This window comes from Pempheris klunzingeri, chromosome 8 (genome assembly GCF_042242105.1).
Source record: "Pempheris klunzingeri isolate RE-2024b chromosome 8, fPemKlu1.hap1, whole genome shotgun sequence".
In the NCBI taxonomy this organism is placed as follows: domain Eukaryota; kingdom Metazoa; phylum Chordata; class Actinopteri; order Acropomatiformes; family Pempheridae; genus Pempheris; species Pempheris klunzingeri.
The window spans coordinates 6,166,161-6,437,545 of NC_092019.1; the positions used below are offsets into that span (position 1 = coordinate 6,166,161).

General features: G+C 41.9%; 6 protein-coding genes across 7 annotated transcripts; 3 read left to right on the forward strand and 3 right to left on the reverse strand.

The window, feature by feature from the left end:
* Nucleotides 1-1,447: 1,447 nt before the first annotated feature.
* Nucleotides 1,448-10,104, reverse strand: fzd6 (frizzled class receptor 6). The gene is made up of 8 exons (XM_070835459.1): nucleotides 9,986-10,104; nucleotides 8,347-8,733; nucleotides 4,455-4,651; nucleotides 3,790-4,369; nucleotides 3,237-3,656; nucleotides 2,514-2,662; nucleotides 2,010-2,423; nucleotides 1,448-1,916 (listed from the first exon to the last, which is right to left on the reverse strand). The coding sequence occupies exons 2-8, from the start codon at nucleotides 8,530-8,532 to the stop codon at nucleotides 1,754-1,756; spliced, it is 2,109 nt and encodes a 702-aa protein (XP_070691560.1). The 5' UTR covers nucleotides 8,533-8,733; nucleotides 9,986-10,104; the 3' UTR covers nucleotides 1,448-1,753.
* A 1,133-nt stretch (nucleotides 10,105-11,237) lies between these two features.
* Nucleotides 11,238-37,698, forward strand: klhl32 (kelch-like family member 32). Of its 2 annotated transcripts, XM_070835282.1 has the most exons (11): nucleotides 11,238-11,362; nucleotides 12,866-12,987; nucleotides 15,648-15,828; nucleotides 20,853-20,960; nucleotides 24,852-24,950; nucleotides 28,394-28,609; nucleotides 31,110-31,836; nucleotides 31,989-32,047; nucleotides 34,082-34,274; nucleotides 35,475-35,569; nucleotides 36,469-37,698. In XM_070835282.1, the coding sequence occupies exons 2-11, from the start codon at nucleotides 12,965-12,967 to the stop codon at nucleotides 36,628-36,630; spliced, it is 1,863 nt and encodes a 620-aa protein (XP_070691383.1). In that variant the 5' UTR covers nucleotides 11,238-11,362; nucleotides 12,866-12,964; the 3' UTR covers nucleotides 36,631-37,698. The 2 variants fall into 2 exon arrangements, with proteins under 2 accessions (XP_070691383.1, XP_070691384.1); XM_070835283.1 differs by lacking the exons at nucleotides 11,238-11,362; nucleotides 12,866-12,987; nucleotides 15,648-15,828 and adding an exon at nucleotides 20,500-20,575.
* A 615-nt stretch (nucleotides 37,699-38,313) lies between these two features.
* Nucleotides 38,314-56,535, reverse strand: mms22l (MMS22-like, DNA repair protein). Its single transcript, XM_070835749.1, has 26 exons — nucleotides 56,457-56,535; nucleotides 55,688-55,885; nucleotides 55,222-55,347; nucleotides 55,000-55,052; nucleotides 53,495-53,582; nucleotides 53,206-53,383; nucleotides 52,908-53,001; nucleotides 52,431-52,561; nucleotides 51,912-52,025; nucleotides 51,651-51,827; nucleotides 50,908-50,970; nucleotides 50,650-50,769; nucleotides 49,922-50,157; nucleotides 47,532-47,748; nucleotides 47,128-47,417; nucleotides 43,698-43,879; nucleotides 43,216-43,366; nucleotides 42,192-42,322; nucleotides 41,518-41,660; nucleotides 40,949-41,105; nucleotides 40,673-40,818; nucleotides 40,281-40,501; nucleotides 39,811-39,977; nucleotides 39,185-39,281; nucleotides 38,834-39,001; nucleotides 38,314-38,662 (listed from the first exon to the last, which is right to left on the reverse strand). Exons 2-26 carry the CDS (start codon nucleotides 55,858-55,860, stop codon nucleotides 38,587-38,589), a joined length of 3,699 nt encoding a protein of 1,232 aa, XP_070691850.1. The 5' UTR covers nucleotides 55,861-55,885; nucleotides 56,457-56,535; the 3' UTR covers nucleotides 38,314-38,586.
* A 5,050-nt stretch (nucleotides 56,536-61,585) lies between these two features.
* LOC139204796 (proprotein convertase subtilisin/kexin type 4-like) lies at nucleotides 61,586-211,730 on the forward strand. Its single transcript, XM_070834796.1, has 19 exons — nucleotides 61,586-61,756; nucleotides 76,631-76,723; nucleotides 86,616-86,697; nucleotides 91,914-92,017; nucleotides 96,745-96,850; nucleotides 148,171-148,208; nucleotides 148,949-149,028; nucleotides 150,256-150,344; nucleotides 153,695-153,867; nucleotides 154,456-154,671; nucleotides 155,410-155,513; nucleotides 166,498-166,611; nucleotides 190,627-190,737; nucleotides 191,078-191,171; nucleotides 192,780-192,965; nucleotides 201,389-201,512; nucleotides 206,709-206,860; nucleotides 210,593-210,664; nucleotides 211,539-211,730. Exons 1-19 carry the CDS (start codon nucleotides 61,586-61,588, stop codon nucleotides 211,728-211,730), a joined length of 2,301 nt encoding a protein of 766 aa, XP_070690897.1.
* Nucleotides 211,731-219,672: 7,942 nt separating this feature from the next.
* On the forward strand, nucleotides 219,673-221,028 carry pou3f2b (POU class 3 homeobox 2b). The gene has a single exon (XM_070835775.1). The coding sequence runs from the start codon at nucleotides 219,745-219,747 to the stop codon at nucleotides 221,026-221,028; it is 1,284 nt and encodes a 427-aa protein (XP_070691876.1). The 5' UTR covers nucleotides 219,673-219,744.
* A 10,187-nt stretch (nucleotides 221,029-231,215) lies between these two features.
* Nucleotides 231,216-249,019, reverse strand: fbxl4 (F-box and leucine-rich repeat protein 4). The gene is made up of 9 exons (XM_070836124.1): nucleotides 248,646-249,019; nucleotides 246,446-247,080; nucleotides 244,607-244,940; nucleotides 242,282-242,526; nucleotides 241,791-242,004; nucleotides 239,237-239,308; nucleotides 237,013-237,137; nucleotides 236,507-236,694; nucleotides 231,216-235,375 (listed from the first exon to the last, which is right to left on the reverse strand). The coding sequence occupies exons 2-9, from the start codon at nucleotides 246,940-246,942 to the stop codon at nucleotides 235,212-235,214; spliced, it is 1,839 nt and encodes a 612-aa protein (XP_070692225.1). The 5' UTR covers nucleotides 246,943-247,080; nucleotides 248,646-249,019; the 3' UTR covers nucleotides 231,216-235,211.
* Between the last annotated feature and the right edge of the window lie 22,366 nt (nucleotides 249,020-271,385).

Genomic DNA, 271,385 nt, shown 5'->3' on the forward strand with positions numbered 1-271,385 from the left:
GTGGTAGTGGTGTAAAAGTAAAATCATAAAAATCATTTCTACTGACTCACATTATTTCATTTTTCTATTCAATATTTTATTAAAATGCCATTGGATCGATACAAAATTCAGCTGACAAGATAGGCTACATAAAAGCATTGTAAAAACGGCTCACAAAAGTTGTTTGGAGCATTTCACAGACTACACTAAGTCTAGGTACATTATAAGTAAGACCCCCATCCACATGCCGGAATAAGAATATACATGTACACCAGAAATAAACCAACAAGGACTCCCTTTTAGTTAGTGTTATGGTCCTGTGACTCCCAAATAGAAAAGGTAAAGAACCCTAAGGGAAGACTCAGTCCCTTATACAGCAACACAGACAGTACAGCATGACAGATTTTCAAATAAATCACAGACTGCAAGATGTGGAAACACTTGACATATATGGTCTGTGACCCATATGTTATAAATAAGACCTGAACAAAGCCCCAAATGATCTTTTTTGTGTTTGCTTATGAATATTCATAATTAATAATTAGTGGTTTGTGCTTCTAATGACAAATAGTGCAAAGCCTGATTGATTTGTTTCCTCCAAATCACATGAATTTACATGCTCGACACGGAGAACAAAGGTTGACGTCACACATGCAGAACATCTGTAGATTCTTTGAAGTTCTTTGAAGATGAGGAGAAACTCAAAGGGAGGCACATTCTTGTAGAGACCCATAAAGCTATACTTTATCCAAATTCACAGGACATTTCTTTGAAGACACCTCTGCACGATAAGTGTTTGAACAACAGAAACAAGTAAGAACACTGAAATAACAAGTCAAAGTACAGTTTTTAAAAGAATATTCCACCACAAATTCAGCTACATCATGTTTAAGAGTGTGCCTTTTTTTATCAAAGGAGACATAAAGAAACACAGTGTGTGTATTACAAGAGGTTTGAAGACAAACCATTTTCCAGGACGAACAATAAGACATTTATAAAACAGTTTACCACAGGAAGACATTGAATGTTTGGCAATATCATGACCTTTCTTAACATAATACTCAGTGTAGCGACTAGTCCAGTGAAAGACTTTCTGAAAGATAGAATATTTACATAAATATTGCATTTGTTCACTATAACGCATTCTATACTATTGACCTACCAATCTACAAAACAGCCGACCTAAAGTCCATAATGGATGCTATCAAATTAAATGACCATTGGTAGACGTGTGGGTGGACCACAGCTGTGCTGCTGCAACATTCAGGTCTGGTATGTACAAAATGGACAAAAGCCCAGTAAAGCTGAAAGACACAGTTGTCACCTTACCTTAATAATCACTGGTCCAAACATACCACATTTGAAATACTCGAGATATCGTTTGCTGGCAATAAACGTTCCCTGACCACAATGTAACCAATACATGATCTGACATGTGAAGCTTATATGATGTATGACACAAATCAGCAGTGTAGTTTGAAATGGATACATGAACCAAGTGTGACTGTTGTTATGATGGATGGATGGATGGATGGATGGATGGATGGGTGGATGAATGGGTGGATGAATGGATGGATAGGTGGATGGATGGGTGGATGGGTGGATGGATGGATGGATGAATGGGTGGATGAATGGATGGATGAATGGGTGGATGAATGGGTGGATGGGTGGATGAATGGATGGATAGGTGGATGGATGAATGGGTGGATGGATGGATGAATGGATGGATGAATGGATGAATGGATGGATGATTAAATTTGGAGGGTCAGATGTCTCAGCAGCTGCTGTCCTTTGTATCCTTGCTCTCCTCAAGCACCCGGTGCACCAGCTGGTTGGTGGAGTCCTGGATGCTGCTGCTGTGTGACTGATTTAAAGCTGGAGGCTGCAGAGCATTGGAGGCCTGCCTGGTCTCTGAGAGCTCGCTCCTCGGAGTGTTCCTACACCAGCAGGATGCATCACAGATTATTGGTCAAAGAGAAAACATTTAGCATTTCTAGTGGTGTTCCGTGTTTCACATCTGTGTAACTTACCTCCCATCTGGGACTCTGTACATGCTCTCTGAGCGGCTGCTGATCTTACTGGAGCTCCCGCCTTTGCTACGTCTCTCTCCCCCCTCCCTCTCCTTCTCCCTCTCCCTCTCCCCTCTCCTCGAGCTTCGGACGGAGGCGCCCCTGTCCAGGTGCTCCCTGGCTGAGGCCTCAGACACAGATCCTTGTATATGGGGCTCGTGATTGCCCAGCGCAGAGGTTCCTTGGTTGGTTGTGCTGGCGGCGGTGGAGGCATTGGTGGTTGCAGCTCCGGTGCTCGTGCCCATGGACTTGGAGATGACCTTGAGCTTGTGGGAGCTCGGCTTGTAGTGCTTCTTCTTGTGCTGGACACGGCTGTTGTGCTTGAGGAAGAACTCGCAGGACTCCTGGAGCACCCGGCGGCTCTCACTGATGGGACTGTGGGTCAGAGAATGTGAGAGTACAACGACACCAAACATTTATTTTTCATGGAAACTGAATGTAACGATCCAAGAGATACGGTCTTACTCTCTTTTGCGGGTCCTGTTGAAGAAGTAGGCCCACTCAGAGCAGGTCTTTTTGCTGCTGACCCAGAACACTGCAGATATTCCAACCACCAGCGTCATAAGATACTTCACCAGGAACAGGGAGAGGTCAGGACGGTCCAGCTCCGTTGTCTGAAACAAAGAGAAATACACAAACCATACAGAAGCCTTCCTTTACACAAACATGTAGCAGCTGATTTAGGTATTGGTCAGACTGAACTGTTACTTTCAAAGCTTATTAGGTGTGTCTAGACTTTATTTGGCTTTTTAATGGACATTCTTAGAACAGAGTCTTTCTGGTTCAGATGGTGCTCATAAAGTCATGTGGTGTTTCCACCATAACACTGTTTTCACTCTCAGTTTCACACTTTCATATGATGTGGAGCGCACACACACACACACACACACACACACACACACACACACACACACACACACACACACACACACACACACACACACACACACACACACACACACACACTCACACACACACACTCACACACACACACTCACACACACACACTCACACACACACACTCTCTCTCACATATCCTTGTGCTTTCTTTAACTCTAACAAGCCACAGAGCATCAACCAAGTAAGTGACTAACAGGACAGTGAGTCGGCAAGCCTTCACTGACGTGTTCTTTGGCCTTAACGTGTTGGAGCCGTATCACCTTCATCAAGTGAAAAGGCTGCAGCTACCTTGTAGGAGCAGGGGATGCTGTACTCCTGACAGCGGTCGTTGATCCAGGTATTCTCCCAGGTGCTGCGGTGACTCTGCTCGTAGGTGTAGCAGGCTAACAGGGTGACCAGCGGGACCAGGTAGAGGCAGCTGAATACGCCGATGCGGATCATGAACTTTTTCAGCTTCTCCTGGTTGCGCTCGTCGTGCTGGATGACCTGCCGGACATGGTTGAGGGAAACGATGCCCGCCAGGATGAGGAAGAGGCCAACTATGACGCCCACACACAGAGGAGCCAGAACAAAGTAGCGCAGGGCGTCCAGGTCGTACAGCCCCACAAAGCAAACTCCACTGATGTTGTCTCCTTCCACCTTGTTCAGAGCCAGCAACATGACCGTCAGTGCCCCGGGGATGCCCCAGGCAGCAGAGTGGAACCACACCTAAAGACACATGGATCAATATTTTCAACAATGTCCACCATTTTCCTGGCTGCTAATGGCTATATATATTTATTTGACATTTTTTGTTGTTTTTCTGTGCTCTTTGTTGCTAACAACATTTTAAAAACCTCACCGCTTTCTTCTCTATGGCCTCACAGCTCCACTTAGGTCCAGCTGCCAGAAACCAGGTGATGGTGAGTATGACCCACCAGACGATACCAGCGATGGAAAAGAAGTAGAGCAGCATAAAAAGCAAAGTGCAGCCTTTGCTCTGAGAGCCAAGCACCACTGTATCCACACCGGTAGCATGAGCCGCTTTGGTGCAAGCTGCGTTGTTCCCCAGCAGGAAACCAATGAAGTATATGAGCGAGACGAAGCTGTAGCAGACGGCGTAGAAGATTATGGGGCGCTCTGGGTAGCGGAAACGTTTGACGTCGATGAGGAAAGTGAGAAAGGTGAAGAGAGTGGCACCCAAGCAGATGATGGAGCACACGCCGATGAAGCTCTTGGCAAATTCAATATCGTGGGGTTTGAAGTACATGTTGGAGCAAGGCGGAGCACAGTCCTGGGCACCCAGGAACAACGATCCATGGCCAGGCTTGGTCTTCAGCTGCAGCGGGCACCAGAAGCCAAGGTCCCTCTTGGATGATGAGGAGCTCATTGGGGTAGTTGCAGGGAGTGGTGAAACGTCGGGAAAGTTACACGAGTCCAATCTAGTGAAAAAGCAAAAATCAAATCCTTTAATGAACTGATCAAGAACCACTGGCGTTAGATTGTCTGTAATTGCGGTTTTCTTACTTGTCACACTGTAGCTCAGGAGGCCAGGTTATACCAAAGATTCGGATATTCTCCTCGCAGTCGGACAGAACGGCCTCGCACTCCTCTCGGCATGGACGGATCACCTTGTTCTCCTCGGTGCATGGTGGGATAAAGGCTTGGCACAGGAAGTGGTGGACCTCTGGAGAGCAGCGCAGGTTTGCCAGGGGCATGAATGGCTGGGGAGTGAAAGAAAAGTTGTATTAAGAATTGCTTTGGCTATATGACGTTGTGATCAATGTTTTAAGTTTATCCAAAAACACATGAACTTGCCTGGTATGTTCTAAAATGTTCTGTTAGATTTTTACACTGGTTTCTACCCTGAAAATATTTGATAATTTTAGACACACAGCAGCAAACTCTAAGATCACAAAATACCTTTTAGGATGAAACCCACAGCTAAAGAACAGGATTTTCTTTGCTTTGGTCACAAATGGGAATAAGATGTTGCGAGACGACTGAGAGAGTAGCAAAGCCAGCAAAAAACATTTATACGATATTAGATGATATTTATTTTTTAAATATTTCTTGGATGACCTTGTTATTATAACCCTCAGACATGTAGTGGCCATGATGGATCATAACTCAACTTCAGTCTAAGGAGTGAGAAATAATAAAAGAGCAGGAACTTGACTCTACATAAAGTATTACATTCATTTTTGTTGATCTGCAGTAATCTATGGTGCCACACAAAGGGGCCCATTCACAGACTGGGAACCATATTCTTCCGTTTCAACACACTGGTCAAGAGCTTGAGGACAGAGAAGGGGAGGGGGGGGGGTATAGGTGGCAGGAAATGAGTGCATGGACGTTTGGAAACACACGACAGGCCAGGAAAGCTGGAATGCACAGAGCTATTGATATGTTAGGCTCCTAATGAGCCACAGTTTCAGTATGTCTACTCTACAACATGTGTGGATTTATCAGTGGCAAACTCATCTTATACTGAAGACATTTTCAGTCCAGTCAAACAAGTCAGATCATGTGTGTGCTGATATTATTAAACCATTGGATTTTGAGTAACTTTTTAGAGAAAGTTCCTTTATTATTGCTCCTAATCCACCCAGGATACTTTGTTCACTCAGAACTGCACCAAAACCGTTTTAGAGTCTGGACTCTGGACTGTTTGAACCCATGCATGTGGATCCAGGGATCCACATGCATGGGTACGGTTCTGTCAGTCTGCACTGCTAATATTTGTACACAAAACACACACAAACACTCCAACACAGTCCACTATTCAATGTTTCCTCTCCTCTTTTTTTCCTGAAATCCTGTCTGGCAGTAGGCCCACGTCTCCGGGGCCTGGGCTTGCCCCCTCTGACAGTAGGCGTCCTTGTTTCTCTCCAGTGGAGGTCCTGGATTCAATGAGCTCCCCATTTCTCAACAATCTGACCTTTATTTGCTTTACAGCAGAGTTACTGTAAAAACTGCCCTCATTTCAGAAGCCTTCAACCAGGATCAGTGGTACAAGTCGAGCTGATTTGCTCTTAAAGGCAAAATCCTCTGCAGAGAATTACATAGCAAAGTACTTCAAGGATTAAATGATTTGAAAAAATGGCCAGGAAATCACTTTTCAAACTTTTGCGCAAACTTTTAAGACCTTCGAGTGTTCCTTGTCCGTTACAGTACGTCAATTAGTCTTTCCATTCTCTTTGTATTCAAAATCTTCAAACTTTTCTATTTCAAAAGCTGGCTAGCACTGGTGGAATCTGGGACCAAGGGCGCAAAAAGGTTAGCCCTCCTCCGGAAAATCCTACTGATAGGCCAGCTGAGCCCATACCGAAGCAGAAGTTTGCTTGATTACAGCGTCAGGGCTTTGAGATAATTTACTGCACACTTTCAAAGAGAGCTATGTATAGTATGTAATGCTGAATGAAGGCCAGAGAGTGTAAGCCTGTCACCTGGGAGACAGGACCGTGGAAGTAGGACTGTGTACAGGCGGAAAATGAGTGAGTGATTAACAGAGAGAGAGAGAATACTCATTGTGGTATGCAGGGTAAGCTTTGTGTGAGACTGGGTGTGTCTCCCTCCTTCCTCCAGAAATCAAAGGCCCCTCACAACAAAGTCGATGAAGTTGCCCGTGGCCAAGTTAGCTGTGCAACAAAAAGCTCATACCTGCTGCTACCTTTGCCAGATGACAAACAAAGGACTCCTTCAACAGATCACTGTTCACGTTCAACACTCTGACACCAAATGTGTGTAACCTAAACCCTGGCCTTTAGGAATGTCAGGACACAATTACTGCAGAGGTTCACTGCTGGGGAGAGACAACACTTGGTCTGAAGGCATGTTAGACAAAACAAGGCCAGTGACTAGAAGTTGCATTCGGCAAGAGTTTTCTTGTCAAACTGAAAATCTGAATTTTCTTCAGTTTTTTGTGTTGTAATACAAACTATGACGATATTGCAGCTACTGTGCATATTTTTCAACAAGAGAGGTTGAAAAACTTTTGACGTATTTGTGGAAAAAGCATGTAAACACTTGACTGACTGAAGCTAGTCATATCCTACAAACGTCAATAAGAGATGATTTTCCCTTTTTTCAACAAGCACAAATATCATTGTTTGTGTACCATTAGCAATGTACTTTACAACATTTAATATTTAGGAGGATCCATTGTGTTTGCAGTCTGATTGTCGAGCCACAACAACAAGAAGTCACAAGTTTGAATCATGACAAAGATTAAAAAGAAACTATTGCCATAAAAAGTGTCTCCTTAAACAAATGGTGTCTCCATTTTAGAGATAATTCTAATGATCGATGCAGATGCAGAAAAATTACAGAATGTGTAAAATCATTTAAGACCTGAGTTTATGTAACCCCTCAACTGTTACAACTGCCTTGTTCAGTAACTTGTTGCAGTCAATAACAGCTTTTTTTCTTTCTTAATCTAATTTTTGTGTTAAAGGAACCTTCCTGTGTAGTTTCACTTCTTCCACACCAATTCCCCACTAAATTTCAATGTGGAAATGATGCATAGGTTTAGAGTATTTCTTTTACAACTGAAAGTGAGCGTACAGATTAATAGTTAACACATTCACAACAATACGATTCAATGATTTATTTACTAGCTAGTGCTCTATAAAAATCAGGCCTGATTTGTGGACGAACTGCGACTGGTAAGTTGTGTGCGCCTGTTGATGATCATTACAAAATGTTAATTATGGTTCAATCAATATCCATTTCAGCAGGTTGAAAGACACTGACATTTATAGGCTGGAGACACTGACAACACTAATAATAACACTTATTATAGCAATTATTTCAAGAAGATATTCATTAACTTTAAATGTGACTTGAAACATAATTTTTATTAACAAGCAGACGAAGCTTTTCAGTCTATTACAGACCAACACAATTACAACTCTCCATGGAAACCCAGACTAATGTGATTTCTCAAGGCGGGTCAGCAGCTGAGAAACCTCTTAACACGGTTTTCCCCTTAAATAGCTTTAAGGTTGGAAAAAATCACCTTCTTCCAAATCCAAACCGTCTGACAGTATCGCAGATATATATCCTGTATTAGTGTTCTTTGGAAACATTGGGACATCCACTAGAATTCAAATAAAGTTAAGTGGGTTTGAGCAATGTTTGGTGTTTAGCAGCATGAGTTTGTATTGAGTGACCCATCCAACACCCCAGTTAAAAGGTAGGAATAAATCTGCAGCACATTGGGCTTTTAAATCTTTAAAATTAAAGAATTGACAAAAGTCTCAACTGAACAATTTATAAAACAATTTTTCTTTAATGGAACTGCGTATTTTACAGGCTCATGAATCTGGCAGGAAATAAGACTGATTCAGAAGACTGAATACCGGTACAATACATACTCTACATCAGCAAACTAATATGTGATGTATTGGGGGCTCACCTCCATATTAGTGGCTGCGATCTCCTGGTCGTAGTGCTCCATCATGTTGGGAAAGAAGGTCATGTTGTAGGGCATCCCCAAGCATCGATGCACTTTGATGGGCTCGCAGGTAAACAGACTGTGGGCACTGCAGCTTCCTATCCATATCAGAGCCAGGCACACCCACAGTGGTCCTGGCATCAGCATTGCGACGGCCGATAGGGAGTGTGTGTGTGTATAAACTAGAGCAGGTTTCTTTTTGGCTCAGTGTGGGGGTATCTTGGCCCAGAGGTTGAATTCCCTTGGCTCACAACGTCATCCACATTTCACTTCTTCTGGGGTCATCTCAGTGCAGCCGATATGCATTGCAGCAGGTTAAACTTTCCCATCACTGGTCACCGTGTGCCTCTGGGTCAAAGATAGGAACCCCCCTGTGAGTAAAGTACTTATACTGACATGAGTTTATACTTTCAGCACCACTCGGACTAAAACATGAAGGCCTGGCTTCAGGCAGCTCAGTTGAAAAGTTTTTTGTAGGTGGTTATTACAGTCTTTACTACAGAATTGCAGAGCAGAGACAAACTGAAGAACTATCATCAAAGCAGTGTATCATACAACCTCTCATTGTGCTATCATCTAGAGAGTCAAATTAAGTATTTTTCTGGACCCCTACAGCTTCCTTGATGTCCTCAGGCTCCAGTTTGGGAGACACTGCTTAGAGACGCATCAGTGAAAAGAAATTATGGGTCCAAAATCCAGTCAATCCCTGCGCAGACTTTCAGAGCTTGCTTTAACACAGGGTGGGGAATGCTTAAGATTCAAACCGATTCAGAAGAATGAGTCTCAGCTTGCTGATGCACATTCAACTTCACATTAAAGTGTCATAGTTTCACATACATACACCTGCATGAACAAGACTCCTGAATTCCTGGCAGAATATAAGACTTAACTTAACTGTGTGTACAAAAGCCACAATCAGTAGGCTCAAATGGGGGAATCATACAGGGCTAGTTGTGGATATTATAATTGTGGTTATATTCTTTCTACTAACACATGTAAGTGTCTATAGTAACCAGTAGTATATGAAGATTTTTGAAGAGATAAGTTCTTCATGTGGTGGCTTGAATTCCTCATGATTATTATAGGTGCCACATCATTGTTTTTATGTAAAGTGTGCAACTTTAACAATCTTTATAGTGTAGATTTTGGGCCTGTAAGCTCCTAAAGCTACACTGAAATAGCAGTGGAAGCAGATTAAAGCACTTTTGTTGGTTTTTTTAGCATAAAGTTTTCGGGTTAGCATATTAGCATTGATTAAACAGACAATAAGCGTTAGCAACGCAGACACGTCAGTTACCACCAACAACAGCGTCCATGTAACAGGAGGACATGAACAGGTTAGTAAAAACATGAATAAGAAGTTCCTAGCACATAGTCTGGACTTAGCTTATCCCCGTAGCTGAGTACTTTAAAGAGTGTGCCAGTCTATCGGCAGGAAAAAGTCGTTTTCCCGTTAATTAGACGCCAAATGCGGGGAGAGAGTACAGTAAACATCCCTGCCTCGGTCGCTGCCATGGGACGGGGGCCCGGCACAACTTCGGTACAAGAAAGTTTCAAAAAAACACACTAAGAGGGTAAAAAACGAAACACAAACACTTACCCCCAAGTGGCCAGGAGTTAATGTAACAGCTGACTACATGGAAACTCAGTGGAGCGATTCCGTGGGGACTTTGGTAGCGTGTTTCCTGTGATAAGCAGCAGCCCCACTGTCTTTTCTACTCTGCCTGTTGGGGAGTGAAGCTGCCTTCAGGGGCTGGCGGAAATGTTGCAATTCCAGTTTAAACCTATGTGAAGGCTTAATAACCGCGTGTGTTCAACCTCATATCATACTTATAGGAAATATCTTGACGGAAAGCGACGATTATCAACCAAGTCTCATCGGGTTAAAAGACTTGTTTTGCTTAAATTGTGTTTTTGACAGAGTTTTACGTTTTTGTTGACATGGTGTCAATATGTTAACACTGTGGTAAAGTGCTCGCATACAAATGGGAGGGGAAAAAAAAAAACATGTTTGGTAAGAATTTAAGCTCTTCTCAGTGCGAAAGCGCACTAGAGTGCATCGATTAGCAGAAGAAGTGGGGAACACACGGGGAGTAATTGAACGCAGCATGCGTGCACATGAGGGATGCGCCAATCTCACATCAAATGTCCGGAAAACTGCAGTGATTTATGAGTCCACAGTGTGTCACCACAATTTGGTGTGAGGCTTTGTTTAAGAAAAACAACTTGTATCTTAATCTAGACAATTTTTTTTTCCAAGTTTTTCCGATTCCTATCAACAGGAGCTGTTTCCGTGAAGAGGTAAGGATGAGGATGCTGGTGTAGTTTTCCTAAATACCGCTAGATGGAAGCCACACATTTGTCAATGTAGTCCAGTGAGGATTAAAACCCAGTCATATATTCAGGGGACACATCAAAACAACAGTGTGCAGCTAAGAAATAAATGTAGTCACAGAATAGAGTAGAGACATTACAGGCTGTTACTCACAGACAATGTGTGTACTGAAGCATCCAGGATTTGCTGTAAGTCATTATGAGCGTTTTCTTTCTTCATTTATGGAGCAGTATGGTGTTAAGTGACAGTAACATTGATCCACATAAGGTCTCCTCTTGCTGAACAACCCTTGGAAACCCTACGAGGACCCCTGGTGTCCCCACTGACGCCCATCACCATACTCTATAGTAAACATACGGGCATTCACACAGTTTGTCGTGTCCCAATTATCCACCTGGAGGCGCTGTATCCTCTGTATGCCCACGTTCATGTGACCGCCGTGGAGAGGCGGGGTTATAATGTAACAATTTAGGTGCTACAGTGTAACCAACAAAGTGTCCGTGACAACTGAGCGCATCTGCCCGCCGCCGCGCTCTTCCTTCCTCCCGGATGAACAAGAGACCGACCTCGGACATCAAATGACATTTATAACGGAGGCTCCGCCAGCAGGGACGGGACTGACTCACAGCACATTCATATGAGGTGCGTAAGCTTGTGGCACATTAAAACAGGGGGGGGGGGGGGGGGGCTGAATACAGTAAATTCCTGCAAAGCCGTAAGGTGCTCTAAATAGAATTTGGTGTGGATTGTGTGAGCGCGCGCTGCGATGGATGCAACAGGATTAATGTGCTCGTACGGAGGAGGTTGCTCTCCGTCCCCGTAGTTTGTGGACCGAGGCGCTGGCCTGTTGCTAGGAGACCTTTTGACAGCTGGGAGCTTTTGGAAAGTGACAGTTAATGCACTAATGGTGTCTGCTCATCAGGCAACCCAAACCCTCCTTCTTCTCCCCAATCCAGCTCCTTCGCGCGCTGTTCCTGTTCCTGGGTAAACCCTAATTGCCTCCTGTGCGTAAAAGACAACATTTACCAATGTGGTTGTTTTCAGTCAGGAGATTACAGTGGTTTCCTGGGAACAATGGCCTACTTGTTGTGATTATCAGATCCTAAATATATCCACCTTCTGGATATGTTTAATCTTTTCTGTGGCAACAATGATGGGAACCCATTATATCTCAATTAGAGTGTATGGAATATGTTGCAGAGCAACCTATATTGAAGGCATTCATGGAGATTAAGGCAGCAGTGACCGATAGACCACCAAATGGCGAGTGAGATGCAACATTAGTCATGGTTTGCTCTCCTGATGTGATTTACGGACATGATTACCAAGTGTACTTGCTTGATTTTCATTCTATATGCTGAAAACGACACCATCAACAGCCTGTGTAGGTAAAGCTACGAAATGTAGCAGCATGTGTCGGCCTGTCTTGGTGGCTGGACGTAGGACCACATGTATAAGATCCTTCTCTCCTTCATCAGTCAGCAGCAGATGCCTGTGGCCATGTCTCTGAAGGTCACTCATACACAGATCGATAACTAGATCTCGCTGGGGACTACGCTCAAGAGCAGCCACTAGTACACTCAGCCCTGCCTATGCGGTTAAGGTGAACCACACACTCACACAGCCTTCTTTCTATGAAATAGTCATATGAGAGACCTGGGGTGACTTATTGTACACTGAGTGAGTAGTGTTTCAATCAGAGTATCCAGAGCAGCTTGGATTTCAAAGTGCATCTGTACTGACCTCTGTTTCCCTCATGTGCTGCTGGGTATAATCTCGTAGGAGACTCAGGGATATCATATTCAGGTGTGTAGCAGTTATGTCAAGGTTGTAGCTACACCAGAGGGACTTGGTGTAATTTGGACTCCCAGCTTGTTTTGAGAAGTGCTGAGCTTGTTTATTCCCTTCTCTGAAGTCTAGCGGCCTGTGGCTGTCACAGCCGTCGTGCTTTACACGGTAAGGCCTTGAAAGAACAGCTATAAGAATCGCCAAAGTCAAGACCAATGCGGCTGAGAGAAGGGAGAAGACAACATTAGGGTTGACACGCGGGTGCATCCCTTCACACATTGCATGGGAGGCTGTCACAGCGCGGCTGGATCGATTGGATGGACTGAATAAAGCTGACGTGCTGCTCTGTCCTATCAGGCTGATGTATGTTCCCAGTGAGGAGACTACAGTCCTCAGGAGCCACATAGCACCTCCCCTCCACCTCCACCACCATCTCCTCTTCCTTTATGTAGGGGCATGCCTTCTGAACCCAGCCTCAGGTAAGTGGCCTGCTCCGTCCATACATACTGCACATATACAGGCATGCTGGAGGTCCATGGCACAAACATTAGGTAGCAGTGACTATATACAGTATGCATTGAGAGAACTATTCCTTATTTTAACGAGAGAAAGATCCATGTAAGCTCAATATGTTGTTCAATAAAGGTGTACAGACGAGGGTAAACACACTTAAAGTGTAGGCTATTCTATATTTTTGTTACTGTCAACAAATCCCATGAAAAGACCAAAATCAATAATATGCCCTTTTCTCAGCCTGTCTGTAGCTCTCGTCCTTAAGCCCATTCCTTTCTACCGAACATTGACTTCTTTCTACAGGCGTAAATCATTAAAAGTCTTCAATACACTTTCACTGAAATAAGAAGAAGGCCAAATAACCTCTTGGTTGGGCATTGTAGCTTTAAATAAACGTTACTCACCAACAGAAGCGAATTGTATATTTGTATATTTGGAGTATTTTCAGAAGTGAGGTTATCACACAAAATGAATTGTGACAGTGCTCATGTCTGCGTGATGACTACAGGTCACCCAGTGCCATGGTATAGTTTTAATCATTACTGGAAAACAGTGGGGCTCTATGGCACAGAGGAATAAGAAATATCTGGGTTTGTCTACACAGGCAACACTTACTAGTAGGGTCAACTCCTTGTTCACTCATTTAACAACGAGCCCCCTTTTCCTTTGTGAAATGCACAACACACCGAGTGCAGGCTTTTAAAGAATTCTGACTTTGATACCGAGAAGTATCAAGAAGACACTGTGGCAGCATTGCTAAAAGAGGCTTTAAATCACACTGTGGCTTTGAATGGTACTTTAACAATTTTCCTGATCATTTATTGACCTTTTCTAGTCACAAGGACTTCTGTTCAGCCCGCAAAAGCAATTGTATAATGTCTTCTGTGGCTCTGGAGGACCTTTGTCAAGACTGAGAAAAATAACTTCTGATTATGTCATCGTTGTCTGACCTCATTTTTTTGAACTTCATTTTCAAGCCCATGGCACAAACTGGAAGCATGAAGTTTGAAAGACATTGAAAAGGAGACTCCGGCCAAAAGATGCTTTAGGTTGCATGATGGGAAAACTATCCCTGCCTCTGCTGCTTTAATATTCTCTTTAAAAAAGAACCAGCCTCTTGTCAATCAACTAGTTTTATGAAAGTGCAATACTAAATCACCAGAGTACCCCTTTAAATGTGCACAATATATAATGGTCTATAGCTTTAAACTGTATTTTAAACAATTTTTCCTATATTCATTATCATCAAAGGCATCAAAGGCTGCTCTCCTTCCTCTAATTCCTGATACCATTTCTCCCTCTCGGAGTTGTGAAATCCTGTAATTTCCCTTCCCTCTTTCCCAGCACGGCAGTTTTGTCCTTTTCTCCCCTGGCTCTTCCCTCCGGCAGAGTCCATCTACCAAACAAACAGCCTGACTCATCATTCATCCTTCCTCTGGCCCGTAGCATGCACACGAACCCACCCACACACACCCATTATTTCCTCTGTCTTATACCCCATCACCATGAAGGTGACAGAGCAAGCCTCCTGGCAGACAGCAGCATTTAGAGAGACTGCCGCATCTGTAAGTGGACAGAGATGGATTTGGATGGACAGGGCGGCGCGCTACTGATGGATGGGTACAAGCAGGGAGGGACTGGGGATGGGTTGGCAAACAGGGTATATTTGGTTCTACATGGATCCACAGCATATAGTCAGTCAGTCAGTCACAATCCCTTAGTCTTGTCCTGTAGTCCATCCATAATAAAGAATCTTGACTTGAGAACAGACACATACTAATGAGCAGAAAGTGTTTGTAAGTGTGGGACTTAATGGAAGTGACATTTATAGCAAAATAAATTGCGTGATTAATGGTTTTTAATTTAATACTTGATTCAATGTCAATTACAATGTTTTTAGTTATACATCTTGTGCATAGAAATGGAAAATGACATGGATTAACCTTTTACTAACTACTGTTCTCCCTGTGGGATGCTAGCCCTACATGTTCAACTTTTATGCACTGTTAGTGCTATAAAAACATGAATAGGAACATGTAATTTATCTGTACCCTTTATATAACTCCCTGCTCTGTCCTAAAGATATTGGACGTACAATGAACTGAAGACTATACAGCTGAACCTAAACAAGACTGAGAGTCTACACCTAGCAGCTATTATCGTCTGTACTTAAGCTTAACGGAGTTTAATTTTGTGCTCACCATCTTTGATTATCATGTGAGCAGGCTAACATTTGCTAATTAGCACTAAACTAAAGCGAAAGCATCACCAAATCCAAATTAATATTCATAATTTTACCCTCTGAGCACCATGGCTATTTGTACCAAATTTCATGGTAATTCATCCAAAGTGGAACAACCAAATGATCATCCACCCGTAGAGCCACAGTGCTAGTATGGCTAGAAATACAGTGTCTTTCTGCTGTAGTGTCTAACTGTCCGTAAATGTCTGGGCAGTCTTTGCTACAGGAAGGGGGGTATTAGAGGATTATATTCTAGAGGTAGTAGTTGTAGCAGCAGCAGTAGTAGTTGTAGTATTTTTATTACTATTATTATCAATATCATTAATATAACCACAACATAACAGCATATCTTCTGTATATATGTGTGTGTGTGTGTGTGTGTAGCAGTAGGAAGATGCTGACAGGACAGAGGCTCTGTCAGTCAAAGTCCCACCAGGACTCGGTCCTCTCTGCCCTCAACCAGCAGAGGAAGGATGGCTTACTGTGTGACGTCACGCTGGTCGCCGGTGAGCAGAAGTTCCACGCCCACAAAGCCGTCCTGGCAGCGTGCAGTGATTACTTCAGGGTGAGTCCTGGACCACATTATAAACCTTGAATCCTTTCTGTATTTTCCAAATTAACATTTGTAACTGAAAAGGGAGCTTATGTTGGTGTGTAATCAAACACATACCTTTGTTTTGTGCGTACAATAGTTTGGCTTATATAAAGGATTGCGCACTTATCAAGCTGGTATTTGCCAGTCTATAAAAAGCAGGTATCAGTCAGGCAGTGAAGCCCCTCTGCTGATGTGATGGAGGTGACAATAATTTGTTGCGTAACCATCTTCAGGGCTGGCTGTTAAAACTGCCAGAAAACCTTACAGTGCTAACCCAGATTATTAATGGAGGGCTATAGGCTCCCACAACTGTCTAAATGCTGTTGTATGGATGCTGCCATGATCAATTTTACTCAGTTTTAACAACAATTTAAGGGGCTTTCTTGTCATGAAAATAGTCAGGTTTGCATGTACACATGGTTCAAAATATGAAGCAGCGACAGCTTCAGTCTAGAAGTGCTACAACAGATCATCCTTCACCATCTCACCTGGACTCAGCCCCACCGTTTGCTTTTGCGTGGTGTCTTGCTGAGGCTTCAGCCTGATTCTAGGTAAGACACGGAGGTAGCTGTAAGTAGACTTACACTGTCAGACAGCCAGACAGGAGACGGGCCGCACAGGGAAAAGTGCACCGATGAGATTTGATTTAGGGACACTGAGCAGATTAGGAAGTAGAAATTAATCCCTCTTGAAAATGAGAGGCAGATTAAATATGTCCAAGTTGCCCAGGGATTATTCCTCCTGTGTGTGAGTGTGTGTAGGTTATTTTTACTTCTCTCCGGAGAGAGTCGATGGTGGGCGAGTCGCACTCCTCTCCTCCTTTTGTTCGTCCTCTTCACTTTTGTTCTCCTTTTGTTCTTTGGCTCTGTTTTTAAATGCCGCTCTTTCAAGTCCCAGCTGAGCCGAGCAACACTGTTGTTCCAGCGCTCGGATTATTAGATCAGCCTGCTACAGTAAGCAAGAAATCTCACTCTGCTCTCCTGTTTCTCTGTAGAGGCTTAACAGCATTATCTTCAGTTTGTCATCTGACTCCACCGCTGGGTTTCATTTAGTTCATTTACTGAGGAGATGAAGGTGCTGTATGTCGTGAATAGCTACTGTGTTTTCTCTCTCACTCCTTCTCTCTCTCTGCCTCTTTCTTTCACACTCAGACACATGTAACAATGATTATAACACATTATCTAGCCCAGCGGACATGGGTGATTGTAATGTAATACCCGACCAAGCGAGAGTTGTTTACCTGAAACTTGTCCTGAATGTGTCACCTGCCTCTTCCAATATTGTCACATTACTAAGACATCCGCACAGCTCGGGGTCGTACGGCCAAATCAGTCACACCAGCGTCACACACCACCCTCAGCTAGACCACCCACCCACTCACACACACACAGAGTCTCTCCTCACTAGGAGAAATATCGTCTGCTAACCCTGCAGTCAGGACAAAACTCATATCAAAAGCTATTATTGTCTCAAAGACACATTTCACACTGTACGTGCAGCCTGTACTACACAGAACTCTGTTATTGCTTTAACCTCCGTATGAAGACAACGCTATTTTAAGATGGACTGCACAGTATTTCAACTACTTGAGTTCTAGCTGATGACCCCTCTGTGCCTCCCAATATGGCTTGATTTGATAATGTGATAAACAGTAAATCGACCCACAAGGGGAAATTTAATGTACGGTGCTCTGTATTACACTCAGCTGAGAGTTACTTGCGAGTGGATGGAAAGACGTTCAATACCACATTCAGAGCTCCATTCAAAAGTTTGTGGATTTTCCTTCCAGATATTTTTAGGTAGAAAACTGTATCTAACAACTTTTCATGCCATATTAGGTTTTCTTTGCAGTATTTAAGAAACAACAGTTTGCGAGAACAGCTGCAGCACTGATGTAGGATAATATAGAACTGTGGGATTGTAAACTTTGTCTATTTACTGTTGTGTAGAAACAGTCAAGAACAAGGTAGTTTCCTACAGAAAGATGGAGCCTTGTTTCCAAAAGTGTACAACTGAGTTAACTTGATTTGATTGTTGATCTGACACAAGCGCGCATTTTTCAGTTCTTCAGAGCTGGTTCAAAATTTATCTGCAGCTGTTGTTGCAACAAATCCTTAAACTTAAACCTGAAAGCTTTTCTGCAGTTAGCTCAGTCATTACCATCGTAAGACTTTTAGGCTGAACTCTAAACATGAACACAAGTTTTCAGGTACGACGGTCTCGTTTTAATAAAGAGGTGGTGAAAATGTTGTATAATAGACATCATGAGACCTCTAGAAGCAGGAAACATGACATTTAAATATGTTTGGAATTTGTCATTTTGATACTGCAGTTCATAAATATAGTTCTATAGAAGTGTAAGCACAAAAGGCTTTTAATCTAAGTACACACACCTAAGTTAAATCGGCCATTAAATGAATCTACTTTATAAGAAAGTTTGGCAACTTCATTTTAAAACTAAAATGTTTGTAAGCTAAGATATTGTGACAGGCAAGATATAGAGTTATAGAGAACAAACATGAAGTTCAACTGGACACACTAACTGTGTACACATCACTTATGGTCTAACTTAACTTCCATCCATCCATCCATCGTCTATATATCCTATCCGTCAGGGTCGTGGGGGAGCTGGAGCCAATCCCAGCTGGGCGAGAGGCGGGGTACAACCTGGGCTGGTTGCCAGCCAAACGCAAGGCCAACACCTACGGGCAATTCAGAGTCACCAATCAACCTAATGTGCATGTCTTTGGATTGTGGGACGAAGTACCCGTAGAGAACCCACACAAACACGGGGAAGAACATGCAAACTCCACACAGACACACCCCGGGTCCAAACCTGGATTTGAAGGCGTGTGAGTCATCAGTGCTAACCACCGCACCTCCATGCTGCCCTCTAACTTAACTTACTCATAATAACTATTTAGATACCAATAATAGAAGTGTGGAAACTATGGAACATTTTGGAACACTTTAAAACACAATGATACCACTAACAGCGCTGAAACACAAATGTCAAAAAATGCAGTCACATGATCGACCAGCGCTCCACTCATATGATCAGGGTTTCGTCTTTCTTTCATTTGCCTGAATTTAGAATGAGAGCATTGTTATTCCAGACAACATCAGCATTTCAGTCTGATGACACCAACGGTCTCAAGGTGGAGAATATTGGCACAGTCACAAACCACAGATATCTGCGCTGGTCGTCAAAAATGCCAGCTGAGCCTTGGGAATTGTCTTTACGATTTCTGTGACATAACTGCCTGTAAATATAGCCACAGGCCCTTTGTGAAAAGATAATATTTCCCTCAGACATGAAAACAACCTCAGTGAATATGTCACTGGGTGCATGAGGGAGTCACAAGTCCTCCCTGGTATGAGCACAACAAGCGCACACATAAATTCTGCTGGCAGGTCAGGCTAACTGCAGCGCTGCACCCCCACTGCAGCATCATGTGAAAGGACTGCAGCGAGCGCGGCTCTATGGCTCAATGTGTCTCTGTGCTGAATCTATATCCCAAGTCAGAGGAGCCATCCGTCATCACCAGCTTTGCCTCAGCTCCTCCACCAAGGTCAGGAGCATTCGTGCTGTAGGCGAGCAGCACTGCGAACACTCTCAGGGTGCCCTCTCTCAACCTCTCCTCTCACACACACACACACACTAAGTAGGGAAGCAAACATGCGAAGCAGTTTCTCCATCACATGTACTCACTCATTTACGCTCTGCCTATGTCTCCATCCAACGTTCTGTGTTTTACACTCAAGCACACACTGACCGCAGCTTAGCCAGCATCACACCCCAGGTGTAGCCATAGGCCTTCCTGTGCTCAGTGGACCAGTGGATTTTTAATTAGTGCGTTGGTGAATCAACAAGGCTGAGCTACGAGGAGAGATGTGCAGACCTTGCTTAAAACTGAGCGTGGCCTCAAGTCGACCCCGTCTCACACATCACCCACACAATACCGAGGGGCCATTCGCCTAGGAGGGGGTCGTGCCTGGTTAAAGTTCATGTGTGCTATGAATCAGACAGAATTGGATGAGTTTGGGTGAAATGAATGTCGTTTTCATGACAGAAATAGATGCTACGCTAACTGGCCAGCTTGGGGGCCTCCAAAGCTTATACGCTGTTATACACCAGTCTCTGAGCAGAGACACTGCGGACTGACTGCTACAAGGATATGTAAAATCGCAGCTTAGCTAGATCACTATCCCGAGGCAAGAAAACTGGGGGAAAGAAACTGTCTACAGCAGCTGGAATTGCTTTTCAAAAGCAATTTATGATGTATGTGCTTTTACAGTCCAAAAGAAATACATAAACTATGCCCTTAAAAGCTTCATAACCTTGTCCCTTATGACTGAGAAGACAGGTAGTAGAGTTGATCTTTATCCTGGCCATGTTTCACCCATCACCCTCCTCTCACTCTTCTTCTCCCTGAACGGTGCAGTGCTCTGCTGGTCGGCCCTGATCAATGGCTCCGTCATCCCCTCATGGTGTGACACTAGTCAATAGCTTTGATTAGTGAGCAGCAAGCTGGACTCACGCACAGCAGGGCCCGACTTTAGATGCTGTATCCGCTGCTTTGATTTCGCACGGAGTGTGTCGTGCACATGTGAGTGTGTGTGTGTGTGTGTGTGCGTGACAGAAGGAGAGAAAGACAGAGAGGCTGAGAATACTGATTGTGCCATTTATCACTGCTGACCACCGGGGCCAAGGCAGGTAAATCAATACAGAAGGGCTGTAGGATGTTGCGTCTGGCAGGTTTTGATTAACTATGATGCTGTTTCTTCTGCTCATACACATACAAAACTAATTTCTGAGCCTGTTAATGCTGTAACAGCTCACAGACAGAATATGATCAGCCTGCAGAGTCAACATGACGAAGTGAAAGCACAAACCTGGATTGATTTCACCATCAGTGTCTGTCGTATTAGTAATTTACGCAGAGTCCCATAAAATATCAGCTAACCTCCATGTTTTGGCCATGTATCATCAGGCTATGTTCAGCCTCTGCATGGTGGAGAGTGAAGCAGACGAAGTGACTCTGCAAGGAGTGACCAGCGTCGGACTGAAGCATGCTTTGGACTTTGCCTACACCGGACAGGTGAGTCTAAGCAATAGGTACCACAACTGACCAGACATAGAAAAGAGCATCGCTTACAGAAACCTAAATGTCATCTACAGAGGAGAAGCTACTGCAGCACTTCCCACTCTGTGGGACTTTTTTTTTTAATTAGGAGGTGATAGCCGGAAAGTGCTGTTCAAAAACAGTAGAGCAAAAACCCACTTAACAGCAGTGGTGGAAGAATTACTCTGATCCTTTACTTCAGTGAAAGTAGCATTAATACAAAGTCTATTAAATATAAAATTCATGCGTTAGAAATATGCTGAATATCATTATGCCCCGCTGTGACATCTCCCTCTAACACTGACCTAATGTACATTTAAACTGTCAATGAATCCTACTCTTTACCAAATAGCCCATACTTGGCTGCTTAACCAGGCCTTTCATCTACATTGTAACTGTTTAGGCTAATCTACAGTGGCTTGCCCAACTGACTCCATAGGCAGTTTCCTCTGAATACAATGAAGCGCTCAGTAGAGCAGCCACCTTCACTTTGCGTCTCGTTCAACTACAAATAACCACTAATTAGCTACTCATCTTGCATTAGAAACTTTTCCAAACATGGTTCTTTGACCTGTCTTGAAAATAGAAAATGCCTTCAGTATGGATGAATGAATGTTGCTGCTGGTTCAGGGGGAGCTAATTTGAACAGCGTTATATATTGTTGATTAGCTTAATCTACCGCAATGCATCATATTTTGAAGTTGAATAGAAGAATAGAAAATCCAGTATTTTCCTCTAAAATGCATTTAAATACAGTCCTAAAGTAGCAAAAAAACGGAATTACTCAAGTAAAGTATGAGTATTTTAGAATTCCACTTACGCACGATAGTTACTTTTCACCATGATTGCCAAATAAATCAAAACAGGGCATTTGCAGATTACTTTTTTAATCTTAGCAGCAGAAGCTTCTCCTGCAGTATGCCTTTGGTCACAGCGTTTTTCAGGAGTGGGCAGGTATCAGATTTTTAACGTAAACTGGCCACTCCTCTGTTCTCTGCTGAGCATTATTCTGGGCTTCTGAATAAGAAACAGATATTAAATTCAAGAAAGCAGAAGTAAAGAGCACAGCATTACATTTCCATACTAAAGCAGTATGAGTGAGGTCACCGTCCTTGCCTTCCCACCCCATCAACAAAGAAAAGAAGTGTGTGATCATTTTTAATAACCCTCCTTGACCTTGTTAGTGCCTGCAGTGCTCGGTCCAATAAGCAGCCCAGCGGCTTATGCGGTGTACTGAGAGGCCAGGAACTTTGTAATTACTCCTAATTTTATTTCCACAGTGGAAATGAGCAAAGAGCGAGTCGGTTGGGCAGTGTAAGTAGGTCAACAGCAGGCTTGCAAGCCGCCCTGCTTTGGTTGGCTCAGCTCCTGTCTGCCCAGAGGAGATGATAGCAGATGAGATGAGGGCAATATGCTTATCCCCACACCGTAAATAATGACCTACTAAAAATCCTTCAGCCACATGTCAAAGCCCAGCAGAGTGAGTGAGGAGACATGCTGTCACAGGATGTTAGTAACTTTAGTGAAATTCTTACTGCATGCCAAGACCACAGTGGATGTCTCAATCAGTTAAACACCTGAAACATCCCGCAGTGTTACCACCGATGTGGAATTTTTCACACCATAAATCTTGTATTTTCTCTGATCTGAGAGTGGAGTGAAGCGAGCCTGCATGGGTCAGATTCCAGGCGGAAGACGTCGATATTCTGCCATACACGACAGAATCTCCTTTCATTTCGTCTTCTTCTTCTCCAGGTGAAGACTCGCAAGCAACAGGCGCAATAAATGTCGGTTTACACAAGAGCTCACTATACTCCCACACTGAAGCAGCCGTGGTGTTACAAAACTGACTTCTGTTGTGTGAGGTTGAAGTGCTCTAACTGTAGTGGGCCTCTGGAGTGGAGAGCAGAGCAGGAAATGAAGAGCGCTCACTTATGGTTATTACAGTTATTATTTTGAGTTGCCTTTATTGCTGCTTTTGCCTGCTGGGACGCTGATTGAGGCAAACAAGAAATGAAAAATTGAGTTTTTGTTGTTTTTGATTACCTGTTTACCTTGGCTTATCTCCATATAATAAAAGAAGTGGTGGTGCTTAAAATAAATACTTAGCTAAGAGCTTTTCCTTTTTTTCCTTTCCTCATAATTTAATTTCATCTAATTGTGATTAAAGTGTCTTTCTGTTCTTATTGAGGCTTATTACATGCAGATGTTCATAACGGAAGCAAAGAAGCTTTTACTTGCCTAGTGCATCTTAATATATGAAGCTCAGAAGCATAGATTGTGCTAGTGGTTAACTGGACCACTGCCCATGCCTGGCAGGAAACTATAATGCGAAAATAAGAATGTGCACATGCAGCTAATTGCAGAGAGAGAGAGAGAAATACTTATCAGCAAAGGATGCTGGGAAAATACTTTATCATTTGCTTGTGATTTTCAATGAGCTGTTCGCGTGAGTGGACAAATAATGTGTGTGTTTCTATGCAAAGAATGTTGTTGTTGCAGTGAGTGGAAAAACATGCCTGCTCAGATCGTAGTGGATTCCTATTCAGATTTGTACTATCATCATGAAAAACATTGGCTCCTTTTTTCTGTTTTCAAAAATCCTATATGATGAGTAGGCTGGAGCAAAAATGATACCCGTGAGTGCTGCTTAACAATGTTCAGCCCACTGCTGTATCAACAGTAGTGAGAGGCGAGGGAGACAAATGATGAAGTCATTTTTTCTCACTTTCACTACTGATGCAGTCATGCCTCTGTGGCTATGTAGGGCAGTGCTGCTGAATGGATTATCAAAGGTTTATTCCTGCCCTTTAAAACCAAACCAAATTTCATTTGGAGTAGGTGAGTCCACTGTGTGAGAGGTAACATGGGACATGTTTAGTCAGACTGGGCTATTATTCCAGTGATCGATGGAATATTTAACTTCATGTGGTTCTGTTAGTGTGCAGGGAATAGACAGAAAAGGGCAGCTTACCCTCCATAAAGTACATTATACGTGGCTCTGCTCCAGAGAGCCAAGCAGTAAGAACCGGCTGCATTACAGAGCTTTATGCTGTATGCATATGGGTGGGTGTTATGGGGAAAACAGAAGGATGCTCTCAGCTGCCGTTCATTCAGCTCAACAAGAGGCAGTTTGGCAGAATCAGTGCTGTAATAATTGCCTGAATATGTTGCTTAGCTGGAAGGATGATAATGGTGAATCAAGCACATTGGTAGAGCAATTCTTGTTGTGCTGTGCTGCGATCTGTCACACTCACTTTCCCCGTGTCTGCTGTGCCATCTGAAACAGTCAGATTGTCAGTGATTCTGAACTAAAAAAGGAAAGAATAGGAAATTAGATATATAATGTACTCAAGCTTAGGGCACATATTATATGCTTAACATTTTACCCTTAAACGTGTGGGTGTTTTCATGTGCATTATGTTCCACATGCGTTTGTTGAAAAGCTGTTTTCAAAACAAGGGCAACTTATAATGTTTATTGATTTAGAAGGCAGTGGAATATCTAGTATTTACAGTTCATATTTACACTAATGCAATAAGTTAATTGAGATATTTGAGATGCGGAAAGTTGTTAAAAGCCCTCAGGAATTGATTTAAGGGTTTATAACCCATAGTCCCTACATATAAATATGAGGAAAACATGCTCAATAATGCTAATTTACCATACAATTACATTTCCTGTAAATGAATATAACAACATCAAATGAAAATAAAAAGCTATTTAAAATACCCACAACCACTAGAATGCTTTAAAGTCTCTGAGACTGATAATTAACTGCAACCCAACTGCAGTGAAGCTGAAACTGAAGGAGAAAAAAAATAATAAAATGAATCCCTCCCAATGACCTTGTTTATTTCTGTACAGATCCTGCTGGAGCCGGCGGTGATCCAGGACGTCCTGTCTGCAGGCAGCCACCTTCAGCTGCTAGAGCTCCTCAGCCTCTGCTCCCACTACCTCATCCAGGTACACACACACACACACACACACACACTTCTATCTTTGTGAGGACTCCTCATTCACATAATGCATTGCCGAGCCTGTTATCCTAACCTTATCCATCTCAACTGAGAGCCAACACTTACTCTAACCTGTAAAAGCTGCAGTGTTGGAGAAACTAGAGTAACTAGATTTTGATGTTCCACAACTCTCGCTTCAGGCTTTCCCTCAAAGCCACTTCTCTTACAAAATCACCAGATACGATAATGATGAGAAGACTGGCTTCCACCTTTGTCCGTTCTATACAAAACTGTACAAAACAAATAAACAGCTCCATTAAACGCCACAACCGTGTAAACACAAGCTTTACAACCGCCGCCACAAACATAACGTTACCTTTAGCTCGGAGCAGATGCTCACTGGGCTCAGAGGCTGTGCTTTCTGCTGTTAGCTCAGTAAATGACAATCTGTCACGGTCAGCAGTAGCTCGCTCTTGTTCTCCAGCTCAGAGGGTGTGCCTCTCATGCTGGTAACTCACAACAGTCTGTCGTTGAGCCATAATTTAAATTTTGGTCGCACTCTCTCTGCCAGTCCTGTGCGACTAGTTCATTAGCTTTAGCCTTGTGGAAGACTCAAGTCGAGTCAGCAGCGCCTATTCTGTCTTAGGAAGCTTTCTAAATTCCAGGTTGATTCGTCCCTGATGACCATGTTTTATCGTTCTTTTATTGAGTCTGTGCTAACCTTTTCCTTTATTTGTTGGTTCACGTCACTGAAGGTAAAACAGAAAAAGATCCTCAACAAGGTGGTCAACCTCTGCAGCAAAATAACTGGCACTACCCAAGAAACCCTACAGGACATTTATAACAAACAGCTGTACAAGAAAGCAAAATCCATTCTGTCCGACTGTTCCCATCCAACTACATCATCAGTTTCAGTTTCTCCCATCCGCTTCACTACTCAGACTTCCACTAGCAAAAACAAACAGATACAAACACTCTTTTGTTCCATCTGCCATCACCATACTTAACTCCAAGAGGAAAAGGTAGCCTGACTGTAGTGTCTTGTTTTTGTTTGTTTGATGTGATTTTCTATTTATTTTATTGTTTCAAGTGTGCATGTATTTTATGTTCTTTTATGCTTCCACTGCTGCACAATCAATTGCCCCATCGGGGACAAATAAAGTTATTGAATTGAATTGAATTGACTCTGGTTATGCACAATGAGCGCACTGGCCTGCACAAAGATAGGCAAGGATGTCGAGCTTATTACAGCTTTGAGACAGCCAAACTATTTCATTTATTGGTTGCTGTTTTGCTATTATGAGAATTTCAAGCAACATAACAAAAAGTGCTTCTAAAATAAGTTGCGGATCCTGTCTTTAACAAAACAACTCTTAATCTTATAACCCATTTTAAGACCATTTGAAGTTGTGAGGACTGGCCAAGGTGCCCTCACTTTACAAAAATGTCCTCATTCAGTCAAATGCATGTTCTGCTCCTTACTATGTAGCAAGTACAAGCACACACACACACACACACACACACACACACACACACACATACACCACTGTCCTCTTGTGTGTGACATGGAAACACAATAAGAGGAATCAGAGGAATAAGGAATAACTGCCTCACACTACAGAGTTCCCATCACGTTAATGGAAATCTTAGCTTAAACAAAAAAGATAAACTGGATTAAATTTTGGAACCTTTGGACAGAGGCAGGCTGTCTCCGTACTAAGCATAGCTAAGCTTCATATTCAGGGTTACTGAGGGTCATTGATAAGTGTATCTCCCAATATGTCAATCTATTTCTTCAAGCTAACATCAGTTTGACATAGGTAACTAAAAAAGCACTGTAAGCATTAAAATGCAGCAACGCCAGTGCTCTGTAATTAATGGTTTAGTGTGCAGCCTCCTCCACAGGGGAGGCAGAGTCAGTCAGACAACAGGAACCCTCGAGCCGGTACAGATTGAGTATGTTGCTGAAGGACACTTCAGTGGGGTGGATGCTTGTCAGCTAAGGTGCCTGAGTCGAGATCTCCTCAAGAACTAGGCCACCCTGCTGCTACTTTCATGTATTTGATCACTGAGACCATGATGTATCCTGTTGGATCAGAGGCAAAGTCAGCCTACTGTCCTCTGGGTACCCGGCCAAAAACCGCTGCAGATAAAGACAAATCAGATTGAGAGCAGAATCACTCTGAGGTATTTGATACACCATTTTATATTTTCCCTGGAATTCACCGTGTAGTGTTTTCAATTCATTTTATTATTATTTATATGCATATGCTATAGTCCTAATGTCATGCACCGTATCAGCTCATGCATCCCCGCTGCCAGTCTGTGGTCTTACTATACTGTATTTGACCATCTAAGTCTTCGGTTACATCACAATAGTAAACTCAGCTCAAATGTGCCATCTGGTGGTCGGAGAAGCTTCATCTATGTTGGCACGTAAGCGACCAGCCCACAGCTCATTGTAAACAAACTCTTGAATATGTCATTGCATTTTGTTTGTTTATGTCTTCATCTGCTAACATTCGTGTTTGCAGAACACATTTTAGCTGATTTATTTGGTACGTGTTCAGAGAGCATGATGGAAGGCCAGACCAATAACACTCTATACACTCTGCAGCAATAAAGTGAAAATCCGATATATCAGCTCATCATGATCATCTACCAACGAAATGATGGAAACTCATGTGCAGAGCTTGGTTAATTGAATATTGACCAATAGATCAATACTGCACTTGCTGTGTGTAGCAATATAAGACCTTCATCTCAATAATACTAATGACACACGTTGACTGGTGTGTATAATAGCTGTTGGTGTTACTTGCCAAATTATTATTATTATTATCTCTCTAATATTCAACGAAGACCTTTTATCTCATGTGTTTTAAATCCCGATTCAGAGATGTCTGAAACTAAAATACATATTACATACTTCTTTTGTAAAATAGCAATAGTAGTAAAAACTGAAATGTGCGGAATTTGAGTCATTTAAGTGCTGAATGTCTACTTTAAAAAGCCTTATTACATTATTAAGCCTTATTGCATTATTACAGATTGATCTATAGTAGGAGGAGATGCACTACTGTTCATGCTGAAGGACAGCCAGAAGATGGCAGTGTTATTCCACTAGTTAGGCTGCATATTCTTAAATTTCCCCTCTTTCCTATCCTTTTTTCATTCTGTCTATTCCTACACTCGGCATCAGTAATGTTGTCATTTAACTACGAAATTGAAATCAAACCGCAGCTAATGTATACACACTGTGTTTATGCATCAGAGGAGTATGTATGTTATCTGTATCTATAACTGGTAAATGTGACATGTTCTTATGAAATGATGGCAAGCATAAAATTAAAAACCTAAATGAAAAATTAAAGCTAAATGGAAAATAGTAAGCAGTAAGAAAACATTGATGGTGAACACGTGCATTCGTTCGTATGTTTTTGTATGCAGGAGCTGAGCAGCGTGAACTACCTGGAGCTGTACCGTGTGGCCGACCTGTTCCACCTCCCCGCCTTAGAGGAGGCCGTGGTGGGCTTCCTGGTGGAGCATCTGTCTGAGCTGAGCCAGAGCAGGCAGGACGAGGCCCTGCAGCTGCCCTACCGCCTCCTCAGGGAGGTGCTAAAGAGCGACCGCCTCACCTCCCTCAGCGAGGAGGAGATTTGGAAGGTAGTGGAAGTGTGTGTGTGGGTGTGTGTGTGTGTGTGTATGGTCATGGGTTTTCCCTGCAAGTAGAGGCATCAGATGCACAATTAAACTGCTGAAGTATGGTGTTATGGTAATATTTTGATGAAAAATGAATTGAGAGTCACCTCAGCTTATAAATGTGAAGAAATTGCATATTGGCATCAAACTGTACATGAACACATATAGAAACGCACAACACACACATTGTACACACACACAGACTACCAAACAACAAGTACAACACTGCCAGCTCTGTCTCCTTCTTTGTGTATATTAATGAGGCTATGCAATAGGAAGGACAGTTTCTTACTGCATGCAGATGTGTGATAGACACGTGTGATGTGTGTCGTCCATGTGAGCCTGGAAGTGTGTGTGTGTGTGTGCATGTATCATGAACTGCCGGGATTGTGGAGTGAAGCGGCAGTGCGGGGTGGGGACTCACTGTTTTGACTGTTCATTTGCACCAATCAGCCTTCCCCCTTCCGCCCTCCCCCCCCCCGATCTCTCTCCCTCTCTGTCTCTCTCCCCTTCTCTTCTCTGATTAGGCCCACCGCGGCTCCATCAGGGCCCCAATCCCCCAGCTGTCACTCGGCTGCCCGTCTGATTGAAAACAATCAGGCCTCTGATGGCACAATTACCCTGACCCTTTAGCCAGCCGCCGCCGCTATAATCAGCCTCTGATTAGGCTGCTTTGGGCCTCCTTCACTTCGCCCAGAAGGTTAATTTGGGCATCAGACGGAAGCGAACGGCAAGCGGGGGCCGTCGTCCGAAGGGGTGGGGGATGTGTGCGCCAATACCGGACCGATATAGCTTGGCCGTCAATCATTGTCACTCAGAGTTTTCTTAGAGTCTCTCACGCTCTGGAAATCACATTTTCTCTGGCTTTGTTTTTTTTTTTTTATTCTCTTCTTTCTTGCCATCCTTTGCTCTGCCTTTCTGTTGTTCTCCCCTCCTCCCCCCTACCTCTCTCCCTCACTATCTCTATCCCTCACTCTCTCCTTTTCACACACAGTCACACACACACACACACACACACACACACACACACACACACACACACACACACTCACACACACACACACACACGCTCTCGCACTTTCTCTTTCAGTGCGGAGGGGAAGGAGGGAGAAGGAGTTGATTTATTCTGTGCCCTGAGGAAGTTGTGTGATGCAGCGTGACCTTCACAGTCAGCTGCCGTAGTGCACACGCTCGCTCACACACACACACACACTCAGAAGTACACACACACACATACTGTCACTTCAGAGCAATGAGGAGGAGAGAGGCGGGGTGAGCGATAGAAAAAGGGAGGTAGAGACAGGAGAGTGGCACACATACCACAAAAAGACAATCCTGACTTGCATGTTTGTTGCATATTGACACCTTTAGAGTGGAATAAAGGGGAACTAAAAGAAAAGATGGCCCACTCACACTGACTATATGTCTATACATCATACACCAAAAGCTGTGTTTTGATTTCTGGTGTGATGCTGGGAATTTTGTCTGATTTATCCATGGCCCCTTGTCTGAAAACAATATGTTCCCAGTCTCCACTGCCCTCAAAACTTGCCTTTGTTCTGCTGCACTAACGTCTCCGTCTCTGCACAGATTATGTTAAAAACCACTTTGTTTTCCTGATAATGGTATCAGTGATCTCCAGTCATCTCGCCCACACTCGCACCTCGTCGCAGCTAAATAACCTTCCATCGCTCTCAAGTTCAATTAAATCCCTTCTCTGCAACCCAGTCAGCCTGCATTAAACAAAGGAGGGTGCCTGTGGATATTTACAGTCTGTATATTGAATGCCGCTGATTAATAAGTACTTGCGTGTGTGCGTGTGTGTGTGTGTGTGTGTGTTGCCAAGTATGGATGCAGTGCTGGCTTGCCTCAGTCTTGCCATAATAGCCCATAGGTGTCTAGAAAAATGATTATGACTAGCAGTCCTACACTCTTTTTTTTTTTTTCCTCAGATTCTCTGTTGATTTCTGTTTTTTCTACTATTCCTATATTTCCTATATTTCATCTCTCGCTTTTTAAACTCTTCTTCCTTCTCCCTACCTCCCTTGACTTAGAAAAAAGTCCAACACCTTTGTCCTAGATGGCTGTATCAAAATTATTGTTGCATTACAACATGGTTTAATTGGGGTACACTGTGCTAAATTTGTTGTGCTTTGAATGAGTTGAACCAATTCATTTTATTTTGACATGTTAGGACATAAGACCGTGTACCCCAATTAAACCATGTTGAAATGCAACAATAATTTTGATATAGCCATCTAAAATGAATCAAATTTATGATAAACCTAAAGTAGTGAATATTCTAAGTAGTAGTAAGTAGTAGTATTTTAAGTAAACATGTATTATTGCCACCTAATGAGTGAACTGGGCTCAAAGTTTAAGAATTTGAAATATACTTAAATAATTATTTTCTTCTTGTGAGTGACAGTCCATAACTGATGAAGCTCTTCTCTTCTCCCTCTAGTTAATCGTTCTGTGGCTAGAGCACGACTGTCGCTACCAGTACACTGAAGATCTACTCCAACACGTCCGCTATAGCCTAATGGATGTCCCCACGCTGCACCACCTTGCCCGTAGCCACCCTCTGGTCCAGTCGAGCCCTACTGCTGCCGCCCTGGTGGAGGAGGCCCTGGACTACCACCACGCCACCTTCGCCCAGCCCCTCCGCCAGTCGGCTCGCACCAGGCCTCGCTTCCAGTCTCTCACCCTCTACATAGCTGGTGGGCGGAAGCGGGAGGTGAGCAGAGTCAGGGAGCTGCGGTACTTCAACCCGGCTGCACAGGAGCATGTACGCGTCGCAGGTGGGTCGAACTGGAGCGAGTTGGCGCCCATGCCCACTGGGCGCAGCCACCACTGTGTGGCCGTAATGGGGAACTTCCTGTTTGTTGTGGGTGGAGAGGTGGAGCATGCCACTGGGAGGACGTGTGCGGTAAGGACTGCTTGTCGATACGACCCCAGGGGCAACTGTTGGACTGAGATTGCCCCTATGAAGGCCTGCAGAGAACACTTTGTCCTGGGAGCTCTGGGTCAGTTCCTGTACGCAGTGGGGGGCAGGAATGAGCTGAGGCAGGTGCTGCCCTCTGTGGAGCGATACTGTCCCAAGAGGAACAAGTGGATGTTTGTCCAACCGTTTGACCGCTCACTGTCCTGCCACGCTGGCTGTGTGGCTGACAACCTGCTCTGGGTCTCAGGTATACAGCAATAACTCAAAATACTCACACACTTTCACATTTGCATTACATTTACCTCGATTCTCCACATGAATATACACAGACACATGCTTGACATGTAGTTCAGATGTACGCAGCTTTATGCATAGGAGCTTTGTTCCTTTGTGTTACAGGTGGGGTGACAAACACAGCTCAGTACCAGAATCGACTGATGGTGTACGAGCCAGAACAGGTAACAGTGTCATTTTGTATTCCTTCTATTTACTACAAATCACTTGTTTAGTATACAACATTATTGCCGACCATATTCTAAAGCATTCTGCAGAGTTTCAACCTTTAAAAGCTGCTGGAATCACTATTTTGATATTAAAGATGGAGGAAATGACTGTGGGTGATTGTTTTGGTTTTATTGCCTGCCACTCTCATAGGCGATACCAGTAAAAAGATCTGATAAACCTACTGTACACCACTTTCCCACATCAGAGTTAGAAGCATTTTAGCAGCTAAAGAGCTAGATTTCCCCTAGGAGCTGGTAGAGACCAAAATAGAGCTAAAAGAGAGTGAATATTAGACTTGCGTCTGCCAAGTGGCTGGAAACATGACCTGAAATGAAAGTTAGTGTGTATGGTGTCTGCTGGACATCTATAGGTAACTGTTTTCCAACATGTTTGCGAACATACCCTCTTCATCAGCGCCTAGAATCAGCAGCAGTAGGACGGCACTCCAATTTATTAGTTTATTCGTGGCAGACGCCATTCTTCAGTGTGCAACACTGCACCACAAATGTGTTGGTCCGATGTTCTCAAGACTACAAGTGCTGCTATAGTTTTGACCCCATCTCCATGCACCTAGCAAGCAGCTACATTTGTGCCAGAAACACCCACACTAATTAAGTTCTGTTTAGTCAGCTGTTAGACTAAAACACTTGCTTCTTGAGTTGTGTAACTCATCATCTTACAAATGATACGTAATATTCTTTTACTTATAACTTGTGTTTCTCAGTATTGTAATTCGATCACTGCTTTTTCTCTCTACTGTGTAAACATAAAGCTATCTACTATACATAATACTGTATGTCTGTCCTAGAAGACTCTAGTGTTCTCCACTGATATATCCACTGAGTCTCCTTATGTGAATAGGGGTGTAAGGTTAGAGGGCATCTTATAGTGTCCAGAATCAAAAGCCTTCTGAGACAAATTTGTGATTTTTGGCTATATATTGTTATTATTGCTGTAAAGTGAAGCAGTGCATAATTTTGAAAAATAATCTACATTTAAACAGCATAAATTCATAGTTAATTATTCGTGTTTGCTTTTCCAAAAAAACTGGCACTGGTCCTTTGATGTAAATCCTCCCATTATTGCTTCTGCAAAGTTAAAACCTTTTATCCTAACCAGGAAGTAATTCACATGTACATATACATTTTGTTACAGTCTTCAATGCATTGCAGATGAGAATAAATTCAATTAAATATAATTTCTGTATTTGCAATACTCATACACAGCTGACTGTAGTGGAATGTAGCAAGCTGCAGTTTCTGTTTGTGTATGTATATGAGCCATCTGTTACAGAGGCTGGATCTTGGTGAGGCTGTATATGGAGGCATGGAGGTATGCAGTGTGTATACGTGTAAGGTGCATATCCATATGGGTCTGTGTTTGTACACGTCGGCGTGGAAGCGAGGGAACGAAGAAGCGAGTGAAAGTGAGAGGGAAAGAGTCTCATTTGTATTCACCATGAATCTACATTCACCTGCCAGAGCAACAGCAACCCCCCACCTACTCTACCCTCAACAGATGGCCACCCGTCAGCTCCCAGCAGACGCACGCACACACACACACACACACACACACACACACACACACACACACTCATTCTCTGCCTCAATCAAACACACACACTGACACAAAATAAGCTTCGACACACTTAGTGAAATGAGCAGGGATCCTCGGTGTAAAATGGAGTGGCTGAAACATATGATTAGAAATAGGGAGGGAAGTCATTAGTACAAACCAGAGCTCCAGTGTCACGTTATTTATCTAGCACTGAGCATACATCAATTACCCATGCATGGATATGCTTAAATATTAATCTTCTTATTCATCCTCCTTCCCTTCCTACCCTCTCTGTTTCTCTTTCCCTCCCTCTATGCACTACATTTCACCTCCTTCTCATCTGCATCACATCATATCTTCCCGTCTTTCTTCCCCTCCATCTGCCTTTCCCCCCCCGATCCATTCTCCATTAACCTCCGCCTCCTATTCAGGACCAGTGGTTGGCCCGCAGTCCCATGTTGCAGAGGCGAGTTTACCACGTCATGGCGGCTGTGAGGAGGCAGCTCTACGTGCTGGGTGGGAACGACCTGGACTACAACAACGACCGCATCCTGGTCCGCCACATCGACTCCTACAACATGGACCTGGACCAATGGACGCGCTGCTCCTTCAGCCTCCTCACGGGTGGGCAAACATGAAGAAAGTACACGTGTGACCACTTTCAGATTTATAGTGGACATGATAGTAGCCAAAATCCTCTGGTTTTCCAGACAGAAATGCTGCTACAGACAAGAACTAAAGGGGACATACACTAAAAAAATGCAGTAGAAATAGAAGTCCTCTCTGTCACATATATTCAATTAAAGGAACAGTTTCACATCCTCCTTTTCACCGTCTCGCTGAGAGTAGGATGAGAAGATTACCTGTCCTGCTAAATATGAAGCTATAGTCAGGATATGGTTAGCTTAGCATGAAGACGGGAAATGAGGAACTGTTTTAGTTGTGTCACATTCTTCCATGCACCAATCAAAATGGGATGGCAGTTGTGGAGCCGCTGCTTGTGTTGCCAGACCATTCAATTAAATCTGATCAAACCACATCCACACGGTTTTAAGAAGCAGTTCGACTTGGTTTTTGAGTGTTAATCTTAAGCCTTTACATGATACCTATGTTTTTCTTCTTCTTCTTTCTTCAGTCTTTAATTGTAGCTCATTAGAAATAAGTTTAAGAGGCTTTAGTACTAATTTACCTCTAACACAGTATATTTTATTTTAATGATGTACTGTATGTTGATCGTGAAAGCATAGGTTGAGTAAAGCTCTCTGCTTTATCCTCGTCTCATTAGATTAAAACACAGCACATAATGCCTCCCTGCTGGTTGTGAGTAGGCGTTAGAATGATATTCAATGAAAGCACATATATCCCTACTTGGACTCGTGGGCAAACTACATCTATAGCCTCCATGTTAGTGGAGGTGGGATGGAGTACCACCTCCACCAGCATGGACCTAGAGGCACAAGCTATTGTGCACATTCTGTATGTTGTGGTCATACTTTCTCACTTCACCTCGCAGTACAATCATCAATGAAGGCTTCCAGGGTTTAAAGTCCAGGGGACGTTACTATTCCTTCCTCCTTCTCAAGTCCTGGGTGACTTTCCTCTTTTGTTCTAGGACATTGTCCTCCTGTTATATCTGTAAAAGTTTAAGACAAAGTCATGGGGAAGAGAATGAGGGCTCAATCTTTGCTCTCCACACACTCCCGCCCTTGTCCAATCTTTCTCCATTTATCTCCCTCACTGCCTCTCGGGGGACTTGGAAGTCATATTGTCAGAATGCCCTCTGCTTGGCACAGTGAAGCATTGTATCGGCTCTGTCCTCCCCAGGTCAAAATGAGTCCGGAGTTGCCGTCCACGATGACAGGATCTATGTGGTTGGAGGATACTCCATTTGGACCAACGAGCCTCTGGCGTGCATTCAGGTAAGAGATGTGGCTTTGAGATTTTGCCTCATTACTGTTGTGACACTGAGATAAACTCATATAAAGGCAGACATTGCATTGATAATACACTGTTGATACGGCGAAGGGAAGCAGCAGCACACTAATCATAGAATAAATGTTTTCCTTATCAGCATGAATCTACACATGAAGATAAAATGCTAAAAAAGCCACACTGAAGCTGTCTGTAACATGCTGGAAAAGATTTGTTTAATCCTGTGCTGTCAGAAATATTGGACTAAATTACAAGTTAAGCACACGTGATCTAATAAGTAAAATAATGAGTGCTATTTCAAAACTGAATGATTTTCAAAAAATTGGAGTTATGACCTTGAGGTAGCAAAGTGCATGGTTTGAGTTTCACAGTGATAAGTTATTTGCTCTGCACTGCCCGGTTACTTGCCAAAAAATACTCTTGTTAAAGTATCGTAGGGTTCTAGCTGGTATCAAGAATGTAGTCACGCACGCAGTCTTCTAAATATCTCTGAACTTTATAAGGTTATATTTGTTTTGGAAGAATTTGAGCCACCAATTACTGCACTTGAATAAAAAGAAAAGAATAACAGTCCATCACTGCCTTTGGAGCTCTTCGTATTTACTGAAAACCAAATGGCTCCAGCACATTGTGCGAGTGTGCGTCTGAATTGGTGAAGGAGCGTTCGCCATTTATTTCCTCCTTCTCTTCTGTGTAAATGTAGGAATGATTGTCGAAGGAATTGTTCACATTGTTGGCTTGTGAGGTTTGGTTGTTTCTATAAGGACAATTCTGTGTGTTTTCAGTTCCAGTTTGAGTTCCATTTATTTATAAATCTCACCCGCTTTGTTATTTTGTCATTTCCTTTCTGCTGAATTTTATTATAATCTTGATTTCCTCTTTCCAGGTGCTGGATCTGAGCACGGAGGGGAAGGAGGAGGTTTTCTACGGGCCAACATTACCATTCGCCTCCAATGGGATAGCAACTTGTTTCCTCCCTGCTCCTTACTTCACCTGCCCAAACCTACAGACTCTACAAGTCCCCCATCACAGGATAGGTGCTGTTTAAAACCACTGATGAACACAACTTAACACGAAACACAAATACGCAACCAGAGAATGGAGGAGCCTCAGCTCACCTCTGGACCGTCAGTATTTGCAAACGTGGCTGACAAAAATGTACCTTATCATAGTAATCCTTCTGGAACCTGCCATCTCTGTCACTGTCAGTGTTCAGGGATTTCTTTGAGACCCAAATGTAATAACAGTACTGTCCTGATGTACAAGAGCCATGATATTCTGCAAGCTTCTAGGGAAAGACAAGCTGCTGTTACAATAATACGGCATATCTGTTGTATTTCCCCAAAGACTGAGACACCATTCATGATGTCCAGGGAAGACGCGATGAGCAAGTTAAGAAAAAAAATAACGCCAGAGGGATTATTATCCCCAAAAAAGACAGGAATAAAATGCCAATCCTATTACCAATTAAATGACTGGTAGTTTGAAGATATCACTGAATTGCTCAATCGTCCTAAAGGAGTTAAGAGAAACGGTCTTTTTTGTGACACACTGTAGGGCTGTAAGAGGATTTTCTGCTAATATCACTGTATTACATCTCCACCAAACCTCTGTAACCACCTCGCTGACCTGAAAAACACGTGCAGGATGAAGCCAGAGCCTGTTCTCCCATCAACTCGCATGGACTTTGAAATTACAGAGTGCGTTAGCAAGTGTCAAGAGCCTGAGGCTGAAGCTCATCAGTGCATAAATGACCATGTCATTTTTTTTAAATTCAAATATGGTAAAAAAATTTACTTGATTTTTCTGCAACAGCAGTGACAGTCTACTGTATGTGTGTACGTTATCGATTTTTATTACGCTCAGGACCTAAGACTGTTTATGTTCAAATGAATGTCCGGTCATAGTCATCATTCAGAGAATATCTGTGGAATAATGTGTATATGATATTGATATTGAACACTTCATTATGCTGATTTTCAAAACAAAATCATTTCACTTTGACCAAAAGAGAGAAAATATAACCCCTGCACTTCCCCTTCTGTCCAAAACAAAATGAGTCTTAAAGAATACATTAAATATCTCCAGAATAAAGAAGCTACATAAATACATGGCACAGTGATGTACTTTATAATGACTGTTAATAGGTGAGGAAGCTATTGGGACGGGAAGAAGGTGAATTATTTCGCACCAATAGATAACTGACCACTAATTTAAAACGTCGCCTCGCCATTTATTTCCTCCTCCGACCACCCCTGATACTGTTGGAGAAAAGGAATGTAGTGGAGCTGCTCAGATGAAGGGATGCATTGCAGTTTGATGAGGCTGGAAAATGACTAGCAATGACAGAAAATGGGACTTGGTGATTGTGGGAGACAGGAGTGAGACTTCATGTGATTAGGTGCAAACTAAAGCCGGATTGCAAGAGATTGCCGCGACTTGGAAAGGCGAGAGAGAGAATTGGAACAAACAGTACTTCTCTCCTTTACTCACTTTTTTTTTTTTTTTTCCCCGCTACTGAACTCTTTGGGCTCGCCCACGACTGCCATCAAATCTGTAATTCAGAGTGCCAAGCGAGTAGAGACAGATCCAGCACCTGATGGTATAAGCACAAATAGTCTGTGCTCACTCCAGTGCTCGCATCCCTCACTTTTCTCACTATAGAACTGAAATGAAAAAGTGGAGAGACCGGTGTGAGCACATTCATATTTATTGTCACATTTTATTTCAAAATAATGCATCTGCTAAAGAGCTGCACCTTCTTTACAATATGTACATTATATACAAACAGGTTATATGAACATGAGAACTCAAAATCTTATCAGTTGTATTCAGAGTTGCCAACAGATTAGGTTTTAACATCATCACAGCTAATGAAATGAACTAATCCCTCATCCCTTAGGTGGCCGTAGTGCCCTTTTCTGATGACCAAATTAAGAATTAACAAGTGATTCTTGGAGCTGGCGACAGATCCTGGAGCTGGTCCTGTTTTTTGAAAAACTTCTCAGTCCGCTTCTAGACTGGCTATTTCAGCCTGCCCACTCTCCCCAAGGAGGCACAGCAGCTTCCTATACGCACCTCTGTTATGCAGGGAGAGAGAGCATTGTCACATTAGTGGACAAGTCATACAGCTACAGAATATTTTCAGCGCAGCACGTAACACCCGCTTAATGTCTAGACAACTTAAAAATAGTTTAAGGCGATAATTCAGTCTATGTGGCTTTCAAGAGGTGATTCATGTGCTTACTCACCTCAAGGCGATGTTCTTGCCCAGTCCTCTCTTGTGTTCAGTGTTTCTCAGACTGAGAGACAAGTTGGGAATGAGAGCTTGAACCACAGAGGGATCTAGAACAGCCACAGTCTCCAGGACACTGTATACCTGCCTGTCGTAGACTCCCTCATTCTCCTCCACAAACGACCTAGGGGCAGTGGGATTGCACAAACAGTAAAAACCACGTAGGATAAAACAGGCTTTAATGCGATATAGATAGTTTGTCTCTGTGCCTGCAGTGCCCATGTCAGGGTTAGTGCACCCTGTGAACGACGCCACGCAGCTCTCATACAGGTGCAGATATTTATTGTGCGACATTATTGTCAATTACCGCAAGACAGTGATCATCTGGTCACACGGTCTCTCCGTAGATGCAGCAGCGCACCGCTCCACCACAAGCTGTATGGCATCTGTGCTCGTCTTCCTCACTGCACAGAAACCCCCCCCCCAAAAAAATAACAGCCTTTCAGTGATTACTATAAACACAAACCTGATTGTCAAAATGTATTTTTTTTTCCCCTGCATAATTTGCCCCAAAATGAGGATTGATGAAAATTGTAAGCATTAAGGACATGTTTGGTACCATCTCGCTGATACTAAGTAGCATGATTATAGCATTTATTTAGCTGATATTGTAGTGAAGTCGCTAACAAATGCAGGCCTGCTCATAATTATCTTGGAGACCTTTAAGAAAAAAGGGACTTTGACATTTGCCATGATTAATCAAAATTACAGTCATACATACAAACAAACATCACTGCATTAAAGATAACTTCAGGCTATTCACTGAACCTCAGACCTTTTAGTAGCTCACATTAGCAGCGTTTCATATGTAACAGCTCAAGTATCAGAAAAACATCATACCAGTCATATACGAGTATGAGGGAACGGAGATCTGACACCGTGGCACATCTCACACACACAATACAGAAAAACTACACTTGATCATAATCCTACCCTGCGGTTCGTTGACCAGCATCAGACAGCGCAGCAGAGAGGGGAGGGGCACAGTGAGGAGGGCTGGGTCTGAGTCACTGTTTCGTCTCAGAAGCTCCAACAGGAACATCAGGACTGATGCTAGCCGAGGCGGAGGGGCATGACCTTTAAACTGGAGGAAGCTCCCACTGCAACATTGGAAAGGGAGAGACATAATGAAAGACAAGAAATCACATCAACAAGATTGCACTTTGGTTCCTGATGATTAAAATTTAGTCAAGTAATATATGAATATGAAATCAAAGCTGCCAATTATCTGTTTGATTTATGCTCATCCTGCTCAGCTTTGGAGTTTTTCTGTTTTGATCACATGAATCATGTTGCGTACGTTGCTTTGCTTGACAGGAGTCAATTCCAGACACAATCTGGATATGAAACTAACGTCAAAGCCAAAACAACAGGCAAACAGCATCCCAGATCTAGAGACCGACCAGAGCACCTCCAGGATGGTCCTCCTCAGCAGAGGACCGCCCGCTCCCCTGGTGGTTGGGCTGGCCTCACAGGCACTCAGAAGCACTGGGTGGTTGGCGATGATGCCCATGGAAGGTGAGGCAGGAAGGAAATGGTCCAGATATCTGCGAGTAACAGAGTGCAGCTGCTGCTTCAGGTAGGCACCCTGTGACTGAGAGGCACTGGAAGCCACTGACAGACCCTGCAGGGGAATAAATTAAAAGAATGGAAACATCTGAGCACATTATAGACATGAGTGATGAAAGGGCTTTGATTAGGGTTTCTGGTCTCTTTCATAACACCTTCAGGCTTGCTGTGTGTCCTGATTTTGCATTGTTTTTGACGTGTGCGTGGACAATATGTTTGTCCTAACCTGTAGATACAGAGGCAGGCTGTCCCTGAGGGCTTTGTCCTGCTGTGTGAGGTTATGGGGAAGCAGCAGCACATCCACAATGCGGAACAGCAGCTGCTGGGCTTTAGATGTGGCCAGCAGGGGGCTCCAGTGCCTCACTATGCAACCTGAGTCAAACAGTACAAAACATAGACAATCACAGAGTCAGACACACAACTGTAATGATTCTTGAATAAAATACTCCTGAAGCTTCATCTACTGTATAATGTGTTGGAAGTATATAGGCTGTGGACCTACCGACAGCCCAGTAGGCCTGCTGCAGTCCCTCTTGGTTCTTGCTGACCAGAGTTGGTTTAATGTGTCTCATGATGTCACCAATGTAGTGAAGGGCTCTGGTCACCATGGCCGAACGCTCAGACAAAACCTGCAGTCCACTGTACACACTGCCTACAGCCTGACGCCATGAGCAAGTAGATAAGACAAGAAATGTATGGAAATTTTTGCATGTAAATCCAGGTTTCCGTAGTAGAGACCAGATATGGTAGACATACAGAGCAGACTAGAGTAAAGGCTCACTTATGAGTTTTACTATAATGTGGCGAGTACTGTTGGTGTTATATGCATAAAGAAGAAAAAAAAAAGGTACATTTCAACGAAATTCAAGTGTAAATCACTGATATCCTACAGAAACTCCACTTTTTCAACTGCAGCTGACAGCAGGTGATGTGTAACTGAGTATTAACTTTGACGGTAAATCTAAGACTAACTCACTGTAAGATTTTCTAAATACACAAAGACAGAAAGGTTTACTTTAGCCGACACCTTTACTAGACCACAGTGTATTCACACCAGTGAGCATGTGCTACCTTGACAAACATCTCCAGGGCTGACGTGGGCTCTAGTCTGGCAGCTGTGGGCTGGTGGCCCGCTCTCTGCAAAAGACTGTCCACCTCAGGAAGCCTCAATACAAGCCGGGTCATTTCACACAACTGCTCCTCCACAGCTCGGCCTGGAAGCAACGCACAAACACTAAGCGTGTCAATAGTGATGTGTCTATTATCTCTAATACAAGACAAACGTTACAAGCCTAACATTTCTGTACACAAAGTCTGCTCATGTTGGGTCATGAAGCTTTAGGACCTGTGTTTGAGTACAGCAACATTTCTAAAATCTGTTGTTAGAGAAACAAAATTGGACACAAGTTATTTATTTCAACTTTTTCTCAATTTGGGTTGAAGAAGTTCTAAAAAAAAGATTAGTTAATGTTGCACATTGCATTGTTGACCTTTCATCGCCTAAACAGATACAACTCTGTCTAATGTGTGAAAGTAGTTACAACATATATTTGGGTATAGATGGGAAGGGAGTACATGTAATTAGTACCTCCTGATTTACTCATAGAGTTTATCAATGTCCCCAACCTTCACCGTCTGGGATACATCTCTCTTTATTCCATGATATGCCAGAAATTCCATACAAAAGCAAATCTGCCTGGTGCACAATGGATGCTTATTTATTTATAATGTTGTAGTGGCGTTACCTGTTCTGCTGTCAGACCCATCTGGGTTCTTGTGAAGGTGCTGCTGGAGAACACAGCGAAACCAGGCCCTCACTGACAGGCTTTGTGCTGAACTGGATGCAGAATCACTGCTTAGTGAGGACACCAGCTCACTGGAAAAGACAGAGGCAGAGAGTCATCTCGCACTAATGTCATGTCCATGGTTAGAAACAACTCCTGGATTTACTGGCCTTTGCTGCTGATGGAGGTATGAAGAAATACTCAGCATTCAACATGTGAGTGGCAAATTCGAAACAATTTCGTCCATATATGTAAAGACACTTAATGATGTCAATGTTAATATTCACATGTTATGTTATGTTGTGCTGAGGTGGGCATAGTTGGGCCTATGCAAACACATAAATCTTTATTTAAAAAAAAAAAAAAAAAAAGCATAATCATTGAATCCACTTCTCTAAAACACATACATGTCTCTTCCCATCAGATTTCTTTTGGGCTGACATACAGTTTTTCATAATGAAGGATAGAGGGAAGGTGAAAGTGTCTGTCAAAGGTGTGGTATTTTAATTGAATTCTTGCATGAATGAACTCATCACTTCATTTTGGAAATTTCATATTGCTAACAGCTTAAACAGAAGCCTGGTCGTTCTAAACAATAAACACTTGTGTCTTTATTCTGGCTTCATATTCAGGTGTAGCCCCTTAGTATCACTTGGCACTATCTGGAGAGGACCTTTGAGGCTGAAATCGTCATGTTGTTTTGAACCCTTGAGTGTAATTTTGAAGATCTACTACATTTTGTATTCTGTTTAGAGGCATGGGTGCAATTTCTTCATTAAAACCTGTTTTGATAATAACAAGGGCGCTCACCGTCTAAATTATAAATTAGATACCACTCAGTCGGTATACCTACACTTACTTGTCGAAAACAATTTTGAAGCTTGATTGCTGACAGGTACTGAAGTGTACATCAGGAGAGATGTGATAAGTGACAAAACTGCTTTGTGACTGCTGATTTGATGCAAAGGGTAGATCTGAACTGTACCTGTTTTGGAGCAGATGGGGAAGGTAACGAGTCACCAGAAGTGGGTGAACCATGTCATCCCAGCCAAAGCATTGCATAATGGACTTGACTGGGTTGGGCTGCAGGTCCTGGGGGGCAGAGCTGGGCAGATCAAAGGCCAACAGGGTGAAGCCTGAGGAAAATGAAGTGATTTAATTTCTGTTCAAATTTACTAGAAAGCTGATGCAGGCATATTTAAAGTAAAAAGTATAAGCATGTGTCCTTTTGTATTTGCCTAGATGCTTTTGTTTTAGCCTTGTTCTCTGAATCTCTACTTCACTAATTCATCTTATGCTTCCTAATTACTAAATTCTCTGCCTTTATGTAAAATGATGGCAACTCAAAAGCCACTTTGGTTGAACTCTGGTCCCAAACTCCTTCCTGCTCTCCCTCGCTCTCGTCTCCTGGACCCTTTTCTTCCCTCCACTCAGTGTCTCTTTTTCTTCCCAGCAGGCTTTACTGACCTGCAGCAGCATCTGCCAGCTGTGCCGGAGGGGTCTGAGAGAGGCGTAAGTTGCGCAGGAAGGGGAAGAAGTGCGCCCAAAGTGCTGCTGCTACCGCTAGGTGGCGCTCTTTCACCACACTGGTGGTAACAGGAGCCCAAACCAAGTTGGGTGCTGAGTGGACACTGCGCTGATGGACCTGTCTGGAAGGACACAAACACACATACACAAAGACAGCAGATAAACAAATCTATCCGATGCAAAATCCAAACATAGTGCTCTCTCTTGTGTACAACACCTACACCCTCCAACTCCGCCCTCTACTTTCTCAAATCCTTTTGCTCCCCTGTTTCTCTCTTTCAGTCCTTCTTCATGTGTTTTTCCTTTCTTCTCTCCTGGGGGATTACTGGGTGCGGCGGTGCGCTGCAGTGTGGAGCAGAGCAGGGTGGAGGTAGAGGTGGGGAAGGAGAGGAGGATATTATAGGCATAGAGTTGAGCCTAATGCTGATCCCCAGTACACAGACTATACTTTGGCTCTTCTGGCTCATCCCTGGCCCTGGCCCCAGCCACAGCCGCTACAGCAGCCCCACAGTGGCTGGCATTAGCCCAGATAAGCAGCTGAAGGAGCTGTAATCTCATTTAGACTGGAGATGATCCTCCTGTCCCCCTCATTCGCCCGGATGGGGGTGTGGGGAAGAGGGGTTGAGGTGTGCTGGGGAAGGAGGAAAGGATAGAAGAACTAGTAAGCCCTTTCCCTTCTATCCCGTCCTCAGCCCTCCTCTTGTCTGCTACTAAGGTACACACACATACACGCACACACCTCAGCGGTGCCTTCCCTTCCAGCAAGGTTGCATCTAATCCTGAGAGAGCTGAGACAATCGATTAGAGTCTGAATTCATTAGCCTCGTTACTACTGCGGAATGGGCCTTTCACACCCATCAACCCTCATTGTACAAGACATCGTCGGAGACCCCACTTAATCCCTCTCACTGCAGCTTCTTACAATGTGTACACACAAACACACACACACACACACACACTCAAGGAACCCCGTTTAACCCTTCACCCAACTACAGACACATAAAATAAAATATAGCATCCCAATAATGAGAGAGACACATCAAACACACACCCAGGAACAAGCTGATCTTACTTGATGTCCACTTTCTGTTTAATACTGTCTATGCATCTCTATCAAAAAGTATAGGTGTACTTGTGACTACATTTCCCATCAGTACAACCCGACAGTAGTTGTCCTTGACTTAGAAAAGAAAGGCTCAATATCCGGTAAAAGGCCTTAATGCTCACAGAGGAAACCGCTTTACAGGGAAGCTTGTATTTTTTCAAGCCAAGGAGATCAGGATTAATTGTTTGTACTGAAAACAGATCCAACATGATGAGCCAGTGCCAGCTCACCTCATCAACCAGCGACACCCCCACCCTCCCACAGAAGAGGGTCATGGGAAGGAATAAAACTGAGGAATTATGACTGGGACTGGCTTCCTGCCTCAGCACCATAGCGATGGCTATCAAGAGTAAATGTTCGGACCCTCCACTGCCTCAGCCATTGGCAGAATAATTGTCTTAATGTGTGCAGATTCCACACGGCTCTCAGTAGACATAATGATGCACAGGCTAAATTTGCCAGGCTACATAATTGCCCATTAATTGTGTCACAGAAAAGGCATTAATCACAAAGAGATACCGAGAATTGCCAGGCCGAAGAATTATGTTTAATTTGGCGGGACGGATTTGAAAGAGAGAGCATAGTATTTTTTTATTTGGTTAAATGGGTCAGTGTGGTCCGGGCCATAACACACAGGGCCTCTGGGAGTTCTCTTCTTCTCTCTCTCCTTGGCCATTAATGTGCAAATGTGTGCCCTCCAACCCCGAGATCTGAGATGGGAAGTTTGGGAATTAGCAAAGCTAACGAGATATCATGTTATGGGAGCCTGGCATTGAAATAAGAGGGGAGTACACTGAGGTTAGTGTTTCACTTTTGGTGTGTGGGTAGGTGTGTAGGTTAATGTGTATATGTGTGTGTGTGTGTGTGTGTGTGTGTGTGCGTGTGCGTGTGTAGGGTTAAGAGGGTGAAATGTATACACTGGAGAATTAAAGCAATCATACACCTACATAATTCAGTGAGAGGGCTCGGCAACACTTAACTTTACAATGTCCTTATTCTTGCGTTTCAGCTTATTTATTAACCTTTTGTAAGTAGTGTAAGTAATACTTTCAGTGCTTAGTAAAACAACTGAACAAAGTATATTTCTAGAGGGTGTAGAAATGTAGAAAACTGGGATATGCATTTGACAGCACTGGACATTAAAACGACACCGAGATGTGTCTGCAGCACTATTTAGCACTAAGTATTGAAAATAGTCAGGTGCTACATGTGGCATTGAGTGCTTGTTCAGAGATGTAAATCGATATTTTCAAATTAAAGAATGAAATGACTGTGCAAGGTGTCTCTCATAAGGAAGAACAGGTACTCAGGTACTATATCAGTACTTCACTTTTCTTTCATGACAGCAGTTATTCCACTTGACCCCTCATGCACAGTTGTGTGAACACTGCTAACATGATTAAACCTGGACTAGCTACATTAGCTATTGCCCAAGATTTCAATTACATCAGTGTAACTGAGGATTCAAAAAGTACTCTGGGTCATTCTAAGCATATTAAGTACTACTTGCTATAATTATAATTCATTGGAGAGTAAAGGATTATTGCAAACTTAAAGGCTCCCAAGCAAGGTTACAGCTTTTTAACACCAGACTTAACTGAGAATCTACAGTGAAAGATCACACATCATTCCTCACCCCATGTCCTCCCAGTCTCACCTGATTTCTATCTACTGTCACTTCTGTTCCCACCTCTACCTCCCCACATAAACAGACAATGTTTCAGCTGTGGCTCTCTGAACTTCAGCTGGGGTCGATCGTGTAACGAACACCCGTGTCCCACAGCTGAACCCGTCCTGACGCCCTACTGACCATAGTCTCTCAACCCACCCGCAGCACTGCCACCATCCCCATGACGACAGGAGGGTCCATGGAGGGTCTCTTGGGCCTGTAACTCTACTCAGAGTTCCACCAGCACCTGGTGAGGGTGACCTGGGGGCAACTAGGTCCACTGAGACTAACAGGGGCCTCAACGGAACACAGGGTCTTTACAGACACTCATTCCTGCTGACAGCACAATCTGCCTATTGTCAGTATGAGAAGTGAGTGGACTCTGGGCCGGGTGGGGAAGAGCAGAAGAGATCACTCTCCTCCGCCACTTATCAGATTTTAATAAAAGCTTAGCTTGGCCCTGGCCTGAAAACAATTGTCTGAATGTGTCCACTATCTGTGAAGGAGCAGCTATCAGTGAAAGAGAAGAATGAGAGAAACTGAGAAAAAGTAAGAGATATCTGGCAGCTGGTGAGTATTTACACCAGCTGTCTCACCTGAGCTGTGCGAGGATGGTCTGCAGAAAGCCCAGGGCAGAATTCAACTCCGATACACGGCAAGCAGGTAACAACCAATCAAACCCTTCGTTGAGCAGCTTTTCCTCTGATAGGCTGAGACTGGTGCTTGTCTCGAACACCTCCGCCACTCCCTCCAGGTATGAGCTGAGGGGCCCCCAGAGGGCAAGTCTGCGAGAGACCTCTGTGGTCTTATTGTAGAACTCTTTGGCTGTCTCATTAAAGGAGGAGGCCAGCCAGCTAGCCTGTGCACCAACGTCCAGACCCCTCTCCTGCAAAATCAGAAAATCTTCAACCAATGGAATTTGTAAATCAAAAAACCCCTTGTGATGTACCCGGCTGGCAACAGTACACTTCCAGATTAAATTTCTGATTAACAAACATACCTGGAACAACAAAAGCAGTGTCAGCTGTCCCCTCCAGACCAAGGTGCGATGCCCTGGGGAGCAGTTAGTGGGAAGGAAGCCCAACAGTTCACAAGCTCTGCTGGCCACATCCTCCAGCTCTACCTGCCTGGCTACCACAAGGAACAGCAGCAGGAAGTTCATTAGGCCAGCCTCCGAAAGCTCCCGCATCTTCTTTGGGGAGAATTTGGAATAAATCCTGGAAACATAAGAGAACATGGGTGGAAAGAAGAAACAAAGTTCATAAAATGTGACACAAGAGATGGTTTGCCCACTTTTGCCCCTAGCGAAGAGAGGAGCTTGATCAAGATGACAGTATCTGCTCTTCACAATAGGATTTCATCCAAGGCAAAAAAATGGTTACACTTTTTCTTTACTTCCACCAACCAACTCTGCAGAGGTGATTTGTTCTTCTGAAACCCCTGACTTTAAATGCTGACTAACTGAACTTTCCACCCCCACGTGCACCACACCACCTGCCTCCATCACCCTCTCAGCTCCAGGGGAGAGGCTGGGCTGTCCGGCCTGTGTGTCTGTGTCTGTGTCTGTTTCTGTGTGTGTGCGTGTGTGTGTGTGTGTGTGTGGGTGAGAGAGAAAGAAAAAGCAAGAGAGGGAGTAAGCAGGATCTAACAGCGTGCTGGGTGAGAGAACCACCCAGCACGCTGTTAGATCCTGCGGGCACTGTGGAGAAATGCCTTTAAAGATCATGTTAAATGTCAGAGACACTCAGACACACAGCAGTAGGCGCTTGGTCCCTCTCTCTACAACCAAACCAATTTACTGCAACACCAGAGAGAGATCAATAAAACCACACACACACATGCATTGCCACTCATCCAGCTCACTGTTTGCTCGCCTGGCAGGAAAACACAGAAGGCAGGAGCCCCCCCCCTTACACCCCACCTCCCAAACACAGATGCAGCCCACACAGGTGAGTAGAGCTGCTGTTTGGGTCAAAACACAAACAGCGAGCATCCCAAGACAAACTCGGAGTAAGAAGTATTACTGTGGAGTGGAGAAAGACGAGTGAGGCACAGAGAAAGACCAGGTTAACACCGAAATCAGCTTAGTTACACCCACAGAGGACTATAAAAGGAGAAGGTGGCCAAGCATGCAGTCAGAGTGGTAGGGGAGGGAGATTTAAATAGATGAATGGGTAATATGTAACAGGGATATAAGCAGCGCGCTGGGAGGCAGCAGTGGGGATTTTCTGTGTTCTCCCAACCTGTCTGTTTGTTTATTCCGGACAGCTTTTTTTTCTGGAGGCGAGCAGATGCTCCTAACTCCCGGCGTTGAAGATCAACATGCTCGCAGTCGATCCCATTAATGCGGTCGTCGCGGGTGTCCCACAGAGCCTGGCCAGGAGTAGGAACGTTGCCGAAATGTTGTAGCGATACAGTCGGCACGCCTCATGCCTCCTGAGGGGGAGGAGGTAGTGGTGAGGGATGTGGGGGGAGGCAGGGAGGGGGATCTGGACTTGTCCCAGCCCAGTATGGCTGTTGCCAGACTGCCTGCCACCCACATCTCCTCACTCCCCACCACCCAAGCTCCCCTCTCTATCCGTGTTGGAAACCAACACAGCTTCGTTAAGGCGAATTAACCGCCACGCTCGTTAGCTAATTAGCCCCCATGTCTGCAGTGCTGCTGAGCACATTCCAGACAGAGGGAAGTCATTAGGCGGATTTATCTACGGCTGCCTCTCTCTGGCGCCCAGCCGGCCTGGGATATAGGATGGTCCAGCGCTTGGTTCTGATTGCACATTAGCTCGTGATCTTTCCTCTCTTCTTTCTTACTTTCCTTCAGAAACACATATACTCTCCCTCCATCCAATGCCACACACATTGAAACCATGTCGCTGCTCTAGGGAGCAGGTGCAGTGTGTGTGTGTTTGTCTGTGAATCAGTAGGAGGCTCCTTGGCTCTGGTCTGTACTGAAGAGCAGGTGGTTGACTCCTGAGACACCTGCTCCACTGGGGGGCCTGAGTAAATATCAAAGACGCTCTGGGAGACTGCGGTGCACCTGGCACACACACAAACAAGACTGAAATGCATGCTAGTGTGCAAACACACATGTTGTTTGTGTATTTATGCAAGTATGCACCTACAAACACATATACAAATCCAAACAGCACAATAAACATCATACATTAGAAGATCAAGGGGAAAAAGGGAATCCTAAAAAGCCTAGTCCTGATTAGTAATCATTTCTCACAGCTTCTTCTCCATGTTTTCCCTTTTATCTTCTCTTCCTCCAAAAAAACTACATACCACGTATATGGTGTTGAGCCTGTCTGTAAGACCTACTTTTCATGGTGGATGTGAATGTGAAGGAGCGAGAACTACAAAGCCTCCCAGCCTTCTATCCATCCTTACCTTCCTTTGATCTGTCTCTGTGGGACTCCACCAGCCCTGTCCTGGGCGAGGCACAGGGCCAGAACTCGAAGGAAGATGCGGAAGGAGTTGGCTGAGCGGTACAGCTGGGTGTGTTCTGGAGAGTGAAGGAGAAAGGGGGAGCAGCAGCTGCGGGCCTGCTCCAACAGAGCCAGGGGGGTCTTGTACAACGTGCCAATGCCAGACATCCCAAGCCAGGGTACAGTGAATGAAGCACTCTGGGGCAGAGAGACAGAAGATTAACCGTCCAGGCCTTGGTGAAACCATATAGGAAAACGTGCTGCATGATTCGCCCCTACTGCTGCTTGACCAATTATAGCAACCTTTTTAATAACGTGACAAAGACTTAGAACTGTGCCATAACTTCAAAATAAAAACAACAAACATGATTAAAGTCATTGCAACATACTGTACAAAACAATATAACAGATGACCACTTACTTTCAAACATATAGTAAAGCTATTAAAATGACAGCAGCAAAACAAAAGTGAAACATTCAACACAGAGAAGTTAAAGATTACAACATATCATCTAAAAAAGTAGTGGCCAGGTTAATTTATATTAAGAAATTAAGCTAAATGGCGGCCTAATTGTAGTAGATGTGCTCAAAATGAGGAAACATATCAAGTTTCAGCAGCCTATATTATGTACTACACCATCAGTGACCACAGCATTCATTTGATGTTGTCCTCTGAAGGTTCGTCCTCACCAGATTCTTGCTGTAGTAGTCCCAGAGGATGGAGACAGCACTGGTGCTTGGTTCCCACAGCAGACAGAGACTGAGACAGCAGTGGACATGCATCCTGACCTGCTCCTCTGCTGGACCTCCCTGTTATCACACACACACACACACACACACACACACACACACACACACATGCGCTGTTTAATGTACCACCATATACATATATATATGAAAACTGTCTTTTATTATGAATTTGACGAGGTTAAAAATGTATGTGCTAACCTTAGGGTTACAGGTTAACTTGAGCAACTCTTCCACAAAAGCCCAATTAAACTCCAGATGTTTCTGTGAGTGCAGAAGACAATGAGGTAATATATTTAAAAACAATAATGACGAAAACCTATTGAGGATTTTCTTTAAATCATACTCACAATACAGGAACTATTGGTGAAAGGTTAGTGTGTCACCAGCATTCATATTTAAGACGGAAGAAGACAAGACCTGCTATCGGAATACCTGCTCTAGATGATGCAGACAGTGTCTCTCTCACTGACATATTTCTATGAGAAGTCTCGTGTAATTTTTGTCTTTTCAGTCCCATGTCTTTTTGGCACCATTTATCTTTAATTAAAGATAAAGTTAAGACAAATGAACTCAAGACTGATTTTAGAACTACAGAGAGACTAAATGTCCTCAAACAGACAACTTCTGCGAAGAATATTTTATTTTTTCATTGGACCGCCTGGATGAATTAGATTCATCTACATTAATTCTTAATAAAACAAATATTAGAATAAAGTGATTGTTGTTAAAACTGAAGTTCTTTAAGACTATTTATGGTGAGAAAAATAAATGTGGCCAAATTCAAGATCAAATGTATCCACTTAAGTTGAATCAAGTGAAATTCAATGTTTTCAAATTCCCATTCATTATTTCCTCTCTATGAAACACTTTTATAATCACACCCAGTTTATTTTGCAGCTTAACATCTTATGGAGTTGATATAGTGATTCTCTGTCTCTTACCTTGTTCTGTAGTGTGCCGTTACGATTGTACTGCCCTAACACTGCTAAATGAGTGACCAGCCACCATGTGAATCCCAGAGGGTCCTTACAGTGCGTAGGGAGGCCACTGAACTGCTCTGCTACTGGCTTCCCTGAAACCAGAGGCCTCAACAACGAGTTCATGTAGCTCCAGAAAGACTAAGGGGAGACACACATTGGTTAATTTAATTTGACCAGTCATATTTTATTGTGCGACTGTGAACTTGTGTGTATTTACATTACCTGTGTGTGCAACAGTTTACTTCTGTACTGTAGGAGGTGAATGAGCAGGACCCACAGCTCTTTGGTGCAGGAGCAAAAGTAATGATGGCTGCTCAGTGCCTCCGTAGGCCTCACCTAGAAACCAACAGGGTACATTGAACACACCAAACTCCCAACTGCAGCTATATTTTTCATACATACATGGGGTCTATCACTGACAGGAAGATCATACAGTAAGGTTGATTCAATTTTGTTATTCTAAAAAAGTACAGTTTAATATTATCCAGTGCTGGGGTTCAATTTACTACAATGGTGTTGGTGCAGTCTTTTCCACTCACCAAAGGATAATATTCTGGACGAAACATTTTGTGTGCACGACAGAAGCCAAATTCATATTCTGTATCTGCTATCAGCAGCTTACATCCCTTTTCTATCAGCTGCATGTTTAATATGGTGATGAACATGTTCCGTATTAGACTTCCAGTTTACCACCGGTACATCTCGACAGTAAGATGTAATGAGTTGTGGCCAGCCGCCCACCTTGCTGTATTTGCCTATGGCCAGACCAGTTAGGTCACACAGCAGACTGCACAGGTGCTCTTCAAACAGACTGGTATCAGTCATGTTCTCTCCCGTCAGGTTCACAAACTGGTGGGCGTACACCACCTGGCCTGGAGAGAAGAACAGGTAAAATTACAAAAAGCCTGTTTGCATGATAATGACTCACTATGAGCTGCAAGTCAAAAGATTATTGCCCACTGTGCTAGTTGTTAGATGACACATAGCAGTTAGTGTAAAATTATTCAGAGAATATGTTGTCTCTGTAGGAGACTCAATGCAACAATTCCACACAGTTGCTGTTTCCATCACATAATAGATTTTACAGTGTTTCCAATACATTGGATTCCAATACTTCAGGTACAATCAGGGTATCTGTAAACTACAATAAAACACAAGTCATATTTCTATACGTTTCACTCCTATTTCCCGTCTCTGTTGCATGGACTGGACACATACCTTGCATCTTGTGACCAAGTACGTGAAGGATCTCCAAGACTGACCAGTGGATGTCAAGATGAAGGTGCAACAAATGCCAAGACGGAGGAAAAATCTGAGGAAGGATTATAGCACACCAAGTTCATGGTTAATAGCAGAAAAATCAGTGAAAATACTCTATCACGTTATAGTACAAGGTTCTAGGAGATGAGAATGTGAATTTGAATGTGGTCATATGAGCAGGTCCCCTTAATGCTGTAAAGGTTTGAAGGCCCTCTCGCCTTTACGACAGCATCTGATGCCTATGTGTCATACACACCTTTCCCTGGTTAGATATGGTGAAGGCACTTTGAACATTGGCGGGCAGGTCTTTGAGTCGTCCTATGAGGAGAGTGATGCCAAAGAGCTCCTCCAGGAGAAGAGAGGGGAGCTGGACCTCCAGCTGATCATAGGGGTGTGAGTAACCTGCATCCAGTGAGCTGGAAGGTTCCAGGTGTCTGAACAGATACCAAAGAACAAACAAGTGCAGGAATGATTGACATTATAACATATAGATAAAAACATTTAAACTAGCGATACTAATGTTGACATTACATACGTAGAATTACCTGTGCAAGAAGACTTTGACATACTGAAGGAATGAAACACACTGTTGCCTGAGGTCCTCTGCTTCATAGTGGAGGCTGCCTGCTTGACCTACAACACATGAGGGATGTTGTGGGCAGTATTCCAAAATCTTATGTAAAATATGCTGCCTGCATTAGATTTCAAACATGTCTCAAACACTAGAGTTGAGCTCAACAATGTAAACTTCATGGTAAACTCATTTGTTGGGTAATTAATTAGTATCCTTGCTTTAGCAAAGCACAATGTTACACATATATTTAAACTTTTAATGTCAGTGCGTGTTCTTCTGAACAGTATTTCGATCCACCAGATACACATAAACACAACAAAGAAACCCTGTTTAAATTTTCAGTGTTATTGTGCTTTCAGGCTCAGTGTTTACAATATCATACAGTTAAAAAATCATTCAATTTGCCTCTAAACGTGGAGTATAAGGGTGGAATGTTATCTCTCCAAGCTTGACATGTAATCTTTAATATGGTTTAAAAACACATTGTAGACTTCAGTACAGCATGCAACTACTTTCAGCACTTGCCCTTTGGCAGCCACTTCCTTTGCTTTAATTTGCCTTCATGTCTTTCCTCAGCAGACAGTTCAACAGCTTCCACTCCAACTAACTTCACCTACGTTCAGTGGGCAGGCCTGGGAAAGCCATGGGGATGCAGTCTGTTGCTGAGATCCCTGTCTAAAGAGTAGTCCACCAATTTGGTATTTGATGCAGTAGAACTAGAGATAGTGTGAAAACCTTGCACTTACATTCCTCACAATATAACTTGACTTCTAAGACTTAATTCACAGATTCAGGTGTGTTATGCTAGTCACAGCTAATGTTGCCTTGAGCCTCTGCCAGAGATGAGGAGCAGGGTACAGTGGTCTGGTAAGCTTTCTTGTTTCTAACTCTACACCACAAGATTTTTTTTCCATTTTCATACATGTAGCCTTCTGCCCCCACAGGCGCAGCCTCAAGTGGCATCACTTGGGCTTAACCTATACTCTATCTTGCTGGTTCTTGCTGAATTAATCATATTAATTACATTATAAGCATGTACTGTATGTTGTGTGTGCATGTATGGTCCTTGGCTGGGGTAGACTTCTTATGAAAATGTTGCCTTGCAGAAAGCAATTTTCCTTGCTGACCCTGTGGCTTACTGGTTAGACCCACTGCCCCTCAATTTCCACCTACAATTCAGCCAACATGATTTAAAAGTGATGTCAAACGGAGCATACTCAATGTTTCCTTTTTTGCCTCTCTAGATGTAAATGGAGGCTAAAATCCACTCTCTGCATATAATATTTTAAAACTGCAATTTCCTCTTAACAGCCATCATCTGGCTGTTTGCTGATCTACATGAAAGTATCTTGGCTAATACATAAAATGTTTGTTTATGTAAGCAGATAATTGGCTTACTGTGTGGACAAGTACTCACATGAAAACTAAAAGTCTGATTATTAGCTGGGCTGTGGATTACATATTGTACAAGCTTACCAAAGTCATGTGAGCTGGACTGCACCAAAGTCTCCAGCTTGTACACCTTTTGTCTGAAATATACAACAAAGAGCAATCAAGACCAGCTGTGAGGTAAAAAGACTGCTTCTCTAAGATTTAGCTGGCATGGATTAGGGTGGTTGTAGCACCATATGGGAAAATTACAACTGTGTTTACTCTAAAAGCAATCTTAACTGACATCTGTTTTACATCTTGGCTTACCTGAACAGACCAAAGAGTAGCTTTGTAGATTCCACCAGTGCTGTCTCTGTTACCCAGGGGAAGCCAAAGATCTCCACTGTATCTGCCTCATACTCTGCAGGGGCCGGGTCAAGATGCAACAACAGCCTACAGAGTGGGTGCAGTCACATAAGTTAAGACTTATTCAATGAGGTTTTTCTGCCTCTGAGACTTCTGCTGCCACCCTGTTACAGTGGAGGTGACTGGAATTTCATTTGTTGTGCCCAAAGCATCAAAAACTGACCTTTGAAAAAACAAAACAAAACCAACAGCAGTGTGTGTTTCCAGAAAAAAGACCCAGTTACTCAGGATAATTCACAGATTTTGCTGTCAACAGTTTTTCACTGGGACCATTTCTCTGGCACAAAAGAGACAGTATGAAAACTGTTGACCTACTAGCAGGAAAATATGCTTTTTTGAGATAATGGTGAACCGATAGCGACTATACCTTGTCAGGGACCCCTTAGCAGCGTATCCCTCTGTGGACAGTGCTCCGGTGGGGTCATCCTTTGTTTCAGAGCAGCAGAAGCAGGGTGGCTGGGCTGGAGTCGGCTCACATAGGCTGTCTACTGCAAAGGGAGAAACTGGTGGCGTGAGTGACTGGCTGAAATCGTCTGCCATGCTGCCGGAGTGGAATCAGTGTCACCTTTAATGAGAAAAACATTACAAGACTGTTACACAAAACAGAGGCAACATGTTGCACACAAAAGGGGCAGGCACTCACATATAAACAGATTAAATATAAGAATACTATATGTTCAAAGAATATAAGGTACTATACATAGCTACAAAAATATTATAGATCAAGCTGCACTTCAAAATGTAAAATGTAAATTAAAGTATTATGTTAAATCTAGCACATATGCAGCAGACAGCTGTCTATCTGAGATTAGTGATGTTGCACTTGTATGAACTAAACGTCAACATCTGGCAATTGATGTTCCTTGCTTCAAAGACTGCTCATTACTGTCCACATAAATAACAGCAGGCTACTTCCAATATGTATCTTACGGAAGACGAGTGTGTAAAATGACTCTCTCTTTATGCGTGTACAAGTAAATAACAAGACAAAGACTATGTTAGCTTAGTGGTAACTAGCTAACGTTAACTCTCTAGCAGAATCTGCCTGTTATGTTGAATGAACAGCCTTAATAAACTGAAATAACAGCAGGATTTCTGACACAACAAACACAGCCGTTATTGAAACACTGACAAACCTCGTATTTCGGCGTCTCGTGTGGTGTAATATTCCGTAAATTTAGAGCACTGGATGAAGATTACACTGCTGTCATAACTCCGTTGTTTGGGTTTCCTGTATCTCCCGCGCGTCCACAACACGCATGCGCAGACCCGCGCCGCGCCCGATGATTGGTCCGAAGTTTCGGTGTGGGCGTGGCCTGTTTGTCTCGCTGTACGCGGATCAAGAGGTGTCACTGCAAAGTGCTTCCTCCATCGCATCATTACTACAAACACCCTGTATTTCTGTCCTGTAAGGGTAGTTTCACACTTATTTCAGCGGCGTTACTTCTCGAGGGATTTGTAAAAGAGCAAATTAAATATCTTCTGTGCACCACTGACAGTGTTGAGCTACATTTCCAACCTCACGAGACAAAGTAATTTAATTAGCATTTGTTTGGTCGAGTTAAAGTCGACGTGTAATTTACACCTAAGATATCAGATGTTAGCCTTGGAGCGACGGATACTGCTTACATGTTTAACATGTCTAAAGCGATTAAAGCAAGTTGTGGCTAAGAAAAGGGGCTTTTGTGCAACCGGAGCACCTGCTCTATTCCATGATTTTTCTAATGGGCAAAGTCAAAGTCACCTCTTGTCCCCCTCAGTCTCGCTGCAGGGGTCCCGCCGCAAATTAATACAAAATAATGCAGCCGTTTAAGTAGAATTTTATCCATGCTAACCCTAATTTCCATATGCAGATCTGTCTCTCCCAACAGTCCCTCTCGCCATCGCACCATTTCTTGCATTCTAATGCTTTCTCACATCTTTACAAAATCCCCTCTTCCGCCACACGCCGTGGATGTGCTCCTTTTTTCCACTCACACATGGTTATTTCTGCACGTTTGACGTGTCATGTGAGGAGATGCACGATAGACGCGGTGGTTTGCATGCTCTCATTTGCACGGTTTATCACCAGGAGCCAGTGGAGACAATAAAAATGGACGCGTCGGGAGATTTTTTTCCTCTGCGATGCACCGACCTCCTGCTCTGCTTTCAACAGGAGGCAGTCCGTCTGTGTGAACGCTCTGTCGCCTGGACGGGAAAGGTAAATGCCCTTTTTTTCTGTTCCTACGCTACAAACCCATTCAATCCTTTCTAGCCACTGTAGTACACGGAGGGAAAGAGATTTGAACCTGTTTCATCCACCCCTCCCCTCCCCTCTGATGTAGCCTCGTTTCACAGCTTTGATGCCCTGGACCAGGTTGGATTTTCTAGTCTGTGAAAACCACAGTTCATGACTCAGGGCTAATAATGTGATTACTGGAAACTCGAGTCAGACCATAGGAAAACTCCCCATTCATATGCACTACCACCAAATATGAAGGGATTTGATGCCTATAATTAATGCAGTGGGACTTAATTATGTTAAGTTAATAACTTGGTGTTGTGATTACCTGCAGCCTTTTGAGGCTTCCTGATAAATTTAATGAACTGTGTGTAATGGAATAATGTAGCCAAAATATGGCTAACTACCATCAGACTACTACAGAAGCAACATCTGTTGTGATTTTGACCCACTTTAAAATGTAAAATGAAGGTGCACACCAGGGCCTGGCACACCTAAATGGACTGTAGCCATTGTTGATATTGTTAAAGTCAATACTTGTGCTGTATATGGAGCAACAAAACTGACAAAAGGTGGTGAAAAGTCATCGGATAAGTCAAAAATATACAGTAGATGAATACTTACAGAAATAATACAGGTGGATAAAGTGAAATAGTTTAAAGATGAATATGAAACTTTGTACAATATACTTTAACACACACATACTTCACTTTAGCCGTGTCCTTTAAAGGTCCCATATTATGCAAAAGACCACCAAACTATGAGGAAAGACCGTCCTCTCTCTGTTTCTGCTGCTCCATCTTTCAGTAAATGTTTGTGAAAACACACCGTTTAGATTTGGCACCCCGTATGATGTCATAAGGGGATCTGGTGAGCATGTGACCTCCTGCAGCCCTTCAGCAGGCAGATTGTCTCCGTCCACTGAAAACTTACTGAATATCTCCGATTCAAAATAACAACCAGGAAGCTCATGTGAACTGTTGCTTGTAAATATCTGAGCAATGTGGTGTGGATGCAGCGTTAGTGCCTTGCACAAGGACACTTAAGTGTTGCATGACTGTCGCAAACAAAAACAAGTTAGCTAGAGTTGTTAGAACAACCCAGAAAATTGTAGGACGCTGACAAAATTTGTGTTTTATATGCTTTTATTGAAAAGGAGCATCCCTTCCACTCTAATGCCTTCTGGACAACTCTTTAGAGCACCTTTGATAAACAAAATCTACTGTACATAGAGGATTCTTTGTGTTATGTGCAATCGGTGTAATGAACAAACGGCATGAAAGTATCCTCATGCCGGGAGATTTCAAATTATTTTATCAACTTTTGCACATATTCTCTATTCTGGTGGGACAATAAAGATCTTTTCTGTTAAGAATGCTTGCTAACAGATTGGACTCCAGTTAAAGGATCTGTACTGCTTGGCCCTCATGCCCTTCCAAACTGGCCTATGAGCAGTAATAACATGATTTTTTGTTGCTCTCAGACACTTGAAGTACTCACGGCATTCACGTTTGACTTCACAACAGCCATCAGTAACTTTGGATTGAGTGATAATCTATACATTTTAAAATAATGTTATCCTATGACCAGTAGTTTGACCTCTGGAAATCCTGTACAATACAGCTCCACCATTAACTCCCCCTCTTTAAGCAGTATAGTCAGAGGCCTGTAATGACTTTGCATAATGAGTTACATTCTCTTTTTTCACTGGGTCTGCTTTCTAAAAGATCTCTGTATTGTACAGGGGAGAGTGCTAGTCCCCTTTATCTCAAGAAAAAAAAACCCTTGTGGCTACAGTTTGATCAATTAAACTCCTGAAAGGGCCCCCCTCCTTTCATTCCTCTGCCTGAGAGGAATATAAAGTTATCAGTCTTCCCAAGCGATATGAGGACGGAAATAAGTAGTTTGTCTATAAAAGTGTCCAGGTACTTTATCAGCGTCCCTGTAGGCCCCGGGGCCCTGACACTGTTCAATGCGGCTCTCCTGTACTGCAGTCTCGTGTGCCCTCCCGTTCTCCCTCCCTCTCTCCTTGTCCACTTCGTCTCTGCCTGAGGCCCACTCCTCTCTGGGCGGGGTGTACGCTGCCGGCCCTGCACTTCAGTGGGATTGACTGGGGCCCTGGCCCCAAGTGAGGTTATCGATTTCAATCAGTGGCTTGAGAGATTGGAGCTGAATGATGCTGTAGACTTTAAATGGTAGTCAGCTGCACTGTTTGTTGTTTGGGGGGAAAGTGATGCAGGAGGAGGCACTTTTCTTTTGAAGAGAAGTCGGATAAACATGTAAACAGAATTATATGATGAGTGAGTGATCTTAATCTTAATCTTAATCTTAATCTGAGTTTTACTGTATTTTCATGGTTTTATTTTGGGAGGAAGTTTTTTTTTTGGGTTAAATGTCAGAATATTTAAAAACAAATCTTCATTCTCTATTTGCTTGTTTTGTCTCACCAACCAGCAAATATTCATTCATTCATTCATTCAAACATTTGAGAAGCTGGAACAACATAATGGTGAGAATTTTGCTCAAAATGTGACTTCAGATTAGTTGCAGAATTTTTGCTGATTGCTAAATCGATTAATCGACTAATAGTTGCAGCTCTAGATGGTTTCTTCTGGTGTTCAGTGGCCAATAGACACTAATGGGAAACAACTGAATACAACAGTTCACATCAATGCTTTCCGAACTACATTCAATATAAACTAATGTACGGTATATTTAAACAAACTGACCAGCTTCATGGTTTAACATTAAATGTTAGTTGCATAATCCAGGGGAAGAAGTGGGAGTTTAAGCAGTTAATGTGTGTTAATGTCGCATTCTTGCAATAGTGCATTGGGTGTTTTTTTCTTGTTAAGTAGATACAGAGAAGAGTGAGGTGACAACTTTTTGTTCCATCATCGTTCACAGGAAAGTGCAGGCATAAAGAAAAAGGCTGATAAAGTTCCTGTTTTGCTTAAAGAGGGAAGTTAGTTCACACAACGAGAGCGCCTCTGTTTTTCTGCTCTCAGAAGCATTTGCATCAAGGCCAGGAGATTAAACGTGTGGGTTGGGAACTGGAGAGAGTGTGTTGTCTCGCTTGGGGCCCCCGATGCCAGAGTTCTAGCTTTCATCACACTGGGTGAAAGATTTCTTCTGGACGTTTCACTCTCTGTGGCTACAGGTGGGTGGTTCACATGCTGTAGGTGGCAGCCACTGTGGATTTCATGCAAAAGTACAGAGGAGGTGGCTGTGGGCAAATTGTTTCACAATTGCCAATGTTCAATACTTTTCGCTGAGATGCTGAATCCCACACTCTGTAATCTCATTTGTGTAGTTAGATGGTATTTGGAGTGTTATGGTAATATTCAAAGTCGTAGGTGTTTGTTTTTTTAATATAGATATTTTTAATGTGAGTTTTTAGACATTATAAAGACCCAGTGGAGACAGAGCATATCCAGTGGGATATTAAATGCTGTTGCATATCTGTTAACAAAGGGAAAATGATGTCTGACACGTACAGCTGAAAAATTAATGGCCAACTATTTTTATTATTCTAATCAATTCAGTTTTTTTCCAAGTCAAACGTTGGTTCCAGTTTCTCAAATGTGTGAAATTTATGCTTTTCGTATTCATATGTGTTTGTAAATTGAATGTCTTTAGGTTTTGGGTTATTGGTCAGACAAAATAGATAGTATTTTTTTTAATAGATAGATAATAGACCGCTATTTTCTGACTTCTTTTAGGCAAAACAATGAATCAGTTAATCAGGAAAATAACCCGTAGATTAAATGAAAATGAAATCATGAGTAGCTGAAGCCCTACTGACTACTGCTTTTCTTCACTGTGTGATATGTATTTGTTTGTAATGGAAGACTTTCAAAAGGGTGTCACTTGCTTTACTCACACTCATATATCATGATGCAGTGCAGCAATGTGGGCTTAGACTGACATAGTGTCCTAAAACATTAATAATTGACATGAATTTGTAAAACAAGTTAGTATATGCGTTTTTTTTCTTAAGTATTTCAAAGCTGTTTTCTCCTCTATCTTCTTTTTAAAGGCTCTATGTTCAGTGCAGTTGTGCTGGTGCTTGGCTGCGTGCTGCAGAGGAGACTGGTGACCACAGAGGGGCATCATGGACCCAACCGCTATGAATTCTATGCAGTGCAAATGGACGGAGGCATCAGAGCCGCCAGAGAAATGGCCAAGCAGCAGGGACTGGAGTTCATACAACAGGTCAGCGCATGTTTAAAACCCCCTTTTCTTACCTCCACCTCTGGGCCTGCAGTTTACGTTCTCTAAAGCCGGTTTCTGAGGGGCTTTTTTTTTTTTTCAGAACTGCTAAAGTGCTGACTTCTCTTTCCCATTTGAGGGATATCTGACTTTCATCAAATTACAGCAACGTTTCTGAATATTTTATGTATCTATATATATATATATATATATATATATATATATAGTATCTGATCAAAGGCACATATAGTAGGCTGTTCACACAGTGACTGACACACATGTGAAAAGACGCATACATGCACACCCACACACACTCCTATCGAGCCTAACTTCGCTTAGCCTGGGAGAAACTCTGGTATGTGGAATAGGCTCCAGTTGAATGTCTTTGGAGATGATTGGGTCTTTTACCTGTTTGCCGGGGTTTTAATCTGTCATGCTGAAATCTTTCCATTTGTCAGAGGACTAGATGTGATTTATCCACATCAATACTTTAAAGGTTACTTTGGTTGTTGAGTCTGAAAGTGTGTCAGCTCCCTCAAAAAATGCAATAAGAAGTAAGGGCTCGGAGCAGGTCTTGGTTAGGTGGAATACAGCAGTTCTGCTTTTTTTCTGAGAGCAAGTTCAAAGAGGCGGTTCAAGGGCATAAGATATTTTGAAATGAACTCCTTCTGATTCTCTTTTATGAAAGATTCACAATCAGAAAGAGTTCAAAAGTAAGAGCCCTTATGAATTGACATCCATTCCCGCTTTGCTGTTATATTCAAGGTTTTAAAAGGGAGGATTTATTTATGTAAAGACTGACTAATCAGCACAGATTCCTTGGATTAAATGCGCTATTTCTTTTAAAACAAGCAATCCGTCATTGGAGATGCTAAAGCATTCAGATACTGTAAGTGCCTAACCAGACACACAGTGAGGATAATACATAAAACAGTTAAACAGCATGTGGACAGTTCCATCTTAAAGAATTAGGGTAGTTTTAGCAAAATAGTGGATATCATTAATTTTTTGAAATTATATATGTATTTTTTTATTTTCATAGTTCTGTATATAGTTGGTTACAGATGAGAGAAGCTGAGCTGTCTCCATAAATGGTTTTAGTTGCACTTCATTTAAGGTGCATTGCACCCTGTTTTTTTGTGTCGGATTCATATTCCTCCATTGATTTAGCTCATGACAGACAATCAAAAAGCTGTGATTTGAAATTATTGATAAGTGATATGGGAGCTGTGGGTGTGTGTGTGTGTGTGTGTGTGTGTGTGTGTGTGTGTGTGTGTGTGTGTGTGTGTGTGTGTGTGTGTGTGTGTGTGTGTGTGTGTGTGTGTGTGTGTGTGTGTGTGTGTGTGTGTGTGTGTGCGTGTGCGCAGGCGTTTTGACATTATTGATAAAAGTTTAGGAGAGTGTCCACTGGCCTGGTCTGAGGTTGTGTGCAGTGTTGGCTCTGGGGAACGGGGACGCAAGCTCATTTCAACCTTGGCCCTGCTGCCTCTGCTGCTGCTGCTGCTGCTGCCTGGATCATGAATAAAACATCTCTTTGACCTTTATCAGGAGTGAATTGGACAGTCCACCCCCGTCTCTGTCTTCCTCTCTGCCCGTCTCTCTCTCATTGTCCCTCATGTATGCACACAAACACTGCTGCCTCTTCCTGCATTGTTTTATACACCACTGTGAGTCCCTTGATGCGGTGACCACTTGTAATGACCAAAAGAAAAACAACCGCATTTTTCCATTTACACGAACAGCGCTGTATGTGCCATGAAACGTGTATTTGCAATAACTGTTGTGTATATGGTGCAGCGGCCTTGTAGCATTGTACAATATCAGAGCGAGGACGCTGTGGTGGGATTCTGTAGTGGTCCATTGTCAAGGACATACAGTAAATGTATTTGTGTGTTAATAAGGCGTCCAACCCAGCACCACCGTATCCTGAGAAGAGCCTCAGACAACCCCCACTTTCATGATCCCCCCAGGTCCAATCTGCTGACTGGCTTCTTTTACCTGTCTGTCGCCAGAGGCTGATGCTAAATGTCATTGACACAAAATCGCCTTTGTTAAGTCAAACCTATTGTAAATATCCTAATATCAAGAAGAAGCCAGCGCTTCACAATTTGCTGTGATATATAATTTTTTTTGAAAACATTGAAGTGGAATGAAAAGTGTGACAAGCCCAACGCCAGCTTTTGAGGATTGTGATGTCTGCTGGCATTCCAGAGGTAATGCCGCATGAGTGGAATGGGAATCAAATGTCTCCATGCTGGCACTCAACATATTGTTGGTCTCTTTGATTTAGTGTACAGCATCCAAGGAAATGTCATCACGTCTCTCCATTGTGCAGACTTGACATATCCATTTTGCAACTGTAAAATACAAAGAAAAACAAAGCAAAATACGTGAGATGATGTCTTTATGCTACACGGACAGATTTACTATGATGCACTGCAGTTGCTTTTTGCAGGTGCGTCTTTGGTAGCAGACGCACTGAAGCCTTCTCCTGTCAGTCTTCATAATTTTCATAATATGTCAAAGAAATCAAGCTTATCTATCCATATTTATCTTTCACTCGTCTTCAGATTTGCTCATTTTGAAATTTTTAAGGATGGCTTCTAGTTTGTCAACATTCGTTTAAACTGGAGGGTGAATCACTTCCTTCCCAATAAGATAAGATGCAGTGAAATGTAGCAAACTTTAAATACACGACAAATGCAGTGCACCTGCTGACGTGGACTCAAAGATTACCGTGAAACAATGGCGAGTCTCATCTCCAACCAAGGCTGTTGTGGTGCAATGCAATCATTATGAGCCAGAGAGAAAGAGATGCTCTGACTAGGTGGGTAATGGCAGCCATTACAGGTGCAGGGTTTCACACACAATGACAAAGAAAAAAGAACCTGATCGCGATCTAACATAGACGATTTTCTGTTTCACTTTACGCTGGCACAGAACAACAGCTCAGCGACTTGATATTACACGCTGATAAAAGAGAGTCTCAGCTTGCAGGCTTACTTACAATACAGCCGACCCAGTTTAAAGTTACATCACATCACACTGCATTGTTTACAGGTATTATTTCTTGCTTACTTATGAGTTTGCAAATCCGATTAGAGCCAGATTAGGTCTGTGTGTTGCATTGTTTTTTTTTTATTTTAGCTGAGATCACTACTTCAAGAATTAAGTGTCTGCGTGCGTGCATGTACATGTGTGCCCGCTCAGGGTTTTTGTCTTGAACTCTGACACCAGGAAGTCCCTGGTCTCCAACCAATGGTGAAAGGCCTCCCAGATTCCCCTTCTCTCCAGTGAGGCGGAATACTGCTGGCAGATTACCATATCATTACCATATCATTAGCATAACATTACTGTGGCACAGCTTGGCTCGCTGTCTGCGGACGTGCTATCAGCTCATCGAGAGATTCAATCCCCAATCCGCTCCATGCTTCCCCCCTCCCTCCCCTCCCCTCGCCTCCCTTCCCTCCCCTCCCTCTGTACACACGAGGTGTGTTTTCCATCCGAGTAAAGCAGATGTAATTGAGGTAGAGCACTGGATTTACCAGCTAAATGAAATCACACAAACGCTTCACGATCAGCCGGGGCCGCTGTCGTACACATTCAGAGAGCTCCTTCTCTGAAACCTCATATTGCTGCACCCAATTCAGGATTTCTAATATCCTCTCAGAAATAGCCTCAGTCAGATGCTAAGCTATGTCAAGCCTTACTCTGGCTAGATTACTCCAGGCTGTTATGTTATGACCAGGTATGTGTGTGTGTGTGTGTGTGTGTGTGTGTGTGTGTGTGTGTGTGTGTGTGTTTGGCAAAAAGAAAAAGGCCAATGTGCCACCATCCTCTCCCTCGCCCCTTCCTCTCCTTTTTCTGTACCGTAGGGCACCTAGGGGCGTGAAAAGGGACACCAATCCTCTAATGGTTGGAAGAGAGGGCCCATTCCATTAGTCAGGGGGCCCGGAGTTCACTGCTGCTGCTCAGAGCGAGGAGGGCAGAGGGAGCGAAATGGAGGCAGGTGTTGGCCAGGGGCAACGCAGAGGGCAACGCTGCACCAGCTGCATACTGGGAAATGCAGCACTTTTTTCTCCCCCATCTCTCCACTCCTTCCCCGCCTATTTCTATTTCCTCATGCAAGTACAGATGTACACACCTTGCACGTATAGCATGCACAGTGTGCACGCACGCACGCACACACACACACACACACACACACACACACACAGTCTGACTTCCTCTCATCCGCTTTTGTCCCCAATTTTAATTCATTCCAGTAAGCTTTTCTCCATTTTCCTTATCTCTTTCTTTCTCACTTTCTCCCTCACACACTCATTCACTCACGCCTATCTCCATCTCTTTCATTTTTGCTCTCTCTCTTTGCTTACCCCCTCCACCAACACCACCCCCCCTCCTCCCCCACCCCCCCCATCCTCGCTCATGCCTCACTCTCATTTGTAAATGGAGAGAGGACTTGACTGAGGAATGTGTGGAGAAGATGCGGTTTCCCTCCCAGGTGGGAAACTCTGGCGGGAGATGAAGGTGGAGAAGAAGAAGAGGAAGGGGGAGGAGGAGAGCAGAAATTATGCTACCACTCCCTCTCTTTCTCTTCGTCTCTCTCTCTGGGCTGAGATGATGTATGGCTGCAAAGGCCACATGTTGGCCGTGTGATGGATTAAAGCACTTTGTAGGAAAATTACTGAGAGCGCCTCAGCACACCCAAGTCTAGCCCTTAATAAAACTCTCTTCAATATTGAAATGGAGAGAGAGAGGGAAAGGGAAAGAGATAAAGAAGATAGTGGAAGATGTTGGATGAGGGTAGAAGCACACGAGCACTCTCATACACAATGCTCTTATAGGTGTCGTGGATTATTGAGAAATATTGTACAACTGCATGTTGTATATCTTTACTATTGGATTTTACTACATGTTTTTCTTTGGCAGCGGTTTATAAACAGAGCTTCGAGAGAAATAAGTAAAAAGAAACCAGATTTTATGAAGTGGTTGTTTATTATAAGCTTTGTGGATGAACTTTTATGGAATGGTTGTCAGTTACTGCTGCTGTGGAGCGAATCTTCTGTTCCGCTTTCAGTGGTTTCCATTTCTTACCCAACGTAAGGAGCTGAGAAAGTTTTGAGGAAAACACAGAATCCAGTCCAAACGTGTGGAATGTGACAGTGGATTTTAATGCACATCAGTTTTAATTTTCAAATAATTGATGGATTTGATCTGAAAGGAGAATTGTTTTTCATAGTTGAATGAATCATGTTTTCTTTGTGATTTTTTTTGCAGCAGAGTGTATTTTATTTTGGCTCCTGGTTCTTAACTGAGTGGGCCTCATGAAGGACAGAAGTAAGTGTAGCACACCTGGAGCCGCTTGGACTTGGAATATAATAACTCAGTAAATGGGTAGAGTACTATTAGCCTGTTTTATATAATACTCAATCAATTTCCACATAATGAGTCACAGTGAGTCATTCCCTGATGATGAGTACGGCTCCTTTAAAGTGCCTGAACATACTATACTACTATTAACTAATGAATGGTAATAACATCAATTAAGTTGAGTAGCTACATTCCTGTTTCATGTCACAATATTAGAACAATTGTAGACCATTGCTTGATTAATTGATTAGTCGATTGGCAGAAAGTTTATTTCAATAATCAGTTCATTAATTTCAGTCATTTTTCATGCAAAAATGCCAAACATTCATTGGTTCCAGGATTTCATAGAGTAAACAATGAATCAGTTCATCAAGGAAATAATGAGCACAATAATCAATATTGGAAATAATTGTATGGTAATGATATGATAAGGAATAATTGTAGTCCTGATTGTATCATCAATTAAAATGTTATACATTTTAATGATTAGTAGTTCATTGTCATTCATTGGCTGTGAAATTAATAGCCAATTTAATTACTCTCAGGTTAACCTCAGTGTCTATAGGAAGCTTCAATTTATTTATTCTAATATGGTGTATTGATTGGATTCCACAGAGGTTTTTGTCAGAAGTGGATTTAAGGCAAGTTGGGTTACTGTTTTACAACGTGGGTTTTATTTTCATCATTTCTTCCTCCAAGCTAAGTGTGTTTTGTTCACCTCCACACCACCGATATCATATCTCTTTATGCTTTTCTGTAAAATAATCATGTCCCTGTGTGCATCATTTCTGGATTTGTTTGTATAGCTGGCAGAATGTAATGCTGACCCTGAGGTGTATCGTGCTGGGGCGTATGCTCATCTGATTTGTCATGTTTCTTGCCTCATTAGTAATGCCACATTCACAAATATTAGCCATTAACTTGGGGATCACCTGTAGAAATGATGGCCAAAACTACAAAAATAAGATACAAGTTATAGTGAACTGGAATTCCCATGTGCAATATATAGTAAATAACTCAATCCTAACTAATTGTGTGTGTCCTCAAAACCCCATCACTCCCTGCATTTGTCACTTTAAGATGTACTATAGAACCTTTCACTCCCACCCTCCCCATCTCCTGCATTTCCTGCCAATACTGTAACCAACAAGGCTTAACTACTCACCCCATTTAGCCCCTAGCATCCCCCTCCACCACACCGCCCTCCTCCTATCTCTCCTTTCTGCTTCTCCATATTAAGGGCTGTGGAGGCCACAGCCCCTGTAGGGCTGTTAGTATACACACCAGCTGCTGTTTTCTCCATAGGGTGGGCTGCCTCACGTGGCTCCCACCCACTGCTTCAATGACTCTTGATGTCTGTGTTTGTTTTTGTTTATCCTTCATGCTTGTCCCTTCCATCCCTCCCTCCATCTCTGTTGCACTCTCCTCTTTCTGGTTGTCTGTTGGAGGCCGACAGCAGCATGCGTCCTGTGGATGTGTCAGTCCAACTGCTGAACTGCCATCAAATGCTGTAGTACGAATCAGGCTTACGGTGATGTTTGTTTTTGAAGGCTACCGTGGAGACGTACTGTTATTAGTTTTTGAACTGAGGATGGTGATGGCTCTTAGTTTGTGTTACCGCCAACAAACTGTTTTTGTAGCCTATAAACAAAGTCTTTTGGACATTGGTATTATTACAATTAACGGATTACACCACTCAGTTGCAGAGACTCTGTATATGGTGTTCACACCTCTCCTATAAACCCTGGTGCTCCTTGCACAAAGATGCTGTAGCTACAGTACACAACCTGTCCCAATCATGACAAAAGTAGCCCAATCGTGACGATTACAGGAAATTTCCATAAAAGCTCCATTAATAATTGTTTATGTATTTTTTACTTGGGGACATCTGAATATAGGATCATTAGAACTGTGTCATTGCACTTCACAGATGGGGTGTTGATTTCCGCCACCAGTTTGAAGACCTCCATCTGCTTGTGCACTTCTACAAATTATGTCATAAAGTTTGAGTAGCTGCGATTATGTGACGTTTGATAATGTTTAAAAAATGTGTTGGTCTCCAACTCAGAAATAACAGATTGTCATGTCCTTTCTTTCTTTCTCTCTTTCTTTCTTTCGTTTGATTGCACAAAAAAGCGTCTGGTCTGCTCAGATAACCTGAACACACCATCAGCTTTAGGCCCAAACTGTTAGCTTGTCTTAGCTGGCCATCGGGCTGATTCAGCAAGGCAACCAATACTAATCTCCATTTTAATATTAATCTACTGCTTAAACATGCGATTAAGGCTTCTCAGATGTGAGATGGACTTTATTTTCTCTCTCATATTGTAAATTGAAGTCCATTCAGTTAGAAGTTCAGAAGTAATGAGCAGTGCAATCCATTTCGGCCCTGCTAATGGACACTTGTCATTATTTCTGACTTCTCATGTGAAGTAAACAGTCGTTTATTTTAAAAAGTACATCAGTAGTAGACACACAGGCAACTTTAAAGGCATCTTCATCATATTCAGCAAAGATGATTTCAAAAGGTAAACAGAGCTACCAACAGTTCTGTTGAATCATCACAATGCTTTATATCAAGTCATGTTTTTAAGCTCTTTAGCAAACAAAAAGAACTTAATAGGGAAATAAAAGACATAACCACATACAAATAAACAAAATATTCAAAAGCAAACATTAAGGAACAAAAAAACTAATAGAAGGGAACAAAGGAACAAATAGATCACAATACCTGCGGCTCTTGTTGAGCTTGTGTATTTTGCGGTGCCTGAAATCTGCTTTTTCTTTCAAGTGAGTTGTTTTGAATTTTGAAGCTGGGGCCTTTCAATCATATGCTGTGCAGTATGATAATCAGATTCGACACTTGAAGAGGGAGCACAGGCATTTCTTATCCGAATCAATAACAAACTGGTGAAGAATCAAAACAAAACACAGGCCTGAAGTAAAATGTGGAATAACAAACCAAATCTAGAGAAATCACTGTTGCAGTGACTGAATATGACTGAAAAATACCACCAAACATAATAGACAAATATAGTTGTACCATGAAATTACCATAAAAGGCTCTTGTGATGAACTTTTACAGTTAAATGAAAACCAGCACATCAGACACTCTCCTCAATAACTATTCAATCCAGTTTCATTACACGTTCTTTTTCTACATCAAGACTTATGATTGCTAAAATCTTTTCAGTGTATTCAATGGAAAATAAAAAGCATACCAAAGAATTTAATTAGAGCTTTTAGTGTCCTTTACTTTGTCAAGTGTCACACCTGGAAGAGAAACCAGCGGAGCTGTTCTGAACCTGTAAGTGAAGAGCAGTTCAAGGTCTGGTGTTTTTTGAGGATATTAACAAAGGTAAATTTTATATAGACTTTATTATAATGCTGTATTTTTGGTGACTACTTTTCAGGTATCTATGAAGAGCATGTTTTGTTCTGTCAACTTTATTACTGGACTGCAGCTCTTCTCACATCTCAAGCAGCACCGTACCCAGCAAAGCGTTCGGTGTCCCACAATGAATTTAGTACCCGCACTTGTTGCAGAGGCTGTACATTAGTTATAAACTAAAACAAAATGAAAAGCCTCAGTGGGATACTTAAAATTCACTTCTTTAATTGTTTAATCTATTATTCTTTGTGACTGTGATTTTTGGTTGGGTTCCAAGATTCTCAAGACCAATATTTACTCCTCATGGGAGCTTATTTTCAGCAGTGGTAGCTCAGTCTCCAGTTGTAGTGTTGATTTATTATGCTTCTGCGCCGCCGACAGACCGTGGCCAGGGCCATTATGTTTTCAGGCTGTCCGTCTGTCCGTGCATCCCATTCTTGTGAGCATATTCTTCGAAAGGGAATTTCTTAAAAAATGTCCTCTTGGAGTCAAGGATTTTAGTGGTCAAAGTTCATTGTGATCTCACGTCTGTCCCATTTGTGAATGCGATATCTCTGAAACACCTTAAGGGAATTTCATTACCTTTGGCGCAAACGTCCACTTGAACTCAAGGATGAACTGATTAGATCCTGGTGTTCAAAGGTCAAGGTGACTGTGACCTCACAAAAGCACATTTTTGGCCATAACTCAAAAATGCATGCACTAATTATGATAGAATTCCACACAAATGTCTAATACGATAAAGTGATAACATTTTACAACCAGAAGGTCAAAGGCCATCTTCATTGTGACATCATAATGTCCTTCAAAAACCCTTTTCTGGCCTTTATTCAACACCGTAACTCAGGAACACAAGGGGGGATTGTGACCATATTTCACATTTGGTTGGATACGCAATTGGTCACACAAATCTTTGGTGACTGTGGTGACTGTATGGATGTTCTGTGCTGTCGGGTTGAGGGTGTGTTTGAAGCACCCTTCAGTGTTGAGTGCAGATCTGTTTTTCATTGATTTGACCCCAAGTTACTTGTATGAATCCACCATCTTCACTTCTTCTGGATGACAGCCAGGACATGGTACCTCTGGTAGTCCACCACGAGCTCATTGATTTTGCTGATATTGCACACTGCAACATGCACAGCGTAGGCTACAAGCACTAGGCTGTAATTCTAGTTTATTAGAATAAAATGCATTGTTTAAAGCATTTTGAATGAGACTACTTGCAACTTCAGAAAGTCCATACAGACATGTTTTGCTGCTTCTTATAATTAATACACGTGAAGTTATGATGATGTCATGATTATCATTCTATGAATACAGAAGATATCTTAATTAGTGGTTAGTGTTGCCTTGCAGCAAGAATGTCCCGTGTTTGAACATAGTGGCTATGTGGGGTTTTGTTCTCCCCATGTGTGTGGGTTTCCACCTACAGTCCTAAGACATGCAGGTCAGGTTATTTGGAGACTAATTGCACATAGATGTGACTAGTACATTATGTTAATGCAATTAGTACATTGCCTGTCTGCAGTGCTTTTTGAATTACAAATACAGAAGACTGACTTTGTTGTCTCCTCTTACGTGGTTGCTTAAAATGCGTGCATGTTGGTGGTTAACCGGCAGACTTTTCAGTCTTTGCTGAAGTGCAACTTTTAACATCAGGTGATGTTAGGTAAGAACTGCTGTTTTAGACAGCTACTTTTACAGGTCATCTAAATATGATATACAACTACAAGTATACAAGGCAAGCATTAGTAGTAATGGTATATGAATACATGTGAAATGACTCTTAAACATGACAGTCTTACACTTCATATTTCACCTTCAGATTTAAATTTACAGATGTCAATAAATCCATATATGAACCCAGGAGTTTTGATTTCCTGCAGCAAACCTAGTCAAGCCTTTAGATATTACCCTTTAAAAGTCTGCAGCACTCTTTTTACAGCAGCAGCAATGCTAATCCCCTCATCAGTACTTTGGACTAAGGTCATTCACTGGAGAGACTGAGTTAAGCAATCCAGACGTCGAGAAGAGCATTTTCAATAGTCCTGTCAGTCCGTTTATACCTCTGTCTGGAGTCTCAAGGTCTCATTGAATCGTGGAGTTGCCCTCAGTCTGAGACAGGTGACTGGTCAGGGTGCTGTGTCTCTTTGCGTGCTGTATCAGCGTGAAGGGTAGAGATTTCAAACCTTGTAAAATGAGCACAACAGTCCAGGTACTTGATTCAGAGCTCTGCTTTTTACTGTTTAAGATTAGTTACTTAACATCTATATAGATGAAACTAAAAGCTGTCAATACGAGAGCAAAGAAAACTTACTGAAAGTAGGGGTTAAACACACAAAATGTTTCAAACAATAGCAGGGTAAAATTTAAACAGTTCAATCAATTGAACCTATCAGGAATGTTAGTGACACGGTGGCTTTAAGATTTACAATAACTCAACAATATACTATTTAGGCAAGGAGTTAATTTTACTGAGGCTGGTAGGAAACAAAAAACAAAAAGAAAACCCATTATTTCCTATTCGAAAGATTTGTTACAGTCCACATTGCACCTGGTGGACCAGGGGCATTCATGTTTATACATTCATGAGGGCAAAAAAAATCCAAAAATCCCAAGGAGACCTCAAATCCCCTTTGTCTGACCAATAGTTCACAGTAACATGGGGTTTCGAGCAATAACCAATATTTGATGGGTGTTGACATCAGTCATGCCACCTCCTAGCAACCTGTAGGATCCCGTATCTATTGTTGATGCTGTTTATGGATCCACTAAGTAAAGATCTACTTCTGACCGCAGCCGGCTGACATCCCAATTCACGTCAAGCTTACTTAGTTCATTGTGCAATGATTCAAGCATATAGTATCTATCCGTTTGTGTGTGTGTGTGTGTGTGTGTGTCTGTGTGTTTCAACACTCTCATGATTAGTGTTCTCAGTGACTGGCTGGCTGATGGGGTTGATTTGTCCGACAGTGCTGTGTGTCAGGCAGGCTCAGCGTCCGCACTGGAGAACATGAGTGAAGGAGCGGATAATTGATAGTGACAAGGCGCTCCCAGCCTTAATTGCTGCTGGTGAATTAGATTACCTTTTCAAAGTGCCTTCATTAGCAGAGGGAGAGCCATACCAATGGTCCCCTGATTGGCCTCATATTGTTTTGCTGTGAACCTGCTTTGGCAGGGCACAAGGATGTGTGTGTGTGTGTGTGTTTGTTTTGGTTGGATTGAAATTGCTCACTAATTTCCATGTACAGCTGTAGTTTGACTGCGTGTACATGTGTGTATTTTATGCACATCCAGCACTAATAATGTCAGGTTGTCAAACTGACACACTTAGCAGGAAGTGTTTTTATGGGCCACTGGCTGCTTTCACAATTTCAAAGTGTGATTTCACCCAAAATAAAAGAACTATAGAAATGGAGAGTATTTAGTATTAGTTAGGGTTCTGGCAGTAACTGCATTACCGCAGTACTGTGATCATGTGATGCCTGCCGAGGGGTTGTCCTAACTCTTGTATCAAAGAAAGAGCTTTGTTGTCTTGGCTAAATACAAACTTAGAGTTAGAACCTGAAACTGATACCTGAAGCTGGCACATGAAGCTGGACCCTACTGGTACTGCCAAATTTCAAACATAATCACATCTGATGATCCCAAGCTATGTTTTTGCTGTAATTCATTCATTACTATAACAAGATGACATCTACGATGTCGAATACAGCAAACATTAAGCAACAGATGAAGTCACAGGCTAGACATGGGAAATTATTGGCTAGAACTTGTGTGGACAATGGCGAGCGACCACCCAGCATAACTCCCTATCCAGCACAGCCACGGGATCAGCACCACGGAGAGCGCAGTGCCAATATTGTGTTGGCTATCCAGAGTAACACAGGCACTGTTTCTGGAACGCTGTTGAATTAAAATATCTATTTATTTATTTTTTTTTTTTTAATGCTGTGGGCACAGCAAATTAAATTCCATTCACTTCCACTATATAAACATGGGGGCATACATTTTAGAGACAGAGTTCTCTAAACTACCTGCATTGCTAGATACCATTGAATATCAGTGGGAAAAAAACCAAGTCATCATTTCAAGTGAAGTAACTTTTAACCTTCCATCTTTCATTTCTCATTTTACTTACAATTGTTCCATCTTGTGATAATCTGTATTGGCAGATACCCTGAGTTGAGGTATTGGAAGTGGTATTGTTAATAGGTAGATTAGTGCCAAATCGACCTATTATCTGTCCAAAGGGCTAAAAACCAAGGAACTAAACATCCAGACTGCTAAATTCAGGGCCACATTGTTCTCAATACTTCTCTTAGAATGGTGAAAAGTAATAGAAAAATAATCAAAGTGTTACTTTATTGATTCTAAGAGGGGAATTTATTTATTTTTCTCTTTTTTTCCTTGTGAGAGCAAATGTTTGGTTTGTTTGACTACCCATGGAGCTTATAGGGACTTCAGCAAGAGGGATCTTGGCTTTTATAAAGGCTTGAAACCTAAGGTCTCCAACTGAAGAGAAGTGTCTATGACCCTGCTGCTAGTACAAAAATAAACAGCCGAAAAGCTAAGGGAAGAAATAGAGGGGAGTTTTCAGAGTGCAACCGGTGAAAGTAGAGAGGGGTTATCATTCCATGCAGAGACGGTGACATGAGCATCTTTTTAAAAGAAACAACTTTCTGCACAAACCCAAGTCCAAAACGTTACCCCCTCTTCATCCCCCGCAGCACCAGTTTCAGCTCGAGCCATCCTTCCTCATCCCATTTCCATTTCTCTCTCCAGTCACTGCTCCATCACCAGCCTTCAGTAACCCCCCATCCCAAAAACCCACTGGCATCCCCATCCCTGTCTCATGCTTCATCCCTGCCCCAGCCAGCCTGCAGCTCCCTGCTGAGTTAAATGGAGTGTGCCAGCATCAGGGGAGTCGTGTGCTCACTTCGGCTCAGCTCAGCTGGGCTGCCAGCGTTATAAACTTACTGTGTGATTATTGTCAGAGCGAGACTCCTCCACCCAGGAGGCCTGCGCTGATGGGTACTATGTCACTGGGTACAGCCAGCCATGGAGGGTGGGATGAGAGAGCAAAGGAGGGGTAGAGACTGGGGTGAGAAGGACGAGGAGAAGGAAGAGAAATACTGTTAGTAGGGGAGATGGAGAAAAGTAACAGGGATCAAGGGAAGGGGAACAAGCAGGAGGACAGAGAATCATCAAAGGAAAGAAAAAGCCAAGCTGAGCAAGGAAAGACTGATGTACACCTATCTCAGCAGACAAAGACAAGGGAAGACACACAGGGAGTGATATAAAGAGGGAGAAGCAGAAGAATAATGTGCCGGGAGAAGAAAGAGAGGCAGCAGGGAAATCAGCAGAGGAGAGAGAAAGACAGAGAGACAGGGAGGGTAGGTAGAAAAGAAAGGCAAAGAGAGAAATTAGAGGGAACATTTTCAAGCGAGTGATGTGTGCTGTGATTGTTTTCTCTCTCTCTTTCTTTCTCTCTCTCTCTTTCTCTCTCTCTCTCTCTCTATCTTGCTCTAAACGGTCGGGATGTGGCCTGTATCTGCCGGCAAGAAGGAACTCAATTTGGGACAATTTACTCGGCAGTCTCAGCCCTGATGCACCTCAGGGACACAGACTAGAGAGAATGAATGTGAAGGAAGATAGAATCAGCAAGCCACACACACACACACACACACACACATACACACACAGTGTGCGTCTTGCACACAATTGCCGCCGAGTAGATTTCACTTAGTTAGTTCTAACTCTCCCAGGCGGTCAATACGATGTGAGTTTATAAGGCTTGGAAATGAAAAGCCCAGGATAAGGTTAGATAAACTGTGTGCTATTTGATTTTGGCCCACCTCTTGCAGAAAAGCCCACACAAGACAGATGGCCAGAGGGGATACACTGATATCGTGTTGGTCATGTGGGTGATTAAGGCTGACTACGTCATGTGTGTTGACCCTCACACCCTTCATGTATTGATCTCTATGAAATTATGAAAACACTTGCATTTATTAATAAAAGGCAGTCAACCAAACAACTCTTGTGTTGTGTAACCTTTTCTGACCTCAAAGGGACTCTATCCTGACCGCACTATGTTCCTACTCTGACAGGTTGGCAGCCTGGAGGGTGTGTACACCCTGAGAGACAGCAGGGGGCGCCCTGACAGAGCCACCTTTGAGAACAGACTTGCCACCACAGCAGGGGTAAGTATTTTTAACTGTATTTCACACATTAGGCTCTAGAGAGTGGAGGTTTCCAAAAGAAGCCACTCAGAGGTTGTTTTTTTTTTTTTTTGGCCTGACTCGTACTGTCTGTGTAACACAGCGGGAAATGGATTTGTAACTACAGCAAATCAGAGCGTTCAGCTACTTATACGTGACTGTTTGATACATTTAACACAGCCACGTCAAGGTGAATTCACACTCTGGCGTCGGTTCTGATTTTACACAGCATGTATATGCAAATAGAAGTTCATTTGGCTGGTGTTGCTGTTTTAATCAGAGCCTAGCGTTGATTAGAGAGGAGGATGAAAAAAAGAGCCATGTGGTGAGTAATGGCTGAAAGTTGTTTACCTTGCTTGTGTGCCTGTTGCCCCCCGACATCACTTTGTTACCCCCCTCCCTCCCCTCCTTTGCCACCCTCACAAGCCGTTCTGCATCACCCTTGGAGCGCACAATGCAGCCTCCTCACTGGGCTTTTGTTGCCAGGGAAACCGTCACCCACAGAGACATCCCATGACAGCACAGAGTAGAGGCGGGGGGACGGGAGGAAGGGTCGGAGATGCGGCTTTGGCCCTGTCTGTTCTCCAGGGTGCACCAGACCTCTGGCCCTGCCCCAACACACTGGCCCTTCAGTGATACACACAAACAAAACGCACACAGAAAGACACACATGCATGCGCAGACACACACGGGCAAGAGCAGGAAACGGACAGAAAGTAAAAGAGACGAGTATTCCAAACTTTCTGATGCAGAGTTATCATCTGAATCACTGTGCGTGTGATTAATTGAAGTAATTTATGTGCAATCTCCAGTGACTCCATGTATGGTTCATGATTTCATTACACTGTAACTTTAATTACTTTTCTACCATCGTAACTTTAGGTGAAAATGAATTTGTGCCCCCAAAATGTCCCACATTTCGTAATGAGTCTTAAATTTAATGGATTGCACAAATAATATTTTTGGATAATGAGCAATTGCATTTTGTAGACATCTCCTTACCAGGCGCTGTTGCATCCATATGTGCCTTGTGCTGAAGTCTGTTTGTTGGCTGTGTTGTTTTATGGGAACTAATCAGTTTTAGCACTGAGACAAGAAAAAACACTTGAACCCACTAGGAAAGCCTTTTTATTGGGAAGATAATGCCTTGGTGCTTTGACCAATCAGACTAATATAGTCTGTTAATAGCATTTATTTTGGCTGAAAACAGTCAGTATTGTAATAACTATATGGAAGATATATTTATGGTGGGCTATGCGTTGCCAAACACAATTACAGTGTGTTAGCTACAGCAGCTGGCCTGCTGCCAAAGCCTGAGCTATACTCAATCCGCCCACCTCTGACCAGGCGTCTGTCTATACAAACCTCTGTACTGCTCATCACTCTGCATCACACACTGTACTTTACACTGCATGGCAGATGAGTTACATTACAGAGCATTTCTTACTGCACCATGCAAGGTTTAGTGAGCTGCAAGGCTGAGACAGAATGAATATAAATGTATCGTTTCTTCAAGCGTCTAACACTGTAAAAAAAAAGTACAATATTACTTGTCAGAGTGATATGGTAAAGTACCAATCCCTGGATCACACATAAGGTGTTAAGCGTGCTACTCTTTGAAGGAATTTCATTCGTTCAGACTGAAGGCTGCTACCTGTGCGTCATTGTGTAACAAAAGCATTTTGAGATGGTGCGTTCATGTGCTAGATCTAGTCGAACTAAACTGGGTGTTGTTCGTTGCCACAGTTCTCCGTGAAGTTTTGAATTTAAAATGAAAGCATTTGTTTAAATGCGGTGCTCAACTGGCAAAATTATGTTAAGATCCAATCTTAGGAAGATCAGGAGAGACGTCCAACTTTCATCCTCTGAAGGTCAGAAACCTCTTCTGGCTGTGATGTCACGTTTTTACCTGATGTCATCACAAGCGAATCTGCCTGCAAAATCACTTTTTAAATCACAACAGGACTGATGTCCAAGCTACATATTCAGGAAAGAAGGTCAAACACTTTCTTTTCTTGTAAATTCTTCTATCTTTCTTGAAATTCTTTTGAGTACCAGCAAGTACCATGTACAGCTAATTCACTTTTCCAATAATACAGTAACACAGTAAAGCACAGTTAAGTTTTTTCACATTTCATGTGTATTCCTTTATATTGATAGATGTATACTGTGACAAAATGATCTAAAAGAAGTGAAACTGAAACATAATATTTTACATTTGACTGTCACATTATAAAATGTCAAAAATAACTGTAGATCACAGTCGATAGAATCTACTGTTCAATTCTTCAAAAAGAACATACTTTTAAGACATCAGTTAAACTCAAGAATATGATTGTGTTCCATAACAGAGGAATAATAATAAACACACTTCATGAATCAGTGCTCATCAACCTGCAACAGCTGCTGTAGCTCATATCAAACGCTGCCTGAGTTAAAGCAGTCCATAGGAATGGGGCTCTGAGGCTCAGATGTGCAGAGTTGTACTATAACAGCCTACTGCCAGCAAGGCAACGATCAGCTGTTGCATTAATCGCACTGCTAATGACATAATTAGCAAGGCTGTGGAAAAACAGCTCCACGCAAACATGTGAGGGCTAACAGATAACACGCAGTCAAGGCGACAATACACACGCACATTTTACACAGCTAACAAGAGCCCGCATACACTCTGACTCAAAGCAAGACATGCACTTGAGCATTATCACAAGACAGCATGCACACAGGAATATATCAACAAAGGCAGCTGATGCATGCACACATATGGCGGCAGTGTGACAGGACATAGTAACAACTAAGTGTTTCTCTCTCTGTCGTCACTCTCTGTGCCTTGTTTACTTCAGGCTCCACCTTCCCTCATTGACCCTCCTCCTAACTCTCTTAACTATCCTACCTCTCGCGGTTTCATTCTCAAACACACAGACATGTCTCTGACTGAACTCTGCGGTGACCTTTTACAAAATGTCTCAGATACTAACCCCCTGCCAGCTTCTGACATACACACACTGGTCCCTGCTGGTGTGCTACACACACACACAAAAAAGCGATGTGCAGAGTACGCCCCTGTCCTTTGACTTTTTTTTCTTTGTCTTAACGTCTGTCTAGTTAGTCTAAGCTGCAGATGTGTGGACGCAGCCCCTTATTGTTACCGCCACTGTAGCAGCGAGACAGCTCTCAGCAGTCAGAGAAATCAAAGACGTGTAATGTAGCAGAACTGCTGTGAATTTGTTATGATATGACTTTGATACCTTCTTACAGTAGAAGGCGCAGCTCCACCCCTTTTGAGTAATTACCTCGTCTTTCCAACCAGTGTAATGCAGGCTTATCGGTGGCAAATCTGACATTCAGCATAAGTTCATAAGTGTCCAAAATCCCACTTCACTGCTCACTGTAGAGCAAGCTTTGAGTGTCTGTTACATGGGGAATAGTGAATGAATGAACAACGGACGCAGTCTTAGACACTTGCTTCTTGTGTGTGTGGTGAAAACTTGCATCCAACCAATCAGGATAAGCCACGTTACAAGTTTGAAGTGAGGATGTCCGTCGAGAGTGTGTTTCTCTGGCCCGAGCAAACTAGGGTTGACGTACTTGTAGACGTAAGACTGTAGTGTGCATCACTCACATCCTCTTACAAGGCAGGTGCTGATAGTACCCACTCCCACTCTTGATCCCGGGCAATGCCCTCTCTCCTCTGTCTTTCCTGTCCGTCTCTACTGTGTACTATCAATAAACCATTGTTAATGTTATTAGCAGCACCTGTGCTTTTCCTGGGTGGCTGTCATGAATGTTGCTAATAGTTTTTAGTGTAACGTTAGCCAAAGGCTTTCTGTTACATCATCAGGATCACAGTGATGATTGCGATGATCGAGGCTGCAAACTTCATCATTCTGTAATATGTAAATGTGCTGCAGTAGTTGGCTACGTAGATTTACCATGAAAACAAGCAATAAGTGCCTTTATTGATGCTTATAGGTTAGCTCTCTGCTAACTGTAGCCAAAGCCTTGCAGCTGTGGCTAATTCCAGGCCATGTTTATGTAGCTAACCACCATTAGAGCCTTAAATCAAAGTATCTCAAAGGGCTTTACAGGTCCACACGTTTGCAAAGAAAACAGTTCGGCAATTCCCACAGGACTGCCGCTTTATAGGCGTAACGGCATTAGGATCACAATCACAGTCGGGATGATAGAAACATTCTCCTGCGTGTGTGAAGCTCATCTGGTGGGAGAGGCTTAGGACAGAGAAGGCAGAGCTGCAGCAAGAGAGCTGTTTTTTTTTTTTTTTTTTTTCAAATTCTGGCTTATTTGCCTTTTCCAGATTTCTACCAAGCCCAGCATCAATTCTGTGCAGTTAGTTTTATCAATGATCCACATTGTTGATCAGAACTTGTTATTTGAACATCTGTTCTTTGTTCACTGTTTGATTGTAGGTCTTGAAAATGCTTTGTTAGAGAGAAAATTTGAATGTCAAAATTTTAATATCCTAGATATTGTTTATACATGGGTAGTTTGAATGTTCAATTTTTAAATGTAATATCCTCAAGTTTCATGTACAAGGCCGTTACATTCCGCCTCACAAACGAAAGAGGTGGTGAGCTAAAAGGCATTATTAAGGTAGTTTTCACTTGCTTAGTTCAATCTACCAATGTTATCTCTCTCTCTCTCTCTCTCTCTCGCTCACTAGTTCTCTCTCTCCCAGCCACTCCTCTGTCCACACACGATAGAAAATATATTAGAATTTTCCTTCAATGCTTCCTCACTACTGAAGCATTTGTGTGCTTTTTCTGTCATTTTTCTTTCTTTCTTTCTTTTTTTTTGCTATTTTTTTTAAAGACTCCAGTCACATCCGCAATCCTGCGGCCCTATAAGGAGCTTTCACGCTTTTTGGTTTGCTTTAGATGTTTAATACCCCCTCTCTTTTGTGTCAGGGAGCCGGAGAGGCGTTAAGAAGCGCTGATAAACCCCACTTAGATCCCTTCCTGGCCCGTCACCCCGGCCTGCCGGGCCGCTTTAGCAGGGAACTGATCTGTGACGGCCTGCCACTCAAACTGAGCACTTCTGAAGGCTGACACAATGGAGTGAGCAACACACCAGAGGGCCCAGGGGTGGGTGGGGAGGGGGATGGAGGGAGGGTGAGGCGAAGGAGGGAGAGGAGGCCAAGAAGTGCCCTAAAAGAAGGCTAGAGGAGGGGCCAGAGTGTATCTCCCTCTTATCTTTCTCCTCTCTTTCAATTTATGCATTTTCTCCCCCCTTCCCTTCTCTTGCTGCCTGCTACTGTAGAGCTCACACATTTTTTTTTTTCTTTTATGTGTCTCAGCGTTGATTTCACTGTTCATCTTCTAGACCGTGGTAACATACACACACAATCCCTCTCCTCTTTTTTCTCTCTGTGGTCAGAGGGTAGGTGGGTGGGATGGGTTTGGGGGGGGGGGCTGTGAGGTCCAGATAGCGATCAGCACTGCATCAGGGTCTGGGTACTAGTAGAGGTGGGTCATGTGGTGCATTCACTGCTGCGTGGAATAATGGGTCCAGCCAGGGCCGAGGCCAGGCAGGGCCAAAAAGAGCCTCGGGAAGCATAGCGTTGTGATTGACAGGCGGACTGAGGGGGAAGGGTGTGGGGGGGGGGATGAGGGGGAGACATGTGGCCACTGCCGCTGCCATCGCCACCGCTTTCCCAGGGGGCCGTGGGTGGGTAGTGAAGCCCAAAATGTCAGCGCTGATATCTGTGCAGCTCGGCTCGTATCACACTGCTGCAGCTGCCTGCCATCCACGGCATCCACTCATTCATATAGAGACATGGGAGTTTTCTGTGCACACAGACCCACAAACACACACACACACACACACGCACACACACAAATAAGCACACTTTCTTTCTGTTTCATCACCACCTTCCGCAATCATTCATTTCTATTCTATAGAGCTATATACGTGCACACACATACAGTATATTCTTCATGGGGTATCTGCAAATACACACACACACACACACACACACAAACAAAAACACACTTCTCCTCCTTACATCTTGGTGTCTTTCTTCTCCTCCTCCACACGCTGACATTGTGCCTCTGTCAGCTGTTCAATCATGCAAGTGCAATTTTTCCAAATGGACCTTTTTTTTTTTTTTTTTTATAGTCCTGCCTTTTGTCCTTTTAAACATTTCTCAAACCTTGTTCACTCCATTAGTCTCTCTCTTAGTGTCTAACTAGGCTTTTAATTTGAAGGAAGAAATCTTATTTTGTACATGATGCTAAAGTAGCACGAGCGTCCTTTGTATTGCTACATGTGTTGGGCAGCCATCGAAGAAGCTCTGTTCAAAAAACGGGTTTGTCTGATTTGTGATGTCATTTCAGGCCATTTACATGTGACTTTCCTTTTACATGGTGTGTACCTACCTGTACTTGTGTGGTTTTGTGTGTGTGTGTGTGTGCGTGCGTGTGTGCGCATGTGTGTGTTGGTGTGTGTCTGCTGCCTATATGTCACAGCTGGATGATGAATGTGCTGACAGTGGAGGGGTCAGTGTCACAGACAGTGTGGTCAATTGCCCCTCTTCCCCTGAGTCTAACCTTGAGCAACACTCCCTAAAGAGTCTCAATCTGCCATTAAGGCCCACGCCTACACACACACACACACACACACACACACACGCATGGATAGACACTCCCTAGTGAGTGTGTGCCATTAGTAGCTGGCAGGGCCTGGTTTGACAGAGAGCGATTAGCTCCCTATCATGTGTATTGATCACCGTGTCCTAGCTGCTCCTCCAGAGGAGGGGCTCGAGGGGCTTTACAAGGTACTTGGGGTACACACACACACACACACACACACAGAGTTACATCCTTGTTATCTGTGTGTATGTACATGTTTTTGTATGTAATATAATTAGAAATGTACAGAAGGCTCATGTGCCATTTTGATTACAGTATGTGTGTCGTTTATAGACGTGTCTTCCCCAATAGTTTCTAGCCAGTATTGGCATACATTTTGAAATGATAATAGGATAAGCTGACTAGCTGCAAGAATTCATTTTTATTTAGAAAATGACAGCGTAAACATAGTACAACAGACCATAAACCTGAAGACAGAGTGAAGGTTTACAGTGTACTAGCGTTGGGATGAGATAATATTATCAATGACATTATTAAATCATTTTCAGACATGCACCTCGTAATGTACTGAATTTCCATTCAGTTTGGACACCTGCATGGAGAGTAACTGTGGTCCAGTGTATGGCGTGAGTCCTTTCTGAAATGGCAGGAACGATACAATAAAATGCGTTAGCTTTGCAAATCAGGTTGGAAATCATATGCAGATTTTTTACATAGTTGGTATATCAGCATCAAGGGCAACTGTGATATGATGCATGATATAGGCAATAACAGCAATGATGCATTAAAATCATTTACTTTAATGACACATGAGGTTTGAGCTCACCCAAACTGCAGTAAACTCACAGTGGCTTCATTCTTTCAGTTACTGTTTCTGGTTTAATACGATTAAACCAGGAAACTCTTGATTTGGACCAATTTTTACTGCACAATGGGTTAGGGAGGTTACTAACCTGTCTGAGACTTCACTCCTCTTAGTTGGTACATGATAAAGGCCTTCCAGTGGTGATGAATATAAGGTAATAGAGAGCTTATGTGCATTGAAACTGTGGATTGTGTGCCAGTGATAAGGTCTTACTGCGCTGCTTAGATCTTGCAAACACTGAGAGACCGCTCATATCCAAGTATTTTTGTCAGAATTATGACATTTGCATAAATGTACTGTGTGCAGATATGCAATTGTTCATGAAAAGGGAACTATAACTTCTAAAATAGATCTAAAGTACTCTTTGTGTTGTTTCTAATCTCCTAGTCTCTTTCGCAGAATAACACCAGTTTTGTTATTGCAGTTTTTGCTGTATTCTGTGCATGTTGTGGTGCTATACAATGCAACAATCCTGTGAAGGTGTATTTTAAAGGAGACATATTATGGTCATTTTCAGGTTTAATTAATTTGCATTAATATGTTGACATGCCGCAATGTTCAAAAAACACCACCCCAAACTCTTGTACATAGACTGTATAAAAAAAAGTGGGCGTAGCTTCTGGGTCTGAAAAGTGAAGCCAATGTGGAAGTGCCTTAAACCTGCAGTTTTCCTAATGGCCAGCAGGGGGCAACTCCACTGGCTCCAAAAAGAAGGCAGATTGTATGGCAGTTTATGAAAAAGTACTTTACTTCTAATGGGTTTATGGTCTCTGTTGCTGGTTTCAAGTCTGATTCAATACCGCATGAACTTGGGTGAAAAAACCTCAGGGCACAAACCAATGGGTGATGCCACTGTGGCTACATCCACTTCTTTTATACAACCTATGCCCCCGCATAGGCGCTGCCGTCTCTGAATGGGAGCAACATTAGCTGAGCAACATGCAAACAACAAAACAACATAAAACAGTTGTGTCGTGCAGTCGTTGTGGGGACATTTCCATCACAAGTCCATTAAAAGTAAAGTGAACGGGCTGGATCTTCACTCCTTCAGACCGGAGGAGGACATGAAGGCTTATGTGGGTTTTTGCAGCCAACAACAACTCAACGCGTGCTCTGCTTGTACTTTCAACATCTCATTACTGGTGGTAGCGTTAGTGAGATAACGGCAATTGCAGGCAGCAAGGTGGATTCAGGTCTCCAGTGGGTGGGACTGTCAGCCTGCTGAAGTACTGCAGGAGATCACATGTTCAAAAGATCCCTGCATGTGATGTCACAAGTGGGACCAAATCTAAACTGAGCGTTTTCAAACACATCTGGCAAAAGATGGAGCAGGAGAAAAAGAGAGATGATGGCCTTTTCTCATAGTTTGACGGCTCTAGACACAGTGGGGACACATTTATGCTGAAAAGTCATTAAAAAGTGCATAATATATCCCCATTCGTCTACAATTGCCACGATATGTCTAGTATAGCGTTGCATGTATGTTCAGTCGTTTAATATCACACATGGAGCGTTCTCAGCTCTAACAGCCCCCCCTTTACCCCACATCCATCCTCCATGGGTAGTTTAGACCAGCTCTTGTTAATTGAGTCTAATTGAAGAACATGAAGGGGGAATAAAGCAAGCAGGCTTTTAGGACATAAAAGACTGCAACCGCCTCTCAATAGTATTTATTTTCAACCTCTTCCACTCTGATTTAAGTGTACGAGGACAATAGTGGTCTGACACTGATATGTGTGTGTGTGTGTGTTTGTGTGTGTGTGTGTGTGTGATCTGCTGTTTGATTTAGTGCACCCACCTTCACAAGGATCAGCCTCTTATCAGATCAAAGCTGCAAGAAGCGGCCTATGAAAGAAAACGTGTGTGCGTGCGTGTGTGTGTGTGTGTGTGCTGTGGAGGACAGAGGTGTAGGTGAGGCGGGGGTGTTTTCGTTTGCTTTTAACCCAGGACAATGGGACCGCAAAGGAGAGTGCCAGCGAGTACTCTTTGAACTAATGAAGAGGAAACCTTTTACTCTCCTCCATGAAGATACCCAACTCTCCCCGTGCTATGGATTTTCCCTCTCTTTCAAAGTGGAATGAAACAGAACAGAACAAAATATTTCATTTGCGCCGTGCTTCTCACTGTTTTTGCTTTTATCCTCATAAATCCACAATCCTGCACAAAAAGCTGAACAAAGCAAAAATAAGACTTCAGAGAAAGCTGATGATTATTAGAGCTGTAGTTCATGTCCACTGGGTGAGCCAAGGTGTGGACTTATGAAAGTGAAGTGAATGCAAATCAGATTTTGTTTTTACAACAAACTAAAAGTAAGAAATCTTAGTGATTGATTGATTGTCACCATTGTTTCATTTTCATATTGTCCTTAAAGTGATGCATTACTGTGTGTTGTGATTTCCAGGTTCACCGGGTGCAGAGGCAGCACAGTCATTATAGAGACAAACGGGTTCCTGTGATGGGACAGGACCACAGTACCACTCACAGTAAGCTTTGAGTAATATACTTCTATACAGTGCAAAGATTTTACTATAAAGCAACTTCACTTTGTGTTGCCTGACCTACAGTGGTTTAAAGCCCAGATTATTTATCTCTAACATGAATTATTTATTACCAATTAAAAAAAACAAAAAAACAATCACAGTTAAAGGTCAGTGGAAATAGGCATGTATACTCTTACACTTTTAAATGTTTTTTAGTGTAACAAATAAACTGGCTAGCAGGACATCATCATCAGGAAAGTGTGGTTTAGTCCAGTTAGCCTCAGAGTGGCCTGGCAACATAATCAAACAACTCCACAATTATTTTGAAATATTTTTTTTCCCCAAGAGTGTCATTAATCGAAAACCAATTTCCATTGTTGCATAAACAAAGTATTTAACAGTGTAAATGGAGTCAATACAATCAAATTGTATTAAAATAAATCTAAATGGGAAAGGACGGGGACAAAATATAAAATGAAGTAAACAAGTAAATACAATAAAATAATAGAAAGACGGATAAACGTGGATTTCAAAAACATAACATTTGGTTGTGTAAACATTCTTCTTGTTTATATGTAACTTTAGACAATAAAATCGTAAAGAAAGAGAAAATATACATGTCTTTGAAGAACAAGAACTAGTTTTTTGGGGTCTTTCCATTTAAAATACATTATTTTAACAGAACATTTCTCTGTGGAAAATGACAGCTGATGTCTGACCAAATATTGTGGTTAGGTTACAGCTGTAAAACAGATGTGTCAGCTATTCAGTTTTATTTCTACAAACTGTGCAGTTGACACCAACATCAGCAAATTCAAATATTGCTGTGCATGGAAGTACTGACATTGTGGTTTTTCAACTGAGCTGCTCTCATTTCAGCGTAGTGAGAAGAGCGCAGAGGAACAAGCTATTTCTCACATGAAATTCTCAAATGGAAAAAAACTGTTCTGCTCCATCACGGTTTCAGGGCCTTTAGCTTTTCACTTCACTACAGTGATGTAGGAGGGTACACCAGGCTGTGTCAGTGCACGGTGACATCATTGCTGGGTGTCGCACATGAATAGACTCGTCAATGCTCGATTCGTACATCCTGCCTGATCAGTACTGCGCATGTGCACACTCACCAGAAAGGAAAAGGAAGCGAGATGGCTCAGCTGTTAGTAACTTCCATCATCAGCACAGAGAGAGAAATTCTGTTTCAGAAATAGCACACTATTCAGCAATAAAAATGCACATAAGGTACATAAATATTATAAATAAAATATCAAAAGACCACTGCATAAGAATATTCCAAAAAAACAACAGAAAAATACACATATTATATTCACACAAGTATGTTGAATGATAGTATAACGAATAGTATGAGATTTGGGACGAAGCGACCGTCAGGGGAAAATCTTCAGATGCATTCAGAATGATGATGCACATGAACACAGAGAAAGAGAGAGACAAAAATGAAGATCTAGCGAATGAATTATCATGAACCCACAGGTTTTGTATTTACCAGGAAATAGCAAGTAGGCGTAATTATAATATTATCATGTCAATGTTGTACTCTTGGTCAGCTTGGCAAAGGAACAGTTATAATTAACGGAATTATTCATGGCTGCCTTACCTTGTACTGGAGTTAATTCTTGTCAACACTTATTTTACTCTCTCATCAGTCGATTGTATTATTGATTTCTTGTGTTTGTGTGTGCGCGGATGCATTTTGTTGCACTCAGCTATGTGGTACAAGTCTCGGCCGTATCGTTGTGTAAAGAGGATACTTCTCTCACTTATGACTGCCTCCATTTTGTAATGTTTTGTTGACGCTGTCTGACAATGAGCCCAGGCACAGAAAGGACAATATACTAACTAATTACAAATTCCCAACTATCCAACTAAATGACCATATCTTACCTATATATGAACACTTGACTGGCCTGAATTAATGTTAAAACATTTTCCGATGTACACTAACTTCACATAATCCTTTTTTCAGCAGCTGAATGTTAATCCTCCAAATCAGAGGTAGCTTTCATATCAACTTTGGTTTTATAAGTGAGCGAGAAAGCATTTACTATCAAGGGTTACAGAAATGACTGAGATGTATTTAAATATATGGTTTTATATGCATAGAATTCTTGCTTAAAGGCTTTCTTGAGTACATGTATGTGTTTATCATGTATGTTTCTCTAAATGCCTTTGAAGCATAATTTTGACCTTCATGCCAGTGAATTTCTCTGATGAAACCAGCAGAATAACTGCAGGGATTGGTCTGCTGGTCCAGTCATACGTATCATACGTGTGTATTACGTCTTATCATACGTGTGTATTTGGAAGTGGTGGGTGTGTTTGTGCAAGAATGCGCTGGCTCACGTCCTGCTGCGGTGAGCTCCTGCCGTCTCTCTCATTGTGTGTTGCCATCTGCACCGTGTCGCTCAGCCTCGGCTCCGGTAGATGATATGGGAGCGAAATAGGGAGATGAAAAAGCAACGATATGGCGGACAGGATGAGCAGTGCAGTTGTGTGTTTATTCACATACAGAGAGAGAGAGAGATAGAAAAAGAGTGCACATTTTGACCAATATCAACTTTTGAAGTCTAATGCGTCTTACTAGTGCTTTTAATTTGAAGCTGCCAATGTTCAGTGTTGTGTGCCAGAATTAAATATCTCAAATATGACCATTTTCATGCCAAAAACAATTTCTTGGCAGGCTGCAAAAGCCTCATTATGGCACTCTAAAGACTCTATTAACGCCCAGGACACTATGGGTGTAATGGTACACAAACTTTACGGTTTAGTATATTCTCTGTAGGGCAGAGGGAAATAAAATAAAATAGAAATAAAGATAAACGCAGAATTGTGGCTTATGTGTCGTAGTGCTTACTGTAAAAGACCGTAAGGCACTCATATAGTTAATAAGTACAAAATATACACATAGATAATAATAAATAAAATAAATGTCACTATGCCAGTAATTCTCCATTGTATTAATTAACACCAATTAACACATTGTATCTTTGTTTAATCTGCATGTAACCTGTTAATTAGTGAGTTCTAGAGGTGCTGGTGTTTTTTAGCTAGCTGCTTCATGCCTATGCCAAACTAAGATTATCATCTCCTGGCTTTAGCACCATGTTTAGTGCGCAGACTGAGACCGTTATCTGTCTATTGTCTATTAGTCTATTGTTTGTTTTAATCAGTGGCCTTGTCCAGACTGTATTCAGGCTAATTGGGTTGGATACTTTCTTAGATGTATTCACACTGATACCTGAGCGTGCTCAGCAGCAGATCTGAGCATGTGATGCATCATAATCACCACGGGAGAAAATATTTTAGGAAATCAAAGCCTATAAGAATAATTACGCTATTAAAAGAAAATCATTTTTCAGAATGTGGGTGATTCACTGGTATTAATTTGGTTAGAAAAGTATTATCCTCTGCCTGTCTGTTGCTGAGTTAGCAGCAGACTTATGTTACTGTTGGCACAGGAGGTGAAAATATTCCTATAAATGAGTGAATGGATGTCGCGATCAAGTTTTATTAGCCCCAGCCCTGATTCAGGTCCTTTAATATTGGATATCTGCTGATAGCGAGTTCAGTCGATACTTATGTTTACCTAAATGTTGATTAAATATGTATCTGACGTGTCGTCTTATCTCATTTTTCATGGTCCAAATACTGAAGCCTCTGACTCAAAACTGTGAAGTTCATAAAGTTATATAGATTATAGATATGATACAAATGAAACTGTATATTTTATTTTAATTAACGTTAATTAGTGACAGCTAATACCATCTGCCATTTATTATTTTAACCAGTGAAATGATGATCAATATTGGCTAAAAAAGTGTCCTAAGTACAACAAATATGAAGCTGCTAGCTGAATGTTTTTTACACTGCTCTTTGCATATGAGGAAGAGTGTTGGAGCCAGAGTTAAGTTGCTTGCACCAGTACGCCCAGATCATTTTTTCACATTCTCACACATTTATTGTGCTTATTGTGCTGGCACTGTAGGCCGTCATAAAGGAGAGCAGCGCTGCAACCTGTGCAGGTTTAGGTGAACGGAAAGGATCAGCATTTGATTGGCTTTGTGTTCAGTTGATTTAAAATATCACTGGAATGGACTGGATCCCAGTCTTTAGGGTCGGATTTGAAGGCTTTCTACAAATGATTTTGGAAGTGGGTTTTGCCACTTTTTTGTCATTTTGCTGCTTTTTTTCAACCAAAGCCACCTATTAACTAAATTGCATCGTGCTGCTGGTGTTCATGTTCTCTCTCTGTCAGAGTCTGTTCATTTTGGATTGGATCTAATTATCCTTGGTTACTGTAGTTCGGATTGGGTCAGGTTTGGGTAGGTCTGTTTAGGATCAATTCCAAATGGTTTGGTCATGCAATAAGCAATGCGGACACATGTTTTTTTTCTACTCCACTGTTATTTGTCCAGTGTCGCTTTACCTTACAGGAAACCATAACACCCCTCACACTCTGTGTAAATGACATCAGAGACTCCTCCAGCGAAGGCTACTCATTGCTGTCAGCCATACTCACGGCACTTTGTGCAGAAGTTCTACATCTGAAGGCTAATTGTAGAGTTTATCTGCACACATGCTAAGACCTAAGCCTAATTGAAGTGTAGAAGTCTGATGTCTCAGTAATTACTTATTAAGAGGAAATACTGAGCCACAGAATGTTGCATACTGAATCGAGTGGTTCGGGACCAATACATGTACCATTACACCCCTAATTAATACTAATGCTTTATCAGTCGGTTCAGAAAAGGGGCTTCTCCTATTAACAACTAGTGTGATGTTAATTAATTTTGCAACACATACAGTATATTACAACATGACACAACAGACATTACAAGAAACTCATTCATATTAATCAAATGTAAAAAGAGGAGTGAATGGCAGTGAGTGAATATGTGAAGAGAGTGGCGAGTGTACCATGTAGCTGGAGAGAAAGGTGGAGGCCTTGATGAGCTGATAGCACATCGACAGATAGCGAGCCAAGCTGTGCCGCAGTAATGAGATGCTAATCATATGCTAATGATATGGTAATCCTCCAGCAGTATTCTACCTCACCAGAGAGAAGGGGAATCTGGGAGGCCTTTCGCCATTGGTTGGAGACCAGGGACTTCCTGAAGTCAGAGTTCAAAACAAGAAAAAAGAAAAAAAGAAATCACACATGTACACACACATACACACATTATGGGTCTGTGTGCTTGCAGGTTCCCAGAGGAGAGAGCCTGCAACTGACAAGCAGCCTGAGGAGAATACGAGTGACCAGTCCTTCACCTTCAATGACCCGTTGTGGCCCATGCAGTGGGAGCTGGTGGGTGTAATTGTGTGTGTGTGTGTGTGTGTTTGTGTTTATGTGTGTTCATTAGCCATATCTGGAAGCTTCCTCTCTCTCTGCTCTCAGCTCTTGTCCTCATGGTGAAGGATGTTCCTCTGACAGGCATAAGTCAGGCAGGCTTTCATGTGTGACTGGAGCGAGACACGTTGGCAGATTATGGAGAAGGAAAGAGAGACACAGAGAGAGAGAGAGGGAGACACAGAGAGAGAGAGAGGGAGAGAGAGGGGGGGAGAGAGGGGGAGAGGAGGAAGAGGTTGTCCATGTTGAACTGAGACAGATGTCGGGGATTGATGACGCTCAGAACAACACACAGACTGTGCTGCAATAAGACAAGCTCATCCCTTCAGCAGAATCATGCTCACGTGGTTTGACCAGCATGTTTGTGAGGAACCACAGCTGCACAAAAACATTGTGTTTGGATATTAAAATGTGATACTTGTTACTGTACAGTACTAGCGCAAAATATCAACTTCAGTCCAGACTGTTCAGTAGCTGCATTTACAGCCTTCTTGCGCCTAAAAATCGGAATAAGAACAATCCAGAATAAAAATGACTCAAATCAGCACCTTGATCAAAATGAACTGGTTCATTTTGAAATAAATAACCACCCCCTCCGTCATTCTTCTGTGCAATCTCTGCCAATTTTCTGAGTGATATCTTTCTCAGAACGGTCTTTGAATAAGAGATAATTACTCATTTTGTGGAGGTAAACTGTAGGCTCATCCCGAAGATTGCTTTGATAAAACAGCTAAAACAAAATTCAGTTCAAATGTTGACTCAAAAGCACAACAGTGAACTGAATTACGACACCAACACCAAAACAATCCTTCTCTTGATACCTAGCTTTTTGAAATGTAAACATGCGTCGTCTTCTTTTTTTTGTAACAAAACCGTTTTCGTGTAAGAAATGGAGCTAGACCAGTAAATCCCCAGGCTGATACATTGGCTGACATTAAGTCATCAGTGCATGTTGGCCAACAGTGCATAAAATGCCACTGTAAGATAATTTAGAAACCGTGTCAACATTACATTGTTTGTCCATCGGAGCACACTGGCAAGCTTATTTTTCATGTGTAAAAAGTCCAGCTCAGTACGGTCAGAATTCTATCTAATCTAATTGAAGAATGAGTAAAGAAGAGTATTTTGTTGTGCATGTATTCATTCCAGCTTTTGGTGCTTCACGTATTTTGGTTCATCAGTACCGTGAAAGTTTGACACCCAGCCCCACTAATAAGAACACTTGATGATCAACCCCTGTCCATTTTCACAAGAGGTGTCTGACATTGCAGCCAGTCTTGCTGATTGCTTATTTGAGGCATGTGAACAAACAACTGTTCAAATAATTTGATTTATTTTAGTTTGGATTGACATGATTCGTTACATAATTTGGCCACTATGTCTGGTTCACACAAAAGCGTTACAGGCTTCAATAATTCGTACATTGATTACTTTCAGTAGCATAATTTTAGCCTTTATTTATTTCCAAGTATCTTGACATACACATTCACATAGCAGGGTGGTGGGGCTCAGCCAATTGAAACAGCGGATGTTCTTGATTGACATGCGAGGGTGTAAACTGACAGAGCCAGGAGGAGGAGAGGCGGGGTCAGAGATTCACCACCGCAGCCGGCAACAGATTGATTGACACCTCAGCTCTTGGGGCAAGATGGAGGGGTGAGAGTCAGGATGGGGGCGGAGGGTGGTAGAGAAACGGAGATGGAGGAAGGGAGGAGAAGTGTGTGTGTGTGCGTGTGCGTAAGGTTTGGGTGGTGATGCGGATGTGAAAGAAAAACCTGACACAGCTTTCTATGTGAATGTAATTTGTCGCAAATAATCACTGCTCTCAATTTTAAAAGTTTTTTGACAAGACTGTTTATGAAACACAGAACATTAACATACCATCAGCTTATATGATACAGCTCACCCCAACTGTATAGCTTCATTACATAAACTGAACAATAGAACATAATCATCATTAACTCAGTAATCAAAAATGTAAAGCCTTTAAGGTCTCTTTCTTCCTCTCTCTCTCTCTCTCTCCCTCTCTCTCTCCATCTATCTCTCTGCTATCATTCTGTTATGTTTAATCAGCCTCTGGTGGATGTGGATATTGATTGAGGGTCAGTAATCTGCTCAGGGTTGGTAGCCTGCCAGGACCAGACATGTGTATGTTTGTGTGTGTGTGTGTGTGTGCGTGTGCATGTGTGTGCTAGCCTACTGTGTATGTTTGCTAAAAGCTGGTGTGTAGATCATAGGTGAGCAGTGTACACACACAGACACACACAAGGCAAGTGGACTCCATTGTATCTTTGCTTAGGCTGAGTCCACCTCCTCCAGAGGTGCTTGTTCAAATCTGCTAAAATCCATACAGCATCCTGGACGTGTGTGTGTGTGTGTGTGTGTGTGTGTGTGTGTGTGTGTGTGTGTGTGTGTGTGTGTGTGTGTGTGTGTGTGTGTGTGTGTGTGTGTGTGTGTGTGTGTGTGTGCGTGTGTGTGCGCGTGTGTGTGTGTGTGTGCGTGCGTGCGTGCGTGCGTGCGTGCGTGCGTGCGTGCGTGCGTGCGTGCGCGTGTGCGTGCGTGTGCGCGTGTGCTAGCGAGACAGGATTGTGTTCCAGTGCTTTAGAAAATGATTAAGATTCTGTGCACTATTCTTCCTTTCTTTATGTGTGTGTGTGTGAGAGTGTGAATCTTGTGTGCTGGCTATTACTTCATAACTCCGTGTGTGTTTGTGTGTATGTGGTTATGTGTGTGAAGTGAGTCAGCGTTCAAGATTCCCCTCTGTGGACTTATCCAAGTTCACAAAGGTGTGTGTGTGTGTGTGTGCGCGCTCTCCCCAGGCCTGTAGGGGCAGTACTGAGTATGAACTGTAACTCTCGGACACCTGCAGGTTTAGTCATGATTTAAAACATGACCAACGGTGGACCCCCAAAATGTCTCCTGTTGGCTTGCTGGTCCATTCTGGGTGAACGTGTAAAGACTCAGGTCCACTGTTAAATAGGTGCCAAAGCACACACACATGCACACACACACACACACACACTTACATACTCACCCTACTCCCTACTGAGCCATATTCTTTCTCATTGTGCTCTCTATTCCTCTCTTTTTCACCCCTTCTCTTCATCATGATAACAACAACAGAGTTGAAGCCTCTTGAAGCACTCACTTTGAATATCAAATTGGTTGTGTGTGTGTGTGTGTGTGTGTCTGTGTGAGTGTGTGTGTGAGAGTTTGGAGCAGCAGCTGACATTTTTGGTTAGACAGCTTGTTCATTACCTTTTTTGGTGTCTGTCATCATTGTTTTTAGTTTATAGTTTGAGTGCCTGTGAGCACGTTTGTGCAAATGTACCATTTCAAGTTGTATATTTAAAGTGCTTGTGTGTTATTAGATTTGTATAAAGATGTTTGTGTTTTCTAGTGAATTTATGCAGTTTGTGGGGCCACTGAGGCTCATGGGAGTTGCAGCGATGGCTCTTCTGGCTCACCATGCTGGGGTTGTTTCTGTGTGTGTGTGTGTGTGTGTGTGTTTGTATGTGAGTGGATTTGTGGTTTCAGCTGCAAGGATGAAAGATCTGTCTCTATGACGTGCTCATGAACTCTCTGGGCTCCTTACGTGCTCGCTCAACACACTGTGCGTGTACTCAGACACAAGGATGTGCATGCATTATCTCACATTAACACACAACCCATCATCTTCCAGTAAATATGTCCATTCATGCACACATAGCAAAGACTCTGCAGAAAGTATATACACATATAGTATGTAGAGCTCAAGATAATAACATGAGTGGACAATAATGCACAATGTGGTTCTGACTGGAAATAGTTATCAGTATCAGATGCTGATATTCATTATCATGCATTGTTTTTGAAACCAAAATGAAAAAAGTAATTGTTATGTGTGGAATAATTTTGTTATTCTATATACAAACATATTAATATTAATAGCCTTCTGAATACTATTGTTACGGCACTATGTAAGGTTCCCTGCAATGAACATGCTGGATAGGATGAGTGTAGTAGATACAGTAGATGACTAAGTGTACAAGATATTTGTAAATTTATGATGATAAAAGGAGTTCAACAGGTGCTTTGAAAGAATTACCAGCATTGTCTCCTTTATTGGCAAAAGCGTACTTGTGCCAGCAAGTGCTGTCATCATTAACACGGCTAAATTGTAGGCTAAACACATTCAATCATTTCAAAGACAGAGAAATGTTCATAACATTACCATAATTGTCCAATTTTCAAGTGCAGAAAGAAGAAGAATTCACAGCACATCTTATCAATATTCTCTTTTACTATCAGCACAGCTAAGGTTCTATTTATGCAGAGGTGGCATAGTGAAGTAATGTTATGTAACTTCATGTCTGGACTGCAAACTCAGGATTCAAGCATGCAATTCAAGCCTGAGCGGCCGGGCAGGTGACTGGCTTGGGTGGTAATCGTGAGCAGAAATCTGCAGGAGCATCTAGAGGGCAGGTGAGGAACGGTAGATATGGAACAAAGGGAACATAAGAAATACATGACACACGGTCAAATTCAAAGACACTAAATAGTTTCCAATGAAAATGCTCCGGTATCCAAAGAGGTCTTGAAATTTAGCGATACATTTTGGTTGATGTTTAACGAGAAGCCACTCATTGCAGTAGTCCTTCTCGAGTTGTCATGATAATGTTATGTGTGTCTGTGTGTGTGTGTAGTTTGCACAGGGAGCCTACAACTCCAGTGAGTTTGACCTGAATGTGATGCCGGTTTGGAGCAACAACATCACCGGTAATGGAGTGGTGGTCAGCATCATTGATGATGGTGAGTCTAACCTTCACTGCAACACATGCTCACACACACTTATTTTCAGGCTGGATCTTTGAAAGTGCTACTCAGGTACATAAAAACTGTAGATTGATACAAATGTGGCTGCTAAACAGGAAGATATTAGTTTATATCAGGAGTCATGCTTTGGGTTTTTTCTGGGTGTGCACTAGCTGTTGGTTTCATTTTAACCTTATTTTTACGTAATACAATAAGACCACGAGAAGACAAGAAAATTTGTGTTAAATACATTTATTTGAAAATTCAGTTTTCTTTTTATGCAAGGGTTTGAAACCGGCTGAGGTGCGCGCTATCCAAAAAGATTTTAGACTGTTCAAGTTTGGTGTGATGAAGCTGAACTCTGGCCCTCAGTGGAGAGGGTGAATGATTTATGTTGTTGCCCCCCTGCGCCGCCACCACCACCACCGTCATCTTCGTCTCAGTCACGCCACAATGAGAATTCATTTCTCTCTGATTGCTGGGATATCTGGCAACAAGGGAAATGAGAGAGCGGCATCTTATGGGCTCATTCATCAAGAACTAATTGAAGCCTCACTAGTCTCAAGTGCTGATAGAGCTGGAGTAGTGTTGGGGTGTGATGTTGTGCATGTGTGTGTCAAAGTGTTCATGTGACGCTTTTTTGGGTTTTTTTTTTTTAACATCTAAGTGGCTTTGACTTGGCAGTATGTGTGTGACACTGAAAATATCCTTTAAAAGTGTCATCATTCTAAGAAATAGCATCTTTGTGTGTGTGTGTTTCGTCCACTTGTGTCCATTTGCATCCGTTTGCATGTGTTGATTCTTTCGTCATTGTCTGTTTTTGATGAAAGATGGTGGATTGCTTTAGACAGAAGGCCTTCCCTTTGCTCTCCTTCGCTCTGCATACAGACAGCTACTCCGTGTGTGTGTGTGTGTGTGTTGGTATTGGTGGCGAGGGGTGGAGGGTGGATACAGAATGAGCAAGCGAGAGAGAAAGAGAAAGAAATTAAATAGAGGAAGGATATAGAGGGAAATGTCAGGAGAAAGCAAGAGCAAAAAGGATTCAGAGAGGGGGTGAGTGTGTGTGTTAATGTATTTATGTGTGCATGTATGTGTGTGTATGAGACAGAGAGTATTAGACTTGCACCACTGAATCTCCTCTCCTCTGAGGCTATTGTACTCTGCTCCACCTCTCTGTATTGATTCCACCGGGCAAGAGCTCCCTCACTCATTCTCCTTCTCGCTCCGTCTCTTTCTTTCTCTTTCTCTCATTTTCTTGGTCTTTTCCTTTTCTTTCTTTCCTGTTCTCTCTTTGTTAACTAGGAGGTGACTTCTTCGTCTGGCCACCCTTCTTTTTTTTCCTTTCCTTTCCCTCCCTCTCTCTCTTTCTCTCTCTCTCTCCGTCTCTTCCTCCCTGTCTGCCTCCCCCTCGGACAGTCTGCCTCTCACAGCTGAAGGATCATGTACACACTCACCTTTAGCCACCTTTCAATCGATGCCTATTGATTTTGATATCACAATGAAATAAATTATTTTTCTTTGAGTGAAAGCGCCCCCACCTCCCCCCTCCTCCTCCACCCTCCTCCTCCAGCCCTCAATCCAATCCCTCTGTTTTAGAGGTAATGTAATTGGCATCTGAGGCTGCTCCTCTGCAAATGTGGAATCGCGTTCACTGTGCCACCTTCAATTTGTATGTCGGCTTTGCTTAGATATTTGTATCTAATTTTCATTAGATGTATTTGCATTAGATTTATTTTGCCACTGTACTTCGGCAAGACCCTTAAAAAAACACTGCTCACTAAAATCAGGGGCTGTGCATGAACTTTGCATATGCCTATTTCTATTCATAAAATCAGATTTATCAATTGCTTCTCCTGTTTGAGGCTGTGTGCACATTCATAACCACTTCTTACCGTGTGTACCAACACACCACTAGTGGTGCTCAAGTGTGCAAGAGAACAATCACAGGTAAACACACACAGCTGTCAACCAGGTACATAACCGTTTGATTGTCAACCTCCGTTCCAAGAGGGGCAGATTAATGTGGAACAGATCATCATCATTGTTCTCTGAGTGAATGTGTGTGTACACATGCATTTTGTCCAACGCACGGATTTAGAATTTACTGTTTGATGATTTGATAAATTATGCTTTAGGATAATTTCAGTAAAAAACTGTCACATATAGTGTACACCTACACAAACAGTAGTCATTAGGCTGTCGTCCACTGGTTATGACCAGTGAGTGGCTTAAGGATACAGATTAATCAGTGAAATGACATCCACCCTCCACCCACCTTGTCCCATGACAGCCCCACAGTGTCCCTGTCACCCTGCTATCAACACTGCCCTCGGTCCCTCCTGGCCTGCCGGCCCAAGAGCACCCCGGTATCGATCCGCGCTTTTACCATTGTCATTACATGTCATTGGTACACAGAGAGACACAGGACACAAATTAGACTGAGAAAGGAGGTAGAGGGATGGATGGTAGGACAGAGAGAAAGAAAGAAAGAAAGAAAGAAAGAAAAGTGGGGGAAGCCAAGAAGGCTGAGCATTGTCAAAGATAACTGAATGAGCTGAGTTAGTAGAGATTCCTATAATGCAGGACTGTTTTATGTCACACTATATTGCAAATTCTGTTCTTTGCAGTATTGCATTATTATGTAGGACACATGCATGTAAACATCAATTTGAGCCAATCCTGTCATCTCTTTACAGCACTCTGCAGCAGATGTACACATTGTACCATAATCTTTTTTATGTAGGAATTATAGTTAGTTGAAGAATGTGGGCTTTTATATTTGTAGCTTGAAAGCAGTCCAGTGAAGAAATAATGTGGGCCCAATATAGATGGAGAGCTGCATTTATGTTGGCGTACTGTATGTGTTTATCTGTTGATGTAGGATGCGTGATAAAACATTTTATGGCTGATTCTGAAGGCTTACGTAGCTGCTGTAAGAGGTAGAGCTGTATTTTTGATATTCTACAGCCTCAGCTGATGGACTTAATGAGGTGTGTCAATACAGCATGAAAAGCATTTACTCTACTGTCTACTCACGCTGTGTGTCACAGTTGTACTGAGTGTGTCAGAGTCCTACAGAAACCTTGCATTTCTCAAAAGTCAATTACGATAATGAATATATATTTTTAGAACTGAACTCTACATTTTAATTGGTTTTGTCGGTTTGCATATTATAATCGAAGGTGTCATGATACAGTACATGGTCTGTACCTGGGAAGCTGTCATTCGAGGGCTTTGGTGAACATTTCCAGTATTACAGTATTCAAAATGTTAGACGTTTAAAACACCATATTCTGCAGTGATTTCTAAAGAGGTGGTGTTTTGCTTTTGATTGATTTATACTGAAGCAAATGGTATAGTATGCTATGCTACTAATATGTTAGTGATTCCAGAGGAAGCTCATACTGAGTGACTTCTGTCATGTTACTTAGCATCTGAGGCACACTGGGTTTTCCCCTTCAAACAAAATGGGACATATTTGTTCTAATCACCGGGCATTTGAAAAAATGTTGCACACAAACCACCGAACTAACAGCCAGCTGCTGTTGAGATGCTTCTTTGCACAAAATAGGCTAATAAGATGATTATCATGATTACCTTTTACCACCAAGCAACAAAGTCCTTGACAAGTAGCTAAACAAAGTGGCTGCCAAGCAACACTGGAGTAGATGAGCGTAATTTCTGCCTATTAGAGTTCAAATTTATTTTTACATATTCTCTTCTTTGAAAAGTTGGTCACAGTTGATGTTTTGTGTTTTATCCTCACGGCGGTTATCAGGCTGATGCTTTCAACAGAGAGAGAGCCAGGGTTGGTAACTGTGTAATAAGAGGAAACCTCATGTTTACAATGTGTGTGTCTCTGTATTTTTACATAAGTCTCTATCTATCTAATATGCGTTTGTGTGCCCACGGTGTGTATGCATCCATGCATTAAGTCAGGCTCCTGGCTGAAGTCCAAAGAGTGTCAGAAGTCTGCACGTGCATGTGTGTGCGGGGCTGTTTGGTAGAAATGACACTGGCCGGCTATGTAAAAGTGTGTCTGACAGGGGCAGCGACGGAGTCAGCGTTTTTTTCCTTCCCTCCTCGCCCCCCACTGTTCAATCCATCCAGCTGCTGTCACCACAGGGGAGCAGACAATCTATCAAGGCATCGGGATGCATTCTCCTCACCTGCGCCGCGCCTTTAATGAACAGCCAACATGATCCCGGCTGACAAGCAGGAAATGGATGTAATAAAGATTGTTTCTGCATGCTCTTTGCATCCCTGATAAATCACCTCGCTGTGCAACAGATACGGGAGCCACATGGAAATTTGATTTCACACGGCAAGGGGGAGAAAGAAGAGAGCAGTGGGGGAAAAAAAGAGCTGCTAGTGGCAGGGTCACTCTATTTTATTCCCCTTTTTTCTCCAGCAGAGCGGTGGAGCAAGGTGTGTGGGGGTTGAATGGAAGGACTGTTGTTTTTTTTTTTCCTTTTTTTTTCCCTTTGGCTCTTACTTAGCCCACCAATGCTCTGTTAAGCATGGAACATGCCTCTGTGCCTGTGAGTCTATAAACAATAACAGACGACGTGTGCAGACGTTGGCATAGTTGTCTGTCATCATATTTGGACGTAACATTAATGTGTGCACTAGGGGGCAGGGCTGCATTTACCAAAACCAGAATACTCAAGAAATAAAGAAGAAACTAGAGAATGGAAACCTATTTTCACAGAGAAAAGAAAACAAATAAAAATGAATAAATAAATAAGATAAACTTCTCAATGTCTCTGAGTATCCGTCCCTGCTGAAACAGAGTTTGATGCACAGGGCCACAAATATACACAATGTGTAGAGTTTGTCTCTGCACAACGGTCCTCTACAAACTACGATATTTCAGAAACCCCATCTATGTTTACATGTATCTTCATAGAAATATAGTCTCACTGTCCACTACATAATTCAGTGTTCCCATTCTGTATATACACACACGTCTCCAATCCATTCATACACAGCAAAAATCTCCTTTTTATAAAGTTATATATGTCTGTAATTAGAGTATGTCGACAAAGTCTTATTTTTTAATACAAAAAGTAAAAACATGCCAGTGCATTATTAAACCCCATCTCTGATTTCTTTAATTCTTTTTTTTTTCATTTAATCCATCGCAGTGACATTCCTTATTCTTTTTTGTTTCAAGATTCGACAATTAATATGATTTCAGCTGGAAACTATTTGAAATGTTATGACTAATATACAGTTTACAAAGATAACGGGGGCAGATTTACCACTCAAAATTCTTAGTAATATTTCAAACAACTGATCCTTTTAAACAATTTTAGATGAGAAAGAACTACACAGACAATGTGTGAACTGTGTAGTAACCTGTAACCCGAGAAACTACTGTAGTTTGGCTTTGGAGTAACATGCTGCGTTGCAGGTTTGCAGGATATGTTAACATTTTACATTAGAGTAGATAAGCACACAGTTCAGCGTGTTCTTTACACTTTTGCGTAATTTTTGATTTTGGAGCAGCTTACAAATGATGAAAAGCAAAAAATGATTTGATGTGATGGAGAGTTTTCCAGTGTAGCACATACTGTACACTCATATAACCCACATGATGAGTCTCCAGCCCAGGTAGCAAACTGAGAAAATAGTGTCTTACATGCAGTAACATATAAGCATGAAGCCTTCTGCAACACGTCCACTCAAAGAAACACTATAAGACCAACAACACACCAGCAAACATTCACCCACATGGCCTACTGTCCAAACCCACTTTAGAAATCTTCTTAACAAAAAGCATTTATATTGTAAAGTACAGGGAGAATGAGAGAAGGAGGGGGGGGGCAAGAATAATGATTAGAGCTGGGGAGAAATAATAGTGAGGGAGGCAGGACAAATACATGGGGAATGGAATATAGGAGAATAAAGGGAGAGTGAGATTGAGATAGGGAGAGGACGGGAGAGGGAAGAGTGAGATAGGAAGGGGGGGGATGCAGATATGGGGGTGGGTGGGTAATTTATGATTTAATCTAATGCAGTCTGGACCTGCTGTAAGTCACACAGACCTCAGCTGGGAAGGCGAGGGAGGGAGAGATGGAGAAATCAAGAGAGAGACATTAACCTTTCCTTGAAGCGAGTGTGGAGCTGTTTTATCTGACCACCATCCACCCCTGTAAACCTTTTCTCCTCTCCACGTCTACTTCCCGCTTCTCCCGACTTTACCAACTGCTTCTCTAGGGCTGAATTTCCAAATGTGTTACGTAATCATGACCAACTTTGATTCCTCTGAGTTAAAATAAGCATCTCAAAATAAATGTGTGTAAATTTGATCACATCGTATCATTGATACAAAACTCTAGTGATTGAATTAAGATTTTTCTCACATTGCTCTAAACACCAGGATTAAGACCATAGACTATATATAGTAAACTAAAAGTGAAGCCAGAATAACTCGATCGCCCCGTGGTGACTGGCTGCAGTGTAGGTCATAAACCCTGCCCCTCCATGATAGGGTCACAAAGATGTTTCCCAAACATGGATTCTTATTCTTAGTTCTTATCACACTGATGTATGTATATTGTGATTGACAGCTGATCTTAACCTGCGATTGAGTCGGACAAGTGTGTGGGCTGGACCTCAATACTGTGTTTCCGGCCTCAGTCATTACTGCACAGACTCTTGCTCCAAATGGTGTCACCAGTGCAAGATGGCAGTGAAAATAATTTGTACAGTGGGAGGAAGTGGAGACGTGCTGTCCATCTTTATATACAACCCGTTGGCTTGATGCATAAAACTTGGTGTGTGCCGGTAACGTGCAAGAGCCTCATTACCACTCCTATAGTTCACCATAAATGGATGCAGAAATATCCTGAAACATCCGTTTTCTTATTGATACACCGCTGATGTGAAAAACAGCAGAGAAGAAAAGCGAATTTTAACCGTTTGTATCACATTGTTAATCATCATCACGGTGATGTCATCTCAATCATCATTGTTAAACGGCAGAATGCTGATCCGCCGATGAGCGCCCGTATTCAAGCAGACCTCACAAAGTGCTTCACAATTCAGGGTAAAATTAAAAGATCAGTTACTAGGAAACTCTGAGTAAAACCCGATGAAATTATAATTATAATCATAAATAATTTAGATTAAAGGCTGAATCTGTAAGTTATTTTAGAAGCACTTTTATTCTATTGGTTGACAGTCTCCCAACAGTAATCTCTATATGAAATAGTTTGACATAAAGAATAAAAAGATCCTGGTGTCACAGGACTGTAATTAATCTGTTTCACTTGGACTGAGTGAAATGATGATGTAGGCCTGTCTGCCTACACACCTGCCTACCTGCATGCACTCTGCCCATCAACTCATTGTTCATGACCAGAGTCTTCCACAAGGCTAGAGTAAAAAAAAAAAAGCACACATCCACTGAGCCGAAGGATGAGGGAGAGCTGCAGTTCTCATATTTGTCAAATCTGTGAGCCATGAGAGGCTCTCAAAACATATGTTACATTCGTGATGCTTGTTTTTATATGATTGGGACATTGAACTTAGTAGTTTATCTGTTAGACTGAAACACTATGAGAGGCTGTCAAACAGTGGCTGTGTACAGAGTGAAAGAGGGACCCAGCGTCAATCACTGTATCATCAGTCATGTTCGTCAAGTAGTGTGTTCATGTGTTGTGGGAGAGTGGCTTTGGAGGGAAACCTGATGGGAAGGATTTTGCTTCGGTTGGATCCTTTCAAAACGTTCAAGTGTCTAAATGATTTTAGAGACCGTAGTTTAGATTTTGTAGACACCAAGAGCAATATTTTCTCACCTTATATTTCATGTCCACCTTATCATTTCACCTAAAGCTATTTCAGCTAAAACCATGTGTGAGGTGTGCACACTCTCACAGCACTTTCGTCTTTTATGAATACCAGTTTATGTGTGGGAAAAGGCATACGTGTGATTTCTGTGCATACACATATTTTACATCTGGCCCCACATGCTGGGTTACGTATTCTGCATAGAAAGTGATGCATACATATCTGCCTACACGTCCGATGTGTTGGAACAGTAGAAGACTAGAATAAGAAACTCAGAAGGAACTCAAACTTCATCAACAGAGTAAAGCCCTAGGAAAAAGCTGTCAGAAAACCACCCACACGGCTTGACTGACAACTTATGGCTGGGTAGTGCAGAGTGAAAGCACCAAAGATGGAGAGAAACTAAATAACAAAATGAGAAATCCATGGATTACAAAATTTCATATCAGCAGAACCTGTATGTTTTTTTTGACACACTCGGTATGAGGTAACAAACAGTCGATCTGCAACATAAGCCTCCCCAGCAATCAGTTGTTGCCCTTGGCATTGCCGTCGGCATTAAAGGTTGTTTTTGTACTTCTTGAAAACTAAAATAAAATCTTGGTTTGATTTTCTGAGACCACACATGCGTCACATATAAATATACTGTACAACTTTTTGGACCCTGAAAATGAGTTTGTGTTGCTGCAAAGGGCAGAAAATATTGGAGGGTGACTGTAACTTGACTCAGTAGGGAGGCTCGTAATCAGCTGTGTTTGAGTGGAATATCACAATCAGTATCATCAATAATTGGTTGCTGCCACTGGCATTGCTGCTGGCATTATAGATGCTTTCTTGAAAAAAAATCTGATCTCAGTTGCAATATGTTTGATCACACATAGTGTGTCTGCGGTACAGCGGACAGTCAAATGATGGAGTAAGGAGTAAACTTTACTGTACTTATGATGAACACAACAAGTTTATATGTAGATGAAAATCTTTATTGATGCTGTCCTCCCTTAACAGTCCCCAAAATGGGGTTGTTTTTGATTTAATTCAAAGCGGGATTTCTCCCACTGATATCGCTTATTGATATAGAGTAACATCAGTTTCCATTTCACCATGTCTCATTACCACATAGGAGACGGTCTCAGTGAAATCGCTGTGACAGAGAGGGAGAGACAATCACAGCCAGGAGTGGGTTTGCAGTGGAAATGCTTTACTAGGTGTTTTTGGAAAGGAAAATAGTACCGAGCTTTTCTTCCACTTCCTTAATGTTGTCCTCACAATCAACAGTCTACACCGGCACCAGAAACACGTAGAAGAACATACAGGCAGCCCATGCCGACCAATCACAGGTCTTATGGTCCCCACATGGCGTCTACATATCTCTGCAGACCATTAATTCGCTAAATCGGAGGTGCACTGTTTTTAGTAGATATTATAAGTAACAGGAGAGGTGAAGTGATTTGGGTGAATATGGGAGCTCAGAGGAAAAGCCATTCAGCAACGTCTGGGCACTGCCCATTGCTGGTAGGACCCTGACTACAAATCATCCTCTGTACCAAGGATGCCAGGAAGGAGAACAAAATACACACAAAACTCAGACATGCCGTTCACACCGATGGAGAAGCAACAAGAGCTGTGAAAAGAGGATCAAGGAGTTAATTGCAGACAGGATGTGATAAAAGAGCAGTTAAGAACAAACAGAGCCAACAGTGGCTGAGCCTGGTTTTACTTCTGGCCTACCTTTATAAGCCTTGTCACAGCAGGTGTAGCACAACAGTTTGTTTTCAGGAAAGCCTGTCCCTGTCAGTCACAGGTAGTCCAGATGCTTTTCGCACTCTTTGGCATGGTTGCAAGAAAAGACCAATCGCTGCTCTCCAAAACATTAGCAAATCAGAGAGATGCCAGGGTAGTGGGCTGCTCCAGCGCCTACTAGCAGAGTGCAACTCTTGTGTCTGCATCAATAATCTCTCTCCAGAGAGCCATTTGCCTGGATAAATATTGGTTTTGCTTTGGCCCCTGTAATGGCCCCCTGTGCAGGCTGTGGGGCCTGTAAGTGACGTTGTCTGTCACGCCGTTGGCAGGCTGGCGTGGGAGTCGGTGGCACATTGTGGGGTCTCTCCAACGCTCATTTGAATTCGCTCGTCCCAAATCACGCCACTACACTCACCGACTACACACTTCCACACTCCACTCACACACTACTCCCACTACCTGTTTGCGTGCCGGCGCTCTCATTTGCATGAAATAAGATGGAAATGGAGCCCTTATTTATGCCAACAGAAATGGAGTGTGTTATTAAGGGCACTATTGTGCAAAAGAGACGGTGGCGGTAAGAATACATTACAGAGGCTATTTCTGGAGTGGCTCGAGTCACACAGAGGGTAATGCTTTACAGGTCCCTGATGACTTCTACGGTCTGGGCGCCAACACTGGATGAGCTGTGTGTATGTCCATGTGCATTTTGTATGTGAATGTGTGTATTTTTGTTTATGTTTGTGTTTGATTGTTTGTGTCTGTGTGTATTTACCCACAATACCTATACGTGTCTGTGTGTGTGTGTGTGTGTGTCTGTGTGTGTGTGTATGCGGCTATGTACTTGCTCACGCCTGCTAAATATGATTCTAGGAGATGATCATTTGTATATTGCCTGGTGATGGATGGGTTTCCTGTGATTGACAGGTCTCCATTCATACAGGCTTCATTGTGAGTCTGTTTGTGTTGTGTAGGCTGGGCAGGAGGGATGTAGAGCTCCATTTCTGTCAGTCAGGCATTGATACAGTGGTTCGAAGCATTCAGTGGGTCATTTCTGTTTTATAAAAAGCTAAAATGCGAAGAGGAAAAGGGTCTAAAGGGAGCTGTTGCCCATTATTTTGTTCTATTTACTTGTGCACCGATATCTGGGCAGCAGTTTGTGAAGTGTTATGATGGTTTAAAAAAAACTGAGGTGCTTGTTTTTTCGCCTGTAGGTGCAGCATTGTCACATATTCTGTTTATAAATTATATATTCTTGTTAATTATTGTGCTCTTCATCACATTTTACAAGGGTTGAATACTGGAAATTAAGATCCAGATATTTCCTGTGATTTTCTTTAAAATCACCTTCCAGCTTGCTGGAACCCAGAATTTCTGGCACATGTGTGAATGTCTGTCTGCCTGTTAGTGTTCTTTATATATACCGAACCACACAACTGTTGTAGGTATAGTCCAACCTTGAAATAACGTTATTACGATAACATAACTGGATCAACTTTTTATCGTCCATTTATTTTTTGTGCTAAAATTGCAGCCCACTGTTAAAGCTCTGTGGTTGATGGATTTTCCTTATCTGCCACTTCACACAGGTCTGGTTCAAGGCCTTTGAATCTGAGTTTTTCACCGATTCATATAGTTATTTTAATACAAGTGAAAATTAAATGAAAATCCAGGGTGATCATCAACTCCACGCAACAATCTAATCTAAAAATGGTCATATACACCAGTAAACACTTGGACATTAAAATAGATAGGTTGAGAATCTGTTGGAAAAACAAAGGATCAGATGATTCACGATTGTTGTTCTGCTACCACACAAGCCAAAGAAAAACCTCAACATTTGAATGCCATAATCCTGGGAAAAGGGTGACATTCCCAAAAAATTTACATTTTCAGATCACGGGAAAACCTTCAAACCCTAATTTGACCCGTTTTGACATTTGAAAATCACTCCTCTCTCCTACCACAGCTTTTCTTGTCACTTTTTACTAACCCCAGTGGACAGCTAGCCCTTTTCTCAGTTGACCTGACCTTCTTGACCAAGCCCAAACCTGAACCTGGTCCACCACTAACCCTTGATTGGCCCCTGGGTGACCTGAGACCTTTGACCTTATCAGGTCTTGTGTTCCCAGGCTGCCTCTGTGGAGCGAGACCACGCTGGGTAAATATTATGAGCTGCTCAATTGGGTTAAACCGTGCAGCTGCACCATGACATGGACAAAGGAGAGAGCCAAAGAAGAGTGGAAGCCATAAAAAAAATGAAATGATGATGATTTTCTTCCTCTGCTGTTTGTATTTGCATTGCATTGGTTGTTTTGTGGTCACGTCTATTTGCATGTGGATTTAGTATCTTATTTAGCAGCTCATAGTGTGAGCGTCTCTGATAAAGGAGTGTAGTGAAATAGAGACCAGACTTATTCTTGTTTTTTTTTTTGTGTGTTGTTTTTTTTTTTTTTACATGTCATGTAATTGAGTTTATTACCATGTGAGTAGGAGCCTGGGAGCGTGTCTCATCTGTCCTCCTGAAGGGTGGCCATTTTGAAAACTAAATGCTAAAACAAGAAGAGAAAAAAAGTTGCCCATTAACTGGAAATTCCCCCCTCCCAGGGCTAAATTGGTGTAAATAGTATTGTTCCCCTCTCTGTCAAAGATATATGGAATGTCGTTTCACTGATGGCTTCAGTAAATGCTCCAGCCAGGCAGGCGTATAGATATAACAGATCTGCTCCAACACTGCATCTAACCACTGGGCTGTGTAACTGGCCCTATACTACATTTGTCATGTGATGCGTGTGTGTGTGTGTGTGTGTGTGTGTGTGTGTGTGTGGGTGGGTGTGTGCGTGTAGATATGTGTGCGTATTCACAAGCATTTAGGAGATGGAAACAAAGCAATTGAAGCAAGGAGGGAGGGAACTGAGAAAGAGGGGAAAGAAAGGAAGGAGAGATGGAGAGCAGAGAGAGCTGTTGTCGGGAAAATGCACATCAAATAAGCTAATGTCAAGGCCAGTGTGGTAACATAACTTCTCCATTCAACGAGAGGTCAAACTGGGGTCAAGCTCTATTGATTTCTTTCCAAGCTTTGTGGCAGTTTTTCTTTCTACTAATAGCAAGTGCAGACCTTCACAGGCACTGGATGTGACTTCTGTGCAACGTACAGAACTATTTCTGGATTGATTTTGAAACCGCCTCCCTTACATCACAACATAAAGCAAAGCAAACATTGTGATGGCTTTATATGCATTAACTGTAAGATAAACAGATAAAAATTTGTTTGTGAAATTTATTTTCATCCGTTTCTCTTTGTGCATTTGTGAGGTTCACGCAGAGCTGTGTGTGTATGTTTTTATTGTGAGTTTGTGTTGGTGTAAGCTTATCATTTCTCATGTACACTGCACCAGTGTGTGTGTGCGCGTGTTCGCTCACATACAGTGTGCTCCTGTGTTCGCTGGCGTGCAGTGATGGATCGCAGCAGTTCCCTGTTTACCTAGCCTCATGATTTCCTGTGCGTGCATGTAACAAGTGGAGTTTGGCAGGATTAATGAGCACACAGCTTGCTGAATGGGTGTTTGGCTCCACAAAGCACTCCATCATGGCCTGATGCTGCCACCATATCCCTCACACACAAACACACACACATACACACACTGTGCACTCTGCAACTCACCACTTACCCCTGCTCTTAATTACACATGCTTAGCCAAGTCCCATTAAGCAAGCCCCCCCATGCTAAACAATGTTAAAGCATCCACATTTCTCATAGAGTGCAGTGTTTAAATATAGTATCCACGCTGGAGCGTGTAGGAGGTAAATTGTTCCAATATTTTTGCTCCTGAGAGGCACAAAGGAATAGATAGTAATGCTCAACAGAGAGTTTGAATTCAATGCCAAAAAATTATTGTCATGTTTGTTTGCATGCTGGGATTTCAATTCACATAACGTAGGCGCGTAGTGTGTAGATTGAGGTTTTAAAATTGGTCATGACAACAGAAAGTACTACAGTGACCTACTGTGACAAACCCCCCCGGTGGCCATCTTTGCAGTCTATACCCTAAGGAAAGCAAATGTGATGGACAGCTTTTGTGTTCTTTCAAACATTGAAAAGAATGGTCTCAATAGAGTCTAATAGACGTGTGCTGTTTGGACTGAAAATGTGAGTGAAAGAATGATGTCATTAATCATCATTTATGACATTCACTGACTTGATAGAAACATATCTACTTGATGATCGGATTATTAGCAGCATGTTAAACTCAATTTACTAGTCTTAATGTTGGGGAGGACGACATAAAGTAACCTTTGACAGCAGCTGTATAATGTTCTGTAGCTCAGAGGGAGCTTTAGGAAGTCCGAGAGAGAGATCATCAAGTTATCTTGAGCAAGGACACCACTCATGGGTATTGGGCCGAGAGGGTCTAGTAAAAAAGATACTATCGAGTTGCATTATGGGAATTCTTGGTTCCAGTGTTTTTGGAGCTTAACCCTTGCTAAGGAAGTGCAACATGCCCTGGTGGCATTGCGTAGCGCCGTTTGATGCCTGTAGCCCACCGGACACTTCATACAGACAGACAGGCAGTCAGGGTGCGCCAATGTGAGCGACTGTGATAAAGTGCTTCTGTGCTGCCGTTTGGGCTTAAAGTAGATAGAAAATAACGGGTACAGGTGCATCAGACTGACCACTATTTTTGTGTCACAAGTCTGGCACCTTTGTAGACCTGCAATACTCAATCACTGCTGTGCTCTTTCAGCATGGCAAAATGTATGCATTACAAATGACTCTCTGGCTCTAAGCTAGCTGTGACTCATATTTGCACAAACTTGCTTGCTTTGTAGACTAGCCTGCTTGCTAATTAGCAAGCTAACAATGCCTGGGCTGTTTGTTTTGGTTAAATGAGCCCTTTTTGTGAAACTGTAGCTCACGGTGCTTTGTGGTGGTTTTGCAGTAGAGACAAGTAGTGCAGACTAATGAGGAGACAGTTTACTGTATCACTGACAGCTGTGTTCAGCCACAAATACAAGTTTATGGTTGATCGCTGCTAATGCAGGGCTGCTGTAATCAGTCTGCTTGGCTCCAGCAGTTTATTAGTCAGAACTGATCTGAGATTATCTGTGTTGCACATGTAAAGGCCCCTCACAGAAGCCCATTTGTCACATCAATCTTCTCAAGGTGATTCACTTCATTACGTAAGTGTTGCAGGGGTCTGAGCATCCTAAAGCCTGGAGCTGGATACATAAAACCTGAATGTACAAGAAATACATTGTCAGTCCCTCGTGTGTTTGTCTTAAAGGAACTAACTGAATTTAAGTGTGTGCTCCTGTGTGTGTGTGTGCACTTTATCAGGTACGTTTTGTGTTGATAAGTACATATGTATTTGTGTGTTTGTATGCACATCACTGTCTATATATGGCTCTGCAAGTTCCTAACAGTGGAACATACATAGGTGTGTGTCCTCTAACAGTGTTTGTTATTCTGTCTGTGAATGCTTCCTTGTGTTTGTGTGTGTGTGTGGCCAGAAAGGAGGCTGGTAGAAAGGAGGACAGGAGGCTAGAGCAGAAATCAAATCACTTAATTGCTGCATTTTTCATCTCCATCTTTTGTTTTATGGCGGCTGAGGGCCGGCGAGCGGCTCTGGCTGTGATTCATGGACGTTACTGAGGCCCATGAGCAGCGCCATCCCTCATCGGCACCCGACCGCCCGTGTACCCAAAGCACCCACACAATTACTGTGATGAATATGACTTGGGTTTTTTTTTTTTGCTTTTTTTGGTTTGTTTATGTTTTTTTTTCACACTTGTACTTCACTACCATCACCTAATTGTAGTTTGAACGGGGTGTCAAAAATAAACAATTTACCATTTCAGAATCATCCCTCCCTCTGCACCCTCCCTTATGAGCCCACTGAGACTGGGAGAGAGCAGATACAGACAGATAGGCATGCATGGAGAGAAGGAGAGGGAGATCCCGATAAGGAAGAGATAAATATAGGGAGTGGAGACGAGGGATGTGTTCATAGATGCTGCGAGGAGATGTAGGGAGTGGAGGATATCAAAATGGAAAGAGGGAGTGGAGATGTTGTGAAAGCGGAAGGAACAGAAAGGTAGAGGAAGTAAGTAGGAGATACTAAGAGATATTACATGTCTGAGAGAGAGACATGGGAGATGAGAAGGAGGTGGATAAGAGGAAGGACGACAGATAGTGGGGGAGGGGGGGCGGCCAGGGGGTGTATGAGAGAATGAGAGCAGCACCGGAAGGAGAGATAAGCCAAAAAGAGAGTAAGGAGATAGAGGGAGGGATGAAATCATAGAGAGAAGCTTTGTAGTATCATGTTGGGTGTGTGACATGTCAATACTGTACCTCTTGCCTGTTTTCCTTTGTAGCTTTGATACACACAAGACAGCTTCAACACAGAAAAGCGTATATGATCACAATACAACTGTCATTGTTGGATATGGATACACATACAGACACTTTTTGAGTTTTACTGATCTTTCTTCAGGAGCCTGACCAGTACTGGATTTCCAAACCTGATTGTAAATCTGCTAACAATTTTTTTTTAACATATTCACATAGCATCAACATTTCTATAAGGATCCCCAAATTTAGTTATTAAGGAGTTGGGACCACAATTATTCTTTGATCAGTGTTTTTTTATTGTTTTAGTTGTTAAACAAGGTCTGACATTCCTCAGTATCCACTAGACGCCCAAAACTCTCATCAGTGCCTTTAATAATGGTTTGTCAAAGCTGGTGGCCATATGCTAAAGCTGTGATTTGCATGCAGAGAAGTTCTTCTTTGGAGAAAGTTTATAATTTTATGCTAAGTGCAGTTGAATGTACAGTTTTGAATATGTAAATATTTTGTAGCTGTATTTGAATATTGATTTGTACATTTTATGAAAACTGCAGTACTCGTAAATTAATAGCATGATATCAACATTGACTCAACTGCCTGAATCCTAATTTTTACATCAAATATCCCAACACTGCTGGCCACACTACACTTTCTATCCGTCTCACACATGCCTACAGTACACACACAGACTCTCCTGGCACATACACTCTCAGGTGCACATAAACACACACACACGCGCACACAGAAGCTTTGATCACACACTTGGCAACATAAACCTGCTCTGGCAGTGAGGTTGCCTCCCCATCGTCTCTACATAAAGGAGTGTGCTGCACCGGGGCCTCACACACTGCGCTTAACACAGAGAAGCAGACAAGAAAAAGTAGATGAAACAAAAGCTACGCTTAAGCCGTCACGTCCGCTCATCAGTTTGTTTGTTTGGGTTAGAGCAGATTTGGGTTAGAACATACTGGGCGGAAGAAAGAGCTGCAGGCAGGGACAGTGCATGTGTGTCTGTGCATGGCTGGGGATTTCTGATTACTGTGTGTGTGTGTGTGTTTTGTGTGTGAGCTGTCACACACCTGCAAATGACAGAGGAGGGGAGTTGAATGTGGGAGTTAGAAAAAGTGGCAATCATGTGCTGTCAAATATCACAGCTCCGATCCACTGATATATTAGAAATGGGACCCAGTTCTCCACAACTACTAGTTTACTAGCAACTACTAGTCTTAGCGACCACATTTCTCTGATACACTATATATAATCCACTTCATGACATCTTTTGTATTTAATGTTCCAAACAGTCTGTGATGGATACATTTTTTACAAGTATACAATCAAAGCAATCTAGAAGCAACCATGGTTTATTTGTAATAAACAGATGATTATTTAACACGAGCAGTGACAGCCATAATGGCTGAACAGACAAAAGAAACGAGCACCACCGAGATTAAGTCAAATTTTATCCGTATGAAATCCAAAGACGTCACAGTACTGGAAACACTTTTCACAGACATCTCAGCAGTTGCCGTTTTGCACCTAAAAAGTTGGTCATGTAGCCTTTTGTGTTTCTTTCTTTGTGAATCAAACATGAAATCACGACTGCTTGCCTGTATTATACTCTAGTTTCAGGTAGTACATCAAGTGCAAGTTACATTTGAAAAGGTAAGATGCTTAAAAGCCACAGAAAATCTAAGAGTCAGAAACAATGCTAAGTATCTTTTTTTCAGTCCAAACTCTTAACAGGCTCATATTTTATCCTAAAAAATCTGACGGCTACACTGGCTTGATTTAAATGAATCTGCTGAAAGCTGCAGTCTCTCGCAGACAATCTCACAGTACAAACACAACAAATACAGACAGCTCGATGGGAGTTGTTTGCTAATTTTTTGCATCCCCTGTTTTACATTTCTGTAGATAACTTTCTACTGCTTTCATTACATAATGAGAGGGACACTATTTGTGTTTTCGTGATTAAGAAAAACAATGTAATTGAATAGATAGAAAACATGACAACCAGACTTCAACGCTGTGCTGCACATATTTCTTAATAAACATGATTTTAGGGCAACATTGTAATTTGGGCCAAATGACCAAAAATTTCTTTCAAGCTTGTCCTATTTTTTAACTAAGGGGAGTAAAGTAAGACATTTTAATATAATTAGATCTCGAGCTTTTATAAAATCATTTTTACCAGGGATGGAGATTGAAGGTGGCAGATGTGTGACAGCTTCTATAATTTGTCAAACTCAATTTAGACCCACTAGGATGAGAAAAACTGTGAAGTAACCACTTTCTTTCACATCCTAAACAGCAGAGGACACAAAGTATGCATTTCTCTACTAGAGGGACTAAAAAGACAACACACAAAAGCATGCCAGGGCAAAATCAAATAAAGTAAAAGATAAAAATGGCTGAACTCTGTAGGAAAAAGAAGCATTGTTTGCCAGTTTATTTTTCAATTGTATTCTTTATTTCTTTTTGTTTACCTACTCCTTTTATGCACTGTTGGGTTTCATACATCTTTGAAATCTAGTCAAAATATTTATTTTTTTTATTGTTAAAAATGCACAATTTGCAGTCACATAGTAAAGCTGAAACTAAAAGTTGAGTAGCTAAGTGTTTTTGCATGTGTACCATCATGTCTGTTTTGTATTATTGCCATCACAAGCCTGGTAAAAAAAAAAAGAGTGAACGTACACACTCTTAAAACATGCCTCAGATAGGTGATACAGTAACAGGCAAAGATATGCAAAAACACCCGTATGCTGTTTAAATATGTGTGATTTCTACTACATAAGCACTATACTTACATGTCATGTATGTATGTATGTATTTATCCACACCAATCACAACATATAGTGTGTGAATATATATGTATATCAGCTTTTCCGTTATACAGTATTTATAGATACAAGAATCAGAACAGAACAGCCAGTTAATGAGGAAGACTTCAGTGCACCACTGCCCGCGGGGCACACAGTGAACATACACAGTGTGTATGTGCATGTGCACATATCTGTATGTGTGTGTATAGACTGTAGCCAGCTTTTAAATATTAATCTCAAGGTCAAAGGGAGAGAGCTTTTTGATATTCATGCAGGGTGCTGTACCCTGTGCCTGGTGCTGAAGCCCTACCCACGCTGCTGCTCCTCTCACTGGCTCACTGGGTCATTATGTCTGCTACTGTTTCTGCCTTTCTTTCTCTGATGTGTTGGCACAATATTGAACCTGACTGTGTATGCTCACAGTCACGTAACATATGCATTCATTTAAAGGTGCTACATGTACATTTTAACGTTGGAAATCGTTACCACATTCAAGATTAGCAGCTTCAACGCAAACAACATTTTGTGCTGCTGTGGAAAATTCTGCAAATTGTCTTTATGACTGCAGTCATCCTCTTCAGTTAAGAGAGAGAGAGAGGAAACAAATGAACAAAGATTGACCCCAGGAAGAGAGAGCGTGGTAAGTGGCAGCATTTCTTCTCAACAGAAGCTTTAGGTTTTAGTGATGCTGTGATCCACTGATAAATCGATATACTCAGTAGATCTGGTTTTGGCTTTTTACCCTCTTCAGAAAACCATTAACCTTATAGGCCTGTGTCATTTGATTTTGCAGAAACCAGAAAATGATGGCAGTGTGTGAACATCTGACCAGTCACTTAGACAAGAAAGTGTGATACCATAAACTTCCACCAGTTAGGTGTGCAGATTTAAACAGAAACATGTTACCACCACATAGTTTCATGGCTGTGACGTAGGTTTTTCAGTGGCAGTGTGTGTCGTGATCCTGAAGTGTGTGTGTTATGAATATTCTGCAGTGTTCAGCTTCCACTAGTGCAGCATTTGTGACAGACAACTGGCAGAAAAAAACCTCTTCAACGCTATCTGGATAATCTTTAGACAGGACAGCAGGACAAAAACATCATCAACTCACTGCTGAAACAACAGAACGTGCTGTATGTTACCATAGAAGAAGTAAAACTAATGCACAGTTGGATTAAAATCACTGAACTACAACAGTTATGTTTGAGGTCCTGACATGAACATTGTAATGAATATTGTAGGGATATAGTGCATACCTTGAAGTAACAAGCTAAGTGAATTAGTGTTCGTGATTACTGATTTTCTTTTCTGTTTCAATTTGTGTTGATGCTGCTTTTGTTTGTCATTCGGTCCCACTGAATAATAAATACATCCCTTGCTGCTTTAATCAAATGTGTTTGGCAAAATCAATAACAAAGTTCACGTTCAGACCTGTTATTCTTATGCACATGGAACTTGAATTGGGTAAACAAACCACTTAATAAAATGAGATACTAAGATAGCAAAGTGGACACATTTCCCCTATTTCAAACTGATGGAGTGAGCGAAATGTAGGTAAATATTTGTTTGTACCAAGGCTGATTGCTCTCAGTGGTGAACTGAGATTTTCACAGATAGAGTTTTGTTAAACCTTGATTAGGTTTACGATATCAGATTGTAGCCCAGATAGTTGGCAGAGGGGCAACCAAGGCAGTTCATTATTTTTATTAGGTCCACATTTACTGCTGGCTTGGCATATAGCAGGTCTGGTCTTTTTGCAGCACATACTGCAAGCCCATACCGGCATGAATGTCGATTCATGATCAAGAGAGAAAAAACTGGGATTGGTCCATTCCTAACAAGGCTTAACATATGGGTGGTCTAAATTTAGACAACAGTAGTAATACCACCGGCAATAATAGCAACAAGAATGATTTGATTTGTACAGAAAGTGTATCAAGTCATAACAGTTAAGGATTACCTCACCTACATCGTGCTTGTTCCTGTTATAAGCTGTGTGTCGCAAATCAAAGCAGCAAATCCAACAAACATCCATTCAACAGTGTTTATGACAGTATTTTACGCATCACTCTTGTAGGTCAGATACAATATGTGTATCTACACATGAAGCTCAACAAATGAATGATTTTAAGATTAGATTGTGAGCTTATGCTATCCACTGCAGTTGTGTGTGTGTGTGTGTTGGTACGCGCACACATGTGTGTATCTATCTAGATTTTTATCACAGCAGTCCTACACTGTAGTTAAGTTGAGAGCTCCTGGGACTCCTCATTATTTAAGCCATTTATCAAACTGGCCCTCTCGTCCCTTGTGGAAGAATCCGAGCACTCTCTCTCCCATACACACACACACACACACACACACACACGATCACACACACACACACACATATGCATGCATACTTGCACCAGGGAATGCTGTTACACAAAGAAAAGGATAATTCAGACTTCTTCCTCCGTTAAGTGAGAATAGTAAGCCTACAGCCAGCAGAGACAGAAGTGAACGGCATGCGTTACAGCAGAACAGAATCAGACTGCTGCGCTGCCTCGACTTTACATTCCTTCAGTCTGGAGCTGCTGTACAGTCATGTTGTGTCATGTAGAGGGTGATAAGGTTCAGTGTGAACATGGCAGGCCGTGGACTTAATGAGTTACACGCCTATTTCTTCTAGAGAAAAACTGCTGATACACACAGTGCGTCATGCTCTCTTCAAACCATATGCTCCTTTATGCATGATAACATGGTTAGAGGGTAGGTGCGGCTATTGTATACAAGCCAAATGCCGCCTGTTGTTCTGAATACGTCTAAACCACTGAGCGTGGTTGTTTGGTGTTTTAGTAGAACCTTCTGCTTGAATTTGTTTCTATGATTTGCTGTTTTGCAATCTTTTTAAATTAGATTTGATGTGAATTATTATTTTTTATTTGGAGTTGAAAGTATGAATAATATGGCATCAAACTGGCTTTGTACATAAAAGAGAAGATGAGTAGAAATATTTATTAAAAGACTTAAATAAGAGTAGTTTTGGGAATCAGGGAAATAGTCATTGATCCATTAATTACTGTCCTATCAGGGATATTCAACATCAGACTGTGAGACCTGACCTGGTGCTGTAGCTCAACATTCACAGTGATACTGAATAAGGAAATCAGGTGGCAGTGATAAAGATTGAAGCTTTGATACAATGAAATAGCAGCTGTAGCTATACAACCTCCATCCGTTTACTGAGAGATTCTCTCTTAGGGATTTTGTCAGGTCACAAGGTAATCTTGTGAAGCAGCTCAAGAGAACAGTCAGCGGTGCTGTCGGGAAATGAAAAGACATCAGTTGGAGTCCAAAACATTTGAAAAATCTATTTCATCACTAGCACTCAAGTTTTATCTCACATGATGGCGTACCCTCAATATTAGGAGTGGGTGTCAGGTGTGGGTTATTTTTCATAATTGGGCTCATATTGGCCAAAACTTACGAGAGGCATCTCTTAACGTGTGTTCATGTAGCAGATACCTCGAGTGGGGCCTGAATAAGTGCATGCAGTGTATTTAGGCTCATGTGAGGCGTATGGAAATGTAATATCTGTCCTCCTGAAATAGAAATAGTGTTTGGAAATATGCTTGATTTCTTTCTTTCTGAGAATTAGTGGAGCTGATTAACACTGCTATCATGTCTGTGTGTAAATGCAGCGTTCACATCACGTCGTTTAGTGTGAAAATGTCAACAAACCACAGGCAAAGTGGCTGCAAGCCACCATTGCTGGCAGGTATTTAATAAAATCCAGTATTAAAAACTAATGGATTTAGCTAGTTTAAAATGAACTACACACAGTTTGTATCTGATGATTACTCTTCAGAAGTATTTAATTTACTACGAGACGAGCAACAGGGGTAACCATCTTGGAACACTCGCATGAACACTCACAAGTCAGAATAATAGGTATCTTACATGAATGAGTGTAGAGATGGAGCCAGGAGGTGGTTAGCCTACCTTGGCATAAAGTCCAGAAGCAGGAGGAGACAGCTAGTCTGTTTAAAAGTATGCCTACTAACACCTCTAATGTTCACCAGCAAACACTTCTAATCTAATTGCTTTAATTCGTACAGAACCCGTAGTGTAAAGATGATATTTAGTTTTAGTGTCTGTGCAGCATCTCCTGCTATAACACTGGATGCCTGGCAACCATGCCTGGCTATTGTTTGCCAAGGAATAGTTGCAGCATGTAATGGCATGTAACGATATTTTTTTTCCTAACTTTGTTCCTAATTAGTGAGGTGTTGGTAGGTTGATTTTTCACTCTTAACAGAGCAAGGCTAGCTGTTTCCCCCTGCTTCCAGTCTTTATGCTAAACTAGGCTCATTGCCTCCTGGCTTCAGCCAGACATGAGACTCTCGGAAAAAAATAATGCATATTTAAATGAAAAATTGGTCTGTTTCTTTAATGTAGCAAGGTTTGTAATTTAAATGTAATATAGTATATTCTTATGATTGTGTCTAATGCTGCATGAGTGTTGTTGGGTGAAAATTCAGGTATGTTTCTTGGTAAAGCCGTCTTGAAAAAGAACATTCACTGTACTCATGACACATTCGGGAAAATTACAGCAGTACCAGACTTCCCCTGGCTCTATATGCAGCCAAGCTGACACTGTCAGCCCATGAAAAATTGAAATAGCCACAAGACTTGTTATAAGCTCTTGTAATCTCTTGTATTAGACACCTTGGTCCACATGAATTTGTACAATATATTTGTGCTTTTAAACGCATGAAAGGCACGGCAGTGTCACCTTCATGTTCTACATCGGAGCTTGTCCTTTTCCGTTTCTCCTCAGTCCAAATATTTGGTCTGTCAGCACGGCCATGTCAGTAGATGTAGCTGTCTGTCATTGTGTTTTAACAGACTAACTCCTGGCTTTCCCCGTCAATGTCAGAGTAACGCCCCAGCTCTGATCCAGGCACCACTCAGGTGTGTAACTGACTGCTCTGTTTCCCCATAATTACATTGTGAGCTTGACGCAGTCTCCGATGCCTGAGTGTGTGCTATCTGTATGTGCGTGCAAGCGAGTGTGTGTGTGTGTGTCTTTTCACCCCAGGCGGAAACATGTCATTTCCCGTGCTCCTGTCCTTCTGGTAGACAGATACAATATTAAGAGCCACAAATCTGGGTGTGAGTTGAGAGGAGACATGGGGGTAGGGGTGGGGGGATGGGGAGGAGACGGGAGGAGACGGGAGGAAGAGTGGGGAGATGACAGTAATAATAGCACATAGACAATAGTCAGGGAGGGAGACAGCGATTGAGTGCAGTCGTACAAGTTGTGTCAAAAGACAGGATGTGCAGACAAAAAGGATATCAGATGTGAATCTGGGTTTGAGAAGAGAGGAGTTGAATACAGTATTGTCACAACGTCTTATCTCAGTCACAGTGTGAATTCTCCTATCTGTGGTTTTTACTGCATGCTCAATTATCTTTCACACCAACAGCTTGTTACTGTATATATTTTTATCCCTTCACGGTTTCCCATGGATTTCCCATTATTTTTCTTCATACTGTTTAATGTTTAATGTTTTCTGTGGAAATCTGTATGCAATACTCGCAGTTATACTATTTCCTAAACCTCAATGGTCTATTATGTCATTATCAAGTCAGCAGGAGCAGCCATCCCTTTAGTCTATTATTGTCAGGAGTTTAATAGTGAATTTAGAATTATTGGATAATGTAGTACTAACGAAGGTGCAGATACAGGATATTGTAAGTGACTCCATCTCTGTTTAGTGCACTAATGGAGATTTGTGGCTCTGGGCTGAGAATTAAACTAGGCCTCCCTGTCTGTATAGTTTTTGCATATAAATATACAGCTTACAGTTATTTTACATCTTTGATTTTTCTTTTCTTCTCTGCATTAACTATCAGCAGCTTGAGACAAGACAAAAACACATAGAAACATAGTGCTGCCCAGATTATGTTCATTATCAATGTATTTGTTCTCCCTATTATATTCACTCATGACAACAAAAGCATGATTCATGTTTTTATTGTTAATGTTAAGTCAACTCATAGCATTTGGAAAAAGTTTTGCCTTGGTTGATATTAAACACCTTGACCACCTCCTTATGAAGTCTGTGTGATCCTGGAACGGAGCACTTTGTGGACTGGAAAAAACTTGATGGAAGTAAACAAGCCATCATGACTGCAATGGCATCTCACTAGTAAATGTAAAGCATTGTAATGTTTATAAAAGATTTTACATTTTCTCCTTATTTTAGGCTACCGCTTCTGCCAAGATGCACGTCCAAGAGATCCAATAGAACCAATTACAATGTAGATATGGAAATCCCACTGAAACAAAAGTTTAATTCTAAAGAACTACAAATCGATGTATTTTCACCTTCAAAACACCAAAACCACACATACAGTGCAAAATGAACACCTTACATGTTCAGTACCATGGACAGCAGAGTCATAAGCTGTCTTAATACTTGAAATAGTGGTCTCACAGTAAATGCCCACATTGTAGGTTTTGATTTGGAGTTCAGTGCTGTTGTAGTTGATTTGTAGTACTACCAGAATACTAGATGCATGTATCATGCATGCTTGTGATCAGGCCATAGGGCGGAAGCTGACTCAATGGGTGATATATTATATGATAAATTATTTATTCTGAAAGAATAAATGAAAATCACAGTTGTTGGTCGGCTGTTCTTCAGGGGCTTTACCGGTTCAAGTGACAACTGAACTTATTTGGAACAATACAAATGAAACAATAACAATATGATATCAAAATCAAAGTATTACATCAAAATTCCAATATTTCAAAATACGGTATATACAGTCATGGAAAAAACTATTAGACCAAACTTGTTTTCTTCAATTTCTTGTTCATTTTAATGCCTGGTACAACTAAAGGTAAAGGTACATTTGTTTGGACAAATATAATGATAACAAAAATAGCTCATAAAAGTTTAATTTAAGAGCTGATATTTAGCCATTTTCCCTGGTTTTCTCGATAATAACCAAAATCACTTAAGTTCTTACATCAACAGCTATGGCATTGTACTGCCAAAAACAGTGCTTTTAGGCATTCCATGTTTTCTTTTCTGTCTGTTAGTCACATGATACACACAGGAGTTAGTACTTGATTGCATAACCATTGTTTTTGATGACTGCAGCCATGCGTCTTGGCATTCTCTCCACCAGCTTCTGACATTGTTCTGCTGTCACAGCAGCCCATTCCTGTTGCAAAAATTCAAACAAATTTGCTTTGTTTTTGGGCTTGTGGTTCTCCATTTTGAGTTTGATGATGTCCCACAGGTTTTCAATTGGATTTAGATCTGGTGATTGAGCAGGCCAAGGCATGGTTCGAATGTTCTGGTTCTCCATCCAGGCTTTAACTGACCTTGCCGTGTGGCATGGGGCATTGTCTTGTTGGAAAATCCAGTCATTGGAGGCAGGAAAGAGTTTATCAGCTGATGGAAGAAGACTGTTTTCAAGAGTAGCCCTGTACGTGACCTGGTTCATTCGCCCTTCACACAATTGCATTTGCCCTGTTCCACCCATACTGAAATCATCGTGGATGATCACCACCGATCCACCCCCATGTTTTACTGTAGGGGCAAGCCAGTCTGGTTTATAGGCTTCTCCAGGCTTCCTCCTAACCAGTAAGTTGGCTGGAGTGGGCATCAACTCAACATTGGATTCATCACTGAAGAGAACCTTAGCCCAATCATCAACAGTCCAATCCTTGTGATCCCTAGCAAAGAGTAACCGAGCCTTCCTCTGCCTTTTGTTGATGAAGGGCTTCTTCCATGCCCTGTGTGACTTCAGACCAGCTTCAAGAAGTCGGTTTCGAACTGTCCTTGCTTGAACAAGTTACATTTCTCGACAGTGCCCACTCATTTTTAAGGTCCCTGGAGGTCTGACGACGATTCCTGACAAAGGAACGGATGAGTGCACGGTCCTCTCGTGGGGTAGAAAGACGTTTCCTGCCTCGACCAGCTAGCAATTTGGTAGTACCATGTTCGGCTTACTTTTTCTTGGTGTAATGAAAGGCTGTCTTGGAGATCTTCAGTTTTTTGGCTACCTGTCTCTCACTCATGCCAATTTCTAGCAGTGCCAAGATGGCTGCCTTTGTGGCTTCACATAATTCTTTTGTTTTAGGCATTATGTGAGAGCTGACAACTTCTGAGTTGTGCTACGGCTTGAATGTAAGCAGGAAACCACTCTAGGCCTTTGCACATGCAGTGCTGCTTATGACATGAAATGGCCTCTTATATACCCTGGGAATACAATTAAGCTTAAGCATGTCAAATAGGACATAAAGTATTATGGAATCAGCTGCATTTTTTGTCGTGTTCATTGTATTCTTCAGGTACAACAAGGGTGGTCTAATAATTTTTTCCATGACTGTATTTCCATTTAAAATCAATAGATTAACAGAATCACAACAGAATTAAAAGTATAGGAGTATAAGTATAATATAAAGTATACAACAGTATAAAAGCATAAACCAATTATCTTGTCCCCTTATACCTTCAATAGCACAACAATGACATTAACCATACAACCTTATTATTCTCCTTGATCCTCTTTATTTGCATGTGACATATCACACCTCGTGAGCTGCCTGGTTGCATGGCAACGGTAAATTCTGCTAATCAGCTGTTGGGGCCGCGGCTCCATCTACATAAATAAATACATGAAAATGTGAGGACAAAACAAAGAAACACTTACTACAAAATATTCTAGCATTAAATCCTTCACATACTCTTGTATCAGTGGATTCGGGTAAATGTTACACCTCACTCCCTCAACATGTTTTGACTGATGTAATTTGACAACAACAACTTGTAAACAGCAAGCTAGTGCCAACTCCCCATTTAGGATACTAAGCTAGTGCAATTATCACATACAAACTACAAGCTACACATCTGCAATGCATAACGGAGCACTAAATAGAAAACCTATATTACTGACAAACTGTATCATTGCTCATGTAACACTTTTGGTCAGTTTTGGTTTTCAGCGGCTTTACTAGTTCGGGTGTCAACTACCAACTGGCGAACGCGGTGCAAACAGCAGCCTATACCCGCAGGTGATCGACGATTTATTCTCAAAATAGAAATGCTTGAAATTGAATGGGGGGGGGTGTTTGTAAGCATGCAAGACAACATGCATATGGAATAATACATTTAAGTGGGCAGTTACACACAACAATCCTATGTGCCTCTTACACCCCATGTTGTGTATGTTGGTCTTCATATGGCTGCCACACATGCAAAGGATTATGGGTAGCCTTCATGCAATTTTTGTTGCTGGCAAAGCTGCCATAAAGATGTGCTGGTATTAGTAGAATACATGGTTATCATTCATTTGGTGCCGGAGTTATTATCTTTATACAGGTGAGGCTATAAACCATCAGGATGTAACATCCTGCTGTTTTTGTGTTTACAGTGTTTTAATCATCTATTTTGTGATAAACTGTGGAGCGATTATGAGCTTTATCCAGGTATTTCGCTCATTATTGAATAGGAGACTGTTGTCTTGCAGTTGCCATGTTTACATGCTTTCATTCTCTGTGATGGAGAGCAGTGAGCGTGGTGAGCAGAGGGTTTGCAGTGGACATGATTTTGCTTGTTAGAGATGATTACTGAGGCTTTCTTTAGAAGAGTACTCCACCGATTGTAGTAATGCATTCCTGTAACATTTTCAGACCAACAATGGTCAATCAAAAGAATCAAATTCCATGTCATAATACCAGAGATACCTAGATGTCTTTTTTTTATTCTTCTTCCTGGTGCCTGGGCTATCAACAATGCAGCTGTGGCCTTAACCCACTTAGTTCAAGCAGAGATGAGAAGTGGAGTACACAGGTCTGGTAACATCACTTCTTTCTAACTCCACACCTACAGATTTTTATTTTTCATTTCCAAACTTATAGTCTTAACAGCCCTGAATCACTTTTTTTTCAGACTTCATACAGCTCCTTCTGGAGCAACAAAAGGCTTTATACAACATATAAACTCACTTTGTGTGTGAAAGTTCTCTTTAACTTATGTAATGTTGTCCTCACTCTTCGCTTTTACCAATTGTTACAGTCTCCATGTGGATATGGCATAGCCCTGATCTAGTTACTTTCTTTGAGAAAGTACACTTCATAGTACACTTCATCTACAGTGAAGCTTTGTCTTAAAATTCTGTTGTGATGAATAGTAATTATTTAAAATGCTGCTCAGAGCACGTTTAAAATCCTGCTTTAAACTAATTGTGTTGTTTGTCCTGAACTGCGGACACAGACACGTTAATCATCAGCATGATATTTGGAGAGTAACCCAGTCCACCCCTGTTACCCCTGCAGAGTCAAAGCTTCTCCCCCTCGCTCGCTCTCATACACTCTCACACACACACTCACAAAGTACCCCCTGACCACCCCCCTGCTGAGCCCTGAGCCCCACAGCACAGCCAGATTTCTGTTCCATAGGTCACATCAGATGGCTGGCACACTTGAGCCCTGTTGACAGCTTGTTGTTTACAGTATGTGGAGCCAGCGTGGGGCAGCCACTGCTGGTTGGGGGCCTGGCAGGAGGTGGGTACGGCAGTGTGTGTGTGTGTGTTACATGGGGGATTTGCGGGGAGCAAGGAGGATGCAGCGGCAGCGCAGGTGTAGTGGCGTTAGGGGAGTTGATGTTGGTGGGGGGTCCGGGGTAGGTTTGCTTAGCAGGGAGCCCCTGGCGTGAGGCCCAGCAGTCTTTGATGCTCTCTGATTCTGAGAGGGTGAGGGAGAAGGAGAGGGGGAAAGAGGGAGAAGGAAAGACAGAGATGAGGAATGAAAGGGAAAAAGGTTACCTGTGGATCAGCCAACCTTCAGCTCAGAAAGGGGGGGGGAGTTGAAGGGTTGTGGGGGAGGAAGGGTGTTGGAGGGTGAAGGGATGTGGGCTTTGATGTAAGTCCAGGTTGGAGGAGAGCATTGATCGCAGAGGGAGGAAAGAGGTAGACGAGCAGGGCACATAGGAGTGTTGATGAGCTGAAGATGGCCAGAACTCGACTGCAGCAAGACTTCCACCTTCTCATAAGAGAAGGCAAGGAAAGGAAATGTGTTAACCGTGCATGTATTGATGGTGAAGCTGGGAGTCAGTGGATGAAGTTTAAGAGATCCATCTTTTTCTGCTGCTTGCTGTGAATGTGAAAGTCTTTCATCTCTCTCTCCCATGTGTTTGCAGCAGGAGCATCAGGGAGTTTTACTCCCTCTGTGAGAGTGAGTGCGTAAATCTGTGTACTGTGTGTGTATCAGGATGTGTGTTTATGGGTGCATATATACACGTATTTTTGAGAGTGAACTCTCTCTGTGTATTCCGAACCAACAAAGGCAGGATCCTGCTGGGCTGCTGTGTATCCATAGATCAGAGGTGTGTGTATTTGTGTGTATGTGAGTGTGTGTTTGTGTGTGTTCATGTGCATCGCTGCCTTTCGTGCAATCATCGGGATAACACACAGACATAACACCCGCTGGGCCCACCACTCCCCACAATACACCCCAGCTCCCACAATGCATCAGTATTTCAAAGCTAAACATCCCGGGAGACTTTGCTCTAACAGTGAGGTCTCTCCTACTAGGAAGTGACACGCCCCCATGCTGAGACACAGCTCCCACAATGCACCGAGGTGGATCCCATAGAGATGCACACAATGTGTTTGCTCCAGTTGGAGGCTTCTGCATTGCATCTGTCAGCCTGCTGCTAACTGTATTTATCTATTGTCTCCTGCCAGACTCGCCTTTCTCTCTGCTACTTTAACAGAGTGGTTTCAGTCTTGAACTCAGAGTTCAAGGTCACAGCACTGTGGTCGAGGGCTGACGTCGGGAACACGAATGCATCCAGTGGCCTCCGTGTACATCAGAAAATGTTTTACAGCGACAAAGAATAACCTAAGGCATTGTTGACACACCATGCAATTTCTGTCCGCAGAGATCTCTGATCCTTTGGTCAGTTTGGAAGTGAATGTAGAATGGGTTTCAGCTCTGCAGACTGCTTGCTAAAGATGATCTGTGAACTACTACTTTAAAGAAAGAAGAGTTGATGATGTCCACAGGAGTCTTCCTTTGATGGAGGCCGTGTGTAGGTGGAAGCTCGTCTTGACCTAAATTTAGATGCTGTTCTCCTCTAGCTTCATCGTTCAACTGGTCTCTGCTACAGCTCTCCAACTGTAAATAATAATTAGACAAGAAGAGAGATTTATTTCCATGAAAGGGTTTAATAAGTGGGACTGAGTTGGCAGAACAGATTCAAAGCATTGAATATAAAAGTACCCGGACAGTGAAGTGGAGTAAGAGCATGCGGTAACCACTCCGTGGCCAAATTAGACTGAAATGCTCAGTAGTGAGGATCAGATTTTTCAAAATATAAATCCTCTATTTATCTTTCTAGTCATTAACCCCATCCCTGAAAAGTAATTTGTCTATATGTGATACTTAAATGTTATTTTTGTATTCAGAGATGCCCTAGTGCAGCACGTGCTGTTTATTATGCTGTGACAATGAAAGTGTAAAAGGTTCACTGTAAGGGCAGCTGTCATTCCTCTCTGTAGTTGTCAATGCATTTCACTAAAAACCAAAATGTCAACCTCATGGAGACACCAGAGTAAAAGTCAAGTCTGTAGGATGCATCCTCAGGGACCATGAATGTCTGTACAAAATATTGTGCTAGTCCACCCAATAGCTGTTCAGATATTGTAGTCTGGACCAACAGGCCAACCGGCTGTCAGACTGGCATCGCCATCACATGCCAAACTAAAAAAATCTCACATGCTTTATCTAATCTAATCTAACATTTAAAGGCTACAGTTCTGTAGTTCACTATAAAAACATAAACTTAGTTCATTTCAGATGGCTGAAATGTTTTTGAAAGAATTTTAATGTCCATTCAGAATGAGGAAAGTCATTTTGAAGTACATTAGATAAAATTGTTTTGCATGGTAACAGAATCTTAATGGAACTGACAAACTGCAGGACGTTTACTTTTTCCTTTAATCCCCTTTCAGTCCTCTCAGCAGATTATGAGGCTGGATTTGTTCGCTGAATGTGGATAACAATGACAAGAAGTGAAAAGGACAGTGGTATCATGGACAGGGGAAACCAGGTGCCAGGTTTTAAATGAGATGTGATCAGAATAAAGGATAGGTTAGTGGTTATATGAAAGGCAAAAAGAAACAACAGAATACAGGTCGGAAACAGTGGGTATCTATGGTAATGAAAGAAAAAATGAAGACAGTTTGGGAGAACACTATGGTCTTGCATTTGCATCAAAGAACATCAAAATGACTCTGAAATTTTTGTGCCATGTTTGGTCTTTTTTTATCCAGTATAAGTTTACATTTTCATTAAATGTCTCTAAACATGTCATCCCGAGCAAACAGTGCAGTGGATAAACAGTGATATGCTAAGCATCCATGCCAAAGGTCAAGTTACAAGTCTTAGTTATTATGTAAATTAAGCTGACAATAATACAGTTATATAATGTGGTTGTTTCTATGTATTTATGTCCTTTACCTCTGTGCTGTTCTATCTTTTATTTATCTCATATATCTGTCTAGTAAATGTAGCACCAGTCTGCAGCTAATCACTGTTCCAATCATCAGTGCTGAAATATATCTGACAACAGATGAGCAAACAAAGTGGCAGAATGCGATCGACCCCCTCACATCCTCACAATGGCCCCTCTACTCCCGCTGCCCTGAAATTGTGGTCGCAGTGTAGACAGAGGACTTCCAGAGCAGGCACATTGGCTTTACAGTACGTTTGCTCATATTTCTCAAAGCCTAATTGATTTCTTATTGAGGGAGCTGCCAAGCAAATCAGAAAATTGCATTCAGTAGCTGAGGTATTAGTCGTTTCAGAGTGTTTAAGATGTTTTCAGTGATCACGCATTGGCAGAGCTTTCTGCCCTGGAGTGGCTTGTATAAAATGGACTGCCATGAAATTATAATTGCGTGTTTATGAACAAACCAGCTGGTTGAGGCAAAGGGTAATTATTTTCTCTGCGTTTTCCTTTCTGCTCACCGCACATTTGCGTCTGATAACGGCCCTGGTGGAAAATAAACGGTGGGGAGAAGAGAGGAATAGAAGGGAGAGGAAAGGGAATGTAGGGTGGTTCTTTGTGTTTGCTGTTACACTTTTTTACTCAATTTTTTCTTCTCTGTGCATTACATAGTGCCATTAAAAATACTTTTGATTGAATGCCACAGTAATTGACTTGTCCAATGGACAAGTAAAATAGTAACACCTTAGCTCATGGTTGAGCAAAGAGAATTTAGTGTTACTCACTTTTCTGAATTACCTGTATTATTAATTATAGGCTACTCCTATGACCTTGCAGTTACTGTACAACCCCATAATTCATTTATCTACATTGCTTTGCATAAATAGTTCATGAGTTTCAGGAGCAGCCCGTCACATCATCTTTTATCAGCAAGCTGATTGGACCATCATCCACAGATTCTCATTGGTTGATTTCAAGACTAAAACTGAGCTTTTGAGATCTAGACTGGCTTTTTAAAGCTAAATGTTGTTACTACACCTGAAATAGATTAAAGCTTCACTGTTCAGATTTGCCCCACTTTCCCTTATATTGTTGGAGGTCTAATTAAGGCCAATTTTTCATAATAATTCAAACTGATTCACTGTAAAACCGTGGAGCATCACAAGTTATTGGTGGCTGATGTGAGACTTGCCACAGCTGTTTCAATGTAAAAGCACCCCTAAGGCACCTAATGTACATGCTAATGTGAGAAAGGTGCAAGAAGTGTTTGCTGACAAGGACGAGGGGAGTGTACCAGAACACGAAGAAGCTTAACTCAGATGTCTGTTGGATGAGGCTGCGTTATTTTCTGGCTACATCCTGATTCAAATGTCCACTGGAAGCATTTCAGCAAATTGTACAAGCAAATTGAAACACATACACATTTTCAGCTCATTTATGATCAATGTGGTAACAGATACTTTGTAATCGTGCTTTACTTATTGTGTATCTATATTCCCTGAACAGGTTACAGTAATTATTAATTAATATCTGAATATGTCTCTATTTTAACACAGCTGATGGACTTTTGTGAAGAAGAATGGAGCACCACCCTCCCAGTCTTACCATTGGAAATGATCTTTCCAGGGCAGATAGACATACCGAACAGCACTTTGTCTGACGCATGAAGCAGCCTTTACCCTGCCTCTCCAACCTCTAAGCTGCCACCCATGCTTGTGTGTGTGAGAAGGAGATAAGAGGAGTTTGGTTTATTGGTCCAATGACAGTCAACTGTAGCTGTTCCAGAAACTAAACTAGGTAATTCAAGGCAGTGCAGGTCTAATGTGAATCTGGAAGTAGGATATTATCCTCAGGGCCAGTGAGAGCTGACCCCCTCAGGCTGGAACACAGCACTGATATCCTGTCTCATTACCGAAGCCACTGCTCTTACATTTAGCCTCGTTAGCTGCTCTGAATGAACATCCAGGCGGCCACCGGGGATTCAAGGGTTAATTGTGGCTCGTGTCAGAACTTGGACCTGGCCAACACAATAATGGGCTGCAGTTATTGGCATGCTGGCTGTGTATATGGGTGTGATGTTGGTGCTTGTGTATGCACATGTGTGTGCTGGCTGTCTTCAGGTATTGGCTTTGGTGTTGACCCAGGGCCAGCGCTGCCTCTCAATGCTGTCTGTATTGACAGACATCAGACTCCAGGGAGGAGCCCGAGGTCTGGAGGCCTTCGTACACTGAGACACACACCTCCGCTGAGCAGGATGTCCGCACCTCCCCACACACCTCCACACTGCACATCCTCGGGTTCTCATATGCAACCCTCCGCCTACACAAACACTCTTGACCCCTTCCCTCCAATCCCTTCCAGCTCTATTCGTCATCATCAGCCCTTCATCATCAGCCCTTTGGGGGTACCTAGCTACCTATTCATCCTTCCATCCATCCATATATTGACTGTGATAAATTGACCTAGGAAACCCCCGACCTTTGTAGATGCACCATGACAGCCCTGCCTCCTGCAAAATCCCCATACCCACTTTGCACTGGTCATGACCTGCCACCCATCCATAAGTATGAGGTGTGCTTGACATAGATACTGATACAGGACCTGAGGCGGATATCTGCTGGGAAATCATGTGTGACAAAAATTGTTTTGGTTGGTTTTCTTTTTTGTCTTGCATTTTAAAAAGGGTTGGGGGTTGGTGGCGGGGGGGTTGTCTGATTTTCTGTCTGATCACAAGAATTGGCCGACACCACCACCACCACCACCACCACTGTTGTGTGAAATCTCTTGTCAGTAAGTTTGTAGATTAATCTTTACCATGTATGCACACACACAGACACACACACACACACTGTAGACACATACTCACTTGACACTTGGCTTTGGGCATGTATACCATACGTACCGTACATAGTCTTTACTAAATAGGTGGTGCTGGTCGCTTGGCGATGTGTTGACATTTCGGAGTCTGTAGTTTGCTCTGCTCCTTCAAAAGTCAGCATTGTTACAACTAATAACTATCTTGATAAACTACGTAATCTTGAAAAAAGAAACCCAAATGAACAAAAAACACAACGTTTAACTTACCTACCAAGATGTGGTTAAAAGCTTCAGATAACTTTGTAGTGAGTTTTTTTTTTTTTTCTCAACCTGCTATTTCTGAAGGCACAAATTAAACTTTAAGCTCAATAAATGCATTGTTTAGGCTATTGAATGTTAGAGAGCCTGAGGAGATGCCTTCTAATATCCAAAAGTCAAAGATATTCACTTTTAGATTCACACTTAAAAAGCTGGAACCAGAGATTGTTTGTCATTTTTGCTTAAAAAATTACGTAAATGATGAATTAATCGTCCATTAGTTAACTAATCACTTCAGCTGTAGTCACGATGGTTTGCAATCACTTAACGGCTTCAAGTCACTTATCAAAGTTTAACTCTGCACCAAATGAAATTAATTTTGCTTACTGATCCCAATGATCCCTTTGAAATTTATTGATTTTGGTCCAGAGTTTCTCTGTGTAAATGCCCAACAGTGCAGAGAAAAGTCATAGATGCTGGGTCAAAATGATGTGAGAATAAAGTATTTCTCTTTGACAAAAGAGGTTGCAGTTTGTGTCATGTCTCCTGCTGTATACCAACAGTGTATTTTATTTTTATGATTATAGTTTTTCCCTAACGTGAACCAAATAGTTTCAGTTGCCTATACCTTCCACCTTTTGGTGAATAAAGCATGGTATACTGGAGAAGAGTTGTTCTGGGGACGGTCATTTGAATGGAGTTGCCTGGAATTAACCACAACGTAACCACAGGACTGGGAGATACAAAAACAGTCATATGCATTGTTTTTGGAATGCACTGACCAGCTGTTTACTTTGTCATTAAGGCACTAAAACTTGTCAATACTGGGTTAAGCGCTTGTACTTAAAAGTCAACTTTAACTGTTTATGTTGAGAGCAATGAGATGTGTTAAATACACTGAGTGAAGGTTTGACCATGTAATGTTTTGCTCCTTTAGGCTTCATGCCCACAGTCAAACTAATACAGAACAGTATTAGAGTGTGTACATCATATCATGATTCAGTGAAGACAAATGAACTTTCCTGGAACTCTTTATTAGTCATTTGATTGTGTCAACTTTTGAGTACTGTTAGCAAGTAGAAATAGTCTGATTTTGACAGCGTTGTTTTATTTAAATCTTTGACACAGAGAGGTCTGTGTGTCTTTACAGAACTGTACTGTACTGTGTCGTAGTGGTCCTTGAGCTGTGTGTAGGCCACAGAGCCGTACTGGAGAGCAGAGAGGAGAGCTGCCTGTATTTATGACTCTGCTGTTGCCTTAATGCTGCTTAAAACACTCAGCAGGCTTTTTACTTTAATGAGGGCTGGGCCATGCTACAGCACCCCGCTGCAGTGCACTGTGGTGTGTGACATGGAGCGAGTGGTGTGTGTGTCTGTGTGTGTAAAACATATGGGTTCATAATCAAATGCATGTGTGTTGGAATGAGCGGTCAGGGGAGTGTGTGTGTGTGTGTGTGTGTGTGTGTGTGTTTAAAACTCCTCTGGAGTGTCTGAAATGTCTGGCTGTAGTTTTAAATGCTACTGGCTTCGACTGAATACGGCGTCTCGGTGTATGTGTGAGACTGTGTGTCTGCTTGGGCCTGCGTAGGTGTAAAACCATTGTGCATTTCTTTCTCGTTTTCTTACAATATGTTTTCTCAGAATTATCTCTTTTTCTTATCCCACATACCACCCACCCTCCCACCTACACACACACACACACACACGCGCGCACACACCATCTCTGTTGACAGGGTAAATTGTATGAAAAGCTTTTAAGGCAATTAGTGGATTGAGCTGGAGCTTTTCTTCCCATTCGCACTGTTCATTAGCAGCTCCTCCAGTCTCTGATATAACCATCACTCCAAGCTGGCATCATCACCACTCACTTCTTGTGTCTGTGTGTGTCTCTGTGTGTGTGTGTGTGTGTGTGTGTGTGTGTGTGTGTGTGCGTGCGTGCAGATGCGTTTCTGTATGTCTGTGTGTATTTTACACATCTCCTCGCTGGAGCACAATTTCAAAGCATGCAGTTGTCAGAAAATAGATCCTTGCCGCCCTGCCGTTCTGACTATTTTAATCCATTTCAATAAAAGCACAAAAGAGGAAAATCCAATGAGACACACAAAAAAAGTCATTATCGTTATGGTCGTCATTGCATTTCTTGCTTGATTATTTCTTTATTGCCATTTATTTTCCCTGAAAAATGATCGCCTGTCAGCCTCTGTCTTCATTTACGTTTCCCCATTAGAAATGAACTGAGAAGGATTTTAAACACTGCGGCATCCACAGTTCTGCTTGTGATGTCATTACACCTTGTTGCTGTGTGTTTTGTAAACTGTAAATGACTCAGAGTACAGCATTACAACACTTGACTGAATGCGACACACAGATTGTAGCTTTGAGCAACATATAAGAAGGACAGAACGGTTGATTCAGTTCAGATAGAACGCAATTTTCAAATTGCAGAAGCTGCAATGAAAAAAAAAAGGTTGTTTTTTCGGAATACATAATCCATAATCAACCAGGAGGGTTGGAAAAACCTTAGTCTGAGGGTCACATGTACAACAACGCCTTACACGACATATGACATACGTGAGTGAGAGCAGGTGATGAAATAACATTGAAAACTTTTGGAAATGGAAAACACTGAAAATGCCTGAAAAACACCTGAACGCAAGAGACGACTCGTCGAAGAGGAACAGTACTCTGGTGGTCTGGACATATTTTGGGTTTGGGGTTTAAGAACATGCTTGAATGTTGGGCATTGTGCAGAACATGCCTTGTTACAACACCAGGCAACACTAAAAATCTTCTCATTTAAAAAAACATCACAAGATTGACAACTGCATGGCTAAAAACCAGATTGTGTGTGTGTGTGTGTCAAGTAGGCTGACTATCACCTACAGACCAAAGCGTTCCAGAGCATAAGTCCTTATGAACGTGCTTCAAAGAGGCACCATTAAATCACCAAGGCAGAGCCATACTGGAGATCATATTTATTTTTCATATATCAACATTCGCACCAGGCCTGTGTTCTGCAGCGCTTTGTTGTTCTTTTTTCAGATTTTATTATTTTAAAAAGTTAAGTCATGATTATTGTGTTAGACTGTAAGTGATCGATATTTGGCTGCGATTGAAGGTTTTTACACTCGAGTGGTTAAATAATGACAAAGACCAGGCAACCGGCCCCGGGGTTATAAAAATCCTCAAAAACTGAATTTTCACACTCAATTAGCTACACGCGTGTTTTTATTCAAGGTGCCTTTGTTAGACAGAACACGTTAAATATTTCTAACAAGATCAACAGGCAATACTCAGGATCAGTTCATTGTTTGTTTTGGTCTTTTTCAGTTTGTATTTCGAAGAGCACACGCTGCCATGATGCAAACTGTGCAGCACAGTCCAGCTGTAGCACAGAGAACCTATTAGTTATATAATGTGATCTGTAGGTGTTGCCCTGCCTCCTAATTGCCACTAGTAGGTACATACTGCAGTGAGTGAGTGAGTTAACGAATGTATGATTGTAAGCGAGTTATTTTCAAGATCTATCATCTATTTTGTGAGAATGGTGAAAAAAAAATCCAAAATGAATGGAATGACTGTGAAGTCTAATGACTATACATTTCTCAGTTAATTTAATTTCACCACATTTTTGTTAAAGACGTTTAGAGTCTAAATTATTCTTAAGTGTTTCTGTGAAAATGTTCTCACTTAGAGTGTCTAATGGTATCAGGTCAGTTTGCCCTTGAGCTGTAGATGACTATTTTCCACGACCGAGAGAGAAAAAAGACAATATTATGGATTTCATTACTGATAAATGAAGAATCACTACTCAGTCTCCGCTCTATGATATTAATGTATTTCTTACAGTTCTGGTACCAGGAAACCTCTTGGCCGTCTTATCTACTCTGTCTAGAACACACTCTAGTCCGGACCAGTTTCCAGCCGTCATATATAGCTCAAGAAACATCTACAACAACATCTTGTAATCCTTTACGACCGGAAAGTCTGAGTCTTCTCGACATCTAGTCGACTATTTGGGGTCACCCCTGCTTCTTTCATGTCAGAGGTTGCAGATATTCAACAGATGATTTAACAATGATTCAGCATTTTTACATCCACATTTCCGTCACTTTCTACCAAACTTAAATAATAAAAAGAAGTTTTTTGACAAGTTGTTTTTGTTTGAATTTTCTGTCTTATAGTTGTCTTAGAGTTTGATTTGATTTATATTTGTGTGTTTTTCTGCGGTTTCCTCAACCATGTTTAACTGTGTGTGTGTGTGTGTGTGTGTGTGTGTGTTTGTGTATTAGAGAGTTAATTATGTGGAACACTAGAGCGTCACTAGCTTTGAAGAGGGGAGAACCAAGAGCCGTACATTATTGATGAGTGGCACACATTGCCGACATAGTCACAAACACACGCGCACATTCATCTGTACATGCACTGTTGCACACACACACACACACACACACACACACACATACACATATATAAATACTGTATATATTTGGCAGTGATCTTTCCTCTTGCTCCGGAGTATTTAACAGTGGCTGCTGACATACTTCCAGTACCTGCTATACATTAGGCTTCCAACATTGTCTCTCTCTGGCCCATATGGGACTGTCGCTGGCCCTGTACACTACATTATTCAGCAGACAGCGTATTTGATCCCACAGCTAGAGCTGATTTCAGTCGATCATTAATGCTGAATTTGGCTGCAAACAGAACGCACTTTTATCAGTGTATTACTCACACACACAAACATGCGTGTACACACACTGTGCACACACACACATTTTATGTCTTAATTATGATCTTCTATGTTAGAGTCCGTAAATTAATCATAACATGTTTATTTCCTCAGTCTAACTGTGCTGATTTAGTTATGGCAACAAAACAGATTTTCTTCTCCAGCGACTCTTCACACATTCAAACCAGTGCTTCATTGTATTGCTCACAATGTGTCAGTTTTTGCTGTTTCTCCCTGCAGAGTCAACAACTAAGACTGTTTTTTTTTTCCACATTTCACAGACTTGGAAGAAGTACAAAATTCAAAGAATAAAAAAAAAAACACGAAGACATTTTGACATCCATTTCCAGTCACTTTGATTCAGAGTACTATAGCTGAGCGGTATTTAAAACAGGGATGTCCGATCACGTCTTTTTGGATTGGCTCAGGGGAATCAATCACACCCCAAAAGTCTACTATTGGGATGTAATAATCTCACTTTTTATAATGTTAGTCCTTATTGGAAGTGAAACGAGCTCATACACTTTAAACACTCACTCACTCGCTCACCCAGTTCAATAGCTGCTCACCCTGTCAGCGCAGACTGGGGACACGTTGTTTTTTATGGAGTCATATTGTTGTTTTATCGGGGTCAAGGGTCAAGCACGTATGCTCTAGCCTCTGGCTGCAAATCGATTCTGTATAGAATAGCCCAATATCGATTAATGAATATGCGTAAATCTCATGTCACACTACATCTCCCTCTCACACACACACACATGCATGAGCATATAGAAATAATCACAACTGTATGTGTTCACACACACAGACACACAAGGCTGTGCACACACTCATCGCCACATGCTGAGAGTAACATAAAGACACAAGCTACGGCAGCTAGTACAGATGCCATTGATGGTGATGTCTGCTTGCGTGTGTCCGTGTCTTTGTGGTTACGGACCATTTCCCAATTCATGTGCAGACAGTTAGAGACTCAAGGGATCACAGTGGTGCTGTTGACCTTTTTCCTCCGGTAGCCAGAAATCACTTTACATCAACCCATGCCTTCTTCACTTCCAACCTTTAGGTTTTTATGAAATGTAAGCAAAAGACACTTACCTTAGACCTCGTAAATGCCTCCAAAAACAACAGCACTTAAATATGAGTTTTATTATTTAGTACGTAAACTTATCTCTCTGACAAATCCCATCCCTCTGTTCTGTAATACAGTGATGGAGCATCCATGCAAAACACAAACAGAGGATGATTTAAAGGTGCTCCGTGTGCCATCTTTAAACATCATTATACCATTAATAGTGATACCCTGGTGCAATTACTGTAAACAAATGAGGCCATGGAAGGGATGATTGGTAGTCTGTATCTCGCTTCATCTTCGGGGGAAACACATAACGGTTGCTAATGTTAACATTTATTTTTCCAAAGGGAAGAAAGTTCAGAAGCCAGCTAAGCCTTTTTAGTGTGATACACCAGTGTTGGTATCAGTAGTGCTTTTTTTCAAAACTGAAACAAGAGATGTAGTGGAAGTCAAAGTCATATTCATCTGAAATACTGTGCAATATTAACTTCTCATCTGTAATCAACAGAAAATCATATTTTGTGTGTGGCAGCAGGGGCCTGTAGTCCATTTAAGTCAGTCGAGCAGGGCTTTCAGTGTTACGTCGCCAGCCTCATGTACGTCATGATTTATTTGCTAAGTCTGTTTCCAGCGCACTTTGTGGCATTTTACTAATGCATCAACTTTTCACCTTAGTGTTAAAACTTTGATGTGACATTTTATTATTTTCTCACATATCTGTAATTGCATGTTGCGATAATTTATTTATATTAAATCACGAGACATAGTTTCACGTCTGAGAGGTCACAAATAAAGCAAAACTCTTGATGTTCAAGTAAATTCCTTACATAGACTGACACAGATAACAGCAGGAGATAAAGAAAACTCACCAAGGCTGATATGATCCTTTAATCCTTCACCCTCAGCTGTAGCCTTTGCTCCATACCAAGGACAAAATCCCTCTCCTCCTCGCTACCTTTTCACTTTCCTACCAACATGATGACATCGTGTGTGTGTGTGTGTGTGTGTGTGTCTGGTTGAGTATGTGTGTGTGTGTGTGTGTGTGTGTTTGTGTGTGTGTGTTACACTACTATCAGCTCCTCTTGACTTAGTGAAAAAGGAGACTGACTTCTGAGGGCCCTGTGGTGCGTCTGAAGTCCTCTAAGCTGCTGACCTCCTCACATCCAGAGCTGCTCCGCAGATGAGACGCTTTTGGATGCTCTCTTTCTCTCTCTCTCTCTCTCTCTCTCTGTCTGTCTCTCTCTCTCTCTTTCTTTACCCTTTTGTTTAAAAACAAAACTGAAGTGAGCATTGTGAAGGGTATTTAATGCCCCTCGCTCTCTGTCTTTGTCTTTTGCTTTTTTTATCGCCTGCCTATCTCTCACTCTCTCTTGCTGTCACCCATCTCACTAAACCAGGGTGACATGGCCAGTCCTGGGTTGCTATGGTGACAGTCCCACTGGTATGGTGGCAGTGGCGATGGCAGTGTTCAACGGGTCCGCGTGTGCGCTTGCAAGGGAACATTTCTGTGTTCTCGGGGGTGCGTTTTGCCAAGTGGCGGTGATGTGTATTGTTATGTGTGTTCATATGCCTGTGAATGTGTGCACTGGTGTCTGTCTGTGTGTGTGCGTATGTGCTTAGATGTGTGTATTTGTGCAGGCGTGTTGCATTGCGGCCTCCTGCAGATGTTCTTTGGCCTCAGTGCCTCCTGCCAGCTGCTCCGCCCCCAGAACGCATACACACACACTCCTCTTAATTAAGAGCCCTGTGCCATGGTGGGCGACTCAACGGGGGCATGATGGCACACATATCACATAGACACTCACACACACACACACACACACACAGATACACCAGAACACTGTTCGCTGTTCTTTGTGTGTGTGTTTGAGCGTGTGCGGGGAGATGAGCCACTGGTGTTGCCCTTGAAGCCCTGTGGTTGCGGTAGTGGTGGTGCTGGTAGGTAAACAAGCAGCTAATCAGGCCTGTGTGCCTAATCCACACAGTCCACCAGGCACCACAGGCAGGGCTACTGACACTATCACACTTGCACTCTCTGTTCAGCGCGTGTTGAGAGGAGGAGGAAGGAGGTGGGACATTAGGAAGAGGAGGAAGAATAAGAGAAGCAGCCAGGACGTTGTTGGAGATGGGGCAAGAGAGAGAGAGAGAGGAGGAGGTGAAGGTGGAGGTGGAACTGCCAAACTAGATGGAGGAGGGAGTGATGGTTCATATCAGGAGGTCGATCCAGTCAGTAAGGAGGAGGAAGTGTTGAAAGCTGTAGCGATGATGTGTGCAGGACTGCAGTGTACACTTGGTTTTCATCCAAGTGTTCTTGCAAATGAGGTTGTTCAGACAAAAATTGTTCAGCCCCCTCATTCATTTCAGTGACACCACTGTGTTGATATAGAAGGCCCTAAACAATGCAGGGCCATCCAGTAAAGCATCAAACAGCAACGCTCTGGGTTGGTCAGTCAAATACATGTAAGCACACATCCCTGGTAGATTGCTCTGTTTATTGAAGAGGTTAATTCTGCTGGTTTCATCACAATCAAAGATAAATTATTGCCACTGACAAACTACCACTGTTGTACAATCTTGTCTCATTGTGTTATAACTCGCTGGATTGTTTCTCCAGATTGCTTGAAACAACACACCCCCACTAACGCAGCTTTCTGTTTTAATGCCAGGTTAAGTTCAAAAACTGTAATAAAAAAAAATTAATTGATGATATCCCAAATATTGCAGAAATACACATTCTTAGAGAATGTTTTTGAGGACAAGTAATATCACCATGGACACCATGTAGTAATCAACTGAATTGTGTTTGCTTTAAGAAACAATGTGATTGATAGCAGGGACAGTGCATATGTTTAATAAATACTGGCCCCTAATGGATGTTCTGAATTTCTCTTTAAATAGCCTATCCACCACTACTGTACTGCAAACAGATCACACCTGCTCCTGCTGCCATGTGTGAGGTATCCATCACAGTTCTGTGTCTGTGAGTGTGCAACAGAATATTTTAAAGCCAATTTCTGTGTTCATGCAAACAAATGTTGAGTCTTTCCATGTTTTCATGTGGAAGTCTGTAAATCCATTAATTTGCTTTGGCCCAGCTGACAGAAACTCACCTATAATTCATATTTTGATTCCAGTTTTTGCAGCATTTGGAAAGTTTGTGTAATATATGTAGTGTTGAGTTTAGATCTAAAAAAGATAGAAAGAAAAGATTGATCCCCCCACTTGTTTTCCCTCTTTATAGTATGTTCTTCTATATTCTGCCCTCAGTTCCTCTTCTTTAATGTTTGTCTTAGTCTCATCTAGATTTACTGTCACTTAGTCCTGCTGCTCTTCATTTTCCTTATTATCTCTCTCTACTGTGTTTTTCCCTCTGGTCTCTTTTGAACCTCTCCAACATTGTCTACCCTCTCTCTCTCTCTCTCTCTCTCTCTCTCTTTCTCTCTCTCCCTCTCCTCTGCTCTGTCATCTCCTCTCCTCTTCCTCCTAACACACCCGGACACGACAGAACACCATGGATAGTTAATAATTCTCTAATTTCCGCTCTTCACGGCATGTAGAAGGTGTCGCAGATAACCTGATTTATCAGACGGCTATTAGAATGTGAATCAGGGGTATTAAAGCAATGGACATTAACGTGCACATTGTTTAAACAACGCCACGGGACTAATGGATTTCAAAATGAATTTGTCAACACCGTTCTCCGTGAATATAATTAGTCAAATGAGAGCAAAGCAGTGGAGGAGACCAGAGGAGGAGTTAGAAGTAGTTTAGTTGGCAGAAAAGGAAATCATATACACAGACACTGCAGCAGGCAGCTGTGAGGAACCTAATAGATGGAGAAATGTACACTGGGCTCTGCGACTATGATGTGTGCCGAGTGATGCTGATGGAGACGAATGGGATTACCAGTGGATATGTCAAATACTGATAGAAAATCACCTCCTTTTTCCCAGTGGGTACTTCAGTTTCTGAAAAATAAACAACTTATTAGACATGCTTAATGCCACTGGAGCGGTGTCAGTATTGTGGCCTGTGCTTTAATTTTTCAAGCTTTTCAGTATCACAGTGAATGAATGCTTACAAGCAGAAGCAGGAGAGAGGTGGATCTGTATCACTTACACACATAAATATAACACTGGAGCATCCTAGGCAGGAGCAGGAAAATCTCATATCAGTATAAGGCTGATGGTATTCTTTATTTTTGTTATTGTCAACGTATCCCATGAAAAGACTGAAACTAACAATGAGTAGCTCAAACTAACAAGCATTGTCTCTGTAGCCAAAGCCTGATGTGTCTGACTTCTGCCAAACTAACACTTTCTGAATTACCATGAACACACTCTTCTGGTGCTGTAAGCGCACTCACTTTTATGCCAAACATGTATTAATCCACAGCTGAAGATAGGCCCCATCCTATGCATTTTTACTCCTGTTTGCTAAAACTGCAGTACACAGCTTTTTTAGGAAATTGCTGAGCCTCTTTACAAATTAAGCTATAGATAAATGAGCCGTTTTTAAAGATAGTTGGGCTTCAGCCTGAGAAATGTTTGAAAGTATTTAGAAAAGGACTAAGACATTTTCATTTTAGGTCTTTTCATGGGAATTCTTAACAACATCAAATATATAATAATATCAACCGTAACCTTGTTTGATCTGTGTCATCTAATTTGATGGATACATGGAACATATTTTCTCACTTACTTCTATTGCTTCGCTGATAGCCTTGTTCTGAGAGATCCTTCTGGCTCCACCTCACTAGAATGGAAATGAAGGGTGTTATGTTAAGGGCACTCATAGCATTGAAAATTTGCAGAAAACATGAAAACAAACTCTCCATCTCAGTTCCTCAGGATAGTCCACAGACATTACTGGGAACAGTTTACACCGGAGCTAATAAAATATACCACAAATGACATTTCATTCACCTTCATACAATACCATGTGCTGGGTTGAAGGCCATATCGCTTTTCACAAAACTTTGATGTAGGCTATCTATATTTTGAGTAGGAGTAACAAATGAAATGCTATTTTAAATGCATATTTTAGTCAGTAAATAAATGTAATGGATTAGATTTACATCCAAAAGTGAATTTCACACTTCAATTATGTGAGCTTCTCTGCCAGAAACAGAACAGGTGCGTAAAGACAGCGCAGTGGAGAAAAGAGCCACAAGTGACAGGCTCGTTCACGGCCCATTTGACATGGGCAGTGGATCATCTGTGGCACTCAGAGTCAGAATTTGTCACAGCCACATCCAGTGGACAGTGAGGGCCGTGCTCAACAACTTTGTATTTTCTGACAGCCTACATGTTTTGCTTTTACTCTTTTCACACATCATTAAATGACTGACATTGACTGACACCAGCGCAGCAAATTACTGAATCGTGACTTTGCCCATACAGTAGAGCCAGTGTGTCTAGACGTCTAGACGATTAATGCTCAGTCAGTGGTTCGCCTTATAGATCCGTCTGCCTTCACTTTCTTTCATGGCTCTACCCTCTCGATTCACTATCTGTGTATGTGGGCATGCGGCATTGGACAGATTCTCACTTGTGTTGACTAATCTCAAGTGATGCCCACTTTAACTTGCAGGTAAAATTTTGGTTATCAGTTTTTTAAAGTAACACCAGTAATGTAAGAGCTGAAAATACACTGAAACCCACACACCGGGGGAAAACAAAGACATTTCTCTAAAGTGGAGATCTCCTTTGAAGGCACCATTTCAGACCTACAGTGAACTTAAGTCTCAACGCACACATACACTTACACTTCCTCTGCCACCTCCAGCTTCATGTCTGGGTCCACTGCAGGAGGAGAGCGGGCTGCTGGGCAGGCAGGGCAGCGGGGTGTGGTGAGGGGGCGGCGAATGCGTGCCGCTTGAATACTAATGTCCCATTTTAGAAGTCAACCTCTTCTCCATCGCTACATCCCCTCTGTCGCTGTCTCTCCCTGCATCTTTTCCTCACTGTTATTTCCTTCCAGTCTTCTCTCATTTTTATCTCACCTCCCCCACTTCTCTAAACAGTCCTTTTCTCCCTCTCTTCTCTTCCTCCAACTTGTCTTCTCTGTCTTCTCACTCCTGTCCTCTTCTTCCCTCCCTGTGCCAGGCTTTCCATCACCCACGCTCCCTCTACATCCTTCCAACTCAAACCTTCCACCCTGTATCTCTCTCCTTGCCTTTCACTTTTCAAACCCACACACACTCACACACTCTTGCACTCATACACGCACAAATCCTTGACAAAGCCAGCTAATTACAGGCAAGTGTCCACTCCAGCCCTTCTTAAATACCGAGCTGATTAATGAGACGGAGGTGTAGGGCCAGGAAGTCTCACCCTCGGCGGGTGGTGATACACACCCCTGTCTCTCTGCAGCTCTCTCTCACACACGCTCACACACATGCACACCTTTCCTTTTCTTTTTCACACTTGCAAATGCAAATTATCAGTCATGTACAGCTTCATTACAGAATATTGGTATCCGTTTTGCATGGCGTGCCTCCTCCGTCATGTGTCTTAGCCCTTCTCCTACTCCACCTGTCAGAAGCAGAGACAGCCTGTTGATTTTTGCAGTTTTTTTTGTACAGTATCTCCTGCAGAGGAGAGCTAAGCGGCAAGTGCCAGCCGGGGGTCCCCAGGTCTAGCAGGGGCCTCCTCTGAAGTGATGTCGGCTCATTTTCTCAGCCGCAGCTCAGGCACGACTCACCGTTGGCTCAAAATGGCCTCCGACACATCCCTGTGTCTGATTTGTGTGTGTGTTTGACCCTGAGGACCGGCATGAATGCTGCCAGAGCAAGGAGATAGAGTGCAGCTGCTGCTGCTGAATGCTGACACACATGCAGAGCAGCAAACGCGTGTGCACACACACCTGCACAATCACAATCTAGACTGGGTCAGCCGGGTTCAAAGCATTTGTATTCATGGAAGGTTTTGCATTGGCTCCACCACCTACAGTGTTTCATCTAACTGTGGGACGTGGCTTTCTACTTTCACACTCAGAAGACCTTGGACTGTGTTGGAGTGTGTTTATGGCTGTATTTATGGCAGTATGGTGCTACCTGACTGAATGCACCTGACTGAATGCATTTTTCCACTCAGATCATCCTTGTAAATACTTGAAATGCAGAAAAGCTCTATCTATCTATCTATCTATCTATCTATCTATCTATCTATCTATCTATCTATCTATCTATCTATCTATCTATCTATCTATCTATCTATCTATCTATCTATCTATCTATCTATCTATCTATCTATCTATCTATCTATCTATCTGAGGGGATATGTGAGGGGGTTTGGGTACATACTTTATCCTTCACCTCCTTCTGTTACCTCTCCATTTCTCCTTCCTCCCTCCATCATTTGCTCACTTGTTACTTGCTCCCTCCTGAGCATCTTGACGTTAATTCCCAAAGATGTCTCCATCACAAACAGAAAAGTGATGGTGTCACCCCTTAAACGCTGACTCGTGTCAGGCTCTGACACACACGTAGAAGCACAAGAACACGCGTGACTGCACACTACGGCGTCCTTCTTGTAATTGAGTTGAAACAAAGACGAACTCTTAATAAAGCAGGTTCCTTTGCCTCCTGCAGGCAAGCAATTCTTTTCCCGTAACAGCAGAGATCCACTGTTGGTAGAGCTGCATACCTAGACTGGAAAAGATGTCCATTCAAAGAAGAGTTTTAGTCTCATATTCTGGTTTAAACTGCTGCTTTTGAAAGTTCATCCTGATGTGATGATTGATGAGTTGATTACTTGTATCGCTTTTTACATGTGATATGTAACAGGGGAACATTAAAGGGTTGGTTCACCAATATAACAGAAAGCCTTTACTCATTTACCCATATTTGTATTTAACCATTCAGATGGCAAAAAATATAGTTTTTTATCGTTTGAGTCAAAGATTGCGGGGGTATCTAGGTGTTTTGACGACTAGTGGTTTTCTCATAAATGTCTGAAAATATATTAAATAACATCAAAGGCAACTGAAGCTAAAAAAGTTATTTGATCTGAAAAAGACAAATATTGGAGCAAAAGAGATGGATTTGGAGCTGAGAATATGCGAGAGTTCCCTGATTTTACTGATGATGAAGTTGGGGAATTCAAAAGGAAAACAGATCAGCATGATGGGGGATTTGGAAAAGATATCTGACATTTCATAACTCTTTAATGAGTCACTTGAATTCCATATGAAGACATCATGTTGGCCCATAGTGCAGTATCACTCAACACACTTCAAACTTCAAATCAGAATACGCAAAACCTACTCAGCATCCTCACTTGGCCTCGTGCACAGTGTAGAAATCCAAGTTGGCTCAGGCTCGGAGGAAAGTTGGCCAGAGAGCTCTTTCTCTTGTTCCCATGAGAATAAGAAACTAAAAATCTATAAAAACCTCACAACTTTGTAATTGTTAATATTGCTCAGTATCAACTGGTGCTACATTTTCTACCCTTTTCTTATACCAATCCACAGTGGCAATAAACATAAAATGCACTAGTTTGACAAAATAATCAGAACTTTGAAACTGCATCTCAGTGGAGTCTAGTTTTGTCCCATCTGCCATAGCAGCCTTGAACAAACTGCCTAGATGACAATGTTGTGTGCTGGAATGTATGAATATGTTCTTGGAGCCTTAATCAATTATCTTTACTTAATGAAAACCGTGAGATGCCGTTGAAAGCGGCTGAAAGAATGCTTATAAAATGCTGTATTTATCCCAGTAAATACCGCCTGACAAATGTGTAACACAAGTAGAAGTACATCTCATCAGTCACAGTTGTTCAGAAACGGGGATTTATTTACAAAATCTGCCGATCAGTCGTTTTAATGAAATAAAAATACTTAGGACACACTTCACTGTTGCAGAGCATTCCATCAAACACAATTGGCTGTGTTTGTGGGTTGGCTGTTAGCAAGGTTCTTGTCTTGTTTCGTGCCGAAGCTCATTCCTGGCAGGTGAAAAGAAGCGGCTGGTGACACCATTTGTCATGAGGCTGTCTACATCCTTCCTAGACCAACAGTGGAGTTAGCAGTGACAGTGACTGCAGCAGTAGATACAGAATAAGGTTTTCCAAATTGGGCGAAAAAAGGAGTAAAAATACACAAAGATAAATAAGATTTAAAACACATTGTAAAGTGTAAAACGATATCAACCAACCAGCAAAGGAGGAAGTGTGTCTGGGGCAAGAAGATCCAAAGTGGGGGACAAGGAGAGAATAAAGTATCAGTGGTTATGTGGAGGACATAGCAGGTTGACCTGACGTGGCATGGCACAGCATGGCATGGCATGGCACGGCATGGCAGGCTCCAATGAGGCTTCACCCACCCAGGGCTCCATCCCGCCTGAGCTCAACACAATCAGGTCTCAACGGCAAAACCGACTGCAGGTTACCATGACAACCCGGAGGCACTGCCTGCATGGGACAAAGGCTGGCAGGTCCCGTGTGTGTGTGTGTGTGTGTGTGTGTGTGTGTGTGTGTGTGTGTGTGTGTGTTTGTGTGTGATTGAGAGAGAGAGAGAGAGTGAGTGATGTGTGGCAGAGCAGGCGCGGCCCTCCTGGGGCCCTCATTCGTTTGTCTCTCGCTGAGACCACAGGAGCCCTGATGTAGCAGAGATGGAGGAGGAGGAGGAGGAGGAGGAGGAGGGGGTGGTAGCTGGGGTGAGGAGAGGGGGAGGATAGGGAGGAGGCAAGCAAAAGAAAGGCAACTGATGTAGAAAGAGAGGATGATAAAAAAAAAGATGCAGGAAAAGCTGTAGAATGAAGGAAGAATACGAAATAAAAAATGGCAATAATATACTAAAATATGGGGAGCTGGAGGTTGTTCTGTGCCCATTTACTCATTCATTCATCCATCAGTCATGTGCAATAGCTCATGCAGCAAAGCCTGGATCTTGACAAAATGTGCTTTACAAAATAGACTTCACTGTTACATGTTGGCAAATTAATTACACCAATTAGTAGGGTACTCAAAATTCTAAGTTTTAATAACCTGTCTACCAAACTGTAAGTTCAAATGACTTGAAAGAGCTCCCACTTGGCCTCACAGAAAATAATGAAACACGGAGTGCACTTAGACATGGTCTGATTGCACCATTTTACCCCATCGAAACACACTAGATATGAGCAAGAGACTTTTCACACTTATTATTTAGATAGAAATGATTTTGGACCTCTTCACAATGTTTATTTTTTTCTTCGTTTTCAGGTTTAGATCACACAAACAAGGACCTGAGGAAAAACTTTGTAAGTAAACTTAAGATTTTGTCTAAAGGAAGAATGGATGGATGCATTGTAATTTCTGAGTCAGTTGTCTTTTTATGAGATTCTAGTTTGCCATCAGTGTTGTTTGGCTACACTTGGGATTTTATTAGACTGAATACTGTGTATTGACTTCCTCTTTAACTGCCCAACTTCTCTATTACGTAAAACCTGAGACAATAAAACGTTCATATAGTGACAAAGCTGTTGTATTCTGTTGGCTGGTGTTACACCGACTAGCCATAAAGCATATGTGGAGTGGCAGTGTTGTTTACTCCTGCCTTGTCATATATAATCCTATAGGCAGTTTGAAGCACACAGGCCAACTTGTACTTTGTCAGAGCAGATTGTCTGGCATGGATAAGCCTGGCTGGAGAGAGAGAGAGAGAGAGAGAGAGATACATAATTGCTCTTGTACCATTTGCTGCCAAGACATTCTCCTCCCGTTCTGCCTATATACACTGGCAAACAAGTCATTCAAACATGTTCACTTTTACGAGGCACACATAAACCGCACAGACACACACACACACACATACTCAGACACAGTTGCAGACATTTCATCAGTGACAGTGATGTTCGTCTGTCAGAAGGAGTGTGTTGACAGAACAATTCAAGTGTTGGTATCAAGAGTTGATCATTTCCTGTCATGTCACTCTAATGTTTTGTGCGGAGAGGTGCATTATGTTACACCGTGCTGCATTTGTTTTCTGTCGGGATTACAGGAGGCCCTTGCGAGTGTTGACCTGTGTGCTTCGCACGGCCTGTCTCATGATCCCATGCCTATCAGAGATGAGGAGAACAGGTAATGACTGCTGTCTTATGTTTCTTTTCTCGGGAGAGTCAATGAGCTGAGCAATCTAATTAGCCTGTCTAACACTGAAAACACAAGAGAAAAAAAAAAGTATAAATGGATTTAACTGTAAAAGTGTAAGGAATAGATTGGACAGTGTAGGCTATTTATCTGCTCTAACATGAGACACAAACATTTGCATGACTGGGGTAACTTTGTAAAGCACTGTGAGACAACTCTGTTGTGATATTGGGCTATACAAATAAATTTAATTGAATTTAATAGCTGACAGCAGTGACTTTGCTCAGTGTTGGACCAAGGGGCACCTTGTTACAGATTGAAATAAGTTCATGAAAAAGCCCCTTTACGTCGGCACATCTATTGTGTAATTTTCCCTCAACATGTGGAAGCTGGTTGATGATTTTATCTGCAGTCCTGCTATTCATTGGATTTGGGATAGTTTACCATCAAGCATCCCCAACCAGCAATACCAACGTAGTATTTTATTTGCCCAACACAGTTATCAGTTTTTCCTAAAAGCCTTTTTGGCCTGGAACATGTTAGCTTTAGCCTTTTATCACAATATCATGTATGAAGCCATCAAGTATATTTAAGACACCGTGTACAACGTTTTAAAATGAGTCAACTGAGTTTTTCAATTAACTCATGAGATAACATTAGTTTAGTTACCTAGCGAGCTATTACAGTAGGTGATAGAATCTAGAAACAAACAGTCTGCTTTTTGTCTGCCTCTGTCTGAAATCAAGGGCCACATTGATCCAAAAATTATTAATAATTCAATTATTATCCCATGGTAAATCCGCCACTGTTATCATTGTAAACTAATGCTTGTGTGGCGTGAGAACAGAAAGCTTAACAGGCTTAGCAGTTGTAGTCAGTCAATTAGCCCACTGAAGGATATTATTGTAATCACAATGTAATATAACAAAATGATGTCACTGTAAACATGTTAGACTGATTTTGAAAACAGTAAAAGCTTACAAATATCCAAATATATCCAGAGCTGTGTATGAACAGGAAATCAGCTGCAGAAGGCTCACCTTGGTTTCCAGTATCTTGGTGTTTATCTGTACCAGTCTTAAAATCAGTATGTACCGTATGTAATTGTCTGTCCAGGATTAATATGGGTTGTGCTCAGGTCATCACATCCGCAAAAAGAAAATCTCTGCATATTCAGTCTCAGTATGTGGCTAACATCTTCTCCCCCCTGTGTTTCAGCCACGGTACCCGATGTGCAGGGGAAGTTGCTATGGAGGCCAACAACTCCTACTGCGGTGTGGGCATCGCCTTCAATGCCAGGATTGGGGGTGAGGAAAACAATGCAGCCTCATCGAGACAGTGGGAGGTAGTGCATTGTGGGTGTACTGCAGTGGCCAAGACTATGACATGGCATTTTCAAAAACACTTGTACTAGGCCACTAATCATTTCGTCCTCCTTTTCCATTTAGAGTATGCCATAAAGCAACTACAGTCACTATAAATGCTCAATATGAGCATTATCTGTAACAGTAACAAAGTGGGTTTGTTTGAAAGGGTGTGCAGTGATGCAAAAGACCTAAATGTTTAAAATTAAATGGTAAATGGACTTGACCACTCAAAGCCTTTTAACGCTACATTTATATTCACACACAGGATACAGGCAACAAATCATTCACACACACTGGAGCACAGTTTTGGGAGCAATTTGGGGTGCAGCGTCTTGTGGTCAGGAGGAGCCTGGGATCGAACTGTCGATCTTGTAGTGGGTGGACGGCCCGCTGTATGCCTGGGTCAACCCAGCTTGAACCCAACTTTATTTAACTTTGCTACAGAAAACAATAAAACAAAATACATTAGATTAATTCAAACATAAATAATTCAAACTCACTTTTTTTTTTTGCCAAAGTTCTGCAGTGATCACTAGTCCAAAACAAAAAATTAGCATCTCCACTGCAGTGATTTTGTTTTATTCATGTTGCAGCATTTTTTGATTGGATAGGATTTTACACCTTGTTACGACATTGCAAATTATCTTAAATCAAAGGGCTAGTGCCATATTTGGTTTAGATGGAAATTAAAATTGTATGGCTTGTTGGTTGTAAGCATAAGCATTCTAAAATGTGGCAGAAAATGATAGAAAATATTAGTTGTTTTATTGTTTTATAGACTCCTAGTCTGCCAGATTCCTGCCCAGTCAGTGTTAGTTTGTTTGTGGCGCCAGATTACAGCTGAAAATAGCCTCATCAACTTTACTTGAATATTTCAGATGCCTGTGAAGATGTGAAACCATACCTCCACAAGTCCGTAATATGGAGTTTTGCTTTTAAGTGATGAGAAATATTTCTTGAACAAGAAGAAGACTGTGATAGTATGTCATTTTTAGGAAGGCACATGCTGCAGATATTGTGTGTGTGTGTGTGTGTGTGTGTGTGTGTGTGTGTGTGTGTGTGTGTGTGCATGGCCTCGGGTTTGTGTGAATGCAACAGACTACACGGTGACTGGCTGCTATTGAGCCGTGCTGACCCTATTTAACAGCTCATTTTTTAGTGGGAGCTTCAGTAATGGCTTTTTTAGTGTTGGTTGTAACATTGGCAAGGGATGAATGAACCGAATACACAAAATTGCTCATTTTCTGTTGTGGAATCAAAGATTTAATAGGATACACTAAGAGTGCTATAAACCACAAGTTAATGAGGAGTACTTGATATGTTTGAGTAAGAAAATTTCCCACAGCGCTCAGATGTGAATGCCCCAAAGCCAATTTCATACAGTGCTGTCATCAGCATGAAGCATGAAGGATGAACAGAGGAATCCCTACGGTTGACCTCTGACATTTGAACTCTGCTCTGTAACCTTTAACCCTCCCTCGTTTCTCACAGGCTGGTGAGGGCCCCTTGCACATCTGACAAAACGAAAAAAAAATCATTTTGACAGACCACACCAGGAATCTCTTTCCACAGTTAGTCCTAATTTCAACTTGCTGAGGCTATTTTATTTGGACTCATAAACAAGAGTCAAGTGCACACGAGATAAAGGGGCAGGACCTACTGGGTGCTGTTGAGACCTGTGCTCACCATCTGACAGGCAGAACTGACGGAGCTTTACCTGTCCGTGCACTTCTGTTTGGGGAATCCACTTGATAATCCTCAGTGTATTTATGTGGTACTGTTAGATCTGATGTTGTTTTGAAAGTATACACTTAATATATAGAATATCTGTGGGCAACGTCTGGTTTTCTTCAGGCAGCTTCACTGTTTTGATGCACTCTTACAGTTGTCATAGCATCATTTTCAGCCATTATTGTCATTTTTTTCATAAACAATACTGCGGCAGTACTATGATATAAACTATAATAACAAATACAAAAAAAATAGTAAAGTGCCAGTAGTATTAAGTTCATTAAAGTGAATGGTGCCATAATACATTTGCTTCCTGGTTAATAGCTGCTGCAGCTTGAACATCTGCCTCTGTTTGTTACAATTCTTCCGTGGTGGACGGACTTGATATAACATAAAGTGAAGTAATTCCACCCATGTATTATGTGCATACTGCATATTGGGGTGTTATTTTGGCTGCCATTCTCAACTCTGATAGCATACTAAGCTGTAGTGACGCCCTCTAGGCTCCCTGGAGGTGAGCAGAAGAAAATACTTACTTGAGCCGTCATCCACTGATGTCAAAGCATATCACTGCATGGCAACCTAGACTAGTCATATTGTGTTAAGTATTGCATGCAGTGTTGCCACTCCACTGTGAGTGTATGTGTGTGTTGAGTGATTGGTAAGGGAATTGGTGAGGTTCCTTTAACCATATTTAGCTTTTTGCAAAATACAGCTCCTCAAACTTTTCTTTCATCATGTCCTATTGAAATAGATATCTTATTTTTACTATCATGTTATTGTTATCATCAGCAGTGTCAATAGCAGTTTCCATGTTTTTCAGAATTTGTGTTGTGCATTTAATGTTAATATCTCAACAACACACCTTTTTACTGCTGGTAATTGGCAAATGATTGAGCACTCCCTAACAGAATAAACAGCACAGGCTGTTATGTCTCTAAGGGTGGATATTAGGTGTTTTTGAAAGGGCCCTTGGCGACTGATAAAACAACAAAAAAGTAAAAGTGATCACTTTCATTTACATTCTCACAGAAATTACCTGGTTTAAGTTAAACATTTAAACAACCAGCAATGGAGAAAATGAACAGAAATATAGAAAATGCATAAATATGAAATGTATAAAAATATATCATGAGCAGATGGAGAGACAGTAAAGGGATTCGTACAGCGACAGAAAATAGGGATGTAGCAAAGGAGCAGACACAGAAACAGACATTGAGGAAACAGACATAGATAAAATGAACACAAATAACACACAAAGACAGACACAGGAGCAACAGACGCCAGGAGCAGACTCTACTATAGTTTAGCAGCTCTGCAATGTGTTTGTGATGACTTGACACCTCAAATATTGTGTCATAGCTCTGTTTCTGTATTAACTTTTTGTGAGAATATAATGTTAACTTTTACAACATAAAACAACAATCCCTGTTTCTGTCTTTCAGCAGCACCAGCATGCAAAAATGGTCTTCTGGTATCTTCTGGTTTTTAAAAGTGTTCTGTGTTTCCACAAGCCTTCCCCTGAACTCTGATCTCTGTGCCCTATTCGTTCTGTCCAGGTATCCGCTTGCTGGCTGGCTCTGTCACTGATGCCATGGAGGCCACAGCTCTGACCTTCAACATCCACTTCATCGACATCTACGTCTGCAGCTGGGGCCCGCGGGACGACGGGGCCGAGATGGACGGGCCGCACAGCCTGACAAAGCGAGCCCTTCAGCTAGGAACTTGCAAGGCACGACTTTCATCTCCAAGTTCACGCTGCTGTCTGTCGGGCAGGAAGCAGGCATGCACCCTTTGGCAGAGCTGAGATTGGATGGATTTAAATATTAGATCATTTAGGTTCAAGACTTTACAAAATTACTGTCCATAACTAGTGATTCAGATCAGAGGAGGATTTAGAAATATTGAAACTTGGCTGTGTATCCCTACATCACGTTAAATTCTTTCCAATAGTCCATGGAAGTTAGTTCCAATTACATAAATTGGTTTTAGGTGTTTTGAGATCATCATAAAACAAGTAAAGTCAACGGACTTTACTTGTTTTATGATACACTACAGATTGTAATCTGTACTTGTTAAGGTATTGAAATGTGAAAAAATTATGCCCCCACATGTTTCCATTCATACGGATCAACTTTCACAAAATGAGTGACGTCACTTTTATTTCTCAGCCCTATGTAAATATATACAATACAGTAAGGTGAGTTTTTCCATATGTGATATTTAAAATGCTCTGGTGACCGCTAGATGGAAACATTCTTTATGAAATCCATTGTTTACTTGTTCTTTCACTTTGACGTCCCTCTGTTTGTGTTTCCAGGGCAGAGGTGGGAAGGGCAGCATCTTTGTGTGGGCGGCAGGTAATGGTGGTCTGCAGCATGACCACTGCGGTGCAGACGGTTATGTTAACTCCATCCACAACATTGCCATCGGCGCTGTCTCTCAAACAGGGAAGCCCGCCTTCTTCGGCGAGCCCTGCCCCGGTGTGATGGCCGTCACTCTGACAGGGGCCAGCGTGGGAGGCTCACTACCTCTGGTTAGTGTGCGTGTGCCACCTAACACATCTAACAACAGTGTTTATCATTAATGAGGTCGTATATGTGTGTGTGCGTGTGTGTGTGTGTGTGTGTGTGTGTGTGTGTGTGTGCCAACAGCCCTGCTCTTTGGCTCCTGTGAGCTGTGAGAAGCCTGTTAAAGAGCAGCCACTGGTGTGATATTTATAGAGGCCTGCCAAATGACCTAGGTGACTGCTGGGCACACACACACACGCAGACACACAGAAGCAAACGAGTGTTAATTGGAGGTAAAACGTGGCTGTAGTGGTTGAGAAAGGGAGAGAAAGAAGCTGAGGTGTTGATGGCGGAGGTAGCAGTGAAAAGCTGGGAAGGAACGCAGTGCCATTTCCAAGCCTGCAGAAACAGAAACAGGCCAATTTTATCAGTGTGATATCACCTTTGCCTGCTGGGATGCCTGCCCTTTTCTACCTCACATTAGGAGGTGGTCAGATGAGACACAAGTTGGATTTTTTTTAATTATCATCACTGTGAAACTGTGTTGAAGTGTTTTAATGACAGAAAAGACTACCTCTGATGCAGTAGCTGCTACAGTGTGGGAACTCAGCTGGCCTGATTTGCTGCAAAGGCTCCCACAGAAATCCGTCTCAGAGGACTACTTGGATTGAAGAGCTCACTTGTATCCATCTCTCTTCTCTGTGTCCAGGTATGACATCTACATGGCTGTATCTTGTAACATATTTGCTTTGTTATTACTCCAGGTCACTGTGACCAACACTGGCGATGGATGTGTCACACACTTTCCGGGAACATCCAGTGCCGCTCCGATTGCTGCAGGGATACTGGCTCTTGTCTTAGAAGTGAAGTGAGTGTCTCTGTCTCATTGTACTCACTGTCTCACAGCAGAAATACTACAATACTTGGATACTACGTGGCTTTTGTAGGGACACACACCATCATTGCGTATGCTTACTGTCTGAGGGGCCTCAGCTCCTGCCCTCATGGTGTTCACCTTTCTTTTTCTGGTTGTGACAGATTGGCTCTATTTTCGGCCAATGGTAACGTCAGTGTTATTTTTCTCATATTTAAGATCACATTTCACGTATCCTCCTGTGCTTTGTTTTACAGAAAGCATGCTGCTATTTTCACCCATGTCTCTCCTTATCACCTTGTCTTTGTCTTCTATGAAGAAGACAGCGTTGTTAGAAGTGCTTTTCCCCATCAGCCCTTTTCAGCCATCGTTATTCACTTTTGCAAGAAATATGAAATGTTCTGCTCTGAAGCAAAGTACCACTTTTGTGTAGTAAAACAGACTCCTTTTCTGCTGTAAACTTTGTAGCACACAATCTAAAATGCTGTCTTCACGTCAACATCGACTAAGGCATCAACTAATCATTATCGAGCACAGTAGTGGCTCGGTGGATGTTGGTTGGTTAGTTGGTCAGTCAGTTCAGCACTTTGGTCCAGACTGAATTATCTGAAAACAACTATTGGACTGACATGAAATTGGTACAGGCATTCATGGTGCCCAGAGGATGAATCCTAATGACCTTGGTGACTTTCTCTTCAGGTCAGAATGTAATGTTTTTCTAGATGTAACATTTTGGTTTATGATCAAATACTTGCAGAACTAATGGCAGTCTCATCTTTGTGTTTAGCTGATTAGCAAACGCTAAACTAAGATGGTTTAACATTATACCTGCTAAGCATGCTAACATTGTCCATTTTCCAGTTAATCTATTGATTATCAATACATTTTCAATAAAATGTCAGAAAATGAAATGAAAATAATGAAAGATGTTTCCATCTCACAGTCCAAAACTTAAAAAGCGAGCTTTATATTTTTGTGTCATTAATGGCTTAAACAATTACTCAATTATCAAATTATTGAGGATCGATTTCAGTTCCAGTTGATTTATCAAGCAGTTGACTAATATTTCAGCAGTAAATGTTGAAAGAATTCTTGCATTAAAATTCTGCACCATGCACCTTTGAGGTGTATCTTGTCTCTCCTCCCCATTTCCTCTTCTCTCTATTTGTTTTTTTAGTCCCTCCTTTGATGTAGATCATCTTTTGCTCCAACCCTTTCTTTCTGCGTCTGTCTAAACCTGCCGATATATCTCCACGGCCTTTTTTCCTCTCTCCCTCCTTTGTCTCGTCTGCCACTTCCTACCATTTCCCAAGCCCCTTTTTTCCCTCATCCCTCTTAACTCGCCAGCTGTCGGTGTGGCCTCGGGCCTGGTGTTTTGTGGAGGTATCAGCAGCGTCTACGCCTCCTTCATGTTATGGATGGTACTAGAGGCCGGCTTTACTGCTCCAGCTGTCATGCCACAGCGTCTCAGTCTCAGTTGCTTGGCTGTAAAATGGAGCGCAGGTCCCCTGGGCGAGGCGACTCCCAGGACATTACTGTTAAAGGCTTTGTCGTGACCCGCTGCTACTGACTAAACTATATATCACCTCTCTCTCTCAGATCGGCAGCATTCAGCTCACGTCTTTATGGAGCTGGGTTCTCTCTCTCTGTCTGTATATCTTTCTGGGTCCCTCTCACTTTCTCTGTTTCTCACACTTGCTCATTCTGTGTCGTACCTTTTCTCCCCACGTTTCACGCAATCACGCTCACTCATATATTGCGCCATACCCTGTTTTTTGGGTTTTTTTCTGATTCCCATTCTTCAGAAACAACCTGCCTCATATATAGCATCCACAAGCGCCTAAGCATTTGGATATACAGACAGACTTTTAGGCATATCTTGGATTTTCATGCCAATGAAATGTTTCCAGAGTATATGTATATTTATCAGCAACATTTAGACCTTCAGGTCAATTCAGGTTAAAGCAGTGGCTCCAAACATGATGCTCAAAACATCCTAAGATTAACTTGAGCAGTCACCAAACAATTTAAGGGATAAGAACACCAATTTGTTTTTTTCCTCCTATTGTGAAATACTCTTTCACCTGTCAGGCCTAAAAAACACCTTTCAAATCAAACTGTCCATGAATGAAAAATCAGTTTTTGCTAGCTCTGTTCACATTTAGGGCATAATTGGTTCATTTTAAGAGGTCACAAGCCAAACATGTTTGGAACCATACGATTATGTAGACAAACTGTATCGTATCGATTCTTTGTGTTTAACTCAGCGTGTGATAGCCACACTAGCTGCGTGGCTCCAGGGATGGTATTATCTGCCTTTCATTCTGTCAGCCCACCACTTTGGTCCAGACTAAAATATCTAAACCACTATTGGACTGATTGCCACGAAATTTGGTACAGATGTTAATGTTGCCAGGACTGTGAATGGCATTGGTGATTCTCTGGTGTTTACTTCAGCAGCACCAGCAGTTTTATTTTCACTTAGTGAAATATCTATTTGATGGATTGGCACCAAATTTGGTCCAGGCATTCATAGGTCCCAGATAATGAATCCGGAATAGATGAATGACTGGTGACCCCCTGATTTCTCCTCTATTACCACCATCTGGTCAAAATTTTAATTTGTCCAATACTTTGATTTATGACCAAATATCTAATGGTGTTCACTCTGCTGTATCGTGGGTTTAGTGCTGATTAGCAAATGTTAACATGCTAAACTAAGATGGTGAACAACGCAAATTTTATGTTAACATGTCAGCACTGCCATTATGAGCCTAGTAGCCTTCTGACATTAGCATTCAACTCAAAGCTTTTTTCACTTTTGACTCTTACACAAGTCTAATACTGGCAAATACCCATTTTAGAGTAATGTAAGTACGCCATTGATCCAACTCACACTCAGTTTGCTGGCACACATGACATTTTACGAAGCATCTGGCATGTGGCTGTATTTGCTGGTATTGACATATATGATCGGTTTACTTTTAGTTGTCATATGTGGTTATTAGTTTAGAGATTTAATCCCTCTGTCAATCTCTCTATTATTGGCACCTCCATTTTCTTTATTGTTGCATCCACTCTCTCCACAATTGCAGCATTTCTGTGTCTAATGAGAAAAGCTCAAAGTTTTCTTGCAGTCTTTTGCTTTATCGTCGCTAATTTAAAAAGCTTTCAAAAAAGCGAGCAGATTGGAAAAAGAAATACAAACACTGGGACTAGGGCTCCACTGTTTGCACTCTTGTGAAATTGCATAGAATTGGAAACAAATCATCTTTGTCATTTTTTTGATACCATGTGATGTTTGTCTGCTGGGAGTAGTTGATATTGCAACATATAGTGCTTGTGCAAAATGGCAGCGAACCTAAATGAGTACAGTATGTTGCCTTCTGTGTTATCAGAATAGCCTTCAGTGCTATGCTGTCAGGGTGTCATTGTCTATCTGTCTCTCTGACACTGTGTTGGCCTTTCTGTCTGTGTTTCCATCTGTCTCCATCCATCCGTCTTGACGCCTGTCCAGAAAACCATCAGGGTAAATCAATTCTTCGCTCATCCTTTTTGTCAGTCTTTCTGTCTCTGACTGTTTGTTTGCTCACTTTATCACCGTGTCAGCCTCTCTGTCACTTTATCTCTGTTTCTCTCATCCGGTCTATCCATTTGGTCGAATGGAGCTAAACATTTGGTTTTTTACTGTGATTCCACCTCACATCCTGGGATTTGTGCACCTGCAGATGTCCATTTACCTGTCAATCATTTCATTCTTATACTGAGTGTATTTGGGGTGTCTGGAAAGATGGATTGTCTCCACCTAAACCGCAGTCACCTGTGAACAATTTATACTTGGAACTCATAAAGATGAGGGTGATTTTATTTAGCAAAAGTCCCATATATAATTGTTAATTCTTTTTTTTTTTTTACTGTTATATCATGAATGCTCTACAGCATATGACAATTTTAAGTTTGGGACTATAAAGAGCATAAAGGTAATGTAGTGTATCCCCATCTATACTCCCAAAATTTTAAATAATTCATTCACTTCCCCTCTCCCACTTTCTCTCTTTCTGCCTGTGCCCACTGAATGAATAAGAGAAATAATGTATGTAATCTCCTCCGTGGGGAGTTCAGGAGTAATCAGCCAATGATCTCAGTGGGAAGAGCACATGGAAAAGTGAATCCACTCACTGTAATTGGTCCTACTTCTAACACTCGTTAGACGTTCACACGTACACAGCTCAAAATATAGGTGCACAGCAGGTGAGGTACAGACACAAACGTACAATTTCTGTACGTGCACAGTGATTTCTATATAAACACATGGACACTATAAGCAGTCTCACAAGAACTTACTCATCTGTGTGTTGTGAGCACATTGTGCTTAGACACACTTTTACACACACAGAAATATAGACATACAGATCCAAACTGTTCGTGGTCTTAATATCACACAAACACACGGGTGTTCATGTGTACACATGTACTCGTGAACTACAGAGATCAGGGCCACGCCGGTGGAGTGTATTTAAAGGAGGTTGCAGGCATGCAGTTATTGGACTTGGCCTAATTGATAAACCCATTAGTAACACTTGTTCAGATAACATGGGAGGAATCTCAGTCTGCTCACAGTCACTCCAAATGGGCTCACTTAGGCTTAGAGTGCAGCACATTAAGAGAAGATTACAGAGCGATGTGGAACGTCTTACCAGTGCACGCCTCGCTACTGTTAGATTAATAGAGACAAACTACAGACAGAGACGGCGAGAACATTGGACTCTGACAGTCCACATGGTGGAGACACTGTGTGTGTGTGTGTGTGTGTGTGTGTGTAGCTGTGCAGTAGTTGATGTTCTATGTGTCTGTATGAATGTTTGTATGATTTTCTACATGTGTGTGCATCTACACATGTTTTTCTGCAGTTTTGACGCAGTGTGTTCTTTGCCTTCTTGTTTGTAAATTTAGATGGGCATTTCTGTGTGTGTGTGGTTGTGTGGTTTTACCTCTGATGTGTGTGTTTTTCTCTAAATGTGGGTGTATCTATACTTCTCTGTAAATGTATATTTACATGTATGTTTGTTTCTCTGCCTTTCAACTAAAGCCAATGTGGTTTGGCAGAAGATCTAAATGCGAAGTGTCCAAGCAGAAGATGTGCTGCCTGGGATGAGACAGTGGGGTTAAAACTGCTGCTTGTCTTGTACCACCACATTATGCCCTGCTGACTAACAAGCTTGTCTGTTCGTGATATGTCCTTTGGTTTCCGTTCAAATAAATAGAAAAGAACAAGGAAATTGGAAACACTGAGCTTTTAGTAAAGCAGGCATTAAGGTTGGTGTAAATGCATCATCTTCTGGCTACAAATATGCCCGTAATACACAAAGGAGTGAAGGCTATCACAGATTTTTGAATTGAAGCTGATGATGGCTCATATTGGAAGCTACTGCTCATGTTTAAATTGAACCTTTTCAAGCCAGAACATTAGAAACCCTGATTCTGCCACACACACTTTTTCTAAAAATGCAAAAACTGTAAACTTCTCTATGTGGAACTGAACATGTAAGCCAACATGCTTTTTAAGGCTTTTACACATTTTATTCGTATTCTTTAGAAGGTTTATGAAATTGTGTCAGTATGAACGTCATAACATCAGACACAGCATCACATTCAATGTATCTAATACGTGTTACACACACACAGTTCATGCTGAATGATTATTTATGTTAAGAACAGATAGAAATTTCTGTCATCTTAATTACACGCCTTTATGTCTCTTTATCACATCTACCTCTTCATCACATCCCTTCACCTGTGCATGGCTCCGTTTTCCCCACCTGACTACAATCAAACTGCTAAATAATGTTGCTCCTCCAGTGGTGCTCGAAGTCCTTTTGCTAGAAGTCCATCGCTAATAAGCCGAGCTGTTCCCCATTATTAAGCTTTGTTAAACAGGTCCATGCAAACATCAACAGAAATTTGTAATGGTTTAATGCTATCCTGCTGATGGGGCTGTGAGATCAGAGACCGTTCTCAAGGGAAGTTACAAATAACATAGTTTGTCACTTGTTGGACTAGTTTGGACTTGTTGGATTCAATAGATGGATCCCTATAAATATTTAGCATTTCTTTCTAAGTACTCGCACTACATATAAAGCTCCAGGGAATCTCAGATTTTTAGTGTAAGAATTGTGAGAAGAAGAAATGATGCAATATTCATCCCATATATCACATCATAATCAATTTGAGGTATTATTAATGAATAGTGGCATAAATACTTCATCAAATCTAGAGAACCTTACGTAAACCTAGGACAGATAGAATGGTATGGTTGATATCTGATTCGTAAAAAGCAATTACTGGAAAACTGATTGATACATGTTTCATTTTTTTCTTTACTTTTTTTTCTACTGGCAGCATTTGCAAACACACAGTACATTGTGTAAAGAAGAATTATGTGGCTCGGGCTCCCTGCAGAATTTCATTTTCAATGGTTGTTTACCAGAAGAAAAATGTAGAGTGTGATGCTTCTAAATGATCAGGAGCTGACAGTGTTTTCCTCTGGGTCCCGATCTCTCTCTCTTTCTTCACCCCTCCATCTTTCTGTCCCCTCGATTGCCCATCTTTCGTGCTCTCTCTCCCCTGGGCTGGACACTTTGTCCTTGCACTCTCTCCGTCTCCTCCTCCTCGTCCTCATCCTCGTCCTCCTCCTCCTCCTCCTCTCTGCCCAGGCCCAGTGTGAGTGATAAATTATTCGTGGGCATGCTCTGAGGGCCCAGGGCTGCTCATTCCTGCACACAGAGGACTAGCATTGATCCGGCCTGTGGTTCAACTTAATTGGAAACCCAGTTACACCAGCTACAGACACACTCCGACACACACAAACACAGCACGCACACACAGATGCGTGAACGCGCACTACCAGGCACGCCATGTACTGTAAAGCAGCGTTAATACACACATACATATTGTACAGTAATACACCCGTGTATAGGTGCATGGATATTACAAATGTCAACATAATTACACAACACACAGACACACGCAATCCCCACATGTATTCATGCATTAAAGTGTTACAGAATTAACATCTGCCTGAGTATCAGCATCAGTATGTATATTTATGACTGAACGTTACCCCACTGTATACACATACAAACACACACACTCGAACATTAAAACACAAGTGTACAATCTGACACACAAAGACGAGGAGATGGACACGAGCCTCTGCGCAGATACACACACACACACACACCCACACACTTTATAGTCACTAAGTCTGCATTCTAAGCAGCACTAAAGAGGAGTAACAGTCCACAGTGGAGCAATATGGAGGCCCAGGGTTATCGATTGGACTGAGACACTGACTATCATACAGCTAATAGATTACATCAGACACATCGGAGCGGCTCAGTCAATGAGGCCTGATCCTATTAACTGGGGATTTGTAAACAGTTGTGTGCTCACTGTGACGGCTGCTGTGCTGCTTTGTGAGCTTTGGTGAGGGGATGACGGCTGTAAGGGTCTGGAGGAGGCTGCAATGTTTCTCTCCTCCCCAATTTCCAGTGAGCTGCAGCCCAATCGTGTTCATGTGTGTGCTAGACAACACGCTTTAATTTGATTGTCTGTGTAAGGGTGATGTCTATTCTCCCTGTTGCTGTGTATCCTTCAGAAGAATCCAGAGTCTGCAATTAATTTTACAGTGATGAATATTGCTCTCACACAGTGAGATAATCCATGATAGGAAACACGATTCTTCGCTGGGTTTTGTCAAAATTGAGAGTTTTAGTGTTATTTCATCATACAGTTGAATGTTTGTCATATGTCACAGTTGCATTATTTTCAGTTTTGCTAATTGCAAGTCACCTGACAGCTATAGGAAGAAATCAGTTTTAATCCAAGACACGTTTCTGATTAAAGCTTCAATCAGAATAGCGCTTAAAACAGCAACATTTAAAAGGGAAGTCACTTATTGTTAAAGGAATGAATGTCCTCAGTGATTTGGTTGCAGAGGGGGAGGAGCAATTTTTTAAAATTGTGGTCAAATTTGGTAAACTTGAATTCACACCATCGACAACTAGCAAACCGTAGACATTGCTGACCTTTGAGGAAATGGGCCGATCGCACAGCTAACAGTAGTCATAGTAGGAAAACATTAACAATGGCTCTGGTTTAATCAAGTGTCCCAGTACAGTGAGGCAGCATGGAATACCATGACCCTAAAACTGAAATAGCGAAATGAAATTCAGCGCAGTTGCTTTCCTTACTGTGACACGCCATGAAAAAGCCGTATGGAAAACTGTAGAGTCCAGAAGAGAAGAAGCTATCTTATTAGCTGTGTTACACCTTCATATGACCCTCTTCCACTGGAATAGCTGCTCAACAAAAGAGGCATGGTTTCCAGTCAGTGAGACATGACTTGATGGTACAAATACATATCTTGATTGAACGTATTGTATTTCTTGTCTGGTGTGTCCGCTTCCTAAAGCAGGAATCTGGATTTTTTTTTTTATGCCTGACTACTGCATAGCATTGATATATCATTTTTGTACGGAGGGGTGCAGTCAAGCCCTAAATCATGTCCATCATGTTAATATTGTTATTAATATATATTTGATGCAAGACAATAACCAAAAGTGAAACAACACTCTCCTTTATCTTGCTGTAAAGTGATGTACATCTTTTGGTCTTAAAGCTACTTTGCATGCAAGAACAGCAGTTTATATCAAGCAAGGTTTAGTACCACATAATTTGTATTCTAAAAATACTGAAAAAAAGGTTTACATTGAATATAATAGCACATAGCATGTTACTGGGTAATTTCTAATTAGAAATAACAACTAACCCTCTTAAAGAATCCGTCACTTTAGCTCTTCTTCTTGAGCTGCATACCAAATTCCATATACATATATAGTGGTTTTGTGCTTTTGTACAGCCAAACCAAAACCAACAGGAGGAGAAACCCATGGTTTAACATGGATGCACAAAGCTAGTGCAGAGAAAGAAGTCCCACCTCTATGTGAAAGAAAACTTACAAGTTAACAACTCAGTTCATCTTAAGTCCATTACAGCATAAGCAATACCTCTGTTTAACCAGCACTATGGTGGATGCTGGTCATGGGGTTTTCAGATTTATTTCGTGGCCTAAACCTATTCACATGTCCCTTCAGGGGCTGTGCAGCAAAGAGGAGTGAAAACATTAAGAGAGATAGCAGTAAACTGGGTTCTCAGCCAACAGTGTGTTTTTAAGAGCAAAACGACTTTTCCAAAATAAATAGATCTGTGTCGCGGACTGCTAGGAGGGAGAAAAGCCCTCGGTTCAATAATTAATTCCCGAGTCGAGGGTTTTGGAGAGCCGCTGATTGGGCTGATTCTTTTTTTTATTCTGTTATGATACAAAGGAGGCCGTTTGAAGTAATTTGTCCCAGAGAGAGCGGCTTGGAATACCATACATGCTTTGATTTAGCAAAGCAAATTTAATTTTGTTTGCTTTATGCAAACCAGCCAGGGCCGCGGGGGTTTCTCTGATTCCACCAGAGGGGTGATGGTGGTGGTGGTGCTGATGATGGAGGTGGGGGAGTGCACACAACAGAATCATGCTGCTGCCGCTAATATATAATACAGAACGCACACTCATACACACAGACGCATGCAGTGAGCAGCAACAGTTCAAAAGTACAAAGCCTATTCCCCCCTATACACACGCACACACACACACACACACACTCCAATCCCTTTGAAATCAAAGCTTAAAATAATTGTTTGCGCGTTGTGTTTTGTTTCATTCTATCCGTCTATTATTAGTGTTACTGGTATTATTCCTATCATGTTGTTTTAGCTGCTTGCTCTTGCTGCTTGCCGGGGTTTTGTTTTATGCTGCTAATGAAAGCTTCTCTCCTCGCTTTTGTTCTGCTTCGTTTTTTTCCAATACGTGAATGGAATATATCTGTTTGTATCTGTGCCTGATGTTTCCTGAGATGTCTAACCCTCAACAGCCTGATAATGAAGAGGCTACTTGTGATTTAGTTTTTTCAAGGGCTTTTCTACTCATCTTTGTGCAGACATTTCCTGTACTCTAAAATATACCATAACATGGCTGAATAGACGTGCATGACGTGTTGCAGTTATGTCATTATTGATGGGAAAAATAAGGCAGACTGTGATGCACGCCATTAATTACCTTCAGTCTGTTCTTCTGTACCGCAGAAATGACTGTCCACGTACAGATGTTAAGCAAACAGTGGAGGCATTTCCTCTCAGATAGAGAAAAGGCTGTTCAGATTGGGTGGCCAAGCGGTTTTCCTATACTCAATTCAACTCATTTTCTTAGGGAACAATAATGAGTGGATAAAGCAGAAAAACCCAATTTCCTTTATGCTTTTTATATCCTGAAAAAGCCCTCGTTGACGACCCTTTGGTCTTTTGTTATAGAAAACTGAGCTAATATCCTCCAGCTCTCGGCGCAGTTTAAAGGTCTTAATTGGATTCCATTAGTATATTGCTTGACATGACACTTGAGTCCGCTCTATTAGAATTCCCCTGTCTGGGATTAAAAAGAAGACTTTTTCTACATTCGACTCTCTAGGCTCTTTTGTTAAAGTCTCAAATATTCTTTGTTGGATTCACAGTTTTTTTTACTGACACCATTATTAAAACCGTAAGCTTGACTTAAACAGCTGCTTTTATGTCTAGAGGACCTGCTGTAAAAGGTTTGGCAGTGTCTCATCACAGCAGTTTATGTATCAGCAAACCTTAGCATTAATACAGTATAAGCATGACATGTGTACCAGATAGAAAGTGTTGTGAGCCTTCATAAAACAGGCCTCCAGTCTCTTTCTACACATGACTAGACTCCATATTGAGCTCCCTGCAGGTTTCTTTTCAAAGTATCACATAGAGTTGAAGTGTTTCCTCTGTAGTCTCAGTTGGTGTAGCACACAAGCCAAAGGAAAGATGCATCTGATGATATTCTGTTTCATGTCTCTTGCCCCAGTCCTGAGCTGACGTGGAGGGATGTTCAACATCTGATCGCCAGGACAGCAAAGATCCCCGATCCCAAAGAGCCTGGATGGAACGTCAACGCAGCAGGATACCATGTTCACCATAGGTATCGTGACACATCCATGCAAAATCTTTGAACCCAAACATGTGGTATTATCATTAGGGTTACATTTAAACCTAGTGCTCTGCCAGCATTATGCCCATGTTGTAGGTGATGCTCATATTTCTATAAATCACCAATCAATTTACATTTCAATATTTCTGTTTGTTTAAAGGAAAGTACAAGCTTCCAAATCTTTAATAATGTCTAAAGAATATAAAGAAAAACTGCTGTAAAGTTTTTCTATCAACACATTCAGATGCTACGTTATAAGTGATAATAATTATTGTATAGAAAGCTTCTGATTATGGTACACGAGTGTTGTCTGGTACATTATGTATTGTAGATGAAGATATTTAATCTGTTTATCTGTTTCACTCACCACCTAAAAATGTTTCTCCATATAGGAAGGCTTATGATTGAATAGTGTACCTGTGTGCAGTGCAATGGTAGTTATGAAATGTATGATTACAATAATTATCCCTATATGGTCTCTAGCTGGGATAATTTCAGGTAAGTTAAATGATGTAAAATTGCTTTATACCCACATAAACCACCTAAAGTGCCCTAAAGGTTGTTTGGCCACGCTGTTTCTTTGATTTAACTGTTAAGCTGCTTGTTTGAAATAATATATTGAGTTGTCAAGCCAAACGCAATTTATGTGTTACTTTTTACAAGTTTACTCAACTAAGCAGTCCACAATGGATCACACAGGCGGTGTCATCTTCTACCTGTTCGCCACTGCACTTGCCGCGTGCACACACACCACTTTAAAGTGCGCACACGCCTACACACTCTCCTCGTATAAAGCGCTTCAACCACAAAAAGCAGCTGTTTTATGACAGTTGAGACAGGTGATCTTGTCCGGGGAGGAGTGTCATTGTAATCCTCTAATGTTATTATCACACCCACAGCGTGTCTGAGTGTCCGTACCTGCTCTGATTTATATAGACAGAGGCTGGAGGAAATGGAGCTTCTCCCTCTGACTGTATGAAGCATGAAACTGGGAGAGAGAAAGTGAGCCCCGTGCACTTCCAGACATCGTATAAACGCTTTTACAATGCTTTTACAATGTCAGCCAGGCGATGACATATCGGTAATCAGTCATAGCGTTTGTGATGTTTTTCCTCTGCTCTCTGTCTCACTCACCTTAAAATTTCCTTTCTTCATTCTGGCTCCAACTCTCTGTCCTCATCTCTCTTTGCAGTTTATTTTCTCGTCCTTCTCCTCCCCTTCTTTTCCATTTTTCTTGCTATTATTCCCTCTCACTGCCTTCCTATTTCTCTCTTCCATCCTGTCTTTCGCAGCATGCCGTGTCATAAAATAGATTGTAATTACTGTGTTGCTGTGAGAAGAATGGATTAATTAAAATATAATGATGCCGATCACACCAGCAGGCGTCTGTTGAAATCTGTCCATTTAGGGCTGAGGCAGAGGACTTGTAATGCCCAGATCATACTGCAGGCTAATTATGAAGAATGGTTTATTGCATGGGCAAGGACGGATGGACTAGACAGTGCAATGAGCACAGGGTCACTTAGCATCACTGTGGTTGTTACAATACATTATAGATTAGAAATGATATCTGTAATGAGAGGATCCATGTCTAAGAAAATTGAAGATAACACTGAATGCTTACAGGTTATAGCAGGAAGTTAGTGATGTTAGTGATTGTTGGCCAGTTTATAAAAGCACTTGTCTTATTCCCTAGAAGAGTACTCAGGCAAAATAAAAGTGATGTTTATTATGTTATGCTTGAAAAAGATGGCAGACGAACAATAATTAGATTTAGCAGTAATAACCAGCATTTCAAAACAGACGGTACGTCCTACAAATTCAAATTTCAATGTCAAGTGAAAATGGAAGAAAAACATACCACGCTGCTGTGTTCACGTGTTCAAAATTGATGAAACACACTAGTAACTATGCCAGGTTACACATCTGAAGTTGGGTAATGTGCCCATTATGCCAGATAATATCACAATCACAGTATTAGAATATCCAAACTAAAATTCACCAGTTCCTTCCCTTGGAAAATTCAGCTGCATTTGATGTGCAGCATTTCTGTAATTGCTTGTGCTTCAGTATTTGCAGCACGTTTTGTAATGTTACATTATGTCACATTATGTGTTCCTTCTTTTGCATGTGTCTTTGTAAGTTGCAGTGCATTAGGATCTCTTGGGCACTGCGCAGTGTGGCCTAAGTGACAATTAAAGGCACCAATGCTCAGGGAAAGCTGTGTTGTTGTCGTTCCCCAGAACCACACATCCCGGCTACTGTATCTCAACTTCTTCCTCTCTGTATGGTGTTTCTTGTGTGTGCTATTGATTGTCAGTAGATGTTTTCAAAGACACAACGCTCCACAAGGAGGCTTGTGTGCAATATACTTAACAGTATTAGAAGTGTCACCAGGTCAGGAAACTGACTTAGTAATCTTATAGAGCAACACATCTACCATCTACTTCTGGTTTTTAAGGAAAATCAATACAGATGTCTAACCTCTTTAAAAGTTGCACAGGTCGCATTTGCAGCTTGAGGGCAGATGGTTGCAGTGAAAGAAGCAGTTTCATGTCTTTGATGGGAAAAATAGCTGCGTTATAGATGTTGGGTGAGCTTTAATTGATGTGTGTACGTATGCTTTGTCTTGTTGTGGTGAGGGGTGGAATGGGTTGCCCGCATCCCAGAGTCCCCATCTGTTTGACCTCCATATAAACTGGGAGCCTTAGACGCTCTGATGTTGGGGGAGCGACCCTCCCTTCTCACCCCCAGCTCCCGCCACCATGACGACAATAAACATGTCAGCCGCCACACGCCAGAGCAATCTGCAATCAGATTTACTGTGCATGAAATACGGTGGCGCTTTTATTGGTCCAAAGACTTGTCACTCATAATTTATAGGCTGTTGCCAGGCTGGCTGTGATGTCAGCGAGCTCACAGCACCCTCAGGAGAATCAGAAAGGGGGGAGTGAAAGAGATAGGGGTGAGGGGTGGTGGTTGGTTGGGGGTTTAGAGATATAAGAGGACAGAAAATTTGTGTGTGTGTGTAAGAGAGGAGAGAGAAAGGGAATGAGGGAAAAAGGGTGATGGAAATGGGTGAAAAGGGGGAAAAAATAACACACATCCATCCTGTTCCTCTCTGTGGGGAGTTTATCAGGTTGAAGAAGTGAAGGTGTCAGTTTTTTTTTTTGGCTTGTACAAATGGATCTCCCTCTCCTCTCCTCTCCTCTCCTCTCCTCTCCTCTCCTCTCCTCTCCTCTCCTCTCCTCTCCTCTCCTCTGGCATTGCCTGCTATCCTTTGAACACTGACACCTATTGATCACATGTTCGATGGAGGAAAAAAAAAATTAATCTGCGATTCACATCTCCACTTGAAGCCTCTCTGACCTAGAAATAGAAAGTGGAGAGCCCTGTGTTAGCGGCTTGCACCGGAGGGATGACGTACGGAGAAGAAGCAGAATGTCCAAACAGGCTTAATTTCATTTAATCTCTTCTGATAGCATAGGTGAAACTACAGTAATTATCCTGTGGGAGATTTAGATAGAAAATAACAGCGGCAGAATAGATCAAAGAAACGCTGCCCTCTCCGCAAAGACAAAGTGAATATCAAGGAGAATGCATGAGTGGTAAAACGGTATCTTACGAGAAAAAAAAAACTAGTGTGGCATTAAAAAATTAGATAAGATTCAATCCCTCTTTTGAAAAATTATACTCTGTTCACGAAGAGCCATTAGAATGTTTACATTTGCGGCATTTTGTTCCATATCAAAATAATTAATTGCCTCCATTTTCAAATTAAAAGTACATTACAACACAATTAAGGATGCAAATGAGTCTGGGCCTGTCGCGAGGAGCCAGAAAAAGTGAAAGAGTGACTGTGTTGATGTATGAGGGTTTGCGTGCCTTTTTGTGTATTAGGTGTGTTGCAATGGATCATTGTGCATGTGTGTGTGTGTGTGTGTGTGTGTGTGTGTGTGTGTGTGTGTGTGTGTGTGTGTGTGTGTGTGTGTTCCAGTACAAAAAAATGTGTCTCACTGCCTTTATTGAGGAGGAAGAGTCAGTGCTGAAATTACATCAGCATGGGGAAATAAATCAGAGCTCTGCAGTAATAAACAACAGAGTAATTAGGTCACTCTTTCTTCAGTAAGTGATTGACCAGAAGAGCAGATACTGTGTTATTCCTATTGTATTAAAGGCTTCTGTCTCCGGGTAAAAAAAAATCACCCAGCATAAACACAACACGCACTTTTACGCCCCCGTATTTCTTGATCCCTGCCTTCCTTCCAGGGGCTCTGACCTCCAACGAGCCTGTTCTGTGAAAGATGTCTACATCGTGCTGGAAACCAGGGACAGTAAAACATAATTTTGTCATAACCTTCCCTCTTTGGAGGGAAAACAGATATAAAAGTATATAGCCTGTGGTTTACTGCGAGTCCCCCTCACCCAGCCTGGCAGCAGCACGCAGGGCTGATGGATGCCGGGCGTCGGCCGACTTTTAATTGCTCGTAAATTTTTGATCCAGGGAAAACGCCACGTTCTCCTTGTCCCCCGGCGACATGGGTGACGGAGCCGCTCAGGAGGGAATAAAAGAGCCTCAATGAGGATGGGAGGTAGAGGAAGAGGGAAACACAGAGACACACTTAGAGGCACAAATCAGCAGGTGCTCCACAGCATAGGATATAGAACACTTTGTGAGTGCATAAAGGACCTTTATCAAGTATCAGGACGATCCACTTTGATATGGTAAATGTTCCTCTTCGAGAACGTTGACATCAACAAAAAAGACTTTTGATGAAGTGTTATCTTATTTTGTCCTCATAAATCCAATGATATCATGAATGATGAATGATACCAAATGCCAACCCTGACTCCTTCAAATGAAGCTTGTATACCACCAGTATGCAACAGAAAATATGTTTTCTAAGAAACATAATGTGGCCTGGATTACATTTTTTATCTTCATGGAAAGTAAACGTTTTGATTAATTCATTAATTAATCAAATCTCAAAATGTGAATACTGAACGTAATAAGATGTCAAATGATAACTGACACTGTATGTCAGTTGTTATATCTTACAGTATCCTAGTAGCAAGTAAAGCATTGTGAACCCTTATCTCTGGAGTCCACACAGTCCTTTGCTCTGTACTCCACTTCTTCACCTCAATCTCCTCTCTAAGACAAGAAAAAAACTATGCGACCATAATCTTGGCAGAAGTTACATTTCCCTCAAAAATGTACCTACAAAAGAAATTAGTAGTGTATTAAAGTCATTTCTAGAGGGCAAGTTTTCAGGCGCCGTTCCACAAAACTCTTGTGTCATGCCATGGCCAGTGTCATCCAGCAATCCAATATGTGCAAACGCACGTTCCTATTAGAGCGGAGTGATTCCTGATACACTGATGGTCGTCATGACAATGTTTCACAGTTTAAAACAATGTTGTCTCGTGCAATCCAGTGTTTTTAGTTTGTCTGGTAAACTGTAAAAGTAATGGATCTTTTACTCAAGGTGGACTTCTCATGCTCATATTTGATCTTCTCCCCATAACATGTAGCAACCTGACCACACCAACACAACAGCTTTATCCGCTTATCCCAAACCTGCGTTAAAACACTGAGGGTCAGAGGACAATAACAGATTAAACTGGTAAGTTTTGAAGCCAGACTGACAACACACATTGAATAATAAATACACACAGTCCAGTGTAAAGCAGAAATGATCAACTGACCATCATTTTCTGGGTGCAGCTTCTCAGATGTGAAGGTTTCGGACTGTTGGTTGGACACTGTGAGCAGTTTTAATGTTTGACTGTTCCAGCTGGGGCTTTGGGTTCTGGGATAGGGTGTTTATTTGTTGTTGTTGTTTTTTTTTTTACTATTTTCTGACACTTTCTAGACCTGATGATTAATTGAACACATATGTAGAGTATAAGACCTCACTGCCCCCCCCTAGAGGCTGTGTTGGTTGTTATTGGATGCCCTAATTAACTAAAACGATCTTTGCTGAGCCACTAACAGGTGGTCTCACTGAATAATGTTCCCATCCTTAGTCTCCTACACTCATGCCAGCAGTGCTAAAATGTAAAATGTTGTTCTTACGGGCCTTCAAGAACACATTAATCAACCTCTATTATGTTTTTGTAAAGGACGTACACTAACGCTCCGGACACACTGCATACCTGAGCAGCACGTTAGCATGCGCAGAACCTGTTGCCTTTTATTTTGGCGCCCATGTTAACAGGTTACAGCAGCCACAAAGCTCAGGTGCGGCTCACACGTGGCTCGGCTGAGGCTCTCGCTCATTTTTTTGCGACACACACACTTTTCACAGCAAACACAGACAGTGAAAATGATATGATATCTTCATTTGTTAAGAAGGCTTTTATTTTTATTGTCAAAAGCAAACCTCAGCTGCCAGGCAGGCAAGCCGCAGTAGTTCAGCGAGGTAGCCGTCATGCACAGGTAGAGGGAGACAATGTGGCCCAGGTGTTAGTTTTGTGTAGCAATATGATAAAGATCCTTAACATTTGAATAACAAGAGGTATTATGAAAGTGAAATACATTTTCTTCTTTTATTTCATTAGTCCTCTAGAAATTCTTCACATCGTCTATTTCAAACACTTTCTGTGGCTGCAGGAATAAGGGAAACTCTATCTAAAAGGAAACACTAACAGGGAGAAGAACTGAGGTGTAGTAACCCGCATTTGCATGTACAGCTCTCTTCTTCTTTTACTGTGGAACAGTTCCTCAAGTGCCTGTACAGCGTTGACAGTAATGGAGATGAGATTGAAAAATGGGGTTTAAAAACCGTCTCTGCAGACTTGTGACTGTTGCCAAGCCTAACAGATGCTCATCTGATCAATTTCTTACCCCGTTTGTCTTCCTCCTGAGATGAAAGTAAGAAGAGATAAATATAGGTTTATCCCACCATTTGCTTGTTCATTGCGGTAACGTCCGACAACCTGCCGAGGATTTTGATTATTTCCTTCTAGTGTGTCAGTCTCAGTCTAGCCTCAGATGTCTATTCACTATTTTCTCCTTTTGGTCTATCTTTATTTTTCTGTTCTCATTTTTGCTTTTTTCTCTCCTCCTCCCCCTGCTGTTTGTGTTGTTCCAGTCTCATTTGGCGGTTTTCGACTCACCAGGTTTGGCCTGTTGTGATCTCTTTCCTCCTTATATCGATCCTGCCTCCATTTCCCCCCATGGTGGCCAAATCAAGATACATGCCGATCATCCACAGGTCACAGTGTGGGCGAGAGATCAGAGGTCAAAGGGTGCTGCTCGACTGTGTGTGTGTATTAGTGGGGACAATTATGATGATAGGGTTTCTTTTATTTTCTTTTATTTGGCTTAAAGAACTGGCTAGTAATGAGAGCACAGATAGCCACAATGGATAACAAGACAAAACAAAGAACTCCACCTATAAAACTTCATGAAGAGAAAATCCAAAGAATCCTTTTACCAAAAAAAGAGGAAATAGAAAATTGAAATCAAATCCCTGATGCTTGGTGCTTGGTTGGTGTTTGGTTTACTACAGTAAAGTTCAAATTTTATGTCAGATTCCACATTCCCTGATGATACTCTTACAGTGGTTTTAAAACTATCATACAGTCATGCTGCAGGCTGACCAACACACAGACTCAGAGCTCACTTCCACTGGGCACAAAGGGAGAAAGACGGGTGAGCCTGATCAACCCCAGTAGTGTCAACCCAATTACTCATTCTCTTAAAGGGCTATTAAAACATAATTGCCCGGCGATTTACATCCAAGTTAACGTGGCCCTGAGATAATTTATTATTTTCCATAAGCCCTTTCTTTTGTGTGCCGACTGAAAGAGTGGGGGGGGACCAAGCGGGAGACTGTAATTTCCTGAGTCATGAAGAAAGGCATGTTGGCAGCCCAGTGTAATTGTTTAAACCCCACTCTCAGACACCTTCCAGTCACCCCCTTTTAATCCTCGTTATCGCTCTCATTAGCCCGGGGTCAGGGGTCAGCCAGCTCCCCCTAGAAACACAAACACAGCGCAGGGAAGAGGAAGGGATGGATGGTGGGCTGGATGAGGGGGCTGGAAGGTTGGGGTTGGGGTGGAGACAGAGATTTTCCCTCAAGTACTGGCTATCCACCTTTTTATTTGTGGAACAGAGTTACTTGCAGTGTTTTAGGTTAATAAATCTTTATGGCTTACTACATACTTTAAGCCTTATGAAACTCAGGTTACTGAGTCATGGAGCAATACTTTAGTGTCAGTGGTGAAGAACAGTTACAGTAGCAGATCCAGAGACACAAACCGTATGCATGATGTGTGATTTTATACTGTTGGATTTTTTAGCTAGTGATTATAAGTTTATTTAGATGTTCAAATAGATTTTCAATAGTAGTCCATCTCAAACAAACCAGTAAAAATGTGGTGTTTGTAGTGATTGTCACCATCTGCATGTATTCCAGCATGGGTTTCACTACACTTTCAATAGAAGTGGTTCACTGATAAACACACAATGTAAGATGATATTGGGGTTTAATTCAGGAAACGTAAATCTCCAGAACACCCATCATAGACATATAGAACATACTGGAATATATTTAGAAAATATGTAGCCTACAGTTTACTTTCTCAAAACATATGCAGCTTCCGTGTGGGTGCACCAGTGAAACACATTTATTGTGATTAATACAAATTGTACAAAGCACCATGAATTCAAAGCACATACTCTTCTGTTCTGACCTTATGGGACTTTATATTAAATGTACACACATTGCCCATCGCGACTACCAGTTGAATGGTGAATTCAGAACCCTTTGTTACATGCTGGCAGACCTGACGTGTGTCGTGTGATGGTGTCCTGTTCGGTGCCAACCAAGCCTGGCCTTAACAGAACCTTAACACAAGTGTAGTGCAGCAGCCTCACTCATGTCTCCTTTCTCCTCAGTGTCTCATGTTCAGGAAAAAATATCAATCCCTAGATGACGGCCACTTTATCTCTACGCTACCTATCTATAGGAAGTACGGCAAGCTATAAATACATTTCAGCCTAAGCTCTTTTTCTGTTCCTGTGTGTGTGCTTGCGTCATTCACGCAAATTTGTCCACTGGACCTTTTGTGCAGTCTGTATTGATACCCCATATAACTGCCCACTGTACAGATATTCGCTGTATGCTAGCAGTCTGTTGGAACACATCTTTATTGTCAGCACTGTGTGCACAAACATCAAACATTTGAACGTCATTTTTTCCCTCATACTGTAAAGTATGACAGGACTTGTGTTGCAGGATTAAAGGTCACCGAAGCTGTGATGTCACGTGAGTCCTGTTAACTGATTCCACTTAATTTGTAATGGACAACGTGAACTCAGACTAAATGCAAAATATAATTAATATATTTTAATCACAATAAGCCAAATACCATTGGGTATCTGTAAAGACTTTTGTTTAGTTTCTTCTTCTTTAGTCTGTACGTCTCTCCCTCTCTCTCTCTCCATGATTTTGCCTTGATGCTGCTCACCTCTGATCTGTCTGCAGGAATCACAACCTTGTTTTCCCCCAAGTGTCCCTCTCTAATTGAAGCTAATAAAGATCAATTAAAGTCATTAAGGGCTTTTCGTTAAACGAGGCCTGGTTTCTAAATGCATTAGTAGGCTCTCTTTCTCCATATATACCATACATCTCTCTCTCTCTCTGTCCTTACTTTGCATGCACAGGGGCATGTTGGGGTCTGTGAGGGCCAGGGTATTTCCAGGGTCACATCAATGAACAGTACTCCTAGCTGTTCTCGGAGCTGACATTTAACCGCTACATCTGACGCCAATACCAGTATGATTCCATTCATTCTGCCAATAGCTAATACTTGTGCTGACATTCAGCATGTTTCGAGTAATAATAAGCAACATTTTTATAGAGAACTATTCTTTTTGATGAATATCAAATTCATGCAAGCTTTAACATTTGCAGTTCTGAACTATAAGTGTCTGGTAAGACTTTCCCAGAAAAATCCTCTAGCCCACTAGAACTGATGTTTTTTTACATTTCCAATTACAAATGCCAGTGCTAGATACAGTAGCTTGACTGACAAGTGCAGAAACACTAGTGAAAGTGTTTGAATCAGAGGACAAGTAACATGATAGACTACAACTTAAGCCCATTTTTAATGCCAAACTATTGCAAGGTCTCAGTTTTGCAGCAATATTTTTGTTTCTGTCAGAATGGAAAAGCCTGTTTCTGTGTTAACAACATAATGGCATGATCATATTATGATGTGTGTATGGAATATACTGGGAATGTTGTTTGGTTAGTCCAAACTTTGTCCCACACACAAATATCACAAAAAGCTGCTGGATGTTATTGTCCTGACATTTTATGGTCCCCAGAGGATAAATCCTACTGACATTGGTGATCCCCTTATGTTTCATCTACACTAGCGCCACCCCCAGGTTTGCATTTGTAGTTCAGAGTGAAATATCTCAACAAATGTCAAAAGACATTACCACATGCAGGGTCTTTGTTTGGCTTTTATCCTGTCACCACCATCAGGTCAAAATTTATATTCGTCTGAAACTTAAATATCTTCAAAGTGTTTAGTTTTCTTCACCATGTGAATTACAGTCCCACGGTGTGGTTAGCCTGGCTGTGGACTTGAAAAAGCAAGAAAATCCACATAGAGAATATGTGTGCCAAAGACCCGCTGGTTCTGTATATTTCGTTTCACCACGTCACCATCCAGCCATCGGTTTCATAGCCACCGAGAATCCAGTATGAGAAAAGCTGAGGTCGGAGTGTTACCGCACTATCTAACTACCGTAGCACTGGAGCACTCCTCTTACTCCAGACTCAACAGAAAACAGGCGATGTGACTGAACGATAAGAGAGATGAAGGAGAAGTGACCCATTCACGGGACAGCAGGGAGCCTGATGGTGCTACCATGAGCTGACAGAACTGTCAACACACTTTATACAGCTGACTGTGTGTGTGTGAGTGAGTGAGTGTGTGTATCTGAGGAGTGTATGTGAATATCTCATACAGTGCAGAGAATACAGTGCGTGTGACCATATCTGAGTGTGTACGGTATGTTTGAGACCATACATGAGTGTGTGTGGGTGTGTATGAAATTGCGCTTGTGCGTTAGGGACAATGTGTGTGTGTTTTTTTTGTGTGTTTGGTTGTTTTTATGTAGGTTTATGTTTGTATATGTATGTAGTATGAGACCACTGACGAGTGTGTTGAGATATTGGGGAATGTGTTTAAGTGACAAAAGCTAAATCTTACCACATCTCACCACATCCCGGTTGTATGTATGCCTTGTGGTGTGTGTGCAATGTCTTTCATTAGCAGTGCTGCTTCCCGTGCCCGTCTGCAGCTCCAGTACAGTATAGCAGCCAGTCTGGTGCAGGGATGAGGCGGTAAGCTCCCGATCACTCAGCTCGGGCTCTGGCTCCCTCTCCATATGGCCACAGAAAGCCTCCGCTGCCTCCCCAGGCCTCTGCCAGTGTGAAAAGCAATTGTGTGGAATGTGTAGGAATTAAGTATCCCATCATTCAGCGCAGACGTGCAATTAAAAGAGCTGCAGCCGTCACTCACAGTAGAGATCGTGTGAGTCATGTCACTATAACTCAACACAGCGGACGCCTGCCATTTTTTTTTGTTGTTATGAGGGAGGAGTAAACACATAGACAGACACACACTTAAGAGGCTCACACACTTCCTGTCTCCTGTTTGCTGTGCACACTCATTTACACGGGCATTCACAAACATAAACATTCAAATTTCTTCACGTTTATCGTAATATAATACTTGTATGTCTATATGTGTGTTGGAAGAGTTATCGTTTGCCATAATAATTCGACCTGTCCATACTGGCCCTGAAGTGATCTCTTCCTAGAGCAACTACATCGGAAAGAAAGAAGTGGAGAGGAAAAAGTTTCCATTTATTAAATTTTTTTGGCTGGCTGAAACCATCATAAATGCCATGAATTTGTGAAAGAAGCTAGTGTTGTTATATATTCACACTAAAGTGTGTTATTTCCAACTTAACTAGATATTTATTGACATCACTCTACCACTTCTATATGCTTTTCATGCTGTGTTTACTCCCCACCTGCTTAAGCTGCCAGTATACTTCATTAAAAGTGCTTGTCAGATGGTGGAATGGCTTCGGAGACCTCTCCCCCTCACACCTTTCCAACACCAGAATTGAGTCCGACAATTTCTTTTGTTCCTTCTCTCCTTCGTTTCTTTAACTGACAATCCGACATTTTCGCCCACTTCCTGCACTAGTGCAGGTGGATGGAGTTGAGACGGTAGCAAGACTTTCTCTAGTTCTCTTTTTTTCATTTGTTACACAAATATTTCTTTCACTTTTTGTGTGTCCAACTGAGTGCAACATGAGGAATGTCTTCCAGGATGGACTGTATAAAAATCTGCACTGTTATCCCCCTATTTTAACAATATTGCCTCTCCTCCTCTCTATGAGGACGAGGCCGAGATGTCTACTACAGACACATTGTACAAACCAATTCTTTTCTAGTTTAACCTTTGTGTTTGCTCCTTCAGTCTGGTGCTTTCAGAGCAATCACAACACAAAAGCAGGGGGCTCTGTCATCTTCCAAGTGGACTAAGCTTACCCCTTTTATTGTAAAGGATACATATTCTCATGCTTCCTGTCAGCTTTCTTTGGCATCTCTGATGGCTTAAGTGCAGTTGTGGTACGGACTGCTGTTTATTTTCAGCCATTTCTTTTTCATGGTTCACGTATCACCTACATTATATAATAATTTCAGTCATCATACCATGAATTACCAGACTGGGAAAGAGAGAGAGAGGATTTTGTACTTAAAACTGCAACTTTGTAAGATATCAACTTGATTTGTCTAACACAAAGTGCTGAAGCCACATATAAGGAATGAGTATATATGGAATGAGGACTGTAGATTGTGTCTCATCTCCAATACTGCAGACAAGCGATGTATGCACATACTGTACAGTACTTTGCATACAGATACATATGAGTGACTGTACAAGCAGTGCATTAAGACAAAAGAGAAGGCGATTAAAAAAATGTTGGCATTCAGAGAGAGCAGAGGTCACATATGATAGATGTTCACAAGTAAAGTGGTTGAATTTCTGGTTCTGTACGTATTTCTTACTGTATATTTCCATAGAGCACACAGTAACTCATATTTTAGCTCTACTTTGCAAGGCAGAAAAACACTTAGTAATGCTTTAGCTTAACTTTTAAAGTTGAACCAAGTAGCCCCACTGAGATTAAGAGTCATTTTTGACAATTGGCCAAGAGAGAACATTACAAGAAGCAAAATTGCAGTAAAAAAAACACAATGATGGAATCCAAAACAAAAAATATATTACTTGAGCACTCAGACCCAGAATGACCTTATACAAAAAATAAATCGAACCTCAAATCAATACACTACCTCTCTACCCAGTTTTTGTGCCGCCTCATAGAAGGCACTGTCTCTGTGTGTTTCTTTTAGTTGTTCTGTTTCTATCTCGTCTGATTGCTCATATCAGTCTGTTCAGCTAAGAGCTAAGCCTAAATGGGCTACAGTGTAAATATCCCAGACCTATTATTACTCCAACAAAATGTTCCTAGCCGTTGTCAAGCCGCTAAGTACAAAATGGTGAATTGCAGACACGAAGAGAGATAATTGCCACTCACACTGGAAATTTGGCAAGCGCCTTCCCCACGAGACCCGGATGAAATGGTGCTTCAACCCCCGAAACTGTCATTCTTAATGAAATGGTAATTACAAACCCAGCGGAACAGCTGAGGGGCCTGCCTGGGCCCACGGAGCCCAACCACCAGAATAAACCTGCTACAACAACCTGCAGAGAGAAGGGAGTAGAAGGAGGGAGGCAGGAAGGAAGGGGTGGGAGGGCAGGAGGAGAGCGAGAGAAAGACGATATAAAGCAAGAGAGAGGTTCAGGTAGGCAGTAACACTAAGAATCTGAGATTTATTTCAATTGTGAAATGTAATACACACTCCAGGTTGGAGTGTGCTGTACACTGGGACCCTCATCAATAACACCGGCTGTGTGGAAGGCAGGAGGGGAGGTTGGTTAAAAGCGCCCACACAGCCTGGGTAATTGATTGCTTTGTAAGTGAACGTGTCTTTAACCTTTGGGAGGTCAGGCCCAGTCGGACACCATCAGTCCTGCCTGGGGTTGAACCGCTTCCAGCCGTTTGTCTTCCGCTGCTCCCTCGTCTCAGGGCCGATTTGTCAAGCATGAGATGTTTTGGGTGTTTAGATTACAGGCGAGATGGGAAAACAAAGGCAAAATGCCACCCCAAACAAAAGGCCTGAGCCTGGATCTCCCACTGATCTGCATGCCGGGCAGGAGGCCAGCTACCTGGGGTGCTGAAACTGAAAGGGGGAGGGTGTGGGGGACTTTGCTGAAACAGAGCCACAATGAAGCCCCCGAAACACAGCCACTGTGGAGCTTGAACGAAAGCCAGAATGGAGGCTGAACGGAAGCCAACATGAGAGTTGAACGACAGCCAGAACGGTGACATGAGATAGAGCCGAATAGCGCCTTGAGATGCAGCCAAAATGGCAGCCAGAGACTCTGGGGGATAGGAGGGAGCTCGGGGCGGCTGACTGTTTTCTTCACAGCAGTACTCCTCATCACTGGAGATTTTAAAGTGTCTCTTTGCCACCCTCCCAGGTACTTAGGCCTGTCTGTCTGTCAGGCTGTCAGAGAGCGACTGAAGATGATTTATCTTTCAGATTATCAAGGCCAGTAGCTACACCGGTGCTCATATGATGCCCTGGAGAGACAGGTCAAAAACAGACAACACCCTCTAGGACCAGCGCTGTGATACCTCTTTCTTTTTATTAAGAGGAAGGAGCCATTTGTAGCTGACCTGCACTGTTTAACACATTGACAGGAGAAAGTCAGACTCACATTTTGCTAAGCGCATGTGTGGATTATAGCGGTGTGTTTATTTTCAGACGTGATATTTCGTCAGCGTAAGGTAAAAGCAGCTTGTTCTTGCATGTTTGTGTCGGTGTGTTTTTACTATGTATGAACAAGTGGGTGTGTACACATGCAAGAATATGTGTGTAAGGTGCTGTGTGTGCCTGCCAGTTCCATCTGCTGTTCTATTACCATAGACGTGATGTACCTGCCACTTCCCTCCTCAGCTGAGGTGTGTGCGTGTGTGTGTGTTGTATTCTCCCATCCTGTTGTTAGATCTGACAACCACTAACACAGATTCGTGGTAGAAAAAGAAGAGAAAAAATACTCTCAAGTTCCACATCCCTTCATGAGTCTGACAGACAAACTGTCTGGGATTGTGGAAAAGCTGCACTCCTCTCTTACCTTACTCTCTTCACCACACTCCTCTGCCAGCAGTCAAGAAGTGTATTTTGACACCACTCTCTAAAGCAGAGTGCATTTCTCAATACAATATTCTGTTGCTTTTACAGAACGTTCCCTTATTTGTTTGGTTCGTCCTCATTTATATTTGTACACTGCATTAGGCATTTTTGTGAGCTTCTCCTCTCACCCAGACTACCTCACAAAGTGTTCAAGAGTAAAATAACATTAAACTCAGTTGTTACCAGTAAGGCTGCGAATCGTTTTTAGTTTTTAGTTAGAGTGTAGATTCAGTACCTGAATTGGGTACCAATACATAAACAAAACTAGCTTTTAAAGGCTTACTTAATGAAATATATAAAGAAAAAAAAAACTTCTTTTCACTTAAGAAAAGAGACCAAAATTCTCAAACATTAAACACAAGCAGCCATACTAGCACTTTGCCTAAATGAAACAACCTAAAATTGGCAAAACTGTAGACTATCTGATCAAGGAATAACGCCCTGTTTCAACAAAATAGTGCTGCGAACTAAGAAGCCAGCACAGGAACTGAATTCTTTTGTGGATTCCTGTTTATTTTTCGATTGTGTCTGAGTTGTAGCAAATTACTTCAGTAGCTGTAAAATTAAAAATAGCGACACGTCTTGTTAACTCTGCCTTTGTATTGTTGCATGACTCTGATATTTGAATGGATGTGGTGAATCATAAAGGATACATACAGATGTTGAAAGAAGTCTCAGCCCTGCATATTAGGAACCGAACATTCCTGGTCCATAATAAAGTCCCAACCCTTGAGAAAGGAATATTAGGGGCTACGGCAAATTAGCTAAATTTAAATCTTGGTTCCTCCTGTCAAAACAATTTTTTTCTTAGTTTTATAAATTTTTCTGGGGCCCTGAAAAAGTTCCTGCAATGGAAATGGGCTGTAAGTAAACATTTCAGTCAGTACCAAACAAAAACTCACCTTCAATACCCAGTCCTAATCATTAAAAATGAGAACCAACTACAAACTCAACATTCAGTGCCCACCTGTAAGATACATGTGATTCCAGAGGAATCAAGTAATGAAGAGATGAAGTTTCCAGTGGGAAGGAGAGCTGACTTGTGTCAGAATTTTATCTCCTCTTGTGATTTTCCCACGTTTATCACTGTAAATACAACAGTATAATCTTGTCTGTAAAATGTGTTGAGAACAGCCTGGTTTGGTCCCGTTTGGTCTGTCTGTGAACTGACTGAAGATCAATAACCTCACAACTCTGTCAGCTCTGTAAATCTAGATGAATATACAGTTCAGAGAGCGTCTGTGTGCATTTTGCGGGCTTGTTTTTGAGCACGTGTGTGTGTGTTTTGTGAGGGTGCACAGGTGTAAGGGATATGGAATATGTGCGTGTGTGTCTTTGTGTGAAATGTGAGTCTGTACGCACCTAATGAATTCTGGCAAACCATTTCCATTTCATGCAAGGCCATAGATCGTCTGAGGGCAGCAGTTCTCTCTCTCTCTCTCTCTCTCTCTCTCTCTCCCCTGTCTCCCTGGTGGGGTTGTAAAACTGGCCTTGTGTCTCTGCCGCAGCCAGATAGATTAATTAATTATCCAGACCACCTGTTTTTTCATTGCCGAGCCAATTACTCTGTGACTGAGCCTGTGGTCTACGTACATGTGTTTTTAGAAGAGAGAGAATATGTGTGTATGTGTGTGTGCAGGGAAATAACAGTTGGCTTATCAACAGACTAACAATCCCACCATCGGTTAATATCAGAGTAGCTATGCAATGATTTTGTTTCCTGTGAAAGGAGAGTAGATGTATGTGTGGGTAATTGTTGGCTAATTGAGAAGAAGTGGAGGCTTTATGGGTGTGTGTGTGTGTGTGTGTGTGTGTGTGTGTGTGTGTGTGTGTGTGTGTGTGTGTGTGTGTGTGTGTGTGTGTGTGTGTGTGTATCTGAGGAGTGTATGTGAATATCTCATACAGTGCAGAGAATACAGTGCGTGTGACCATATCTGAGTGTGTACGGTATGTTTGAGACCATACATGAGTGTGTGTGGGTGTGTCAGGGAGGGATAGGCCAGTGGTGTGACTTTGACTCTTGACCTGAAATCTTGATTGGTTATTTAGACAGAACAGGTTTGTTGAGACAATCACATCACATGACAGCATATCTTTTACATCTTGTCCTTGTTCCTCATTACCGTAACTTCCTCTCTTTGAACTTTTTGGAGTAGAACATGGATCAGCTGAAAGTGTTGTGCGACTCCAGTTGTACGCCGAGATACAAAATGTTGATGTTAATTTCGTGTGCGTGTGTGTTTGTGGGCATGTGGATATGCATTTGATTGATGGGTCAGCAGATAAACTGGGCTGAATGAGCCTTGTGTGTGTTTGTGTGTGACATACACCGACTCGCCCTGAGGGACAGGGGAAGTGGAGCGCTGCACCTCCTGCAGGGGGTGCCGTGTCTCCCGGCAGGGGGGTGCAGCAGGCAAACAGAAGGGTGCCTGTACACCCCTCTGCCCAAACCCCAACACACACACACAGAAACACACCACCCCGCTCCACTCCACCCTGCTGCGCTACAAGACGGGTGGGGGGTTGTAGGGACCCTGTGCTCCTCTAAACCTCCACTAATGCATAATTCATGTACAAGTAGCAATTTTGATATTTTACTAGAGGGGTAGAAAAGCAGCAGAAATTTCAGAATAAAGTTCCATAACAGTCTGCACAGTCGTCTTCCTCAGCTCCCTTGTTTTCACTCAGAATTAAATTATGTTGCCACCACAATTAGCTGACAGCAAGTTGTTGGTAACATAAATCTGCTCTGGAGTTTGTGGAGCAGAAGTCTCCACCTCTCATACACATCATCATTTGCAGCAATACGTTCAAAAAAAAAAAAAAAATTACAAAAGTTTCTGCAAAGCATAGCACTAACTAATGACCAACAATATTTGATTTGGTTAACCCTAATGTTGTGTTCGGGGCCCTCTATAACTCATAATTGTCACAATTCTATGATGATTACTTACAAAATGATTTTGAACTGATGACTTCTACAGAAAATGATGTGTTACTTCTGCTTGGGCTGTCAAACGCCCCAGCTGCTCTATATTTCTCTATGTTTGGTGGTGACAGCACTTTTTCACAGAACTACTCTTTCCAAATCCCAAATAACTCAATTAGGATTCCCTCTTCTTGAAGTTTTGTAACCTGAAACATAAGTAACATCACTCTGTAGGATAATAAAATGTCAATTTCTTTGCCTATTGATACCATTTGTTAAACAAAAGGAATATATACCTTTATAAAAGAAAATGTGTAGGAGAACACTGGTAGATTTATTAGGCTACCATTTTTACACACATACTGTTGGGAATGTGGGAACCCAAACAATGAGAAAGTAAAGCCAGTGTTGACAAACCACACGAGTTAACTGATTAATCTTATAGAAAGATCTGATATCAGCATTGTTTCCCAATTGATTCATGTGTATTGATACTGCATATACTATTTATGCATGTCTGCTTTCTATCATGTGATTTGATCTAGATGCACTGAGGTCTTTGAGCTCCATGTGCAACACCTGTAACCTAAAGCATAATCATCTTTTATTCTTTAATAATGCACATAGAATACTGAATGTTGAACTCTATGTAGCTCCCATAAAGAAATCATGCAGCAGATGTCATACCTTTCAATAAAATCACAAAAACAGACTTTGTTTTTGATCCTTACATTTCTGTTTGCTCTATCACATTTAGTGATATGGCATCGTCCCTTTGAAGAGGCAAACAAAGGCCGCTAGTTCAGTGTTTGCTTTGTCCAGAGTGAAAGAAAAGCACTCGGGACCCGGGAGGGAATCTTATGCCAAGCTTGTAGCTCAGTGCTTACTCAGTCCTCTCCCCCTCTCTCTCTTTTCCCCACAAGGGCAGAGACATCTAAAAGGACTGTACCTTGGTGTGCGTCCAACAAAAGCTCTCTACTGAATTTCATCCTCTTTTGAATTTGTGTTTGAATAACACTCGAGCTACAAATCAAAATATGTTGGACACTGAGAGTGAGGTCATGGGGTATAGATCATTGTGGCTTCCAGAGAAGTCTCCTTGTGTAAGAGAAGGGGACGGGTGGCTACCACTTTGACTGATGGCTGTAGAGACTGAGAGGGCTGTTTGGTGCCCATTCTCCTGAGAATAAGTCTATGCCTGTGCCAAACCCCTCATTTTCCTCCCTGCAATATATTTCATTAAACTTTTAACTCTTTGCAAGGTAATTCACTTGACATTTTGAGGCTGTGCTGGTGACGGCTGCTGAGTGTTTCTGTCTCTGTAATTTTAAGTCAGACAGATATTTGCCTAATACCGCCTAAAAAATACGTCTTTGAATGGATGAAAGTGTACAACATCCAAACCAACAAAGATGAGCAGCGCGGCACAGCATTTCATGGCTATAGCCGTTCAGGTCCCAGTGGTGCAGATATAATTAAGACCTCTTCTTAATTACTTAATAAGCCTAATTAGTAACATTTCTTAGCGGCAGATTTGGCTGTAAGAGCGATGGAAATCAGAAGAATGTTAAGTCTATTTGTTATTTCATTTAAATCCCAGTGTTAATGAAATTAGGGCATCATGATATAACAGAAACAAACCGCACTGGGATTGACCATAGGGCTAATGCAGTTTTCTAAGCTCCTGATAAACATTAATTAAGTGCCACAAAAGGGGGACAAAAAAATCAGAGAAACAAAAGTAAATATAGTTATTGTTTGTCCAGTCATGTGTCACCTTCATCAAGTGTTTATTGGATCCACTCTTGGTTGATTTTTCATTAGCCCATGGCCAGATGTGAAGGAGAGGTGCGTGAAACTGACCGGGGGTCTGCTGTGTTGTCGTCAGGATAACTAAGGCAAGCCCACCAATCATGTGCTGGAGCTGCTACTGCATTCCTGGCCACTTAATTAGAAGTTGTTGGTACCACAGAAGGTGTCACCAACCTTTTCAGGCGCTGAACAGATGGTGTCCCCTCTTTTTGAGGTCCTGCCAATGCCCACTCTGTGGCTCCTGGGAAAATGACCTAACTCACAGGCAGCTGCTTAGTGCGGCTTGAGTGATTCTTTACAGCCACTTCTATTGGAGGGGACTTAGCAGGACGTACCATTGCAAACAAGGGGTGAGACCGCTGTAGCTAGGCCCCTGGATAACTGCAGTTATGCTGTTTTGGCTGCAGCATACCAGTTGTTAAAACAGTGTTTTTAATGCCATGTGCAAAGACGAAGCAAAGACCTCGACCCTGGAGATCTTGATGTCTTAGTGCTGGTTGGGTTTGTGTGCACCTTCCTCTGCTGCTGGCAGATGGTGTGAATATCAACAGAGAAAGGACCCGGGAAGGCCCGCAGAACAAAAAGTGAAAAGGGTTCCTCGACAGTTACAAAGAGGCCCCATGGAGTGGTGGGGGGGGAGTGGCCTTCATCCTAATGGATAAAAAGAAGGAGGGAGTAAGAGTTTGCAAGGGCATTTGTCGTTGAGGAGTGAAAGTGGATGGAGAAAATGCGAGGGCTGAAGATTCGATATGTGTGGAGGCGGGGGTCGGGGGTTTAACATGCTTCGTGCTGCGTGGACAGAAGATCGGCTGTCACTCTATAGTCGGCTTGGCTCAACCTCCCTCCGACCACGCAGGGGGTGGAGAAAGAACAAGTTGAAAATTTGATGACTGTGTTTTCTGACTAATTGCTTGATATGTATAACATTATGTGATTTTCATCTTAAAGACATTTTAATCTTCAACGTTTTTGCTGTGTTTCCAAAAATCTCACACTCACATTCATCAGACAAAATCTGCAGTCCTGCGACTAAACTACTATTAAAGACCAAAACATCTATGCATCCTGTTATGCACACATTTCTATATGGAGAGATCATAAGGCTCTGCCTGAAGGTAGCAGTGTGTTAGTCTTTTCGCTTCCTGCTACTGATGATGAGACAGCTGGAAAGGCCGGAGAGTCTCCTCGAGAAGCGGCTCAGCTCAGCAGTGGTGTTTCATTGACATGCCAGGGGACATAAAATCTGTCATTTTCATCATGTTCCATCGTGGGTAAACCTGTTTCCTGCAGCTTTCTCTATCAGATATATGTCTGTGTGGGTTTTATGGCCGTGGAGCTGGGGCAGGCCCGATCGATCTGTGGGAGCTGTAGGATTTAATAGGTGCACAGCTCTCGCTAAGGGGTACGGGGTGGGGAGGGTATATTTAATCACTAAAAGGGAGCAGGGTGGCAAGCCCCGGTCACCAACAGTTTCTGTTTTATGAGATGTCAGGGTATCAGTTTTCCCCCCACTGTGGAATATCTTAGGTGAAATATTATCATTTCTGTTGTTTTTATTGTACGTCTCCATTTTAGTTTTAGCCAAATCCTGAACAAGTATATACCTTCATGAAAAGACAATAACTCCAGAACTAACATGAGTTAATCTTGATACTAAACCATGAATATTATAATAATGAGGAATAATTTCTTGAAAATACCAGGAGTCCTTAGTGCTTTAAGACCCAAATTTCATATCATTAGCCGTGGCAAACTGAAAAGATGTGTGTGCCCACTTAAAAGACAGGGCTGCCGAAAAAAGTTCTTTATAAATACACTGTTTACTCCTGTTGGAGTGATGTTGGCCAACAAATTCAATGCCCAGCTGCTTTAGGAAAATACTGAACCTTTTGTAAAAATGGAAGTATATATTTGTGACTTATTTTCTTAGATGTGTGTCTTCAGTAGCAGACTCAGACTCACCCAGCAAAAAAAAAGCAAAATCTTGCTTAACTTTAGCTGCAAGGTCCTGTACTGTTGATCAGCTAATACGTGAAAACACACATTCCTTTTTATAGTCATAAAATCCTGTCTCAAAGCATTATAAGCTCCTGTGCAGTGTTTTGACATCTGATAAGCCTTCTCATGGATGTGTTACTCAAACCAGCCCCCCAGGATCCTGTTTCATTGTCTCGCCACTACCTGAAACAGCATGCCCCTAACGCTGTGTCAATGCAGCGCTAGTCTAAGGTGTCCTTATGACCTAGTGGTTTAGACATGTACATTTCTGGCTTAGAGCCTCTGTTGCAAGTAATCCTCCTCTCTCCCCACAACATATTTTCCTTCTTTTTTCAATGTCAACAGTCGAGTGAAATGCGCCAAAAATCTTCAGGTCCAGGATTATCTTTTACTTTGTCTCATTACAGCAAAATTAGTTTGTATGCACCTTTAAATATGTATGAGGGAGCATTAAGGATGACAGTTCCTTGTAATCAGTTTGTTTTTTTGGTGACTTGATTACTAAATAAAAACACTTTTACCTCCCGTCATGTAGTATAAGCACATATCGAGCTTGAAGAGCCAAATAATAATGTTAAGTATCTTTATTCTTTATAAGGATCCAGCTGCCTTAGCAGTCACTAGTCTGGTCTTCTGCATTCAGCTCTTGTCTGCTGTGTTTTGCTCCAACTCTTCGCGGCTTTCACAAACCTCCCGAATGACCTTGAACTTCAGCAGTGCACCTCAACCCCACACAACCGTCTGCCTGATGCTATTATGCTGGGCCCTCATGCTAAAAGTCATTGGTGGTGATAGTGGCTGATTAGATTGTGTCCATTGATCGCACGGCGTGCTGTTAGGACGAGGACGGTGTGGGCTGCAGCTCCTGCCTCTCCTCCTCAGACACACTGACAGTCTGAGACAGAGGAGATGGAGCCCCATGCAGGGCAGCAGATTGAGTTATTGATCAGCTCTCTCCTTTCTCCTGTCTCTGTCTCTCTCTCTGCCGCTCCAAGAGACCCCGTCATCAGGATAATGAATTTCACTTATTGCAGATTAACGGCATAAGGTCTGTATGGTAATAATGGCAGAAATTAGCTCTTTGTCACCCCCTCTGGATTTCAAAGAGGAGGGGATGGGGAGAATGAAGGTTGTTACGGCCCTGTTAGTCAGTCTGAGGACTGTGATTTTAACAAGAGGGAAGTGGAAGAGAGAAAGTGCGTGAAAATGAAAGATTTGAGGGAGAATTAAGGAGAGATTTATGAGGGCTGCGATTTCAACATCACTGAAGTGGCAAGAGGAGAGTTCTGATGCAAGAAATTCAGTTTTGATGGAGGAGAGTGAAGGAGAATTTAGAGAGGAAAAGAACACTGAATAGCAGGCTGCTCTGTGAAAAAGACAGGGCAAAGAGGAAAGATGAGAGAGGATAATTCAAAAGAGATGTAAAGAGACGGCGAAGCAGGAGCAGTAAAGTGGAGTAGAGAGAGTAAGACAGGCAGTGGTCACACAGTCACCAGGCAGTGACGCTGCTTAAGGGTCGGCCATTGTGTCTCCAGCACCCAGATTGGGGTGGTAAAGAATGAATAATGAGGCTTGATTACAGTCCGTGAGATGGCGCATTGTCCAGAATCAATCCCCCAGGCAATTACAGGCGGTACAAACAGCAGCCCTCAGCCTCAGCCCGGACAGAGCGGAAGCGATTGTGTCAGAGGACAACATCATCTTCGTCAAATACTTGTTGCCTCCTCATGCCGAAGCCATTAGCACTTTCGCTACTCCTGCAGCACATTCAGCCACCCACATAAAAGCCTCCAGGTCACATGTGTGTGAGGATATAAGGATATGAGGATGCATGTCCCTCTCGTACACACACAGACACATGCAGTATATAATGGAGTGCATGTTCCTTTCTTGTTCCAGGTATGGCTTTGGATTGTTGGATGCAGCGCTGATGGTGCAGCAGGCTGCACACTTCAACACTGTTGCTTCACAGAGGAAGTGCACACAAAAGGTCACCCTCCATCCTACCAGGTAAATGAGTCTTTTTTTAACAATTTATGTAACCTCCAGTGTTGCTGATGTTCTATTTTTATTGATTTAACTGATTGTTGTTGCTTATATATTCTAATTTTGGTTTCAAATTCTGTTTTATTCTTTTTTAAGGTTTCCCTTGTTGTATCACATTGCTGCTTCAATAAAATGGTTCCCCCACAGTAATCAGTCGTCTTTCATCTTATCTTATCTATACTGTCACTGCTTTGTGTGTCTGTATAATTTGTAGGTGAGGGTGCACGTGTGTGAGTGTCTATTAAGCATGCAAGAAAGATGTTTGGCTACTGACTGACATCTATAACGATGTTTTACTCCTTAGGATCCTTTCTCCAGGAGGGGTGGTCAGCGTGAACATCCAATCAGAGGCCTGCCGTTGGAGTACTAATGAGATCAACTCTCTGGAGCATGTTCAGGTCAGGCGGCAGTTTTAAAACATACTCAGACTACACTGTATGAAAAGGTATATTTTTTTAGAGATATAAGATATTGTTGTGTTGTGGTTCTGCTGTAAGTCGGCTCTTAATGCCATTGCATGTTTCCTCTTGACCCTCACATCATACAAATCAAGAAGTGCATTGCTGCCCGCAACCGGGAACAATTGAGCATTTCCTACAAATAGTTTTTGGGGGGTTCTGTGTTGTGTGTTCTGTCTGAGAATAGACGAGATAAAAAAGGATATACTGGGATGTGTTGGCTGTGTCATTTGCAGAAAATGGCAAAACTGTGTTTCTTGAGTACAGGCACATACATGCAAATGTGTTTATGTTTGACTGTGTCAGCAGGCGTACGTCCTGTACGTGTCTGTGTACGTGCACATCTCAGTTTGTGCGACTTATCCATGTTTGTGAGTGTGTATGTGTGTGTGTGTGTGTGTGTGTGTACTTGTGAAATAGCGAGGAGAGAGAGAGAGAGAGAGCGGGAGTGTGTCAGCATGTAAATTGAAAAGGCTTCATCTTTGCGGCTCTGCTCCCTGGCAGAAAGCGTGGGTCAGGCCATCGCTGCGAGGTGTGATTGATGGACGTGTTGCCGTGGTAACACGCTGTAAACAGGAGCGGGCTGTCAGTCTTTTTGCAGCTTGGCGGCACTCTCTGCGATGTGCCATTGTCACACCAGATGTGCTGCTTGTGATGAACAGGAACAGGGAGAGTGTTTACTCGGTGGGAATCAGGGGGATGGGGCTTTGCGGGGTACATGTGCTTATTCAAATCATTTAGCTAATATTCCCCTCAGCCGTTTTTGATTTAAACTTGGGGAAACCATGTATGTTAGTGTTGCCTTACAGTATCCCAGAATTACTCTGACCCAGTCATCCATGTGTCACATGTATTTGCCCAGATGTTAATGATGATTCACAGGAATCCCATATTTTTTTTACTGTGTCCTGATTGGTGCAAACAGGCCTTGTTCACATTTAACATATTTAGGAAATAGACATAGTCCCCGCCAATCTGATGTCTATACACTGAATACAGCCTGAAGCCGGTTAGCTTAGCTTAACCAGAGACTGGTTTCAGGCAGCGTGACTCTCTCTAAAAGTAAGAAAGTCTACCCATCAGCATTACTAAAGCTGTCTAAGTAACATTACTTCTTGTTTATTTAAATCATACAGAAACCAAGGTGTAAAACTAAAGATTTGTTGGAGTGTATGCACAGGACTGTTTCTTGGCCGGTTGCAGTAACATCCCTGAGTGTTGTCATCAGCTGACACACAGCAGATTAAGGCTAGCTGTTCCCTCTGTTTCCAGTCTAAAGGTTGAATCGATTTTCTCATCAAACCCTCAACAAGGAAAGCGAAGAACTGCATTTAAAAAGTACTCTTTTAATGTAAAAATTCAACTTATCAATGAGTAAAGAATGTTAAAAAGAACATAGACCAGGTAGTGCTGTCTCACTGACTGACAGCAACATGTTTACATGTTGATCTTATATCTGTCCACCCACTTAGTCTCTCTTGTTGCCCCTATTTTTTCCTCGCTCACACCTCCCTTCTTTTTTATTCCTTGCCACCTGTCTCTCACTAGGTGAGAGTGAGCATCAGCAGCGTGTGTCGCGGTGACCTCTCCATAAGCCTGGAGTCTCCAGCCGGCACCATATCACTGCTCCTGGACACCCGGCCAAATGACGCCTCCACTGATGGCCTGAAAAACTGGACACTGATGACGCTGCACTGCTGGGGGGAGCAGCCGCGAGGCGTCTGGGCCCTCCAGGTGACAGACATAATACTCTTTCACTGCTGTGCATCTTTTGCATTTGTAGTTTTTTTAATTTTTAGCCTGGCTACACTTATGCTGCACAAACTCTTTGTGTTTTAGTGCTAATTAGTAAATGTTAGAATGCTAAACTAAGATGCTGACCATGGTAAAAATGATACCTCTTAAACATCACCATGTTAGCATGAGTCTTAGTCTACTTAGTCTTGGTTTTTAATTCACTGTTTCACACTTTTTGGTTTAAATATTGTCATTCAGTTCTGTTGCTTTGCCTGTAGATCAGTCAAGATGCCGTCCAAGATTGTCAGCTTGTTGTTGTTAAGCATCTCTTTATCCTTTGATTTGACTTTGAATCCCGTAAAGAATTTCTATTTTTCTCGGTACACGTCTGCATCTCTCAAGTGATAACTAAGTCAACTAGCCCTCAACATACCCCCCCCCCCAAAAAAAATCTAAATTTTCTCATACTCTCCTGGAAACCTTATTTCACATACCTTCTCTCATGATATAGAAATGATTTGCTCCGCTTCACATTGTGCTCTTCCAGTAGCTGCAGTGTATAGAAGTTTAAAAATAGCCCAGCACAGCACAGCTCAGCTCAGCTTGGTTCAGTTCATTTTGCCATAGCAATGTGAATCATCCTTTACTTTCATCTCCGAGTTTCAGCCAAGCATGGCAATCTTCATTTTCCTCCCCGCACTCTTTTCCTTTTTTTTCTCTCTCTCTCATAGATGTGCTGATGTTTGATATGGAGGAAGGAGCTAAAATGGAAGGGAAATTAAGACTCGAAGGTTAAGTAACCTTGGCCAGGTTTGACAGACACAATACTGCCGACGTCTGATTAGAATCCATACTCACAGACTGTAGCGCGCTGAGGTCATTTACTGTATATACGTGGGGGTGGTAGCAGTAGAGGTGGGTGGGGGGGCACTCACTGTGTGTTTGTGTATGCATATAGGCATCACTCCTTGTAAACAGTTGGAGGTTTATAGAGAAAAAGCTGTGAAGATGAAAGAAACCCACCCCCTGTCCTCTATCACCTACCTCTTCCTGCAAGCACACACACACACACACACACACTCTCTTTCTCTCCATCTCTGATTCTCTCCCACGTCCTCGTGCAGATTTACTGTCCCCTCTGTGACCAATTACCAAGGCCCAGTGTGTCACAGAGACGGGGAGGAAACACCGTGAAGCAGAGCCACATAACGACGCTGCTGCTCATTACCGGAGGGCCGAGACGAGTCAACGCGATGCTCGCAACACGAATTAACGCTCGCGCCTTACGTGCCGCATGCCTTAGCACTCCGCTAATCAGAGCATACACACACACTGATTGGTTTTACGCTGGTTGTCAACTTTACCCCAGATTGGGGAGAAACATGCACGCACACAATCACAAATACAGGGCGCTGAAAATAAGACGGAGTGTTGCAACGTTTGATGTCAACACAAGGAGGAACAGAGAGAGAAAAAAGGACACAAACACCTAAAACAGAAACTGGCAACAATGTCTGATACACCTTAACTGGCCTTTGAGTTACATGCTTTAAAATCTCCCTGTTTCCAAACTGTACACGTAGTGGTGATTAAAAGTCGTGGTTCACCCAAAGTTACTAATTGTTCCAATAAAAGAATGTAGGTTATGAGAAAGACTCATTTAATCGAAGGAACAAGAACAAGAATTTGACATGTCATGTGTCCCGGGACAAAATGTCTGTACATATGTTTTATTGGACGGTTTCCTGTGCAGCAAATACTGTCTCTGACAAACAGCCATGCCAGTTAAGTCTTGAAATGATGAGTGGGGATACACAGAGGAGGACATGAGAGGGAGAGAGGGCATACAGGACTAATAGAGAAGACAGAAGGAGGGATGGTAGCGAAAAAGGATAAACTCTAAAATGTAGGCCCTGGGAAGAGACTTTAACTGGACTATCTGCTGGATCAGTGTTTAAAAACTCAAGGGCAGCCGGGGGGTGGGGGACTGTGAAGAGTCTATATTGATTCGTCATGATGACAATTGTCAAAGAGTGCTGTGGTGCTGCGGGAATAAAAGCGGGACTGAAGTGAAAAGGGAGTGAGTCTTATGGCTCGAGGCTCGGCTGACCTTCCAGCGCTGTGAAGGAGACGAGACCGCAGGGCTGGAAATACACTCTCTCTCTCTCTCTCTCTCTCTCTCTCTCTCTCTCCTCATATGTGCTCTGCCATGGGCTCGCTCTACCGCCATCTGTGGTGCCTCAGCTCAGCTCAGCTCAGCTCAGCTCAGTGCTTTTACTGTTTTTCACAGACAATATTGCAGACAGTATTGCAAAATAGAGAATATGTTTATTTTAAATAAGCCAATAAACAGCAATGTACAATATGGATTTTTGATTAAATATATAATAATATACGATCAATGTCTATGATAAACATTAAGGATTGTTCCAAAAGCACATAAAAGGTATATCAGATGTAATCAGGACCCTGTGTGTCCTAGACCTCTCTCTCTCTCTCTCTCTCTCACTCACTTCCAGTGGTACCTATCCATGCAGATAGTTTTGTTTTTAGTTATTAAAGAGTTTCCTGAGATCTCTTTCACCACCTTAATTGAATGGAGGCAAAACGAGCTCTGTTTGTAGTGCTAACAGCATTGAAAATGTACCTTCAAGAAAGTCAGCAGAAACATCTCTTTTCAGAATCAGTGGCCCCGTTACTTTGGCTAAGAGCACGCACACTGTGAGCAGTTTTTAGTAGAATTAATTTATGTTGAAATGTAGACAAAAGTGAAAAATGTTGCTTAGAATTTAGTCATATTTTGGTGCTGTGAGCAGCCAAAACAAAACTCCACTAACCTCCATTGTAATGCTTTTAATGGAGTAACACTGTAACAGCAGAAATCTCAGAGACAAATATCTCAAAACTTGGGCACATGAAATGAAAAATATTTACATCATTGGATGCCACTAGAGGTAAGAGAAAGTCTCTTTTGTAGTTTTCTCTTTCTGTCTTTCCAGTGTCGGTGCGTGTGATGCACTGAATACTATTTTAATTGGTATGACTGGCAGCATTTCTGCATTACTGTGCAAACATCATCTAATAGACAAAAATATAAACACACATATAAACACATATACATCACTCTCGCTTCTAACCCACCTGGCTCCATGCTGCCATGCCCGCAGGGAGTGTGTGTGTGTGTGTGTGTGTGTGTGTGTTTGTGTGTGTGTGCGCGCATGTATGTGTGTGTGTGTGTGTGTGTGTGTGTGTGTACGTGCGTAGCGGGGTGGCAGCGGTCTTTGAGCAGAGATATCTCTGATTCCCAGCGGACTTTGAGACTCAAGCTGACTGTGACTAGTGTTGCTGTAGGAATATAATGGCACTATTTAGCCTGCAGCACTGTGGCTATACACACACACACACACACACACACACACACAAACAAACAGCCATCCTTGCTGGCCAGACTGACAGATCATATATACACCATCATCATCCCCGGTGCTTCTTCTGGAGCCACTTCTGCTCCGCCCCTCATCTTCCTGACAGATTACACGAGCCAAACACACACAGCGACAAACTGATAATGGAATAACCAGCAGATAAAATAGAAACTATGGAGTTTGATCACTGCTAGTAGAAAATATTGACATTAGCCAATCAGTGTCTTCTACCTTTTATGGATAAAACACAGTCTGTGCTGTTACACATTGAAGAAATGTTCATAACTACACCAATTTTCTGTTGGAATACAATGAACTTGAATTTATATCTAATTCTTTACACCTGAATATGATTATTTCTTATTTTGAGTTTCAGAAGAGACTGTAATGTAAAAATAACCATCTAGTAAAAGCACAGAAAGATCGTCATGGTTGTTTTAATTATTTGATTGTCGATACTATATTAAATATCAGTACTGGCAGCTGTGATGCAGTGGTATCAACATCATTAAATTATCAATTTAACAATTTAGGTTTGACTGACTCAAAGGTACCTGTACAATAAAGTTAATCACTCAAATGACTAAATATCTAATAAGAACTCAATAGACCCATTACAATGATAGTAATTAGTTTAATTTTCAGGAAAAAAGACAGTGTTTTATTTCTTTTAGGCCATGTAAACACATAATTTATTCCATTAACTGGTTGTTATGCTCTACACTTGTACTGTAGTGCAGGTGCAGTGGGTGTTAGTGCGGATATACTAACTTATGATTTACTAATTGCAAGTGGGAGTAGAGCTTACACAGCTTTGACCACTATTTCTAATCCAAGCTGAAATGGAGATAACTAGAAGTAAGAAAATGGAAGTGGAACTCAGATCTCACAGCCCTTAATATGATATTTTAAATGGGAATGTTAGTCTGGATTTGTAAAGGCACTTTTATTATTGTGAAAAGTAATAATATAATTTGATGTATTGCTCATAAAAAGGAAAATGTACGGCTCAACTCTGGAAAAACAAGAGTAAAAACATCTCCACACTTACTGTAACAGCGTATACAGTAACTACACACAGCATCAGGTTTGGCAGACACACTGCCAAAGCCTCGGTAGTTGCTACAGTGGAAACAAACTCACAAACACACACTCACAAATGTGTACTTTCAGCCACAAACACACACACAAACACACTCACTCACTCTGGCCCAAGGTGGATTTCTAGAGGTGCATATATTTGCATATATCTGCATGTTTAATGAGTTTTGGGAGATCAAGCGATCCATGCGGCCCTTTGTGGGTATTTCTTTCTTTGTGTGTGTGTTTGCACGTGTGTGTGTGTGTGTGTGTGTGTGTGTGTGTGTGTGTGTGTGTGTGTGTGTGTGTGTGTGTGTGTGTGTGTGTGTGTGTGTGTGTGTGTGTGTGTGTGTGTGTGTGTGTGTGTGTGTGTGTGTGTGTGTGTGTGGAGGGGGGTGGGTCTCCATGTAAATATCACCCACTGTGTGTTGGCACCCGTCACAGATGGTCGGGGGCGAGGGCACCCTGTGGGCACAGGATACCTATTTCTGTTTGTCTGCATGCTTTGTGTGAGACTGGGAGGAAGAGTGTGACTCTGTGTATGTGTGCTCCTGCGTGTGTGTGTGTGTGTGTGTGTGTGTGTGTATAGTTTGCACTGTAGATGTTTGTATGTGCCATTTACTAATGTGCACTTATTCACTGCGTTCTTGTGTATGTGTTTGACTGTATATGTTTCAGATTGTTCAGTCCTGTAATTGCGTCTGTGTGTGTGTGTGTGTGTGTGTGTGTGTGTGTGTGCGCAGAGATTATGTGTATGCATCTATAAGTTTTACCTGTGAGTGTATATGCATGTGTTTGCAATTTACTACATTTTTGTGCATTTGTGTGTGTGTGTGTGTGTATGCGTGCGAATACAATTTAAACGACTGTGTTCATGCAACACTGTGTGAGTAGTTGTTTGTGTTTAAGCAGGCTGTAGTGTGTGCGTGCTTGAGTATGCGTGTCTCTCAGCATGCAGTGTGGCCATGATGGCCCTGTTTTGGATGATTGATGTGTTGGAGGGAGTAGCGAGGAGCTCAGGTTGGGCCAGAGCCTCAGTCTGACACACTGCTGCTTCCCTGCTGCTTTACATATGTAGACGCAGCAAGACTCCTCCTCCCCTCCCATCTGACTCTGCCTCCCACTCCACACAGCCAACACTCACAGGTTCCTTTTTAGGGCTTTATTTTGAAGCTTCTTTTTAATCCATTAAAGTAAACTGCACTCTACGCTTTTCTAGTAACTTCCTTTTTCCACATTTTAACCCCTGATTGTCACCCAGTACAATTGCAGCCTGAGGTGCTGAATGAATAATGCTGATTTATTTAGACTTCAACATAAATAGGTGTTGTGTCTGTCTTGTCTGGCAGTTTCACTGGAAACCATGATGGTCCATATGCTTTTCCTCAATAACAATAATGAAATTTTAGTGAAAACACGAAAAAGTTTGTCAGTGTTGTTTATCATGTAAGTATCGATGGAATATCAGAACAAAATATCAGTTATTGACAGCTGCATTGCAGAGATATAAATGCTGTTATCAAGATGTCAAGTTAACACGTATCAGCTGATTTCTAATAAGTAGTAAATGGAGTCAAATTTCTATAAACTACAATGTAAAGTATTTACCTCAGAATGTTTAAGGATGTAATTAATAATCTTTTACAATGTCAGCAAAATTAAAAATGATCATGTTTTCTTCTTTGAGTTTAAGTTTTTACATTAAGTTCTTTATAATGTGTCTTATGTAAAACTGTAGAAAGTTAAACCTAAATAGATTTGATCAGAAATTTGAAAGGAATAAGATTCGTTGAGAAAATTCAAAACTATTCGGTAAAAAGCCATGAAGGTAAATAGGTGAGTCTGTCCCAGGAAGTGATGTATTATACAATGTTGGCAGAATAAACAAAAGTTGATGTGCAGAGCGAGACATAATTTCAGCTTAAACCTTGCATCTCTTATCATTTTCATTCACATTGACAGTTGCCCCATTTTTCTGACACTTTGGACATATGAGAGACATATTTTAGATTCAAAAGAGCTTTATTGGCATTGTCTCTAACATCACAATGTCATCTCAGTTTCACCTCCTAACAAGTGCCAAGCCATATATCCCTTTGTTAAAGTTTTCTTTTTTTATGAGTCTTCGTCTGTTTGTGTCCTGTACAACTGCTAATGTCTTTCTTGATTATGTTCTCTTCTTATTGGCTCCAATTATCTTTGTCCCATCTCTTTCCTTCCTGTTTGCCTCCCTCTGTATCACTATCTCTTTCTGAACTTCTGCCTCCTCTCAGGCTCATCCTAACGCTGGGTCTCACTTTCCTCTTCCTGACACTCACCCGTTTCGATATCCTGCCATCTCTCGACCGTCACTAATCCCCCCCACCTCTCTTTTCTTTCTCCCTGTACTTTCTCTCTCTGGCTTTTAAATCCTTCCCCTCTCCCCTCAGTTCCACTGCCTCTGCTAATCTTTCCATTTTCTTTGTTTGTCTTTTGTCCTTTATCCCCTGGTTTTGTCTCTCCTTGTAGCTCTCACACATTTTATTCCACTCTAGTTAAACATAGTTATTTTTTTATTGTGTCAGTAGTATGCCAGCTGCTTTATTTCTTACCTGACGCCATCAACAAACATGACAAAGTGGGTTAGTTTGCAAAATCATGCCATCCAGAAATGTGTCCTTGTGTCAAGAGAATAAAATGTAGGTAAAAAAAAATTAACTTGAGCTCAATTAAAAACAATCAGGCAACTCAAAATATTTGACTCATGAGGCTTCCAAGTGACGGCGGGGTCGCAGCTCCTCGGAGAGCCTTGTCGACCCAGTAGAAAGGCATGCTGGGAGGCTGGCAGGCATGCGAGCTGTATCGATCCACCTGTAGCATCCAGTTGTTTGTTTACCAACAACAAATCAATGTAGCGCTCAGCTGGGGGCCGCCATGCCTGGCCTCTGGTCTGCTGGGAGCACTCACACATACACTCTCACACACATACTATATACAGAATACACACACTCACACACACACACACACACACAAGCAGGCTGAGCAGATGCTCTGGCAGATATAAGGAGTTCAGACCCATTGGTTATTTAGACATTAATGCATGAATTAAATATTAAACATACATTTTGATCCACAATAACTGTGGAAGTTGTGAAAAGATCATGGAATGCATAAAACTATTGATAAGCTATAATAGTGTCTCTGATAAGTCTAAATGTATGTATGTTTGCTGTAGCAGCCACAGTCACAGTATAGAGCCCTGCATGGGACTGTTTTTTGTTTTTTATCCGTTCCCACTGGATCTCTCCTCTCCACATTTGAACTAAATATTTTGGTTTAATTTTTGTAGATCATTTGGCTAAATGATTGTCCTGTTTGGTCACTGTGAGCTTCCGTAGCTTGTACTGGTATCAATTTTTACACCAGTGATCTCAAGTTCAGTTTCATTTATGGTTATGATCCTTAATCTAACGCAGTGACTACAGTGTGCTGTGTTCTGATCTTGGTGTTAAGTGTTCAGGGGTTTTCTAACTGCTGTATGATATTTCCAACACATCCCTCTGGTTCTGGTATGTGCACGCATTTCACCGCTTCATCAGTTTCCTGAAACCTCTTTACAGGTCAGGACAGCTCTCATGCTTTCCTAAAGAAACAACATTGTGTTTTCCTGTTAGGAGGGTCAATAACAGTCTTTGACCTGAGGCAGCACCACATTTCTGTCAGGGATAGTTCACTGAACAATGTATAATAATCAACTACATTAACCAAGTAATAACGTCTTGTCATCTTCGTTATTTCTCCACTTTCTGCCTATGAGTTCAGTCCAAACGAGTACATCTGGAAGTTTTATGAATGTCAGAAGCAGGAAGAAAGTTTCTTCACATGAGTCAGGGTATTTTTGTGAAATAATGACCTTGCTAATGTGTTTGTTTCCAGGTGACTGACCACAAAGGCACAGTGAGGAGCTGTATGAGGCCGACTGACGAGGAGGCAGCCGGAGCCTTGCTCAGTGTTACACTCATCCTCTACGGCACCTACCGCCCACACAGGACCACGCACGGTATGTCAGAGTGTCACCCATTCGCACTACTTTGAACTCATACAGACTGATTTAAGGACGGAGACAGGGTTACTGTAGAGGTTTGACACATGCTGTAAGTGTACTCCTGGAAAACAACATCCACTGAGAGCCAAATTAATCAGTGCATCAGTTAATTAAAAAGCAGAGTTGAAAAAAATAAAAATAAGTAATTTAACTATAAAATATACTATCACAAAATATACTGTACTCATCACTCCTAGTTTTCCATAAGAGCAACCCAAAAAATGTCCTAACCTCCAACGCCCACCTCCACCTGCCTCCACCTGCCATCCCTGCTTCTTTGGCTGAGGCAGTGCACTCAGAAGAAGTCAGTTGGGCCACTGACCACAGGGACTGTGATGTGTAATTACAGCGTGACCCTTGGCTGCCCCTCCCCAATCCCAAAGCCTCCTCCTCAGCTCCCCCGATGCCCACGACCTGCACACACATGCACACACACACACACACACACACACCTCGTTAGCTACACCGGCACGAAGCCACAGCAGTCTACGTGTTCCTATCGGGGGTTTTAGGGTTGTTAGAATTACAGAGGCATGCTGGGAGAGAGACATTGAACCAGACTTTCCTGTTGATCTGTGCCAATGGGGGTTCCCAGTGGTGAAAAAGGTCCTGGAATATCGTGGACTTATGTCAAGGACCTTAACAAATGTACTGTTTAAGTTAGGGAAATTTGCAGATGGATTTGTTTTACAACTTTTTCACTCGTTATCTGCATTAAAACCTGAAATCTAGCCCAGAAGGAAGGACGGACGTTATAAGGGCATGAAAGTACTCCAGCTCAGTTCTGGAAACCTGGAAAAGGTGGGAAAAGTCATGGAATTTCACCTGAGGGCCACAGTGGGAACCCTCTCTATCTGTTTCTGTGTGTGTGTGTGTGTGTGTGTGTGTGTGTGTGTGTGTGTCTTGCTCTGTTGCTCTCTCGTCTCTTTCTGTCAAGATGCTGATCTCTCTGTTGAGAAATCAATGGTTGCCCCCCTCCTCCTCCTCCTCCTCTCCCTCTCTCTCCATCCATCCATGTATCTCTCTCTGTGCTCCTGGATCTAACCCAAGTTCAAGCTGTTAGTCAATCTGCTGTCCACACACACACACACACACGCTCACACACGCACACACACGCACATTACTCATTCATAGGTTCTTCTTACAGTGTTGCTATTCCTCACTCTTTTCCCCAATGACATCATTTTGTAGTACTTTGCCAGCTTTGAACCTCACACACACACCCAAGCTCAACACACCCACATGACTTTATGATTATGATGTAATGCTTTATGATGATAATTTAATGCTATATAATGCTATGATGTCGGAATAATGCTGTCAACTTTTGGGAAATTAGCTTTTTTCAGAGACTTAGATGAGGAGATCAACACCCCTCTCACTGCTGTACCCTATGTGTGTAACTAGAACCGGAGTGAAATGATCTTACCTTAGTATTAACTCGAGCGGGGCAACTCACAGTTTTTGTATGAAATGCAAGCAAGATATTAATCAAGTGAGCTTTAGAGATGCTTTCCTTTAGCCTTGGATAGAACTAGGCCAGCTGTTATGCTAAGCTAAGCTAACTGTGTCCTAGCTCTAGATTCATGCCACACAGATCACACTCATCTAACTCTATCCGATAAAGTGAATATGGGACATCGTGTTATTTTTAGATCATATTCCTTGTAGATTTGACCAATTTCCAGACGTAGACACATACACTCCCCGACCAAAACTATGTGGACACCTGAACAAAGTATGTGTTTGCCCAGCATATCACATAGACATTGTACCCATAAGTAATTCTTAAATATAACATTTAAAGAGTTTCCAAAAGGTCATGAGACTTTCCAGCAGATTTTCAACCCTGTCTGACATTGGATGTGTGCGTTTTTGGGTATTGTCACATTGAAACAAGCCTACTTTTGAATAACTTTTAATAATTTCAATGTGAACCAAGGGGTCAAACACAAACCATGAAAAACAGCCTCAGGTCATATGATGCAAATGACCATTTAACATGAACACTGTACATTTTAGCATGGAGCCTGAGAATATCCAAATGTCTATCTGAGTATCTGAGATATTTATCATATTGTTACATCTGCAGTTTTTACTGGGGTGATTTTCCTGATTTCTGTTCTGTTCATAGTCAACTTTGTGATTATTATAGACCTCATACACATCCCAGTGGAAGCAGATATTACAAAGTAAATAACGTATACTGATTGTCTGTGATCCCTGTGTCCGAGTGTTCATTGGAGAAAAAAGGGAATACATTTGACAGTTTATTAGGCACACCCAGCTAAAATTAATGCAGCCTAATACAACAGATCCTGCAATAAATCTGACCTTCATGAAGGCAGATTCCATCCATTATGATGGTAAGATTTACTGCTACATAACTGTTGTTAGAGGGACATTTGTCCGCCTCTTGCAATACAGTTTAGCAGCACCACAAACTGTAGATGATCATACAGTTTGATCAACACCTCTCTAAAAATCTGAACATTATAACCTTCATTGGAGTAGAATTTATTACATGTCTATCTATGTATCAGTATCAAAAACACTTGAAAATAATGATGTTACTCTTCCTTGTACTTTAAACACTTGCTATAACGCTCGGGCCTGTTACATAATGGCAACCCGATTGATGATTTTGGTGTAAATATCGAGAATTGTCGACTTTACATCACACTTACCTACTTGCAAATATAATATTCAGTTTTCAGACAATTTTCAGACACATGTGCTTATGTGCATCCTAAAGTAGCCAACTGTATTTACAAGATAGAAACTGATCCTTAGGATGTCATTTACACTGTAGTGGACATGTTTGTAACAGTAATTGTTTTTGAGTTACAGTGAATAAGCAGTCCACTTTTATTGTTTTCTGCCAACATCCAACATCCTCCATCTCCCTTTTATGTCAGTTAGCCAGCAGATACCACACGGTGAGCTTTACAGTCATGATGTGTGGGATGAAGCTACAGCTCCAGCCCGGGTGTCTTTTGTGATCCAGCCTTGTCCGATGTGTGTTTGTGCGTGTTTTGCCGCCTCTGTATGTGTGCCTGCCCCCGTGTGTGTTTGTTTGGTGGCTCTGCAGCAAGTGAAGGTAAATTGCTGTGATTATGTGGCAGTAATTGAACAGGGATGGTGTGTTTAATTGAGTTGTTGTTTCCTGATGTTTCTCTGTAGTAGCAGGAGCCGCCGCATGACAGGTGCCTCGTCTCGCCTCGCTTAGATGAGAGGTTTCTTTTTTTTTTTTATATATACCGCCACGTAAGCTTTGTTGTGTCTTTTTTAGCCACGTTTCTGTGTGTGTTCTGGCTTAATGGTGTTTGTTTGGCTGAAGGGTGTGTGTGGGTTTTACTGTTTCAGCAGGTAGAGGGAAGCATGGGGTTCATAAAATGGAGCACTGGCAAGTTATATACACAATGCTTAAAAGGATGTATAGTTTTAGATGTATGTGCCTGTGTGTCTACCTGTCTGTCAAAGTCTGTATGTTCATACAGGCTTTCTTATATGCATTTGTGTTTATTTGCTTTTACTGTATATCAAAATCTTTGTGTGAGTGTTTGTGTGCATGTGGCTCTATCTGATCTGCCTCCTGGGCTCTATGGCCCAGATCAAATGGTAGGAAACATAAATTTTACCAGCCCGTCTCCTCCTCCACCCCCTTTCCTCCTCTCTCCTTGTGTAATTTCTCCTCTCCTCCTTCTGTCCTCCCCTCCTCAGTGACTTGCTCTCTAAGGAGGTGTGATTACGTTCCTCCTCTGAGCACCAGTGATCTAAGGGGTTCAGTGTGTGTGTCTATATGTGTGTATCTGTGTGTGTTTGGTGACTGGTTGGTGATCTGAGCAGCCCGGTGCCGCATATTGTGCGGCGCAATTCACGGACGACGTCTCCAGATGAATGCCTCCATTCACAATTACAGCCTCTCCATTAGCTGCAGCCCTTCCTGCCTTGTTGTTGTCTTTTCTTATTCTCTGAAAAAAAAAGCAATTAAAGCAGGACAAAAACAAGCTGGAACACAAGCAGTGTACCTGGAAAAAAAAAACGGGAAGGGAGGAAGGGAGTGTGGGAGTATGTGTATGGGGGGTGGTAATTCTCCAGTAGAGGTTCACACTACACACCATCTTTATCTGAACATTCACGCATGAATGTAATCTCCTCTAAGAGACTCACGCAACTACTCAGTGTTGGATATATATTTTGGATTTTCCTGTTGTACTGTAAGTGTATCTGTCTCACAGTTTAAAGATCAGATTTCTTCACAAACATAGTAAGTTGAGGAAAACCCTCATTACAGGGGACATTTTGGTGCTGCTGTTTCTGAATGGGCTACTTTAGGGTTTAAACTTAATGGTTAAGGTAAAACATAAGGTCATTCATGTGTCATTTTTTTCCTTTTTTAACATCCACATTATCACACTTTACAGTATCACCCAGCAAAATGTGTCTTTCTTTATTTAATTTTGCTAAAGACATTATACGTTGCTGGAACTGAAAAGCCGTTTATCTGATAATTAAAGATTTAAGTTTAGAATGACTTGCAAGTGGCTGTATTTTTTTTCTTTTGGACACGTCCTGAAATATTTGTTCACCACAATCTTTTGATGCCTGTTTGATATTTATATTTAGTGGTTTGCTATAGAATTAAAAAGTTAAACATTTTATAGTGACGGCTTCACAATAAAAGCCATACCGCGGCAGAGGGAAATGCTTTGTTTGCATTAAGTCACCATACTTACTATGACTTCTTACAGCTCTGATAAAACTGAAGGAGAATCAACAGTGAGGATGATATCAAACAGTAACGCTGGATTACATCCTATGGAGGAATGGCGGACTGAATGGCTACTGCTCAAAAATGCCAATCATTAATGGTATCAAAAACAGGGTTTTTTTCATGAATTGTAACTTTTAGGACTGTAAAAATAGTAAAAACTCAGGAAATACCAACAAATTCAAGGAATCAAAGTCAGCAGTGGTGACCCTGAAAGATCTGCTTCTGGTTTCTGCTCTTTTATTTTTTTTAATTACTTCAGCCCAGTAAATGTATTTAGAGACCTAATTTCCATAAAGTCTGTGGCAACATTTTAAACATTTGCACAAAATGTACCTTTTAACAATATTTCTATGTTTCCTATTTTTTTGGTTCAGAGGTACCCCTGCAGAGCATTGTGTCCATGGGGTCGCGTCACCCGGTCCCACACAGGGGGGTGTACCAGAGGGACCTGATTCAGTGGGTCTTCCAAATGGAGAGAGACAGGAAGGTACGGGCTGCTGATATCACCGTCCCAGCCAGACACAAGGTACACAACTGTACACAGGACGGGAAGACACACGTTTCACACATCACACACACTGTGATTTACTATTCCAATAAATCACTGGTGCCGCCTAATTTCCTATGGATTTCAATTTCCCCCTGGACATATCTGCATTGATCAACTTCAGGTGTAAGGATGTGCCAGGCGTCGCTCACTGTGACACTGAAGAATGGCTCGCAGAGCTTTGCCGTGCGTGCGTGCGTGTGTGTGTGTGTGTGTGTGTGTGTGTGTGTGTGTGTGTAGGGGTTAGGCGATGGGATTTGTGCACATGCAGCATTTCTGTTCAATGGTGTCGTCACCGCCGAGGCTTTACGATACAAATCCTTGAGTCTGAGTAATAACATCTGAAAATGTCAGAGTCATACAGACAGAGACAGTTGAATGGGGACTTGAGATATTGTTATTCTGATCATATCTGCCCGTACACTGAGTCTAGGCCAGATTATGAGGAACAATTAAATATCATTCTGGCTTCTCCAACAGTTGATACTGCGGAAAGAAGAGAAGGGTATAACTCCCCTTTGAAATTAGAGGACATTTTGTTGTCTACTGAATCATCTTTCAGCACAGTGTTTCAACTGAAACAAATATAATTCTCTTTCGGCCTAAGACTGCATTATCCCGTCACCATCATTGAAGCCTTCTGTGTGTCCTTTACGCTGCATTATGAGGCCAATTACAGCTCTGACAAAAGTGTGCCGCTGGACGACAGGTAGCTCTGTTTGTGTGCATGTTATTGCCTGACATGTCCTTGCAGGGGTACATGGTCCCCGGGCCTGTAGATGAGTTTTGAGCCAGTGTTAGGAGGCAACGACGAGGCCTGACAACGTCTTTACCCCGAGTTCCTCCCCTAGAGGCAGATCTGAATGGATCGTAGAGGCAAGGAGGAGAAATAAATTGGAGAAAAGGATAAATCGATGCTTGGCAGAGAGGCAAACAGACCTTCCAACCCCCGGCTCAGGCACACACACATCCACACACACATGTACCACGGCTTTTTTTCCTTGGGCTGTATTGGATTGGTATGCAGAGCTGAGGAGAGAGACGCTCAGAAAAAGACTTGGCCTACAAATGATGTCCTTTGTTTGATCCACTAGGTTGGGGCGGAGGGGGGGTTTGGTTGGTGGGTGGGGAGGGTTGTCCCACAGAGACAGTGGAAGGGCTGGGAAATAAACATCTCTGTCTGTGAGCCTCTCTCTGCCTCTCTCCCTCTCCCTCACTAACAGCTTCTCATCTAAGGGAGGAGAGAGAGATCAGCTTCAGGAAAAGCTGGTTGTCATCTGTTTCAGATGATGACTTAGAGGGCAGACAGGATATGGTGTAGGTGTGTGTGTGCATTGCTCTGCACGAATATATGTTAAATCTATTGGAAGCTTTCATTCTGAAGTATATTCCTGCATTATTTCCACTTGGGTTTCATGTTTTTTGTAGTTCTGATCGTCACTCTATTGGTAATAAACCACACTTACTAAATTAATTTGTGAGATCTGGGAACACGGTTACGTCATTAATAGCAAGCAATTAGACAAACAAATATGTTATCTTACCAGAAGCCCCAAAAATATGGCCACGTCTGCAGCTGCCAAAGCTGTGCCATCACAGAAGCATGGAAATAAAGAAAGAATTCTTTGATCTTAAGTTAGATGCCAAAAAATCTCTTGTTCAAGCAAATTAATGACTTAAATGAGAGACTAAAATGGGAAACAGTCAGGGGGACGTGACACTGGATGGTAAAGGAGAGAATGCACTCCAAAAAGACACTGATGTCGTGGAAAGATACATATTCCAGTGCAATCTGAGAAACTGAAATAAGATTAAATATGGTTGTTGAATCTCTCAGTACACAAAATGTACATCACTCTGATCCAAGGAACAGAATATAAATGTTACACTAACTAAAATTTAGACTGAAATATCTGAAATATACAAAATGACAACTAGTCTATGGATTGCCATTAAGTCTTGTACAGACATTCATGGTCCACAGAGGATGAATCCTAAAACTTTTGGCGATCCCCTGACTTGTCCTCTGGCACCATCAGAAGGTCAAACATTTCACCTATTCTCTGTCGATTCAAGGAGATTTTAGATGCTGACTTAAAATGTCTGTTTCTACTTTCTATTTTGCATTACTTACTTCTAATGAATATAGAGAGCTACACTTGATGGTTTGATGGAAACAAAGCTAGTGAGGAAGGCAGTGCAATACAGCGCTTTTTTTTTGTGAGCATGTTTACATGTTATATCTTAGCATTTAGCTCAAAGCACCGTCGGGCCACAGTGCAGCTTCACAGGAATGTGTTTATTTTTATTAAGTTGATTTTGGAAACATGTTTAAACTCTTAACTCATTCAGACCAGGACATTATAACTTAATGTAAGTCAATCAAGTGTTTCCCCTGCAGAGAGAGGCAGGCGATCTGTGTATGATTCAGACGTCGTTATTATCATTAACTGATTAATTATCAGACTTCGGTCTCACGATATATTTTTAAGATGCTATCATATCAAAACTTCAACCCTAACTCAGATTATTTATGCTCAGGTTTTTGCTCCATCACTGCTCAGACTGTCTGCTCTCCACCACACCATCCCTGTTGCTGCTGTTTTGGAGACATACACTATTCTCAGCTCTTAACCAGCAACAGCATACAACGCCATTTATTTTAGCTTGGGAGTTCTCTTTTCGCTCCATGTCTTTTTATAGTTTTGCTGTTCATACTGTACTCCCTGCTGTGCTTCTATTTTCATGAATGCTGTGAGAAATAATTGAAAGCGCCGTGTACGGTGCCGTCTGTTGCAGCGCTCCCACTTCCTCATGCCTTGTAAATACTGTATCAGTGAAACCCCCGCTGTAAGCTGCCGGCTCGGGATTCCTCACAACTCTGAGATGTCAACACTCACTGAAAACTTGAGCCAAGATCAAATCGTAACCAGAGACTGAACGTCGCTCCCATGGACAGAGCCAGTTTTTGATCGATTTCAAATTCAGCTGTTTGTCCTTGTCTTTTTCCTTGAGAAAACAGAGTTGAATCATGTTTCCTCTGGCGTTTTCTCTTTTTTTTTTTTTTTTACTCATGACATCCATGGATGGATGTCAAAGGAGTCACAACCCCTGCTGCAAGTGATGCTGGTGTGAAGTGCAACAGACGCAGGACCTCAAGGAGCCTTAACAAGATCAAATCATTTACCACAGCAACTATAAATGTATCATGGCATATTAAAATCAGATTAAAGGGCCCGAATTTCACACATAAAGGTCAGTTTACGAGTCATAAAGAGTACTACCAAGCCTGTGGATGTTGCTGTACAATGCCTTCTGTCACTCTGGAGGAAATTTGTCAGTTCTGCCAAACAAACCCTAATGAGTTCATGAGGTTTGGGGGTTTGGATTTGTAATTTTAAACAGAAAGGCTATGTTACAAATTGGGGGCTTTAAATTCAAAAGGCATGGACGTTCAAGAGAAAAAGGCTGAATGAGAAGATTATATTGGTTGCATTATGGGAAATGCAGTATGTGCTGTTTCTTACTAGAAACTAAAAGTCTGCATATCTCTGCCTCTGCTGCTTTGATTCTGACTATTTCTTTTTTTCTGAATCTGTCTCTTGTGAGTCTCCAAACTTAATGTAAGCTGGATACAAAGCTTTCATTTGATATTGTATTATTTAATTAATCTATCTGTCTTTAACATTAAATATCTTTTCTGTCGCCCAGATTACTCCTGGAAACTTAGTGTTGGGTAACCAGACCGTCAACAGGCCCCGGATGTCTAGTATGGTTTTCCAGGTGAGCATTTCTCTTCGTTACATTAATTTGAGGAACATCACAGACATTTTTTGTCTCTCCAGTGGACGATTAAGTCACATGTTTCGTGCTCATCATGATATATTATACTATATATACTAAGTTTGTTTTTATCAACACACTGATTTTTTTTCTCAATATTTAGAGCTTTTTTACTAATCAAACTTGTTTCCACTACTTTTTATTTTATGTGCAAATTGACTTTGTACGTTAAAAACTGGTGAGTGGAAACACACTTACTGATTGTTTCTGCACTGCCTCTTTGCATTGTAAGGAATCCTTTGCCTGATGAAACACTTGACACTGAAGGTTACAATTTGGAAGAGATGAAAAGGAAACAGTGGGATTATTATTTTATTAATGAGATAAATGTGTGTTTTCATGCCAGACACATGGAGTTCTGCCCATTTGGCCACCAAAATGTCACTTGTTTTCTTACAGGACATGTGGCTGCTTCTACATCTGAAGCAATAAATCAATAAATTGATTAATCCTTTCATCCTGTCATATGACAAGCATTCTCTAGTTCAAGCCTCTCAATTGTGAGGATATGCTGTCTTTCTTATGTGATAGCTAACTACGGATGATGGACTAAACAATGAATTTGACATTACCCCAGACATCATGTTTGGCTTTAGGAAATTATGAAATTATGAAAGCCATTTTTCATTATTTTCTGACATTTTTTAGATGGAACAATTAATCAATGGATTGAGAAAATATTCAACAGATAAGCTGATGTTGAAAGTAATTGTTAGTTAAAAGACTAGTTGATTTCACTGCACGCTTGAACATGTAGTTCCATTAGATTTAGTTTTTTCATGTCTTACACTCATGTTGATATTATATCCAACAGTTACATCAGGTAGATGTTCTACAGAAGTCATCCACGAGGTCAAGACCTTCTGCTGTGAAGGAGCTTCATGAGACAAAGACCATCAGGGATAACGTGGGCAGCAGGTCCTTACCATCACCTTACCAGACTCACCGGGATGTCGTCACGGGTGTGAAGGAGGTGCAACAGATTCAGGAGGTGGAGAAACTGTGAGCAGGAAGGCAGGAGAAAGGAAGGGGCAGTGGGCAGGGAGGTGAAAAAAAAACATACATGAACCATGGTTAAATAAAGGCTGTTATTTTTCACAGTGCAGCAAGCCAATTGATCATGAATCAATTCCATGTTCGGTACTTTGACTGTGTGGTCTCCGTGCTGACACCGATTATTTATTGTGCACTCCTAGCTTGGCTTTAAAACTCAATCACTCTCGCAGCCACAGAAAGACACACAAACATATAAATCCTTTCCCAAAAACAAATAGTTTCAGGGGCAGGTCTCTGCACTCATCTCCCCTCCTCGCTTGCTTTCGGAAGTTGCAAAGGTTAGTAGAAGATATGTTTGTCTTTTTCCACTTCATTGAAGGGTGAATTCAGCTCAGTGCAATAAGAAATGGATTACCCATTCATTAAAGGGGCTGTGTCACTCCTCATTGAGTTGGACAAATAGCAAATTAATTTCTAGCCGCCTAATTTCTCTCCGTTCTCCACTGAATTTCCGATAACGTCGAATTACTGATCACAGCCATGTGAGCTCCCTCAACTTTTTATCAATTCATTAAAAATGTGCCACAGCGGAGATGCTACAGAGAAAATTCTCTCTCTTATTTCTGCATGCTTCTTTCACCACCACAACACTGTATACAAACAGAAATCAACTCAAGTGTTTAATTGAAATTAGAATATTAAAAGCACCAGAAACCGTTACGGAAAATGTTGGGAAAAGTTACTTTCTTCCAATTTTGGAATCAGCCGGAAACTTTTTACCAGTGCATCTGAATGTGAAACAAAGATGTCAGAGTAACAGCAGCTTTTTCCCAGTCAAGTGCAGGTCTGTAGGTAGTGGTGTTTTGTAAAGTAGCAGTAGTGTATTGACAGGGCAGTATTGATGTTTCAATTAGAGCAGCGTTACATAGTGCCGCAGCATGGTAACACGGTGCGTCTCCTGCCATCTGCTCTGCCTCCACGTCTGACGAACGAGGCACGTGGGGCTAATCGAGCTGCACATGAGCGATGGGACCGCGAGATCTATCACACACACACACACACACACACACATACACGCTTATCCTATACGCACGTCCTTATGCAGAAAAATGGGGGGAAAGATGAGGGAGAGCTCCTCAGCCCTGCTGTTTAAACAGCCTTCAGAAAGCCTGTGCTTCCTCCCCTTCTCCCTCACATGTGCCACAGGAGCAGCCAGCAGGTTATTTCTCTGACAAGGAAACAGGCAAACGCACCAGATGCACGAGTTAAAATTCTTCAAAAGCTCATCTGACGGAAAGACAAAAAAGAGAACGGCTTGTGCCAGGTTTTCTCGTGCTGGGACGGTCTGAAATAACAGTGTGCATTATGCCTGGCGTTATTGCCTGCCAAACCACACGAATCAAAGACCTCATTGTGTGGATTACCTCGTTAATCTGTTGATGCCATTGAGTAGTATTGCAGGTGTTAATGTGCCAGTTTTTTTTTTTTTTTCTCTTCTCTTATTGGGGAGGTGTAGCGTTAGGTTGGTAATCTGCTTTAAATGCTTTCTGGGGAATGAGACACGCTGAAACCCAGCCAAGAGAACTCTGCTATCGTGAAGAGCTTTCTCTTAATACAGCACACAGAGGGGACTGACAGACTGAGGCTGCAGCGCCGATGCCAACGGGGAAGAGCTAGTGAGCTACACGCCTCACGCCACTTGTTGAAATATATGACTGTATGAATAATGAAAGAGGAAGAGGAAAGTGATATTGCTAAAGCAGTCCCACAATGACATCCATCACAGAAAGGCGTCATTGCTCTTCTTCTTCTGTTTTCCCCCTGCAAAAACTCCCAAGTTGTGTCTCTTTGGAGGAGCTAACCAAAGCTCAGCTCTGTGCTTGCCTGAGCTGATTTAGAGGTGAACTCCTAAACCAGAAAGAGAGAGAAAGATAAAGAGACAGAGAGAGAAAGAAAGACAGAGGGAAAGGGACAGAAAGAGAGGTAATCCTCCCTTTTTTCCGCTCCCCAGGGTGGTCTCTTCATCCAGGGCCTCAAAGAGGGACAGAATACTCCTCCCTGCTACAATGGAGGGGACCCACAGGGGCTGTTCCTATCTGAGTGTGCCTGTGTGTGTGTGTGTGTGTGTGTGTGTGTGTGTGTGTGTGTGTGTGTGTGTGTGTGTGTGATGGGGGTGCAGTTTTAAGCAGGCCTTTGAGTGGCCTAATTGCATTGGAATACAGCAGTCTGAGAGCTGGCTCAGATCACGGCGGGCTGCTGGAGGGGTTAGCGCCCGCACCTCGGCAGCCACACTCAGCAAAAGAGCCCCGGCACAATGCACACAATTAATGCTCTCCCTCTCGTTAACTCTCTCCCCACTTTTTGTCCTCTTCTACTTTTCTCTCATTCTCCTCCTTCTCACCCCGTATCTTGCTCTCTCTCCTCTCCCTCTCTTGTTCCTCCCTCCCGACCCAGTATGTAGTGACTCACCCACTGTATTAATCCTCCCATACAGCCTGTCAATCTCCCTCTCTTTGATGCACACAACAATTACAGTACTGATGAAAGGCGTGGGTCGGCTCTCGTTATGTAAGACTTGAAACAAGCCTTAGTGAGAATTATTGATATCTGAACAGCTAATCTGAAATAAAACCTCCACAACATGACATCTCTGTTATTACTTTTGCAACAATGGATCTGTGTTCGATTAAAAAGCATTGAATGTTTTCTCTTTTGCTGTATATATTCCACGTTGTATCAGTGCAAGTAACATTATTGTATCTCAGGATATCTTTTATTTCTAGGAGACAGTCTTGTAAATCAAAGGATATTGGTTAAGTTCTTCTGATTTTTGGTTGTGAATCTGATCTGGAGTGAGCTGAACAAGTCAAAGTAGCAGGTGGTAGAGGCAAAACAAAGAAATATCTGTTTAGTCGTGATTGTTCCCTAAAGATGTAAGACTGTAATAAAGCAACAATGCTCCAACAGGGGCTATTTTGTGTCTTTGTGGCACTAAATAGCAAGTTGTTAAACAGCTTATTGTACCTCATTAGATTTTATTTCCTATAATAATAATAGTCCAGACATCATAACAGTTTCATTAGGGTCACACACCTATTCCTAGTTGAATTAAAGAATGAAATGATTAGGCGATCGACAGAGTATTTATTTGCACCTGTTTTAGTGTTTAATTAAATATTGAAGTTATTTCTTGATTAAAAAGGGTCATTTTCTGATGTGAGGCTCTGAAATGTGAAAACTTTGAGGTTTCTTCTCTGATACTAAATTGAATGTCTTTTGGTTTGGGGCTGTTGGTTGGACAAAAGCAATTTCAAGATCCCCTCCAGACATGTTTTAAGACATAAAAATACTGTGCTTGGAATAATAATTTGTGTCCCATATGGTTTTTCCACAAACAAAAAACAAAACATTAAATTATCCCATTAGAAATTCTCAAAATTAGATCCAACCTCCATCACTGAAAAAAATAACAAATCTATGACCAAGCAAAATAGAGTTCAACTATTAGAGACAAATGTCTTCTACTTCACTCGAAAGTCAGTTCTCGGCGTGTGTGTGTGCACTGGAGGTTTCAGGTTTCCACATCACACTCGTGTAAAGTTGCTGAACGGGCCGCGATTTTGTCCGAACTAACTGTGATGTCAGAAAATCCTGCTGGTACGTCCATGTGTTAAATCCAGATTTAAAGTGAGCGCAGAGAAACTTTTCTCCTTCAGCAGATGAATGTGAAAACAGCCTTCAGGTGTCAAACTTTGAACATACATCGCTCTACACAGTGAAACTCAAACATCCAAGTCAAGGAACAATACCAAAAACTCTATCAATACCAGACAGTTTGAGAAGGGGGGGGGACTCGAACTATGTCATCTTGAGTTTCACTAGTTAGTTGGTGAAAATAATCAGTAGCTGCAGCCTTACATACAGTAATTTTGCAGTGATTTTTGTTCAGCATCCTTCCAGAAGTTATTACACGTGGACTATATTTCTGCCAGGGAGCACAAGGTGCTGTATGTTCCTGCTACAGCTGACAGTGGGCAGTTCATTATTGGCGTTAGTACAGTCGGACATACAGACAGATCCCAGCCTCTTTCTCTCCAGTTTGGACTCGACTGTTCTTTGAATGGGACTCGGTGGAGTGTGCGTGTGGAACAATCAATGATTTTAAAAACATATCACATTTAACCAGCTCCTCTTCTGATTTTCTTTATTACATGAGCCGTGTCTTAATAAAATCTAATTATTTCCGCTTACAGAACGCTTTCTGCTGAGAAATTGGCAGAGGAATGTGAGCTGATGTATGGGGAGAAAGTCGCCTAATTAGAGTGTTAGAAATTGAATCTTTACAGCACACGGGTCGTATAATTATCCTACTGTTAATTTAACGCTTACATTCTCTGCTGTTCAGTTTTATTCCCTTAAATGTAGTTTGGCAGCGGCCCTCTGTGTTCAGCCCTGTGTTTTTACTGTAGGAGAGGAGGCAGCATGGCCCCTAACATTGGCCCCTCTGAGTGATTGAATAACTGAGGACCCTGCAGTCCAAATAACAAGGCTCGCATCATTTATGCATTGTTAAGCCATGTAATTGAAACGAGCCATAGTTTGCATATTACACCATTAAAATAATGTGCTTTGCGTTTCTCCCAACACGACTATTTAAGCCTGTGTGGCGATGTGGTAATTCCTTGAATTACAGCCTAATTACCACAATGTTCTTTTGATTTGGCCGATTTCAATGTTACGCCACAATAATGTTCAATATTACCAGAATGAATTACTGAGCCGTGCCTGGAAACTTTTCCTCATATGACTTAAATCCTGGTGGCTTCATGTGCTATCAGTGCAGCTGGATTCACATCCATAAAGGATTATTAGCCTATGAAATGAGATCCATTAAAGGCTCAATCAGTAATACTTAATTGAAGAGCTTGAGTTGTACATGGAATATGAGCATTTTGCACTTCTTGGCTGATCATCATCGGCCTGGTTTATATCACTGTTTACAGATATTATTATGTCAACTGACCTACAGCATCAGAAAGCAGCATCTGATGTTTATAATGTCACTGTTCTCTATTGTTTATCATTATAAATAATATTAATTACAAGTAATAGAAATTTCTAATATTGTGTTGAAAATGTTGGTACATTTTGGTTACACGTTGTGCCTTTAAGTCATGAATACAACAAATATTGCATTTGATAAACAAATGTACGTCCCTTTTTTATTTTAAGATGACTACATTTTTTATTTTGTTCGTTTGTGTCAGTAACATCAGAGATTAAAAACATCTAAAAAGCCTCTAAAGCAGCATAAATACAAAAGACAAGTTGAAGAACAACTTAAGTCAGTGTATGGAATCAAAATACACTGCAGGTCATCTTAAACAGGGATTAGAGAACATTTTGTAATTAGCACTTGTCCTTTGTTAGGCGCCCCTGTATTGTTCACAGACCTCAGTCCAAACACATGACATGTGTCCTTGTGTGAACTTTTCGAATAAATTAACTTTGCTGAGGATGATTTGTGAGTATGCAAATTCAGTATGTAGACTTTTCTGTTTTTACTGCACAATTTGAATATTTTTTGTGAAAATATTTCTCTGATAATTGCTTTTTTATTGCCTTTTAATTTTACTGCTCGGTCCAAGTTATTAAATAAAATGTTTAATTACAGTTTTAGTCATTTGCATAGTTTAGAAGTTATAAATTGTGGATATTGAAGAACTGTCTCCACTGATTTATTGGTTTAATTTGTGGCCAGTATGTATTACTCTGTTTCTGGTGGATTGAATTGTTATAGGCCATAGACTAACTAAAAGTGCTTTTTAATTGCATATATACAGTAGGCATTATTAATGCCTTCTAATATTCAGTATTAAGGGGCTGCTTCAGGAGTTACCAAGTTGAAACATACTTCTGCCAAGCACAAATTTTGTATTTTTTCTCACCCAGTTTGCTTTATGTCACTGCAGTGTGAGGAGCAGCTTTGAGCACAGACATAATCTCTCTCATCTTTTTCAGTTTTTCTGGCCCTTTCTCCCTCTCAGGGCCTTGTGCTCTTTACTCCTCCCTCCTTTATCCCTGCGCAGGCTTTGTCCCCGCGGCAGAGAGCCTCTCTAAATAGAGGCCTTTAGATAGTCCAGGAACAGGGGAGAGGTGGGGGGAGAGAAAGCAGTGACGCGACTGCTGTTGTTTCATTTACCTCTCCCTATGGCAACCAGCAGCAGTCGGCCAGGAATGTCCCCTCTCTGGACAAAGTCCTGGTCCCTGAAGCTGACACCGGGGGGACGACAGCTGGGACGGGATGGAAACCTGCCCTCTCTGCCCTGGACTGGAGGCCTGAGTCTGGACTTAATCCTCTTCTTCACTTGTGTCTATCTTCACTTTACTGGATGATGAGCAGCCAGGGAGGCTTTTCACACACTATTAACTCTAAAAGAGTTGTATGTAAGGCCTGAAAATAATTTCTAAATCTCTTCTAGTGATGTAAAGAATCCTAAAAGGCTTTCAATGGTGTAGCAACTCTCTCTACTGCTCCCCATGTACATACTTACAGTGCTGTAAACAACCACTGAGGAGAACATGGGATGCTCCAAACTATGTTTATTAAAGGGCTATTTAGGGAATAACATAAGTGGCTTATTATAGTGTTTAAAACACTTTTAAGTGATTTAAACTATAAGCTCAGCTCCAACCCAGTGACACTGGTAGGAGCGGAGTTGTTTACTTTATGGGCTGTTAAAAGTTTTCAAGTCAAGACATATGAAAGATGTCTACATTTACAAGACTTTACTGAGAAACAAAGAGAAAATGAGCTAACTTACACTTTTACAAACACTGATGATTGTTTGTAAAATTTCAGGACTATGGGAGTAAAAGCTTTAATAAGCAGCGCTCTGAAAACTTTAAGCAGAGGGAGCATGATGGACTTTACACTGATGCAGTCAAAGTAGATTTTTTTAAAAGACATCTGAGTTAAGCTGTTGTGAAATGTTTACCTGAATGCTGTTAAGACAGATAGGAGAAGAAGTCAATATAATTTATTCATTTTTAATTACAGGGGATATTTCTTCCCTAATAAAATCAATTTGATTTAAAAGCACACGAGCTTTTCCTTTACCAGATGTCTCCATTTAGAAAACAAACAAGTTATATTGCAGATTTATTTCTCCTACACTGCCTCATGCTTCACATCTTAAACACACAGAGAACTTTATAGGTCTGTATGTCTTTTTTCTGCCTGCAGGTTGTTTTAAAACCAGTTTGAATAAAGTCCATTTCAAAGCATAAGATAGAGAAAGTTTAAACTGTCAGTCTTTCATTTATTTTACCTGAACTAATAGTTGTGTAATAGACTGAGGAATATTCTCAGGAGTTTGAGAAAAAGCCACATCAGTATATTCTTTGGCACACACAACATATAGCACACAGAACACAAACACATTCATATGCACACACCTACAACGTCTTAGCAGAAATGATGCAACACTGCAGCTCTACCAAAAACATTCAACTTTCTTTCGAATAGGTCTCTGAATATGCAGAGTATATAGATATGCATGTGATGTGAAATCTAACTCTCTTTGTTGCAATCAAAACGTTGACATGCCTAATCACACATCAGGGTGTTACACACACGTTTCCATCACAGCATTTAATATCATAAAGGTGCGCAGAATTACAGTCAATAATTAACAACAAAATGTAAAGTCTACCTCAAGAAAACATCTTGTTTTCCTGCATAACAGAGCTTTTGTATCAACAGAGGAAGTCCTGCTCTCCTGAATCTGCCTACAGCCTGAGTCTTGATAGAACATGGTTATCAAAGTAAATCAACTGTATCTTACAGTTGCACTGCTGATCCCGGTGCTCCGTCTCCCCATGCTGCACTCCGGCTCTCCGCTTCCACGGGAGCCTCAAGTCGCACCTCTCCAACAAAGAGAGTAGTGTTTGTTGAGACTTCCCGGCAGCCAATCGTCGCGCCGTTGCCCTTGGTAACCACGTCCATCACCCTTTGACGTCCAATGAGCAGCGGGGGCGGGGCGGAGTCCAGGTGCGCCTCGGCGTCCTCTTGGCAGAGCGCCTGGGAGCCGCCTGTGGGCAGGAGAGGATCTGTCAAATGCGAGGTTCCTTTAATAAGAGCGACCAGTCCGGCTCCGAGAGTCATGGCGACCGCAGCGTCTAACCACTACAACATCCTCACCTCCAGCGCATCTATCGTGCACTCGGAGCCCGGCAGCATGCAGCAAGCCACGGCGTACCGGGACGCGCAGAGCCTGTTGCAGAGCGACTACCCGCTGCAGAGCAACAGCCACACGCTCAGCCACGCACACCAGTGGATCACGGCGCTGTCCCACGGAGAGGGAGCCCCGTGGTCCTCCAGCCCGCTCGGCGCGGAGCAGGACATCAAACCCGCGGTGCAGGGCGCCCGGGACGAGATGCACAACTCCAGCAGCAACCTACAGCACCAGTCGCGGCCACCCCATCTGGTGCACCAGACGCACGGGAACCACCACGACGGCCGGGCGTGGAGAACCACCACCGCGGCGCACATTCCGAGCATGGCGACGACGAACGGCCAAAGCCTTATTTACTCCCAGCCGGGCTTCAGCGTCAACGGGCTGATCCCGGGCAGCGGGCAGGGGATGCACCACCACAACCTAAGAGACAGTCATGATGACCACCACAGCCCGCACCTCAGCGAACACGGCCACCCTCCGTCCCAGCATCAGCACCAGCACCGGCCCCAGAGCCACCACGACCACTCGGACGAGGATACGCCGACCTCGGACGACCTGGAGCAGTTCGCCAAGCAGTTCAAACAGCGGAGGATCAAGTTGGGCTTCACGCAGGCGGACGTGGGACTCGCCCTGGGGACCCTGTACGGAAATGTGTTTTCCCAAACCACCATATGCAGGTTTGAGGCCCTGCAGCTCAGCTTCAAAAACATGTGCAAGCTGAAGCCTCTGTTGAACAAGTGGTTGGAGGAGGCAGACTCCACCTCGGGCAGCCCGACCAGCCTGGACAAAATCGCGGCGCAGGGGAGGAAAAGGAAAAAACGGACTTCAATCGAGGTAAGCGTTAAGGGAGCTTTGGAGAGCCATTTTTTGAAGTGCCCTAAACCGGCAGCGTCGGAAATAATCGGCCTGGCGGACAGTCTGCACCTGGAAAAAGAAGTGGTGAGGGTTTGGTTTTGTAACAGGAGACAGAAGGAGAAACGCATGACCCCTCCCGGAGCTCTGCCGGGGAGCGAGGATGTGTACGGGGACACGCCGCCGCACCACGGGGTCCAGACCCCGGTCCAATGAACTCTACTGGACCGCTCCTCCAGGACTTGTTTATCCTTTTTATTTATCCCCAAGGTTATATATAAATCACTGGACTATGAAACGCTATAGTGGGTGTTTTATGTATAATAGATTGCAGTGAGTACTTACACAATATCTGCAGCGAATATCTGAGAAATGGAACATGAATGAGGGGGGGACAGGACATATTTTTCCTCTCCCAGAGCTAAAGGAACATAAGCCTGTGTTGTGTTCTCCGAGGATACATGCCCTACATGCCCAGCACTGTGACTCCAGTCGACGCAGTTTCAAGGTGTAGCCCCTATTGTGTATTGAAATTATACTTGACGAAAAAAAGAGGGAGGGGAGGAGGGATACCTGGTTTTAGACGAGAAGCATAGCTGAATGGTTTCCATTCGCCACTTTTATATCAAACCACAGAACACAGTTTTTCCTGCGCGTAAAAGGGAAATCAAAATGCAAAGGCGTTTAGTTTTGTAGCTCCAAATTGTGCGTCCAGCAGTGATGGGTGGGTGGTGCACGGAGAGGAGGGGAGGGGGTGTGGGGGGTGTGGGGGGGGGGGGTCAAAGGAGCTGCGTTAATGGAGTAAACTGGAGGCCAGTAAAGGCTGCAGCCCCAGTCCAGTGGAGTCCAGCTGAGGGGTGAACATCGCCTGAGTCCCATCTGTCAGCCAGGCAGCACAGAGCCGCTGTGCATTCAAAACACTGCTGGGAAACTGCACGCCATTCAGCTCTTATTTATTCTGTGAGGACCCACGTCAGGATTTAGTTATGAGCACAGATTATTGCAGTCATTACTATTACTACGTTTGTGCAGCTCACTGGCTAAACCCTCCAGTAGCTGGCCTTAGTACACTGATGTGGTAAATAAAAAAGTACATGACCTTTATCACAAGTCAAACAGCGGGATAAACAAAAAGTCCATTATTTTTTGTCACCAAACAAGCGTTAAATAATATTTCTCCCCCCTCAGAGAGTCTCCCAGCTCCAGGAAGGGCTCCATGGCGATTGATTGGATTATCTGGCACTTTTCCACCACAGGATGGGCTATAAATATATAGGTACCTACAAAAATATATGTCACCAACTCTCACAGAACATTTGGATCCACTTTTGTAAATATTGTATAACTTTAAAAGTCATGGCTTCATCCCTGTTTTTTTTTTTTTTTCTTTCTTCACTGGGGCACTTTTTTGGATTGATGTTTTTTTTTTGTTTTTTTTAAACAAACAGGTTGAGTTCTTTAAATCCAGTCTCGTTCATAGCCTACCTACTGCCTTGTATTTGTGTGCTATTTAACGTTCATTTTGTTGCCGAAATTATGTTCGTTGACGGTTTTAATATTTTTTGTGGCCTACTTTATTTTCAGTCTAAATGTTTTTTTTTTATTAATGTGAAATTCATTTAATTTGTTTCAATTGTCTGAGGAGTTCTGTTTTGCCATTTGATGTCCGCTTTTGAAATTACATTAGATTGTTTCCAGTCATATATAGTGCTTTAAAGACTGAATTCAGATTAATCGATAACACTATTGTAGAGCTATTAGCCACAATGAATCAGACCTGGAGGATAAAAACGGAGATAACTATCATGATTAGTGTTTTTGAAAAGAGAAAATAGGCTAATAATAAGGCCTTTCAATTTCTGGCCAAACCACATTTAAGTGACTTTCCAAAAATTGCAGCATATGATCAAAATTATTATTATTATTACTATTATTATTATTATTATTATTATTATTATTATTCACAAGGTGTTATTTTAATTTGTTTGTGAGGTCGTTGCCATGCATTTCATTTCAGCCATTTTGCTCATCTCCGTCTATGTTGCTTTATTACATGGGGGAAATTACTCTTAGACATTTAATTTTATTTTTAGTATCGTTAATGAGATTGTAATTTATTATACAATGGCTTTTTATAGATGACACAAAGTGCGAGATATATATGAAATGACACCGAGGAGGTTTTTGTTTTGTAGGGACGAAGAGAGACATATTTTTGGTTTTTCAGCGGGATTGCCACAGCCTGGACCGTCACAGCTAAATGTATATACATCGTTTCTCCGTACAGTAGCTTGCTTTTCGTTTTATGCAAAAACAGATATCCAGGGACTTGTTTTTTTTTCCCCCCCACCCCTTCTCATGTGGGAAAAGCTTCTCATCCCTACCACCCTTCTGATTTGTGTTTCTCCTGCAGAAAACAAAAAGCAGAGGCAGCCATGGCATTGAAATCTTTCCTCAGTAGCTTTAATGAATCGATCCAACTTATAATTCACTGGAAATTCAAGTTGTGGGATGTAGACCTGTAGCAATCCGACGCTGTTTTCTTGTTGTTTTTTTTGTTTTTGTTTCATTGCTTGTTAAACCCGTCGTTTGGTTTTTGGGGGATATAGGCTATGTCATCATATTCACTGGATGAACTTGGGGTAGATAAAGCAGAGGTGGTAAATGCCTGTGGGTGTTTCATCACTTGACACATGAACAACGGACTTGCACATTTTTAAATAATGGGGTTGATATTAAACAGCTTTTTTCCAACGTTGAGGCTAAATGTATTTTCATTTGGAGTGCTGCTGCAGTGAGTTCACTATCTGACATCTGTGCTGTTTAAAAAAAAAAAATATGCTTCTTGCTTTGGGCCCGTTGGTTTGGGCGGAATTAATGGCTGAGAGAAAATCAGGGCTGATGAATGGAAGATTGTGAGCCGGTGATGTGTTGTTTCTGCCCCGGGCTGCTTTTAAATGGACTGGCTTTGGCTGGGGAAACCACAGCTTCCATGTAAGGTTAAATTAGGGGTTCCCAAAGCTGGGTCCGGGGACCAATAGTGGCCCTTAGGAGGACTGAAATGGGTCCGACATGGTGATGTTTTGATTTCAGCGCTATTTTATTTTGATCTATGAGGTTTCACTGCACACACTCACAGTATTGTGAACTAAAAACGAACCATTTCAATCTTTTATTAGCATTTTAAAATGTATTATAACCCCTAAAATCCACAGAGTTGTTTTATCCACCACCATCTCTCTGTTCCTGGCCTAAGATGCCTTTTTCTAACTGTGTCCATGCAAAAAGCACAAATTCTGTTCTAAGTTTAAAAGTTTGTAAATAGTTTTTTGGCGTTTTTTTTTGGATATCAATCTCAGATCTGACAAAATTGAGCCCTTTAAACTTAACACACCAGAAAAAAAAATGTAAATGTTAGGATTTAATTCGGATCAATGGATAAATGTTAGAAAAATCCACTCTAATGTTTCTGTGGGGATTTACCTATAGTGACAGTGATATTGACAGTGGTGACCCTCATGGTATTTTCCTTTTCACTGTGGTGTCATTTCTCCAGAATATTCCCATAGGAACCTGCGGTGTGATATTTGTATGAACGTTTATTCTAATCCATTTTATTTTGGAGCTGACAGCCGGAATGCAAAGCTGCTATTTCCCTTAATTACCAAAAAAAAAAAGTGTTGCCCTAAAAATATTAATTACACAATAATACTAATTACTATGGGACTGTCCATCTCACCCTACAAGCTGCCACTTCTGATGTTTGCAGCAGTGCAGAGCCTGTTTGGATGGAGTGAAAGTGAGATTTACACGCCTCAGCATTATCAGGCAAACGGCGTGGATCGATTGGGAATCAATAGCTGATCGGTTATTGGTGGCGCTTGACTAATGAACCTGATCATAGACAAGAAAAAGTAGTGCGCTCTTTTCTTCTATTTCCACTGAATTAAGACAATGAACATGAACAGACGTCGTGTTATCATTATTACAAGAATCAGCTCCTGTAGTGACTTTAAATGTGATTATCCAACCACGTCTGCAGTCAGATTATTATAATCATTATTTATTTCCATCTTAATAATAATTTTTGTGGACAGAATAATGACATAAAAGTATCACATTCCCTTTGTGAAACCGTAACATTTCCATAATACGCACGAGTCTGGATATTCAAAAGTGGGTTTTTAGTGACCTTATTGGACCTGATTGTATTTCTAATCAACGCTAATATGGTTCATCTACTTCTCCATGGGATAATAAGCGCAGTGAATATTCTCCCCTTTATAACACAGAAGGCGTTACTGGTGACAAAACAGCGCGTGAGTATGGTAATCGCTCATCCACGCGCAGTTGTGCCGAATAGATGCGGGGGAAATAAAAGCTGTTCCTCTCTGCATCATCACCACTCGCCGTTTGACCTGCCTTTTGGATGCCTGGCACGGACTGACACCCGGAAATAAAGCCCCTCTCTCTGAGCTCTGGAGAAGACTTTTGTGGAGCCCAGTAATCAAAAAAAAAGTGCGCCCTCGCGCCCTCCATCCGCTCTCTAGCAGATGCAATTAATAGCGCGTCGCGTTAATTACACCTTCCTTTTTATTTAGGTGACTTGAAATTTCCCATTAGGCTCCCAGTGAAGAAAAAAAAAAAAAAAACCCACACTCTTACTGTTGAGGTGGTGCTGAGCTGTGGAGAGCCCGAGAGGGGGATAGTCGGTACTCTAGCGCCATCTAGCGACACGACCCCTGGGTGAGTCCAAGCTGTTATGTCATTTTATTGTCTGTGAGGGCTGGATGAGAAAAAAAAAAAAAAATCATTTATTCAAATCATGAAATTATGACAGAAATATGTAATACAACGATGAAGCTTTCTGTGTGATGGAGATGGAGAAACATTTGGTATTTAGCACTAAATGTGAGGAAGAGGCCCCCTCAGCAGCTTTAGTCAGTTAAAAGTAATATCATAGGATGTTACAACACCATGAAATGAGCGTACAATTAGACATCACAGGCCTTTGTAGAAGTCAGTCACACTTAATACAACAGACTCACACCACCGTCAGCCACTGTAGGACCACTGCAGCGTCATATTACAGGGAAAAATACTCATGTTTTCATATCAGTTATCGTTTTTCGTGACTCAACTAGTGCCGAAACAATTGATCAATGGATCGATAAACAGAAGGGTGTCACAACTGATCATTCATTTAGTTTTTAAAGGTCCCGCGAAATTGAAAAAAAAAGTATATATATATAATTCTTCCATTTACAGATATTTAAGTAATTTAAATTTTAGCAAAATAAAAGACACACAAACACAAACGTGTGTCTCGTTTTATGAACGAGAGCAAATTAAAGTAAAATCAGAGAAATTAAACATATTTAATGATTAAAACAAAAAGAAGACCTAATGGTAGGACCTAAACCAAGATATAAATTGATAATAAAATTAATAAAAATGACAAAAAGTCAATGTCTAGTTTAGTATTTATAGAACCAGATCTGTTTTTAGGGTGATGGATTTTCTATCCACTTTAATCTGGACACAGACTTTGAGCAGGAGTTTCACTGCTGTGGTCCAAATCTGCAACAGTTACTTAAAGTTTGATGGCTCATTATTACAGGAGTTGGCAGAACCACCTTAAACTTATCTAATGACTGCTTCATTTTCAATTAAAGCATTTAGTAAATGTCAGAAGGACTTGCTGATATGATAACTTCAAATAAATGTACGATGGTTTGATGATCTTCCATGGCAGAACTCAGTTTTGGTATAAGCAATGTTAACTTCACTGTTAATGGACATAGCAACTTATTGGTGGAGCTTGTTCTGATCAAATTACCACAAAGTTAGATAAAGACATTTTGGGAGGTATTCATTTATATCATTGTGTTCAGTAAACTCTCTAAAATTCAACCAAAATTTGAGAAAAAAAGATTACTCCACCATTTGGACACATGCCTAGAGGTTCTTCTGCTGCTTATTTCCACCTGAAAACTGCAGTGCACCCTGGAGATGTGTTTTACTGAGTTCAAGAGATGCCTCAATCACATTGCATTAACTACATCTACATTTTCCACAATGTACCACAAGCCAGAATGTGAAAACGGTGAAAGGGTTAAGTCATCTATCAAACAAAAATGCCAAACATTTCCAGTATTTGCTTCTTTTTTGACAACTGAAGTTGGATCACTGGTCAGATAAAACAAGCAGTAGGCCTTAATCATGGAGGAGACTTTGACAAGAAAAACACAGGTTTAAACAGTAAAATAAATCATTGTTGCTTTCCATGTAGCTGCTTTAGTGTCAGGGTCCAGGTGTTGGTGTAAGTCATGGCTTACTGGGACACTTGAACAGAACACCATCATTGTTAGTAACACCTGACATTTTAATAGACTGAACAATTTATATCAAAAATAACCGATGGACTAATCAGCAACAAAAATGATTGTTAGTTGCAGCACTAAACTCAGCTCTAAAGATGTAGCTGCAGCAAGAGTCCTGGTGAGATAATCACACGCTGGTTTTACAGCCCTTTTACCAAACTGCACTCCTCCGCCTTGCAGATTAGTGCTTGTTGTTGCAAAGTGCCCCTGTGAGAATCAAATGCTGAATGTGAAATGACATTTCAGCCTGTAAAGCCAGTGTAGGCAAGCAGGAGACTGTTTGAAATGTCTTTTACACACATTTTTTTTATCAGGTAATCAGGATTACCGTATACTCTTCTCCAAATCTAGCCTACAAAAAGCCTCACCTGTGAGTGAATCTGTTTCATTTTACTGCCGCTGATAGACAACATCACTTTGTCAGTGACAATCGTGGCCAGCGCCTGCAGCAGTAGGTAACAAAGTAGGATACAGAGTAGGATACAGAGTGCGCTCGTCTATGCCAGGGCATGGTTTTATGAGCAATGCTGACTCAGCACGCTAAAAAAAACCTGCTACGTTTTATTTGCTATTATCAGATTCAATAACTTGTTGGAAAAGTGACAAATAAAAGTATAATTGAACAACAGACAGATATGTATGTCTGAGGGAACAACATTAATACATGATATTAGGCAGATCACATAATGTAATTTAACACTGTGTGTAACAACATAATGTTTCAATATGATTTGCTGCGGTCTAATTAATTTTGAAAATGAATGCTTTTGTGGCTAACTTTATTTACCCCCCAGAGATCTCAATCTAATGTCTCTGTAGAAAGTTTCTCTGTCAAACACCACGTCCGTCTCTGAATCGTGTGAAGATGAATCAGCCTTCTCTATCAATCACTCATTCAATCTGTCTTCCTCCCTTTGCACACACCCCCTCCTCCTCCTCCTCCTCCCCCTCCTCCTCAGATAACAGATAACAGTGATACAAGCTCACAAGCTGAACATAATTCCACCATTTGACATTGTTGTTCTTCAATCTCACTCAGATGCATCACAGCTAATTACACTTTGCACACTTAAGTACACAAACGCGTGTGTGCGTTCATTTGTAAACGAGTTATTGTTTAATTATAACTTCACATGAACTTTGCTGATCAGTGGGGCGAATCATGTCTCCCCTTCAGCGCATAATTATTCAGGCTATAATTGCTCGGCCTGTTTGTGAAACATGCTCGTCTCTCAGCAAGGCCATCTCACACAGCTTCTGTGCCAGAACATCTTTGACAACACCCGTGAGCCTCTAAATGGCTCATTTTAAGGCTGCTGAGAGAGCAGGAAGCTCTAGATGGACAAAAGGCGTTTGAGAGTACCAAAGATCACCAGAAGGTCAGGAAAGGTAAGGTGCTGCTCCACGCTCAAGCGCACACGTGTTCCTCATCAGAACTCACCAAAATGATGCTTCTCCAGTCAAACATTAACTCATCAAACATTTCACACACATGAAAAAAGAATCTCAATTAAAGGGCCACTTACTAGCTTTTTGGAGTGGACTCGATTTGAGTCAGCTGCATCTGATAAGGCCGGACCATTTTCTGATGAAAACTGTGCCCAGTTTAGGAAAAACCACTAAGTGGACCTTGAGTCGAGATTATTTTGACACACACACTGATCACACAGTTAAAATTAGACATGCTAATGTTTTTTTTCCATATTAGGAAACAATAAAAACATGAAACATTTGTCATCTTATTAATCTTACAGTAGAAAGTAAATGCATATATTTAAATGTGTGGGAGCGTGAAGTAGAATACAAATAACCTAAGTATAGTAAATAAGATTAAATAGAATTGTTTTATTTAAACATTATTACAATATTTAGGTGCAGTGTGATACAGTTGTGGGGTCACGATACGATTAAAGGGATTTAATTATTTGCAATTTTCTTGTGAAATACAGGATACTTTCATCTTTTCAGGCCCTTAAAAATCAGTATGTTTAGTCTGAGAAGGAAAATTTAATATTTTGGTTGAACACACATCAACATTGAGGCCATAATCTCTAATAAAGGAAGCAGATGTTGCTTTTTTAAGATAAGAATCAGAATTGCTTATCTGGTTTATTTACCTTTGATATATATTGAGGTATAATCAAGAAACATAAAAAATATAAAATTTACAGTATAGAGAATGAGGAAAAATAGATGAAAAAATATGGGCAATATATCTGTTTTTAAAATTAAAGGCATCTACAGAATGTGCAGGAGTGTAAAAAAAAGGGGTTTAGAGAGTCTAGATAAAGCACAAAAGGTGCCCGTACAATCAATAGTCCAATATTGCACAGATGAACAGATAATACACAGACTGAGCATTGGAGCCTCCTAACCATCATGTTTCCTTGACCGAGGACACAGACTGGAGGTCTTCCTAGATGGAACGAATATGGGGCTGTGTCAGTTTGGGTCCTGGGCCTTGTTGATGAGTTCAGCTGCAAAGATCACAAAAGATCACAAGCTAAAAAAGTTGCAAACCTCTAGTCTAGAAAGGATTCACTGGAATGAGTCTTCAAGTGGATGAGCTACGATCCTCTGGGTTTTATGGGACATTCAGTCTTAATTTTGACAAACACCAGCCATATATCTGCAGCATCAGCATCAGATCAGGGTTTGTCTCCTCCGTGGTGTCATTTATTACTTAACTACCTTAACTACACCAGGGGATCACACGTATTTGTACAAATGAAAACAGTTATCCTCCTGGATTTAGACTCGACTAAACAAACAATGGCCGTCGCTGCTGCTTCAAAAAGCTACCTATGGATTATAGTATTTAGATGGATTTAAGGAACTCAGCACTGACATTCACAATATCCTTAAAAACAAAACAAAAATAATAAGCTTCAGACACAGCAGTGCGAGGACTGACAGGGATGTCTTCATTATTGGAGTCTAAGCCGGGAAACTAGAGAAGGAACACCAAGCCACATAATGATGGGTATCAAAGTGAGGCCTCCCTCAGGCAGGTCTGAGGCCTGTCGAGTCCCAGCCTGAGGACGGCACAGAAGAGTCAGACCACAGCACTCTGCAGACATGTGTCTCACTGAAGAGAAGACTAGTGCTGCATCGGTGGGTGGGGTGCTGCCATATTTGTCAAGGTATGTTCAGGTGTCACTCATGCGGTTTGTAAATAGAGGGGAAAAGAAAGACAGAGAGAAGGCACAGGGCAACCTTGTGCCAGCCTCCTAACCCTTCCAATGTTTACATTTTGATGCTGGATTTATTATTCAGTAACAACATTTCCATCCATATATTCCCCGTGCAGATTCATCAAGCTACGTCTGTAAGCTCTTGAAAGACAAATAAAAAGCTGAACTAATTGCTGTGGATCCCCCCTGGATATATCAGCCTCATAGAGGAGCGTGACAGCGAGAAATCAAGCCGTTGCGCAGAGCGGAAAGCCTCCATGAATCACATTTGTATCCGTACTCGCACGCAGAGCAGCAGCAGTGGTGTTGTTGGCTGAGGAATAATCATTGGGGAGGGAGTCCAAATTAATACTTCAGCCGAGGCCGCCTCGTTCTCCGTCATTAGGGCACATTACAGGGCCACAATATACATCATTAAACCAGGCATAAACAATTCATTAAAAGACCGTTAAGAAGACAAACTAATGTCACTTCTCTCTGTGGTATTAATAGACTGTAAAATGGCAGAGGGTTAAGGCAAAAAGAATCATTCCACCACTACCATCCAGTCAGTCATCCTGACTAATGGCCTCGCTAGTTGTTGTGGATTCAGTGGACGACCCTTCTTTTCTCCCAATCAAACCTACACAACCCCACTTATGAGGCCTCAGCACGACACAGTTTTCATTTGTTTTGTCAGTGACGGTGTTGTAAGGGAAAATGCTCGAGCAACGTAGGCACTAAGTTGTGCCGTCACATTTTTTTTTTTTTTATAATAACCATGTCCTTGCAGGATCAGAGGGCCGTAAGAATTACAAAGAGCCACACAGACACAGAGCCCGCCATATCAGCCGTCAGCCTTCGGTTTATTCAAAATCTGGTGAAAGTGAAGCACCCAGTTTCATCATGACAGAGGCACAATCTTTTCACACAACAGCGGCTTTCACACTGCAGCACAGGGAGCATCACTGCATGTCCTACCAATGGCACAGAGGTTGATCACACATCCGGAGCGGGAGAAGAGAGAATGCATATTAATTACAGGAAAGCAATCCGGTCACTCAAGGTAAGGAGCCAAAACACAAATACTGGAAGGTGTTGAACCAAACTGCTTCATTGGTCAGACGGCGACCCTCCGTGAATGGTGCTCATTCTTAAACAGGCTACCTCAACAGATAATTGTGGTTACTGATAATTACTGTACACACTATACATTGTCAGTGTTTTCATTACAGAAGTAAATGTCTCAAAATATACTTCAAATTACTGCCTGGATTTGGGCCAGGAAAACGTGATGTATGCACGTCTTGGCTTCCAGTCAACCAGCTAGAATAAAACTACTTCCAGCTTTGCGGCTCACTGAAGTAATATTTGCATCATCTGAATGGGAGGGCTGGTGTGTAAAACTGTTACCACACCCACTCTGTTTAAAACACGACTCAGACTCACAATAAGCTGGGAATTAACATCAATTGCAACATGGATGCAGATTGAAAATTGGACAGTCCAGTATTTTGGGGGGATTTTGATTAAACCCATAGCCAGATCAGAGGGTTGATATCTATTTAAATTCTGATGAAAAGCTTAGCACAAAGACTGGAGGCAGGGAAACTGCCAGCAAAAAGACCATAACCAGTATTTTAGATTTTAGGTTCATGAGTTCAAATTCCTCAAATGCCCTATCAGTCAAAGAAATCTAATTATTGAATAAATCTGTGTTCATTTAACTGTTCAGTTATATTTTGTGTATATTTTCCTCCATTATCAGTTATGGTGAGACAGATTGAATTACCATGCACTATATTTTTTGCCTAGAAAACAGACATCTAAAGATATTAACTCTACAGAATAACAGAGTCAGGCTTAAAAAAAAATCTGTGTGTAATTATACATTATTCATTGAACATAAGACAAAATAGTGGGAGATGACCTTAAGTGTCCTCAGTGGTTAAAAGTGACAACAGATGTGCCTCCAACAGCTTCGAAACAAACTTATTTACTCATCACCAACACGTCAGAGAGAGTTTTCTTTACAGCAAAGTTCTGTGTTCACAACCTGTCTGGCAAACCCAGTATTAAGAACAGAACTGTGATGCTGATGTGGTCACTGCACAGCATGCTCTGAAATAAAAGCCAGCTATTTCTCACACAGCGTCTTGTTTTTGCATTTTTTATGCATGTGATTTATTAAACAAGATATAAGACAACTTTGGACTTGTGGGCCAGCAGATTCTTTTCTGTAGTTGACAGTTTTAACAGTTTCTCCCTTCTGCCACTGTTTGTGCTAAGCTAGGCTAAAGATGTACTGTCAATCATAATATCAGTCTTTGTGGCCTGCCAAGCTAGATAAAGTATGTACTGAATGCAATGAGATTAAATCAATATCATCTGACTCTCATTTGGGTAAAAAAAACAAAAAAAAAACACTGTATTCTCCAAAATGTGTGTTACTATTCAGGTATATAATGAGTTTAAATAACATTTTTATCATACAGGGAAGTATAAATAAATATTTTGCATATTAATTACCATGGCTGGTCCACGGCATACAAACTGGTCAAATATAGCTGTAGGATTGAAGACCAGGTTCTGCGTATAACTTTGGTTGAATGGCATAAAAGCAAAGCACTTCACTACAATCTATACCACATGGACATCACACCACATTCAAACAGGAGTATAAGGCACAAATATTGACTAATAGCATGTGCTTCAAAGAAAACTTCAAGTTTTTTTCAAAAAAGATATGCTTTTCAAGCACTTCTGCCACATTCAAACTGTGGCTTCATATATTACAAAAATTAAATATTGAGGAAACAGCGATATATTTTTCACAATCATACAGTTACTGTAACATTCCACACACAATAAGCTGTCATTTTCTCTCTGTCTCGGTTACATCGGTGCTGAGTGATCATCTGTGTCACGTGTGTTTGTTGTTTAAGAGCAACACTGACAGAAGGTAACCTCAAAGCTGACTCAGTCTGCTGTTACTGTCTGTAAAGATGTCTGCTGTGCTGGTTTCTGGAGGAAAATATATGTAATAAATGAAAATTAAAACCAGATGAAATATTAAAACCCCTGAGTTACAGGACAAAAACTGAGGTCACATGGAGTATTTACACTGTGTCGTTTAACCCGCTGTCCTCCATAGTACACAGTACTCCTTCCCATCAGTGGAACTTTTTTTAAGTAATTAGTTGGCTGTGGTCGGACAGCAGTGACAGGGAGCTCAGTGTGAATGACAACAGGAAAAGCATGCAACATCATGAGAGTGGAATCGCTGTCTTTCAAACTTTATCACTTAGCTTTGGTGACAAAAGTCAGTCAATAACCTAATCACAATTATCGAACCTTATTACCATTAACATTGGCCTGGCTGACATAGAAACCTGACCTTTTGCCTTACTTGGCCAGACTAAGTCTCTCCCCTGACCAAAAACGTAACTAAACAGTGCAGATTTAAACAGAAATTGATCAGGCACGTTAGATCTGGTGTTTTTCCCTACAGATCTAATCCAGCAAAAGTCTCATATTCGACTAAGAAGGCACCTACCATGCCGCAATCTCAATTAAAGCTCTTTCCAAATGTAAATATCTCGGTCATGTCCCTCTGTACGGTAAATGGATTGAAACTTAAACACCACAGTACATTTAGTGTGATTTCTCCATATCATGCCGTCAAAAATGTTGAAATTACAACAAAAATAAACCGCGAACTTAATAACAATCATAACAATTCACTAATTGTTTCAGTCACTTTTTCCAAGCACAATGTCAAACAGCCACTTGTTTCAGCTTGTCCAATGTAAGAGTTTGCTGTTTTTTGTGGTTTATCACTGTACACTGTGTATCTTTAGGTTCTCGACTGTTGAACAGTGTTACTTCTCATGTGTAAATTAACACAAACGTTGTCCCTGTCTGCTCATTCACAAGTGTGTTTTTTTGATCATCGGTGAATTTTGGGACAGCTGACGGTGAATCCTTTCAATGTGAGACTCTTGTTTATGATTTTGGACTCTGTTTGCAGTAGCACAAATGGGCTTGTGACACTTGCATTAAGGTTTGACCTGACACTGTATGAAATAAGGCTGTGCTCTCTCTTTCGAAACACAACAGCATCAAAAATAATTTCTTATGACTAAATCAAAGTGGCTTGATGTTGACAGATGCCTTCAGGATGACCCTTGTGCATTAAAACAACCTGTGATTGTTGCACATTCTGACAAGGCACTGACCAAGGCCCTGATCATTAATTATGTCACCAGCTAATATGGGTATGTTACCAAATCTTACCATAGTTTTCCTCGTAGTTTCCAATACAGGAAATATGCGAGTACATACAAGTTTTTTTTTTTTTGTCCATTTTTGTTGTCCTAACAAGATGTTCAAGGGAGAGGACTGCTCACAAATGTTGCCTTGTTTTGTGTTTTGCATCCAGTATCAAGGCATATTTCCTAGCCTTGTGTTGCTTGGCAATACATAAGTGGTGATTCATATTCTGGGAAGATGTAGCAGCTTTACTGCAACAACCCTGATTTCAAATGTCAAAAAAACAACAACTAAAAAGTATCCCATTCTATAATCCTGTGACTAGTAGTCTGTAGTTTTTTGTGTTCAGACAGTTAATCCAAAGACACTCCTAACCCAGTGCAACTGCTTTTTTTTTTTTTATACTGATTGCTAAAAGAAGATCTTGTCTGTGATACAGACGCAGACAGGTCAACAATCTCCTACAGCATCTGACCTGCCTCATATTCACTTTAGGGCAGTGTCTGCTGGCAAGCGCTTCCCTCCTCTGGCTTCCTCCAGACGGTGGAAAATGAGACGACACCAGGCAGTGTCACTGGGTGAAGCTCTTCTTGATGGCCACGTTGGGAAAGACGCCTGAGAGCTCTTGGACGACCCGCATGTCTATCTGTGAGCAGAAGGAGACGTCCAGGAGGAGAAGTTTTGGACAGGACTGGAGGAGTTTCTTCAGTGAGGCAGCACTCACCAACCGTGTACCTGTCAATTTGACAAGAACAACAGGGATAAGTAGACAATGTAAAAATGTGCTGCGAAAACAAAAACAAAAAAAAAGACAAGACTATTTATTATATCTCTAAGTGTGAGTAAATCTGAAAAATAAACTGCATCTGCAAATTTGTGAATAAATCAAATAAAAATTACTTGTTAATATATCACTTGCCATGTACATTTACAATAGATACATATTACAGACCCAAATACAGAGCTCCAGGTTCAGTACTTGCATCACGTGATTTACTCTCAAGCATACAGACCAACAGCATGCGCTGTAGCACACCTGTAATAGCCACAGAGCTGTCACGTCAGCACAGCCAAGGCTGATTAGCACTTGTCAAACCCATCACCTTATGCAACTGGAACTAAAGTGTTTGTGCGCAGCACTACTGTGGCGTGCTGTTGCAACTCTGCCAAGTGAGCAATATTTTATTCATATCAATATTAAGCAGATTATTTGGGCTTCTGTTTGCAGTTAATTTGGGAGTTGTTTTTTTTTTTTTTAGAAATTCTCAAATACAAACTTTGGCTTGCCACAGAAATGTCCAATGTATGATTCAATGATAACCATGTGAAATCACAAATTTTAGAAAATGTGTTCATTTACCACAGAAACTCCCACATTAATGTCCAAATAGTAAATGTTGCTATGAGCAGTTCTCAGTCATACGACTCATTAACTAACTGTCTATTGATAATGAAAAACAATAACATATAATACATTAATAACTGAAAATGACATCAACAGAAAGACTGAATGCATTTTCCAGGGACATGTATGCATGAAATGCACGTGTGGCCAAGCAAAAACACACACAGTCCCTTCATCTATGACGTGATGATGGAACAAGAGAACAGGGAAATGTTGTTGACATGACGCCATTATTGTTATGGCAATGTTTGCATAATTGTGTGGCTTTGATTCCGTGGCAGTTTACAATCACATCCAACCACATCCAACACTCAGTAATGTTCTGCTATGTGTGAAGTTTATATGAAAATCATATTGACAGATATAGTTACATAAAAAAGGTCATGACCATCATTAATAAATTATTAAAATATGACATGTTTGTGAAAGGATGTTCATATTTGTGTGAGGTAGGAGCTTACCCAGTATGTCGAGGTGCTGCAGTGAGGGGCAGCTGGCGGCCAGCTCCTCTATGTCTGGGTCGCAGACAGTGCGGTTGGCAGTGAGGAAGAGTTTACGTAAGCGGGGCAGATTGCGCGCGAGGTGCTGGAAACACCCGGTGCTGCTCTGCAAGGTCGGACACCAGCCCAGGTCCAACTCCTCCAGCATCCTGAGCAACCACAGACCATGAAGGACATTCACTGAAAACACATACACTCTGCTTTGGCCCTGTGGTCTACAATCTAAATACATGGGACTTTATGTTTATGTGTTACCTTCTAAAACGTAGTAAGGATTTAAGAAATCTAAAGGTAATCACTGAGAATATTGGTAGCCTTTATTTGTACACTATATTCACATTGTGAAGTGAGACACGTCATCTGCTAGATTGCTTTACAGCACAAAGACAGAGGACATTGCTAACAAAAAATTGGTTTCTCCTCATTGAGGGCATTTTAAAAGCACTGAATGCATTGGTATTGCCCACCTGCACCCAGAGACAAGCTCGGCCAAGCCTCGGTCAGTCAGGTTTCTGCAGCGCCACAGGTCCAATGAGCAGAGAGAGCGACAGCGGGCAGCCAGCATACTGGCCACAACGTCATAGTCCTCAATCTGCAGGAGAGGCAGGCAGCCGTTCATATCTATTTACACTCTCTGCAGCATTTGCAGGGCAACAGTCTGTTTGAGGCTTCATGGAGGTGCACATCAGTTTAAAAATGACTCAAATAAGCAACTCTGCAGGTGCCTGCTCAAATGTTGCAATGGATTCAGAGGACATGTTTTTTACATGGCTACTATGCCTGTGTGGCTGTTGTAAGAGACACCATCACTGAGGCAGAGATTCTGTGATCTTTGCTTCAGATATTGTAAATACCATAAAGTCCACAGCATGTCATACAGTCACAGAATGCAATAGTCTGCCTTTGGGATTTCACACAGGACTGAGAAAATGATGCTTTGAGAAGTAATGAGTGAGTTAGTACTGTCTTTGAGCAAACTTTTGAAATGTAGCGATAATAAAAGAGAGAACAAAGCACTAATACTGAACACCTACACCAGAAAAATAAATGAAATAGTCTTTCAAGAACTGATTTGAGTTTGCGAAGCTGTTATTGTTCTTTGGTGTCAGGTAATGTTGGCCATATTTCATCCTTTCATCCAAAGATGAAAGAAAAGAAATGCAATTTAAACAGCCAGTGCGGGCACCTCACCCATAGAAGTAACAGCACGCAGAACATTTCTCTGAGTTAGCAGTGGATGGATATTAAAAACTTTGGCTGAAAGAGTTGCTGTCATTATGTATTTCCGTTGCAAAGTGTTCCATAGCTTCATTAACTATGATGACACATATGCCTTAGGGAAGACCACATTGTGAATTTCCTTCCACTTCTCCTCGCTTACTACATCATAATTTGTATCAAATACCTATCAATTGAATGGAAAGTCAGCTAATGATAAGGTGGTTGTATTATTGAAATCACTTAGTCAGTCAGAGATCAGGTGAGTTTGCACATTTAACAGTCACTAAATGAGCAAAATATGTCTGTGATGATTTTTTTTCTTTCTTTTTGAATTATTTTAAGAAAAATATAGATGCATTAGTTCTGCTCAAACATTATCACCATAACACATTAAACATTTACTAACATTTCTCATTCGTTAATCTAATCAATATACAATACAAAAAAATGCTGCATTTTATTGCCAGCATGTCTGTCCATACATGCCACATACTGCATACCATGCACCATGGTGGTCATATTCACAGAGCAGAACATCATTAAAGGAATAGTTAGACATTTTTGGGAATTTTCGCTTTCGCATTCATTTTCTGTCAGAGAGTCAGATGAGAAAAATCAGTTCCACTCACATATTCATACTCATCTGTTAGACATAAGGCTGCAGCCACCACCTGATTATCTTAGCTTAGCATAAGAAAGGAATCGGCTAGCCTAGCTTTCTACAACAGCAACAAAATCCACCTGCCAGCACCCCTAAGGCTCACTAATTACCTCGCTACACCCGGTTTGTTTTTATCTTTACAAAAAAGTAAAAAAATAAAAATGTGCTGTTTGTTTCATTCAGTTTACGGGCAGTGTAAATAAACAAGATATAATGTGTTACTTAGTGAGCTTTACATGTGCTAGTAGGCAGACTGTGCTACCTTTGGACAGAGCCAGGCGAGCCGTTTGATCTTCTCATCTAATTCTCTGCCAGAAATCAAAAAGCATATTTCCATAAATGTCAAGCTATTTCTTTGAGCATATGTAAAAACACATGCAGCGTATTTGCTTATTAAGAACTGAAGAGCCTATCAGCCTTATTATTTGCCGTAAAGCCAAAAATCCAATGTGTTTGTCCTTTTCTGGTGTGTGTTTGGACTGCTTTTATATTACAGCATGTCTGTCTAGTTCACTAATGTTTTAACAGTGTTGTGAAGTGAGACTGAAGACAGATTTTGAGCCATAGATGAACAAAAAAGTATTCACTTAAATTGTGTTCAGTGCCATTATCACTGTTTCGTCTATTTTACACCCAACCAGTTTATTGTTAGCAGCTCAATTACTGCTACACTACTGATGTCTCTGCCATCTTTTGAACAAGCTGCTATTCAACAAGGACATGTGGAGGGTTGTGTAGTTAACAGAGTGCTTTATTTGGACTTCTTCCTCTGTGTGTGTGTGTGTGTGTGTGTGTGTGTGTATTCTCACCCTCACACAGCTCCCAAGGTTGAGGTGTCTCAGCTCTATGCAGAAAGTCAGAATGCTCAGAATAGCTGTTTGCTGCAGTGAAAACAAGGAGAAAGACAAGATGATGTCGTGTTGTGGTACCCATATGATATTTTTACAGTATACTATCCAATACGGTTTGGTGCACTGGTAATATGTGAACCTACAGCTTGCAATCAGAGGTTCAACAACATATCTAAATCTGTAAATCTAAAATGGTATATACTAAAATGACAATATATGTTAACATAACAGTGACATGTCCTATCAGGTCCTCCAAAGTTCCTCCTAAGTGATTTCCTGTCTGTTGCCTGACACACTCAGGTAACACTTTTGTATTGTATTTAAGGGAATTTAATATGGCACAACAGATAGTTTTTACGTCTCCTCACACAGTCAAGCACAGTGAGGACAGAGCCCTCTCCAGTGGCACTGCAGCTTGGATAGAGATATGGGAATTCAACACGGCAACTGCCAACACATGTACCTCAGTGGCAGGAGAAAGTGTCAGACATGAAAGTGAAAGCCTTTTGTGTGTGTGCGTTTGGTGTGTGCGCTCGAGTCTGTTGCTGGCATCTTTATAAACGCCTCTCTCCGGCGAGCTAGCCACTTAATTAGAGCAATGACAGGGTAATGACAGCTGAGATGTCGGGGCCTCAAACAGACACACAGCTCGCTCTGTCTGCCTGGGTATAAACAACCTGCAGCACGCTGCCTGGCTCCACCGCAGAAACTCTACACGGCCTCCTGCCCACAACGCCGCTCTGAAACATGACAAACACTGGAGAAACACTGAGGAGCAACACCAAAACACAAGGCAGTGGTTTTACACGTCAGGCAGGCCTGAACCTGAATGCATGCTATCTTTAAGGGCCCCTCGGCTCAGAGTTGACTCAGTTCATCTTAAAGACAACAACAACATCCAATGGGCTATGCATAGCACAACACATGCAACTTCAAATAAGCAGCTGGTTTACAAAAAAATATTTCTGCTTCTCATAATGATATTTTCACAAAATCTCGTTTTCTTTCTTGCAAAATGCTGGAGAGTTAAACCTCTTCAGGACTCTTAAAACTATCAATGAAAAAATCTGAAAAGGGAACGTAACTCTTTGCTCATAGATCTACTGTATGCAACCTGTGGCGAGGTGCTGTGAGTAGGTATGACTTCAGTGTTAAAGGAGGTCAAAGGTTGGAAACCATTAGGCTAAAGCTTCAGGTGGTCTGGTGAGACAAGGCTTACTGTATTTCACTATAGCCATACTGTAGTTTCTTAGTACACCAGAAATCATGCAAGCTACCAAGCAGAAACAGTCAAAGTATATATTCTTTTGTTCCAAAAAGTCACAGATGAAGACACAGTCATCTCTTCTAATACTTAATGAAGAAAGTCTGCTAGCAATAGAGAAAATGGTTACCAATGAAGCAAAACAAAAGTGATAATAGGAACTGAACTGAACTGTGGAGGATAAAAAATGAAGCTGCAGAAAATGAGGACTGATCATAAAACTGCTACGGTTTGGCTGCAAAGCTACAGTAAGAGTTAATGTTATTGTCACAGACACACTGACGCCCAGGCATGTCAGTCTTTTCACTATCAGTAGTGCGAATATTCACCTTTTTAATAAGCCTTTTTTCTCCTTTGTAATTATTATACAGGTGTGATTTATCTGTCTGTAAGCTAATTAACCTAGCATCTAATCTTTAGTGCTGAATGATGATGAGTTTTTGTGCTCTTGACCAGCCTACATCATGGTAGAGTTATAGTGCATGAGAAATGTACTGAAAAGCGAATGAAATCCACAATGAAGTTACACAGCAAATAAAATACGACTACAGTGCCAAAATTCAGTTGTGTATTACTCAGGACTGACACTTGCACTCAACCATAACACCAACTGGGTAGATTAATGACTACAGCAGATAACACGAAAGTAAAAGGAATGCTCAAGAAACGTTTTAAGACCACTATGAAAACTGTTGCCAAAACAATCTCAATTTCCAACTTGTTGCTTCCAACCATATAACTTATAGTCTTCTTCAGCCCATGAAGTCTGCTTATTGTCATGAAAACTTCATTGTCATCTAAGGAATGATGAAGCTCGCGGTTTAAGCCAACGTGGACGAGATTTCCTGCAAATTCTCAGAAAAACGTCCACCATGACAACAGAGTAAACTGCATGTATATGTCAACTGACCTCCTAATATCCTCCAAGTTCCAGAAAATTGATCAAATTCCTTGCTTTTTCTAACAATTTAGTCACTAGTGGAAATTCTAAAATTTGCAGACCCCTACTTTAACTTCTAATCACAATACCTCCTCCATATTATGTAATACTGGCCAATGACTGGAGAATTGCAGCCTTGCATGTCCAAAAGGTAAGTAAGAAACCTGAAACCTGAAACAGGAGGACCAACCATTTGGGACATAAACATCACCGACGAAGCAAAAGCTGTATTTGAACAGGACAGACGTATACAAGTGAAAATGTCATTTTGATTGTGGTTTCCTAGATACTCTGCTGATCGTGCCTACCTCTATCTTGGTCCGGTAGAGCACCAGCCTGCGTAGGCGTGTTAGTTTGGAGATGTGGGTGAAGGCCTGTGGGTTGAGACGGTCACAGGAGGACAGGTTGAGCTGCTGCAGCTCGGGACAAGTCTGAGAGATGACCTCCAGACAGGCCTCATTCAGGAAGTGGCAGCACGACAGCTCCAGGCAGACCAGGCTGAGACCACAGGCCTTCATGAAGCTGAGGGGAATAGGTGGAGAGGGAGAGACATTAGTGGAAGTACAAAGGAGTAAATTCATCCCACATCAGGAAATCTGTCAGGATTATCCGTCTCCATTTTAGCCCTCCTACATGATCTCTCATCTTCTTATAGACATGAATTACAGCAAAAGTTTCAATTCTTTTTCTTTGTTTCAGTGTGTCGCTCCCTCAAAACAAACGCCTGTGCTTGTGAGTATTTGCTAGCTTTCCAAGGTCATCTTCCTGTTTTCTAGCACTTGTTTGCTGACAGTCTGACCTGCTGAAGCCGGTCAGGGTGATAGCTCCGCGGTTGCCGGTCCAGGACAGGTTGAGCCTCTGAAGGAGGGTGCAGCGGCTCTGCAGGTGTCCCAAGGAGGCGTCACTCAGCCGGGCCCAGTAGGGCTGCAGGCTCAGCTGGGTGTACTGCAGCGGGTCGCAGCAGTGCTGGTGCAGCAGCTTACAGCTCTGGGCCAGACGGCAGAGGTCTGGCAGGGTCAGGTGGCTCAGAATCAGCTGGATGAGCTACGGATGGACGATGGGGTGAGGGGTTAGGAGAGGAGAGGAGAAAGGAAAGGGTAAGAAAAGGGGGGGAGGGGGGAAAAGACAACAAAAAAGGACTGTTAGATCTGGAAGGAGCACATAGCAGAAAGCAAAGCACACTAGATGAGTGCTAAAGAGTAGTAAAATCAAGTAAAGAACAGAGAATAATAGAGTAGAGTGGAGAATGTTAATTGCGTCCCTTCTGTCAGACAGATCTAAATAGTGGTTATCTGGGACACAAAGCAGTGATAGGAGGATCAGTGGCGAGGTGAGCCGGCTTGTTTTGCTCTGTGTTCGTGTGCCTCTCAAAGAGAAAGAATGACTGTGCTCCTGCGAGTGTGTGTTGCAGTGAATTAACAATACACGGTGTTCAAGCGGGTATCAGCTGACAGATAATAGCTATATTGTGTTTCTGAAACAAACACACGGCGGTTGTGAAGACTGCTGTTAATGGCAGCGGTTTGGAGAGGAGATAAGAGAACGAATATCAAGAGTACTGCCGGTGTTTTGAAGCTCGCCTCAGACAACATGATACGTCTGTATGGCATGAAAATGACTCTGTGTCCGTGAGTGCATAAAAGATCAAGTGTCAAAAGGGGTCCAAGCCACAATGTTCATGTGTTTGTGTGGAATACTGGTAAATACAGTGTACAGATCCACTCATTATTTCAGGGCTAGCTGCTAATGACCTTGGAGCTTATGGTAAGTTATGATCATCATCAGCAGTCAATTTACCCAAATGATTCTGAGAATATAAACAATATTGTGACAGATGATTGTATGGATTATTTTTAGGGGGTAAGGAGACAAATTGAGGCAACACTGATTTTTCTATTTCCATTTCTCTATGTCAGGCAAATTAACAGCTACCGTGCTACAGCCCTCTAATGCTGAAACAATGAATCGATTAGCTAACAACAACTTTTACAATCAAATATCAAGCAAAGCAAACATTCTCTGGCTCCTGCTTCTTAAATGTGAGCATTTGATGCTTGTCTCCATTTTATGTAATTGTAAATTAGCCATGTTTGGTTTTAAAAAACAAGCCATTTAAAGCCGCCACTTTGGGCTCTAATGTAACGGCCATTTTTCATTACTTCATGAAATCATACAGACTAAAACATTGCAAAAATAGTCAACAGATTATTCGATAATTAAAAACAATTGTTAGCTTCAGGTCTACAGTGCACCAGAATAGCATGTTAACAAGCAAATTGTATGAAAACGTATCAGATTCAAGCACAAGCACCTGGAAAACCTATGACTGGAAGTTTGTGTAGTTTACTGACACACATTTGTACATCAGCACATCAGCATTAAGCAATTTAATTCAAGTCTTTCTTTTCATGCTTTAATCCAAAAAGTACCTACACACCTGTTCTGAGATCTACTTGCACTGTTTAAAGGGACCCTGTGGAGTTTTTGACCTCTAGTAGCACTGTGGAGCATTGTTTTTCTGAGTGAGCCCCTGTTTTGTTTGTCTCGTGCACATGCATGTGGATGAGTGTAACATGAGACAGATTCCTGCCCGTGGTTTCAAACTTTTCCGCTGATCTACAGGTGGCCGTCATGTGCCAAGAAACGGCGCAATGCACCAACAAAGACAAAGAAGAAAAAGACGGCAAGCTAGTAAACATGGAAATGGATGCAAACACTTAAAAACATCAGCTTTGTAAATGATTTATGAGGAAGAAGAAGTATTCAACATGTTTGTTAGAGCTCAAGGATACACACAATGAGTTTTGGTGAGTAACACTGAATGTAAACATAACTTTTGTCATTTTCCAAGAAAACTCCACAGGGTGTCTTTAATGGCATCCACTAGAACTAGGATGGTGTCAGTGGGATGGTAGGGCCTCCATACTTGTCAGAATACAGCAAAATGCTAATTAGAGGGACGCCTTAATCCAACATTTAGAAAATGAGTATTTGCAGAAACCATTCCAGGAGTTACAGAATCACTTCTGAGTACCAGAATAGAATTGTGCTGTCTTGGTGTGTACCCATTCTTTCACCCAGGCCTCAGTGATTGAGTGTACACGTCGTTAAGGTCTGTAATCACCTCATACGGCAGTTTGTCAAAGTAGCCATTGCCCGTCCTCTGATGCTTCCCGTCTCCTTGTCTGAATGGACCTCCCACATCAGACAGCTCCTCCTCGCTGTCGCTCAGATCACTAATGTCAATGACCGGCATCTTATAGAGGGCCAGCATGGGCCTCTCCTTTACCCCGCGCAGGATAACAGCGTCCAGCTCAGTGTAGTAGTCCAGCAGAGAGCTGTTGACTTCCAGACGCAGCAGGTTGGTGGGGAAGTTGATATGTTTGATGTTAGGGGAAAACTGGCGTGCCTGGGGTGTCAGCACCTTGGTGGGCTCCCCTGACCACAGCACCTCCCACCTGGACAAAACAAAGTGTTTGGTAAAATCGTACTGTAAAAACACAACAAGGAGGAACCACACTTTCCCCCCCTGAAAATAGGAAATTACAAATCCATACTCTTTTGGTATTGTTAAGGAGCTATATATTTATTCAAGACATGCAGAGTCCAACGATGAAGCTTAGTCAGAGGAGGCTCTCTCTCTGCTGGCCAGCCAATTATATCTGAAATTTAATTTCTCTGTAGGATGATGACCTTGTATTTCAACTCGGTGCCCAATATACAGGCTGTTATGGTGCTGGGCAAACAAGGCTGACAGAAGCAATCTATCAAAAATACAGTTAAGATTTTTCATCTTTCTTTTTCTAAACCACACAAGGAACACTTGTTCACTCTGATTAAACGACCCTCCAACAATCACTAATGCACACAAACTGAGATTTGGCTCTCAGTGTCATTTCAGTTCATCTCAAGACCTGTTGCACAGTGCGGCTCTGCCAGAGTAATACAAGTTAACCCTGTTTACTTCTGAACTTAACTTCTGGTTCATACAAAAGTAAGTAGCTTGTATACACATTCCAATGAATTCTTTTTAAATTGAGTGCTGCTCAATCAACAATTTTTTAATATACACATTATCTATACAGCACATATTTAATGACGTGTTTTACAAACAAAGAGAAAACAATAAAGGAAAGACAATTTGATAAAAAATAAAAATGCCAGAAATCAATTTAGAGCATAATAAGCATAATAATACAAATAATAAAAACAGAATAGTTCAAATACTGCCTGTAATGTCTCCAGGGCTCATTCCAATAACTAGAGGACTGACTTCTACTTCAAAATTGTCTGTAATATCTCCTGAATGTGGTGAAGTGTGGCTCTGCTGAAGGATCACTAGCACTTTCCTGGTTTTTCCCCCACATTATACAGCTTCGGGACTAACATTTTTTTGAGTGACTCTCAGCCCAGCCATGACCTGGCCCTCTTTGGATGCTCTGCAGAGACGTACTACATGCAAACTGCTCTGCACCTAGGGGGTGGCCATTGCTGGGAAACTTGTTCTCCTGACCTGGAAGTCTACCACTCCACCTTGCTTTGTGCATTGGCTCAAGAAGATGTTGCACAAACCCAATACACAGAATAGATTTGACAGAATATGGGGACTTCTCTTGGCAAATCCCCTGCATCCATTGGGACTCTGACCTGCTTGGCTACACGTATGGGTATGGTGTTTAACTCCATTCATTGGAGATATCACTACTGTGATAACATTTTTAAATGAGTATTTATGTAATCACATAAACCGTCAAGCATCCTTTTATTTTCCAATTGATGTCTTCTTTGTATTGTTTTACATGTCCTTTAAATATATTTTGTCGTAACATTGAAAATTGTAAATAAACTATTACATTAAAAAATTTATATGAAGTTACTTTGTTTTCTTAATCATGTTAACTATTTACACACTCTAGTAGAGCACTGCGAATGGCAGTTTTCCAAGACAGATGATTGTCTTTACCTGACATCAGTGGGTGGGTTCTGGGAGAAGGGGTTGTGAGAGCAGGCCAGAATCTGGACGATGGCTCCAGGGTAATAAGTCTCAAGCACATCCACTCCTGTAGGGTAGACAGGCTCCTCAAAGCCCAGCTCAATGTAATCCTGGCTGTAGAAGCCTTTAGGGGTGCGATGGAAAGGTGGTGGAGCACTGGCGCATTGTTCCCACCATGTCCCATACGCTCTGCATACAGCCGTCTGAGTGAAGTCCCCTGAACTGGGGTAGACGTTGGGCACCCCAGCCAGGTTCCACATAGTGTAGGACATGCTATTCTCGCTGCCATAGTGGGAGCTGAAGTCCAGAACTTCCTTGGCATACTGCTCCACTTCCACACTGACTGGCAACACCGCCCGCTGGCCAGACTCCACGGCACGCCGACTGGTCAAAGCCTCCCCTCGAGTCCCACTCCTGGAGCGTCGCCGCAGACAGATATAGTAAAACATGCTCAGGATGGTTAACATAGGGAACTCTGGGGCTGATGGGGTCAGTTGGGATAAACAGAGGCAATAGGGAGGAAGAGCCTCCACCTACTGGACGCACACTGGCTCACGGGATGGGGTGTACAAAGCAAAGGCTAGAGGTCCGGCTGCATGCATGACCTGTAGGTTAGGCAGAGACAAACACAAACATGAGTGAGAACAGCAACACAGCCAGTCTGAGAGTACACACACACACACACACACACACACACACACACACACACACACACACACACACACACACACACACACACACACACACACACACACACACACACACACACACACACACACACACACACACACACAGAACACCCATCTGCTTCACAAAACAGGTTAAAGGAGAGGAATGTGTGTCAACTAGATGTTTAACTGAACATAATGAAAGCTTTCCAAAATATAGAAACCTGTTCCCATCTAAAAAGAATGTCAGTCAACAGATTGTTGCCTCCTTTGAGCTTCCAGGGGACAAAAGCTCATGGAGAGTGAGAATGAGCTTACTGATCACAGATGAGGCTTTTAAAGCTTGTTGAAAGGAAAATATCAACCTACCACAGATGGACTACCTAACTGCTTAGAAAGCAGCTCTCATTAATCTGATACATGGTGACATTGCCCATCTACAGTTGCTGCTAGTAGCACCACTGCTTGTGCATGACCCAAAACACACACACATTTGTATTAAGGAGCAGCTCAACATGCTAGCAACGAGTTATGCTTAAGGGAGCGAGTTTGCCAGGTCAGACTGGAACATCTTGAATGCATATTAACACCAAGTCTGGGTATTTCTTCAGATTAAACAAACAGTGCATTGTAAGAAGAGCACCACTTATTTCCTCTTCAAATTAAGCAGCTACTCAGCTGTAGGCTGCAGTAAGCGATGCACATTTGCAAAAAAAAAAAAAAAACCTTAAAGGAGCAGCCCGTAATGTAAACAAATGAACAGCAACATTCAAAACTGGAACCGCTGGTCTCAAAATGACTGACAGGGCTTTTAAATACTTACATCAAGGTTGTTAATGTTTACAAATGCTGGCAAAGCTTTGGCGTGGGAGCTTTTATAAGCGCTGACATAAAACATGGGCTCTAATGTTACACATGGGAGAAAAACAGCACACTAAACTAGTCAGTAATAACTTCGCTTCAACGCTACTGAGAAATATTGTATTAAGCATCAAGTGTGTCTTGTAAAATGTCATCTTTTCTCTGTTTTTCTCTGAAAGTGCCGAGGACACTTTATCAGTTACTTTCCAGTTTCCGATTTCACATTTACGTTACAGTATATTGACATGTATACACTTAGCGGTTAAGCTAACTAGCTACAACGATGACAGAGCTGTTTTTTCTGAGGGCCGTAATTCTGTAAAGCACTGAGACGACTGTCAGTGAGATGGTAAACATTAGCCCGAAGAGGTGAGCTGCTTCTTCCAGCTTGTGTTGTTTGTGTTGCTGTCAAATAGCTGGTGTTAGTTAGCCACCGTTAGCTAGCTAGCCTACAGACAAGCTGAGCTGTCAAAACAGAGCTGTTAGCTTCCGTAGCTAGCGTTGCAAAATTGAGCGACCAAAGAGGATGGGACATGGTTTAAATTTACGGTAATCGTAGATCGACGCGTTCATTCATGGGGAGCAGTCCTCTGCTTCCCTTTGGGTTATTTCAATCACCAAACAACATTCCTGCCATTTACCTTGTGATGCCTTCCCGAACAGTCGGACAATGCACATACCCTTTGAGTGCACATTATAACCAACCATATTATCTGGAAAATACTGCTGAAAACATCGTAGCTTTGTGTGGTACCGAGTTTTGAGGCATTATTTTCAGTAAACAAACTGCATTTCCGCAAAGATCATGTCATCAATTGAGGATAAAAGCGAAAACAGATTCCGCGGAACTGCTATTTTATCCTCCTCATTGTACCGCTGCCACACGAAGCAGCCTAATATCGCCCTATTTTCTAAACCACTGCGAAAGTGAAACTATAATATGTCCATTTTGTCAATTTGGTCTCAAATGAGCTACCGAGTAGGTCGATTTTAACAGCTACTTATCAACGTTAAAAGTAGCATCAGTTCCGGACAACAAATGATCAACATCCGGTCAGCATTATGTGAAGCAAAGCATTCTGGGGACTGTAGTTTCATATAACAGACTCATTTGATAGTTCCAGCTAGATAGACCTGCAGATATTAAGTCTTCTGGTTTAAAATCAGATATGAGTCACTGTCATTTTACTATTAATTCTACTTTGGGTAATGTGTAACATCCAGTCATTGTGTCTGCTGCATTTTGGACTCTTTGGACTCCAAAATTAGATGTTCTTATTTTTCATTTTGTACAAAACCAAGCATACACTGCTTGTGTATAATATTTATAGTATACGCAACACAGAACTCTTGTTTTATGTGTTAATATTGATACAGTTTTATAAAATCACGGAAAATGAAACAAGTTAAACAGACAATTGACAACTGAAATGATCTTGACTGAAATGGTCGTCGTCAGGCAGGAAGCAGCAGCAGATATCTTTTCTTGCAGCCAATTGAAGAAGCAGCTGAATCCACTCATCTCTGTCTTACCCGCTAAATATGCAAAGTCAGACAGTCAGTGCCTGAACTCATCCCAAGTAACAAATAACCACAGTGTGAATGGACCTGATGGCTCAGACACAGGTCAACTTGAATAATAAGTCCTATCTGTGAAGATGTTGAAGGATTCATCCACCTTGACTGGCTGCTCTGTGATGATCAGCTCATCCTGCGCTGTTGTGATAACACTACAGGCAGCAGACTCATCAGCGGGAGTCACAGGAGGTGGAGGAGCGGTAACAAATGCAGAGCCTGCTTCAGAGTGAAGTTGGCTGATGGCAGTGTTGGTAATGTTGGGATGAGGAGAGGGGGGTGGTAGCTCAGTGATCCTACCCGACCGTGTTGATAAGCCTTCTTCTGTGTCCCTGATAGTGGCCTTTATATTATCCATTTCAGAGCAAATAGCCGCTTTGTTGTTTACAATTTCAGACCTAACCTCTTTCAACTCAATTTTAAGAAAGGAAAATCTTCACAGAGTGCTTTCTTTAGCTCTGACCTGTACAGAAGCGTGTGCTCTCAATAGCTGCAATCACATGAACAATATTTCTTCATTCCGACTGAAATCAATCCGACTTAAATGTTTACGTGAAGGAGTGTTTGCATGCCCCAAGATGTGTATGTGAATAGAACTTTTTTTTTACATGTGTAAAGTGTTTAAAAAGAAGAGAAGAGAGGACTTCACTTACCCCCATGTAGGGTAAACATGTGCAGACCCAACTTATTCCAACCAGAGAGAAATGGTTGGTTTACACCACCACTCTTATCCCGATTGAAAATTACTTCCAATCAGACCAGTCTCTTCTAATTGCGGTAGTTACATTGAGCATTTTTATTTTGATTGAACAATTATTCTAATTATTAGTGTAATATTAGGGTGCTTTTCTGACTCTTGCTGTTGGGTGGTTGGTCGCTGCGACCTGTGCCATGGAGGCATCAGGCTGAGTGCTCTGTATTTATAGTTTACAAAGCATGGTTGCCTTTAATGTTCAGTTCAAATCTCCTCCAAAAGATCTTACGTATATCAGAAAATAAATTTTCCCTGCAGGACTTTAGAGCCATCTCCATCAGCACCTGCAGTGGGCCAAGCAGTTTGGAGCTACTGGCCTCCTGCTGCTGCTCTGTCAGGCTCCTGATGTACTTCTGACTTCGTGGGATGTAATCATTAAGTTAGTTTAAAACTAACTTCACTTTAGAAAAGCACAGAGACATCACAACCATCTGATGATAAATGTTTGTCAAATATGACTCACTGAAAGTGAGGAGGGATGGCCTGAGCAGCCCTCAGGCTTCAGACTCAACATCCCCCATCTTCATGCTGGAGTTCACCTCCCACACCTGAAACAAGAAATGAGATATGATGAGCAGGTCTGACATATTTACAGGACAAATCAAGTGTCACGTAACAGTTCAGTTAACTCCGATCTTCTGTTGAGTTTTTTAGAGATTCATCGAAGTTCTCCGTTTCAAAAATACAACAAAAAAATAAATCAATCAATCAAAATAGAATAAAATGAAATTAAATGAATTTAAAACAAAAATATGAATTGCTTTAAATTGTTTTGTTGTGCCACCCTGAGATCCTCAGTGGACCCATCTGGTCACCCCATGAGAAGTTTCTGAAGGCACCACTGTTAACGCTGGCCATGTAAAGCCTAGCATGTAATTAGCATTTATTTCAAAATGGATTCTGACAGAAAGCACAACCAAATATGTGTCCTTTTTAAGCACAAATATCAATGAACACACATTCTTGCTGGACAGAAGTAACCTGATCTATTTTCTGTGTTTCATCCACAAATTAGAACTCCTTGTTAAACTCTACAGAACACAAACTGTACGGTGAGAGCGCTCAGGAGAGGACAAAGAACACACACAGAGTCTCTTATTGAAGGTGAACAGTCATCAGATATTCTTATTAAACAAACATCTGAATATCACTTTTTGTCAAATGAAGGCTGTCCCAGAAAACAATCAAATTAAACATTAGTTTAACTCGGCACAAATGCTTTGTTTTATTTGTCAATCATGCCAACAGCCTCCATTCCCTGGCATGTGCAATACATGCACAGAATATATTCAGTTAACAGATTAATTTAGCTTTTAATAATATTGGTTTGGTTGACCCTGAGGTGAGCTTATTTCAGAAAAGGACCATAGTTCACACACAGTGCTGGCGGCACTAACTGCTATATAAAAATGATCATGGAGAATAGTTCCTGATTGTTATTGTAATAACAGAGGGACATTTTCTGGCTGCTATACTGAATCATACCTCGGCCATTGTAATCAACCCCACTGTTCCGTAGATATAATGTGAAATTTAAATAATTAAAAAATGATGTATATGTCTGAACCAGCAGTCAAATGTATACAGGTATACATTGCACAATTATCTGCAAAATAAAGCAAAGCATTTCTTATTTGCCAAATAAACCATCAAATATTTTTGCCAGTTTTATCTGTGCTCTGCTTCCTTTCGTGATGCCACTCTGTTTTTTAACAAATAGTTTAAAATGCAGATACAGTTGAATCAACAAATAATGCTAATGTAGTCTGAATGTGCACGCTGATACATTAACTTTAATGGATGTGATCGTTAACATTTTCACAGATTTTGAGAAAATCTGTGTTTGTTTTGAAGCCAAATGTCAAAGTGAAGGTTTTCCAAGTGCTGTCTGCAGGACAGAAGCCTCTAACCTCCACTGTGACTCCATCCCACCCAAAAATCCACCAGTAGAGGAAAACATGTCACCAAAAAAAAAAAAAAAATATGTATATGTACAGAAGATAGTGTGTGAGCTGATAGAAGCTTTGTTCTCCAGAGAGGAGGTGGCGATGTCTTCACTGTCTGGGAAGCTCTCCAATGTCCATAAATACAAGCAGCCAAAGTCACAGCTGTGTCCTGCAAAGGTTAAAGCAATTTGTGATGAGTTATTGGTGGTTTGAGAAGTATTTTGTTTTCTTGGGAGCAAACTGGATTAGAAAGGTAACGTCCTTTGTCATATGATGTTTCACAAAGCACATAGATCTGGGCTTTCATAAGTCTTAAACCTCAGCCAGCTCGTTGACTAAATTCATTCTGCTGTGGATCATTCGCTGGATTTGGAGACACCACTGGTGTTTCTTTTAACATTACATGTGTAGAAGGGACCATCAGAACACCTTGTCCTATGCTCCTGAGATTCTTCAGAAGGACTTCACAGAAAACAAGATAATGGAGACATCTGGAAGGCAAGAAAATGTCCTTGTTTGAACACCATCAAGAGGTAATAAGTATTACGCCTTGACACAGAACCAGGAAGGACTCAAAAGCACAACATCAGAATGCTTCTTGACAGGTGAACACTTTAATTACACAAATGGAAAACCATACTTACAATGACGTGGACAATGGCAAACCATACTTTCAATGACTTGGACTTGAATTAACAGCAACATGAACGCTTGGACAAGACAAGACAATCTGGCACAGGACAAAGGGAGACGCAGACTATTTATATGAGAGGTAATGGGAAACAGGTGGAAACAATCAGGGCGGGGCAGGCGGGAAACACACAAGGGCAGGAAGTCAAACAGCCTGAAACGAGAGGAGAGTTAGATTTCACAATAAGACAGGAGGTGAGAGACAAGACTAGACACAAGTGAACTAGACAAACTTAACAGATACGACGAGACATAACAGTAAGCTAAAATATGGCGAGGGTGATGTGTGTGTTTTGCAATAACCCACTACATTGATGAACAATGGTTTTAATGAGTTATTAATCCAAATTCATTACAGATACCAGCTTTAATGGTTCAGCCCCAACCCCAATAAGATGAATAGACTATTCATATAAACACAACAAATACACATTTTGTATTGCCAATCACCAGAGCGGGCGTCCTTCCCTTTAAAAACTGAATGTGTCACTTATCAGTTGTCAGTAAATCAATGGTAATTGACTTCCATCCATTCATCCATTGTCTATACCCTTTATCCGTCAGAGCCAATCCCAGCTGACTTTGAGCCAAAGATGGGGTACACCCTGGACCGATCACCAGCCAATCACCAGACAGACAACTATTCACAATCACAAGGTTCAAGGATCAAACCACAAACATGTCAGCCAGCGTATTTGCACCTGGAACCTTTGTGCTTTGAGGCAAGATTTTCTGTCACTTTGGTACATTTCTCAATCTAGCCAGAGAGCCATCTTTGTGACACTAAAATAACATTAATCAAACGAACAAGGTAGTCAAAATGTTTAGCCATGCTGTCATTAAACAATGTGCTTCCTTAGTATTGTCTGATGTAAACTATGGCTCAGGTTTGGATGACAAAGATTGACAATGTCCAAGGCTGCACTTTTTCTGCGTAGCATTTACCACTTTCAACACAAGCACAAATAACACAGAACTGTATGTGGGAGATTGATTGTGATTGGACAGAATTCAAATGTTTGCTTTTACTCTTTGTGCTGTAATATTTCGACAGTTCATGTCATTGCAATACAGAAGAAAAAGACCAGACTGTGGTACGTGGGAAAAACATACAAATTAGAAGTGTTACCATAGGAACCTGCCCTGAGGCACAACTGTACAGCTATTTTAGAGAACTGGTTGATCATTGGTCAGTCTAAAGCTTCACACCTTCCCCTCTATTGGTGAAAGCCAAGATTCACTTGGCAAAAATCCATCAATTCAGGACACATTTACAAATAGAAATGTACAGAAAATATACTTGACAGATTAGGACAAGTGGTTCAACCATTTTGCGTGTAATGACTTATGCAATGAACTAGATGTTCTGGGGGGACAAGACTTTTCAACAGAGAACCAGTATAATACATTTTGATCAAAATGACAAAGGTAGCTGATAATGTAGTCATTTTTACAATTTAACAATTGTGCATAACCATTTGAATTAATGTGTCTAAGCATTTGTTCAAGAGAATGAAAAATGTGACGAGATGATATGAAGGCAGAACAAGTAGTCCGAGAAACAGCTGAGAAAAACTGTAATGTAGTTTAGATTTGTGTTTAAAGATCTGTGCAGCATTACCCCACAGCTGGTATAATTTACATGGATTATTCAGAAATTTTGTTAATACCAGGGTGAAAATTTGGCTCTGCCTCAATATAATTATGAAAACAATCTGGCATGGTCTTTTTAGAAATACAGTCATTAAAAATACACAATATTTAGCTTTATTTTCTAGTCTGGCAATAGGAATGAGAGGCTCTTGTATCTCCTTTTTTCTGATTCCTAAAATCAAAATAAAATAAGACCTAGATTTAATTGGGTTTAATTTTAGGCCTCAAGGCAGAAACAAATAGATTAAATCTAACAGTGTGTAGTTCTCATGATTACTGGTGTGATACAGCTTTAACGAAATAGACTTGAGTATTCAGTGCTCATGTTGTGCCTTTTCTTTCTTTCTTTCTTTCTTTTTTAACACACACACACACACACGCATACACACACACACACACACACCTCACCCTGTAGGGCTGATAAATATGAGCCTAATGGATGTTGTGTATGGCGGTGGTCACATTTTGGCTGGCATTTGCATCGATGAATGACTTGTCCAGTCACTCTGTCTCTGCGGTGCACCGAGGCTCTATTGTCAAAACCAAAAGAGCGGAGCTTCTCCACAGACCCGCGGGCAACCAATCATGAGTTCAGCTCTCATTAGCAGACATCCATTGTGGGTGACAAGAGGAGATAATTACCTTTGACTACAAGGGCTCTTGCTCTCTTTCTCCCAGTGGCAACCATGCTTGGCCTATCATAGAGACAGTGGACCTCTTTGGAGATAAATTTAGACCCAGAGTGGCTAAACTGGTCACTTTTTTGATAGGAGGCATGTCAATGACTTGCTAGGTGCTTCATTTGTAATACTTTATAGTTCTTGAATATCTTGAATAATCAGTTACACTTTGACATCAATGCATTAAATAAACTGCTTGGCTTGTTCTTACAAGAAAGGATTAACGCTCACAGGATGACATGTTTCTTTACAATCCTTGTACCAGTTTTTCGTCACTTTGTCTTGACTGATTTCTGTCTGAAACAGACCCATGCAGCTAAGACCGTAACACTGAAACACATCAGAGAGAAGGATGCACCACCCCTCTCTCTCTTTTCACACACACACACAAACACACACGCACACACACACACAAACTCACTCAGAGTATATAAACAGTACCCAACCAGATTTAGAGTTAACAAGATAGGATGATGTGAATAGAGGGCTAGTGGGCATGCTCAGTGATTGACAGGCCAGGCCGCTGTCAGCTCCTCCAGGCAGGCATCAGCGAGCAGCAGTCCTGCTACTGTCAGAGCTCTGTTCTGGTCCACTGTGCCACACATACATATGCACATGGCCGAGCACACACAAATGCAAATGAGGATGGACACACACATAAGCACATGCACACTCTCTCCTTTTCTTTCCGTGTCACTCACACACACATCCATGCACTCACACACTTTCTGTCCCTCTGCTATGCCCCAGCTGTCAAAAGCCAGTTAAATAACGAGTCTGCTGTTCTCCTTCCTTTTTGCATAGAGGCTGAGGAGCTGGTTATTGCTTGTATAGGACAGTATATGTGTGCTTTTTTCCCAGCTGCAGCACGGTCAGCCCACATGGGGAAATGTCTCAGGAGGCTCTGAGAATATCCAGGCATGCCTGCCCGTCTTGGTTTAGATTGAGGCAGTGATAGGCAGCCTTGCACTGTAGCTAACTTACTATTTTAATACACTTCCCAGGAAAGAAAACACAAGCTATGTGGCAATGCATCATATGTATTGTCCTAGTTTATGCACTGTGGGACTTTGCCTACACTGTGGAGCAGCGGAAGCTTGTGATTTATAAATGGATCTTCATAAGTTATAGTACAGCATAATTTACTTCAGACAGGTCTGTGGTCAGTTCCATTATAAACATGACTTCCAGGTGGCAGGACATTTATTATTCACACACATTTAAATATATCTGAGAGTCCAACATGTTTTATGCATTTAAGCATGTCAGCAGTGCAAACCCTGTATGGGCAGTGTGGAGTACCTGAAGCTGAGAGGGTTGCATATGATTGACAACAGAGCGTGGATTTGGCAGTGCAGCTGTTCTTAGATGGAGATTTACTTTGCTGTTAATCAGTCAGTAGAGATGACAGGGCTGAGTGCAAATTTAAAACCATAAGGGTGAGTAAGCAAAGCATGGAAATAAAGATGCGTGTTTCACTTTTGTTGTAAAGGTTTACAGCATGCCAGTGTCAATAAGGAAAATGCATCAATTGGTAATATCTATTCTGACAAGATTAAGAGTCTACAGCGATGCTAGGAGCTCTGTGAGGGTGTACTTGGGATCGTCTGGGAGCGATATATCCTATAATTTTGTTCAAAACCCAACCAAACCGTGGCCGTTTCACAATGTTAACTTATGTACATAACATAACATAAGTAATTTGCTTGCCTGTCCCCATCCGTCCTATAGAGGACACTGAAACGTATATACTTGTCATATGTGTTGTGCTGGGAATCGATGGAAACTGACCTCTTCTGTCTTTTCAGTAGAGGACATGTTGGAATAAACACGTAATAACTGCTTTACAACACACTGTAAGGATTTGACTGATTATATATTCAAACATCTACAGCAACAGCTGTGATATCAATCATTCATTACATGTTTATACAGCCAAGGATGCTTCATGTTTGTTTACCAACTTTTGCATTTCATAAAGCCCACATGACTGATTTAACATTGCAGATCACATCTCTTCATCATTTGAGTCTTCACTCAGGTCTGACCTCCCAATCACAATCTTTGACGTCTGACTCCAAATGCTGATAATGCCTATTAACCGAACGTTTTGAATATATCCGACTGATTGTGAAACTTCTCCGGCTTTTTAGTCTTAATGACAGAATCTGCAAATATAATTACTGCTGCAAGAAAACCCAGCTAGAGATAGCGGAGAGAAGCTGTCATCTGCTATTGTTTTCCAGTCCGTGTCCTCCAACTGAACTTCACCGACCGACAGTTTAATTGGTTTCAGGGAATCGGGTGTGAAGAGGAGTCATGACCTTGATCTTTCTCCCTGATAAGTGATTTCTTTTTTTTTTTTTTTACCAACTATACATGCAAATATGCAGAGTGCGTGCGTGTGTGTGTGTTAGAGAGTTGAGAGGGAGGTAAACAGATACAGATTGTCTCATTTTATTGTGTGTTTAGTGGCTGATTAGGGGCCTAATTAAATACAGTGTTAGTGAGTTCAGAGGCAAACAGAGGAGACACTGACCCTGTGACTTCTAATGCACCCTGGGGATCATCTGAACAAAGAGAGTAGATGCACACAGGCTGATAGAGTACATGCATTCAGAGACTTTGAACAAACAAGCATCATCAGACCTTTATCACCAGAACCTGTCCTTAATTCACTCTTCGCCTCGCATAATAAATATTAATAGGAGGGCAGGGAGAAACTAAGAAAAACTAAACATTAACTCGAGGTGATATTGGCTTCAGTTCAGGCCTGCAGGGTAAAAAGCCCAGCATGGCAATCACTCAATATTACTGTATAAGCACTAGTCCATTGTCACAATACACCATATGCCCAACACCATGTGAGCTACAATGTAAATGATCCATAGGTTTAGCTGAACCTTCTTCTGAAGGTTCTTCTTCTGATGAAACAGTTCAAATGAGAGTGCTGATGTTCTTTTACAAAATGCTAATGTTTGATCCATAATAAACGTTCTCATAGAATAGTGATAGTCTGGAGAACCCTCTTGTCACTGACGGTTATAATGCTACAAGTTCTGGTAAACTCAGGCATTATGATTGCTTTTTTCAGTAATCAATACCACTTTTTTTGTTTTTAGAATAAATGTGTGAAATGAGTAACCAAGTGCTACTGTACTGCACTCTGACAAAGCTGTTAGGCTTGCAAGACGGTCACAATTGTAGCAGCAGAAACCTTTTAGTATCCACTATAAGGCAAACGTCAAAACTGCTGCATCCTACATGTCCCATAATGCAACTTAATGCATCTTTTTTGACTTCCCCTGCGAGTGGTTGCTTGTTACTTAGACAGAAAGAGACAGACAGAAAAATACTTAACAGATGACACACATTGAACCCGAAAGTCTCATCCGCATCTGAAAAGACAAAAAAATGCATTTATCAACACATATCAAACATATAGAATATATACAATCTGGACTAAACTGTGAGTAAAATGTTTGCAGATCTCTGCCACAGAATATCAAAATAACGGTTTGTGGTTTATTCAAATCAACAAGTTCACAGATGGACAGACACGCAGTAATATGTGCTGCAGAGACATACACCTTATCGGCATCCATCATCCATTTCACAGGAGCAAATAACATGTACAGACTGTGATATGGGGGCACGGCAACTCCACTTGTCCAAAAATCAGGAACTATAGGCTACTTTATATTTGTACGTGTCATAATCAGTAATCTGAGCCAACAGAGGAAATTGCTCAAAATGAGCCAAAATTTCGCTGCAGTGGCCAAACCTTTCATTTCCATTTAGTTTGTGTTCCTTCTCGGGCCTGTGAAGGTTATTTCACATGCAAACCCCCTCTGCTACTGCCCCCCAACCCCACCTTTTTATTCCCAAACCTTCTCATCCCCTCTCCACCCCATTTGCGCCAACAATACCCCTCTCACCGCACCGCCCCACTCTCAACAGGCTTCTGTGGAATTTATTCAAATATTTTGACATTTCGCCTCCCCTCACTTCCCGAGCAGAAATGATTTGTGACAGCTGGAGATGGGCTCGGTCGGAGGAGCTTCCTCCAACACCCTGCCTTCTTTTTTCCCCCCGTCCGTCTTTGTAGAAAGGCCGATTTTTCTCTTTCGACTCCCATCTTTTTTTCCTCCTCCTTTATTCACCGCTGCTCCTCCTGTCAGCTGGCGAAGGCCTTGAAAGCTCCTCTGGTTTTTTTTCCATGTGACTTCACAGTGTGATAGACAAACTGGGTGATATTCCTCTATTTGTTGACATTTTGTGTTTGCTATCTTTTTTGTGCCTTTTGCCCAGTGCCCACCTACTGTTTGATCCTGTACTGACATCATGTATGGCAGCACAGAGGGTAATCCTCCTATGAAGCATCTTTCATCTGAATCCTTTGAGGCTACAGTACAAGAAAATGACTCATCTTAGTGTTTTGAGAAGAAGAGAATATTAATTAAATGATCAGTCTTGGACAGTGTGATCACCTGCAGGATAATATTGACACAGTGCAGTGGTAAAATCTGAGCTACCAACAGTTTCAAGGTGTCTTATTTTCCCACATGCTTTTCCACAGGAAAACTGATAGAGCATCAAAATGAGGAAGTGGTGCATCCGACGATGCTGCCTGTGACAGCAGTGTGCAGGCTACAACGCAGTGCACTGACAACAAAGACTCCATTTGAATAATGCTGCTCATTAGTTGGGGGACAGGGCCTTTTTCTGTTGGCGCCTGTCCCTGGTCACTTTGCACCGCTGCGATAGACAAACACACACACTCAACACCAAGGTTGTCATCCATCACCGTACTGAGAGAAAGGTACGAGCTGCCCAAGACAAATGCGTCTTTCTGTTTTTATTTCCTCTGCAATGATTAGACATTCCCTCTTGTGGAGCATCACAGCATCCACACAGAGAATAAAGCGATGCCAGCTCTCTCACACTGTACATGGTGCCATCTATTGAAGAAAAATCTGAAAACCCAGTGGAGACTTGAGCTGCTGGAAATCCTTTATCAACTCCAGTATCAGCACACTAAACAATAATGAACCAGAAACAAAAGCACTCATCGGTTCAATTTGGCACGCAAGATACTGGGCTCTCAATCTGTCTGATAGGCTTTGTTTATTCTGTTAAAGGAACAGTTCAACATTTTGGGAAAATATGCTTATTCTTTTGCTGCCTGAGAGTTAGATAAGAAGAACAATACCACTCTCGTGAGTACATTGACTATGAAGCTACCACCAGCAGCCAGTTAGCTTAGCTTCACATGAAAACGGAAAAATAGCTAGCCTGGCTCTGTCCGAAGTACGAATGCATAAAGAGAACTACGTACAGTGTTGGAAGTGTGCTCCATTCGTGCCTATAGAAGTTGCTCATAGACACGTGAAGCCAAAACGCCCAGCTGTACAGAACCCAGATGAAAGGTACTGCACATCCTCTATGGGCGTCTGTGCGACTAACTTGAATGGGGATGAAATTATTTAATCGTGTGGAGCTTCTAGACTTTCCAAATCTTATTGGACCAAATAGATCAAATTCTGTTGAAACAAATAATTTCGCATCGATTGTAATGCTCAATAATTGCTATCCACGGTTTTACAGACATCCCTTTCACAATGTAAGTCTATGGGAAAAAGTATTTTTTAGGCTTGATGGCATCACATGACAGATGCTGTTGTTGTAATTACATGGTTTGGCCACTACGTCAAATTGCTTTCAAACTTGTCTCCGCAGATAACAGTCCTCACAACTCACTAATGAACATCATCACGTGACACAATTAGTGGAGACTCCTGGAACTACACCAAGAAATAACAACCCTGAAAACCACAATGGACAGACCTTTATGCTAAGCTAAGCAAACCTGCCGCTGAGCTTCATGTTTACCGTACCAACATGATATCGATCTCTCTCTCTGCAACAAAGCTAATAAGCAAATGTCCCAAAATGTCAGTGTTTAAATGCTGTACCATTAGGGGTGTAGCACTAGCACTATAAGCAATAATTCTCTGTATCAGACAAATTCATCTGCGAGCACATGTCTAAAATAATTTAATTAGGCCCGTCAAGAGCTTATCCTTTATGCAAATGAAAATCCTGAAAACTAAATAATTTGATTTTAAAAAGAATAAAGGAACATTGAGACTGTTTGAAGAGACCTGAGGAAAATCCAACTGTAGCTCTATGAAAGGGAAGAATCAGTCATCTGCCAAGGACAGCCGGAGCTAATAAGTGTGTAACATGATAGAACAGAAAATTAGTTCATAGCTGTCATCTTCTTGATGAAGAGGCAATCAAAATCAAAGTGAATCATTCCGTGAGGAGGATTGTGTTTTGGAATTCAAACGGGCAATGCTTCAATATGACAAATCAGCCGGTGTGGTGCATGTTGATTGATTCCATCCATGAAAACCTAATAGATTTAGCCCTCTGTGAATTTGGCTCTCATTAACCTCGCAGCGTTTTCATATGAGAATGTATTGGAGCCATTTTATCCACCACTCAAAGGCAATTCACTGGGTGATAAATCCTTTGGCTTATCTGGCTGCAGGTGACAGCACAGCAGAGCACTCAGGCTGACTGGGGCACAAACACTGAAACACACACAAAAATGCACACACACACACATATTCACACTCCACATAAACACATAACACACACATTCTGCAGACACACACGCACATTTTCTTGAAGGGGTCGCCATGGTGACCCATGAGCGGAAAAACCTTGTGATCCGACCGGAACCGAAGACATGCTTCTCGACCTGAGCGACCAGCCGCAACAGAAAAATCTTCCTCTCAGCTCCCCGAAAAAGAAGAGAAAGAAGAAGGAGGGGGGGGAAAAACAGAATTCAATTACACAGTCGAAACCCACTCCTTGCCCTCCGGGAGTGATATCAGCACCATTTAAAAGTCTGATTACTCACAAAACCAATAACATTTTGACTCCTTGGTAATGGACCAGTAGATTAGAAAATTTAGATTACATTTAACTGCCTGTAGATTCTCATTAAAACGCCACCAACTAGTTAGAAACAATAGGTAATTAAGAGTGTAATGAAGCACAGTAGCGTTAGCGCACGTCGGCTGTCTGCTACTCTTGTGGGACCCAGCCTTACTTTGCTCTTATCCTGCAGCAAAGCCATACCAGCGTCTCATTTGGGCAATCCGACATATTTAATTAGATTAATGAATTTCGGTGGCGTCTCTGCGGGGATGGTTGTGCTCCTTGCGGTGACAGTCTAACAACAGATTATATATTAGGGGAGGCCTGCAAGCTGCAGGCAGGCCGGTGCAGGTTGGTCCCTCGACAGAGGCGCGACGTGTGACAGTTTGGGTGGAACCTGTCTCAGGTTTACTCCTGCTAAATTGTCAAATGCAAATAATCATAAGCAAATGTGCTGCACGAATAAACACAAACTTGCATCCAAAACTCCGGATTTGAATTAGCAAAGTGAGACCTATTGAATTAAACATGATTGATTGTAACACATGGAGAACACAAACAGAAGGAGAAAGCCCAGGGTGATAAATGGGTTAGTGCCCGTGTTTGGCTTTAAGCTAATGTCTGTGGCTCTGGCCGGCCACTAGTAAATGCTTCTGCATAAAATAAAGACTAAAGGAAATGAAACAGGGCTTGGGTCTCTGAGTCTGACACAAACTTTAGCCTCCTGCAACAGTCATCACAGTTTTTAAGCTGTGTGAAATGTGGATGAACTAGCAGATTACACAGATAATACATGATTAACGAGAAGATTCCTGTAGCAGCACGACTGATTTCAACTGTTTTGATGTGAAAATGATAATGTGATGTGTGTTACATTAAAGCAGGCAAGCTAATGCTTTCAGTCCAGTGGTAATAATTTGCTGTAATAATGACAAAATGTTTTCCACAGTGTAACGTGAATATGTGTCCTCGGGGCCGAACAGTATTCACCTCTCCTCCACCCTGACACTTCAGCTCACCATAGCAGCAGTGTCACATGGCTGCCTTTTTGTACAAAGTCTAACCTCATTCAATCCTTTTGTGTGGCAGAGACACACAGTAATTTACAGTTTTTACATGCGAAGCACAAGACAGAGCGCTCATCTCACAAGATTCCAGGTGACCGGGTTTTTGCCCTCTGTCTAAAGCTGGAAGTTGACTTCAACTTTTGGATCTCTTCCACTTTATTTTTAGCTTCAGCATCATGTTTAGTGTTAGGTTTGTATACATGTTTCTGATTTAGTTTTAGATTTAAATGTTTATTAAGCTTTGTCTTTATAGATTTACCTGTAGCTGTTAGTTATGTTTTAGCTTTACAGTTGATGTTACATTGAGCTTGAATTTTAGCTTTAATTGAAGTTCAGCTTTAAGTTAAAGGTTGACAGTCTAGATGCAGCAAGATTTTAGCTTAAGCTGCAGCTTTGTGTTATGTCAAATTAGGCATTCAGATCTCTAATTTAATATAAAATCACATTGTAATTGACTTTAGTTTTGCCTTTGTAGACTGCGTAGACTGGATTGGAGCATAACTTGATTTGGCTGAAACTGTATATGCCCATATAATAAAACACTCATAGAACAAGTAACATTGCACAGAAATACAGCACATCTTAAGTGTGCAAAAGACAAAAAGATAACACGAAGAATAAGGATGTATCAGAGCAAAATTTCTGACCTTGAACTTGAATCTGTAATCTGTTTAACTGGACATGTAACCACCTTTGATTTGCTGCTTGTGATTGGACCTGCTTAAAGCTGCACAAATTGGCTGGCCACACTGACCACTGTTAGTTACACCTCTCTGTGGCTCCACTGCTTGATGCTGGCTTTGAAAACACGACGCTTAGATCAGCTTTCTTTTGTAGTATCACACTGCCCTCTACAGGGAAGGATCCTAACTGCTCTGCATAGATCTGCAACACAGAGACGTGTATTTCAGTGATATACCCTCCCAAGCTGTTTTCACAACACCCCACTGATCTATATTTCAACACGGAGAGAATAACATTTAGCTGAGTACCTTTTTAGCAACATCCTCATCTACTGAGCTTCATTCAGTGTAAACTGTAAATGTCTTGCTTTATTACAACTTTTGCACTGATTTCAGTGACAGGCACAGATGTTGCTGTCTCTGCATATATACACAGACTACACATACACAGACTGTATGGGAATATGTCTAGAAAACATATTCACACACATACACACCTCCAACCTGGCAGAGTGCTTGTGCTTGTAAACACTCGAATAACTGAGCCAGAATCAAACACACCGACTCTCCAAATGGAGAGACATGGAGGAGGAGGAGGAGGAGGTAGAGGAGGAGGAGGAGGAGGAGGAGGAAGACGAGAGAGGAGACCAGATGGCCCAGTGCAGATAGACTCAGAGACTGGGAGCGAGGAGTGTTCTCTGAAGGACGAGGTCTTGTATTGTTGTGGCTGCGAGGGCCGCTCTGTCACACGGCGTACCAGGGGTCCCCGAAGAGCCAGGGTCTTATGGTGTCAATGTCCCCCCAGTCCTCATCCCCAACCCTGGCCTATTGTCATTCCTGTTTTTTAATTTCTCAAACGCAATCAAGTGTGACACAAACTGTTTACCTAGCGTGTCTGCCACAACCAGGAAGAGAAAAGGAGAGGGAAAAAAACAGACACACAAGCCAGGATCTCGGCACAAAATAATCCTCCATAATACCAGAGAGTTTAAAGAGGCTTTGCCAATACCTCCCCGAACCCCCCCTCCACCTCTCTTTGCTCTTATGAAAAAAGGAGGGGGAGATAAAGAGAAAAAAAGAGGGGAAAAAACACATCAGAAGAAAGCTGTTAAATTCGCCCCTCAGTCTCGTTTGGGATTGCTAATTATTGTTTTTAGAGTACAACAATTGGGGTATTAGGGCATAAGCGGCTGGAGATAACATCCAGAGGAAGGCGAGGGGAGGGAAAGGGGAGAAGAGGGAAGAAGGGAAGAGGAGCGTGGGGGAGAAAGATAATGGGTCGACAGAAGGGGAGCTTTGATAGGGTCTGGTCCATGGCGGAGTCTCTGTCTCCCTGCTATAACACACCACAGTATCAGGAGACCCACACACTCACTCTGTCTCCAAGGATCTTGAAAAGTGAATGAAACTTGACGAGGAAAAGTTTTGAATGTTGGACAGTTCTTGGATCAACAGAAATCAGACAGAGCGAAGGAGAACAGAGGTTAACACATCAATATTTCACAATTTACAGGTTAAAATGGAAACATCAAGCACATCTATAAGTCCTCACATGTACAAATATACACACAGACAGAATCTTAAACATACAGCTGGATGTTAATATTCACAGGATTTAGGTTAAGAATAAGTTATTTTGTATTCTCATAACGATGAACCCACAAACGGAAATCAGTCGAATCACTTTACCCAGACAGTGAAACCAGAAGGGACCATGGAGAAATAATAATATGGCTTATCTAATTTGATGGATTTTGATGGAGCCTTGTACGTCAGAGTTTGAAATCACTAGGCTAGAGAAAATCTCATTTCAATAATCAACTCAGGATGTTATAAAAGCATTTTTTCAGAGGAATTCAGTGTAAATTGGATAAAATAAGATGTATCTTGGTTATATCATGTATATGAAAAAGGCAAATTTTGTGACATTCTTGACATGTGGATCAAAAGTAAGAGGGAGATCAAATTCTTGACTGTATGGGTCTGACATATTATGTCAGACATCAAGATTTATGGAAGCATCCATCAAAACTGGACCAATCAAATGCTAGAAATTGTTAGACATTCACTTCTCTGCTTTCTAAAGCTAGGAGGGGGTCATTGACTGTTGTCGTCAGCATTGCGATACATTTTATGTTTAGTTTTTTGAAGATGTGACCAAGTGGCAGCCTGTGCACACTGAACAAAAGTGGTCTAAATACTGATCCCTGTGGAACTCCATGTTTGGGCTCAGAACAGAGAGATACAGTTGTGGTTCTGCACACTCAGATATGACTCCTCCTGTTTGCCTTCAAGTTTATTAATTCATTATAAGCATCCTGTTGGTACTGTTGGCACCGGTAGATACAGTTATGGGTGACCCAGTGTCTCATCAAACATAATTCATTCATTTTGTTCCTGTAAAAAAACTCACAGAAAGAACATCAGACATAGATGTAAAACTGCAAAAAAAAAAGTACTGCAAGGTATGAGTACTAAAAGGCAGGTGATGGCTTGTGTCCCATGGGAGAGAAGAAAGCATTGGGGTAAGCCTACACTCACTCACTCACACATGCACACACACACATTGGCTTTTATCCTGGAAATGAGCAGGCCAGCCAAAGTCATCTGGAAGCTCCTACATGCCAATGAATAAATAAAGCTGTAATTAGTAAAGAAAACAGCGCCACCTGTTGGTGTCCCAGCCCTGTGAACTCAGACCATTATAGGGCGTTGTGGGAAACACCTGAGCATGCAAAGGCTGTGTGTTAAAGGGCTGGCACACATGCTTAACGTGTGTGTGTGTCTGTGTGTCTGTGTGTGTGTGTGTGTGTGTGTGTGTGTGTGTGTGTGTGTGTGTCTGTGTGTATGTGTGTGTGTGTGAAAGAGAGAGAGAGAGAGAGAGAGAGAGAGAGAGAGGGAAGAACAAAGTTTTTTCATGTGGGCCACCCGTGTAACCATGTGTGTTGTATGGCTTCCATTTGTAAAGAGGCTTATTGAGCATATGTGTTGGTATTGTGAGAGTGTGTCTGTGTGTGTGTGTGTGTGTGTGTGTGTTTGTGCTCCTCTGTGTACATGTGTGTATATGAAGGGGTCCAACTGCGTGTCCTGGGGCCCACCTGGCAGCGCTGTGCAGATTCTGGGGCCTGAGCAGCTGGCCTGGGGGCTGGTGAGGGTGTTCGGTGGAGGGAGGTTTGAGAGGGGTGTGGGGGGTCTTCCACGGCCCCTGTCCCACCAGACTCAGACAGTAGGAGGCAGATGGACAGGCCACGGCCAATGCCAGAGGGCCAGAGGGGCCACGGGGCCGAGGGAGAGGGCCAGCCAAGACCAACTGAGCTCACACACACACAGAAAAAGAGAAAAAACACACACACAAAAACACAGTAACAAACAAAATGCATGTGAAATCCAAAAATCATAGGGTTTATACTGATCCTTGGATACTAAATATATCATTTCTAACTACAAAATGTTGAGGGATATACACACAGAGAGGTATTCACAGCAGAGGAGAAGAACAGGGATTGAACTGTGCAGTTGTGGTGTGTACAGTTCATTTCATTATTCATGTTGTGATTTACATTTTTGTTGGTCGACTAATCCTTAAAGGACAATTAGTATTATTACAAGCTGGATCTTTTTTTTTTTTTTTAATAGGTTTGGTCATCATTTATATCGGTTATGATAGCCTTGTGTTCACCAAAGCATTAGCTGAGATTTGGGAGCACAGAAACATTTCCTGAAAGACAGGGTAAAAAACATGAGTAGTCAGATAAACCTCCACATCAGTCAGACTTATTAGGCAGAGAAAAAGAAAGCTAATGATAAAATTATGACCCCAAACTGCTTGTCGTAAACAACCTTCACAGTGAGGGATTATTATAGACACCTCCAAATAAAGTAGTTTAGATCATCCAGCAAAACCTTTGGCTTTTTGATAGCCTGTTTGATCGCCTTGTGCTTGTGTTTCTCGCCCTGTTCAACCTCTTTTAAGTATACTGCTGTGATCCCAGATCTAAGAGATTATGTTATGAAGAGTATAAAATCAACATAAATGATAGAAATGATGACCAAACTGATGAAAATAAGATGCGAGATGTAGCAAATGCTTCCCTAGTGAGTCCAAATATTTCCCACAATGCCTTTTGTGACCTGAGAATGGCAACAACATACAAGCCGCATCTAACTTATCAACTAAAGTTTATGAAACAGTTAGTATCAGTGTCTTTTTTCCTCATATGAGCTCTACCACAAACTACTACAAGACAAGAAGGTGCTTGATAGAAAAAGTAGCAAACTGCAAACTCCTAATTTACTGTTCAAGCTACTGTCACAGCATCAGACACAACTATTTTTACCCTGTATGAGCAGGACTTTATGATTTTTCTGGCACTGGAGACAAATCCTGATGTTCCTCACTGATGTCAGATGATATTTTTAACCACGCTAGCGACATGATTATAGGGATGGTAATGTCAGTCAATCAGTTGGTCATTCCGCCCAAAACTTTGGTCCAGACTGAAATATGGTGACAATTTTTGGATGGACTGACATGATACTTTGTCCAAAGCAAAGCTGCACAATACCTATAGCGTGGTTGAATGACTCCATTACAAGACTATAGAGATGTGTTACATTAAAAACACTTGGTTGGTGTTGATCACTGAGCTACTGCACATGTATTTATGTACAACATGCAGATGCTCATAAACATACATCCACCTCTCATCAACTCTCTGTTCAAACCTTCCGAAGCTGATTTTAAACATGCAGACGAAAGATGCTCTTGAAAACTGAGCCCAAACCAACACCATACAGAGGACTGTTTTAAACAGTGATTGGAAGAGAATATGTTAGGAGTGTGGAGGATTGACACAGAGTTTATTGTGAACATGTGCTATAGGTGGTGTTGGTGGTGGTGTGGGAGGTAGCCACCGGCTCCAGTAGTCCAGAGAGCCACAGATGCTCCACTGTTTGTGTGTTGACTCTCTGTAATTTGTTTGCTCTAATTTGTTTTGCCGTGCCAGGGGAGTTTCGATTTTAATTTTGCTCTGTGTGTGTTTACCCCTCTTTGTGGATCGCTGATCTGTTAAGCAGAGAGAGGGAGAGACAGTCAGTGTGGAGGGTGGGCTGTTAAGAGAGCCAAATTAAAAAAGGAGCAGTGCAGATTGTTTTAAGCTCTGGCAGCCCCTTCAGGCCCAAAGGCCTCGCTCACAGCCTGCACCTGCTCCGTCCCCCGGGAGCCTGGTTCCTGATCCGTGGCCCTCGCTTCTCCTCCCCGAGCCCCTAGCCCAGCCGCCTCCTCTCCTCTCCTCTCCTCTCCTCTCCACATTCTTCCCTTCTTTTCTGCAGCCTCCATCCGTCTCCTTTTAAACTTCAACTCTACATCAACAGTCTTTCAAACTCCTGCTCCTTTCCTCTTCCCTCCTCCCTGGTGACTTCTCTCTATCCTTTCACTCCTCAGTCCTGGCCTCTTCACCCCATCTCTCCTCTCCACCAGCTGCTCCTCTCCTCCTCTTTATCCCTCCTTCTCCTCTCGCTCCTGGTTACTTCCACCTTTTGTTTTGCCTCTTTGCCCTGGCTCAAATTCCTCCTATCCCCTCATTCCTCCTATCCCCCCCACCCCCCGTAACTTTTCCTCTTCCAGTCCCTGCTCCTCTCTCCTCCTGTCTCGCCTCCAGCGGCTGGCAGAGTCTTAATCAGCCCTCCTCCGCACCTGAATGATTGTGACTTGTTAGCCTGATTGAAACCACACAACCGCACACGGTGAAATACAGTTAGTGTGACATTATAACACAATCTGGGGGCTATTATGACTACTAAACTACAGTGCAGAGCTCTATAAAGCAGCATCATGACTCTCTTTTATTAACGCAAGTCACATGATAAGGATGCAAATGAAAATCATAGCAACAGCCTGTTTAAAATTGTCACAGCTAGTCTTTATTGAAATCATCCAGTCGCTCCAGTTTATGACTGCACATCCGTAGGTAGTCTGATCAGTCAGGCAGCTCTACATACAGTATGGTACACATTGTCACACATACAATATTTACATTACCCCAGCAGTAATGCTATGACATGGGTCTAATAACAAGACATTTAGTTTTAATATGGCTTGATTAAAGCAGTCCAACTGTATACGATGCCCAGCCTGGATGAGGCGGCTGAAAAGCACACAGCCCAGGCCGGGGCGGGTCGGGGTGTGAACCACAGGACGACATGATGGAGGAAGGTTGTCTCTAGAGTCCCTGTATCCAGCTCTGGAATAATGTCACTAACTCACCTATCAGTCTAAGCTTCTCATTTAAAGGGTCACTTCACCAAACTGCAAAAAAAAAAAAACACATCTTCACAGGTGTGAGGACATTAATACACAGGTGTGTATGTTAGTGTCAAAGATATTAGTGTCTAAGATGTCTGTCTCTCCTCCAATACGGTGAAGGTGAGTAGAATTTAGTTGCTTTAGTTGGTTGTGACGTTTAAAGTTCAATTAACAGAGTTGTTTGTACACATCTAGCGAGCATGGAGCAAAAATAGTTTTCATCAGACATCTGTCTCTTTAGCAGCTAAATGCTCCACTGTGTTCACCAGCTAGCGGCTAACTTTGTCTGTCTGCCGTTTGGTGCTGGTAGATTGTGTAGATTGTTTTCAGAGCTTTTTTGATGACAATATGCGCCTGCTGCCATTAATATGACACTGATGGAAGCCTTGCAACTGAACTAGAACAGTAAAGCTGTGGGCTATAAAAACCAAAACAGTTATTCCATCCCTGTTTATTGCATTAGAGGCTGAAAGCTCCTGCAGAAATGTAACCACACTATCTATAACGCTCAATAACACCAGATGTAAGTGAGAAAGTGTTGTTTTTGTTTTTTTTTTTCAATTTGGGTGAACTGACCCTTTAACTTAAATTACATCTACTCTATATGCACCACAATCATTTTACAGCAATCATATTGCCATTGAGAGTACTTCCACCATGATTAACATGACAGACAAAAGCGAACACTCCCCGAGACATTTTGGTCCGTTTTATACCCAGGGATTAGAAACTGGCGACGTTCAGTTTTGTTGATTTGGTATTCTGACTTCCTCATCAACTGCTTCACTGACGACATTCACACCCAGTAAAATTCACACACACACAGCCAACATAAGCAGCAAAGTTCCCTCGAAGCACAATCATGATCAGAACAGTGAGAGTCCTGTACTACTGACATAAACATTTGTGTTTCCCATTCATTAGGTCTATACTGATCTGTACCACCATAGCAGACTGCTCCCACTAGAATAAGGTGAAAATCAATTTCCTTTAGTGCAAAATAATGTCTCTCTTTGAGAGCAATAAGAAAACAAAGACTACAAGCAAAAATATAGATTTTTTGACACATAAGATCATA

What these genes read in the sequence shown, in the direction of transcription:
- fzd6 (XM_070835459.1), bottom strand. Translation starts at nt 8,532, where the DNA reads ATGCTGATGCCAGGACCACTGTGGGTGTGCCTGGCTCTGATATGGATA. An exon ending in CCTGAGCTACAGTGTGACAA is followed by an intron (nt 4,370 to 4,454) that starts GTAAGAAAACCG and finishes CTTTTTCACTAG; the next exon opens with ATTGGACTCGTGTAACTTTC. An exon ending in TACAGAGTCCCAGATGGGAG is followed by an intron (nt 1,917 to 2,009) that starts GTAAGTTACACA and finishes CTGCTGGTGTAG; the next exon opens with GAACACTCCGAGGAGCGAGC.
- klhl32 (XM_070835282.1), top strand. Translation starts at nt 12,965, where the DNA reads ATGCCTTCTGAACCCAGCCTCAG. An exon ending in ACTTTGCCTACACCGGACAG is followed by an intron (nt 20,961 to 24,851) that starts GTGAGTCTAAGC and finishes ATTTCTGTACAG; the next exon opens with ATCCTGCTGGAGCCGGCGGT. An exon ending in TGGTGTACGAGCCAGAACAG is followed by an intron (nt 32,048 to 34,081) that starts GTAACAGTGTCA and finishes CCTCCTATTCAG; the next exon opens with GACCAGTGGTTGGCCCGCAG.
- mms22l (XM_070835749.1), bottom strand. Translation starts at nt 55,860, where the DNA reads ATGGCAGACGATTTCAGCCAGTCACTCACGCCACCAGTTTCTCCCTTT. An exon ending in ACGGCACACTACAGAACAAG is followed by an intron (nt 50,971 to 51,650) that starts GTAAGAGACAGA and finishes CTGCACTCACAG; the next exon opens with AAACATCTGGAGTTTAATTG. An exon ending in ACTACTACAGCAAGAATCTG is followed by an intron (nt 50,158 to 50,649) that starts GTGAGGACGAAC and finishes TCTCTGCCCCAG; the next exon opens with AGTGCTTCATTCACTGTACC.
- LOC139204796 (XM_070834796.1), top strand. Translation starts at nt 61,586, where the DNA reads ATGTTCAGTGCAGTTGTGCTGGTGCTTGGCTGCGTGCTGCAGAGGAGA. An exon ending in GGCCCATGCAGTGGGAGCTG is followed by an intron (nt 92,018 to 96,744) that starts GTGGGTGTAATT and finishes GTGTGTGTGTAG; the next exon opens with TTTGCACAGGGAGCCTACAA. An exon ending in TTCAGCTAGGAACTTGCAAG is followed by an intron (nt 153,868 to 154,455) that starts GCACGACTTTCA and finishes TTGTGTTTCCAG; the next exon opens with GGCAGAGGTGGGAAGGGCAG.
- pou3f2b (XM_070835775.1), top strand. Translation starts at nt 219,745, where the DNA reads ATGAGCAGCGGGGGCGGGGCGGAGTCCAGGTGCGCCTCGGCGTCCTCT.
- fbxl4 (XM_070836124.1), bottom strand. Translation starts at nt 246,942, where the DNA reads ATGTTAACCATCCTGAGCATGTTTTACTATATCTGTCTGCGGCGACGC. An exon ending in ACCTTGGGAGCTGTGTGAGG is followed by an intron (nt 237,138 to 239,236) that starts GTGAGAATACAC and finishes CCTCTCCTGCAG; the next exon opens with ATTGAGGACTATGACGTTGT. An exon ending in GCAGCACCTCGACATACTGG is followed by an intron (nt 235,376 to 236,506) that starts GTAAGCTCCTAC and finishes TCAAATTGACAG; the next exon opens with GTACACGGTTGGTGAGTGCT.